Source organism: Struthio camelus, chromosome 5, assembly GCF_040807025.1.
Source record: "Struthio camelus isolate bStrCam1 chromosome 5, bStrCam1.hap1, whole genome shotgun sequence".
NCBI lineage: Eukaryota > Metazoa > Chordata > Aves > Struthioniformes > Struthionidae > Struthio > Struthio camelus.
Genome location: NC_090946.1, coordinates 29726411 through 30014768, shown reverse-complemented (window position 1 = coordinate 30014768; position 288358 = coordinate 29726411). Strand labels below are relative to the sequence as shown.

Below are 288358 nucleotides of genomic sequence, written 5' to 3'. Positions count from 1 at the left end.
GTAGGATTCTCACTTGCCTGAGTTCAGCAGGAACTTCAGGAGAATTTGGATAATGTTCTTAATTCACTGACAAGGTTTGCCTTTGTGAAACAGGTATTTTCAGTCCTGGAAAGATGAGTCTATTAATATTACTATACAAAAAGCCACCTCATATAATTGGAGATGGGTGAAAATATGGATGGGGAGGGGGATATAGCTTATAAATCTAAGATTAATGTGATGTCTATTAAACTTGTAGGTATCGCTGGCTGAGATGCAGCATCTCCATAGTGACAGTCTCCTTCTGACAAGTGTCCTTCTCCTCTAACAAGGTCTGTAAATCTTAAGGTATCTTCCCAGTAATATATGTCAAATATAAGAGTATATTTTAAAGAGATATTTAGCTTTTTCAACTGCCCTTGTTATTTTGTATTTTCATAAGGTCCAGGCTGATCACATAATCCATTTTTCAAAAAAGTTATAAACTGACAGTTGTCATGCTGTCGTTGATAGAAACAGAAGTTTTGTTCTTACCTGAAATATGTTATGAGGCTGCCTTAAGGCACCCTTTCCCCTCTCCTGGGGAGGACTTCTCGAGGACAGCAGACTCACTGCAGTTTAAAGACAGGGAAGAAGGAATTCCAGAACTGACATTTTTTTCCAGCTACTTTTTGTAGCCGCTAATCAGCCACTTGTCAGGAGCAATGTGGGTAAGGGAACTGAACCAAAATCTTAAATTATATTCTTGCTTCAGAGAGGAGCCCTCAAGAAAGCTGTCACTTTTCAAAAGCCTTTATAACTACGGAATGGAAATTCCTCTACTTCATATATTTACTGCATATATTTACTGCATTTCAGAAGGAAGTATTGTCTCAAAAACCCTGTGTTGCCCTGCACAAATCTGCTAGGTTTACTCCAACTTTACATGTGAGCAAAAGTAAGCAAAACTGAAGCATACAAATGTAGCTTCAAACTATATCAAAGGTCATTTTTTGTGGGTCGTTGATGACTAAGAGCTCAAATTCCTGCGTGGGTATTTTACTATGTCTTACTAATCTTTCCATCAGAACATAAAAGCTGAACATCAGCTAACACACAAGCCTGATGTGAATTTGGCAGGCGGAATTCACCTCGGGTTAGCAGGTCACTAGCATATATCTGAATATTAGCAGAGCGATTAACAGGAAAGCAATTTGTCATACGCAGTAAACTCTGCTTTCAGCCATCACTGTATGAGGCCAGTGCTGAGCACGCTGCTGTCCTCAGCGAGGGGTTTTCTTACAGCCAGGTGCCTTTAGAAGCTGTGTTTGAGCATGTGAAAGGATATAGCCCACTTTGCTCTGCCTCATTTATACCACAATAGAGCTGCGGGGTTTTCACCCTCTCTGGAAATTAGCCAGTTTCTAATTTACCTTCCTAAATTTGAAACCACACAGATACCAGGTTCCCACTTTGCCTTTAATTCTCTGTTATCTTAATTATCATTTTCAAAAAGAATTTGTTAGGTAATGTTATTTCATAGAGTTAATTAATCTTCAGAATATAATGCCCATTCTGGCCCCTTTTTATCTTAATTCCATTATACCATTAATGGAGGAAGCCAGAATTTTTACAGTTAAAAGTGCTTCTAGATTAATAAACAGTGCTAAGCTAACTAGTGGCTTTACAGCTATGATAACGTTTGTGATTGCTAATAAAAAAACATCTACGAAGTTAATGCACTCACATGTGTTTAGCTGCTGATGGCTTTAGCTGCTGATAAAAAGGCATTTCTTAGGTTATTCACATGCAGGGTACAGCCACTGTATTTCTTTAATTTGAACAAAATCTAACGCTTAAAAAAAATATTCTTGTGGTGTCATTGCTCCACAGATGTGACAGGCAAAAGCTCACTGGAAGTAATGAAATTATATTGCCTTTACTTTTTCCAGTGCAGATGAGATGACTGTCATCTGCAAGAAATTCCCACCAGTCCTAATGTTCGGCTAAATTTAGTGGTGCCAGCTGGATCTTGTTCTCAGGGTATAATAACTTTAATATCATGTGCTGTCTTTGATGGGGCAAATGGTATTGCATCAAAAATGAACCTTTCACTGCTAGCCCATGGCACCTAAGACAATTTTATCTTATAAAGTCTACTGAAATAAACCTGATTTTTTTCTTTGTGTGTTGCTCTGCATTAGCATCCTGCAGTACCTTGGTTGTGCTTTCTTAGGCCTTTCTGCTCTTCTCCCCTTTTGCTGAACTTAAAATAGCAGAAAGGAGGATGAGGCTGGTGTTTTTCTAAAGATTTATTTCATACATAATATGTGAGATCTAATTTCTTATTAGTTGTGAATCAGGACATAGCGTATTTGTTGGAAATAGTGCAGTCAGTGCTCTTTAAAATTATTTGGTGATTGATACATCTGCCTTCCATTTCCTTATTTCCTGTTCCCTCTTTCAGATATCCCCTTAACCAGAAGAAAAAAAAAAGGGCTTAAAAAAGAAATAAGCATCCTTGGGGAAAAATACTGTTTTGAATTATTATATGGAGAAAAATTATTCATTAACTCAGAGAAACATGTGAAAGCAAAATCAAAAAAGTGATTGAGAAAATCTTTTATTTACCTGGGATTGCAAAACTTTCATAGATCCAAATTTTAATTGCTGAATGAAACGCAGTAAAGGAGAGAAGTTTTTTTTTTTTTTTAACAACCGAAATGCAATGTTACCTTAAAGTAACAGGTTTAGATTCATTTTATGGAATTTTTTTACCTTTTATTTTCACATCTGGAAGCAAAGAAAATAATTCAGACAGTGACTTTGGGGAAGAAGTATTTTGTTTTGCCAGTCGATGTAGATCTAGTCATTCTACTGTGCTGCCAGGTAAGGAAATAGCTATGTCATGGAAATGAGGAAAAAAAAGGTGCATTGCCAATCTCATTGCAGTTAGTAAAAGTGTCTTTGGCAGTTCAACACCTTTTCAAAATATACAATTTTTAACGTAAAAAGAGCGTTTTATTTTAAGTTTATAGAGCAGTTTATTCATATTTGGGTCAAATAGAATATAATTTTTGTAGCAAGCACAAAAGCATGAAAGATTCAACTGGTCCTATAATTATATGCCTGTAGGGCAGATTAGTTTATGGTGCCAAACAGAGAATCTTGGTACAGTAAATTTTTCAGTGCTAATCTATTCACCATATTCCATGTATTTGGAAGGAATAAAGAAAAGCATTTTCAAACATGAGTGTAAACATGTACAAATAGATGGATTAAAAAAAATTCTTTTCTACCCTGCAGTCTGTTTTTCATTCATTAACACATTGTCAGAAGTCACAGGCACACACACATGCACAAGTCCTTCCACACAATGCAGTGGAGAGAATGTAAGTACTGTAATAACGTAGACATGGAGAGGCAATCACAGGCATCATAGATGCCTTAGCTATTCTGTTCTGACTCTTAGCTCAAAGAAAATAGTGATCTACACATACCTTCGAGGTCTGAGAATAGATTGCATTATTAGTTATTGGAGGTAAAAGGTAGGGTGCACTTTTTTTAGAACCCTTTATCAGGGAATTACAAAGCACTGATTACCTTAAGCTTCCTGAATATAACTTCAAATAATAATTACAAACCCACTCTTGTGATTAAATCCATGTGTTCTACTTTTATTAAATTGTCCTGTGCTTGCATTATAATTAGAAAGGAAATCGAAATCGTGATGTAATGAGTCGGAAGTCTATTCAAGGCCAATGGATAAGGCCTCTCAGAAAACAGCCTTTAAATTCCGGTTGGCCATATTTTATATGATGAATTATCCTAGTGCTCTGAGAGGAAAGCAACCAACCAAACAGACCCTAGAGTAGAAGGTGGTCTTGCTAGGCTGCAAATACAGTCAACAGCTTTACAGAGCACTTGAAGGTTTTTCTCTGGCCTGTCATTGTACCTTTGTTACTGGTACTATTATGCCCCTTCTCAGGTTCTTCTCCTGTAAAATATTTGTACCCATCCTTCAATCTGGGAAAATATGTCTGAGCTTTAATAATCATCAGAATTATTCTGGCCTCCCTGTGTTGCAGGCTGACACCTATTCTGTTGGTTGCACCCCCATCAGCAAGGGTCTTGGATCCACTTAAAATATTTTCTCCTTTCAGAAGGTAAAGCTCAAGTGCAGCAAAGCTTCCAGTCTACAATGTGTGCACATGTGCACTCAAGTTCTGCCCTTTCTTTCTGAGAGCTTAGCCTGAAATCAAGAAAACAAAGCTTGAAAACCCTTAAGATGCTATTCACCCCAGGGAGGAGCATGTTTCTAGCAAGGCTATAAATGTATATACAGTGATATACTTAGGGTCACACAATCCACTACCGTGGTCAATGTTTCTTATTTCCAGCTGTAAGATGCAGGAGCCTTAATTGCATACTGGAGATTTATTTTTCCGGATGCAGTACCAAAGCAAAATACAAAAGAGCAGGCCCCAACACAAACTATGAGTTATCTTTCGTAAAATGACATTTGCTGTATGTGCCACTAAGAATGTCTACAAGCAGAATTAGATCTCTCAGAGGTCTAGTGAAGGTCAGAATAGAAGGAAAAGGGAGAAAACATTGTTTTCTGATTCTTTTTTCATCAGCTAGGTATTTAGAGAAGGGGAGGAGGGGGAAAAAAAAGGGAACAGGCTTGTGTGTTTTGTTCCAGTGAATTTTGCTCTCTGTAGTCAGGAGAGTTAGAAGCATTAGGAAATGCCTTGACCAGGTTACACTTGGGAAACGTTAGTCTGGACCTACTTTAGTAATAGGCTTGTTGCTAGTTGCACAGGAAGAAGGTAAGTCTCAGGGAGCATAGTTCAGAAGGGAAGAATATAAAGAAGACAAGAAAAAAATCAAAAAAAATCTAACTCTGTGTGGAAAAAAGAAGGTGCTGTTTTCCCAGTCTGATACTTATTGTTCAGCGTTTAAAACTAGGTATCAAAGTATGGGCAATGTCTGTTTTCATATTCATTCTACATGTTTGAAGAAGCAGTTTTACTCTTTTTTTCACCTCTTTCTGACTCCACCAAAGAACTCTAAGGTGAGTTACACTGTCATTTTCATTTCACAGTACGCAGGTGCATACGAAGCGGCTCTGGTGGCGTTTTTCAAGGTGGTTTCAGGCACACCCTACTTCTCTCTTTATCTTTCATCATATGTTATAGTCAGGAAGAGCTGTTTTAAATTGCTTGCTGTCCTCGCATGTCTCTTTCCAAATTAAATCATGGCTCAGCCGGCAGGATGCTGCCATCGGGCGCTCTCAGAGCGCTTGTTCTGGGCTCTCGCTTTCCGCCAGCTCCGTGTGCACCGGTGCAGCGAGCCATACGTCTGGGGGCTGGAGACAGTGGTGTGGAAGGATGCTTGGGACTGATGTTACAATGAAAGGTATTAAAAAGTCAATGCCGGTAATGCTGAGTGCTGGCTTCCTCCTGTCACCTCCAATTGTATAGCGAGGCAAACACTCCTAATGTCGTGTTGAGCTGAAAAGGGAAAAAAAACTGAAAGCACAGGTAAAGGGAGAGGGAATATATAAGAAAAACCTGCCTCTCAGCTCAATCTTTTTCTTTTAATTAAAAATGTTTTTAATTTTAGCAGAAGCAAGCAGAAATTGTCTCACTGCCATTTTTCCAGTAGGCACGGTTGAACAGCTCTAATCCATAATATCTGTAATACAACATTAATTTAAGAATCATATTTTGTGTTTCTCTTCTTACTTACAGACTAGTTAATTACAGTCTCATTTATAGAAACAAAGAATATTCTCAAATAACAAAAAGAAACACCTTTTTCATGTTAATTAGGCAAAGGAGTAGGGAAAGGCTGGAAAATTACCGTGAATTGCATGTATTAGCAAGGAGGAAAACACACTGTTAAAGAGTATAGAGAGTGGTAATTTATGCCATCTTTCTGATATAACAACTTTTATGTTTTGTGGCAGCTAAAGGACCTGGGACTTGTTATTTCTACTTGTCAGAATGTCATTTTAGGAGAACAGAACTTGTCTTGGTTTATGTGGGATTTATGCAACATTAATAGGGAATTTTTAACATATTAGCACTTCCCAGAGTCTGTAGTGGTTGAGATTAAGCATGGAATGTTTTTAAAGAGAATCTGTGACAATTATAATAACAGCCTATCTTGATTATATAGTGGGAAATGACCATTACAACTGTTATATTTATCGCTCTCTTCCTCTGAGATCTATATATAAAAATAGCTGTATTTCTGTAGTACAATTGTTAACAAAAGGGCTACAACACGTTATCAGAGAGAATGCGCACAGCTGTGTAGATTTTCTGTACAATTTCCAAATGCGTATATCAGATATTTTGCAACAATTAGTTTCTATTCAAGACTAGCCGGGCCAGCAGCACTGTGAAGGCAAGGAGCTCTATAAATACAGCTTTGAATTTTTCAAGGTTATATTTATTGGAGCAACTGCAGGGGAGAAAATGAAATTTGAAGGAACAGAAAGCTGCTATGGATTATCTTTCCAGCATTTCTTATTATCACAAATTACTGTTGCTGACAGAAGATCATAATCAGATGCTTCAAAGCAACAGATTTTTAGATAGTATTTCTCTTTTGAAATTTTTATACAAGCCCATTGTCAAAAATTTGCTTGAACTTTGAAATATAAGAGTTTTTATCCCTTCCAAAACTCTTGTTTCCTTAGTATCAATAGAAATTTTAATTTGAACTATATCAAGTTTTCATCTTTGAGATTCTGGGCAGAAAGAGAATTTCTATTATGAGTATTGTAATTATATTTAAGCGTTCAATGGAATCCGAAAGAAGACTAGTTTGTAAATACAAGAAATCTTCTTTCAATTTTATTAAACTTTTTACCTCACAGATGGTCTACAAACTTTTAAATATTTTTTATTTCTTTATTTTAATTTTGAAATTGTCTACATTTCCTTTCCATTAAACATTTGTGCCCCTGCTTTATGGGCTAGGTAGTGCAAAGCTGTTTTCTTTGAGCTATTTTTGTTATTTAGTAATTTCTTAAGCTAAAAAGAGTGAAGAAATTAAAGTAGCATTTTTTCAACAGTCTCAGTTTTCAGATAAAGCATTTGATGAAAGTTTGAGACAGTTTCTTTCTCTTACCTTTTAAAAAAGGTTTCGTAGGTCAGATAAGCAAGAAGTCTTCAGCTGCCAGCTGTTTAGCTGGTTCTCAAGACTTATACTTGTTTGTCTCTGTATATCCTCTTAAGAAATGTTTGGTGTTGTTGGTCTTCATAACCTAGGCAGAATCTTGTCAGATCGAGGAAGAGGTTAAATTTGCGTTTGCACCTTCATATACGCAAAGGTCAAACAGCTTTCAGAAGCAGACCCCAAGGCAACCAGGCTTTCTTCATTCTAATGCTATAATGAATAATTTGTCTGTTCTTTTGAGCTGGAAAGGGAAAGGAACTAACAAAAAAGAGCAGAAGGAATGTGAAAGTCTAACATATAAGCATAAGAAGTAGAAATGTTTCAATTTTGATAACCCAAAACCAAATAGCCAATGTTGAAAGCTTCCTGTAGAATGTGATTTCTTACTTCAGGAAAAAAAAAAGTGTTTGTTCATTATTTCTAAACTACATCTGTTATTCTGATGCGCTCACTTGGGTTAAAACCCTTTGAATATTCTGATGACATCGACATAACTTGTTTGAATAATTGTGTATTTCAGTTTGACTTTGACCTGAAATAATTTTTTTTCTTTTTTCTGATTTCCCTTGCCAAGATGAAATTAATTTAGAAACAATATTTTGTTTCTATTTGACATTTCTGGTGAGAGCAAAGAAAGTGAGAAAAGGGAATCACTTGCATCATGTATTCTTTTTACTTCAGTAGCGAGGAAAGTCAGAGGTTTTAGTTCAAATCCCTCATCTTTCACACTGCAGCCCTTACCATCTTGAGCCTAATCATTCTGTTGCCTTTTACAGAGTCTTTTCTTTGGTAACGTAGACAGAGCTGTCAAGCAGTTTGCTAGAGAACGGTCTGCAATTGGAAATTCATAACAACTGGGAAGTTCTAAGAAGAGGACTTGAGAGAATGGCTCATCACTGTACTGTCAAATCAATTGCATGTTAAATGTTAATAGTGTACTTCAAATGACAATTAAGTACCTTGAAGCAATTGAAATATTTTCTTTTTATGAAATTGCCTTTTAAAACCATAGGATGTACTTTTACTTGTCAGTTACCATGTTATTACAGGGTTTTATTCAAGTTTTAACTTTTTTCGTCTGAGCAAGTTCATATTGTCATTAATGAGGAAAGCAACCAGATGAAATTCTTTTCTCCTACATTTCACTGGCTTATCATCAAATTGTTTTAGTTTGTTAACAAACCAGCACTAGTGGAAAAAACACCATATTTTTCATATTTATGCAGACACCTTGGTAGTCATAGTCAGCTCTGCAAAAAGTTAATCGTCAAAGGAAAATAATGAATGTTTACATTACCTAGTGAGTTCTTCCTGCTTTCCAAGCTCTGCTATATTTTCTGATCACCTTGTTCTAAATTATAAATCTACATGTTTTGCTTCAAACTTGTCTAAATATACCTTCCACAAGCAACTCTAGTATAACAAATAGCATGTAGGGGATTCCAGTCAATTCAGCTAAGAAACAAAAATTCAACCATTGCTTATTTTCCATAACCATGAATTATTCTGGGCACTTTTCTTGAATTAGAGTGTTGGTAAAACTTGAGACAAATTTTCTTCCTCCGTTTTCTAAGGAGCATGGCTGAAGTGCACCCTCTGCACGTTTCAGGGACGGTATTTTGGACTTCCTTTAGTCTGGTCCTACAGAGTGTGTCCCCAGTAGCAATTGTGAGCATTAGTTACTCCTTTGGAGTAACTTTGTGATTTAGTTTCATCCAAAATGAATCCAGCTGGTGTGTTCAGAGAGCACTCTGTGATGCAAACCAAGCAGCCTGAAGGAAGATTATTCAGAGATTCACTTGAAAAACATGTTCCTGAACTGAAATGCTAATGTACATGTACCTAATGAGACACATCATTTGGCTCATACAGCAGGAATTTTACTGGGTTTTTCATAAAGTGGTAGAAGAAGAAAGAATATATGGTGAAAGTTAAATTAGACTTTTGAAAATTGTCTGAGAGTTTGCAGTCCGAGGATCTTTCCTCCATCCAGCAAAATAAATCCTTTACTTTAATGAGAAAATTAAGCTGACAATATTCTGTCAGCTGGATGTAGGTTATGTTTATAAGATTTGCATCTACAATTAAGCAATGTTTGTGGTGATTAAAAAGAAGCATATTTATGACTTTCACTCATCTTTGCCAACCAATAAGATTAGTTTATGAGTAGGTTCAATCCTATCAAGTTTGGCATGTCATCAGCATTATAATAGCCTGTTTCAGAGCTTTAAAGAGATTTGATATAACATTGCTTTACATTGAAATGAATGAACTGATGTTGAACAAGAAGTACCTTTGGTTCAAATGCTGTGCCTAGGAATAGTGTGAACAGGGAGTTTGAATTGTATGAAAAAAATCATTGCGCAAAATTAAATGTTGTAGGCATAACTAGTGTCCATATGTCTTAGCTGCTTTCTTTTTTAATAGTCTGTACATTTTTATATTCTGTAAATTCCTCAGCCAGTTACATGAAGATTTATGCTGTATTAAAATTGTTAGTAGAGCTCTGCCCCCCACTACCTCCTGGAAGAACCCTAATTTGCTGGATGTGCTTAGTGACGAGGATTTTGCCACCTAACAGAAGGGAAAGGATGCAGACAGTTAGCATTAGGTCGTTTTGGTTGAACTCTTATTTTAAGATATCTAAACTACTTCCATTTTCATGTTATTATGAAGGCTTTGTTACAGAATTTCAAAAAATTCTTTATTATGGAACTGTTTCCTTTTGAACTTGTACTTTTTAAAAAGTAACACACAGCTTGACTGTAAAATTTGGTATGGATCAATCTCTGCCTTCAAAACTGAACTGGTCTTTTGATCTAACGAACAGTGGTGCAGAACGAGTAGTCTAACCTGAGTAATAAAGAAATGATCCAGCTTCAAGTCTTATTCAATAGAGATTTCCACTGAAACAGCTCCAGCTGTTTCCATGAGAATCTGAAATAAATAACTTACCTTCTGTTGCTGCTGAGTAGCATACAAAGTATTCAGGTAAGTCATGACTGGTATTTAAACTTAAGACTCACATAGCTAAACTAATGGATAATTTCCTTTGTGCATCAGCTGTACCCCCATGAGTGAAATAGGGTGAGAACTGAACAACCAAGAACGATTTGGAGAGGTAGACAAGAAAAACTGACCAAAACCACAGTGGACCAACTTGGATATGATTTATCATGATACAAGTAACTTTATGAAATTAAATTATTCCTCAGAGCATGTAAGTATACTCTGTATGTTTTCACAGACATCTGAGGAAAGCCTGCGTCCAACCTTTTTACAGGCTTCGGAAAACGTATATGTTTTGGTTCTTAACCTGGGTCATCCTAGGAGCCCCTCATACAACAAAGCTGTGAGAGGAAGGAGAGAGGTGGAATGAAGAAAGGACTCCAGTATGATGATATGTGCTGGTACTATGGCTGTGCAAAGCCAAGAAGGGCACCTGCAACTGCAGGCTTGTCAAGCTGTATGTGTCTTTATGTGACGTGCAAAGCACTGTAACAGACTTGAAAATGTTGTGAAAGTTATGCCAAATGGAAGACAGCTACTAAGTAAAGAATAAAAGGAAAAAGGGAATTCAGAAAGGTTTCCTCCTCTTGGTGGTCCAAGGCAGTCCAGCATACATTATAGACTCCCCAAATCAGTAGTAAGAACAACCACATATAGAGTGATCTGCACGTAGCATAGGGCTCACTGTGGGGTAGTGATCAAAAGACAAACCATTGTGGTGGGAGTTGTTCCCTCTTTCTTAGCTGACACATATTCGCCACCCAAGGAAAATATAAAGAAGCTAGAAAGTGCCTTCAGATAAGGTGATGGAAGAGACTGCATGGAAGTAGGTGAGCAGTCCTGAAAACAGTTTCTTTCACAGGCAAAGATGAACAAGAGGCAAAGGGCAATGGGGACACTCCTGAAGCCTCACATGAAGCTCACTTTTTATAAAGGGAAATATAAAAGGAAATTCCCTTTTTATAAAGGGGCAAAGGGCAATGGGGACACTCCTGAAGCCTCACATGAAGCTCACTTTTTATAAAGGGAAATATAAAAGGAAATTCCCTTTTTATAAAGGGAAACCTCCACCTAGAAAATGGAAGTCTGGTTGGCGAGCTAGCCTTTTAGCAATGTTCAGACCAACATATATTTTCAAGTATGCAGGACAGCCTTTTTAAAATGAGACATTATGAGACGGCAACTGCATGCATTAGTCTAGTGTCTTTGGTTTCAATACAGGCAGGTTCTGGGCACATGGCCCCTCTTGTCCCAGCACGCCCAGATGCCACCTGCCTCTTTGCTGGGTGGCAGCTCTTCCACTGCAGGCACCTGCCTTTGCAGGATTCTATTTCAAACTTTTTTTATGCAAAATGAACTTAGACTGCAGTATGAACATGAAAAATGTGCTATGCTTCTTCAAACCAAGCTAAATAAGAATCAGCTTTTTAATGAACGCCTCATTACGAATTGTACCTCGCTGGGTGGAATTAAAAACAAATTGGAAAACACATTAAGTACTTTCAAAATGCCTGTATGTGGACAGTAAGGAGAGATCCAAAGATGTAATAATGGAAAAGTGTGTTGCTGTGACATGTGCAGCCGTGGAGCTTCTCTGAACTTAAGCTTGCATAGATACTGAACTCTATTTCTTTTCAGAGCAGTTACATATAGTTCAGCTTAAATTCCAGTGTCCACTTAAATATTGATCGATTTTTAGAAAATTAGATTTTATTTTTCTTGTTTTTTATAGACTATTAGCTCTATTTTTACTCACAATATGATCTGTAAGGAACATTCGACACATGGAATTACATCACTTCAACTGTAGTAAGAAATGAGCTTCTACAGAAAAACATTAAAAGTTTCTTGCTTGGAAATTTTTATGCATATACTTAGAGGAGAGGAAAGATTTATTTGTAGATGAAAATTTCCTTCAAAAATTATGTAGTACAGTTCTATTTTTATTTTGTTTTGTGCAAACAAATTATACCATACGAGGTATATTTTAAACATTGGTTTCCAACAACTGACACCGTTTGGGAAGTATTGGTTTACCATTTTGGTATTTTGAAGGCACTGATGTTTTCCGAGACAGCCAAGGTGACACTTGCAGATTCAAGGCCAAACCAGGCAGGGAGTAGGGCACTGCAGCCAGGCGCGCCTGCAGTCGCAGCAGAAATAACACCCTCCGCCTACCAAGCTCCAGCCGAATTTAAAAGGTAAGCATCACTAAAAAGGCATCTGCTTTTTTCCATGACATGGAAATGCATAACATCCATTTTTTCATTAACCACAATGCCACTAAAATTTTCACTGGAGGAACTGAACACCCTTAAATAACAATAACAGTCTAAACCTAACTCAATGTTTAAGAAGGATATGCCCAGTGTAGCATTTTCCCTGCAGAGATGGTAAGGTTATGTGAATGTTAGAGGATTTGCCGAAGATAAGGGTTCATGGCAGGTTTCCTAATTCTCTCTGTAAATGTTAACATCCTCCAGTACTTAATATTATAACATTCAGTGGTTTGTCTGAAGATTTCAGAGGAAAACCAACCATCTCACATCACTATGGATTCCAGGTAAAGGCTTCAGCACTGTTAAAGTCACGGGACAAATGCATTATTTTTCTTGATTTAGTGCACAGCTGAATACAGACTCACAGGATGGCTGAGGTTGGCAGGCATCTCTGGAGATCACCCAGGCCAACCCCAGCTCAAGCAGGGACAGCTGGACACGCATTGCTCAGGGCCATGCTCTTACCCCGTAGCGAGGGAACAAGAAAGTTCCATCTTGCAAAAGGCATTTGCGAGGCTGACGTCAAATTTAAGGGTGAAAGAAATTCCAGCTTTTGTCTCAGTGGAGAGAAGAAAAGAAACCGAACTCCTGTATGTGAACAGAGCTCATACTCTGCCACCGTAGTGCTCTTTGAGGGCCTTATAATTGACCCCACCCTTGTGGCTGGTAGGTGCGATCGAGCATCCCTTGGATGACAGCAGAGAGAGGAGAGGAGGAAGCAAGATTTTAAAGACCTAGAAGTAACCTTTTATTCACTATGTGTGCTCACTCTAGACAGGGAAGGGGTGAGATGAGTTATTTACAAGACTTCAAAGATGCCACATGTTACAAGAGCCAAGGAAAGACTGGAAAAGGGTCTCGCTTTGACCTCTTTTCAGTTCATAGAGTATTTTATTTCTGAGCATCTTTACAAAGTCAGTTAGGCTGAGCTAGTCTAAGGCACTGAGAGTTGTGAGCCAATGACTTCAAAGGGAGAATGACAGCGTGAGGCCAAAATTTTAGGCCAAGGAGGAGAGGGAACAGAAAAAGAGAAAGAAGTAGAAAGGAGCTTGAAAAGATACAGAAAATAAAAATGGAAGGCCGTAGGGAAAAACTGATGTATTTGGAAGAGCAGTAAAAGGGTAACTGAGGCAAAAGGATATGCAGAGTACATTTATGAAAAGCAATCTGAAAAGCTGTTTTTCCCTAGTAATTATATAATGGTTTTCACTCACTCGTGTACTTTAACCCCCAGCCCACACCATGCTCATGGAACGAAAACTTACATGTTAATTCAAAGGCACAGGGTAAACCTAACCTGTTTGTCATATGGACACCCCCTGGCTTTCCCCATGAATGCACAAAAAATAACATTTCATCTGTAGACCCTCAAACACTGCACATGAATTAATGACATAGCACCTTAAACAGTAATTCCACTTCCTTATTCTAAACTCAGTAAATATATTCAGGTAGAAAATTGGAAACAAAGGAAGGAGGAGGAAAGAGTTTCTCTGTTCTTCAAAGAAAATATCATGTGAATGGCCAAAATATCTGACTGTGTCCAGACAAAGGTAGGAAATGGCTGGAAAGCAGATTTATGCAGATCCTGATAGGCCCTTTCCTTGAAATATGAAGAAAGACAAGAAAACCCCCACTCCTATTTATTTTCATGCCTGATCCAGAGCATAGACTTATATCAGGTCTTAGTAGAGCAGAGTATATTTTAAAAAAAGGAAATATGCGCAGCTGTCCTTTGCGATAGATGGTTGGTGATAAATTGTCTTGCCACTAGTTGGAGGTTCTCTGGGCAAAATCATTCTGCGCAACACTCTGGCTGCAGAAAACGTGGCACTTGGTGTGTGTTTTACTGTGCTTCGCAGCACTGTCCAGTGTGTTTTGCTCATTCACTCTTCCTTTTGAGAACAGTTTGTGGAATTATTCATGAATCTGTTCCACTCAATAGATTCAGTCATCCCATATTAGAGTCTGGTCTAAAATCTTTACATAGCATTGCTAGAGAGCTGAATAATATTTTAATTCAAGGGTTCACTAAAGCAAGCTCTACACCGCAAACCTTTAAAGATTGCTTGTAAAACCAGCCCTATAAATCTCACAAGGCCCACCCTTGCCCTGCAACCACTACGAGAGGAACATGCATGTGAAGATCGTGCAAGCATGGGGCAGCCAAAGCTGTCTGGGACAGTGTTTGCCCAAAAGTCATCCTTTAAAAAAAGGAAGATGACTATCAGCCAGGTTAAATAGTCACGAGGAAGTTTCAAAGAGGCACTTGAAATGGAGGAGGGGTGCATGTGTGTGTGGGGCAGTGGTTTTGGGAGCACGCCCATTGCCAACACAAGAGGCGTAGATAGAGGATGATGGGGCTCCGGTAAGCCTCGGCCCACGGCAGGCAGCGAGTACATAACTGCGGGGCCACGTGCCTTCACAGCTCCACAGCTGTGTACTGAAGGCCTCTGGGGAACTTGCAGGTGCTTATTAATATTTTGTAAGAATCTAGCATTACAGCTTATCTGTTACATTGCTGATACTGATTGTAAATATTCAGTCACTGATTGGTGGTTAATTACGTGTTCATTAATCAATAAACTGCTTCTATCCTGATCTGGTTGAAACTACGTGAACTGATTGGTTTTTTCCTGTGGCATAAATCCACACATCAGTCTTTCACGTTTTACCTACAAGATATCACTTCACAGATTTTGGTTTACCTACCTGTGTAAGAGAAATTGTTCATAAGTACCACCAAACATGTTGAGGTGGATAACAAGAACGTTTTTGAGTTAGTATTTATTTTTGAAGCTGATGGGAAACTAATTCAAAGCTTGGTGGAAGAACAAGCTGTTCAGCAGGGAAAAAATGCTCATCTCCCATCATGATTGCAGCACTGAACATCAGCCTGCCCCTTTGTGGAGAAAATAGAGGAAGTTTGTAACATACAAGTGCAGCAAAACACTGTGCAATTTTTTTTTAGTAGAAATTTTTTACCTTGGAATTGCTTTCACGTATATAATAGCACACTTCTCCAGTGAAGATGTGCTGGAGTATTGGAGGCAATGGACATTGCTGATTAACATGCATAAACAGGTAAATTGACTTATCTTCCCTCATAAACTGTTGGATGCTATATTCTATAGCATAAAATATTCTCAATTTATGAAGGAAGGACAACTGTTTTCTGAAATAGGTATGCAGAACCACAGTTCCACGGGAAATAAAATTTGCAAAGCAGAACATGGGATATTATTTTTAAGAAACCTTTAAATCAGATGTTTCAGATATTTACTCTGCTTTTGTAGAGAAGTACATTGGTTTTGTATGTTAACTAGGAAGCACAGAAGGAGAGGGTCACGAGGAAGCTTCGCCTTACAGAACAATAAGAGCTTGCTGCCCTTTTTCATGTTGAATCAACATGCCCAAGAGAAGGGAAGCAGTCAGCTCAGGGTCTGGCCTCTGTTTCAGAGTTAATGTAGGGACTCAACCAGTTTAAAAATACAGTGTAGAAGTGAGATTTAAATCAGGAAAAAAAAAAAAGGAAGGTCATTAGATCAGAAAAAACAAACTTGGAAATTTGATATACACTGCAGAACCTGCTAGAGAATCAGTTGCAAACTGCTTCAAATAAGGAACAAAATGTGAATTTCCTCATTTTAAAATTTTGTGTCTGTGCCGTATTGATTCTGTGGAGCCTGGGAATTCCTAGCTGCAAGGTAGTTTGCTGCTTGGAAATTGAAAGGAAAATTTTTCAACTGTCAGTGGGGAAAGTCCTTGACCAAATGAAACTTAAACAGTGACAGAGTTGATGAGAAAAAGATAATGCTATACCTTATGTTTGTTGTTTTTGACCATCTCCACAGTAGGAAAACGTCTGTTCATTTTAGTAAGTCTCCTCCTGAGTAACGAGCAGAAAAGCACTTTCATCATTGATCATGGCTGTTGTGCTTTTTTCCTGCAGCATGTCCCAACTTCAGTGAAATTACAGAAAATTCAGGCTGAAGTATATGCACTTGGCATATGCAGCTAGCAGTGTGTATTGTCACTGCTTTCAAGGACTACATGTCTAGTAAAATCTATGGTTTAGCTCTCCCTAGAAAACTGGAGCAACTGCTTGTTGTTACAGCCTAATCTCAGCATGTGGCGATTCAGCCATTAAGCTGCTATGAAGGTTAATTAAAGTTTTGAAGACCAAGGTTTGACATGCAGCTGTGCTAGAGAGGAACATACTTCCTCTATGGATTAAATATAAGTCAGTCACTGGAGCTCTTTTCAGTTTCCTCTTAATTCAAGCCTTGTCCACCTGATTTTTCCTTGTCAAAATTAAGACCTGAAGGGCTCAGGACACACAGGTGAGCTCCGACCTCAACTCTTAGGCTAAAGCACCACAAATTAACCAGGAGCTGTCAACTAACTGAACATGATCAAACAAAAATACAACGATAAACTGTTTAACAATTCTAAGATACACGCTGTGGGAAGAGAATTGAAACTGAGATAAAAAAGGTGCTATGATCTGAGAACATCTATGTAATCCTTTAAAAACAAACTAAAGGCTTTCCCTTACACTGTTACTTTTTTTATTTGTCCAAATAGAGCGGATATGTGTAAAAAAACATTTATAATAGATCTATTGTACCAGCTTGGTCTTTCTCCAGTGAAATATAAGATTCAGCATGTGAAATACTACCGAAGAAGGATAGTAGCTAATTGAACATTAACAATTTCATGCAGATGTCTGTTTATCATGCAAATAGTTTATTTGGATGGAAAAGCGCATTAGAAATCCACTGGCCAGAAAATGAAAAAATAGTAGTTGCTTCATGTTGTTTTGGTATATGTGATCAGAATTGCAGTGGGTTTTCTCTAATGCTTCAGACAGCAACAATGAAATAAGCAGCAAAACTGAGGGACACAAGCTGTATACACGAAGGAGGCCTGATTTCTAATAATCTGGGTATTAGTGGTAGATGATGGGCTGCAGAAGAACAGATGCCTTTAAATCAGCTGAGCATTATGTATAACAGCTGTTAAAAAGACAAGGCATCTAATTTTACCTTCTGTATTCTTAATTTTACTCCTACCATGCAGTTCAAATGCTGATTTCAATATAACATTTTATAGGGGGTGTCAGCTGGTTTATATAGTACTTTAGAAACCGTGATTTGCAAAAGGGTACCTGACTGATATTACTGTCAAGCTACAGAAAATAATACAGATTTTAGCTTTCTGTGGAACATGAGTGGATTTTTGTTAAAGCTGATACCTAACCTGCTCACTGACCTTTCCCCAGTATCACATCTATTATGTTTCTCTCTAAAAAAATCCCAAATGCTAAACCTTTGTATGTCACTTCTATCTATTAGTATTCCTGAAGACAACAAAATTGTCCTAAAATCTAGCGTGAACGTCTTGCTTTTGCACATGGCCGTTGACAGTGCACATAATGAAGGTCCTCCGTTTAAAGACAGATCAGTTAACGGTGTGTCTCATCAACGTGTAGCCCACAACACAGCACTGTTCTCTGTGTGCTAAATAGACCCACAAAATATTTCAGCACCTCTGCAGCACATCCTTCATTTTTATTAGAACAAGAGTTAATTCTGAAGACAACGGATAACAATGCTAAGTCTTTTGCTCGGCAAAGAAGGGCTTTTGACTGGTGCAAGCCTCTTTAGTCATGCTGCCTGGGTTTTAATCCCCCCACCCCACCCCACCGACACACACACACATTAGATGGCCAAAGCAGCCTGACTTGAATAAGAAATTTCCATGGAGCAGCTTTTCTGGACACAGTGTGAGATGTTCAGCAAGTGCTGTCCATGCAAATAGGGAAAAAACAACTTGGTTAAAAAAGTCTTTCTGACCTTTTTCAGTGATTTCTTACAGAATGGAACAACTTTACATATCAAACTAAAGTCTCCTATTCACTGTATGTTCATCCAAAGCATCCAGTCTTGTTTTCTCTGCCTCTTACAGTATCACTGATCAAAGCTTAGCTGATAAATCCGTAGCTGAGGCCGTGGATAGACATGCTGTCCCGCAGCCATGTGCGACAGCTGACGAGGTGACAGCTCTCAGCTGTGGGTCAGCAGCGATTACCATCGCCACCGCTCTGCTAGCAGAAAGGAGCACATACCCGCTGCCGGATACCTTGCAGGCAGCGTCCAAGAGATGAGCTCATCTGCTTTGCTCAGCCGCGGGAGCTGCTCCCCAGTCTTGTTCATCCTGTGTCCATGCGTATTGCTGTAACACTGAGAAAAGCATAAGGTAAACGTGTAATGCTAAGAAGAAGAAAACTTTGATTTCTCAGAGACTTCAGCAACCATAATTCCCACAGCGCTCTGGGTCTCAATATACGTAAGCTGTTTCTATGTCTCCCCAGATTTTTTTTGTCCACATATGCTTTTTGCACACTGTAGAGAATTAATCCAAACTACCACTGAAAGTCTGAATTTTTGATCTGATCTGTTTTGTGTTTTAATGATGTAAATGTATTTTTACAGACAAGGACAACAGATGGTAGCTCCTCCTCTGTGTAAATGGACAGTTGCAGGGTTGAACACAGAAAGATGCAACTGCTAAAAGATTTGTGAGATCAATGTTAATTTTTCCACTTCTCTTCAGAAGTGTTTTGCAGAGTCTCTTGGGCAGTTGTTCAGGCCTTAAGGTTTTTAGGTTTAAAGATCACTACTGTGATTTTTTTCCCCTTGAGAGTGAAAACTGCAGAACAGGCAACAGAAAAGAAGTTACACGATTGTGCTTGGTGGTCAGGTTACTTTTCATATGAGTCCCTGTTGTTTACTTTGCAGTGCACACCCGCTATCAATTACTTTAATCACAGTAGAGACTCTGAATCCATCAGAGAGAAAGTCTGTAAACATGATTAAGGAATGTCACATTGTCCTCACTATTGGTTAATGGGTTAATGCCCTCCCCCCCTCTTTTTTTTACTCTCTCATTGGTGACAGTGGTGATAAAAAATTGAGGCAATGTGATGTCCAAATACTAATTATTTTTACAGGATATTAATGTATTTAAGAAGACAATATTCTGGGATGATTGATTAAAAACAAGGCAATTCATTTGGATAGAATAGAAGGATGTACATTTTTACCTAACTTTTGTATTCCTACATCTAACTAATGATAAGAGAGCATTTCCCACTTTTAAAATAAGAGGATTACATTCATTCAAAGCGTTGATATGCATGTTGCTCTATATGTATTTCTATGCATGCTCTAACACATAAACCTGTCAGTGTAAGACAGTCTTGCATAGTGGTTTAAAAAAAACCTCTAAAATAACTATGAGACATATGTATATTCTCATCTTATTTTTCTTGATTTATGTCTGCTTAAATCCTCCTGTGTATTTTAGTGGACTTGGGATTAGATTTAGAAAGCAAAGCTACAACACCTGCTATTGAGAATCATGTGTGTCATGTTCCCAACCCAATGTCTCCGGCAGTAACAGCACTGACAAAAATGTTCTTCAATGAAAGCAGATACTCTTCTCTTGACACAGTCTCACCCTGCATATGAGTATGAATAATTTGTTGCATACTTTCACTGAGGAAGAGCTGTACCTGTGAAATGATGGAGTAGCTTTTGCCCTGGTGAGAACGCCTGCATGTAGGAGTGAAATAACAGCGGGAGAAGCTGGCTGCAGAGGCATGATTGTCTCAGAATCATCCCAAAATGTGAAAGTAGCTGTTTCTGTCTTTATTGTAGCATCAATGATGCTTTCTATTTCTATCTGGCTGTGCTTAGCCTGGCTCTGTGCACACTGTGACTGATACCCTCTCCCTTAAGTGCCAGATTTTGCTAGGCTGGGTTTGAAAATTGTGACCACAGGCTGCTAAGCTGATTTGAGCAAAATTGTCTGGGATGCCAGACGTGAGCCAGCATAAGACCTGGGAGAGACACTGTGTACGTGTCTGAGCCTTGCAGGTTCTACCCTGAAACCTAAGCAAAGAGTGAATACAAAAAAAAAAAAAAAAAAAAAGCATAGAAACCTCAGCCAGATTTTCAGTATGTGGTGTTAAATGCATAAAACAGCAGCAGCTGATGAGTGTTTAGGGACAGAGGATTGAAGAATACATAGCCCTGGAGAAGAAATGTTTCTGTCATTTCTTCTACTACTGTTGGTAGTTTTACTATTGCAATGCACCTGCTATTATCGTGGCATTTAGAAATTTGAGATCATGATCCCTATTCCTGATACAGAAAGCTTATGTTTTACAGAGATAATGCAAATAGTCAATAAGAGAAGGGCTAGAGACGGCTTTTTTTAATGCAGTAGTCAGACTTGTAGAGGGGTGCTGAAGCATGACCTCCTCCTGCAGTCAGCCCTGCTGTTCTTTGGGAAACGCTGTTCTGTAGCGGAGATTTCCTTTGTATTTTGAAATCATCACACAGACTAACATTTGGGTTCAGTGCATTTGAAGCCTGGATGTTCAATAGCTGTAAATCACTACAGTTTTAACTGGCCTTACAATTTGTATCAGATGTGTATTTACTCATTACCTGAGGCTCATGATCCGCTTGGCCCATGAAGAACTAAGTTTGTCCCAAATGACCTGATTAGGAGGAGGGAAAGTGTCAGTACAGACTAACGTATATCCTCAAGAAAGCTAATATTAGCAGCAAAGGATCCTCATCAGGGCTGATATGAATCAGAGGCAATTCACGAGAAGTTCTGCTATGAAGCAAAGCAAAAATGACTTGGGACTTCACTGAGGTGGCCGCTTGTGCCTGGAGAAAGTACATTAAAAAATGCATTAGCAGTATTTGTTTGATATTTAGCCAGAAAAACTAGAAAAGATTAGGCAGAAGAGCAGCAGAAGTGCTTGCTTAATGATTCCTCTTAAAGTAAAGGACTAAAGGGTAAAAAAGTCGACAGAAGAGAAACTCCCAAAAGGAGGATGTAGGCAGTTGCTGTACTCAAAGCAGGGGAAGGAGATGAATCTCGAATAAAGAGGCTGAAGAAGGGATGAGATGAATCTTGACTGAGGGTGACTGAGGCAGCTAATCTAGCTGCGAGAGCGTGGCTCCCGCAGGAATGCAATAGCTTTGTATGCCAAGCAGGCAGCTGCAGATCAGGAGGTCTGACAGACACTGTATTTTTAAGTTTCGAGGCTGTGCAATGCAAGTGATTTCCCTCCCAAACCCCCTTCCCTTTGCATGTAGCTAAAACTAATGTTTACAGTCGGGAGCAGCTCTTCAGTCACCTGAAGGAGCTAATCTTTGAGGAGCTGCTTTTGGTAAAAGCATGTGGTCACACGCTCCAAAGGAAGGGTGGGAGAGGAGAAGCAGGCTGCAGGGATCCTTTGCTCCACAACATCAGTTTAGACAGGATGAATTTGGTCTGTTCAAGGAGCAGTCTGGGCATTCAAGTAACAAACACAATGGATGGTAAATTCAGTAAGTACTAGGAGAATGTCATCAGTTCTGGAGGGTGAAACTGCTACTAACCTGGGGGAAAAGTCTGGACAGCAAGAGCGGGCGCTACAAGTGCATAGGCATACCAAAACTCCTTTCTAGGACCTTATACTCACATTTCAGGTTTTAATCCCCAAAATTGTATTAAGTCATACTACGTGAAAGTGCTGTGTGTCTCACTGGTGCTCTGGGTCTACATGTACTACGGGTCAAACTTCCCACAGGTTCATTTGCTGAAAAGAGTTTTTGCATTGTAATGTGGAGAATAAAAAGAAGTTTTCTTGCTCAGATAATATGCTCCTATTAATGAATCCCTTGATCCTTGAGGAATGTTGGAGGAAAATCCACTTAATAAATAGGGCTCCTGTTCTCACAACTCCGGTCCTGAGAAGACTTCATTTCTTCTGCTTTTCCTTAGGTTTTGTCACCAGCCACAGGGAGGCAGGGCATTTGGCCTGTGCTAGCTGGGCTTCATGTGCCATGAACATGTTCATGAGAACATACAGGCCAACTAGATCAACACCTCATCAGGAAAATCTCTGTCCCAAAAACTCCTGCTTTCCACAGAGGAGCAGCCTCAAGAGTTCAGGGTGACAAGAGTACGTGGATGTGCTAGGAAAAATACTGTACAGTTGCGTAGTCCTCTGATGTAGTGCCCTCCTGTGCCAAGCCGCGCTGGCAGCCTGGCGTGGAGAAATGGCTCCAGCTTCAGGTTGCTAAGTAATCCTTGAATAGAAATCTATCTAATTTCAGAAAACAGTCTGGAAGCAACCTCAAAAAAAAATATGTTTCAAAGCAGTACTAACTGTAATTCTAATTTCCAGAACATCCCACAGGAGAGAGTTTACATTAAGTATACAAAACAGGCAACAATTCATAGCAAAGTCACAACTTCCTGGCTTCTGTACAGTGCTTTCAAGCTGGCAAAGTAAATGCAAGTTAGGCAGAGAAGTAATTTGTCTTACTGATACTTACTTTATTTTACATGAAGTGAGGGAAATTCCCAATTCTGCGTAGCAGGATGACTCCCTCAAGAAATGCCAGCCCTCCCCTCTCATAGCGCTGGATGTTTGCAACTCCTCTGTTTCCTGAGCTTGCACAGAACAAAAACACTTATGGCATTTCCTCTCTTCCTCCCTCCCATGGCTTTCTACTTCTGCTGGACATAATATGAGTAAAGATATAAAGGAGATGGATTGTGTTCTACCTAATCTGTGTATAAACAGAAGATTTCTGTCTGCAGGGGTTTTTCTTTGGTATCCATCACACCAAGCACATAGTAAAGGGCAAAAATGCACAAAAAAGTAAATAGGTGAACGAGAAATGTAATGGTTTGTTTATTAAATTAAAAAATAAAAAAATTAAGATTTTTTTTTCCCTGAGAAGTCTGGAGTGGTGTTGGCTTCTAAAATTTGTTATTGTCACTGGCTCAGCAAGTGCCAACAAAATACATAAAAACAAGCTGAGAACAAAATGTTTACATCAGTGGTTTTTTAAATGAAGAAGTAATACCAGCTGCAGTCTTTGATGTTTTTATAATTCACTAGTTCTTAAACAAGAAACATCAAGGAATGCTTAACATATAAAATACAGTGTTAAACAGTTCTATATGATGCATTATTTAATAAAATATTTCTACTCCATCTCCAATCCCAGTTAGGGTTGCAGTCAGTAGGACATAGAAAGCAGTCTTGCTCCTGACATGCAAATAACTTTTAAAGTGACTTGATAGGCTGATTATGTTATTTGTAACAAAAGAAATGCGTATATTTAGGTCTCATTATTTTTACTTTGAAGCCCCAAAATACATCTACTTGAGAACATACAGTGTTTTGTTTTTATTTATTGATTTTGCAAGGCAGTGCTATGAATGCAACAGTGGTAGGAGCCATAAAACTCATCTGTAATAATCAAATTGCAAGCAGCTGTGGATGTCGCTTAAACTGAGAAATATACCTTTTAATTATCTATGTTATCCTCTTTGGCAATTCATGCTGGATATGTAGTTAATTATTCTGAGAATTCTAGGAACTGAGTGTGTATATATATATATATATTTATGTATATCAGTGATCTTAGTCTTGATTAAATATAAGTGACCAGTGGCATAGCTAATTATAAAGCTTATTTTCAAAGACTCTTGGAAAATTTAGGTTTGAAGGGCTCTTTGGAGGTCATCTGGTTCAGCCTCGTGTACAAATCTGGGCGACCTGCAAAGTTGTTCAGGTTGTTCAAGGCGTTGTCCAGTTAAATTTTGAACGTCTCGGCGTCTGAGGAATTCTTCTCATTCTTTAGAAGCTTATTCTCTTGTATCTTGTAGGAATTTGCCTTGCTGCAGCTTCTCAACATTGCTTCACATCATCTTTCCATACACTATCATAGATAGCACCTTGCAGTCTCACAGCATTAGCTCACTGTAAGAAAACTTCAGTTACCTAGGTCCCATTCTACAGATGACTGCAATTAACACTTATTTCAGATTCATTTCAATTCAGCACGGAAATCAGAACTATAGAGTTCTTGCATCTGTGTGTGTGGCATGACTGCAGCCACATGGTTTTTCATTCTTTACATACAGGCTTGACAATGCCAATGGCTGAATTAATTTTAATTCTCTCAGGGAAGGAATAATTTTTTTTGGTATGATGTGTACTGCAGTTTGCTTTCTACATCTTAACCTTCCTCAGATTCATGAATACTATTTGTTTACCTAATACATTTGTCTGGCTTCTGAAGGACTCTTTGCAGTGTATCCTCCACGTTAAATTCTGCTGTGCCCTGTACCCATAAATAAAATGAAAGCTCGTTTTAGTACAAAGGCTGGAACTTTATGGCTTTTGGCTGACAGTTCAAATTTGATGACAATAACATTCTGAATGCATTCACTGTATTCCCACCAACATTTTCACAAAATTATGCCCTGAATTTTTCATTCTGAATAGAATAATACTGTAAAGCAATTTATATCTTTATTTGCTAGACTTTTATTCTTTAATTGTAAATGCTACTTTGATAGTCCTTAGTGGAAGGCCTCATGAAGATTTATGTTTACAGAGATTGCAGGTCTGGTATTGAAAAAGCAAAATTAAAATGCTCAGAAATACAGATTTTGTAATAATTAAGAGGACTTTTTCTTTCTGAGTCGGTTTATAAAACAAAACCTTCTTTTGGAAAATAAATTTATTCCTAATTTTTTTTTTCCTGATAATTAATAGCTGAACAATCATTTTATTTTGGATCAAATATAAAACTTTTCTGGTTCTTTTTAGTACTTCCTGCAAAGGAAGAAATATTTTGTCCCTATCAGCTCTTCCAATACATCCGTCTGTGCAAGGAAATCTTATACCCCCAGTGACTGCAGGTCACTGCTTGTGACTCAGTTCAAGTGTTGCACATGCAGCTTTCCAAAGTCTGCACTTCAGTATCCATAATATGTTTATGACATGGCTCATCAATCTAAAGCTTTCACTGATATTTGGTGTCAGAGTCATCAGATCAGTATCAGCATTTAAAAAGACTTTATATTGCTGTGCATTTCTGGAGTCAGTTTCTAAGTGTGAAAGATGTGTAAAAAAGGGGAGATTCCTGTAAATTAACGGTATATGGAAAGGCTGAAGAAAACTTTGCATGTCATTCCTTGTAATGGCAACTGAAATTCAGATTTACCAAATCCTCTTCTCATGGTCAGTACCTTATTAGCTGTGAAAAACACATTACAAGTCACGGGCACCGACGGTAGGTCCTGTGCCTAAAATAAGTTTGATGATATTTAGTTCTCTTGAAAGTTCTTTTCACAGTTTATCACACACTGGAGAGAGAAGCTTTGTTCATGTAGACCAAAAGCATTACGATGGCTCAGAAAGCGCCATGGATGCTCTCAGGACAGATCTGGGCTCAGAGTGCAGCCAAGCCTGTTTGGTCAGTGACTCCTACCTAGCCTTCCTATGGGGAGCACATTTCTCATTGGCACGCTCACTTCTCAGGGCAATTTCTTGAAGTATTTCTAGCCTGCGCTCAGGGCAGTTGCTAAGGATGTAGAAGAGGGAGTGGATGCAGAAAAAAGAGCCTCCATTTTTATCGAAAGATGAAACTGTTCTGTGAGAAGGAACAGATGGCAGGAGATTATAGCCAACGGTAGGGTGCAGTTAGATTTACAGCTATGGCTATGTTTCAGATGTATCTCAATTTAGATTCTAAAAATGAGCTTCTCTTGCTCTAATAAGAATCCCTGTACCCTAGTATTGTACATTATCGTAATGCTATTTAATAAAAATTAAGTTGTAAGTTCTTTTTGTCTTGTGAGGTGACTCTAATATTTTTCTTTTCATTTAGCCATACAGTTTGTCACTAATGTTGATGTTATTTGTAGGCCTGTTGCTTTTCAGGGAAATAATTATTTCTGAAGAATAGAGCAGCTCATTATCCATGGAATATAGTAAGATGAAAATTATATTTTTGTCTTGAGACTTTTTGTATCTTAATTGTCCATAGAGCTTAGGTACTAGAGTTGTATAAAATAAATCGTGTTTGAGGTACCTACAAAAACAGTTGCAACTACTTCTTTTAAACTATTTACTTACATATGTCCCTTAGAAAAAGTGGAGGGCTATGCTTACTTTATATGAGCTCATTTTGTTTAAAGTATCACATGCATTCACAAAACCACTCTCATTTAATATGAAATATATAAAATGTGAAACAGAAAGAAGAGTAAATTAAAGTTTAAGAATCCGGTAAGAAAAGGAGTTAGAACAAACACATAATTTGACCGAAGCTAGAAAATATCCAAGATAACGAAAGATAGAAATCTATGAAAGTGAAAACCTGCAAATCCATCTGGTTATTTTAGTAACCTAGTAAAATTCAACACTTCTGTCTGAGGATTTATTATGATGTAATATACCTGCCTGAGTCTATTTATGGTCTAATTTAACAATGTAGCATCAATTTCTATGAAATATATGTGTTGTAAACTGAATAATTCAAGAACAGGAAAGTTTTAGGAATGCCTCATGGTTGTTGTTTTATTTTTCCTGAAATTGTGGATTTCAAAAGTATAAGAGAGCTTTACACATATATTTTCCACTTTCTGGTTAAAGATTCAAGATTGAGCTTTGACAAGCGATATCTCTTTCTGGATGAAGCACTACCCCATAATAATATTTCTCTTCCAAATTGTAGTTTTGACACATCCTAAGAACAGACCACAGGATAGAAGAGGATAATAAATCTCTGTGTATTTATGACAGTGTCCTTTCAGTGAGTGACATCTGAACCCAGAGGAAATTTATTTAAATTTCCTTCAGTGATGAATCAGGTAGCGCTGTCAAAACCCACTCACCTCTGACAAACACACATAGTGATGTTTTTAGAAGCAACTTCTTCTACAACCGTGCTAGCTTCCCTACTATTTTTTTCTTGGAAAGGATCTTGGAGAGGATATTTTGACAGAATCTGAATCACCAGTGATTAAAAAAAAGATGACTCCATGGAAAACTTAGTTATAGTAAAACTACAGGAATTAGTGTACATCCATCACATATGGAGGCATATTCTTTCAAGAACATTTTAGTCAATAAATTATATGTATATAAAACAATTAGAATAATAAATGCTTGTCTTACTGTAATGTGAGAACAGTGCGGACCAACTGAAAAAGTGTAATTACTTCCATTTTCTGAAGACAGTAATACAGCCCAGTGGATGTCAGACACTCCTTTCTCGATCTAGAGCAGAGCGCTGCTCTCATTCTTGTCCCTTGTGTCCAGCCCAGAAAGGACAAACGTGACTCCCAAACTGTTTCATAATGCGTCCACTTTTTACTTGCTACTTTTAAGGTGTCAAATTCTCTGTTACATATGGGCATTCCTGTGGCATAAAATCTTACCTAAAAGAGACTCCAAAAACAACATCCTAACAAAAGATTTATCAGATTGAGAAGCCAGCTGTCAGCCTGAAGAACAGGAGGTATATATTTTTTCCTCCTTTATTCTACAATGTTTGTCCAAAAAGACAGGCTGTTTTAGGATACTATTTTATATAATCTATCATTAAGCTTAATTGCAATTTCATTAGCCTTTGTAGTTTTGTTCAAAACCTGCCTCTTCAGGTCTTAGTGATGAATGATTCCAGCCTTTCATGCCTGATAATCACAGTGAAATGTTAATGAACAAAAGAAGCCAAACTTTTCTTTTCTATTTTTAATCCTAAGTAGCTCTGAAAAGGCATCGGGGCCCAGAGAAAGGTCTGTTATGAAGAATTCATCATGGTACCCCTCTCTAAAGCTTGCTTCCGGTGCAAGTAACATTTCAATCATCTTTACCACTTGGTGAATCAGAATAAACTCTTGAAAAGAGAGCAAAGGAATAAAACACAAGATAGCATAGCATTAGTCTGACCAAAAAATCACTGAAAAGTAACAAAATTCTTATCAGCATTGCAGATTAATGTTAAATTACTGAGTTATAACTGTTACTCAAAAGATTTTTAAAAACCCATATAGCTGGTTTATAAAAAGATTTTATCATAACTACAGGATGCAAAAATTATTTTTTAGAGTAGGAAGTTCAAAGGTATACCTAACATTAAGTGGCACAGTTTGTTTCAAAAAAAGCTGTTATGATGATATGAAGAATAAATCTTATTTGAGCTCTGGGAAAATCTGCAGAAGTCAAAGGATGACTTGGTGTTTAGACTGTAAGATTTTTAGGTCACAAAAAAAGCCAGGTAATATTAACCCTACTGCGTTCTTCTTAGTCTCAGTATGTTTAAAAGCAAGTGAATATACTGTATTGGGCTCAATACAGTCATACGAGAGCTAGCTGGACAGTTCATTCTTAGACATGACATTATCAATGTAATTAGTGTGCCATATGCGGCAATCTCTCGAAAAATGAGCTCAGGATAACTTTCTGATGTTTTTCCAGGTTCTAGATCTAAAGTCTTATTAAAAATTACTAGGCTTACTGAAAGGTAGAGAAAAAAACTGAAAACTAAAGATATGAATCCAAGCCAAAGGTCTTACCAGGACACCCCTCCCCTGCCCCATAACACAGACGTCCTGTTTATTGTTAGTTGGTTAATTGCGCTGTGTTACGGTCTTACATGAAAGGTGAGGAAGAGCAGACTTTCTGGATCTATATCGAATGAATTAATACACAATGGAAATGCATCACAAAACACACATCACAGTGTGGGGCTGGATTTTTGGTTTTGTGTTTGTTTGTGATCACAACTAAAGAAAATTTCTATGTTGCTTGTGTGTTCTCTGGCATACAGCCTGGAAGAAGGCACCCTGTGGGAGCCTCCTCCTGTCGATCCCTCGGGAATTTAAATCAGCATGTTTGTATTCATTGCTCTTCAGGTCAGGATTAGGGCTGTGGGGCAGGCTGCTCACCCCAGGCAGAGCAGCCACCACCCCACAGCCTGGCCCCGGGGCGCTTCTGTCTTATCCTATTCCTATAGCTTCATCTTTTTTTAACCCATGCAAAGGCAGGGTGAGCAAGCCCTGGCCGTCGCCTGGTTCTGGGCTTTCCCAGCCGTCGTCCCCTCAGTGGATGCAGCTGTGCCCCTCATGAAGGGAAGTGCCACCACCTGTGCTGGCTGGAGGTGGAGGTGGAGCAGGAGGTCTCTATGCCCACGTGGGGGCTGCATGTGTGTCTCTGCTTTTAGGGGCTGCCTTTCTTAACTCTGTGTGTCCAGGCTTTTCTTGTCCCAGGCTGTTGAGGAGCGTGGTGCAGTGGAGGCTGGTTTTGGGCACTCCTCTGAGCAGGTAGGGCAGGCCCAGCCTGGTGACCACTGTGGAGCTGTTTGTACTGCTGTAAAGCCATGTTATGTTGCTTTCAACTCAGGGAGGCATCGGTTTCCCCTTCCCTGGGGTCTTGGCTGCTTTCTATGACTTCAGCTGTAGTAAAGTCCTTTTTGTGTGGTGCTGGGCCTGTTCCTGGCAGCATCCTGAGCCCCTGGTTGTGCGTGTCCTCTTGGCTGCTGTCCTCTCCTTCTGGGTTGCCTTGCCCGTGATACCATCGCTGCCCTTGTCTGAGGAAAACCTGGTAGCGAGTTAAGTTGTTTTCTTGTAGGTGGACAGAGGGGAAGGAAAATAGATGTATGTGTATTTTTTTTTCTGTGTCTTGGTTTAAAAACAATAGCAAAAAATACCGAACCAGAAAACCAACTAAATGGGGGAAAAAAAAAAAAAAAGAGTTGGTAGGTAGGTCTGGAGAGATGCAGCTTCTGCTGTGGAGGCTGGGAAATGAAGGTGTTTTGCATCCAATTGACTTGGAGCTTGTTCTCACAAGCAGTCAAAACGCAGAGGTGGAAAAAGGAGGTAGACCCACCGCAGGCTGTCCCCGGGGAGCGGGTGGTTACTGCTGCGCCTTCTGTCCCCAGCAGATTTTTAACCTTTTTTTTTTTTTTTTTTTTTTTAACTAACTGATCCAATAGTAATAATAGTGTTATTAAAGCTTAATGTGAAAAGTAAACTTTACCTGAACATTGTGGATGTGTAAATTTGTGCAGCGACAGTATGCTTTGAAGCAATTTGCAACATAACTTTCTGCAAGACGTCTACAAAATATAGTTATCCTTCAACATTTTGTATAGATGGCCTGTTGCATTCATTATATTTCAAAAATACAAAGCTGTGATACTTCACTTGCACTTATTGAAGGGATGTGCCTTGTTTGATTTCCTCCTGTTGAAATCATTTTGTTTCATTCTACTTTGTCTTTAAAATTACACGTGTAGATTTCTAGTCATGGCTGTGGTATAAATCTAGCTGTGCTTCTCAGCTCCTGCCTGCCAATCAAGATTTTACATTTAAAAAAGGCCTCAGCTGCTGTCTTAGGGGCAGCAGCTTTTTTGTGTACGTCAACAGAATCCGGAGGAGTGCTTTTCACACTTGTTAACTGGAGCAATTAAATTTGTATTTCAAAGGAATAGCATGAAATGCTTTAGGAATATGAAATGCTGTATGTATCAAATCAGAACTGAGTATCCTCCCAGGCAGGTGGCCTGGGGTACTCTATCGCAGGACTGGACAGGTGACTGTCGGGCTGTATCAAAATGGCAGGTGGAAAAAGGATGTTCATCTAAACAAATACGTGTCTTCAGGCTACAAGTATACTCTGCAAGAGCAGAGCCAATTCCTAGCAGCTATGAGTTAGCAAATATGAGAATAACTCCTTTCTTTATTCAAAAGGCATCTAGATTGGGTCCAATTCTGCTTTTACTCTAGGGGAGTATTTGCCTTCGCTGGCAAATGCAAGCCTTTCTTGCAATTTCTGATATTTATAGCCTCAACACTTTTGTATGCCAAGTCTTTGTCCTTATAGTACCCAGAAGCTTTAAGCACACCTATTGACTAATTTTGATGCAGCTCTTGTGCTATTGTTTTTTTTCTTAATTAGTGCAAATTCACTGAAATCACCAAACAAACAATATTGTCTTTTTTTTTTAATGTTTGGGGGAAGGGGAAAAAAGGGAATTCTCAATATAGGTTTTAAATATTACTTACACTTCTCCATACTTGCTCTATCCCTGTTTTATTTTTTTTTTAAATAATCACTCAAGCATACATACGTACAAATTTTTATCATCAAATTAATAGTGTTGATGAAAATTTCATTTTGATTAAATGATAAGATATTTATGCTTGGGTCTAATGTATATTGTCCTTGAATTATTTCAAAAAATAAAAACTTTGTTTAAATTAATGATCTTACCTTCCAGAGTGATAAATCATGTGGGTTTTTTGGTGGTTGGTGTTTTGTTTTGTTTTTTTTTTTTTTGTGCTGAGCATTCAACCTTCTTAAAATCAAGGGCTATGTAAACTATAAAGTCAGGCAGCCAAAACCAGGAGGGATATTTAACGCTCTGGCAAATCCTTACAGCCATCTGTGTTGTTTCTTCTTTCAGTGTTCAGTTGCAGCCAGGACAATAGTGTCTGATTAGATGATAATTGCGAAAGACATTTTCTTCTACTGAAGAAAACTTGGCAGTGAAATAAGTAGAGTTTTTTGAATACAGTTATGAAGAGTTTGAAGTCTCCAGTACTGTGAAACACAACTGAAAAAATGCACTGTCTCCCAACAAGGCAGAGGAATGAGAATTGTTCAGGTCATGCTCTGTAAGAGCGGCAAACAGGACTTATCTGATGGCTTTGCCTTACCTTGTCCTGAGGACAGACAAAGTTGAAGACTGGATTTGTAGCCTGTATATGTTGCACCATCTGTGAATCTGATCCTATTTGGTATATAATTGCTATTTTTAAGAAATTTAAAGTTTTTTTTTTAATTGAATGGATTATTCTAAAAGACTGAGACTACTCCTATAAACAGTATTTCAGTGAAACTCAGTTCCATAATAGAATATTTAATCTGTTTTGTCCATCTCCATGCTGAAAAAATGAAGATATAGGTGTTAGAATTATATTGTATTCCCCAGGTCTTCTACATTAATATCTTAGTTAAAAGCAGAGGTTTGCTTTTGAAATGGGTCTTCCACTCATCTTACTCTGGATGGTATTGCAGAGTTGTTTCAAGAACAGGAATTTGAAAGAAACAGAATTGCAGAGTTCTTTACAGAATACAAATTAAACAGAATTATTAACTATAACTGTGTACACATTCAGTGAATGCATTCAGTCATTTTACATTGGTGACCCTGCTATATAGTAATCGGAATACTTATTTTCTGCCACCATGTACTTTCTTGCAGATTACCTTTCTTATTGTGCACTTTTAACTGTAAAATAGCACAATCTGTTGCAGATGTAGATGGTGTCAGAGTTTAGCTTAGGTGGAAAAGGAAAGAGTAAAACTGATTCAGAAAATTCCGGATGTCAGTTTTAACCTTGATGTAGCCCAGGCCTGCCAAGTCTTATAATTGCGCAGGTTCTCTGGGATGGGGATGGAGCAAACAGGCTGTGAGAACCAGCTTTATGCCCGGGTGCTGCTAGTGCTACTGTCGGGTTCTCACTCCTGCACCTCACACTTACCTGTTGCTATCGTGTCTGTCTGTCAGATATGCCTCAGCACTTTCTAGAGCATTGTAATCCTTTGTCCTTCCCTCCAGAATAGTTGTAAATCACAGTACGAGGAAAAACTTATTTAGAAAATGGAGACTTTGGCCCATCTGTTCCCAGGGAAAAACACTAGAAAAACATGGCAAAAATACAAATTCCTGGTTTATGTAATTCAAGAAAGAAAAATAGTCCAAAGTGAGGTATAGATATTGCACGTATGTAGATGTATACATATGTAGAGATGTACATATGCCATAGATTATGTAAACTAAAGATCATTTTTCAAAGTTTCAACTCTGTCCGTTATCCCTTTTTAAAAAAAAAAAAAAAAAAAAAGCTAGGGGCTTAATTTTTTTATTTGGCTTTATTGTTCACTGTGTTTTCATTTTTTTAGAGATTCAAAAACTGTGGTAACTCAATATCTCCTCGTTTCTTTTGTGAATATTTTTAACAGCATGGGTCCCAGACCTGTGAAACTCTCTTGGTGACCTTCCTCCGCAGGGAAAAGTAACTGATTTTTATCATCTTTATCTTTACTTCCATCTTCATGGTTTTTAATCTGTGCAAGGATCTGCCCTTTTGTCTTATGGTGGCTTTGTCTCCATATGAGCACTTGGTGGGAGACCTTGTTAAAAGCCTTTTGGAAATGCTGTATAAGCACTGTATAAATTCTATCTCATTTACAGAATGAAGGTGGAAAACATAGAGGGAAAGGTGACAGGATACGTGAAGAAAAGAGGGGACACAATCACACTTGCTTCCATGGGATCTCGTCAACTGAGTGAGTGCATTTCCTATTTACAGTAGAGGTTAAAGCTGCTAATCCTGCAGAGCGATTTAGGAAATCATGGCCCGTTTTGTTCCTTAATTTCTTATACATTTACTTCTTCCGAAGCACTGTCTTAAGGTGTTGGGAAATGTCTGGTGAAATCACAAGTCTCTCTTTGTGTGCCATAAAGCAATAGTTTCTAACTATTCTAACTGTGTGGAAAAGGACTTGGGGTCGTGGTGAACAGCAGGCTGAACGCGAGTCAACAGTGTGCAGTGAGGAAGACTGACTGCATGCTGTGCTGTATTAGCAAAAGTAGCCAGCAGGACAAGGGCAGCGACTGCTCCCCTCTGTTCAGCACTTTAAAACTGGGCAGAGGACTCCAGATGCCATATGTTTTGCCAGTACAAGACACTGACATATGTGGAGTGCTACCTCGATGGACTGGAGTAAATGATGAACAAGGAGAGGCTCAGAGTGCAAGACTGCTTCAGACTGAAGAAGATAAGTTTAAGGGGTGACCTTAGAGTTGTCTACAACTATCTAATAGCTTTGCCAGACTGCTTTTGGAGTTGCACAGTGATGGGATGAGGGACAGTGGGCATAAATGGGAAGATGGAGAATTCTTATTAAATATAAGGTTAATTTTTTTCACCATGAGGGTGGTCAGACATTGAAACAACTTGCTTATAGGCTGTGGAGCATGCATCCTTAGAGCTGTTTAGAACTTGGCCAGACAAGTGCTTGACTCATCCACTGGAGGTCAGACCAGATATGACCTCTGGGGTCCTTCTGATCTAAGTTATCCTGTGATGTACAATAAGTGCAAATAGGACTCATCTCAGACACTTATACTGATGTTATATCATAAGTGATACACCTTCCACCCCACCCAGCTTTTCTTTTTTTTTTTTTTTTTAAGAGGGCCTAATGGGAAACTTCTTTTTGCTTGCAGAGAAATGTGAGCATTAATAACCACACTACCCATGCTGTTTTTTTCCTATGACAAATTTTAAAATTTGAATGGTAGGTTTAGGGGGGTGGGAATGTTACTGTTTAACTGCTTTTCTTTCTCAATATTCTGCAATTGAGGACAAAAAATCTCTATGGTAGTTTGGATTTTGTTTCAACCTTCGGATTCTGCTTTGTGGTGAGATCCCTGTAGTAGAACAAGTAGCCTCGAATTGTGAAAGGGCTCTGGGATAGCTTAATTTTTTGCCTCTGCAAAATTTGAACCAACCCTGAAGAGGGGAAAGCTGTTTATATTCCTCTATGTTTTTGTTGATGTGGCGCTGAGATGTAAAACATATCCTACCTTTCTTGTCAAATGAGTTGATGAAATGCTTGATTACATACTAATTATAGTATAAAGAAGTATGTATGTTCTAGTGTCTCCTGGGGAAAGCCTGTTTGTATTTGTCAAAATGAATTTCAAAGAGTTTTAACTGGCATCTACCAGCTAATGAGTTGTTCTGGTTGTTGCTAGGAATTGGATTTTGGGGCTGTGGAAAATTACAATGTTGCCACTAAGTGCAGTGCTTTGAAGCACAGAATTAGCATTTCCTGTAACAAGGATATTCTCAGAATTCTGAAACTTTTCTGGAATTATTTCATGACTCTCTAAATGTTTTTAATGTTTAAAATGTCTTTGGAATTCATCTTTTTGGCTAGCCTCAATTTTTTTTTTTTTTTGTGGATGAAACTATGGGTTAACTTTTTGTAAATCAAATGAAGCTGCTATTTCTAATTTAAGGAGTTTTAGACTTCCTAGTTTGGCAAGGTGCAAAGATTGTTACTGGAAGTACCAGCTTTGAACAGAAGAGTTGTTATTTAAGTGTCTCTTTATGCCTCAACTTACCTAATCTGCGTATTTATAGTCTTAAAACTTCATATAGAAAGTTTACAGGGTACAAAAACTGGTTCTCCTGATTATCCCTATTGACTAAATGTTTGACAGCTTAATGTTAGCAGGTTACTATAGTCGTGCTATTATTACAGTTTAATCATACAGATGGCATAACAAAATATCCAGTTCAAAATTAATCCTGAAAGCCAACTCATGCATTTCACCAGTTTACCATCCTCTAGTCCCCAGTATAATACCATGCAACTACTGAATATTTTATGCATATCTCTCTATAGATCGTTTGCCCGCTTATTCCAAATAGCAAAGCTTCTGAATATATAGACCCCCACACCTGTTCAATTTTTTTTTCATGTTTCCTGTTCTGCCTTACAGGACTGAAGAAGTTAAATTAGCCAACTCAATAGATGTAATATTTTCCTTCTAAACCTGCTTTCTTTTTCCCCATGGAAAATGAAAGGTCCATTTTCTGTTGGGAAATAGTTTCAAGAGATCTATTTCTATCCATAATAGATTCCTTGAGATGAGCGCTTCAGAAGAGACCGCTTTTAAGCACATACATCTTCATCTATTCTACTTCTTGCCCTTATCTTCACCCATAGCATAAAGTACTCCTAAACATCTGAAAAGCGAGTTTAAAATTGCCTCACTTAATTTGTAATTCATGATTGTTTTAGTATATGAATCCATGTGGTTCAAAGAAAATCCCTGGGACAGTATTTGGTAGTGAGTTCATTATGTTTTGTGTCACTTAAAAACAAAAACAAATTTACTCTTTAAAAACCTACTTTTGCAAGATACAACTATCTTGGTATCTGGCCCGCTCCCTTCTCTTTTCAACGTGGCTTTGTAACTGGACAGTAACTGAGAAGCTTGTTAGTATTGCCTGAAAGCATACAGGATGTTGGTGTTTTGAAAGGTCTTTAAACAGCAGTACAGATGTTACAAATATTTGAAGTGAATCATCAGTGTGAGAGGAAAATCTTTTCTGAAACTCTATTTTTTTTTCAATAAAAGGTCATTGAAAAAATAGTATATACAAAGCACTATTTTCTTTCTAAATATGTTTAGGATATTAAACTGTTAAATTTACTATCTCTTCCACAAGAAATATTCAAATTCAATTTCAAATATTTACCTGAATACTCTTGTAGTACTGTTATACAATACAGATGGGGAGGAAAGTTGGTCTTCACATTCAGCTCATAAATATTCTGGAATGATTTCTGAGGTACATGGGAGAAATGGATGTTGATTGACCCAGCTTTATGAAATCTATTTAAAATTATTAATTCTGTAGTGTTATTCTGAATATTCTTGAAAAAAGTCCATATTAAAGCAGTATTTTACTTGAGTTGCCACTGAGATGTAGAGGACAAGACAGAAGTATGTAAGAGTGTAGAAGTTTCTTGGAGGGGAAGGTGGGAAATTTGCTGTTCCATCCCAGGGGGAAAAAACCATACTATATCACTTTCTTATTTCTGTATTTATTCTGAAAAGGGAGAACCACGCTATTGATATTCTGGTGACCAAGATGATGTATGAAAACTTTTGCCTGCCTCAACACAGACCTTATTTTACATATGCACTCATAAAGTCAATCAAATCCATTTCATTATCCTAAGCGCATCATAAATATTGAATGCTCTGGACTTGGGATGTAGGAGGCTTTTACTCTAATTTCATAAAATATTTGAGAGAAGCCAGGGCTGAGAATATTCCATCTAAGTAATCTGCCCAAAGTATACCTGCCTGTCAGAGTCCTATACCCCATGATATAGTTTATTTGGATACAAAAAGCAGATTGTTATGGAATTTTGCGTTTTGAATTATTTTACTTCTCCCTGACTATCATTTTAATAATATTAATTACAAACAACTTAGGCTCAAGCAGATGTGAATTCAGAGCAACACAAGAGCTGAGTCTAAGTGACTTGGACTCTTGATTTAGCTCACTTCTTTTTTCTTTTGTAGAAGAATATAGATGAAAATCATTTCTTGCTGTTTCTCAATGGGTGACTAAGAGTTCCAGTAATCAATTAGATTTATACTGCAGTTTGTTTTTTTCTAAAACTGGAAAATTTTTAAAAAGATGTATGATGAAATATTTTTGTAAGGCAGCAGTTTCAGCTAAACACAAGCTTTCCTTTATTTAACATTGGTTTTGATAAATTAGATGTGATTGTTCATTTTCCTGAAAATGATTTGTAGAATGTTTAGTTGGTTGTGATGTTATCCTACAGAAGAAAACACTTTAATGACATTACTGTATCTCAACCAGTACAAGAGGGATATCAAATTGGTCACGTGTAAAAAGTAAAGTATGCAAGCTCTGACTACCTTGAAAGAAAAAAAAAAAAAAACTTTCTCAGTTCATTAAGGGACTGTTATATGGAATTGCTTGCAAAAGCAAGAATACGGTCTGGTTGTGTGCGGGGGACCTCTTCTGTGCAGAGGGTTTTTTGGCTGATTTGCTCTTTAAAGTTCTGCCCCTTGCACTAGCCTTTGCTACAAATATTTGTGCATGCATATCTTCACAAGAGTGAGGCCTAACTTTACAGAATTGTATTAACTTTTTTCTGAGTGAATCCCAGTTTTTCCCTTTGGAGAAACTTCTTTCCTTCTGTGATGATCAATCACCAATCTCATCAATGTGAGAGGGACACGTGGCTTAAATGAAACTATTATAGCATGGCTGGGAAAACTGATTGGTTTTGTAATGTGCAGAGTATTTATGAAGTTGGTCACCTTTAGGGAAGAATGATGTTCTGTGGTGTTCAGGGGGGTGTCCTAGAGCTGGTCTTGCTAAATGTTGTTCATGAATGAAATGGGTGAAGGACCAAAAATCTGCCTGCTAAGTTTACAGACTTAATACAAAGACTTAAGATTAAAAAATGGGAAGGCTTAAAATAAGAATATGTGCACACAATCCAAAAGCATCTTAATAATGGTGGAAATGGCCTAACGTATGTGTAAGACTATTTAAAAGGGAGAACTGCAAGATACTATTCATCTTCATGCTGTGGGCAGGTTCAGATGGTAACTGCAAAGCAATCTAAAAGCAATTACAGATTGAAGGCAGTGAATAGGTGCTTTATGGTTTCAGCAAAGCAAGAAAAGAAAATTGTAATGACAGAACTGAAAAAAGTCCCCTTTTTCTTAATTACTACAGCATCAGCACTGCACCAATATATTTCCTCAGACTGAAGTCTTGCAGAAAAACACTGTACAAATGCATTTCATAAAAAATTCATAATAAATACAGAAGAGCGATTCTGTTTATTGGGATGAAAACAAAAGAAATGAGATTAAATCATTAGCAGGTACTCTAAGACCTTAGTTCTTCATAGTAGTGCCTTTGGGTTGAATGGGCAGAAAATAGCTATCACATTAAATTGTATTGTAAGTTGCATTGTAAACTGCTTTTACGTCAGAATAAGGTTAGAGTCTTCAGAGGAGTAGCACTGGAGGCAAGTAACAGTACTATCCAAATACCATTCTTTGGACAGAATATAGCTGGCTAGTCTTGAAACTGCATTCAAAGAATTAATTTGCAATTAATGTGAATGGAATTTTGTGCTTCGTTGATATTTTTGAGAAAATAAATTGGAGTATGACAAACTGTCTAATAAACATGAATATAATGAGTTCTGGGTTTAGATGCTAGACTAATGAGAAATGCAAGAGGGGAGACTGGGTTGTTATTGAAGTCTTAGCCCATTTATGTGAACTTACTTTCAAGCAAGATAATGGCTCAGAAGATGATAAAGTGTTCCTCCTATTGAATTGTTTTCCAGTTGTACAGTCTAGTGTGCTAATGAACTCCATTATTGCTGTAAATATCTTAGGTATACAAATCTATGGATTTGTTCTTTTCTTATATTAGAACCTTAATAGTATTGAAGAATCGCACAGGTTATAGTATTAGAAAATATTTTTCATTTTCTATTAGTGCTATAAAACATCTGCTAAAACAAAGCAATTGCTATTTTTGTCAAAATGCACTAGGACAAAGCACAAAACAAAGGGAGGTCAGAATCCAATTCCCTGTGAGGAAACAGTATTGGGTTGGTATTCATGACATGGATTAAAATAATTTAGAAAGCAGGAGAGGACAGAAAAAACAAACACAAAACCCAACCTAACACTGAATAATGACTATAAAGTTTATTTGGAGGGTCTCCAGACTTCTATGATTACACAGCTTCTTATTTTTTGCTTCTTATAATGCTTAACATTTCTTCAGGTCACAGGTAAGTTATTGATGTTTACTTCAGCAATAGAATTACCATAATTATCTTGATGTTACTTAATGTTGGTTTATGGTATCAGTATTTATATGTTAAATTAGTTTGTCTTTGAGGTATGTTCTTCCCCTACACAAAATGCAAAACAATCAATTAGGTTTTCTTCATCCAGCAGTAAAAATTGGATACGGTTGATCAAAGTATAGGCTGAACTGGTTTTGGTCACTTCCTGTTTACACGTGTGTTAAGATAAAATAAATCTGTGCATTGCCTAAGCCTTCCACACGTATGATTCCAAACAGATAATTGTTTGATGGATTAATTAAAAATCTGAATGGTGTATAATGTAACCGCTAAAGTAAGCGACAGTCTGGTGTCAGATCTGGGAGAAAGCAATGGAGTACAATAAACTCAATTTTGCCCTTAACTTCTTAATTGTGGATAACTTCATGTTTTGAATTTTTCACCTTTTCCTGTTTGTGCTTATATCAGAGCAAAGCCATTTTTGTATAAAGATTTTGGAAGGACTCCATCTCAGTGATGCGTTTTATACAACTTTTTGCCAATTCCTAGGAGCTAACATAAGATTCATCAAAGCTATTAAGATCTTTGGAAAATAAATAGGAAAGATTTCAAAAATAATACTGCATTTCCATGAAACATTGTAATTCCAGCTATAAAGACCTAGCACTTTTCATCTTCTTTCCTTCTTACCATCCATCTTCTGAGAAAGCTGATGTGTCACAATAATTATCCATCAATAGACTCCTGTGCCGTTTCTCTAATTGGTATAGTTTTCAGAGATAGAAAAGTTTTATGATTGAAACTTAACTCATTTCAGTTAAGAATATTTTATTTATCTTTAGCTTCCCTATGAGCAGCTCCAGTAATGAAACACATATCTTGGCTTAGTAGAATTTATGCTGCTTAGGAAATAATTAAACTGCATATTTTTATTTCTGCACATAACTAAGACTTTTTCAAAAAAGTTGGACAGAAGTCAAATGATCTGATCTTAACGACTGAAAGGAAAGCTTTGAAATGAGAGAACTTTTAAACATCTCATTTTTCTGACACCAAGTGACTGATCCTAGCAGGCTTAAGGAACATGACAAAAAATTCTATGTATGAAGCACTAGAAAAATAAGGAGCAATAGAAGCATGTATTTTGGTATTGTTGCTTGGATTGTTTGGATTGTTTATGAATTTGTAGGTAAATTCACCTACAAACGTGCACAAAGCTGAGAACGCATCAGGTCGTTTAGACTTATTGTCCATGTGTTGTGCTTGGTAGGACCGTCTCTGCAAGAGCTGATGAGAAAAAAGAACTATTTATATTGCCTTTAGTACATACTGATTGTTTTTCATTCTATCAGCTGTAAACTTGTTGCAATTAAAGAATCACTTTTTCAGTTTGTAAGTACAACTGACAAGGTGGCAATTCAAAAATTGCATTTAAACAAAATGTTTAGTTTTGGTACATTTGCTAGGGGAATGGTTTAAGCCTCTTCATCTCAAAAACAAATTTCCACTTATTGTGCAGGGGTTCAAATCAATATGCCTATTTCTGGTTCTTCAAAAGTTTTTTTTTTTTTTTTTCTTTTTAAGCTTGCATGAGGTTTCTTGCTACTCCTGAACTTCTGGGATATGATTAAAAATGGCTAAATCTGCTGCAGAGAAGATCAATGAATCATATGAAGTTCTGTAAGAATTATAGGATTCTGTAAGAATCTATAGAAGCAAAAATACATCTCTCATACTTTCTCATGGGTACAGCTGAAATTCTTCAAGACAATAGTTTTTATAACTTGGTAATATTATGTTGCCATGACTAGACAGGATTTGCCTTGCCTGTATCTATGAATGCACATGCACTTTAAGGTTATTTAGTGAACACTAGGCTCTCAACAGATTAAGAGGATTAATAGCATCTTTCTACTGTAGCGTAAAACTGAATGGACTGCACAAACACTTGAAAATTTCTTACTTGTTTTTAGCTGATTCTTGGAGTTTGCACATACTAAGTCAGTAGATTCTGCTCTGAACAAACCCTACGAGCTGAGTTTCAAAAAAAAAAAAAGGAAAAAAACAAGTATGGGTGTGTATAGGATAAAATAGGAAGAAAACAGATTTCACAACCCCTAACTTCCAACTAAGGAAACGTGAACGCTTATGAAAGATTCTTTCTTTTTAATATCACTAAAATCCTTATAATTTAAATGGACACATGACCTGTCAAAAAATAAACTGATTCAATAGGTTTTTGTTATATTTAATTTACAAAGATAAAGCAAAATGGAACCTCTTCTGGAACAATCAAAAGTTATTAGCTAGGAATTTTTTCTTGGAGCAAAAAGATGAGTGATTTGGTTTTGCAATTACACCAATCATCATCCAAATACTTTAAGCCAAAGCCTTCCTTTAGAAGGGCTTCAGAAATCTTGAACCACAGTAAAACAGCATCCTAGAACAATTGCTGAACGGTTAACAACTTTACTTTCAGTTACACAGGCCTATGTCTCTTCCCTCTTGATTTATACTTGGTAATATGGTAAAACTATGTAAAAAATACGTTTTTAAAAATGAAGGAAGACAGATTGTAGAGACCTGTTGCTTTTTGTTCCTTCAGTAAGGCTGTTGTGGCTTGAACTTCCCCTGCTATCATCTTTTGATGGCAAGCAGTCTACCAATGTATGCTTACTTCTCTATTAAAAGTCACATAATTCTGGGGTTATTTCCTTTAGCGCATCTAGGGATGAAGTTGCCAAGCAGTACATATCTAATGATAGACTCCCTATTCATCATGAAAAAGCAAAATAAAAAAACTTTCTAAATAGGTATAATGATGTTATTACACATATGCATCTACAAGCTTTGTCAAGATGCCTTTTGATTAGATAAAAGTGCAGCTAGGATAAAATGATTTCATTTAATGAACTCCATTTTAATCCCTTTCTTTAAGAGGGATTTCTAAATGCTAAGCTTGAAATGTATAGTTTCACTCTGAACAAAGGGTTAGATTTTCATATGTCTGTCCTTTATCAGCATCCTCTCCTCTAACACCTAGGAGTCATATGGACCTTTATGAGATAGTAATACTCTTTTATGGCCTCCTGGGATTCTTCTGCAGAAGCATTGTTCTGGAAGCATTATTCACTGTGTTAATTTTGATGCAGCAGTATGGAAGATGGTTTATTGAGTAACAGAAAGGAGACTGGTCTACTTGGTGAATTAGAACTACAGAGACCATTGGCATAAACAAGAATTGTTTTCATTCTTTTCTGCAATGCATGTTTTCTACTTTTCTAGTTTGTAGAAAATGTAGTATGTGTATTGAGATGGCATTCTGTTTGTTCTCAGCTTTTTATTTTGAGAGGTCATAATTCTATCTAAGTCTTCAGCTGTAATTTCAAGCTGGGAAATCTGCACTAGTTCACTTGGGAATTTTGTTTAACACAGTTGTCTTATTTTGGAATTCTTTCTTTTCTGTTTTCATCTTTAAAAGTGAAATTGGTCTGTTTGTCTTAGATTTTTCTGATAAATGGGACTCTTCAGAGTTCTGTCCATCAATGGCAATGATGAACAATCACCAGTGGAATGGGTCAGAAAAATCTTTTCTGTAAAATTACTTCAGATGACCACTTGGTCTTCAGTAGGTAAAGCACAATGAAACCTATCAATCTAACTTATGTTAAGTCTTGTGGAATCAGTGTTCATTCTAGTAATCCTTTTAGTATTTTATGAAGATTTATTGGGCTTTCCCTATGGATTGCCCTGGAAACTGAACCCTCCATGGCATGAATTCCTGTCTGTCACTTTGTCTTATACTGGTTATGTTTATTATTATATACAGAACATCATGTCCTGTGGTTCTGTCTAGTGGGGTACTCTCTTATATGTCATATTGCGCTAGCACTTGGATATTTTAAAGTTAAATATTATATATGCGCTGCATTCATTTTCTGTGGTTTGTGCAGTAAGCTTTATATGCCTGTGATATGCAGTAGCCATTAACAGAACAGTCCCTGTTTTAAATCCATGTTAGTGCAGCATGAATTATGTATTCATAATTAAATCAACATAAAATTAAACTAAAACTCCATTGGTGAAAACTTCAAAAGTGTTTAAGTGATTGAGCTCTTTATTCCACTGGAAATCTTGAGCTTTCATTGCTTCTAAATCATTTTCCCAGTAAAAACTTTGTAGTTGGACACGTTTTATATTTGCAAATCATCCCTTAGGCTCCAAAGAAGAACAACAAAATATATTTGCTCTTGCTCAAAAAACACAAACTGTGCAGAGATCACCTCTGCCTTCAGCAGGCTATTTAATTGCTTTGTGTGGTTCAAATCTGTCTCCAGGTGCTACCATGTCATCTACTTGTTACTGAAGGATGGTTATCCATCTATTCTATGTATTATTGCTGTACTGGTCGATGGGACTTAGAAAAGGCAGAAACCACAGTTTGTGCGACTTAGTTTAGCCTCAGATTGTGAAGAACCTTTCTCTGCACTTGCCCTGTCCTTAACCCTCTATAAGTCCTCAGAGTCAAAGGCTTAAGGATTTCAGGAGTATTTGCGCTTTTTACTGAGTTTGTAAGTGGGATCTAGGCCTCGCTCCACCCTAAAAGAGTTCTTTGGTATGATGCCTACAGTCATTCTCTTAACTCAGAGCAGCTTGATTTTTATAGTTTGTTTGTTTTGTGCCAGCTGTGATGAAAAGAGTGGAAATTCTCATTTACCTTTAGTCTGGGTAGTTTTGTCTTTCAGGTTGAATACACATAAATCCTAACTCAGCTCCTGTCTTGACAGGACTTTTAACTACTGAACTAGTATATAGTAGGCAACATAACCACCCTTGCATCCTCTAACCACATCTGAAAAGAAATTCAGTACCTTTCCTATTAGCTGACACACCCTACCATGGGTTTGAGGCTGTGAATATTAGGCTGAACAGTCAGTTTGTAGTGAAGCATCTGTCCCACACACTTAAAATATTTCCTTCTCCAAGAGTTTCTGCTGCTTTCCCATAATGTCTATTGAGCTAACGGTAACTCACCTCTGAGTTTACTGACTACTGTAGATACCTTTCCAAGGGTTTGACTCTCGCCGTGGATTATATTAGAGGCATGAAATGTCCACGTACCCTTCCGGTAGGCATTAGAAGTAGGTTTTAGGTATTGCAGTGGTAAGTACCCCAGATTTCCAAGTTGCTCTGGAGTACTGCTTTCATTTTTGTTTGGAATATGTGTGTCAAGCACTGAAAATAACAACATTGTAAACAATTTTTAAAAAATCTAGCTTAGGTTTGAAGTTAGATGAAACAACTGAGATATATTGAACTTCTAGCAAACAACACATTTGCCTACACCCTTCCAAAAGGAACAGAGTATGGTGATATTATCTGACACTGGAAACTGGATTTCAGTGTAGTTTCGCTCTGAACAAAGGGTTAGATTTTCATATCTCTATCTCTTTTTCTTTTTTAACACCCTTTAGCATCTAGGAGTAATATGGACTTTATGAGATAGTGAAACTCTTCATGGAAGCTCACTTATGCTGGAAAGGAAGATCATTCCCTCTTTGTTTTTTAGAGACCTTTCTTTGCCCTGGGTGATAATTTATTAGAACTTTTGAAGTCTGCTACTTGCCCGGAGTCTGTCAATATTTCTTTTCTGTACTGGTACGCAACCTTCTCATGGTTATTATTCAGAAGTGGGTGTTTTAGCATGTGTTACACTTTGTTTTGGTCATGAATGATGGAATGGTGGAGAAAAGACAGAAACTTGGCCTGTGAGAACAGCTGAGCTTGATGTTTTTAAACACAATCATTGTACATATAGCTACTTCTACCTGTGGGGAAAACAATGCTGCAGTGCTTTTAAGCTTGATTGCATCAACCTATCTGCTATATCTTTAAAGGGTTAGAATAATTAGCACAACATTTGCCAGTCTCTCTTTGTAGAATGAATTTATATCTAATTGAATGTGTGATGCTTAGATTCGAATTTGAAGACTTTATCAACACATTGGGCAAGCTGTATTTTCATATGCTGTTTATATTGCAGCTGACACAGATAAGAATGCTAGATGGAGCCTGGAGAAATATTTCCGATTAATGAAAAATATATGAACTTTTCCATAAAGTACTGATGCTATGCTGAAGGAGATAAACTATCAAATGGGTTGTAGAAAACTAAATACAACTGAAATTTAAAACTCATCTCCCCTTTCTGCTACAAGGGAAGGAGAATTTTTGTTATTTTTGTTAATACTGATTCTGTGCATTCTACACAGATCTATTATTATTAGGATAAAAAACTAATCAATAACTTTTTGCTGTGTCCTATTTATTGGCCAATGACTACTTTTTTTGTCAGTTAATAGTGTCAAGAAAAGTCTTGATAAATATACACTTAAAAAGATTTAGCCATGTTCCAATGATAAGCCTTTGTAATGTGTGGGTAATGAAGATGTGTACGCTGACATGACAGTTGCAGTAATGACTGCATGTTTCATGTTAGAAAGTTATTTTTTTTACCATGTTTGCAATCATTATTCTCCCAGTCAACACCATATAGATAAAATTACTGACTTCAGCTTTGGAGCCTAGGCTAAATTTATGTTATGCTTTGAGGATTACACGTCTCTAGCAGTAGTGGTGAAAGATCTGCTCAAATCTCCCTCGAAGGTCACTTTGTTCATCTTCTGCTATAGGTATGGACCTCCCTTCTCAGGTTTCTTAAATTGTCATTTTGTCCTCTATTGGCTTCTCTGAATCTTACATATAGGACATAATAACATCCTGTATTTAGCAGCTGTTCTCTTAATCAATTAGGCATTTGCTTGAATACGTGAACTCATATAAAAGTCTATCAACAGACAACAGTATTGATACAACTCTTTAGAAATAATTCTGTCATAACTGCACCAAATAGGAAGAAAACAAGTTTTTAAACACCAATGTATTCAATGCCCTTAGTATATTTGAGACTTCTAGTTCATTTCTTTTTTACGAAGATTTCAAAAATATTGTAGTGCTTAGAACAATTTATATTTTTGACAAAAGAGGTAAAACAGTTGTTTTTGTGTGTAGTGATGTAGTTCACCAGCAAACTAATTTTTGAAGTTAGTTGAAGTTTTTAATAAGGGAGGACTTTAAGATTTTTCTTTTAAGGATAACTTGTAATAATATTGTCTGTATATAGCAGTATGTCCAGACAGATATGTGAGATCAAGTGCCATTCAGACAGCTATTTAAAATTTAACAGGTGTTCAGAAATATTCTGATCTATACTTTTTCTCCCTGTGGGTTCTTTGTTCCAGTTCCTCCTCATGCAAGGCAAAGCCAGGAGAAAATACAGCTAGAGGCACACTGATACTTTGATAAGCCTTCTAAAATAAACTCTCATTCCTAGAAGTTACCTGCTTGAGATCTATGTCACCTATTAATAATGCGCTAATCCTTGGGAATACACTATGTGAACTTCTAAACTGATTGGGTGTACTCCCTTGACCTGTTCTGTAAGATCTTGGGCTACTTTTTGTGAAAAATATGAATCTCAATTTCATCTATTTCTACCTTGATGCAGTAAAGAGTGAAGCTACTCGTTTGTGAACTTGAACAAAACTAAAACATTTGTTCATACCATAATTACTTGCATTAAGCATGATTTTACATACTCTAGGAGTTGAACTCTTTTGATGAAGCTGAATATTTTATATCACTAGGCACCTTGAACTTTCAAAATGGGTAGCTATAGAATAAATTCAATGAAGATACAGTATCAGTATTAGCTGTGGTAAATGGACTTTACCTTGTCAAACATATTGAAGTGACTTAGCATCAAATTCAGTATAAACTTTCACAAAACCAAATACTTCTCTAGACTTCTAGGATTTTGCACCAGTTTGCTTCCTACAGCTTTTTAAACAACCTTCCCATATACATATGTGCATGAACACTTCATATGCAAATGACCTACAAGTAATGATGGAAGATGAACACTTTTTTTTTTTTTTCAGAACTAGAGAAACTATTTTGCTGTCTTGAACCTCTGTTTTCCAATGCTGCTGTTTACTTACTGTCATCCCCTAAGGTGATAGGTTACATCAGTAGCAAGCATCTATCTCCTGTCGTTAGATTATTCCCATTTGGAAATACGTATTAAGTTGCTTGGTGCCATGGGTGAGTTGTCTCTATTTTTTTCCTGACTTATTCCTGTTACTTGTTAGAGTTTTGCTAGATTCTTAAACTTAAGCTTCTAAAATGGGGAAATTTTACTGAAATCAATACAGTAAAGAGCTTCATGTCAAGCAGGTACAGAGGCGTGCTCTCCTGGAGCTGCAGGGTTAGAGGTGGGACGTAGCCACACAGCTCCCTAAAGCAGAGAGGGCCAGCACCCTAAAAGGGCTGTGCTTGCACCTGGACTTGGTTCCACGAACTGAGCGCCATTAGGTTTACATTACTGTATTGTCGCTGTATTTTCTGGAAGACAACCATCTGTTCTGTCCAAGCCCCTCGCAAGCATAGGCACACAACCTTCATTTGAGACAGAAGGGCTATGCAAATATTGAACACTAATTAGCAAAATAATATTCTGTATTTATTCCTCTATTGACTCCTGAAAGTTGTCTAATAGGAGGCTTGACTTTTTGTTCTTAAAACAAACTTGCCATACCAATGAAATGCACAAAAAGACTTGGTGTGTTTGCCTTTTCTGTGTGTCTCAACGGTCTTACCTCAGAATACCCAGCTGTTCCTGGGAGATGGAGCCTGCACATTCAAATGCTCAGAAAGTATCCAGACAGAAAAGAATCTCTTAAATTTTACAAAATAATAAAATATTCCCTCCTTTCCATCTCCGTCCCCGTCCAAGGAAATGTAGCTTAGATGTATGCTGATTTTAAAAAGGCACCCTTTGAAACACAGGTCACATCATTTCAAATCACCATAGGCAAAGGAAGGACCAAGTTTCCCGCATGGATATGGGTAGAATAATATAGTGGAACACAAATGAAATGGTACCGTTTTGATGACTTTCTTTTTTAATCTACTTATGTGGTTGGCATTTATTACAATTATCACAGATAACATATCTGAAGATCCTGGTACAAGCTGGAACTGAGCAGTGGAATCTGCCTTATTCCAAGATGTGTTTAAGAGATGCCAAGGGTGTCTTAGTGCTGCCTTCCCAATCCTGCAGGGGTCCCAGTGGGTCATAAGGTATTCATACAAATCAAACTAGAAATTAAACAGCAAGAGCATTGCATCCGGGACTGACCATCCTCTTTCTCAAATATGAGTGAGCTGGCTTGCTTTCCCTTCTGCATGGGTCTGAAGCTCTAAAACATCCCAGCTGTGATAATGAGGGAAATCAGATTCCATCTCTTTGGACAGACTGCCGCATATGCTGTCTGACTTTCTTTTTGTCTTTGTTTTTTCTCTGGCTGTGGATGTGAGTTTTAGCTTCCTTCTAAGAATGCCTGGAGGAGAGGATTTCTCGTTCTCTCTCTCTTTTTTTTTTTTTTTTTTTTAAAGCTGAACAACTTTAAAATGTTTTCGTCATTTTCTATAGGGTAAAACTGTTTGGCAAATGCACCATGAATCCACTAAAGCTTTGGCAGTTTTAAAAATGTCTTTTTACCTCCAATGAATAAATGGTTTGCCAAACGTTTATCCCAGCTGTGCTTCAGATGTAATTATTAATTTTAAGGATATTCATACTGTATTACAGCAAAAATAGAGTAGGCACAGTCTGCAGTTTTCAGTATTAACAAAACATGCAGGAAAAAACAGCTTGCAGGAAACTGTTTCAGGTAAGTGAAAATGACCTGATGCGAATAACAAATATGATACATAGTTCACATGTGTGAATTGATATTAAAGATACTTTTCTGGCTTTTTTATTATGAAATGTATACCAAAAGAAGCTCATCTGTTGAGAGTACTAGTGTTTGAATTTTGGCCTGAATACCTACTGGGTCAGACAGGGCAAGGCATTCTCAGCGTTGTTCATCTAAAAGCTTTCAGGCGATTTCATGAGAGCGAGCGCTGATCAAGCATGCGGTGCTGTTCGGAAGTAGAGGGGGAAAAAATCTGACAACAATTATGTTTTGCATCTGTGTAGCCTTGTAGGAAACTGGTGAAATGGGCAAAATGAGTAGAGCCTTTTTAAGTACAGGTCTACGCGAGTTTGAAAAAATAGCATTCAGGCTGTGCAACATCTTTTTCTGTAGTTTCATCTCTACTTTGATAATAATGTATGGGGAGGGGAGTAAATAGCACAAGTTTTGTTCAGAGTTCCTCCAGAAAGCACAAGATTAAGATTCAGTGAATGAATAGCTCCCTGTTTTTTTTAATAATTTACTACAGCATGTTAAATATGCTAAAAGTCATAACAAAAAAGCTGTCACAGGATTTCTGGATGCTTCTGCTGCTACTGAAGGAAGCCATGGAAATCTGACTGTAATTCCAATTTGTTGTTAGAATTCACGTCTAAAGCTTCTTGACTCAAATTAAAATTTCATCCCCCTGTATGTAAAAGGGATGTACAGGACAATTGGCCATACTTTCAGAAAGAAAGTAGTTACAGGTTAAGGAATAACCTGAAATAGAAAGTATCTGTGTTCTTTTCTTCTGTTCTTACACAAAGTGGGTGCTGACATCCAGTCAGTTGGTGGAAAATGTGCTCTATGAAGAGCTGCAGCTTTGAATGAAGTGTCTGATCCAGAAGTCTGCACAGCTTCTGCCTGACTATGTTAGGCATAGTTTAAAGGCCTGTAAGAAAGCTGTTAAGAAACTCCAAGCATAGACTAGCTACAGATCAGTGGGATGGCAGCTTGCAAGGAGAGAAAAGAAAATCATTCCAAAAAATGCTGGCAGAAGTGTGCAATCACTGTGAGCTAATGCTGAACTCATCTCACTTGGTGAGAGCTGTATGGTAACTTTTTTTTAACTAGAAACAATACTAGGTCTTAAACATTTTCCCTACGAAAAGATTATAAGCATTATGCTATACAAGGTTATTGTGAAACCTGTGTTCTGATCTCTGAGAAAATAATTTCATACTTTGTATTTTGGGCTTAGGAAGATGTTGCTCCTAATTATCTTCCCAGTCCTTACTCGAGGATAATTATTATTCTCTGTGAGTTTGCTACAGTAATTGAGGTTAAAAGAAAGATTTTTCACTGGCTTCTGAGAACACTGGATAAGCCTTTAAATAGCAGAAGTGATTTAAGAGTTGGCTGACGGATTGTAGTAGCATCTCCTAGTTTCTTTAGTGCTTGAAGCCAAGGCACAAATGAAGTGTTGATTGTTGAATGTCGCGCTAAGTATACAAGCTAAGCGATACACAATGCTTGTCTACAAAGGTTGTACTAATAAACTGTCTGTAAAAACATTTTCAATGTTTGTGATTTATGTAAGGTTACTTTTAGGCCCTTGGTAGGCTGTAATATAAGAATCTTATGAAATTTTGGAGAGGTTATTTGACAAATCTTATCAAAGTTCCAAAAGTTACTTATCAGAAAGTATCAAATGTTACTTTATTTTCCTTGTTGACAAAGGAGGGGGAAAAAAGGAAGGATTTTTTAACTTCTAATGCTGGTATAGCTAAGTACTAGACCTTAGAGGAAAAACTTAAAGTTCAGACAGTGAAACGATGGCTGTAAAACTAACCTGGTTTATGAAAGCAGAAGGGGTTTTTCTTCTTTCTCAGTGTCTATATAGTGGCTGAAAACAAGAAACTGACCCTAAGCAAGGTACTAAAAAATAAAACATTGCTGCGTTCTTCTCTGGCCACCACTACCATTGCTAACAGTTGGCTTTTTCTCATTTCCTTATGCTTTTAAGGAGGATCAATTGGACAGATACTATGCTAAGTAATGAGATAATACCTTAAACGGGTTGTAAATGGGTGTCTGCACTGAAAGCACATAATAAAATGAGTTTTTACTGCTGCTACCATTGTTGATTTTACCCCTGACATATTCATTCACACTAACACGATTCATGTTGCCTGCTGGAGTACTCCTACTCTCCCCCCCACCAACTCTTCCAAGCCTTTTTTCCCCTTTTTCTTGCCTCTCTGAATACTTTTTCATGTTTGTCTTGTCAGTTGCAAGCTTCACTCTTCTCTTCTCCTACAATTACTAGCAAAATAACTGGATTGAACTGAAATCCATATACCTTCATTTGGAGCTTCCTTTGCTGTCCAGATGTTCTGTAGGATTCAGCATCCAGTGTTTGGACCAGATTTTCAGAAATGTTCCTGCTCCTGACTGGGCACCTAAATGAAGAGGTCAGACTTCCTTCTGGCAATCATGCTTGACTGATTGCTGCTGGGCATTCAAGAGCAAATTTTCAAAAGTGCTAAATATATTTTAAGTTAGAAAAAAGAAGAAAATCTTCACAATTTACATGTTACTTGTACATAGTTTTTAATTCCCTCTGAAGTTCCAAAGAGAAATTGTACTTCAGTTGCTGCAATTCTCTTGAGTTTTTTCTGCTCATCTGTTACATACTATAAATGGAAAAGCAGCTAAATCTTACTATTATATAACCAGTTTCTTCTATCCTGGTGACTTGATTTTTTTTTTTTTTTTTTTTTGCGGACTTGGTGTTAATTCCCTTGTTTTATGGGATTTTTTTCTGTCTAAATACATTCTCAATTATAATATCTGGTGAATCGGTATGCAAATACATCAAGAATCTGACATCTGAAAGTGCTTGTATGAAATCAACACTGATTAGGAACAGAGAGCAACAAGATAAGTTTGCAGTATGACCATTCATAAATTTGCATGTTTTGCTCTGGAGATGCACAGCTTAGGGCGGATTAAAAGAATTTATTGCTAATGCAAAGCTGAATTTTATATCTGTTTGGTAGTTTACTGCTTCTTGGCTATTATGAGGAAGAAATTAAACCTACATGTCAAAAAATCTTTTTTTCTGTGAAGAAACTGACAAGTAGAAGTTTTGTCTTATGAGGAGTTACAAGCGCCGTAGTAAATATACGCACGCTCATGAGCGTTATCCTGTCTCATGTTAAACATAATAAAGCTAATAAAGCATAAATGAGCAGTTCTAAAACAAACCTGAAAATTAAGCATTTCCATAGGCCAGAAGTCTTCTGTGGCTACCACATAATTCCTTTTAAAAAGGCGAGTCAATGCGGACACAATGTTCGTGGTAATTCATGTGAAATGCCACCAAGATGAACTTATGTGCCAGAAAAGCAACTTTGTTCAAGTTTTGTTTTCTATGCTGACATATCTAACAAAATAAATTTTGCTCTCAGGCCTGTCCCTGCTGGTTGGTTCATTTTAGTTATTTATGAGATAATTATATTCGGCTTTGAGTATGTAAAGCAACAAATTACTCCCACAGCAAAAATAACTTCTTTTCTGCTGCAGTTTAACAGTCCCAAGCAAGGGGTTCTCGCTAAGGTATTATGTTTGTTTATATCAAGTACTTTTATGAACATGCCATGAAGACATTATACAATTACTCACCAATCCCTAACTTATTTGTTCAATTCATTAGTAGCTGTATTGTTTTTTCATGTAGAGGCTGGTAAAGCAAACTGTCCCTAAGTGACAGTGGAGCCTAGTGCTGTAAGGACAGCAAAGAGATTTCAGAGCAGTTTTTTTTTTTTTTTTTTTTTTGGTGAATTCAAAACGAGAGGAAGGGTGCAAGGGAACGCCTGTGCTGGAGCTGCGCCCATGCACTGGAAAGGATGCGACAGGAGTGGGATGTGGCGGGAGAAGGCTGCAGACTCTGTCCTGGCTGATTGATGGGAGGAGGAGAAGGAGCAGAGCTGGTGGCTTGGGCACTCAGCAGGCTCAGGGAGCCCTGTGCCTGCCCCCCAGGCTAGACCCACTCATATGCCCCCTAGAAACCCTCATAACACAAAAGGTGTAGCTGCCTCATTGTGTCAGATTGCTCGGTTGTGTGCGTTCCCCCTTCGTGCTTGCTAGTGCTGGGAGTCTGAAATGCCCCTCTGCCTGGGGGCAGAGGCCCTGGGAAGGGGCGGATTCATTCCCCTCAGAGGGGACCTTTGTGCAACTGCAGTCTAGAAAGCGTTTGTAGCAACGTGAGCTGTGGACTTGTGAGAGCAGATGCTTGAACTTGTTTTACCTTATTCCTGAATGAGTGCTTCAGCCATGAGGCAAGGGTATAAAAAGGATAGAAATGGTGGTGCAACCTGTATCAGGTCTATTCTTAGCTTTACTGGGGAGAAGAAAAAGAAGTTAAAGACGACAGGGGAAAAAAACCTTCAGATGGGGAATATTCATTTCTAGGCCATTGAATTTGAACTAGAGTACTGAATCTCCAAGTGACTCTAATTGTTTTTGTGTTTTGGATATAGAGTAAGAGATATAATTCAGGATTCCTGAGAGTATTTGAATGTCTTTGCTTTTTAAAGTATTCAGAGAAATAGGAGAAACTCCATAGGCTGAGAGGGAACAGAGAGGGTAAAGGCACCTGAAAGTTAGGGAATTCAGTTCTTGGATTTTAAGGATCTGTGTTTTCTGTTGGATCTAGTCTAATATTATTTTGTAGGATTTAGTGCTTAAAAGCTAAGAGTTTTTTAAAACTTCCTCTGACCATCATAGCAGAGACTTTGCGGGCAGAAGTGCTGTAGTGAACTAGTAAATACTTATAGGTGGGGAAGAAAAGAGACCATGCAGAGTGTTGAGATGGAACGCTTCCCACAGCTGAAGCTTCCTCCTCCTCCTCCTCCTCCCCTTCTTGTCTTCCCTTGGCCCCCCGGCAAGACTGATGACTACTGTATGTAAGGGCACTGAGTACAGAAGTTTGAATGGGTGCATGTAGACATGTGACAGTACTGATGGCTAGCATAAGTATTGCTGTTTTTCTAGAGACCTCCTTTTGACTCGCACCTAGTCTTCAAGAACTCAGAAGTTTCCTCTCTGTCAACTATGTGACTGTCTTGGGAGGGAAAAGCACTCTACCAGGTGATGAAAATCATGGTGACTTCTTGATGAATTTTCTTCATAATTTGCAAAGTCTACAATATAAGCTAATAGTATGTAGCATAATGCATCTACCAAAGCTTATGAAATAGTTTTTCCTTGCCTGGCTCAGCTTACAAAGAATTACACCCCAGATTCTTCAAATGAATCTGTTGTCAAATCTGTCAAGGGGGCCTATTAGGGCAACTCACTTTGAGTATAATTAAGAGCTATCCTTTTGCTGACTGCTCTCTGTAAAGTGCTTGAGTATCAATATTCTCACTGAAACTAATATTTTTGTTTATTTTGGCATGGAACAACTGTTGAGTTTGCCTCAGAATGTGTCAGTATTATCTTTGCATTGGACTCCCTTACCCCACTATATCAAAGTATGTATTTTGAATGGGGGATCTGCCCTTAAGAGGATGATAAGGACATGAATACCTTGAACTAAAACTGATGGATAATTCTGCCTGCCAAAATATTTCCATTTTCAGAAAGTGTTTTAAGCAGAAATCTTTTTCCACAAAGCAAACAGTCTTTGTGGTGGAAAAAAGTTACATGTCAGTATTCATTTTTTTGTCAGAATAGTATCAGTGATACCTCTTTGTCTCTTGGTACAGCTGTGATGTCTATACTTAGTGGGTAAAATAAAATCTTTAGATGCAACGACAATGAGTGTAACTCAAAAGAATTTACGAAAGAAAAGGAGGAAGAGAAAATGACTGACAAGCTCTTTAAAGCAGGGGTTGTCTCGTGCATTGTTATTTGAGCTATCAGAAGGTAGGAAATACTTGTAAACGTATTGGATTTACTTTCACTGAATATCTAACAAGCAAAAATTGCATTTCAGAGTAAAACTGGCTGCTAATAAAAGAACCGTGGATGAGATTTTTATGACAAGAGGGGATAATGATAATGACAAGAGGATAATAAGAAAAGGGCTATGAAAAGGTAAAGTCAGTGAACAAGAGCAGTGGAGAGGAGAACCTCGTTAAGCCTAAGTCTTTACTAAATACTTGTGACAGCAGTGAAGATGAGAGAGAACCAGAGTAGATCAGTGACAGCGGAGACCAAAGTAGCAGCAAGTTAATTCAAATGAAGATAAAATCATGCTAGGTTGTTGAATGCTACCCTGGGAGGTGCTGTGAGAAAATAGGTTCTTTGAGTATCACTAAAGAAAAAAGTCAGACCCTTTTATTGGAGGGGCTGCACTGCATAAGAAGGAAACCTGCACTCTGTGAGGTAATTGTGCTGGGATGGATACTGCTGAGAAAATAGAATATGCTAAATTTTGTAAATGAGTAGTTGGCATGAGTGAGGCATGAAATCTATGCACACCACTATGCTAAATATACCATTTTGGTGAACTTAGAACAAGTACAAATTAAAACTGTATAATGTAGATTAGAAGTCTTTTTTCCTCTGCAGCGCTCTGTGCTTGTACTGTGCTGGGAAATGATATTGGCAACTGACACACTTTTCACTTTTCTACAGATGGGATGATTTTCCATGTAAACTAAGTTAATACACGAAATAGTTTCAGAACTATGTTTTATTTCTAAGCAAGAGAGTGTCTTCATTGAAGTAAACATTGGGTATAGCATCAAAGTGCAGTTATGCAACATGAGACGCTTGCACCTATTTACTTACTGTTTTATCTCTCTAAAATTGGAACCAATGACGTTTTCAGCTTCCCCAACAAAACATGGCAAAGTGTTTAAATGAGTGGCCAGTGTGGACTGATGATGCAGCCATTATGGGCAGTTGGAAAATAGGCATTCCTCAGTCTTTGATCCTTTTCCTTAAGATCTTTTTTGGTATTATATAGTCAAGTATCTCAAATTAAATGACTGTTCAAGAAATTCCTGAAGAAATTTCAAATGTATCTATGATCAAACTTCTGGAATATCAAAAACTCCCTAAAAATTAAAAGGATCTTTTGCAAAACGAAAGGTCTAAGTTCTAAAATAAAAACAGCAGGCTGAGGAATATAAACCACACACAAAGGAACAACAGTGCTTTGTTTTACAGCAGCGTAAATGCAGATTTACACCATGACCAACAACTACAGAGGAGGTTTGCAGAATCTACTGATCCTTTAATATATAACACATACTGGAAGCAATGGATTGACTGTCAAGCTTTGGAAAAATCAAAAGATTCAGTATAGAGGGGAACAGAAAGTAATCGTACTCTTAAGTACTTTACTGCAATTGATATTGCTCATAAGCAAAAAATAAATAAAACGGATTTTCTACTCTTTTTTTACTAGCTTGCACTATGTACAAATAGTTCTGATTTTAAAAAAAAAAAGGCATATCTCAGTGCTCAGCGATTCTTACTCTTGAATTTTAAAACAGTCATAAAATTGATATATTCAGTTGTGACTGGAATTCAGTGGAAATTAAGCAACTAAAGCAACCTAAGGGTTTTTTTAAATCTTTAACATTTTTTTTCTATGGTTCTTGTAGGAAGAGTGTAATATGTGTTTGTATGCAATCATTTTGTCTCTTGGTAGAGTGTACAGTTTTTCAGGGTAAAAATTTAAAGCTTCAGAAAAATCTTATCCTTAAGGAGATTTTCAGGAAGTAAAAGTAAGGATTTTTTTTTATGCTATGAACTCTGTTAGTAATGTGACAGTTTTCTAAAACTGTACTTCTCTAGCACTAAAGGCAAACTTAGACGCCTGTAATAGATGTTAATAACAATGATTTGGAGTATTAAAAGTTAATGCAGCATAACCAGTAACTCCTCCCATTATTTAATCCAAAAGATCATTTTCCATTAAGATGAGTTTTTAAATGGATCAGGATGATTTTTTTTTTCCTGCATTAGCATTAGAAACACCACACTTACAGTATTAGCATAAAGTCATGAGAGGAGTCATAAGTGACATAAGCTATTCAATGTTTTTGAAGTATTACGTATTTTTATGTTCAGATGACCTATGTTTCTGATAGTATGTTTTATGTCTGTATGAAACATCTCAGAATATTACTAAAAATGTCAAACAATTTGGAATGGCTTATGATAGATAGCCAAAGATATTTTTAAACCAAATGACTGAATATGAACAATTTAAGCTTTAAACGGAGGAGATAAAACAGTAAAGACAAAATAAAAATCCCTGCAAACTGGGAAATAATAAAAACCAAAATGGTGTAAGCAGCACCATGATAACCTGCACCTCAGTTTTGATTGCTTAGATATCTAGATGAAATAACCAAGCAAACCTTGGATTAAAACCTAATTTACTAACTTTCCGTATGACTTGTGTATCCCAAGTGATGAAGATCCTTCTTGATTCTAGGGAAAAAAATTGCAGACTGGCCTCATCCTTCACAGCTTTAGAGACTAAACAGTAGGAAATTCTCAAGGAATTCTTAAAGATCTTTGCAGTGGCTTCCCTACATTTCTTTGTACTGCAAGCTGATAATATCTTAGCCAATGCACTCACTAATGCACTCCAAAACCACCTCAAGCAAGAATGTAGCATTTTCTAGAGCACAGAATAGAAAAAAGAAAACGATATATTTTTCCAGTTGAAATTTTCAGAGAAATATGGTAAAAACTAAGTAATAATATGAAAACATGTTAATGAAGTTGTTCTTTTTTCTTAATATCTTCAAAACTACAGATGCTGTTGAATTTTTACTCTCCGCTAAAAAGAAGCCAGAAAAGTGCTTAAGCATATCTATAATGTTTAAAGGTAAATTCATATTCAAATATATATTAAAAGATTTTACAGATCAGGAATAATTTGTGCTGAAATTCTTTAGTATTAGTAGTTTTTCCTTTTTGAGGGAAATCGTGCTCTTCATCTTTCAGAATATGTTAAAATTTATGAAGCCCTCAAAATTGTGCCAAGATTCAATGCATCAACATGGATAAGACTAAAGTCTGAAAAACGCAGATCAGATATTTTATGAATGATGATGGCTTAGACTTCTTCCACTGAATGCCAGACTTCTTATGCCGTTGGAGGGCAGGCTGAATTGTTTGCATTAATTTCCTTGGGTGGAGGTAGGGGGCAAGACAGCAGTAGCAGATTCCCTCCCATGAGAGTACTTTTTATTTATTGTTTATTAAGGAGGAGGAAATAGATTTGAATATTAACTCTTGCACTGTGTAACCAAATTGTTCAGTGGATTTAACAGCCGGGACTTTGCTAACTTGATACTAGTAAAAGGTCTGGCAAATCTTTCATTATGTAGTCCTGGTAGACTTGTCCATGTAACTGCTTTTGCTCTCAAATTTTTATCTTGCATTTTTTTCCTTTTTGATCCGACATCGTTATTCTCCTCATATTAAACCCAGCTCTGGAAAGGCTGATTAAATTCTGTCACTTTTCAATAGATTCTCAGAAAAAGTCTTCTATCACTGAATAAACCGTTTTACTGCGTCCCAACGGTAGCTCTTACTGTTTATGTAAGTTACAGTATTCGTTTCCAGTTTTCTTAGGACGCGTCCCTAGTCCTTCGCTGTCCCTTTCTGTCTTGGAGGAAAGCACTCTTCCTACAGACATGAGAAGCACACAGTGCTCAGCAGCATGTGTTTTCTCTGCCGTGCTGTCCGCCCAAAACTGTACTTGTATCTTCTGCATTAAGCTTATGCAAATCCATAGTTAGCTTCAGACTGGAGGATATGGTGACTGAGCAGAGGTATGTATCATTCCAGCTCAATGCAAATCTGTTATTTCCTAGGACTGCTTGTGCTGCTGGTCCTTCAGCTCCCATCCCGCGGGAGGACACTCAGCCAGCTCGGCCTGGAGCGGGGAGGCAGTGACGGCTAAACGCAGGGGTGAGCAGCAGCCCTGCCTCGTCGGGCAATGGGATGCGAGTGCCTGAATCACACCAACCTAACTGGCTGAGCAGCTGCAGGTAGGTGCCTTTTGCAGCGCAACTGCATTGTAGTCCTACAGTTACAATGTGGACGGTATAGGACATAGTGCAGCGACCAGTGGGAGATCTTATTCTGTAAGCTCAAAAGTTCAGTGTGTCACAAATCTGAAAGAAAGTTTCCAACTGTAAAATTGGACATAGCACTCTAACTAGATAATATGTAACCTTCTATCTACATTCAGAAAATGGAAAGAGAAGGGAGAGGTGATCCACTTCAATACTGTCCAAAATATTAGGAAGTGTTTAAAGCAAAGAATTGTTATGTACATGGAAAGGAATAGAAACTGGGATTAACCTACAGCCCAGTTTTATGGAAAGGGAAGTAGTGACTACCTTATCTTCTTTTATAAAAACAGCTGTGTTCTTAGACAGGAGAAATGCCATCCTTCCCTATAGGAAATTATTACTTGGAGTGCAGGTAATGGGGATTAATATAAAACAAATAAAGATACAGTTGAATAGGAAAATACAATAGGTTACATTAAAAACTTGAGAGAAAACACCCATGATAATCTTCACTCTTTAAAGTTGGGACTTGGGGTATTTATTAGTGACCTGAGAGTAAGAAATGGGTACCTGCTCATGAAACCTGTGCACAAAACAGATGTAAATGTTTGCAGTGGTGAGGAGGAAGAAATCATCTTACATTGCATGACTTTGTCAACAGGCTAATTGAACTGGAATAAAGCTAATCAGGATAACTTTCAGCTGCTAATGTGATGGAGCTATGAAAAAACACTAATGTGATTTCTGTTGGAGCAGGCAAAATGTTAGTTCTGTTGTTTGAAACTAAGCAGGATCTGATCAGAAATACTGTGCACAGCCTGGTTAGAATTTTTCAAGATAAATGAATTCAAACTGAAACTACTGGTGTAAGGGGATGGAACAAAAATAAAATCAAGCGATGTAGAGAAAGAGCTTGGCGAGTTTGAGAAGGACAGAACTGATGAATTTCTGGTCAATTTCTAGAGAAAATGATTCCCCTGTATCTTCAAAGGAATATGAAAGGATCACATAGTGCTGGCTTGCACCATGTAGTTCTATGATTATCTCTTGCATTGTAGGAGTCGAGAAGGGCTTCTTTGTCTTTTGATACATGATGACAATACATGGCTCCTGAATTATTATTTCATGCTGTCTTCCTCTGAAAACTGGAAAATTGAATGTCTGCCTATAACCCAAGGGGACTGGACCTCATGACTTGGCTGGTTCCTACCATCCATGTTTGTTAACGTTAACCTGTCAAACTGCAGTTTCCATTCTTCTGGCTGTACAGCTAATGTAGCTCTGAATGAAAGTTTTGAACAATAAAAATTATTCTCTTGGGAGACAACTCAGGTGTTAAGTATCCAAGTCATTTTTGAAACTGCAGCTTAAGGTTCTTGGACATCAGATAGGATTTTGAAGCCTTTTTGTTTCAAGTGTGTGACTGCCTTGAAGGCTGTTATCCCTAAAGAGGAGTCAGCTAGTTCAGCTAAGTATATACAAAATGCCTCAATAAACGTTAGAAGATTCACAGCGGTTAGGTCTGTATGATTCTTTCTCTCCCAAGCTATTCAGCTTTGTATTCCTGAAAGCTTTTTCCTTTCTCATGCAAATGAGAACCTTAACTTTGGCACATATTACCTTTTTATTGCTTTATAAACTTCCTTCCTCAATAGTTCTTTGTCTCAGTCACGAAAAATATTCAGAACCTTTCACTAACAATGATAATGAGGGCTCACGCTATCTATTTGTAGGTGTCTCTGCTTTCTGAGATACACTTACCTTTTTTCCCTCATTTTCTGAAGACTTGTATGTTTTTAGAATTTATCTTCTTTTTTTTTTTTATCAAACAAAGATCTCAGGATCATGGAGGTTCTAAATCTCTGTCTTATTGTTTAATTTTGTTTGTATCCTAGGCTTCTGTTTTCTTATTAGATGAGATCACTTAACTCCATTATGAGAGCAAGAACATTATGTAATAAAAGCAATCAAGATGGTGATTTGTTGATAAGAACACAGCCTCAATTGTTGGCTCAATTTTCTTTTGTAATTCCTCTTTAGTATCTATTTGTACAGAATCTCTTGTAAACTAATATTATATTGAATTATGAGTATGGGTGGAGGTATCTGGGTTGATGCTTTTGCAGCAGGGGGTCCATACCACGTTCATATTCATCAGAACCCCAGAGACTACAATATAAGCTCAAAGTAAAGGGGGTTTGGCCAGACTTCAGAAAATCAGTACTAAGTACTATAGGGTAGTGTTGAAAATGCATTACCTTCATCACTTTCACTTTTTCACATCAAAAGAATTTTATTATTATTGTGATTCTTAAAGATAACATTAAAAAAGGGGACGGGGAGTAAAGGTGATTAATTCTGACAGTTGTTCTGGGCCTTTTGATATCTTTCCCTCACAGAAATACCTTTATCTGAAATTATCAAGTTCTAGCCGCCCGTCCAATGTGCCTGCTACGCTATCGTTTCACAATGAAAGAGGGTGAGCAGCACCAGGCCTATAGAAACCCAGGGAGACGCAGGTTCCTAGGTCTCTCTTTGAAGGTGAAACTTCGAAGTGCTAAAGCTATACCTGTATAGTGGGTTCTGGAGGGGCTTTCCAGGCCTGCTTTTTTTTGTGTGTCCATACATGCTCTGCTGATGTTCCCCAGCCCTTGCCTATGCTTGGTTTTATGAGAAATAAAAGTAAAAGGGAGCTGTAGATGCACAACAAATGTGGAATCACATTTGTATAATGATTACAAAAGAGAGAATATTGAAAATAAGTTTGTACCGGTAAACTTGTTCACTGTGAATTCTTCAAGCAGTTCTGAAAAGCAGATCTGACCTTAGGTTTCACCTTACTGGTGATCTAGGACGTGTTTAATTCAGAAATAGTTTTAGTCCTACAATGATTTTTGAAAGCTGAAATTTATGTAATATTGGAAAAAATGACATTCTTAGACCAAACTGAAAAACATCAGGGTGAAGACTGACCGTATTCCTTAAGCAATCTGTTTATGTGCCTTGCTGTTATGGTGCAACGATGCATGAGTTGCCTTTTCTCTAAGAAAACCTCAGTAAGATTTAAGTCACCCATAAAGTTTAAGTCACTACTTAAACTTTACCTCAGAAAGAATAATTACATTGTTATGATACCACAGATTAACGCTTTATCAGTCATGTGGGGAAAAAACTGGATGTATACAGTAATATTTGTCAGGACTTAAACTCCACAAAAGGAAGGACACTTAAGATTATAGTGTCTGTGTAATTTTTCCTTTAATGTCTAACTTAATCACAGTGGGTGATTACAGAACTCTGGCCAAAAGGTATTTATTAGAATCAAAGAGCTCATTTTGTGTAGACACAAAAGTGACTGTTTGCCCTTTTCTTTAAACAAGGCATGGCATGGGGTGGTTTTGTTGTTTGGTTTTTTGTTTCTTTTTTGTTTTTTTTTTTTTTTTTGGAATTACAGAATAACACCACATTCAGTTAAATAACCAGTCATTCATTCTCTCTCTAGAGCAGAACCTGTTATTGGCAGAATTGCTCCATCCTTTTTTGTATGTAGTCATTTATACAAATGGATTCCAAAAGCGCAGGCAGCTAGGATAATGAGGAGTGAGAGAAAGGGGCAAAATAAACACTAAGGAAACTGCTGGAACTGTAATAGAGCTTTTCAATGCAAGGGAAAACAAAAAAAAAGAAATATATGGAAAAAATCTTGTCCTACACTTAGGGACTTGTGAGAACACCACTGAAATACCAGGCCTGCCTCTGACATTTACTTTTGGCTAGCACTGGTGTTCTCTGTAGCAGTGGAACTATGACCTGTGATATAAAGAGCTGAACTGCAAAATTGCATGCTTCCTTTCCCTCTCTTTCGTGTTGCCTGGAATGATTTAGATGCACATTCTCTAGGCCTTGCTGTTACTAAGAGATAAAGCCACATGGCATATGCTTGGGTGTATGAAAAAGAGCTGTTCCCTTTCAGGGTGAGCTGCGCTCTCATAATTCTAGCTTCCTTTCTATTTAGCACAAGCATGTCCTCTCATGAAGCGAGTCAGACACCTAGCGTCTAGTTTAAATTAATTCATTGAGTAGGTATATAGCTCATACACAGAGCGTAAGCTCTAAGCTGCTGCTCTGCACTGATGACATAGCATGCATCCTGGGAGATTTTGCATCTGAATTTTTAAGGAATTAAGGGTAAATTCTGGTAATCTGATAGTAAATTCAAATCTGAACCTTATGAGAATATGCTGATTTACAGTAACTTTGCACAACTATTAGCGTTTTGAGTAATATTTATTATTATCATCCGGAAGGAAAAAGCATTGCATCTTCCCAAGTGTGGCATCTTGTAAGCATAAGTAACCAAAAAGGACAGACTTGGGGATTGCATTTTGCTTAATTTCCTGTTGCTTAGGAAACATTTAATATCTTATGTTTTTACATATCATAAATTCCTCAGCAGCCTGGCTTTTTAAAATTTTTAAATAAATCTAGACAATTGTATATATTATGTCTCATACAAATTCAGTATTTTGTGTAAAATTTAATGTTCCTGCAACTCTGCAGCCAATGCAATATGTGTTTGTCTGTATGGATCTCCAGAAAAAACAAGGAATATCAGAATGTGAACATGAATGAGGAAATACCATTCTATTATACATGGGACTGTGGAAACAGCAGCATTATTCCCTAAAGCAGATCTGCGCCGGTGAGGGCAAAGGGGAAGGTCGTTAAGAACTTAGCATGTCAGCATTGTAGAGGAAATTTGAGAGAAACAATCGTCTTTTACGCTTTAGTCTTGGGCTTTGTCATGGGTTTCCTCAGGGTTAATCTTTCTCAGTCTAATTTGCTCATCTCTAAGTAAGGGTGATTACTTTACGGCACTTTACAGAAATACCCCATGGAGACAGCTGTAGTAAAGGGACGTAAGGTTCTAAGACCATCTTGGTAGAGGGTTAGGAAATGGTTGGAAGGGGCACTTAACTGAGCACGACCACCTGCCCTTACCATTGGCCTTCCAGTCTTTACTTTCGGCTAGAATCAGCATTTCATGGGAGGAAACTGCCCATAGCTTTAGCCACATCAAGGTTTAGCTGTATGTTAGCAACTATAAAAGAACTGAAGGCCTAAAGCAGACAAAGCAACAGCCTTCTAATGCATGGCTGAAACGGTCAATCGCTGTAAATATGATACCACTGTAAGCTCATCTGTATACAGGGGAGATTGATTATCCCCTTCCTGTGTTCCCTTTGTTTGAAATTTTTGTTACATCGCTCTGAAAAATAATTATTAAACAAGTATCACTTTTCTGATAACAGACTGTCTTGTGCATGCATTTAGCTTTCCAATGTTAGCAGGTCTTTAACGGTCTTGCCCTTCGGAAAAAAGAATTTATGCAACCACTCTATTTTTTCTGAATAAAATAATATGAAACTGTTACTTCTCATTGGTAATACTTTAATGTCAAGTACTTGATGTTAAATCTCATTATTATTAACAAACAAATAATCCTTTTTATGTTGGAAGGATTCAGCGCATGGGGGGGGGGAAAAAAAAAGCTTGAGAAGTATAAATGGTACTTGGGGACAAAATGAATCTCAGCAGTAGAATCTTAAGCCAAAATAGCTATTTTAAAGACTCTTTTAAGGAAACAAGTTATGTTTCTTTGCACTGTAATGACAGAGCACATTCTGAATGCATTTTATTTATTTATGTGGCAGTAATATATCAATATTTTAAAAAGTTAGATTGCCCTAAATTATTTTTTCACATAATGTATTCACACAATTAGGAATTGTAAAAATTAAACAGCCCTGAGATTTTTGGACTGTGGTTCATTAAGTCTGCAGGCTATTAATGAAATTTCCCAACTTTTAACAAGTGAAACAGGAAAATAAGTTAAGTGGTGACAGTGTGTGTTGTCTGGTTATCTAATTGCTGTTTATTTCCTCAGAGAGAGTGGTTGTCACTGATTTTTATTTTAGGATAGGATTTTATTGTATCCTGCCAGTATTTAAAAAAAAAAAAAACAGTAAATTCTTACTTCTTATTGGATAGCTAATTCAAAATTAAAAATTGTTATTTCCTCTGAACAGCAGTAAATAAGAAAAGGAAAGGTATAAAAATATGCTTTTAAGATTGATTATTCAATATTACTGGGAAAACTATTTGCAAAACATATTCAAATGTGTTCATTCCTCAGCAGAATGTTGCCAGAATTGCCTCACTTTTCTACCAGCTCAAGAATGATAGAGATTATGTAGTAAAATAATCAAATTACAGTTTGTGCCTACAGTGTTGTACCAGTCTGTGGTGTTCTGCGGTTGCTTACAGAGGATAATTCACATTTTCTTCCCTACCTCTTAGTATAATGAGAATAACCACGTTTGCGGAAATGTAAACCGATAACTTTTCAATTAAAATAGAAGACCTTTTCAATTAAAATAAAAGATACCACCAAAAAGTATGCTAAAGAAGGATAAACATTTCTACTACTTAGGAAAAACATTGATTCCTTACAGCAAAATATCTTTATGGTCTCTCTTTTTCTATTAGGTAAAACTGAATTAGACATTTCTTGTTTTAAATCAAATTCCTGTTGTCTCTGTTAAAGCTGTGTACAGTACTGTTTTTTTAACTCTGTTCTGCTTATTTGCAGAACACCACCAATATTTTTGAAGTCAGAGATTTTTCAGATGCAGCGTAGGATTTGTTCAAGAGATCCCCCTGTTTTGCTGGGCAGCAAGGAAATCCCACATTTCCATGTGATGGCCATGCTATTTAGATGGTTTGTCTCAAATGAAATATGCCAGTTAGACTCTGAGAATAAAGTAAACTGATGTGATGGATAATTTTCTCTGTATGAATGAAAGAAGTTCAGTTTGACCTGTTTTTTCTGGAACTGTCACTCCTTTACTCAGTGAAACAGGATAAACGCCCTAATTACTATTAGGGCCCTACTGGGTAGGTTGGGTTTTCAGGAAACTCCTGTTTTAGATAAGCAGTAATAGCTGTCTTTGTGTTACTTGCTATGGGGAAGAAAGGGTGAGGGGAGGAACTTGCATATGTTTTCCTATGGGTGAATTCTTGTCTGTTTTATTGTGCGGAGGAACCTATAGTTCCTCCTAAGCTAAGAGATTTCATGATATCTGATTAGGTTCACACTGAACTACAAAGTTTCTTCAGTAAGTAAGCATGTAGGCCAACTATTTCTATGTTTCCCTTACCTATTTTCATTCAGCTCTCTGCTTGTCTTGTGGCTGTTAGCGAGAGCTTCAGAAAGGAGACTGCTTAGTCAAAGACATTTTGGGGTCAGCTGATTTTTCTCCTGTGTACTGAGTGAAAGATCCAGAAATTCAATCTGGCCCTTGATGTAGTGGGTCATTAGGGTCTGTGTGACTGAGACTGTTGATGAGGATGATAGATGTCTAAAATAGAAACAAGGTTTTGACCTGTTTTATACTTCACTTTTTTTTTTTTTTTTTGAAATTCAGAAGTTTTTATTTTTCCTCTGCTTTTCACAGTTCCAGGTTGTGTCTACAACGGATCTAGGAATAGTGTGGTGGCCAGTCATTGAATTTATTAATACTTATCTTAACAGAAAATGTATTAAGGCTTAGTTTCTTCCTTCTGGGAAATATTCAGCCAGATCCCATTCTTACCTTGGAGTGCAGTAGGGTCTCTTCTGTTCTTTTGTCTGACCTCAGCCAAGTTTGTGCTCTCACTGCTAAGCCCTTGCAAATTGCTGCTCTAGTAGAGTTGATGTGCTGAAAAAAGTCGTGTCAGTTAAGCTGAAAAAAATTATAAAAGAGGTGAGAGACCCAAAATATGTATTTACTTCCAGCCTGGCTGTGCTGACTATGTATTTGAATGAAGATACGGCATCTCTGAGCAGATGCTCCACACAAAATCTGTAGGCTGCTCCTCACACACTTAACTGCTGGAGGAATTCCATCTTATAGTACATGCGAATGTCAGTTGAATTACAGAAGAAGAGAATAAATTTAATTGTGGCACTTTCAGCACTGTTTGAGGAAGGTACTATCTCTTGTTCCTCTGATTTTGAACACTTGCTTATTTATCTTTAGTTCAAATGAGTATGACAAGAGAGGTTAAGATTACCAAATTCTTTCCCCAAATACATGGTAATATCATAGGGCAATCTTTTGGGAATGGGCACAAGTGGTCCAAGCAGTCACAGCAATTAAACTTGGGTCTTCCATTATGTGAATATCTAAACACTGAGCTGTTAGATGAAGGGGAAACAATACCACCACTTCTTACTCTCAGTGTAACCTTTCATTTTGTTAGTATATGAAATATCTGGAAATGAAGGAATCTATTTTTTCCTGTCTTCAGATCAATCAAAAATTCAGTTTGCCATGAAACATCTATTTTTTTTTGTTAGTCTTGTCTTATGAGGAAAAATATTTGTAATATAGCTTTGTATGAATTAAATTTACTTTAATTTGCTTTAATAGCAGCTCAGCAGTGTATGATCTTGAACTTTATAATATATCTGAAATATTACCGATGATGTCCATGCTACTTTCAGGTACAGTGCATAACATGACACTTTGAGGACATAGTGTAATTGTCTTAATTTCAAATGTGGTAGATTTTTAGAAGCCTGAGACTACTGAAAATCATTTAAAAACTACATCCTTAAATGTGTAATGACCAGATTTATAAAAATAATTAGTAATGCCTACAGAGATGCTTTATGATAGTAGTCAAATTGTTTAGATAGAATTTAGAGGAATAATGTATTCTGGTGCTTTTAATGGCTCAGGTGCCCATATGTGTTTTAGGCACTTTGTAGGTATCATATGAGCACAAGTCATTTTCATAACAAAGATTTTGTTCTAATATCTTGCCAAGTGACAGTTTGATAGGTCAGGGAGGAAGAAATAGAAAAACTCAAAATCGTTTGAGAAAGAAATGGTGTTAAAACAACAAAATAGCTCTGGCTCCTATTCTTGACATATGCTATTGATGATGCTGAGAGGAATAAAAAGGTTGAGAAAGAAAAGGAAGAGCTGCCAGATGAAGCAGGGCCTCGGCTGTTCTCTAGTAGGTTTAGCTCTGCATGGTCAAAGGAGGTGCAATACTAAACACTGCACCGCTGTGTACTTCGGGGAACAGCTGGGTGAACCCTGTAGGAGTTTGTTACTTTTCTGATCTTCCACTGACCACTAACAAAAATATGGATTATCACATCTCATCGCTAGGAAATTACTTTTCAGACTTGGAAATTTAAAATAGCTTTTCACAGTAGGTTGTTCTATTTCCCACTTTAAAGGTTGTTCTGTATACTTCAGCAGAATTAACTGATATTTCGGGATTTTAACGGAAACTCTATAATGTATAGAGAGAATAGAGCAATTTAGGGATTCTCTACTTAGCAAAAGAACAGTAACCTACTTTTTTAACCTATACCTAAATGCATAAAAGTGGGAAGGGGAGGGAAAAATGAACAAACAAACAAAAAAACCTTGTACAAATTAGTCTGCATATTCAGTGTTACATGGTAGTTTTGTGGAAAACTTAACAGCACCAATAGTAATATGATTTTCTTTTTAAAATTATATCTCACTGAGATTAATGTCTTTGGAAAAACCTAAAGCCTTCAGATAAGGATTTGTATAGGAGGTGAAACTGCTCAGATATCCAAGAAAATTTCTAAGTACCTGACTTAGACATAGTATAAGGCTTTGAGGACATGGAACGCTGGAAAAGTAGTTCTCCCTCTGTGCATTCATGATGCGCTGTCACTAGAGGATTAGGCTTTGGCTTTCTTTAGAAGTGTTGATATATTGGGCAACAACTCCGTATAAAATATGATCTCTTGTTTATTTATGAATAGGAAAGGGCAATCTAAGTTACGGATTTTGTATGCAGTATACTAATAGGACTGTTACCTCCTGTAAAATTTCAGACAAATTTAGCAGCCAGAATTTTCATTTAGGGGAAGCTTCTTTTAAAAGAAAAAAACACATATTTAGCCAACAGTAATGGCATAACTAGATTTTACATATTTAAGACAGGAATTGAAAGAGTGTTTTATTAAAAGAGGATATAATGCAAGTCTGGATTTGGCTAACTCTTTTCCTTTGCCTTTCTTGGCGTGAGTCTTGCTGAATTTTCCTTCCAAACTGTCTAACATTTGCTTTCTTGTTTGTTTCCCCCCAGTTATATAACCTTTTTCTACAGTTTTGGTGTGTGTTGTGACTCTTTTATCAAGCTGTCTCTCTTTCCTACCCCTGGAGCGCATTAACTGAAGTGAAATGAAACGGAGACAACTGCCTCAAATGATTTCTGGCCTCCTTGGAAGCTTCCCCTTTGATTTTCTGCAACAGTTCCATGTAAGACTATTCATTAGTATTAGCCTCATTACTGCATTTAGGTTCCTTACTTTGATTGTAACTCACCTGGAAATCACCTCTTGCAAGGTCCCTTGACATAGGGAAATGTCCCAGCAGTACATTTATTTTACAGCTGGCTCCTGGTTAGCCATAAGTTCCCTATGCAGGCATATTGGAGCACTCTACCTGCTGCCTGCTTGCGTAGAGATTACAGAGGATAGCATCAGGGCTCAGTTTAAAACTGACTTACGTTAGCGTGGGTGGCCCTGACAATTGCCACCTCTGTTCACCTCTATCAAGCTGAGTTTAGAGAAAACGTATCCTAGGATTTGTAATGGCTGTATGTCTCTTGTTGTAGTGCAAGGGACTGTTTATTAAAAGCTGCTGTATAGCTGCATAGATTTTTCTACAGTAGTTACTTCTCTCTCACGCTGAGCAAATAGATGCAAGTAAGAAAGCGATAGGCAGTTAATAGTTGGCAAATCATTGCATCCCCTTTCCCATGTCGTAGACTCTGGTATAATGCATTTTCGTAAACGAAAGTTCATGCTTTATCAGTTCTGCTATTCTACAGGGAAATTAAAGATTTGCTTTCTACTAATAAGCCTATCCATCTGTGGTGCGTAGGCTTCTGATGTTGCAGTAGTCATGTAGTTTCCTACCACCACCAGTGGGTGCCTCTGTTGACACTCTTTATTGTAGACTCTAGCCGGTGGGACAGAAGCTGAGTAAAGAAGGGAGAGGAGCAAAATAGATCATTTTAGCGTCCTGAATTCTGTAGAGGTTTACTTGCATGTAAGAAAAAAAAATTACAAAAATTATTTACCTTAAAGGATCAAAACTGTTAGTATGACTGGTTTTCCCTAGGAAAAAAGTTTAGAATCAAGGCTCTGAAAAAAGAAACGGAGGAACCCGGAACGGTTTCTTTTGTGTTTTCAAGGAATAATCTAGCCAGTGGGCATTTCTTTTGTCACATGCATTCCAGAGAAAGTGCTGAATGTTCACGGAGGAAGCAGGAGTGTGCCATGAGCAACTTCCCCTTTGCAGCTGCCAGACCCTTGCTGATGGGCTGGCGTGTGGGATGCACTTGTTTTCATTGGTATTGCCTAGCCCCTCCCAGCTGGACCAGTGGTAACTAAATGTGAATTAGACTCTTAAAACAAAGTTATTAAGTCCAGAACTGAGCAGACAGACAGATGTCTCCACTTATCCTTTCTATTTTTGTAGCAGCTACACAGAAATGCCATAATATTGCTGTCATTACAAGAACAGAAGAACTTCTTAAAGAAAGAGCTCTCTTCTAAGGTGGAGAACTATAATACTTATCAAATGCTTCAGAGCTGGAAGAACAGCTGTCTGGAAATACTGTTTCTCAGTCATTAAAGTCAATATTTTGCACTGTTATAGTTTAGGGAAATATTTTTTATTAAAGGAAGTTATTTTTTCCCCAGACTGTAAGTTTGTGAAAGCTGGACTTAAGGTGGTTTCTCCTTTTGTTTAGCTTTGTTTCCTTTCAGGCCAGGATAATTATTTTGAGAGTTAAACTGAGACTGTCTTGCAATGTCAGCTGTGATAATTGAACTGGATAAACTGTCTTCAGACGAGATTGAGAGCAAAAAGGATTCCAAGTCAGATTTTAAGGAAGGCAAATTCAGTGAACTATATGCCGATTCTCACAGTTTTCAACTTCACTGCTCACATTCTGCACCAGCTGGTAAGCCTGCGTTTATATGAACTATTTCCTCAAAGTTGTGTTTATTTTCTCATGTAACATCTTGTGAGTAAACTGTAAGACCTGATAAGACGAAACATAGAATGCTTTGTTATCACATGTATGCAATACATAAGGTCATTTTTACTTCAGGTAAAGGGTAGAACACATAATGATTTTTTTTCTTTTAAAGGCAAAATAAAGCCTATATTCTTTTCAGTGTCTTTTGAGAATGGCAGCATATAGAGTGCTGTTGAAAGAAGAGGTTGAGAGATTGCTACCTTTGCATTACCTGGAAAGTGAGCTTTCTCTAGGAGATGAAACAGCTCTTGTGTAAGTTAGAGCAGCCCCAGCAGCTGCTCTGAATTTAGACTTTCTAAGGTGAGCGTATAGGCTTTGCTCCCTAGTGCTTAGCACTATGCTTCCTCTTCTGCCCTCCTCTGATCTTTTTTTAATCATATTAGGCCTTGTAAAGGAGGAGCTGCATATGTTGTAAGATTTTTTTTTCATGACTTGTTGGGTCATTCAGAGTTTCTGTTTGGTGCCAGGTGGTACATATAGCTAGAATAGGCCCCAGGAAATGTCAGCTAAATAAGCATCATGAAATTTTAATTTCTCTGGCGATTCACATGGTCTCGATGAAATTTGGAATGTAGTTGTCTTGGATTCTCTAATGTGATCAAGAACATGCATGCAGTTAATCTATGCAATCTTTCTTATACCCTTTAAAGCTTTTGAAGTTATTGGATGGTCATTAATTTAGGAAATAAGTTTTAAAAATGCTTATTTTGACTTTTCGTTGGCTGCATTATGTATGACTTGCACAACTTGCAGAGGTTAACTTGATTTTGACCATGTTGGCACCTACTTATCGTCACCAGAGCCAAGTACAAACAAGAAATAGGTAGTATCTGAATGTGAATGGTGTTTTATCCTGTGGAAGGACAACCTACAGTGGAAAACTGCAGCCTTCGGTTGGCAAAAGCTGATGAATATGTAAACAAAACTTTGATAATTTTAATTCAGTAACAAACTTCTGGGATTGAGTGCTGCTTTAGTGTTTAAATTATTTCTTTCAAAAAGAGTAAACGCTTGGGATGCCATGCTATCTATTCTTTTGCAAGAAAAATAGGTATGCTGTATTTTCTCTAACAGAAACTTTCTGATTTTACTTCTTGTAAAGCATACTCTTAAATTTGTAGAGCAGGATGACTCCAGTAAGTATACTTTTAAATTTACCTTTTATGTTAGCAGGTCTCTGCAAGATCAGCAGTCAGGTGTCTGCTCCCCTGAACTCCCATAACATAACCTTAAAATTACTTCTCATGTCCCAAAGAAGTGCCATTAAAGAACCTATGCATATGCTAGGTGACATACTTTGACATTTCCCTAAATGCCAAAGCAGTATACTCTAGCCTATCAAACTGATTAAGAGTAAAGCAAACTTTCGGCATGAGCTGCGTACTGTTTGTGGAATCATGGCATAGAGTTCTGCAGGAAAGAGTGAGGGGAAAAAAAAATCAAATCTCCTTGAGATCCAGCTCTTAGAAAATAACTTCTTCTCTCTTCAGTGGAATTATTACCTGCAACTATTTGTTTCAAACTCTGTTGTTCCCATTTCCTAAAGCAGGAATAGTACTAGCAAGTGTCTTTGACAGACGTTGCTTTCTCAAGGGACCTGGGGTTTTTTGTTTTATTTAAGGGATTTGTTTGTGTTTTTTTCTTGTATCATGGGAAGATTCAGATTAATGATTTTGATGAATGATGACTTTAAGCAAGTGAAATCTCACCTTTTGCCTTCTAAAACTGCCTTAGATGTATTTGTTTTACCTATTCTTAGAGTGAGTAAGCCTTTTGTAGTTTCCAGTGCTGCTTTGGGCTGGCAGAGGCCTGAATGAAACACTGTAAACAAATTCTGTTTGGTTTCCACATATCATTTCCTAAAAGGAAATTCAACTTGCTCAGCCATAGCCATTGATAAAAATAAATAGCTTTCAGTTATACTGAGAAGATGGACCCTGTTTCTTAATGTGCAGAGTATTTCCAGTTTCAAAGGCAAAATGAAAAGTCTCTGAGCCATGGGAAATATCAAAAGCCTAAGAGTAAAATTTCGGTTTTCTCACATAGTGACAGCAGTATGAAAATCTTCATAGCTGAAAAAATCAAAAAGAAGCCAACACCCTGCCTGAAGGTGCTGCACCAGGTTCCTTAGTGGTGGCTCTGCAACTCCATAGGGTTCCAGCAGGATGCCACAGGGAATGGGGGGATCATGGCCCCTCCGGGGGAAAGTTACAGCCTTGGCAACCTTACGTTTAGCCTCAATACTTTTTTCCAATTTTCAAGGTTTCTCAAAGAGGATTTTTAAAACTGCTCTAAAATAATTCAAAACATCAGCAAGCAATGGTATAAGGTACATAAGCTATGAAAACGTTAGTAAGAACTTGATGTGAACTTAGAAAAGGCACCAAAAGAGTATAAGAAGTCCTTTTTCTTCTGTTCAATCTGCTGCCCATATAGTCAGTTGTGTTGAAAGATTTGTTGTTTAAAATTTATTTTGCTGTGTTTGTGCTATGAATTTTTATTTATGAATTACAGAATTCAATATATACAGACCATCAGTTCAGAAAGAAAAACTTTTCTTCTTGTAGTACTAATGATTTAATTGCAATCAAACACCTAACAGTGCAAATACTGAAGAGTGAATACTCTGACAAAGTTAAGTTATATCCTGAAATATAGTCCTTTTTTGCTGTTGTGTGTAAATAAAAATGCCTTTAAAATGGAAGCATCATTAAGAGATCTGATGTCTATGAAGCGTTCTTGGGATAGGGAAATATTAACCACATTTTTCATTTTGTTCCTGCTTTAACCTAAAATTTATCCAATTACAATGGGATATAAATATATTTAAGCACTTTCCTAATCTCTCTTCTTAAGCGGGAAAGAATAAAGTTATAAATTTAACTTTCTGTATTTCACTCCATCTTTGATACCAATGCGAGTACCAATCCTGAAACAAATTTATTTGGGATCTGCGTATATACCAGAACATACTATAGAAAGTAATACACTAGAACAAGAACAAGAGTATTGTTTCATTAACATTGAGTGTAGTTACTGTCAGGCACTCTCTCAAATAATAGAAACTATGGTTAGCTCTATGAATAATCATAACTATTCACTTTTTGCAAGTTAAACTTTAATAGAAGGTTACCAAAGATGGATAAAAAATGCAAGCCCAGCCTACTTCATTCTCTTTGAGTTTCCACAGAGGGAAACAGCTCCTTCCAAGTGTAACCCTGCATATTATCAGTAGATAATGCTTCTCGAAGGCATTCTCATTCTCTGTGTAATGTAATAGACACTAATTCTATCCTAGAAGCTACACGCAGAGCTTAATTGAAACCTTGCAGTGTAATACTGAGGCACTGTTTCAAAAGATGAAATCCTGAAATGAGACCAAGCTTGGCTTAGAAAACGCTTCATGACTAGACCAATGACAGATCTTGGTTTCCGTGGCACTCCGTTCCCTTGGCGCTCAGGTCAGCTGAACTCTAAACAAAAGTATGAATGGAATAGGCATGCTTGTAGGTGTGGAGGATAAGGTGAGGTTGATGATTTTAGAGAGGTCAAGTGATCTTTAAGGAAATAAAGGTTATCTTGACTTACATACTATTATCTGGCAAAGAAGAATTTTAGTTTTAATATATTATGATAATATGAATGTGGAGCGTTGCAGCTACAGCGATTCATCTTCACAAACGGGCAGTGGAAGGTCATTTAAGATCTAGAAATACAGGAAGTGATCCCTGTTGTATTTGGCAGGGCACAATATAGTCTTGGGCCTGGTGAATTTGCAGTTCAGACTTCTCCCAGGGAGCAAAGCTAATCTGAATAGTCTAGCTGTAAATATTTGTGCAAATTTAAATCTTATCTCTGATAGATGCCATTCTTTGTTTCTCATTAGCTTGGAAATAACTAAAGCATCCAACATAGAATAATGGCCGTTATCTTCCTATCTTTTTTTATGATTGTAAGATAAATACTCAGAAGCGTTTCTCTATTGAAATTCTGTAATATGCTCCTCAAGGTGGCTTTGTCTGAGTAACTCTTAACTATGAATGAAGAAACCTCCCAAAAATGTGTGAGTATGAGTGAGATCTTAGTAATGTGACTGCTATCATGGGGTCAGAGTACAGCACTCTCCTTAAATGAGACATATACTAAATCAAATAGATTTGGCTATGTGACTTTCAGTAGAACTGCATAGGTAAGAAATCATTGAGTGTCCAGGCTTGATAAAGCAAAATTTTACTGTCTGTCTTGTAAACCTTGCGCAGATGAGTTATTTGGGGAAGGGATGTGGAAGTTATTTTCCAGAGACAAGTTCGTATTTAACAGAATATATTTTTACTGCAGATCTGCCTACATATTAGAAAAACCTCCTGATGCTGTATGCGTGCAGTTATAAAAGGATCAAAATGAAATATAAAATAAAGTGGTAGTGACTGAAAGGGGTTATTCTCTCAAAAAAAGAAGAAGAAAGGAAGAGAAAAGAGGAAAAAAAACCAGGTCACATTCCTGAAAAACACTTTGAATGATCAATGTGGCACAACAGCATAGCTAGACTAACAGGGTACTCGGGGAAAAGAAAATGGGTGATGTTAGGTAAAGAGAATATAACTGAGTAAACACTTCCAAATGCTTAGTTTCTACTTTGCGTTCAAAACCATCCATGTAGTAGGTGTGTAGAGAGAGGTAACAACTGAATTTTTCCATTTTAGCAAAACCTGAGCAGCAGAATAGCCTTTGGGGGTTAGAAAAGCATTGAGGATGACCAGTTTCACTAGACTATACAACGAAGTCCCTTGCTAGCCATCAGAACATGTGAGTTTATAAGGAAAGGATGAACAAAGCTTGTCTTCAGGTACCACCAGAACGTAATGAAAAGATGCTATGTACAGGAAATAATTTTCATTGGTTAAAACACAATTGAAGTCCTTATCTTGAAGTGAGCTCTGTATAAAGCTGTAGTGCAATGCAGAATCTGAAGCTGAAACATCCACACTAGCCTAATTTTTCAAAATGTGTAAATTTTTACTTGAAGTGGATTATATTTTGCACAAAGATTAGGAACTACATTTCTGCTTTTTTCCTCCCTCTTCATTTCCTCTCATTATGCAAAAAAGGTCAAGGAATGCATCTTTCCCTCCTTTTATGAAGCAGCAGGCACACTCCTGCCAGGAAGAAAAATATTCAGAAATAATCCTTCTATATGCTATGCCAGGTAAAGCCAATGCTTATTTGGAAGCCACCAAGCAAAAAAGTTTATTAAGCAGTAGAACAGAAAGATAATAAATTATTAGCAGCCTCCTAACCTCCACACTGTGGAATGTAGTTCCTTATTTCTGATGGATAACAGAATAGTTATACATCTTTCTGAGCTGTTATCTTTAATTTTGATTTTACCTTGGAGGCTAAATGGAACTGTTCTCTACAATTTGTGTCAAATTCTGGTAAATAAGGCCTTTAAGTTTATGACGTAAAACAGAGGTAGACTTTATTATGTCCAAATTACCATAATTAACATACTGCTACTTTTAAAATGAAATGGACATCCTGTATAGTGACTGGAGGGAAAGGGAAAAAAGCATGTTTGCTCATGTATGTGCAGAGATCAGGATTCAAGTTATGTAGCATGTGCTCAGTAGAGCTGAGACTTTAATACCGATATGAGTTTGTATTTTTGCTTTTCAGCCTAAAGAAGTACTATGTGCTATTACTGGGAGATCTTTCTCTCTTTGGTACTGCCCTCTGTACCAGAAGTTCATTAATAATATACAAAGTAAGCCTGTAGCTAATGAATAATTCAGAGATCACATAGAGGCCTAATGTACTAAGGCATTCACCTCTGCTCCCTGGGATCGTGACTTCTATCCTGATATGGCTACAATAAATGGAAACTGAGCTGGATATAGAAATTTAATTTTTCCCACAGGCATCATTTCTCTTCTGTGCTTTCCTTTCTCTAATGAGCTATTTATTTTGAATTCAGGGTGGGGTGGGTCAGCTAATTCTGAGTAAAGATAATTTAATGATTTATAATTAGACAATAGATATATGCATTTTATTTCCCAGATTCCTTCAGCAGCAGTAGAGGAAGCATGTCTAAGTAAAGAATATGCCACCATTACAGACATTACTAAAATTTTACCTGATTTGAAAGGTAAAGTCAATACTTAGAACTGTGTTTCATTGTTGTGTTCAAGCTGTATAGGTGTAAGCTGCAACATGTTAGGGGTAGGTTGTTCAGACCTGGCTCTTGCTCTCATTTTTTGACCTTTGTTACTGAGTCTGGACTGATGCGTTTTGTCTTAGTTGTTAGCAGAAGTGAGTCTGTATGCCCAAGTCTTTTCTCCTTTAATGAGCGTAAATTGACAAGCAAGTCTCCAGAATGCTACAGGATGCGAGATGCCTCAGTGCGCCTACATGAGATCACTGAGGCGTTTTTAAGGTTTCTTAACAATTTTAATTGTAAGGATATGTCTTTGTATGCTATTGTAACAACAGAATATCCTGTTGAGGCACTAACTTTAAGAACAAGTCTGAAGATCATTAGTGTGGCATGTGGAGTGGACTGGTGGTCGTGTATAGGTGAGGCACCTCACTGATGGTGAGGCTGGTAAAGGGTGCTCCTCTAGCACTGCAGAACACATTTGAATTTCACATTTGAACGTAGAATTTATTGTAATATCTTATAGTGCTGTCTAGCAGTATGTGATGAGAAAATAGTGATATCATTTAGTACCTGGTCTATAAGGTATTGCTAAAATTAGTTTCTCTTTTGTATCAACAAATCAACCCGCACTTAGATTTCTGTTACGCCGTCATAAATGTAGACAAACTCTACCAGTTTTGCTTAGACCTTCACAGTATTTACATCAATATTATAATCTGGCTCCAGTTAGGCTGATTTAAGAGGGGGAAAAAAAAAAGGGGGGGGGGGGGAAGGGACGGGAAGAACCTTCCTGAAAACACATGTTTTGTAATATTTAAAAAAGGATATCATGGGAGACAGGGAATTATGCGCAGTGTTATCTGTGTGGGCAGCTGAATGTTATAAATAGAAAGAGTTCTGAGTGGTGCTGGAAGAGGCAAGCGTGTTTTTCCAAGAGCACATGGTGAGAAAGAATTTGGCTGCCTGTTAGTCTCAATCTTGAAGTGTTTTACTGGTAAAATAACAGAATGGAGAAGCTATCCTTAGGAATTAAGTATTATATATGCAAATATATTAATAACTTAGATCTTTATTTATCATACTTATGCTTCCGCTTCAAAAAAAAATCACTCGAACACATGAATTTCTTGAACCCGTGTAATTATGCTAAACTTCTCTATCCCTGTATGTTTTGAAAAGAGAACTGGTGTCAGGTTTCTGTTTTAATGCTTTGATTGAAGATTTAAAGTTACTATTTGTAAAAACACAGATATTCTTTCTTGTATCAAAAGAGAAATCAGCAGCACTTTATTGCTTACTTCAGTACTGTTTTAACCTCCTTGATTTCTCTGCTGCACTTTTATTTTGCTCTGTAATGCAGTGTGCTCTACAAAAGCTCTCATTGTAGTGTGCAACAATATTTACTGTTACAGAATGTTAACTAACCAAGAGGGCAGTAAAATAGTTCTTAGAAAATTTGGATCTAAGGAATGGAATTATGCATATTAAAGATAAACTTGAACAGTCTCATTTGCATCCCTAAAGTGCAAGATAATTCCTATAGTATCTTTTTCTTGTGTAATTTCAAAGAATTTTCCAGTGCTTTACATCAGAGCTTATGAAAGTGTCTCTTGCTTACTTTTACTGGCAGCATTTTTTCTAATTGTTGCTTTAAATTTTTTTTTCCTTGATTTCTTTACTTTCTTGCGTCCTTTTCCTTCTAGAACAAGGGGTAACAAGTCAGTTCACTCTCAGTCATTATGGATACAAAGAATTCTGGCAGTTACCATATTGTGCGTGGCACCAAGTCTCTGAATAAGAGGTAAAAATTGATGACTTCTCTCACTAAACATAGAGAAAGTACTAAATATCAGAATTCCCCGAAGTTATTTTAATAACTTGGAGTCCATACTGCAAGCTTCTTAATATTGCCTTGGCCTATGTCATCAGATGGCCTATGTCAAAGCTAAAAATTTTGATTGGTACCTGCTTCCAGCTCTCTTTCTACTCAAAAGTTTTCAATTCTGCAATAAAAGATTATAAAATATTCAAGGGAAACACCCTTGTATTCATTTAATCAGTCTCATCTGCCTAGATACATTCTGCTGAACTCTGATAAATTATTTAAATGAACCACAGTCAAAATGTTGTGTTGCTATGTCATAGGTTTATGCTCAAGACTCCTGCTCTCTCGTTCTATATTGCTAAAGGATGAGATGTAAAAGGTCTGTAATGATTCTATTCCAGGATCCTTGCTAAGGCAAGGTCTGTTAGCGTAGCTTTTCAGAGACGAAAAGTAATGAATAGGGGATCTTGGCCTGTAGGTGTTGCCAAGCCAAAATGGCATTTTTTTTGCAATGGCATTCTGACAGACTAAAGACTGGATTGTGCGCAGTTCTTTGGAAAGGCAATTTCTAATGTGCATCTATCAAAAAAATTATATTCATCTATGTTTTAAATGATTGTCTGGAAAAATGCTTGGATTTTGGAAGCCATCTCTGAGAAAACAAAGAACTATTGAAAGAGATCCCTAGTTTTGCTATAATATTTATGTCGGCCTTTTAATGTGGCTGTGTGGAATGCCTGGTATGAGGTCTGCTCATGCATATTGACTAAGCTTAATGTTAGTTTAGAAGTAACACAGCAGTAAAAATAGCAAGTATATTTTGGATAGCGCTGATAAATTAGCTTTCTGTCAAAAAAGACAAAAGGTTGAGTCATTCAGGATTTAAGAACTCTGTGTGTGCACGTGTGCGTATGCGTATATATTTATGTGCCTTTTTATTTTTGTATATAAAAACCCAAGGAGAACATAAATCTAATCCTCAGGATTCAAGGATCATTGAAACTAAGTTGAATGGACTTGACTATTTACTCAAGAAGTTGGCATCTCATACTTCTTGGGAGTGACTTGTCCTTGTTCTCTGACTAATGTAACTAAATGATGTAACAAATGTTTTTGGATAGATCCTTTTCCTTCGTTTCTGGAAGAACACAGTTTCAGTCATCAGTACACATTTTTCACACAGGATGTGCTACTGGCCTGTTCGTTTACCTCAGGAAGGAAATAGTGAGGGACATTCACAGGTGTATAAATAGGTGTCCTGTTTATAGATGTATTGCCAGCCTTAAAGTTCAGGTCATCGTTATCTAACACGATGCAAACACTTTTTCCATGTTTCATTACTTTGTAGCCTTAGTTACAGAGGGCCTCAACTTGATAACTATCGGATCTGTTTTTAGGAAACCATGTTCCCTAATGATATAACCTTGATCTCTAGTTGTCCGCCTCCTGATTTTCTCTACTTTGCTGTCCCATCACTCCTTTTGGCAAACTGCTGTGCTTTGCTGTCCTTCACAGGACTTGCAGAAATTCCCCTTCTGAGTCAGGTCAAAAGTCCACCTAGTCTGGTATCCTTCTTCTAATAGTGATCAGTATCTGCTAGTTCTGAGGAAAGGAAAACAGGAAAGTCTCCTGTTGGCCATGTTTTCAGTAACTCCTCAAGGATATCCTACCCATTTCTCAGAACAGTCAGCGCCGATGTCCTACAGGAGGTAAGGCACTCTGCTTGAGTAGATCAATCCTCAGTTTCACAAGAATGAAGGTTATTCACTTGAGACAGAAGTTCCTAAACCACTGCTTTTAACTATTTCGCAACTGGCGTAGAGCTGACATTAATCTCTCCATTTCTTATGTGCTTTCCTCTTCTTAATATTCTATTTCAAAAACATTAAAGGAAGACACTGTTAGTTTCTCCTTTAAAAAAGGAAAAAAGCTTGTGAAGTTTTTTTCATATATACTTTCTGCAAAGAAGAGAGAAATCAAGGAGTTCAAAGGGGGTTTTTCTAGGCTTTTTTAATGTACACAGGTGACAAAGCTATACAGCGACATGATGTATGCCATGCTAAGCTTTGAATGTCCTCAGTAATAATGAATTTTCTATTATTTATGCATTTTTTTCTCCACTTATCAAAAATGGAAGTGTGAAGAGATTAAGGAGCCTCAGTTAAAAACAATCAAGCATTCAGGCTCCTTCTGAATGCATAAAAATGGGATCACTCAGCATTTGTGAAAAATAGGTCCTGACTAATTTGCCCAAGACCATTAAGTAAGCCATAAATTTCATACGGCTGCTTCTGGTTCTTAATAATAATAAATTGTGAATCTGTTCATCACCTTTTGCCCAATTATACTATTAAACTGGTATGTTTTATAAAGCCTGCTGGATGTGCTTCAGCAAGAATAAAATCTGTCTTACATAAAACTGTCCACTTCTAGACAGCAAAGATTTTTAAAGTATACATAATTCCTTTTCTTAAATGGCAAAAATATACATGAAATCAGGTTATGCTCTAATAAGTCCAAAGGGGGAAGCCAGTATTTTATTAGAGTTTAAATGCCGTTTTGATTTCCAAGGGCGCAGAACTTCATAAGCATGTTATTCCTTATTCTTCCAGTCAAAAAGTAGGCACATTTAAAGGCAAGGTTTTCTGCTGGTTTAAAGTATGGCCAGTAGTTCACAGAACCGCCTGCTGCATGTTTGCATCAGCTGAGGGATCCAGGTCAAAATTATAATGCAAACAACTTGTAATTCTGTAGGATGCCACCACAGCAAAGCTGGACTGTGAATCTGATTTGTAAAATGAAAACTCTCATCAAAAGTAATTTGAAGGAAATGAGGAAGCATACAAAGAAAATTCCCTTGTTTGTCTTTCATCAAGGAGAACTTTTGATGTGAAAAGGTCATTTACTGATGACCTTTCTAAACACTATTCCTTCTTTTAAAACACTTCATAAACCAACTTCAGCTGATTTAAGAAAAGAGTTAAAGTGAATTTCAAACCAAGATTTTTTTTTTTTTAGTTTATGGGTTTGTTTTTGTTTTCTCCTAGAAATGTTAGTTCATTTATTTAGAGTAATGCCTGCAGATAGCTTAACAGAAATGAATTTGAAACGAACTGCTTAGGAGTGTTAGGATGAAAAAGGGGTAGGGGAGGGAGAAAGCTCGGGGGTGGTAACAGCTTCTCTTGAAAAGCCGAGGGAAAGAATCAAGCAATCTCTAGAATGTGCCACGTTTGTGGCAATGAGTTTTAGAGCATTTTATGTGGTGATTTGAGATCTCATTTAAGATCTGGAACAACTGACAGTGCATGTATACATATGTTACCTTCATCAAGAACAGATAGGAAAATCCACCCCTTGGCACTGGCAGTGCTCCTTTTTTTTCTGTTCAGTGCATGCAATGGGATAATGAAACAAAGCTGTGTGTATGGGCAAGGCTTTAGATTTGTAATGTCAAATAATAGAGTAATATGGATGAATGTGCCCTCCTGCCTTTTGAGAAAGTATTTAAAAATAAGGCATATATTAAAAAAATTAAAAACAAAACAAATGAATGTTACTAATATGAAGCTACCACAAATTCCAAACTAGTTTATTAGTTTTATTGAAATTGTCCCCCCAAAATAGTTCTGCTAATAATGCTATGAGTTTAATAGCAGCCTGGGACTATTGCTTTCTGCAGCTGCATAAGGCAGCAGGGCAGTAGTTTTCTCTTATTCATCCAGAAGAGCTATTCCCTAAGGTAAGAGGAAAACCCCCTAACCATCTTGTTTGAACACATGAGAGAACAGTCCATCTTGTTAGATTCGCTTCACAAAGGTTCTGCAGGCTTGGTTTGCAATGTCGGCTTCCATTATTAAACCATTAAGACTTATTATAAAAACTTAGAGCAGCTATTTGCTGTCGGACTACCTGACTAGAACCCTGACTAGAAAAGTTTCTCGTCATTACAGATGCAATTAATAAAAAGAAAATAGATAGGAAAAAGAAAACACAACCTTGATAAAAACTTGAAATAATTGTCTTAAACTTGACAGTTTATTTATTAGACTTGAAAATTTTGAAGGACTTTCCAATATTGCATTTTTCTTACAGAGCAACTACAGACTAGCTAACTCCTTTCCTGTGTTCTCTGACAAAGATCCCAGTGTCCAAGTCAACTCCAAGTGTGCCCACCTTAACTTATTCTAGGAGGCTTCTCACTGAAATATTGATTTTGGAGAAGACTTTGGAGAACTGTTGCTTTTAGCTTCTCACACTGTAGATCATAATCAGATATAAACAAAAGCAACTATACGGACTTTTCTTAAGAAATCCAGATGGATTTTGGAATAATTTTTTCTCTCAAATCAAGCGTGAGAGTTTTCTTCCTAAAGTAGAATTGTACTATTGTCTCATATTTTTGTCACTCCACTATACTGCGGTTTATATTTTGACATGTTTTATAACCTTACAAAAAACCTCCAAAGGCCCAAGACTCCAAGCAGAAGTATAAATAACTTAATGACATCAGTAACAGCCTATTTGCTGTTCTTGGGAGAAGACTCAGCTCCTGAAGCTGCTGCTGAGTAGTTGCGTTCCGTATTGCACCGCCAACATCACTCCAGCATAGTCTGCTGTGCTGTCGAAAGCTATTACGTTTCTCTTTTGCCCTGTGCTGTGTATCTAAATTTCCCTGTAAAAAGGATACTGACTTGGCTGCACAGAGTTCTTTGTTCCCCGCTCCGCGCTGGCACGCACCAGCACGGGCAGACAGGCTCTGAGGCTGCTTGTTTAAGAAATCCTGGGTGTCAGTCAGTGCTCTTCATTGCCAGTCTGGGATGATATTGGAGTGTATATAAGTGTATAATGCAAATTAAAATTGCAGTCATATTGAATTGAATGTCAGTTACTGCTTAAAAGAGTCTTTAGTAGATAGTGTCTGTAGCTATGCAACATCAATTATTTTTCTTAAGTTTAGTAAATGCTACTAATGATAACCTGAAAGCCAAATATGTTACATCTTGAAATTAAAGTTCCTTTGTTGCTTCTTCCTTCCTGAAACTTTAATTCCAACAAAAAATGACAATCAGATCTTATTTGGAGTTACAAAAATAGGGGTTATCAAAACTCTCAGTCTCTAAATGGAGCACTTGCACGAGATGTCAAAAAGATTAAAGTAGCAAGAAATTCTGATTATGAATTTTAACTTGGACCTGTTCTTCCAGTGTTCACTTAGGCCAAAGTCAGATATCAGCATTTCAATGTGTGTAGCTAAAATCAAAGACCACAAGGCATAGCTGAAAGAATTGTATACTTAGTCATCTCAAGAAGTTAGACTACCTTTTTCTGGAAGCTTTTGTTATATTGAAAAAAATAGTGGAAATTCAATGACAGAATATGTACATGTCTTGATTAAAGTATTATTAATATAAATTTTACTTTAAACTTCTGTTTAAAAAAAAAAAGTAGTAGTTAGTGAATAGGTTTTCAGGTAAGAGAACTGGTTAACCATTACCACTAGTAAGCGCTTTCACTAACAGAAAGAGCACTGCATATGAAAAAAGTACTCACTAAGATGTGAAGACATATTTCTTCATCTTTATTGTTTGTGGACTGTTTTCATATATTTATTTAGTTTGTTTGCAAGTTACTGTTAGTAGGGAAAATCATCAGACTCAACTGGTGATACCGGAGTATCAACAAATGAAGCGCTATCAAACAGTACTCTTTTCATCGTATTCGTTTGTGAAAGCTGTTTTTCATGGTCTCTGGTTTAATATGTAGTGTGATTATTTGCGTGATATATATGTTAAAAACTACTCAAGTAGAAAGTTATACCCTTCTGTAACTAACTTTGTAGTTGAAAAACACTGGAGAATCACCTGTACTATGTAAAAGCTGATAACTTGGTCAGGCATTTGCTTAGTTGAAAAGTACTTGAAATCTGGATGACTTAGTACTTCTGCATCTGTATACTGAAATGACTTGGGCTCCGTGTAAGCACAGCATTCCTTTTACACACATCACGGAATCCAACCCACTGTGATAGTATTGTTATTCCTCTGTTCTCATACTACTAATAAAACATTAATAGGTGTGACCCTCTATGCAAGCGGTAATTTTGCAAACTATCCTATGGGTCTTTTGTAAGAGCTCATGAAACAGGAACTGCCAATGTAATTACCAAGGTCCAATTTAAACTTTTTCTCTTCCTTTACTATTATGGTACCTATTCTTATTATAAACTTGTCTTTAAAAATCTGTATAAATACTTCTTCTGCCAAAAGAATGGTTATCGCAAATTTTTTTTTGAACAAATTTGACACAGCATTCAAATAGGAAAGTTTCCACAGAAACTGGGAGGTATTGTATCCACTTATACCAGGAAACAACTGGACCCTAAGTTTTGACTTCCTTGTTTATTCTTTAATCTGTTCCATTTGGTGTCTTGCATGCTTTTTCTGGCCACTAATGAGCTCTGTATTTCTGTTACTGTATTCACATGTGGAACAGAAGAACATGACTGTGAAGGCATTGCATTCATTGAGCAATCCTGAGTTGCCAGACCAACATCTGCAATGCTGAAATTCCTTTTATTTTGACACCTTCACAGTTTGCTTACTGTATATAAGAGCTGCTGTATCGCAAGTTGGTTTCTCTCTGCATGTCCTTTGGTGTGATTTTCCTTCCTGAAGTCAAAAATGCGGAGTGATTGGTAGTGTTTGGGATGGAGTGCAAAAGCAGTATTTGTTGTATTAGCTAAAAGAGAACTAGAGAACCATGTTTTTAAAATGACTGAAAGGTAGCATAATTCTTATTAATCACATTATCAGAAGTGACTAATATTGGTAGTATAGGGTTTCTAGTACTTTCTTAACTTAGAAACACCGTTCTCAACTTTGCAGTATAGATGAAAGTTATGGAGGTTGTCTCTATATTTATAATAATAATATTTGGGCCAAAAGCTGAGTCCTATATCAAAAACCTTTCTGACCCCCTTTCTACTTAATTATTATGATGGAATATTTGTACCTTCAAGTATGACAATACAGATCAATAAGCACTCTGTAAAAAGTGCTTTGCCTGTTTTTTTTTTTGTTTGTTTGCACTATCACTGATTTTTTTTTTTATTTGGAGAGTGTTATTACAAGAAACAAAAGCTCCGCTCAGCTTCCCTGAAATCTTGGAACAGTGAGTTTCATACTCAGCTTATCTGTAGTACAAACATGGCATTTTTCAGCAGGCCATGTTTGAATTCGCTGTCTGCAAGATGTTCAAGCCTAACAGGGTCTCGCAGGGAGGAATGAAACTGGTATCCTCTCAGGAGAGAGACTCTAGATTTTTGTAGTAGGTGGCATTAGTGGCCCCTGCTGTTTAGGGGCTTCTTTGGGGGGAAAGGGTTGTTTGATTTCCTTAGATATGTTAGAGGATAAAGGGCTGCTTCTGTGTGACAAATCAGTTGTGGTCTGTGTCCAAACTGATCAAAAGACTTGTTTCGGATGGTATTGTGGGAAAATGACATATGAAGAAAGATTTGGGGAAGGAATTATAAGAAAAAAACATTGGTTTTACTTTATTTAAAGCAAGATTTAAACCTCTGAGTGTGAACTGATTTATTTAATCTCTGGACTTCCTTTTTGGCACGCTTTCTCATTTCAAAGTGCTGCTTTTTTTGTTTGTTTCATGGGAGTAGAGAGAGAAGAAAGAGGGGGCTCAAAAGCTGGAACTCCTAAGGCGTAAATGTCTCTGTCAATAATTATATTTTCAGAGAAAATATCTAATACTTGTTTGTCATCGAAGAGAAATTGAACTTGTTCTTAATTCACCTTTAAGGTCTCTTCCCCCTCCCCCTTTTTTTTAATGCCTTAAACTTAGCCTGAAGAAAAACTGAAGGAATCTACCTCCATTGGGCAGAGGTAGAGACTTAAAGCATTATCTGTTATTTTTTCCTAATGTTCTTGTCCTTGCAATTTATATTTCAGTTCTTGTGTTGCAGTTCTTGCTCTCTCTAGAAAGAATTTGAAGCAGAGTACTGATGCAATTGTCTGATAGTTCAATGTACCCTCTTTAATATGAAAAATGAAAAGAAACCCTCATCCTTGCAAGGGTACAATTATATTCTGACAAAAAATCTTTTAGGATCACTTCTAAATCTCTGCTGAAGTTGCATATCGTCTTTGTCTCATGTTGTCAGTAAGACGGACAAGCCCTCCCTTCTAAATCTAATCAAATTTAGTTTATCTACTGCTTTGTTCTGAAGTTATTTAATCTACATGGCTTGAAACATAACCACTAGCCTGATTTTAATTTTCAGCTTAAGTTATAAGTGCCTGAAAAGTGCAGCTGATACATTTGGAGTCATTTTGTATTATAACTGACCTGCTGTTTTGGGAGGTAAGGCGAACACTCATCAAGCTTCTGGTACAAGCTGCTACTCTTCTCTGTCTTATTCTCTGAAGGAAAATAAAGCCACAACCTTTTTTAATTTTTTGTTTGTTTGAGCTTGCATGATTTGGGTATATGGCTTTCTGAGAAATATGTACTAACCAAATATTTGCAGCTTTAGGATTTCTAAATAAACAAGCAAGCGAGGGATATATGATAGAGAACAAGCGTATTATATGAAAAGGAACAATATATTTATAACTTCCGGGGGATCAAGTAGATTTAAAACAAACAAACAAACAAAAAAACCACACTCATCATAAACTGTTCAGAACGAGGGAGGTCTCAGCTTCCTCCCTTGACTTGGACCTTAAGTATCTCAAGTACTTTCTGTATGGGATTCTGGGAGATTTGGTTTCTGCGTTCCCCAACTCTACTTCTATAAATTGGAATAAGATACTCTATTGCTGAACTGAGAATGCAGAAGGATCAAAAACAATACATTTTTGGGATCATGGATAATAGGACTGTGAAATAGCCCAGTAGAACTTTTAATTCCTTGTAACTTCAGACTCACGGTCTTTTTAGATTTTATTTTTCTTGTTGTTTTTGTCCTAATGTTGCCTGTCCTACTCAAGGAGTGGATAGAGGTGAGGATGAAAAAGATATATAGATTTGCCTTGCAGAAGCTAAACAGAAGCCGGTGACGATCATTCCATCTATTATGTTAAAATTATTTTCCATTAGAATTATGATTAAGATGTTTACTCTTTATCCCTTGCTATCAATTATCAAATAGTATCATTTGAAGATTTAAAAAAAAAAAAGCCTAAGTATAGTACTAACATGGTCTGATGGTTAATTCAAGTGATGCTCTGTAGAGAAAGTATTATCTCTATTTGTGGGTTAATCATGACTTTCAGGAAATTCTTAATATTTTTGTGAGATAACCTGCAAAATTCTCAAAAGAGAGGGCAATGCTGCAGTTTCTTTTAAATGTGTGAAATATTTGGTTACCGTTTTATTTTGTTCTGAGGGAGGATATTTAGGGAGGACTAGTGGTTCTCAGTGCATAATAACCACAAATGCTTGACTGTGCGAAGGGGGAAAAAAAAAGACAGACAGACAAAGCTAGTTTATGAGTAAAATGAACCTAAAGAAAACTTAATGTTAAATTACTGTTTGTCAAGAACCTCAGACTATTCAGTCCTGCAAACGTGATATCTACTTTTGCTGGACCATTTCATGATCCTTGGGGTCCCTGAAGGCCATCCTGTTCCAGCTACTATGGATTGTGTTCATGTCAGGTGAACTTTGCCTTTTCCAGATGGAGGAAGGGTCACAGTTTTCCTTTGGGTTTGCAGAGGAGCCTTGCAGGCTTGGCATGGCAACAGGTTCCTAGTCTTAGCCATGGGAAAGAGTAGGAGAGAAGCATGTCCAGGCCTACCAATTCAAAAAATAATGCCATGTGCAGGGCAGAGGCATCAGCCCTTGGCCCTCACTTGCCCTTGATAGAAAGGAGGTTTGGTGCGTGGGAAGTCAGTACCTAACGATGGGATCACACAGTGCTGCATGTGTGATATGTGCAAGCATGGGAGCAGGACATGTAGGTAGGGTGGCACACGGTAGAGATGGTGCTAGCACTGGGCGCCAGAGCGCCACCTGCAGCGAGCCCATCCCCACGGGCACGTGTGTGGCCACTGCTCCCTGCATCTTGGTTGTCCCTCCTTAAGGTCGGTGGAGCTGCAGCCGGCAGGAAAGGTTGGAGGTTTCTAAACATTAGCTGTCTCTGAGTGGTCTGTATGAGTGATAGTGGTAAGGGCACACAGTCCTTTGGCTGGTGCAGTCTCTGTAAGTGCATGGTAGAAGGAGAACCTCCCCTCAGTGAGATTTGTGTCCCTTTTGTGGGTCCTCTTTTGCGCTTCTGCAAGCACATCACTTACAAGAGCTACTGTCCCCTCAGTCTGCAGTGCCCTTACAGATCACCATGAAAAACCTGATTACATTTGGCTATAAAGGGTGAAATCCTGGTATGGTGGGATTGAATCTGGATATCCACAGCAGTGCCAGAGGAGCATTTGCTTCCTTAACAAGTTGCACCAGGTCAGGAGTCTGGGTGGGTTCATTTCACAGGTTTTGTGAGGTAAGCTTTTCTGTTTTTAAGCCTCATAAATTTGTCTCAGCACTGAGTAGACATATTTATGCTGTCAAGCAACAGGCCTCCTTGGTCATAAGTGACAAGGTAGATGTTACTTGTCTCTGTCCTATGTTGCTATTCTCTGCTCTTCCTCTACAATCAGTGAGGCCACCCTGAGGCCAGAAGAAAGTAATGAAAAGACTCTTACCAGCCTTCAGGAGTTTTTAATAGGATGATGCAAAGAGTGTGTTTGGTCATGACATGAGGGAGTGAAGGAGGCTGTGGTGGTAAGGAGTCCACTGGAGGAGTGCTCCAGGAGGAGGCCGGAGGGAGTATGCCAGTGGCACAGTCCCATCAGTGTTAATAATTAGGGGCCCTTGACCCATGTCAACTTCTGCATCGTGCAAGGAAATTGCTTGGGAGTGCTGCGCTGGCCATCTAGCATGCCAGAGACTGTTCGATAACTTACAGTACTCTACATTAACAATGTAATAGCATAGATCGTCACATGCTTGTGCCCAGAGCTGTTTGATTTGCTAGCAGAGGCATAGCCTCAGAACTTAAGCATGTGGAAGCTACACAGAACATATGCTTATTTAACCAAAATATCATTGTTAAGTATTATTTTTTTTCTTGTTGCATTCGTAGTCTATGGGATAGAGAAGGCAATTATAACAACTGGGTTTTGCACTATAAAAAGCTGCAAATGGGACTTTGTATGTTTATCTTGTGCACTAAACAGCCATTTTATACCACCTAATAGTTTAGGGGGATTAGTTTTTACAGTCACAGCTACTTTTCATAAGATACACCTACTTACTGTTCATCTAGAGTATTTATGACCAAAAAAAAAAAAACTAGACCACAAAGAAATAGATCTTGAAACTAATTCTCCTAGAAAATGCCATAGGGCATTTCTTCTTGTGGGATTAACTGTTTCCTCCTTGTCTCCATCATCTTCGTTTAAGTCAAGTGCTTCTTAAACAGTCTGGGAAGTTTGACTGCTAAGCCTCATTTCTTATTCACTAATATTCTATTTGTCTAAAATCATGCTTATGGATAGTTCTGTAGCATCTGGGTAAGATTAGCCTTTTCATTTCCAGAATTTGAAATCTAATGTTTGTGTTACTACATTCCTGCTTAACAATGGTTTGGATACCAGAGGGATTTAACTAAAACTTTTCTTTGTATCATCTTTTTCAGATTAAAATGGATTTGCCTGTTTTTTCACTACTATCCCAGTATTTGTTTACAATGATTATACAGTACTTCACTCCATAAGCAGAAAGACTTGCTTGTTTAACCTGAAAGTAAGATCTGTGAAAGGATAAAAATTTAAGTGCACTATTTTAATGTGAATTGAATATTTAGTATGTCATTTGTGTTCATCTTTAGGCACCTAAATAACTTGAGTTAATGCTACCTCATGGTTAAATATATAGCTGTACTATTAAGTGTTTCAGGAAAAAACACAGGGACAGATTCCTACTGTATTACCTTCTGTGGTAGCTGCTTATCTGCGTGCTCTTACTGTGCACAATCCACAACAGCATAGCTGAAAATCAATCATCTTGCATGTAATTTGTATGTGTAAATGAGCAGTAACTCTGCATTGCATTGTTTTCTTGAGGTTTCTCATGTTTTTTCTCAACGTCAAAAAGTTTCAAAAAAAAAAAAAAACCCTTGCTTTCTTTGTCTCTAGTTTTTGATTTGAATAGTAAGTTTGAATAATTTTGTTTCCATAACTTTGAAGGTTAATCTTTTAGATAAATTAAAATTTTTTTACAATTTAAATGCTCTGCATAAGGATTTGTCTCGTTTCTGTTGTTTTTTGGAAAATCTGAGGTAATTATTTGATAGTATAAATGTTAGCCAAAGAAGTTTCTGTTATCTGCTAGATAGAAACTGCTGCTTACATTTCTATAGCTGCCTTAAACTTGGCTTATTCTCTTCTTAGGCTCCTGTGAGTGAGTGTTCCTTTTGGCTTGATTTGCAATGATTATGCACTACTTTCATGCAAGTGTGAGTCTTTTGGTAAAATTATTTTATCAAGATGAAGGTACAGAACTTGCATATCCACTTGAAGTGGGTCCACACTTGGGAAATCCCCTCCCCCCTGGAAAATTATCTAAATAGATTTCATGAGACTTGATATTTTTCAAATCGTTCCTTGCCAAAGATATTTATACATCTCAGTAGCCATAATTTATCTATAAATGGACATGGCTTAATGTTATACTGTGGACCTTTTTTTTTGTTTTGTATTAGTGCTCCTATCGTCAGCCATCTTCTTTTGTGCTGGTCTGTTTTGGTGTATTTTAATCACATATGTTAAGGAAGCTTGGATTAAATTTATAATTAACTTTATCAAACATATTAGATATATAAACTAAGGAACTTTTTTCACAGTTTCATAGAAGTATTCAGTTTTTGTTGGATATAGTTAATATATAAAAATTCATCCTAATGGAAAAGTAAGTTGTAGTATGCTATGGTATTGCAAAATAAATCAGATGAGTAAATTCTATTAAGAAAACTCTTTTAGCATTTGGATATAGGAAGCAAGCTCGGAAGTCCTCTCAAAGCTGAGAAATTTAACTGCCTGGATATGGAACAGGGAATAAATGCTGTTAATTATGTGAGGACTGATTAATAGTATATGTTTCATTGAATAATGTTTTTTCCACCACTTGCTGAAACAATAGAGTAAATACTAGGGTAAGTAAAAAGCAAATATGATCTAGAAGAATAGGTGATGAAAAAGTAATCTGTGGAGGAACTGGATTGCTTCTGTCTCAATATTCTGAAACAGATATGTGATGTAGAAGGTATAGAAATAAGAATTTTTCACTAATCACTTGGAGAATAGATAGCAATAGGTGTACACATCTCAGGAAAACTTCAGAGTACAAGCAAATTCCAAATACTGCCAAATGCAAGCAAATTACCTAATATAACCGTTAGGCAAAACTTTGGAATAAGTATTGATAGAAAGAAAACCGAAGCCTTAAACATAAATGAAGAATTAAAATAGCATGGTATAGTTTAATAAGGGCAGATCATATCAGGCTGTTAGCTTTTACAATTTAAAACAGAGTTCCTGGACTTAAGTAAAATATTTAATGTGATCCGACCTGGGAAGTAGGTACTTTAATGAGATAGGTGAACCCCCCTATAGTAAAAAGACTTCCAAATGCTAAGAAGTGGCTAGAAGGAACAAATGTTGCCAAAATGGCAACTGTTGCAGGTATATACTATGGCATACTTTTTGTTGAAAGTAGGCAACATGTGGGGAGGTAATGGAGAAGCCTCACATTTTGAATAGTCAATGTTTGGAAAGCAAGAAAAGGGATAGTGAATCTACAATTTCTTTATTTTTTTAAAAGTGCTCCTAAAAATCCCAACTATTTTTAATGGGAATTTTTAAAGACTCTTTTTTAAAAGAGATTTCCAAGCAAAATTACGAATTTTCTGTACACTTCTAAATAATGGGAGGTGGGAAACCTGTTAAAGAACCAAAAGGCTTTTACTAAATCCATGTAGTATGACTATTTCCTGTAGCAAGAACTAAATTCTTCTCTCTGTTACATGCTTGTATTCCCAGCTGAAACGAATGAGTCTAAACAAATACAACCATGACAGCACTCTATTTTGTTATTTTTGTCATGCATTAGGCCTTCTGTTCCCAGGCTAACATGTTTATCTGGAGCATGCATGTTTGTTCTTGACCATGCCATTGCCTTCAAATGCACAGAAGACTATAGGCAGTGAGTGTCTCGTGATGGTTCCCCTGCTAAGAAAAGTCCATTTTATGATGTGTTTTGTCTAGCTCAGTTTCAGTCAACCTCAATCATTGGTCCCTGGAGTCACTTATGGTGGCCCATAAAAATATTATTGTCAAACATCAGCTAAATTGGAGCCAAGAATTAAGTTGCTTGAGGGACACTGGTCCAAGAAGTGTAAGTTCACATTTGAGTATATCTGATCATACCTTTAAGTTAATGTAAAATTTTCACTGGTTTTGGTTTGGCTTGCATATCTGTAAGCCAGCTGTTTTTACCACAGTGAATTTTCTTTGGCTCACTACTGAAATCAGAGGGGAATACTTAGCAATGCGGGACCTGTATCAGGTTTGACTATGTTGTATTAATTTAATTTGTACTATGAGATATTAGGTATTGATTAAAGTTTTGCTTTAGCCAAGTTTTTATTTGTTTGATTGTTTTTGTTGCAGCAACCTCCCTGGACAAAAGGGATTTCCAGACTATAATTTTATGAACCTCTTTGAAAATAAGTTATATTTGATATAACTTGTTTTTGTGAAGTAATACAAAGCATTTTTTTCAAAAATCAAAAAGATATTTGAAACCTGAAAACTTTTTTATGCAGCCTAGGTGAGATTTTGTTGATTAAAAACTACCTTTTTTTCTTGGAAATACCGTTTCATTTATCAAAGCAAAATTTTTCAGTATTTTCAATACTGTAAATTTCAGTTAGTTTTATTGCAATGAAACACAAGTCAGTTAAGGAGTAGTCTTTTGAGCCTATGCCTTTAAATTCTGTATTACAGTGATTAATCTACCCTAGTTCTTTCATGATTATATTCTCTTTCTGAAAGAGAAGCTCAAGACTAAGGAGCTTAAGGTTGAAGACCATTATGAAGACCATTATGTTTGAATGCATTGAGGCTGTTCATGAGGTTTTCCCTTTTATGTCACTTTGGAAGCATGAAGGCTTCAAAAAGGGTGGAAAGAGTTCACAAGGCCTCCTGGATATTGCCTCAGCTGCTGCAAAATTGACCTAAAGTTTCTGTATTAGCCCTGCTCTCGGTCCTTACCTTAGGAGGCTGGGAGATGCCTTGACCAGAGATCACTGGCCTTGGGCTATTTCCAGAGTCCTGGAGGAAATGCAAGAGCAACCCAAAAAAACCAAACAGTAGAATTCAATTTAAAGAAAAAAAAAAAGGTGGAGGGGAAGGAAAAAGTCCTTCTCAATTTCTTCCTGACCTAGATGCCAGGATGAAATAACTAAGAATTTCTTGCTAGGGTATAACTGAACTTGCCTTGAGAGATGTTGTATTTCAAAAGCCAAGTGTGTCAACCGTTGATAAAATGCTGTCTCTGCCTTTAAAATAAACAGAAAGTCTTCTGTGTTTATTTCCTGAAGGGAAGAATTGAATACAATTAACAGTTTATGCATTATGTAAACTACGAGTTAACCTTTTAAACTTAAAGTTTGTAGATTTTAAACAATTTAGATCATTTCTCAGTAAAATTATCTGCTTTCTTTCACAGCACGTAGAATGCAGAGATACGGTTTTCTGAAGGGAGTTGTTCTTCTTTTCTTGCATGCTTGAAGCCTGAGCTCAGGGAGCTGAGGTCTGCTGTGGCTGCAGACATACAGGCTCTTGGGCTGCTTGTTACAGCCCCTCTGCCAGGATCCTCCGCTCTGTCCTCCCCAAGTGCCGTGCCCCAGTAACGGGGTTTGCTGTTGCGTGGGCAGCTCCCTCATGGGCTTTTTTGGTGGTATTAGAATATTTGGGGTAAAAGCATGGTCTGCTACAAACACTGCTTAAGTGAATTCATATCCTTCAGTGAATTTTGAATCAGGCTCAACATCCACATATACCAGAAACGGTGGGTAATGGGATGGAAAGCGTTAGAGATCCCCTTCTGTCCCCTGAGAATTGCTTTTGTTGATAGGGTTTGCTGGCATCAGATCTTGCCGAGTCCTGTACTGCTGTGCCTGCTGCCTGCGGTAACAGGTGTAAACACTGGTCTGTGCCACTACCATTGGAAGACGTAAATACGTTTGGGAAGCAGGATGTAAAAATGGTCTAACCGAGATCGGTTACGTTCTCTCTTTCGCATATAATTTCTATGACATCTGTCTTCATCCTCTACTGGGAGGAAAATATTTATTGTCACTGAAATACTGGCGGTTAGGGGTAACTGAGTTATACAAATTGTAAGTTCATTTTTTGAGATGAAAGCATCTCATTTCAAAAAGCTGTTGATGTAGTTTTCAGTTCTTTTTTTTTCCTCTTCAAAAATGAAATATTTCATGGAAATCAGTACACAGATGTATCCTTGAGTTCAAAACAGATTATGTGCAAAGAGAAAGAAAAAAAGGCCTATTTCAAAGTAGCCTATAGCTATTATGTATTAACAATAACGATAGATAACTTAAGAAATACTTGATATGTAGTAGTTATCGCTGTTTTCAAAATAAGAGCATATGAACTTTAATTTCTATTTCCTGTATCTCCAACAAATGTCACTGAGATTAAAAACAAGCAAACAAACACACACTGTAGTCTCTCTCTGGCTGCTCCAAGCATAACTGTTTATACAGAGCTGAGGAACTCAAGAATGGCAGATTGAGTTTTGTGGACCAGTGTGCAGGTCTTCTATTTGTTGGGGCTAGCTTTTATTGTGATTCTTCTAATTAATCCAAATATTAAAAAACAAAAACAGAACAGTTTCTTTGTATCAGATTGAAAACGTTTCAAAACTATGATTTTACAAGGGTAGTTGCTGCTTTATGGCTAGCCTTTTGTCTCAGTGTTTACAGGCAAGAGACTCATGCATACAGAGGAATTTCAGATAAGGAGTAACATGGTGACAGTTTCTAAAATCAAAATTACTTCATAACAATAGTTTCATTACCACTCACAGCAGCATTAAAATGCTCATTATTGTAGTACAGATGTATGGCATGACACAGTTAAAGTGATCGATATGATAAACATTAAAAGCCCTCACAAATAACGAGTGCCAAGTTCAGCTGCAAACAGCTTTAATCATTTCACCACACTACATGCTTCAAAAATACGTATAATTTATGTCGCAGATGAATTTTTCTCAATGAAGTGGTTTTTCAGGAGAGTTTAAATGTGTTTTACAGATATGCCAGCGTGGAACATAAACTCTTCTATACGTCTACCTTTTTTATATTTGAATTTTACCTTTTTTGTTATCTTACACTTTCAGGTTTTTTCACACTTTTAGCAAAAACACCTTGAGAGTGTTGTTTCTGTTATTCATGAACAAACTTGTTGAATTTAATTACTCTGTCAGTGAAATACTTTTGTTAAAAACACTAGTTATTTCCTTTTATATACCCTAACTTTTGTGAAAACAGATCTATCCAATGTACCAAAACAGACAGAACATGCTGTCTAGTCTCTCAAGTTCATGACAGCAAGTTTTCTCAGTAAAACGTTCTATATACAAAATGAAATGGTTACAGCCAAATAGGCAAGAAAATGTTTGAATCTGTTTATTTTGCCTTTTTTTCAAACTTTAGATGTTTCATTATTCAATAGGAATGTAATTCTGCATAGGTGTGCGTACGTGTGTGTTCAGGTATGCATGCGTATGCATCTGCTCATATTGTCTGGTTATGAATAGGGGGGACATAGCTTAGTCCCCACATAGCTCATTCCACAGCTGTAATTTTAACATAGTCTAAGCTGGGAAGAAATTAGTTTTCCCATTCTGAAAAAACTCAAAGCAGGTCAAAAACGCTGCTCTTTTTGAAAGCTATTAATAAAAAAGCAAGACAGAAAAAAAGGAACTCAACCCATAATAGCATCTAGATGTTATAGCGCTCACCTTGAACCTGGAAGAACAAAGTTCATGTTCTCTCTCTGCTCTATTGAATAATTTCCTGTGGATCCTCATGGCAACCTGCATATCTTCTGATGTGAGGTGAGCACTTTTCTGCCTTTCTCAACAAAAATTTTATCTTGACCTTGAGAACATCATACAGCAAACTTTTATCAAAACTGGTACATTCTGTAAAATGTTTAAGTTTGGGCAAATAAACACTTTCTGCTCATTAATAGTTCTATTAGAAAATTCCCCAACAGTTCCACAGCCTGGTAGCATTGGTGTTTACAGATAGATATGTTTATTTCTGAATCATTGTAAGTTCAGCAAAACTTGACAAAGGTTTTTCATCTACTGTCACAGGCGTTACAGTAGCGTATTTTGCTCGAATATTACTTAGTTTGAAAGACACAGGGTTTTCTTGTCATTTTCATGTCTTTTTCACTTTTTGAAATAGTTGTGCACAATTTTTGGAGTGGACTTTTGGTCATATGTTCTATATGGTATTACTTTTACTAACTAATGAACTATATAGCATGCTATAAATATCGTCTGTGTGCTTGAATTGTATGTGGAGTAGTACTACTGGTGATTTGTGCCATTTGAAATATTTCATGAAACCTTTGGGTTAATATGTGTTGAATTATGTCTGTCACCAACTGTATTACGTAAGATCAATGAAATGTGACTGTACTGGAATATTTGCTCTGATTTTTAGAGTTTGTGCAGTCAAAACTGCTGTTCACTTCCTCTAAATGGACTTTATAGAACAGAGATAAAAGTTAATTTAAAAAAAAAAAAAAAAGTTTCCTGAATGCCAAACTGCTGGTTCAACTCTTGTATGACCACTGTGCTTGCACAGCTGTGCTATCTCCTTATTAGTATTTTTAGGTGAACTCTTGTAGTCTTGGATAGAATGTCAAGTGCCTGAAACATCAACTCAGATTATCCAGAGATATGTAGAGAAAACGGTACAATTTGTCCTCCCATAATAATTTGCTGCTATTTGTGATTGAACAGATTTATTGAAAATTAAATAAACTTTATGGGGCTCTTAAAGACTGCTGTTGTAAATAGCACTGTAAGAAATCTTCAGTGATTTTAATTGTTCTTGGAAGCCATGAAGTCTCTAAACTTGGTATTTCCTCTAAGAATACTATGACCTCAGGATAGTGCTGCTAGAGCTGTTCACATTTCTCTTCAATCCCGTATAAGGGAAACAAAGGAAAACTAAGACCAGTAGTATTATGTAAGATATGCAGACTAAAATCCATTCCAAATGCATTTCAATACAGCAAAGCATTCCTTTCATCTGCTCAGTGACAAATGGAAGTGAAAGTTGCATAGTTTATTTCAGAACTATCTAAGCAATGTCTAGAAATTTTATAAGCAATGATAGAAATGAGATTTTTTTCTGTTAGCAACTTTCCCTAGTGTTCTGCCTACTTTATGGTATTGTATAATTTAGCAACTCAGATATTTCAGATACATTTACAATGAATAGAAGTAGAAGTAACACTGTAAAAATCTCCATGGCAGGATTTACTTTATTTTATTATTAAATTATTAGGTGGATGCTTCAATGTATGAAAGTGTGATACTTTAAGAAATTACTTTCAAATTAAGGCACTGATAAAACAGCAAAAAGATTTTCTCAGGAAGCAAGTAATAAGTCTGCATCCTTCATTCAAGCATAAAGTGCTTGAAGCATCCCAAAGGATGTTAGAAATTAGTCAAATTGAGCCTTGCGGTGTGCCTGGATAATACTGGTTAACTACACTATACAGAGCCTAGGATTTTGTATAAAATCACAGAATAAGATGAGGATAATAAGGAGAACTCTACTCTTTTGATTAATTCATTCAAGTTTAATAGTAGCAATATTAACAAAAATGTAGAATTAATGAAAGCTCACTGTTCTTTCATCTGGCATGTCACCAATACTTTTATATAATAGGGCAATTGTACTGTATCTTGTTAAACATTCTGGGCCTGATTTTGTAGCATGAAGGATTTTGATTTATATCATTTTAAAACAGCATCACTAGACTAATCCATATATCTCAATTATATTCTCCTCTCTTATAACCTCATTTAATACTTTGCAGGGTCCTGTCCATGGGGACTATTTAGACTGCTGAGTTAAACTGCAACACTGTTATATTCCAGATGCTACATGAAGACATTGATAAAAGCATGAAGTTTGTTTCAAAGAAAGAATATCATCAAAAACGTTGGAAACATTTAACAGACACAAAAATATTGTAGAAAGTATTTGGAATACTTCTAAATCTTTGCAAAGTACTAAATAATAAAATTATTAGACCAGGGAATTAGGGTTTCTAGATTCTGTTTCCAGCTATGCTACAGACTTGCTTGGTGACCTTGTGCAAGTCAGCTGAGCTCTTTGAAGCTTAGTTTACTCATTCATATAACTGCTTTTATACGCGTTATTCAAGACTGCTATGTGACTCCTTCTGTTAAAGTGTTAAAAATGCACTAGAAAGAATTTGATTACTGTATAGTTATTACTGTTAGTGTTATCAACGTGTTCATACAAATGGGATAGGGAATCAAATTATAAAAGCAGACAATCAGTATCAAAAAATAAAACAAACTGTATTTGCAATTAAAGATATTCACGTAAAGAATGAAGTATGTACTAAGTTAGTGCCAGTGGTGCACAGCGGAAGGTCCAAATCAACAGAAAATATTGGGCTATCTAGAAGAAATAGTTAATATCTCTTTATTATATTTATATTTTCTTTAATTAAACCAGTAAAACCAGTGTTGACCTTGTAATTTTTGAAAGTATATTATCAGTCCATATGCATATATGTTAGTTGAGGTCAAAGGGCATGACAATTTCCTCTGTTGAAATATGTTTAATTTTTAGTATAGAACAGCCCATACAAAAGAAAAGCTATTGACATTACTTGGAGCAAGTCAGCAGAAGCTGAACCACGTCTGAAAAGCTTAGCAAGCCATTTCTATTTAAATACAAAATAATTTTTTGTGATGCTACTGATGTACTTTATTTCAATATTTTTCTGCTATTTCATGGTGCATTTGTGTTTTCTGATTAAGTACATCAGGAACGGGGATCTTACAGTGACGACAGTGTCATAAGATGGCAGGGCAGGTCTATAGGAATTTCCATAGGACTTGTGATTTCGTGATTCTGGCGGCTATGCATTTAGCAGTAGCTCTATGCTAGCAGAAGTGGTGCGTGTTGGCACACTCTCGCTTGCTCACTCGCTCCCTCCCTCCTGTTGGTTTTGCTTGCTGTCACCCGCAGCGCATGCGGTGCTCCAGTTCTTACATGCACTGAGCCTTTCGGTCAGCTGATTGAGCTCGCTAACACTGCAGACAACTATTTCCTTTTTATTGATTTAATTTGCTGTTAAATTAGCTAAGTGAAGCAGCCCAATGAAGGATCTGAGGAATGCAAAAGCAAGGGAAAAGATGGGGGAGGAAATGTGGTGAGGTGCAAAATTAAAATGCTTTTGTGACCACCTCAATTACTTATTGCTGCTGGAAGCGTATATAGCTTGTCCTCTCTGAATCACCGATTTCTGATCTTGGTCAGATGTCAGTGTTGATAGACTTTTGAAGTCTATCGTCTTGAATTCACAACAAATGTTTTTCTTTCTTTCTTTCTTTCTTTCAATGTGTCTTCCTTATTTATTTAGATTTTTATTGAACTGAAAAGTCTCTCTACAGTGATCACTGAATAAAATCATGGTGCAGGTAACAGCTTATTTAATAGTCACTAGGGACTCTTCCTCCCACTTTCTTCATACCATCCATAGTCTCTGGTGGGAATACTGTGGTACATCATTTCAAGTGGGTGTTCAGCCTAAACATACTTGAGAGCTTCCAGATTGGCCTTTGGAAGTTAGAGTATGTGCAGGATAGGCTTGATTGTTCTCTCTACTTTTTGGATACTTCTGGACAATCTCATTAAACTATATTGAAAATATTACTGATCATTATACACTTCTTGTCTTCATTGTACTGTATCTTCATTTCTTAAGAATTTTCTAGGTAAATATTAGGCTAGATAAACACTTGAAAACTGGGCTATACTTGGTTCCTTTCATTGTCTCCTTCCATAAACATGACATAATTAGATGTGACTCATAAGGAACTGCTGAATCTGAAAGATAAAGCAACAAGGATGGAAGTTTTCTCATAGAAATGTATAAGTTCACATGACAAAGTAATTGTTTTTCTTAGAACTGCACTGTTTCAGTGAAAGAATTAGGACAATGCACTGATTTATCGGGCAAATTGTAAAGGAGCAGTTAGTCCCACTGTCACCTTCATCTCTTTTAGACTTCAGTGACACTTGAAAACATGTTTTCTTGTTACCCTTGTATAAATCTAGGGTCAATCTAGTATCATGTAACTCCAGTTTGCTGTCATCTGAATCCTCTGTAGAAGTTTCTTAATCAGTGTTTCTTCATATTTCAGGTCATATTGAAGTATTTTCTCCCCGATAACCTGAGAGAAGCAGACTGGACCATTACTCTCATATGATTTGAGCATTAACAAAATGCTCACCATCACTGACTTTTATTTTCAATATGATTTGAGCATTAACAAAATGCTCACCATCACTGACTTTTATTTTCAATATAGCCAGTCACAAAAAAACAAGAATTTCATTAATTTATTCTGGACTGTTGACTTTGTGCTGTTTGTGGCTCAATCCAGTAAGTAGAAAAAGTTCTGCTGACATCTATTTACTCTGTGCCTCTCTCTTCCTTATATATCACCATGCTTGCTCAATATGAATGGGAAATCTGAGATTTTATTCTATTTCTACTAAATTGGGAAACTTTGAAGAATTTTATCTAGGGGGACTTCCACAGTCCTGTTGAATTTGAGATCAGGCAATAAAGCTACTCATGCCTTTATGCTTTAGGTTTTCAAAACTTCTCAAATCTTTCATAGTGCAACAAACAATAAAACTGCAGGCTTGGTCACCACTGAAAGAAGATATTATACTCGCAGCTTGCAGTTTTTAAATCTGTAAGAATTAAATATGTGCCTCTTTATAAAAAGGTACCTCTTATTTTTTTATCTTCTGTTCTACAACAGATATGTGCTTCTTTGTATGAATAAGTTATCAAATGTTACAGACTTTTAAAGGCCATTAAGGTTTTCCTTCAGCCTCGAGATTTATTAGCTCACAACTGATTTATTGTAAAGAATAAGACTCTAAGAAGTCGTGCGACAATGTAATATCTATAGATATTAAGTTTAGAGAAAGTTCTCCTAACAAAGTGGCAGTAACACCAGTAACATCTCTCGAGCGCTTAGTCCAATTTCCCCTTGCAGCCTCAGTGTTCTTTATCTGCTCCCTGAGTACCAATGGTGCCTATGATGATCTTCTAAAGGTGTGCTTAAACAAATCTTTGCATTTAAGTTGTCTTCACTTAGTCAAATTTAATTATCATCCATCAATTTTGACCATATTAACTAAGGACACTGTAACTCAGATTTAGAATCACAGAATAATCCAGGTTGGAAGGGTGCTCAGGGGGTCTCTAGTCTAAACTCTTCCTCACAGAGGGGCCAGCTGTGAGATCAGACTAGGTTGCTCAGGGCTTGACCCAGCTGGATCCTGAAAACCTCCAAGGATGGAGACTGCACAACCCTCTCTGGGCAGCCTGCCACTGTTTTTTCCCCATGGTGAAAAGGTTCTGCTTATACTCAGTTTGAACCTCTCTTTATTGAAATTCACGTCCATTGTCCCTTGTCCTCCCTCCATGCATGACTGTAAAAAGCCTGGCTCTGTCTTTAACTTACTCATTGGTACTGAGGCGCTGCTGTCAGGTGCCCCCGAGGCCATCACTTCTCCAGGCTGAACAAGCCCAGCTCCACCCCAGGCACGTGCTCCAGGCATTGAACACGTTGGTCCAATAGAACTGCTGCAATCAGTGTCTCTTCTTAGCAGGAGTATCCTGATTTTGTTCTGGACTCGTCATGAACCTACTTTGTAGTTATTGGTTTTTTAGTAGTCTTTATAAAAAGTTGTTATTGCTCAACATAACTTACTCATATTGTGCTGCTCCTGTGGAAAAATTATATTCTGTATGCTGCTATATTCTTCGTGTTGTTTCACAACACTTTCTTGGCTACATACTGAAAATTTAGAAAGTTCTGACTGGTTTAGAAGTTTGAAGTGACTTGAGACTTTATTGTACATATCTAAATACCTTAAAAGAGTTAATTTGTATGCTTTATGTGCTGAGATCATTCCACAGCTAGAATACACTTCTGGTGGAAGGAAAAGACATAAGATTTGTAGGTGCTGACATATACCTTTTTTTCTTTAAATCATATAGCTTACAAGAGCTTTTATGTCCTTTTAAAGCCAGTGAATCTTCTGTGGGGTAATACTTCTTTCTTTGAACTGTCCAAATGAAATATAAGACTTTAGATAAAATAATAAAGTCTACCAGAAAAAAAATCAATAGAATACTGCAGCTTATAGTGCAGTGCATACATGGGTGAAGGTGAGTTGGAAATAAAGGGACATGAGGGCTTAAATATCTCTAGAAATATCACACCGTTGATGGCATCAAGCAGCAGTTGCAAGCTTTACTGGTTTTAAATAGCACAGGTTAACTTACCAATATATAGAGCAAACAGGATTTCCTCTCCTCACAGTGTTCAGTGTAAGATGAATTTGGTTGCGCTTTCTGAAGTGACCAATTTACTTGGTGAATTAAGTGTTTCCTGTCTTAAATATTTTTCTATACAGAAATCCTTTCATTTATGAGCATGACTTAGTAGTCATGGGACTATGACATTGTCCGCTAAAATATGTAGCATGTTCTCGAGTAGAATACTTCGTTGTAAATGCATTTTGTTATTGCTTTGTAGCAATAATGAGTACTCTAAGATTTTAGTTGACTAATTATTTGTTTTCTACTTCAACTGTAATGAGAAGCATAACCACTGAGATAAAGAAAAGCTAAGTTGCTCATGATAATGCTGAATTGCTAATCTTACATGGTGAACGTTTTAAAAACAAGCATTCAGTAATCTAATAATTAAGCATGGTTGATTTAGCATTACTTTGGATAACTTCGGCTATCACTGTTTTGTGTCACATCATATTTTTCATTTCATTTTCTTATGAAAAGAGGAATCCTCACTTGTCTGCCAACTAAATTTAATTAATTTTTCATTCTCCCCTATCTTTATCTTCTACCCTCCAAAAATTATTTTGGTAAATTCTTTCTGGTAATCTAGATCCTGTCAGGAGCATAACGTGTGCCTCACATCATTAGTCTCTAGGCTTTAATCTACGCATGAGGTGGATCCGAAGAACAGTAACTATCCATTTTATATATAACTCCTTCCTAAAAAACTTCAAACTTCACTTCATACAGAAAATTCCTCATATATGTTGCTGATGATACCAAAGTTGTGGCAATCAGCTTCAGTTTAATTAGACTTTGTATGGAAACCTGTTTTTTAGAACTTGATCCGATGCTCCCTATCTTTTTTACTATGAGAAATAATGAATAATATATTAACCTTCATGTTTTCCATACCACTCCTGAGGTCTGATAGACATGTATAGCATGGTTTTCTCCTCTTTTGTCTTTTGCATGCTAAAGAATCCTTGTCAGTTAAACCTCTGCTTGCCTGGAATCTGTTCCATGATTTTGATGATCCTTGTTGTCCTTTCCTTTTGATCACCTTTTCTTCTGCTGCTTAATCTTTTTTGAGATGAGGAGACTAGAAACACATCATACTAGTATTCAGAAATTAAGTTAATCAAAACACAGAAAATGTATAGAGCATCATGGTTATCATCAGGTTTCAAAGGGTAATATTATGTTTCATTTTCTCTATTCCTTTTCAGAACTTCTAACCTTTTGTTCGCTGAAGTTAACAGAGAACTATCCACATTATCTCCAAGATCTCTTTCTTCAGTGAAAATAACTATAAAATGCTATACTATAATTTGGAGCGTGGGAGGAAATGTGCTTCATGTGATAATGCTTTGCTCTTCTTAAAGTTGAAATTTAACATTAAATTTCATTTTGCATTTTTAGTACTCAGTGACTCAGTATCATGAGCTCATTCTGCAGTTCTTTCTTTGAGCTTAAATTCCATGAATAATTTATTATCAGCAATAAACATTGTAACTTCACTGTTCATTCTTTTTTCCGATCATGTACAAATATCTTAAACGCTTAGGTCCTAGTACAGTATCCACAGATAATTTCCTCCCACTACGAAAACTTTCCTTCTCTTGTCATCTTTTCTTCCCACCCTTTAAAAGGGCATTAACCTCTTTAAAAAACCAGCATTGCTGTATCTTAGGAAATCTTAGTTGTTTGTGGGGGAGCTAAGAGCCTTTGGCAAGGGAAATTGTTGAAAAGTTTTTGGAAACAGAAGTGCGCTATAGTAATTGCATCATTCTTGGCTATATGCTTGTCTGCTTCTTCTGATAGTTCTATGAGACATGATTTCTATGTACAAAAGCCATGTTCATTTTTCCTATTATAATTATCTGTGTATCTACTAAGTCTAGGTTTAGTATCCTAATAGGTAAAGTAACTAGCTAGGAAGTCAGAGTTATTGCTCTGTTTGCAGAGCTCATCAGCTAGATCTGTTTAAATACTGGAGTCACCTTTTGTCTCTTCAATGTAGTGTACAGGGGTCATTTCAAGTGATATGATGTACACTACTGCAGTTAATCCTGCAATTTCCTATTTAACTTTCTATAGAACTAAACTCAAAGGATATGCAATAGTATTAGTGATTTGTTAAAAAACAAACTTTTACCATCAAAACATATGCTTAGGTTTTGTTTTGTTTTTAGCTTCTAGTTGTTTTGGTATTTCAACAGCTCCATTCCTGAATACTAATGTTAGCTCTATTTCATTTAATATGCCAAAAGCTTATAAATATCGGCTTACTTTTTACTCTTAATTTTTCTAATTCATATTTTATCTTATTAGACTGTAAGCCACTACCTCATATAAAGCATGTGAATATTTTAACTGAGTTCAGTGGAATAATGAAGTGCTTCTACAGATATACACGTTTGTGCTTTGTGAGGTTGTGTGTTTTTGCCTGTGGTTTTTGATAGATAAGACTGGTACTTTTTCACCCTTGCCGTTATTTATGGCGTAAACCATGCATGCTAAATCTATTTAGCGTTCTATCATAGATGGGGACTCCAGTTCAGTATTTTCCTAAAGGCAACATCAAATAAGTTGCATAGAAAGTTTTTCTGTGTAGACTCCAGCTACTGAATGGAAACATATTCAAGTAAATGAACATTGTTTCAAAAATCAGGAAACTTTCAGAGAATCAATTTTCAAAATAATTCTAGAATACAGGGGATAGTTCTAATTTTTAACCCAACTGTCTTGAATGCTTCCATACCCCCCAAAAGAAGAGAGTTGCTTTTTTTTTTTTCTTTAGGAGAAAGTGATTCCTCCCTTTTATTATCTGTAAATCTCTGAATCTTCCCAATTCCGTAAAGAAAACCCTGCATATCACAGTTCAATTACAGCAGTAGGAGAGTTAATTCTATATATGACTAAGTATCAGGCAGACATTGCTGCCGCATTGCTGGGTACTTTGTATTCTGTTGTAGTGGCACAATGTTCCTTACAAAGCACAGATCAAATGTCACTTCTGTTCAGAGTACAGTAAAAGATAGTGTTAAAATAGGATCCATCTTAGCTAACCTGATGTTTTAGTTGTGAGTCAAAAAATGTCCATTCAGGTTTGAATCACTATAGTCCTAAAAATAGTATTACATTTTTTAAAAAACTTACTTGCTCTGGAGGATTAAAGAGTGAGGAAGTTTTATGTGGAAGTAAAGATATAGTGATATGATACTGTAGTCACATGTATCTGTTTTGTCTGTTTATGAGTTCATACTAAGTTAATAGTAATTTATTTTTTATCTCTCTGAGTTGTCAGCTTACGTGAAATGAATGACAAGTGTGCTCAAATAAACCAAAAATAAAACCTCAAAACCCATAGCCAAATATAATTAGCAACAAATTCACAGAAGCAGAAGAGAATATGACTTCATTATTGTATACTATTTTGGGATTTTGTGACATACTTTCCTTACTGTGAAATGTATGTACAGCTTTACGAAAATAATCTAAGTGTGAAATGTGAGTGAACAATGTATGGGAGCAGGACTTTAGCTTTTGGTCACTGATTATCTCAAATCTTGGAAACGTACAAGCTGCTCAGAACATATATGTAGTACATACAGGCATTCAGTCACCTCGTACCAAGATGTAAAAAATACTCTCCTCTGCCCAATAACATTTTAAATTAAAGACTGAATTTTTGGTAGGGCAACTAAAACTCTTATTGCAAGGCTTCAAAGATGGGGAAATGTTGAAAAATCCCCATAAAACCCCCAAATATTTTGCCAATACATAAACATAGGCACATTTGTATATATATATGTGTGTGTGTAAACACCTCTGATAGATCTGGTGGGTTGTATTTACGCGTGGGAACACCTACAGAGTTATTTATTAGGAGCTAGATGGCAGAATCTTGTTCTTCATAATAGATGTATTTGTGAAATACAAATACATGAAAAATGATGGGACAAATCTTTTGCTATTGCTATTCTTAATGTTCATGTAGAACTATGCCAATTTGAAAATCAGCTGAGGGTTATCCTAGTTGTTTTCTGTTGTCCAATATTTGTGATATGGTTTAGAGTTCATAGACTTTGAGGAGCAGAAAAATAAACTTTTAGATACATGATTCAACAGGAGAAAAAGGATCTGTCGTAGCCTTGAGATTAGTCAGATAAATCACTGAAGTTGTAACTTTGGTTCCATATCCTAAAATGTCATTATTAAATCTTTTTCCGTACATATCAAGTGCAGTGAAATCTGGAGCACTGTGTAAGGTTTGGGACATCTCTTAGCAGAAAACAAATGAACTGCTAGAAAGGGTAATCAAAGATATGAGGGGACTGAAATGAAAACAGATTTTTAAGGATTAAATACGAGACGTTATATTTGGTGGTATGTGAAACTTTACGGAAGCTGAAAACAGCTAGAATGGCTACACTTATTTAGGATATAGAAAAGGAATATCCAAGACTAAAACAGGTATTCTGCTTTAGGTATTTTCTTCTGATGGTAATCTTGTCAGTAAGACAAGACTGTAAATATTAATTGAGCTGACAAATATAAACATTTTAAAAATTGTTTGTTAAGCGCTGCATATCTGTTACTGTATGTATTTGTTTCTAGCTATTAATTTCATTGGTATTATAGTTTGAAATGTATCTTAAACTAAGAACTTTATTTTTTAAAAATGTTGATGAATAGTGTGGGACAAAAGTAATAAGGAATCTTCCTGGAGCAACACGTAGATTAGTTTTCTCAGTATGGTGCTAGCAATCTCACTACTTAACATTTGCCTGTGAATTCCTCACTTGATAAAAACAAAGCAATGACAGCAGGGGAAAAATAACCCTAAGTACAGTGAGGAGCTCTATTTTTTCTGTTATCACCAAAAACCTTGTTTTCTCAAGCCAACATCATGCCCAGAAAATATAATGAGAATTATTAAGAAAAAGATTGAGAACAAATTAGCATAATTACACCGCAACATGAAGTATAGTGCACTAACAACTTGAGTAGGCTATATGGTCTCAGATATTTCATATAAAATACAACATAGCAGAACTAGAAATACACAGAAAAGTGGCAGAATCAGAGAACAGCCTCTCTCTTAGGGAGAAAGTAAACAGCTAAGAGTGGTCATACTGGGAAAGGATGTATAAAACTAAGACTAGACTGAAGATGATGAGCAGGGATCCATTATTTATGGTTTTTCATAGCCCAAGCACTGGAAGGTACTCTATGACAGGATCTGATGAGCAGAAATAAGGCAAAACAAAGCAGCAAAGGATGTACTTTGCCTTGCTACAATGTATTGTAGAATTCAAGAGATTTGAAAGGGGATCAGATAAATGTATAGAGGATATATCAGAGGAAAATGCCTGGACCTGATATTACAGCTCACCAAGCTTCACAACTGGAAAAGCTGGCAAGCCAGACCAGGAAAACAATTACTGTCTATCTAACCTTTCTCCTTGTATCCTTTTTCTAATAATTTCTCTACTAACATCCAATGGAAATCTGATACTGGGGTAGACGGGCGTTTTTCTGAGCCAGTATGCCCTGGCTAACCAGGTGAGAACTTACGTTATGTTAGGTCAGTCTGGCAGTGCCTATTTCTTTAACTCTCATGTTCCCCTGTATCTGCCTGTCTGCCCAAAAGTCTTCTGTGTCCCCAGCTGTTAGTGGAAGACATTTCAGTATTCCATTGCTTCTGGGGGACCAATTCTCCACACGTTGATGGAGATGAAATGCATCTCCTACGCACAATGTAGGATGGTTGATGAGAGCATTTATTAAGGAACCCTAGGTGCTCAGTTTTGAGATATACCATGCTTAAGTTAGGAATACCTTGATGTTACCTAATGATCATAAATTGTTCTTTACCCAAGGCAGGTTAAGGTACAGGTTAGCATGAGCATTCATTCACAATAAGCTCTGCCACATTGACGGAGTTTGTTGTTCAACTGCAACATAGTCAGAACGCCACAATGCTCTGCTGCAGAGGACAGGCGAGATCAACCAGCTGCTCCTCAGTATGGGATATTTGTGAGAAAAATGGTGTAATGGAGCTCTACTGCACCTCAGTGAATTCAAAGTAAGAGAGGAAACATGCCTGAAAAGAGGAGTAGCTTGTGCATTTTAAGTTGCATCCTCTTCTCTAAGGCATCATTACTCAGTGTGTGCATCATTACTGCATTCTGCAGGGCTGATCCTGAGCAGTTCTCCCAATGGTTTCTGCACTTTCGTCACACTAGCAGGGCAAAGGCAGGCATAGATTCAGTATAACAGAAAATATTTTTTTTTGCTTACAAGTATGAGAGACGACAGGACTTAAAGGTCTTGTCCAATGCTTTGTTGAAATCAATGCAAAAAATGACATGAATTTAAATGAGCTTTAGCTGAAATCAGCACCTCTGTCTCTTAAATCTGAGTGTGATATGAGACAGACCCCAGCAACTGGTAGCCAAAACAATTCCCCAGACTTCTTATAAAAAGGATATATAAAAGAAGGATTCTTTATCAAAGGCATATTAGTATAATTGACACTACATATAAATATTAATCAGTCTTGTTTCAGAGTTTCTTTGTGTAGTTCTTTACAATTTTAATTGCTATTACTATTTCCAAAACAAATAAGCTTATATAATGTCACTTAAAATTATCTGAGATTATAACTTTAATAAATCACTCCTTTATGTGTCTAACTTTGTAAAAGTGAGACTGAGACATCTCTGGAGCTGTAAGTTAATTTGAATTGACATTACTGACATTTGCAATTTGAAAGACTGAGAATCTGCATTTCCCATGGGAAATATTTGCTTTGGAAAAGCAAAGTGGGCTTGGCCCAAGTGAGACTTTCTGACTTAAATTGTTGCTTATCCAATCTTCTGATGTTTATACTTAGAGAACCGCAGAAAGTCCTCCTCCACCATTTCTCTTTGTTTTCTGTCTTTAAACATGATAAGAAGTAAAAACAGAACACTAACCATTTAAGTAGTAACAGACAGTTTTTATGGTATGTGTTCACATTAAAATAATGTAAATACTTACCACAGACCTTTAACCAGATACAGCAAATCTTTGTTGATATTTAATTTGGCTATGGCAATACTCCAGACACCTTGCATGAAGACTTGCCCTATGTGCCTGTTTCCTTTCTTATGAGAAAAGTAATAATTCTTATTCACAAGCATGAAAGATGAGACTGGAAGAGGTCAAATAACTTGCTTTATTGTGCAGCACGTTCACTGCAGAACCAAGTAAAGAACCCAGACCTCCCATCTTGCAGAGTCACTACAGGACTAGTCTCTGACTTATAATTCAAATAAACATTATAAAAAAGTCTTCATGAGAAAATAAAATGTAATGTCAAGTACATCTATCAATTTAATCTTCTACTGCGTAAGTTTTCATTGTTAGAACAAAGCAATTTCTCTATGTTTACTGTAGATTATATTTACGCATTCCTTTCTAGCCCCACGGATGCCATAATTGACCTTTAGAGGAACTGAAAGGCTCCGTATTTGTTAAAGCACAAGCTTGCACATCTGTTTTTGCTGTGTCAGCTGACAGCAGCTGTAACATTAAATATGTTCACAGACCTTCGTTTTTTGCATTGGTGATGCTATTGAAGATATCAGTACCACATTAAGCTTTGCTTTGTGTTTGCTGGATAAATGAAGGATGAACAGCTCTTTTTAAATTAACTAAATTTTACTCTGATAGTGCATTCATTTTATTAATTACCTGGGAATTTTAAAAGTTAGTATCACTACGGTTCATTGTAATAGGACAAATTTTCAGTCTTTCATACAAACTGAATAAATATTACGACTGACCTATAACTTAATATTAAAAAAAATTAGAGATCATCAGAGACTTATCAATAATGAAGACAACTGCTACAACTATTTCATATTTTTTCATTGTTTGATAAGGAAAACAAAAGGAAGATTCCATAGTATAGTTTCTTCATTCAGAAGAAAGTCAACATATTACTAAAAATACGATTTCAGATTTACAAAGTGGGTTTTAAAATGTTCTTCCTCGGGTACTCACAGGCAGACATTACTTTTCATACTGAAGAATCTGAATTTATCTAGATTCTCTGTCATTCTAATAAATCCTCTAGTTTTGTGGTACTTGGTCATTTCTAGGTATAATATATGTCTACCTAGTCTGTATTTGGGTTGATTATTAATATAATCATTCTTCGTGGCAGCAATAAAACTATCTTCATAATAACAGTTAGCGTCATGCTGAGCTTCTATTAAAATCAGAATAATACCTATTAGGTATTATTCTTTTGTGACCGATACTATTATCTCTATGTCATCATGATAACAGCTTAATGCCAAAGCTACACAATAGAGATATAATATGGAAATAAAAACAATTTGATAGAAGTATTTTTTCCCGTATAATTAGAGATTTAGACATGCTAAATCTCATTGAAACAGATATCAGTATTAGAAAGACTAAATTTGATTACTTGTAACTCTCAAATCAATTTTTTTGTGATCCTTTCCTAGTAATTATTTATATTTTATTTCTTAGCAGGATAAAATATTTATTTTGAAGACTGACTTAGACTTTGTATTATAATTTGTTGAGGAAGCATGTATATGTCTCATTTACCCTGAATGTTCAGGTCTGTAGTGAAGACAAACTGTTAGTTTCAATGGAGAGTGTTTTAGCTGTGAAACAAACGGCTACAGCACTGTGATTACCAAGGCAGAAAGTCGATATGTGCCCACATGATAGAATTAAAAAATCATTTCTAAAAAGTTATGCAAGATTCTTTTAACATAATTAAAATGCCCAGAAGTTAAGAAATTCTGCTCTAAAAGCATTGAAGATAAATTTTTCTCACTGTGATATAACTTTAATTGCCTATGGGGAAAAAAAGTATAAGCTATGCAAGTGAAGGCTGCATTGTAGCAGCGTGCGGAAGATGCTACTGAAGATTCTGCCGAGGAGCTTTAACGTTTCCATTCCCAGAAGTGTGTGTACTGGCTTTTGCAAGTACAATAAAGTCGTTCATGTTTTTTTTAATTGAAGATATGGAAACATATATTTGTCGAGTTTTGTAGCAATAGAAATTTTTATCAGCTGCCTGAAATACTGGGATCTCAGATATGCTGTGAGAAAAGTAGGCTGTATACGAGGGACATGCAACTGCACAAACACGCTATAAAAAATAATCAAAAAGACTAACAAAGATGTTTTCCTAGAATGTATCAAGACTTCAAAAGTGCAGCTGCTTTTTGTGATACTTCATTTGAACACCTTGATTCATTCATGGTGGGAAAATAATAACTGGCACAGTTTTGACTTTTTAATTTTAAACATGGTCAAGGGCCGCACCAGAGCGGAGAGTCTGTGTGGTTCCATTAAAAAAATAGGAAATCATTTTTCTTTATTTTTCATTTTGAGAAGTTCCTAGGACTCTAAGCATTTAGCACTATTGTGTTAAGATTCTCATTTTTTCACTCTCTCTTTCCTTCCCTCCTTTCATTTTGTAAGTTAATGTGATTAAATATAACGAGAACTGCTGGAGCTATGCAATGAAAAAGGATCATGCTGTCAGAGCCTAGTGCCAAGAAGCAGGAGGGGAGGAAATAATGAGAAAATGAGCTGTGGGGAAATTCAGTAGTATAGTTTTCTCTTTTTTCTCTTATATTTTTATCTCTAGAGTTCCAGAGGGCCATTGAGTTTCCTGTTGATTTGCTTCGCTTATATGTGGTCAAATGGTACTGTCACTAGAGGACATAAAAATAACTGTAGGTCTTACGAGCAGCAAAAACCTAGCAGAAGCATAGGTTGAAGCTCAATTTTTAGACTCAGCGGTCAGATTAATCTACATTACTTCTGGAATACAGAACTGAAAAATGAATGTTAGTAGAGCTCATGGCCAAAAAGGAAGAAATAAAAAGAACAAATGCATCTGGAGGTCATTTTGATGTTCTCTGATCCTTAGCTTACAAATGTGAAGGACTTAAAACCTTTCCACTACTACGGAATACAGTACTAAACACAGTGCAGGGCCACCAGCTCACTCCAGACATACTGTAGCTTGTGTGCTGCACACAACAAAATCAAGCAATGTTTGCAGTCAAACTGACAACCAGATAGCATTTTTTTTTAACTGGATTTTTTTTAACTGGACTTAGTTAAAGTTAGTCAATAGGAAAAACGGTTTTGTAAAATACACCCAAACAATATACCTGCTTTGAGATGTTAAAAACAGATTCTACGAGGCAACATGTTATTGTCTATGATGGAAATTAGTATGTAAGGTCAAAAGAAAAGTAATAACAACCTGATCTCAAAATCAATTTGATTTTTTTCCCTAAGTATTCCAGCATGCTGATTTGCATTACGGTCACAATGTTGTAGCTATTTATTTAGTAATACATGAGAGTAAGAAACTGAAATGCCTTTTACAGCTTGATTCGTTGACAGTTAAAATACTATATTTTTGAATCTTCAAAGGCTCATATTAAGATGATACCACTGTTTCCTGGGGAATAAGGGGGAAATTTTCCTGTTTAGCATGAATATTCTGTGAATGCTTTGTTTTCTGACATCAGTCCCTTTCACATATGTGTATCTTTTAAAAAGTAAAAATATTGAAGATATGAAAGCCATAATCATAAACTTCTATAGAGTCCATGCTTGTGCAGTTTCACCTCCAGAAAAGAACAGGTAAATTTCTCCTAAAGCGAAGTAAGTTGGACTAAGGCTTGTCTTTCAGAAAGGTGTCCAGTCTTGATTCAAATTAGTCTCTCCTAATACAAATCAAGGGCTGGAAGTTTTTACTAATTCAGTATTGTGTCAAACAAAGTTCACTGCGAGGATGGAGAGCATGTACTCTGATTAGATGGTCGGTGAAATGATCTTTGAATCTTCAATGGTTATTTGACCATACGATTATGTCTTTTGGGCTCTATTTCTCACAGGATACAGTGCAAAACTTGCTTTTCGTAAAAATGAGGATAAAGATTGATAGTCATGGGTAGTTTGCCTTTTTTATTTACTGTTGGACTGTTCTTCTATAGATGTGTATGTCCTCAATCCTTAACATAGCATTTTAAAGCCTCAACATTATACTTCATTCAGATGAATATAGTTTGTCAAAAATATGTAGCTCTCTGTAGTTAGAATTATAATAGTTCTTTATCTCTGAACCTTTCCACCCAGTCTCCTGTTTCACTGAAGTACCTGACAGGGTGATATATGAAGTGGCTTTTTTTTTTTTTTTAATCAGTGATATTTGGTCAAAGAAATTATAGTTTTTCTTTCCCAGTATGCTCTGCCAATGTTCTGCATGGTTTCTCTTCTCTTATTTTTCAGCAATTAAGTCTGCTTTGGAAATCAGAAAAATCTTGTAGTCTAATCTGAAGATGACAAAGCTCAGATTTTTTTTGTATTCTGGAATTTGTTTATTCTGTGCTCCCTTTGAGAACTGTGCCCTTATTGCTAAATGGTGCTGCAGAGAACCTCTGAGAGAAAATTGTCTCTAAAATAGTGTAATATGCTTAATACCTTAGTAGCGATGCTTCCTGTGCTACAGCAGAACCCGTTCTGCCAGCGTACGGCTTGGGATCTTGGCATTATATACAAGGATGGAGAGACAGGCCAGGCTAAAACAGCTTAGCCACAGAGCGCTGTAGGACTGACACAAGCGACTTTTTTTCCTATCCCTTTCCAAATAAGAGAAATATCAGTGACAGAAAGATGTCATCTTCAGAGGTAGAATGGGAGGAAGCAGCAGTGTTTGTGTTGCAAGAGGTTGTGCAAACCTCTTTTAGTTTAGGGAATTTTAATGGGGGGAGGGAGGGTTCGAACTCCCCAAGGAAGCCCTAGAGCTGTTCTGAACGGGTCGTGGATCAGCTTAAAGATACCTTTGTTCTCTCTTTTCCCCTAAATCATGCCTTCTGTAATACTTGTTACCCAAGATGTACCACAGAAGCAGGCTTTGTGCAGAAACCATGACAAGGATGTCAGTTTGGTAGAACTGGGGAAGCAGTACTGGTTTTATTCTTCTTCCTAACTATTGAGATCTGCAGATGATCTTCTCAGAACATCTGGGTAATTGTCAAAATCTAAATTTATTTTAATGCAGATTATTTGATTCTTTAGCCTTTTCTGAATATTTAAACTTAATAGGAGACACATAATACATTAAGTTTTCATGAGTCACTGAAATTTCTTTGACAAATCTGGAATGCACTCATACAGTAAAATTCTAAGTCATAGCTGCTCTAAAATGTCATATCACCTAGCTGTTGCAATGTGAAAATGAAATAAGGGATCCTTATTTTTGTATTATGGGGAAAAAAAGAATAAACATTCGGAGAAATAGCAAGACCCTTGTAATCTTTCACTGCGTCCTGTGAACAGTGGAGTGAATCTGGTTTCTATCTTTATTTTGTTTGCTCATTAAAGGAATTGGATATGGAGAAAAATACTCATTCAAGCTGTTAAAACTGTACCAAAACAAATAATGTGAGATCCCGTATGTGTTTGCCTTCTATTTATAAATAAACTCAGGGCTCCCTCTAGTGAGATTTCAAAATACAATTATATGGTTTTTTTTCACTGACCTAAATTCTAAAGCAAAATCAAAGATTTCAGTAGTTCCTCAAGCAAAAATAATTAGAAAGCAATATAGGTAATTACTTTTAAATCATTTCAGAGGTGCAAAAATGTAGGACTAGTACTTATTATTCAGTTTATGAAAATTTTAAAGATGAACTATGGTATATAAATATGCTGCCATTTGACTTTGTTCATGAAGTAAATTATTGCCTGAGACAGAAAATTTCTTCCTGCACATGGCTTACATAGTTATAGATATTTTAATTATGAGTTCTGTTTTCTGAACTGTCATTCTGAATAAACTCAAATAACATAATCTATTTAAGTATGAAGCAAATTGAGCTTCAGAGAATAGCCAAGAGAGGAATGTTGGAATAGGGATTATGGCTACCTTCTACAGTAATTTGTCATTTTGCTAAAATTTACATTTGCTAAGCAGAAACACTGATTTGACTTGTGCCAAAGAGCTATGCCAAAGGATTAGGCTTGGAAAGAAAAAAGTGGAGAAAAGAAGACTACAGTTGATAGAACTGGTTGAAGAACAGTAAGCAAAAGCCTAAATAAAAAGTTAAGTAAGTTGTGATTCATGTATCACTGGAGAGAAAAGGAACTCATTTAGGCATTTCTTGAATTGAAAGCTGGATAATACTAAAATAAATATGTTTTCAAAAAAATCTCACCTCACCTGGAGGTGCACTGGGTACAAATGCATTGGAACTGAGAGGGCCTTAGTAACTGACCTTCAATAACAATCAGCCAAGTCACAAGGAATGACCACTAAAAGTAATGGATGTCAAAATGGACCCTATCAGCAATTCCCCCGCTGCATGGGATCCTTTGGGAAGGTGTCCATCCACATGTCTGGGCCTGAGGACATGAGATTTGTTGCTGTGGTAGCATCCTCTCCTTTTAAAAAGCATTACCTCGAATTCGACAAGTTTGGCTATTATTCATTATGATACAGGAGTATAATTAGTGTTTGCTTTCCAACCGTAACTGTTGACACTTCGTATTTTTCTCACTGCCACTCTATCTTTTTCCCCCAAGGATTCTGCTAGTTTGATAGTCCTAGAGATAAGAATTTAAGTGTTCTCTACTGGCATATGAACACTATCTCGGAAAGGAGTAGAACACAAAAAAGATGATCATTTTCAAAATCCACTGCTTACTAAAATGTAGTTATAATTTACATTAACTAAAATATAGAGCTTGAATGTATAGTGGACCAGATTCAGTCTTGGTTAATGTCCATAAGTTATATTGCAGCAAGATGCAAGTGGGTACAGGAGTAACTGATGACATAAAAGCTTTCATATAATGTAATTTATTGTTTGTGGTGTTTAGACTTAAACATTTTCAGCATCCAGAGTGTATTTGCTCGATTTTTTTGTTTCAAGTCTTGTAAATCTCACCTCAGCAAGTCAATTACACAGGTAAATTTGCTGATGTCCTTTTTTCCTAATGTAAATCAAAGCGTCTTTCTCAGCCATCCAAGACTACTGAGGGGTTGCTTCATCTGGTTCTTTCATATTCTTTGGACAACCAACAGTTTAACCTTGCTGCTGTCCTCTGCAGTTTCCTGCTACTCATGCCTCGATATTTAGTTCGCGAGCTCTCTCCCTCCCTCTCTCTCTCTCTCTCTCTCTCTCTCTCTCTCTCTCTTTTCTCTTTGACTCCACAGGCTATTTTATAATCCAGGTTCAATTTAAGAATCATAAGAATTTTTTAATGCTTTTTTGAAGTATGGAAGCTCAATAATTTGAGCCTGTAACCTTGCCAGATCTGTTTTCCCATGAGTTTTCCATTCTTTCCTACTTCCTGTCATTAGCATGTGAAATGCCTTTCCTGTGATATTTTGGTGCTTCAAGGTCTGATTTTAGTAGGAATTTGAAGAAATGTTGATAATTGTGAATATGAAGAATGGTCAAGGAGTCCTTCAATGAGGCTAATTTGGGCTTTGTTTTGAGAAAAGGGACAGGCGCCTGGTGGAGAAGGCTCAGCTCTTCGGTTAATATAAACAAACTCTATTTTAGGCCAAAATCAATTCTGTTCCAAGTCACTTAGGGATGAGTAGTATCCGTTTTGCCTAGATCTAGTCATTTTTTTTCACTGTGTCAATGGCCAGAGAGCCTAAATAAAATCAGACACTTGCTATGGTAGGAAAGGTTCATACCTTTCGTATGAGAAATAGTTAGTACTCCAAATTGCTTACAAGCTAAATATAATGCAGATAAGACTTCGGGGAAAGGAGAGCGATGTTCCATTCCAGTGGTATTTCCATTTTATAGGAAGAAAACTGGTTATATTCCATAAAAGAACCACAGGTTTGTCCTCACAACTGGGCAGCAGTATATATGGGCTAGCTCTGCCTAGCCCTGAGCTTCTTTACTTGAAGTAACAAAACTTTACTGGAAGGGAAGAATATCTTCGTTTGGATACAATCCCATGTCAGTGTATGTTTAAAAAGTCTACTGGACCGCAGCAGGCTCATGTTTTGCAGCCTCAGAAACAGAAGAGTCCAGGTGCTTATTTACTGCTTCTGACTTGGATGCCTCTTTCTGCTAATAGATGTTCTCAAAACCACTTCAGTTCTTATGATGCCAACTGCCAGTTTGCAGCCCTAGCTTTAGGGCTGAATCCAGACAAGCTGTTTGGATTGAGTTATTTCTATTTTATTACTTCTAGCTGCCCTGATTGTAGGGTTTGATTATGTTGGTATTTTCTAAAGATGTTCCTCCTGCTCAAAAATCTCAGTTCAGATTTTGTTACAGGAGTTCAGAGCTTAATTACAGCCAGTAAATACCATTCATCACGAAAATTGCGTACAAAGCACCTCTGGAGTTCACCTATGAAATTAAGTATTGAAGAAGTTTGGATTGACTCAGTGCCTGTGTGAAATAACTGTTCAAGGGAGAGAGGAAGCATCAACAGGGTTTGGCTCCTTCTGTAAGGGTTTTTTTTTTTTTTTCTCCTCCGTAATAAAAATGATGTGTTAGTTTCTCTTCTATTCTCTCTTAGGTTAACCTCTTCTAGCTGGCTTCAAGAAACTAGTCTGTGTTGACTGTGTTGTAACAACTCTTTGAAAGCATCAGTTTATAAGCTGAACTGATTTCTCTGCTTCCCTAATAGTATCAGCCATCTGCAGGATCAGCAGAGCAGCGTAGCTCGGTCACGGTGCTCTTTGACCCCAGTGCATCTTTATGTCAAGGCAATGGAAATAATGATTTGCCCAGTAGCAATTTCTGCTAGATCTTGTGCAGTACCAGATTCTGCCTTTTAGGGAGTTATCGTTTGATTGTATGCAGCAAGACTTGGGCCCTCCTTTGTTCCCTGTGTGGTCTAGAGATGTACGTTTGAATCAACATTACTCAGGCTTCAGCATGTGGTGCCATATAGACGCCATGATTTTTTCTTACTCCGAGTACATTCTTGGAAGGATATGCGCGAACTTCATGGCCTTATGATATGCTTTACTTAGGAAACAGATGGCACTCAGAAAGAAACTTGCCCTTTGGCCTACTTTCTTTGTCTTAAGTTCATTTTTGAGGTAGTTTTTTGCAAGAGAGTTTGATATAAGATTTCTTTTAGTGGACGTTTCCTGAATGCTCTTAGTAAAGAACTCTATGAAGAACTGATGCAGACTGTGGAAAGCAACAATTGTACAAGGAATATTGGTCAGGACTTTACAGATTTTTTTCCAAAGGTCCTATGAGGACCTTCACATTTAAATGTTCATATTTCTGACTGCTGTTTGGGTGTTGTATCCAAAGAACCTGTAGGAGCTGTGCTGCTGCGAGCTCTTTCTTTAATTTATTCAATAAAGAATAGAGACGTCTCTATTGTTTAAACAGAAAAGTTTAGAAGAATTTTGGTAAGATGATTCTTAGTTGTTTTCTTTCATGCTGTAATGCTACCTGTTGGAAAATGGAACAACAGTATGTTTCTTAGGGATGTAGAAATCTGAAAGAACAATTTGTTTAGGTTTTTGCAAGCTATTTTAACACACTTAAAACAATAAAACATCTTTCAAGAGATGTCTGCACAAAAACAACTCTATGTCAAGATATTCGAGAAAGGGCCCTTTGGAATGTTTTAGATGAAATGTTACGTAGTGTTGAAACACTAGATGCTTACTTAGTGTTGAACTGAGAATTAGAAAATACACAAAGGTGATGTTACATTACTGTTGTTTACATCTGGAATAATACCTTTCTATATTTTATGATGACTGAGATAATCATTTGGCTACTGAGCATCCAAATAAATACAGAAGGATGAAATTAAGTTATTTTCCTATTCTTTCTACATATAGTACCATGAGCAAAAATATTCTTTTAACTGAGCCAAATATCCTGCTAACCAGAGGTAGCAATTTTACCCGTGGAAACACAAAAACACAGAGGATCTGGTTCTTCCCATTAGCATCAGAGATGGTATAAACATTAATTTCATTTAGTATTTTGATCTGCTGCCATCAATTTAATGACAGAGAAGTACTCTAAAACTTTCCTTGTATGTTTACTAGTTAAATAAAGCAAGGTGCAAGTGGAATTCTGATCAGATAACCATGCCATCAGCATTGTCTTGTCTTTCTTTCTTCAGAGGGAAAGTTTCAAATCATAGAATTTGTCTCCCTCCAAAATTTAAAATTCTTTCAGGAGCAGTATGTTTTTCTTTAATTTTTTAAACAAATTTTGAAGTGGTTTTGTGAAGTTGACACTGAATTCTGAGTTATAGAAACTGAACTATTGAAATGTCAACCTATAGATTATGGACCCTTTTCAATCTATTGTGGTGAGGATAGAGATGATGGAAAATTTTGGCTGCAGTGGCTGAAATAGTCAAAAAGTAATGACCCAGGACCCTGAATTCTGTAATCCTGCAGTCCTATTTTCAATAGGAAATAGATTAAAGGTGCACTTTAGTTCCGTTCTACCTTTGCTAGAGGTTCCCAGAATCACTAGCCAGCTTACCTTTGAACTTCCGATACACTTCTTCCTCATGCTGAGTCTAATCAATTTGGCTGGATTTATTCAGAGTATTTGGTACAGAAATGTTTTTAAAACAGTGGAATGCTCTTAGAGGAAAGCTTCCCTTCCACGTGAGTCTTTAGATGGTATTTCTCTGAAAAGTGTATTTTAAAAAAAGGAAAGAAAAAAAAAAGCTATTGTTTACATTTTGTCACTATGTAGAAAGTTTGTTTGTGTGCTGTTTAAAAAACCATCACCAGAAGTGCAAAAAATGACACTGCAATGTGTCAGGACTAATCCTGTGTAAGCTGACCTCTCAGTCCTGCACACTGCTTATCAGATTTATTGTGCATTGTTTCCCTCCATAATCTCTCTCTGAAATTACTACTTTTCAAAGAAATATTTGTTATTTCTGGATGAGGAAAGCCTGAGTACAGGAAAACTGAAATATCTGAAAATATTTATGCTCAAATAAAAATGAAATAAATAATTTTGGAAATTGGAAAATAGAGCTTATGTTACATTTAGGAACTGCACAGAAGGTCAACTTAAATGACTGACTTAGCATCACAAATGGATTGTAAGGCACAAGAAGAGATGTTATCCAATGCTGTAGATATTTGACTGCCTTCTTCATCACACTGGGTAAGACAGTTTAGACACTATTTAGACAGTTGTTTACTGTTTATTTAGACAGTTGTAAACCGTGTAAATTATTGAGACAATTAATGTCCCACAATTAGTATTTAAACACCTAATATCCTTTTTCTTTCTCCCGCTCTGTCCTGTATTTACTATTCATCAGTTTCTGCAATAAAATAAAGCAAAGACAAATCTGTGTTACTATACCATTCTAATTTATCCCTAGAGCAGATCAGGCCTAAGAATTTCATGAGTCCGGTTCTGTGCTACCAGTAATTTTTGCTACCAGTAATTTTTGTTACCCAAATTCTGTATGATCCTTTCTTAGCTTAGCTCTGACAAAAAATTTGTTACTTAGACACTGGGTATACCAGGTGCTCAAGTAATCGCATATAACTTTAGTGTAAGCATTTGCCTTGACTCCAACTTTTCCTTATTGTCCTCTTTGTAAGTTAAGTCTATGAAAGCTCATTTTATGAAAAATTGTTTGTCCTTTTTTTACTGTTCTAATCTTTCTGAAAGGTTTAACCTTAATGCTGTCTTCACAAAGGAAGAAGCTCCTGGCCAATGGCTTTGTTTCCAGAGCTGGATTACACCGTGTTTTTCAAATATTCAGAGTATTCAGAAATTTATGTTCAAGGCAATAAAGTCTATAAGAAAATCTTACCTATCTTCTGTTTCCATATAAAATTTTGTTTTCATGTCTGTTTTCCTAAGTATTTAGTTTCTTCTTTATACTTTCTGATATTTAATTTCATATAGTTTCCACATCCTATTTTTGTTTCATCTTTCATCTTTGTAGATTACAATCTGTGTATATTTGGAATACTCCTCTGTTCCTTAAAGGATCATAAGGAGTTTGCGTGTGTTTGCATGTCTGTATGTGTTTAATCAATTTAGCTAGTAATTACAAATGCCATTCAGGTAGTTTGCATTTATTTCCCTCTCCAAATATGGCCTTCTCTTGGTAGATGCTTACTGGAAAGATGTCATTTGAGAGATCCAAGAGAGATTTTTGCAAAGATATTCTACAAATCATTCAGAACTAGATCGAAAAGGGAACTTAACCTCCTTTTAGACTTTGCTGGCCCTCTTAAAGCCATGTATGGCCTGTATCCACCTAAGTTTCTGCCCTAGTTTACATTTCTGTAAGTAGATATACTCTGATCAGCCTGGGCCCTGGAGGTAGGCAACCTCCTGCCTGTTTCACTGTTGGAGCCTGGTGCTGACAGAGTATTTACACAAAACTCTGCTGAATGTAACTCATACAGAGTACAGCTCCTCGGGAAACTTTTTAATGCTTTTAGCTTGTATGCAACAGCATACCAGCATTCCCACTTCAGCAGAGCAGCTGGGTGAGTCACTGCCTGTGAAAAGCAAAATGTAGAAGTTGTCATAGTTGTCTACGATAGCAGGGGGACAACACTGTAATCTTAAGAGATTCATTGAGTGCTATGTTTCAGAGCATGTAGCTGAGCGCAAACCTCCCAAATTCCAGGTGTCTCCTATCTGCCAGATGTTTCCTTTTCTCTTGCTGGAGCTATTTTAAGAGGTACTGCTTGTATAAATTATTAAGTATTTATTATAGCAGCAATTTTCACTCAGCTGAAATCACAGGCCATCAAATATTTTATCCTTTGGTCACATAAATATTTAATTGGTGTGAAATGGAATCAGGGAGAGCAGAGATTTGAATTATTTCTTATGCTTTCTAGGAGAACATTAATCATGAGATTTGTGGCATTTCAGTGCTGGTAGATGGAGTGCCATTAATAACTAATGAGAAGGACAGGAAAAGCTAGAACTAAATGCCAGCTGTGGGATAGAGCCCAGACAGAGGGATCCAAGGCAAGGAAGGCATAGGAAGGGAACACCTGAGCTGCTTTGAAAATTTGGCCCTTAATATCTTTCTTTCCCTCAATCTACTGCTTGTTAAAATAGGCATCACACTTAGCATTGCTGATCCCCAGAGGACAAAACTCTTGGATCATGACTGGTTATACATTTTTTAAGTTAGTGTTCTTTATAATTGCTTATATTTGGATTCTTTTCATCAGTCTTGATTGTGATTTCAGGTTTCAACAGCTTCTGCTTTAAAAGGAAATAAAAGCTGTGATTTTTGCCTAGCAGTATCTCTTTCAAAATGTGAAGTTGTAGATGAAACACAAAAATTAGCATTAATGAATGGTTCCATTTTTTTTTTGAATGAGGCCAGATAAGGATACAGAAGCAGGGTGTTTTGTGAGGGTGGCATAGTTCCCGTCATCTCCTTCCTTTTATGAGCAACAGTCTACTTCCAGCTCACCTGAGAATAGGAAATTTGGTAGATGTTATTGTTATGTATATTGTTTATACGTCATAGGCTCCTGCAAGATCCATCTCTTACCTATTTTTGAGATTAAAAAAAATACCTCAATGTCTCTGTGTGTAAAATGCTTAGACACTAGATTGATAAAGTTGTACAAGCATTCAGACAACTTGTGCTAATCCCTGCAAAGAAGGAAGAGCAGTCAGCCCTTCTCTGAGCAGGCCTTTGGTTTTGTTGTTTTTTGGGTTTTTTACCACTCAAGTCTGTTTATACTGAAAGAGGACTCCCTGGCACAAACCTACATAAATGAACAGCTGAACTGTCTAAAATAAATCCAAGGCACTCTAGGAAATTGCAGCAAATTTACTCTTCCTGATGCCTCTTCTGAAATCTGCATCTCAGACCAAAGCAGTGGCGTAAAAATGTGAAGTGCCTCGTATTCAGACAGCTTGTTGCAGCTAGATGTCGAAAGAGCATTTTCCTCCCACCATACTTTATCATTGCTTTGCACATTTTGTTTCTCCAGTAATGACAGAAGAATAAAAATAAATGTCAGAATAAAGCTCAACTGTCCTAGCCTACATTCCTCACTTCCCTCCCATTCTCATCTGCTGATCTTTTCTGCGAACAGAGATCCCTTTCGCAGTGTAAACAGTTTCTCCGTTGTGACTCCTTTCCTATAGAATGATCTGTCAACACCAAGATTAACTGATTTGTGTTATTACTACTCTCCTTGGCTTTTCCTGCCCCACCTTATGTCACCAAGGTGGTCCTCACATTTAAGTACAGGGAAGCAATCCAGATACTGAATGTTTGTAGCAATAGGGATTGTCTTTATTTGTCTACATTCCTAACGGGATAGACAGTTTACAGAAAGTACACTCTGATTTATCTTTTGGGGAGGGGTAGGGGGAAGCAGACACCAGAGCACCAATTTTTATAGGAACAGTGAAGAATTGTTAACTCCTTTTACCTATTTTTGACAACGTTAACTACAAAGTTACATTAATTCTTCTAGGTTTATTCTGTTTTTGTAATATTTTGTTCAGAATATGAGAAGATGTAAAGATTGTTTTTATGCACAAATGTTTTATTTCCTTTTCCATTTAATTCTTTCATGAACCGTCAACAAACTGGAAATTCTTTCTTTTTTCCAAGTTTTATTTTCACCTCATTTCCCATACAATTGACTTTCTGGGAGGGAAGTAAATATCCTGCAGACTACCAAGTTTAAAGTGTCAGCAGATTTTTAACAGGGTGGATTTTTTCTGCTCCTCACTCTGTCTACTGCAGATACATTACATGTTCTTGGTACTGTTTATCATGCTACTGTTATTGTATTGTTATGATAATATCTTTATATCTTGTATAAATTTGCCCCAGTGAAAAAGAAATTTCAGTTTTGAAATATCCAGAATTGAGCACAATTCTAAAATGACAAGAAATTCTACAATATTATTTTCTTGAAGAATGAATGGCTGAGAGGCAAATGTCTTCAGGATAAACAAACATCTGCTTATCAATACCATTTCTTTATTATGGTTCTTTCTGATTACATGAGGTATAAGCCCTATTTCAGGGCTATGCTTGATTTTATTTTTTAACCTTACCTCAGGAGGATCAGCTTTAGTGTAAAATGTGTGGTACTGTGGTATCATAATTACCGAAATACTTCACATTTCACTGGAAAATGAACAGTCAGATTTATGATCTTAGTTCTCAATAAATCCATTTAGGTATTTAACGTCACTATCAGTTTAATAGCAAAGTCCTCTTCAGGTGGAAAATAACCTGGTGCTATCTAAACTGGCCGGTGGATGTCACTGTTACAATATAAATATGACTAAAGATGGACCTAGATCACTTTGAGTAGAGCTATCAAGGAATCAAAAAATAAGGCTCATGTTACTCAGTAAGCTGTCATAGCTGTGAATAAAGTTGAGGATGAGAAAAAAATATGTATAATTAATCTATTCCAGTAATTGTCTATTATAGGATCACTTATTATGTCTGGTGCGATGATCTTTGGTGCACAGCACTCAGTCACCCACACCCTGCTGCCCTGGGCCCTTTCGACACAAGCTGGAAGCTGGCTATGGCTGAAGGAGCAGGTCTGGCAGCCTCCTCCTTAAAGCTCCAACATTGTCGTGCAACTAGAAGCATTTTTGTTGTAGGCCTCCAGTCATACGATAGGAACCATTTTTCATTCTGAAGCAAAATTCACATTTGAAAACAATGTCATCAGATACTCTTATGAACTATATTCTAGAAATACTGGGTAAGAGATTTGTGTTTGTCTATTAGGATATAGTGGACTAAAAAGTAGAATCAACGTGGGGTACCAGGTTAGGATAGTTTCTTGACGCCTTTTTTTGCTGCCTTTTGTCAATCAACTACTAATTGCAAAATTCATGGTTTTCATTGCTGCTACAATGCCAGTTAGTATAAACAGAATGATTGCTTAGAATAGTGCCAAATATCTCATATATATAATATATAATATCATATATTTTTTCCCATATCCCATTGCATAACTCAAAGAATGTTATATTTAGAGACTGAGAGCTGGCAAAGAGTGATAAGAAAAAATGTAATGATTTGCAGGTGGCTCTGAAGATTGCTCACCCTCTGTCTCCTTTCCCCACCTCCAACTGCCTTTCTCAGAAGAACCTTAAATCCCTATGCAATCCCCTACTGTACTCTGTAGTTCAGTATTTTAAAGCTTTCTGTGTTGGTGTAAAAGTTTTCTGGCAAAACTAGTGAGGAATAGTTAACGTATGTGTGTGTTTGTATGCATAAACATGCACGTAAACAGACGCACAAGTCTTGACTTCGTGACCGTTCTCAGATGTAGCCTGAACGACCCGATTCGTATCCGGCTGGTGGTTTTCAGAACCGTGTGGATCCCTCAAGGCTGCTCTTCAGTGTCCAGCATTTATTGACTATGGGTTTTACAGCCAGAAAGTTTCCCAGGTAAAATTCGTAGCTGATGTTTGAACTAAGCTGTGTTTGACATGTAAAACTATTAACAGCAGAGACATGGGAACACGTGGCACTTTTCATTTAGGATATTTGTTTAAAGCTAAAACTATGCTAAGGATGTGAACCACCTCTCAGAAAATGTTCATTCTGAGTATTCTTTTAGCGCTCACGGTACCTCACCATTTTTTCTTCTTAGGTTCCAGCATGTCTTGCTTCAGTCACATCAGTTTATACGTCTTAACTGATCTAGAAAATTAGGTTTGCCAGTGATTTTCCTTAAAAAGTTAAAAATACGATGCTCCTTTTTGAAACCTAAAATAGATGGTAGAATGTCTGAATCTTTTCTGATCTGCTGGCTTTTCTGAAGTATTTAGGGGGCTAGGGGGAAGAAATATCAGATTATTCTCCTTTTCTTTGCACACATACTGTATTGGGCTTTCTGCCTAGAGTATTTTGAGGAACCGAAGGGTGAAGGATCTGGTTCAAGTGTCACAATGAATGCTTCTAACTGAGCTAATGTCGTTTCATTGGAATACGATTTCTTTACACTTCTAAAAGTGTAAAGGAGAAAATACTTCAATATCCATTTTAAATAACAAATAAGATGCTACTGTTCTTAAAGCTCTCAATGCATGTCACAAAACCATCAAGCACTTCTGCAACTGCCAATATGTGCTTTTGAGGTAAATAGTGAAACAAGAAGTGTGTGGCAGAAATACTTGAGGTGAATTGGCAGTTTCATGTTGAGAAGCTGCACCACTTGGATTTGAGCAGTGACAAACTATAAAAGTACCTTAAATCTCTTGTTTTCAATTTGTAGAGCGAAATTATATCTATTGATTTCAAGTTCAAAACTTTTGGGTAGATTTCAAAAGAAAGCAGTTAAAACGAGTGTGTCAAAATAACTTGCAAACTTTGCCTTGGGTTTGTTGAGTCTCTCACAAATATTTTTATGACCCTGGGAGTTCATCTGTTCTGTACAGTTCTTTATAATGCTGAAATGAGATACAATACTGTTGATCAGCTCACGTCACTTCTGCAGCAGTGTTTTGGAGCAGTTATACTCAGGAATGAAGCTTGTTTATAAGGACCACTACCAACTGTTGAACTCAAATGAACAAGGTATTGAGAGACAGCATTTTAAAGCCTGTGAAATCAAACTGCTACATATGAGCAAGAAGTAGGTACATACTGATTTTTTCTTCTTTTTGTGATGACCATGAAAATAGAACTGAATACTCGTGCCTCTTCATACGCTACCAAAGATGTTTCTTAAGAAACAACATGCATGAAAATAATTTGAAATATCAAAATTGCTACTTTCTTACACATTTCAAAAGAGTTTTTAATTTACATGAATACATTTTCAGAATAGGTGTCATGAATAATCTACTAAAAACAATGAAGCACTGTATGATTAATCAGTGTAATTTAATACTAATACAATAATCACGAACACTTGCCTTACAAAAACACTGGTATGTCTAAAGATTTTTAATGGCTAAAATCTAACCTAATACAAAAGGAGAAAGTAGACTCAGGAAGTTGCATCTGTCCACACACAATAATTTGCTTGATTTAAGACCATTTTAAGAAGAACAATAAATGCAATTTCAGTGTGCAATTTCACTTTTAAAATAATCAGCCTATTTCAGATTGTTAAAAATCAGGTATTGAATAGCTGTTAAAAGGCTGTCACGTGAAATAAATTTTAAAAAGGTATTCTGGGGAAAAAAAATAGGCCTAGTAATCCAGACTGTACAAGTAGGTTTGGGAAGACGCAACCATTATCCCTATTGCGTTGCTGAAGTCACATAGAAGGCAGAAGTTGCTCCTCACCAGGGTGGGCCCTGGCAGTGAGCTGGTCACCTTACCCACCCCACAGGGGTCTGGGTGAACTCCTTTCCTACTGTCGGGTACTACCTATAGGTATTCCTTCATCTTCTCATCCCACACTGAAATGATATGAAGGTATGTCATGTTTCTTGCACAGATGTCTCATAAGGAAAAAGCAAGAAGAAGGGAGGTGTAATAAATTCTTCGCTTACAATTTGCTTTGCCTAAATAAATAAAAAATATTAAAGCTGCTCTATGTCCATCTATCCATTAAGAGCAAAAAGAAAAATGCCATTTTTCTCTAAAAAAAAAAAAAAAACTATGTCATCCCTTACATTGATATTTGCACATTTTCACAAGTTCTCCACTTACCATTTAAAATAAAATGAAAAAAGAGAAAGTTGACTTAGCGATGCCCTCTTCAGAGAAGAACACCTTTATTCCACTGCAATAGCTTAGAAAATTATACTTAAAGGTGTATGAAGCTGTCCGAATTTTTGTATTATGTTTCTGCAGCTACATACAACTCATTTTTTTCAGTGTATGACATATCTTAAGTATAAAAGATTCAAAAGATTACTGAAGAAATATAATATTTCCTGACATTGAAAGGAAGAATTTAAATTGCAGCGGGGGGGGGGGGGGGGGCAAAGACTTACTGAAGGTTAGTCATGTTTTTACAGATTTTAATAAACTACCTATGTACACACAGGAACAAAGTATAATCTAAATATCTATGAAAATACAGCCTTGGAAGCATTCACAGCTTATTTGACTCAAGTCTTTTTAGCTAACATGTAGCCTAGGACAGCGCCATTAAATTAGTGTGGGGTTTGTAGATTAGAAAAGTAATCCTCTCCTATCACCCTCTTGCTGATATCTAATTTGTCTTCAGGTGTGATGCACTAATTATTCTTTTGGCTGTTTAGGTTGCAAATTCATTAGGACAGTATTTAAATTCTGAAAACATTTTTCCTTTCATGACTCCTAAAACTGAAATACATAAACTTTTTTCTAATTTGAAATTTTCAGCCAAGTAACAAATCACGACAAATTAAAGGAATCTGTGATCATAACTATATTAAATATATTATGTTTGAAAAATCATACCCAACATTTCTGTCAGTCTAAGGTTTTGTGAATAGAGTACTCAATTGTGGAACAAAGCACTGAAATGGCTCTGTAATAAAAACAGCCGATATTTAAAAAAAGAAAAAAGCCCACGTTATTGCACCTGGATTGGATGCTAGATTTCATAGATTTAAGGACACCAAAAGATATCAGCAGTATAAAAAACATCTGCAATACAGCTTATCTTCTTGTTACGTAACAGTGTAGGTCTTTCCCAGGTCAGAATATAGGCTCTCTAGATCAGATAGCACCATACTACTTTCTATATAAAACATTGCTTAGAGCATTAATACTAGGAGGCAGGAGTCTTGTGGGACAGACAAGCCAGGCAAGTTCTGTAGTGGTGGAATCCAGAAGCCTGTAGGATGGATAACCCACCCCAGTATGTTTCTTTCAAAATGATGGAGAGGTGATTGATGCAATGTAAATATGTGTGTGGGCTTGCAGCTCACACGTTGGGCTTGGATGCACTCTCAGATGCTTTCAGAGAAAGTACAGATACATACTTTAGTTCTAGGAGCAAAGCTGGAATTAGGACATAGCACCTATCTTAGGATTATGCAACTAGGAAAGAGTCTATTCATGTAGTAGAAAATAAGGTCACTAGCTGCATGTGGGTATGATAATGAAGAAACAAATTTCTGCGAAGATGCTAATTGAAACATCCTGTTATGATTTTGCTGAAGATGTGGCAAAGAAAAAATAGCATCTTTGAAGAAATACTCAGTAGTTTCTTTTGCTTTGGAAGATGGCAGGTTGGCTGACAAGGAATGCAGGCATGCTGTGAGATAAATTTAAAAGTAAAATTACCATATCTGAACCCTAGTCTGATCAAATCAGTGTTTTATACAAGTTGGAAAGGAAAAGCCTGCCACTGCTATGCAGTGATATGGCATTACTGTGCTAGCCGCTGCCCAGAGCTGATGTTCTGGCTGAAATATTTTATCTGTATTACTGTAATGCCTGAGACTTTTAGTTATAGCCTTGGACTTTGCTGCCTTGAGTTGCAAAGAAACACATAGCAGGAAAGACTGTCTGTCATGAATGAACTGTATCCCACATGTGCACTGTTCTCCCACATGTGCAAGGTACCATGTCAAACTCATATACTGTTGCTGTACTATTTCTGTCGTGATGTGCATGGAAACAGCCAAATGACACTCAAGCAGAGGCTTTACATATTTAAAAAGTAGCTGGTTCTGCTTATAGAATGTGTTCATTCCTCCTACTTTTTTCCTGCTCTTCCTGATCCTTTTAATAGCTTATAAAGTGCCTTGCCTTGACTAATTTGTAGGAGTAAGCAGGTAAAAAATTGGAGTTGGAAAGAAGAGCAGGTATATGGCCAAAAAAAGCACAACCAATGAGAAATAAGAAGTACTAAAAAGAACTAGCTTGATGCTTGTTGAAAGATTTGGCTGTGAGAAATGCACTAATCAGCCGTAGAGGGCTGACCTCTAAGTTAAAGGAGCTCATTAGCCAAAAAACAGTAGTAAATATAGGAACAAATGCCTAAATAATAAGTCTTTTTCTTGCTGTGAATTTAGATTTATCACCTAAGGACTATGTCAATATCTTGTTTCTAAAAATTTTGGTTTCTGCTACTGTCGCTCTTAAGACTCCTAGCCTGAGTATGGTATTAATGAAAAGACTCATAGATTTTCAAAATAGATCTCAACGGTGGAAATATAAATTAAACAGTAGATGAAGTTTATTGTTGATGCTGTTAGTGATGGTTTTAGTTTCTTTATTTCTTTTTTCTTTTCTTCACTTGACTAATTTTTTCAAAAATAGAATTACATTGCAGTAGTTTCGTAGCTGGTGCTGCTGAGTTAGATGACAATGATCTTTCTTACTGTTTGATTCAGATAAAATGTGCAATAAAAAAACTGATGTAGTATAATAGAACAGAAAAATATGACTATGCAGAAGTTGCCTGCGTGGGAAATGCGGATAGGCTCGTATGTTGTATGCTGCTACTACCATTCTGCTTTTCCCTCTTCCCCTGTTTCTTGACATTAGTGCTTTCTTTATAACTTGTTTGTATTGTTATGGAATAATTTTTTTGAAACCTACATCTCATCATCTCTTCACTTCTGCAAAGGCCTGTTCCAGGTGTTCCAGCGTATTCCAACCATGTTCAAGAATGCTGAACTCCTTAGAATTACATTTTGGCATTTTGACCCAAATATTTTAGAACAAACTCAAGCCTAAATTGTGCTAGACATATTAACTGTAAATTTCTTCCCATTTCTCATTTTAGCTAAATAATATGGCCAGAATTGGAAACATAACTCTATTCAGGGATATGCTTAGTATGTAATCATGACTCTGTAGAGCACAAGCCTAAAAATAAGCATGCAATTAGAATGAACTCCAGAATCGAGGCCCAAACCCTTTACATCAGACAGAAAATACAGATAGGCTTTGTGGGTATAAGAGAGTTTTATCTAGCCAGATAGAAGAGGTCTCTTAAAATACTGTAGACATGAAATATGTATGTATGTAATTCAGTGAGATTTTAAGGGTTAGTGTCTTAGCAACACAAAGTAAAATCTTTATAGAAATACTCTACTTTTTAGTTCATCTACTAAACACTTTAGCTTGCTCCATAATCTGGTTTCTGAATCTTCTCCACAGTGACTGATAGCTTTGCCAGAGCTAATGAAGGACATCCTCATCAGGTTAGTTTCTATGGCAAAATTCCTATTGTTTTCAGTAAGATCAGAAATGTGCAAATAACATTAGCTTTATGCTAAAGAAAATTGGCAAATATTGACCAGGATGAATTTTGCAATGCTAAGCTTTAAAAAAAGTATAGAACTACTACAGAGCAACTCTCCTTAAAAGAGAAAATCGTCTTCCTATTTTAAGGTTAATAACTGACAAGCTGCATAAGCATGCATGAAAGTCTTTCATTGCAGAAATGATAACAAAAAGTATTACACAATTTGGTGGTTTGTTTTGACAATAATTCAAAATTGTGCATCTTTCTTCTGATTTGAATTATTCTGGTTTCAACTCCCATGGATTTTTTTTTTAATTATTACCTTTTATTTTAACATTTGGAGGTCATCTAATCATAGCTTGACATACTTTGGTCAAGCCAAATACTGAGAACTTTCAAGTATAGGTATTTCATACATCTGGGGGTAATCTGTTCTGATGATGCGTTATTGACGCCATAAAAATTTTGGTTTAATGTCCAATCTGAACATCACACACCACAGTGTGTGGTTGATGCCATTAATCATGTCGTCTAGCACTAAAAGGAGTTTGGTACTGTCATCTTTGTAACTGATTTTCAAGTAGTTGTAGGCTGCTAGAGCTCTTTGGCTTATTTTTCTGATTAAATAAGCCCAGTTCCTTCAACTTTTTGGGTATTGTAGGTCGCTGACCATCTTGGTAGCCCATTTCTGGACCTTCCCCAGTTTTTTAACACTCTTCTTGGATTGAGGGGGTACGGGAGCAAAGCCAGACACAGTATTGCAGGTGCAGCCACAGTAGTGCCAAGTAGAGGGGGGCAATTACACTTTTATCTGCTGGCTACATTTCTTCTAAGGTTTGCTTTATTTCTGATGAGAGCGTACAGTTGGCTGGTATTCAAGGCGGTGTTTACCATAACCTTCAGGTCTTTCTCAGCAGGCCTGCTGCTCAGCCTGGATTGATGTATGGAGTTATTCCCAATAAAGAATTTTGCACTTATTGAATTTCATGAGGTTCTGTTGGAGTAAGGTTGGTTTACGTTCTGGACAATAGTTAACAGCTGGCTCTAATTAATTTTTTAGATGGCTATAATTCTTAGGAAATTCTTAGGAAATAAATGGTATATGTCAGTTATCACAGGGTAATTGAGAGTTTTAATTTCAGGCAACTTCATGAAAAGCATTAGGGAAGTACAAAGTTTAATTTAAAACATCTCTCTCTCCCAGCCTGTTTTCCCAGCTAAATAACATCCTGATCATTAGAAAGTAAATGTGGGGACTCAGTCCTGCTGTTCTTTTCAGGTAAAATTTCTAAGAACCCAGGAAACACAGATATGCCTAGAACTAAACATATTATGATCAAGTGAGACCATAGAAGCAACTCTTATTTTCTAACCTGCCCTGACAAAGACTCTGCTGCGTGAAAAAAACGTGTCTTGAATCTGCAAATCTGTCTGTTTAACACAGTTAATCTTAATGTGAAAACTGAATAATTCAAACATATGGGAAAATTCAGGACGATGTGTGATACTTTAGCCTTGAGGTTTTGAGTCATGATTTTGGTTCCAGTGGTTTATAAAGATACAAGGTTTAAGTGCAATTCTGTTTGATGCTGATCTGTCTGCTAAGTCCAGAGTTTTGATCTGTTTTAGAAATGGTTTATAAAATGCTACACTGAGGGATAATGTGTGACTTAGGTCGCTATAACTGCAGCATTCATTAGATACTGAGCATGAGGGTAGGTTTTTATTTAAATTTATTACAAGCTTAAGAGCTAACTTAGCTTAGGTATGTTAAATGTAAGAATGTATCCAATTCCTATATTCCTTAGCTACCACTTCGTAGTTGTTCTCTGTTTTCTGCACACTAAAAATACAATAAAATCAGATGGATCTCTCTTTACCAAGGATTTACTGTCCCAGTTTCTCATATTATCATATTTAGACATTATCAAGCTTATTCAGTTCATAGTGTCAAGGACTTAATTTAAACCATCTTTGTAGAGATTTTCTTCTCGTTGCAGACCTTACCTGCAGCTGTCATATTTGCAGTCTCAGGCATGTGTGCTAAAACAGAGCTTATTATTAAGAAACAAATAGAAAATAACTCTTTCCTGTCCTGAGGTTTAATTCTTCTGCAGGGTTGCTGAGCACTACCTTAGCCTGACTTTCTCTCTCCATTGTTCTGTGTAGGAATGGGGTCAGATAAATCTGTTTGAGCTCAGGAGTTCCATAACTCCCCATATGGGAATGTGGAGCAAAAATCAGATAGATGGCCCTCGGAGTACCGGGCAGCTGACAGCCTCTCTCCTGAGGGTGCCTGAGACAGCCTCTATTAGGCTGTAATTTTACTTATCTGCACCACTTTTCCTCATCCTTGTGCATATGTGAGCAGGTAACTGTCCTCTTCTTGTCACCCTCTGGTAAGGCAGGGAGCAGAACATATGGTGCTCCTCTGGGGTCTGACCTTGCTCCCTTGCCTGCAAATCAGACATTTCAGCCAAGGTGTCTTGGAGAAATAGGACTGGGTGTTCGGCAGGGCTTAGAACCTTACAAAGGGGCACAGCAGTTCAATGAAGAACTATATTTGCTGTTTGCAGACTACATATAATTATCATCTACTAAATTCATACTATTATACTGCATTTTATACTTGTGTTCTTTTCCTTAGAGACTCTTAGTTGGATATAGATTTCAGTTTTAATCCCTACTTACCCATTCTAAAGTCTTCATTAAAGCTTGAAAGCAAAGACTCTTAATTAACAAGAAGGATTTGATTCTCCCTCCCTCTTCCTTTGGCCTGTTCAACGACAGCCAGCCTGACTGGTCTCCACTTGCTTTATTCTGCTGTGCAACAACAGATACAGGGCTGTCTCTTAGCAGGAAAGAGCTGTTCCCAGCAGCTCTGGAGGCAGTTTGCCTGAGATTGCAGGAGTGCAGAGGAATGCCTCATCTGTTATGTTCAGTATGCAGAAAGCCACCAGAGACTGACAAATGAGTAGGATAATGTCTTCACAGCACCATAGCTTCTGCACCTTTTCTAAAATTAACTGACAACAAACCTTTTGCAAATGTTCCAAACAGAAACAAAATTTGGTCAGCTATCCTGAGGAGGTAAGAAAGATTTTTTTTTTCTTGAATTATGTTAACAGTTGGATCTGTCAGCTGCGTGTTATATAACAGTAATGTCTGGTATACTCTAGGAAGAAGTGTTGGAGAATAGCTCCCTGGTAAGAATGCAATTTTTATTTTATCTTTTTACCTTTAAGAGCCCTAGTGTGGATGTATTGCTTTATATATAGGTTTTTAGTACATTCTCATAGTGGGAAAACATCCTTATACTAAAAAAGTATGTGCATCCATCATGATAGTTTAACTGAACTGATATAGACAACGTAATACAACTTTATAGTAGACCAAAGTCATATAACTTTATAGTACAGACCAGTTTGCAGTAAGGGGTAGCAATCATGTAGTTGGTGTACTGCAAACTCCAGTCAACTATGGCAAAGTTTAAGATTTGCTTTAGTATCAGAAGAGGAAATTTCTGTTACATCTTCTAACACACAGCCAGAGCCATGAACTTTGGAGGAATGAAACAAATTTGCCATTAACTGTGTAGATTACAATAGGTGGGTTAATTAACTTCATTTTAGTAAATAATTTGTGTATCCCTAAACGGAGAAGAGATTTGCTAGAAACTGCTAGATACAGGGTGGAATATTTGACTGAGCATCGGATTGACTGTGATCTTGGGAGGATGAGAAAACAGGTTACTGTGGCAGAAAAATTAAAAACAAAACATTCAACACAAGTTGAATGCGAGTATATTGAATTTCACTCACCATGGCAGAATCCAGAGAGAATAACAGGAGTGGAGGAAGACAGGGGAGGAAATTAAAGTGTATAGTTTTAAATATTTTATTGCCTTGAATGCCTCTTGGTGTGCACTGTGGAGAAAAGTCAAATTAGAACATAAAGAAAATAAAATGGGCCATTCAGGTCTTGAATGTGCCCTTTAGTGTCTTTTTTGTATAAACTACCAGTAAGATTAAAACTATCAGTCTTTACTCATATATGAAAACAATACCAGTGACACAAACAAGTTTATAGTGGGAAGAGGAGGAAAAGGTGGCTGAAGTACAAGCTTAACTCACAATGTACACATGTAAACGCACGGTATTAATTTGTAAAGGAGGTGCAATTTGTACTTATCGTTCCTTAAACCCACCATTACAACCCAATTTCTTTAAAAGAGAAAAGGTTTACAGAAAAATAATAGCCAGAGGGGGCAGCCGGCTTGCTCCCGGTTTCGGGGGGACTGAGGAGGCTGCGCCTGTGGAAGGCGTTTCCGTCCACACAGCTCCGGGCTTCCTAAACTTGCCGACCGGTTTGCGCTCTGAGAAAGTGACCGAGTTTGTCTCCATCCGGGAAAAAAAAAAAGAATTAAAAATAAAAAAAAAAATCCAAAATAAAAAAACCCACGTTTTGGGAGGGGTAGGGAGGAGGCGAAGCCTCTCTGCCCCGGCCGGCTGCTCCGGCGGGCCGGGCCAGGCCGCTGCCGGCGGTTGCCGGGGCAACGGCGAGGGCGGGCGGCGCGGCCGGGCGGGGCCGGTGGGGCGGGGCCTGTCGGCGCCGCTCGGCTCCCGCCCCCCGCCGCCGCCGCCGCCGCCGGTGCAGCCGCCGGTGCCGGCGGGTGGGAGGTGGCGGGCTGCGGCGCGGCACGGCACCATGGTTCACCACTCGGGCTCCATCCAGTCCTTCCGGCAGCAGAAAGGTCAGTGCGGGCCGCCGGCTGTCCCCGGAGCCGTGCGGGCTGCGGGGCGGCGGCGGGAAGCGCTGCGGCGGTGTGGGCGCTCGCGCGTTTCACGGTGCGCCGAAATGGGGATTGTATTGCGGAGGGATTCGGGTCCTTTAAGATGTGGGACTGCTTTTTTGTTTCATTTTTTTCTTAGTGGTTGCACTGGTTGTGGGCCGCTGCCCCTCAGCGCGTCCGTTCAGGGCAGGGCTGCGGGCGGGCGCCGGCGGCGGCGGTTTGAAAGCGTGACCGTTAGCGGGTGTCGCGGAGGTGCTGCGCGGCAGCCGGGCGCTCGCAGCCCCGCGCTGGAGCTGACCAGCGCGTTTCCGCAGACCGGCCTCTCCGCTGGGGAGAAAGTTTCTCTCCAAGGGAAACGATGTTTCCCCATTTCTGGGGTGGGGTTGGGGGGGGGGGGAGGTTGTCGTGCGGGTTACTTGTCTGACTGCCGTATGCGTGAGGTCGACAGGTGTTTTAACTCTCTGGAGTTTGCTTCTGCCATTTTTTGGTTTCGGCTTGTTCTGATAGTCTCCGCAGTATGCTGTTACCTGAATCTACATCTTGGAGGGAAAAGAATAGCCGTGTTTATTTGAGGGCTCTAGTGTTAAAAGTGAAAATATTTCTTTCGGTAGCAGTAGGTAGTGTTCCTTTGGCAAATAAGGAAACAGGAGCTTTGTTGGCCAACAAATACGAAAGTAAATTTTCAGCTGTGGTTATAATCACTGTAAAATCTTTACTGTGTTTGCGATGGGGAAAAAAACCCATAATTTTCTCAAGACACTTTGATTTTTTTTTCTGATCATGAAATTTTTTTTGTTTGTTTAATTCTACCTTAACAGATAAGATGAAATCCTGTTTTCTTTTGTTACCGTTATCCTTTTGCACAGTTTCCTTTAATAGTTAACTTTTTTTTTCCTTAGAATTCAGTATGTCATGAATTATGATTTAATATGGTGTGCTTCATGCATAAATTATGGATTCACTTATTCGATTTTACTTCATTCAGGTTCTGCTGTTTGAATGGTTAGTGAAAACTAAATAATTCAAAGCACTTACTCCATTCTGGTAATTCCACAATGGGTTTAATTCCTTGCTGTGGAGATATTGAATTTGATGGCTATCTTACGTGCAGTAATGGTGGTGGTACAAATTGTAAAATGTCTAGTTTAGTCATGTTCAAAGTTAATGAAATAGTACAATAACTTTTTTTTTCTTCAAATGTAAGAAATGTGTTTATAAAAGCATCAAGTGACCTGGAGTCACAGTGTATATATCCTTTGTTTTTCATAAGAAAACTTTTTTTTTTTTAAACCTTAACAACGATTAGCTAGCCCTAGAGTCCCTTGTAAGGCCCTCCAGGACGTATTCTGTAATAATCTTTTTTTCTTTTTGCCCATAACTATATTTTTAAGTTCGGGGATGACATTTAATTGCTTGAAACCAAGCTGCACTGTGTGATTTAAAAAATTATATATGTTTGTAACACTACTAGAACTTCATAATATCCTAGATCCATGAGTGTTTTTAATCAGTTACATACTGAGAAGCTGGTTCTCAATCCTTCTTCCTTATACTTGAAGAAGTCCTGATGAAGGTGCTTTGGCAATCATAAAGCTTTGAAAGAGAGAAAATGCTCTCATGTACAGCTGTAATGCTGTACAGAGCATGTACAGCATTAACTAATATGTGTATCACTTCCCCAAAAATTTCACAGTATATGCTAAATCTTCCTGAATGAGTTTGGTCAGAGTTTTTTGCAACCTATTGCTTTTAGGGCTGGGGGAGGACCGCATGAAGTCTTGAGCTAAAGGTCATACTATCATTTCTAACTTACTATTGTTGATTTTTTTGAGTAAACGTACTGTTTATGTTTTCTAGCTGCTTACAGAACAGTGCCCTAAATTCCTTTTTTTACAGAATCAGTGGTAATCCTCGTGAAATGGCCAACTGCCCATCACAGCTGTGCCTTCTATGCTTCACTTGCGTTGATTGAGCTTCATTTCTTTGGAGGGATTTAAAGGACGCTCTTCTTATGTGTGTTCTCAGTCATAGAGGAAAACAGTAAATCAACGCAAATAATATTTCATGACAATAAATAGAAATTAGTTTTAACCTTTTGAAAAACTGAGCCTGTGTACCTACTGCCAGGCGATGTCATATTCAAACTAACTTGCTAAGGAGAGGTAACTGTTAAAGATTCGAGATAGAATGGGTTAAAGAGCATTTTTTTTCCTTACCTACTCTCAGCATAAGTAGTGATTTCTGTACCAAAGCTGCCTTGAAAGAATAAGACTAAGTTCTCTGCTGTCTAGGATATCTAGGATTTTTCAACAGGGATTAAAAAAGAGAAAAAAGTATTTATATCCTGAGGGTTTGGTTCTGGTTAGAGATTGGTTCGTTCTTTCTTTCTTTCTTTTTTGCTTCTTGACAGTGAGGAGGTGTTCACAGTAGGAGGCTGATATTATAATGTGCCACCGTGGTTTTGTCTTGCTCTTTGTTCCGATTACATACGCAGAATGAAACCTTCAGTTTTCGAAAGCTGCATTATAACAGCATAGTGTTACGAGACACTAAGAGGTTTGGAAAAGAATCTTTCTTCTTCATCCTCTATGCTTCTTGTTGTACTTCATGTATCTGAAGGTATCTCTATCAAAAAGAACAATGTCTGTCTTAAAGGTGGACTAATGTCCATGTGCGTGTCTGTGCACAGTAGTGCATTAGATCTGTTGAGCCATCTGTATAGTTCTTTTGTTACTATTTTTAACCTGTGTTGTGGCAGAAACTGTGAAAGCTTTTTCTGAAATTACTTTCCTCGGTAGTGTTCTCAAAGACATGCATTTTACTATTTCCTATACTGTGTTATACCGTTATACTTTTTACTTCTGTAAGAGTAACAGAGGTGACTCAGCCTATGACCTTCTAGGAATTATGTCACAAGAAAAAAGAAGAAATCTTTCTTATTTTCTAGCTTTTTTCCAAACATCTTCTAGAAGAAGAAAATCTCTGCCCTCGGACACTAATAAGGTCTGCCTAAAACTGCTAGGTACTAAATGAATAGTTATTCAGGAAGGATGAATAAGACCGAGATAACACTGATGAAGGCAAAGATTTTCTCTATAGACTACTTGGAGTTTAGTAATTCCAGGGAAAGACAGCTCATTAGGGTTTGATGTTTCATGTCAATCGCAACTGAATGCTATCCATTTAAATGCAGGACATAAAAGTATGTAATGACCTTACAGTAGACTTCCTGTTTTCTGGAACAAGTCTGGGACTGGTGCAAAGTAATTGCTTGGTTTATTAGGAAGCTCTGTTAAAAAAGATATACTTCAAAAGGAAAGATAACGTAAGGTTGGGAAGAGGCTCCTCTTTATCAGCTACTTGATAACCATTCACTGTGAGTGATTTTTTTGAATGTTTCTAGTCTGACTGAAGGAAAACCCTACGTTTTTGGGTACAGGTCAAGCAATAACAATCTTTAAAATTTTAAGTATCTATAACTTTAATCCTGATATATACAGACTACAGTTTCCTGCATACTCTGCTGGCTCATTTTATTGACTCTCATTGCTCTTTTTAATATCTCTATCAAATCTTTTTAAGGAAAGAGCTCAAGGCTGGTGTATGGAGGAAGAAAACTGAGTTGCCTTAGCATAGTGCATGAGTTTTAGGAACTTGAACTGCAGATTAAAATCCAGTGCCTAATTCAGGCTATGTTTCACTCTTCCTGTTGAAGTTGTGGAACTGCACAGAAGGAACTTGGTAGCAGAGAGAGCCTGGGATTGAGAAGGAAGTGCATGTGAGGCAGTAATCGGACTCCTGGGTTTCAATCACTGCTTTCAACAGCTATTTCCGTGTCTTAAATAACGACTGTTTAATGCAGGGATGGAAGCGCAGTCCCCTACTTATTGCTCTCTGTCTTTGGACCCATTAATTCTGAATTCTTTTCTGAACAGTAAATTACCTGAATGCGTAGAACATTTGTAGGCACCCTGTGGAGCTGAGTACCGAGCCCCCGACTTGTGTTACTGTTATCACCATTGGCTATTGGACAGAAATAAGCTAGGGCTGTTGTTAGGTCATCCTAACTTTTCAAAAGAAGCAGTGGTTGTTGCTGTTAGGATCTTCTTTAATACGTGTTGTGCCCTTTCTGAGAGTGCTGATTTAGCTCCTCAAGGGATTTACATTGAGTTTGCCTGACTTCTGAGCGAGTCAGATGCCTCCATAAAAGATGTAATCCTAGATCTGAACTTCTGGTCACTGCCAAATATTTTGTTTAATTTATTATATTAGCCATCTGAAGTTGTAGTTTGGTTTAGGTGGATTAAGGGTTGGGTTGAGAATCTCTGGAAAAGATATAGTCATCCTCCCTACATGGGAGCACTTGTTACTTCATTAACTGATCTTTGTAAACTCCTTTCAGCTGCTTAGAGGAAAATCACCATTACAGAGTTCTGTTGTCTTTTTTTTTTAATTGTAATTATGAGATCTTAGTGACCTATTTTCTTTATAAAATAACTTGTGAATTTGTGTTTTAGTTGTGAATTTAAATGAGAGTTTATAAAGATCACATTTTGTTTTTATATTGCTCCAGAGTTAGCAGTGTTCAGAAACTTGGAGCTCTAATTAAGCCTTTTAGATTTTTTTCACAGAGAAATCTCTAAGGCTGTTTGATACTTCAGTGGCATCAGTGGACCAAATAAGCTTAGGTGAAAGAGAGAGTGGCTGAAAGGAGACTGCTGAAATTCCTGGAATCCACAGTTCCATCATATACAAATTTATGAGAAATTGTGAATTTTACTCATTTTCCTCAAGAGCAGAAAGAACAAACTTTCATTTCAGGATGAGTAAAAGAATTTCAGTGGTTTAGTTCTTTCATTTGCATTCCAAGGAGCAAACTAACATTTACAGAAAATCTCAAAGCTATCCTTCACTTGACTCTGAAAGCTGAGGGTAACATAGTTATTCATATACACCCTTAAAATATCATATTCAAACAGTGCCATTTATAATGCTCTTTTAGTGTATTGAAAAGCAAGGCCCAAGTTTTTACGCTTGAGTATATTTGCTCCTATTTTTGTTGCTTGGTACTGCTACACAGCTTAAGATGCCCTCTATCATATTCAGTCTGACGTCTTGGAACAACCCATAATTTGTCTTTTTATTCCAGATTGTACTGGTGTAGGTTGTAACTTCAATGAAATATGTGTAATACTTAATTGAAAATAATCATTAAATAATTATGAATGGATCTATTTAACCACCTTACATATGCACGTTTGTGAGTGTTGTAGTATGTAAGTTAAATATTGTGTTTGTGTTTTTCTTCAGTGACCAAATATTTAAAATTAGAAACCTAAAAAATTTTGAAATTTCCAGTTTGTCACACAACTCTGCTATCTGGCTGCAGACAGCGATGTGCTGATAAGATAACTGGGCATTAGCGTGCTACGTTTCAATTTTAGGAATAGCTTGAGATAACTGTTAGAATGTGCCTTTTCTCTCCCTCCAAACACTAATTTTCTTCAGAACTCTCATTTTACCATCAGGTTTATATTTCATTCAGTACCACCATAAAACTATAAGTTCCAGTTCTGCCTTCATATTTTGATTGGTTTATTCTGTGGTTTTTTTTGTCATTTCTGAAATTATTAAATGTGGAAGATAAATGAAAGAATCTGACAGTGTAAGCTCTGTTAAATATTTGTCACAGTTTCAGAAGGCCTGGTTTGATACAAATTTTTGCAACAAAATTAGCAGCAGCCAGTATATTTTATGGTTAAGTGTATTTTACAACTTCAACAATCAAGAGAAGTTAAAAAGTCCTCTTAAATAACAGTACCAAGACCCTGCCTTCCAAGCAATGCAGCCAGCTGGGCAACAACTGAAAAAGTAATGTTCTTTCACTGAAAAGTGGAAAAAAAAATAGCCACTTGTATATCAAAGATACTATGATAGTAGAAGCTAAGTATGTTAAATCCTTATGTTTACTGAGCAACATGAAGAGCTCTGCTTTTCTACTTGGTCCCATCTAAGCTGATGAGGCTGTCTGTGTTGTCTTGAGTGGACACTGGATGAAGCTTTCAGAAAGCATGATAAATGCTTTTTTATCATTTTTATCCTGATAAAAATGTGAAATTCCCTTTATCAAACTTGTTTTAGAATTAGTTCAGTTTTATGTGTTCTGAAAGATATGTTATGGAGATTACTTATTTAAGATGGATTTAACTTGAAACGAAGCTAAAGCATATAGCAACGTGTCTTAACATCTCGGAGTCTCTGAATGCCAATCGTCACAGTTTTCTCTCAATGTCTTCCTCAGTTTGGGTTATCAGCAGGCTTACAAAGGCTTGAAGCTAGTGTGAAGCCATTCCTCACCTAGGTGAGGAATCGTTCGTTTGTCTAACAGATGAGGTCACAGTTTAATTTGCAACTTCTTTAACTGTTTTAAATGTGATTTCAAAGCAGCTGACCTCTTAGCTGTCCTTTTGGGTCATCTTCAGTATATAAGCATCAGGAAAATAGTAACAATTATTATACAGCTATTGGACCTACTTAAAGGTAGGAACTATTGGGAAAAAAAATCATGAAAACATTCTGAATTAGACTCAATCTGTGCAGTCCAGGAAAGGGTGAATAGTTTGAAGAACATCTGCAGAAATTACTTTTGAATAACAGAATGCTGCTGTTTGCGGGGGGGAGTTATTTATCTCTTTAATAACAATGTGGAACGATAAGGCACATAGGTTTTCTTGCTTGGCTGTAATTCTTGCTGCATTTCTGGATAGCACCAGTAGCTCAAGAATATTCGTATATTCTTGAGAAACCACAGATCTCTCAAATCTGCGTTTAAAATTTCCTAAGTACATCACAGTTACTGAAGAGCTGTAACTAGTCACATATGCTCCAGATAGCGGCTGTAATGGTGCAAGCTTTCTGAGTTAGAAAACGTTTGAAATGTCTTATTCTTGTCATGATATTGCAGAATTACTCTTGATCTCTTTACTCTCTCTTTACTCCTTATCGTTTGTTTGTTTAGTAACTTCCTCAATAGTGTCTCTTGCTAAGTGAGAAGTGTCTCTTGCTGATGTATAGAATATTTGTATGGTGTTTTCCTTTCAATTCATTAAATAAGGAACTTCAGTATTTCTAATGAAGTAAATTTCCCAAACTCTTAATCAAATTTTTAGAAAAAAAGTAAGTCCTGTTACTTTTGTATCTTCAGGCTATTGTGAGGCAGTCCATTAGCTTCCTTTTCTTTATGATTGTTCTAAAAGTAATGTAATAGTATCAGAAGATAGCAAAAAAAAAAAAAAAAGGCAAAGGGAATTAAAGAGGGAGAATGCTAGGAGATCCTAAGAATTTCTGAAATTTATGAATGCGTTGAAAGATTATATGGAGAGTTTTTAAAGCACAAAATAGTTAATTAAAAACTAATATAGATAGGTGAGTAAGAGATGCAGAAAAGACAGACAGATAAAACAATGCCAGGTAATGAAAGTAGACCAAGCATATTGAAAAGTCTGTGTAAGCAGTACTATTTAATGTATATATTTAAGTAGGACTGTACACCAGGGGATTTGCAAATATCTCGGCACAACCCTCTTCACATAAAGCCATGTCAGCAATAGCAGCTTCAGCAGTGAGTACTGATTTCAGAAAAGTCAGTTTCTAAAACAAAAGGGACAGGTAACTGTTTTCAGATCTCTAAAAAGCTGATACAGAGAGTATGTGAAAAATAGTGAATATGAATGTACCTAGAGCCAACCAGTTTGAGAGATAAACAGGTACTACCTGAATGCAAATTGTATATGTCTGAATATGTTGCACGGGGTATAGAACTGGATCTTTCAGCTGAAAGAAAAAGACAAGACTTATGTACTACTGTTTAATATCACATAAAACGTGGGTGTTTTGTTAGCACTGTCTTTAAAATTGAAGTGTGTGGTAAAATGTATTGCTGGAGTCTAAATAGTGTAAGTGGAGAGGCTTGAGGGCCTAAATTTTTGTCTTCTGCAGAAACCCTCCATTTTGCTGATGTATTTAAAGACAGATATGAGATCTATCTATCTACTGAATATTTAATATAAATTAAAAGTCAATTATATATATTATATATATAAATCTATAGACATTTGTGCATCTCTGAAGGCTGATCAAAAGCACGCAGAGAACCTGCAGAAAAACAGCCCTCTTCCTGCAGAGAAACTGCAGAAAACTGTTCTTTCTGTCCGTCGTTTCAAAGCTATTTAGGTGAAATTCAATTGAATGTTGTAACACCTAAAGGGTTTTGGGTCATTCAGATTCAGATTTTTTAAGGTTTTTCCAAAGATGCAGACAAGCATTCCATCACAGCTTATAAAACTACTTGGCTGCCTAACCCACACTAATCTTGAGGCATTATATACCTAGTGGTGTTTACAGGGTACTGGAATCAAATGAACTCCAGTGCTTAGATCTTTTAAAAACTGACTCTAAATATCTAAGAAAAAATTTTAAACGAAGAGTTTGTCTTTACCAAGGAAGTCATTTTTTTCTGAAACTCTTTAAACCTACCTGAATAGATGTTCCTGATTAACTCTTGTATAAATTCATTCATTATAGTATAGGTATATCTACCCCTAGAGTTAACCTGGAATTCTCACTTAGAGCTCCAAATTTCATTGCAAGTTAACTGTATTGCTTGTAAATAGCATGTATATATCACTGAAGTAACTGCAAACCAAAAAAGATAAAAAGCTGGCATGACCTAGTAGAATAACCTTTATTAGTTATCTTGTGCTAAGCTCTGTAACAGTATGCTTACAATACCAGAAACGTTAGGTAGCCTAAAGCTCTTGTCTGCATGAGCGTGCTGGCCAAAGGTTGAAGTTGAGTGGAAGGACACACGTTTTTGTTAGGTTATGTGACCGAAAAGCTCATCCGCACACGCACAAAGATGGAGGGGAAGAGCGTATCGGGATTGCACAAGACTCACTATAGGATGTTTACAGGAGGAACCAGATGCAAGGAAAGGGAGGGGTCACGGTGCCTCCAAAGGGAAAAAGTGGAAAAGTAGAGGGATAAGGGAATAAAAAGGGCCCGTCACGTGCAAACAGGGCTGGTCTGGCTATGCCGTGCACCTAATCAGCACAGTCTGCCTCCCTCCTTATTAAATTTCATTTATACCTATTTTTTTTGGGTGAGGGGCTCTCTTTTCTGTATGTATGCATATGTACAGGGATCTGAACATTGGCAACTGGAGTGGGACCACTGATCATAGGGCCCACGTGTCTGTGGTGCCAGCCACTGGAGTGAGTGAGGTTATGCATGTCAGTGTGTGATTGCTAGTGAATATCTGGACTAGCCAGCGCATAGGTTAAGTGGCTCTAATGGGCTACCAGATTTGTCAACCCCTAACATCTTTCCCTGTGACTAACTGGAAAAATATACTAAATTTCCCCTAATAAGTGGAAAAAATACTAAAATAAAAATATAATGTTATTTTACTGTATTAGTAACTATAATAGTTTAAAAGCTTTTTTTAATGTGCAAAAACAAGGAATTTTTAGTTAAAATGCTTTGCTTCGCAGTGTGCTTTTATTACGGTATTATAAATGGGTACTGTTGTCTATCTAGCAATGCCTAATGCACTGATCTGGGTATTGTGAGGTACATCGCAATAAAAGATTCAGTATAAAAGGAGGAGGAGGATTTTCAGTACCACAGGAAATAATGAATAATGCACAGGAGCTTAACCATGTTGCTATTAATAATTTACAGTTTTCAGAAATGCACTACTTCGGAGTGGCTGTTTTAGAAATTTATTGTCTAAATAAAATGGAGAAACTGACTGAAAAAATGGCTATCATAAGAAAATGCTTCTAATTACTGTTATCCTTGTTGCAGCTTACTTGGACTTGAAGGTATTTCACGATGATTAAGTCGGTAACTATCTTTGAACATACATAAAAATCTTATGCATATAGCCTGCACAGAAGCCCAACATACTTGCTTTGATAACAGTGATATTTCAATAGGTAAACCTGAGAATTTGGTTAGGTTTGCTTATGAGGTTTAAATATAAATAAGGAATACTGTATCCTGTAACCCATTATCAAATTTCAATAATAGATAAAGAGAATTTGAACATATTAATGGACTATTAAAACAATAAAAATAAGAACAGGTTAAAGAAATAAGAATGACACTTCAAATTTTCACCTCATGTAAAAGAGATGTTCCCTGGTCTTCGTCTCCTGGAACATAGGAGCTTTCTCCATGGCCAGTGCTTACAGGAACTACGATTTAGGATATCACTCCAAAATAAATGTAATATGCTGTTAGGGACCAATCCTAACTTTTTAGTATTTTGTACTACAGGAATGGAACTTCTTCAACTTTTTCTTATTTTATATTGTAGGAATGCTAGAAATAAAGACGAGATTGACTTGTATTCAGTAACACTTTGCAGCAGGTAATGATACTGTCCAGTGATTAGTCAATCAACGTAGGGAGCAGCACATTGATATGTTTGTGTCTGGGAGACCTTCACAGAGCTCTTGTGTTATTTCCAGTTATCGGAGAGGAATTCAAGAAGTGTAATGTCGGATTATGATGGAAGCTCACAAATGGGAATTAAGCTAGAAAATAAATTTTAATATTTTATATAAATATATAAATTTTCAGCAAAATGTTACTGATGTCTTATAACCATCAGCTAATTTTTAACCTGAGAATTCATGAATATTTTAGTTATTCATAAATATTTTTAGATTAATGTTTCCTTTTTAAAATGCCTGGGTTATAACAGTTATCCTAAATTAGTTGGGGATTTTTATTCATTAATATAGCTTTTACATTGGTCTACTTTTCATTATCAGCATATACTACTTTTATGAATAATTTTTATACTAAAAACGTAAAATGTAATATGCTAATATAATTAAATAGTCCTTCAAAAATAAGTAAAACTTTTAGGTCCTATTCAGATTCTATAGTTTTCCATCGTTTGTAAAAATGAATTTTTAAATTAATCAGTACTTAGGGGAAAAATATCTCAAGTTTTGGAGAGGGGAGGGAGCAGAGTTTTTGAGATACTCCACTGAGGTGGACAGAGGGCTTTCGTTTCTGAACCAGCTCAAATATCAGCTGTGGTTTTTAAATATTTATGGGTATCATTACATGCCAAAATACACGATGAATTCAGAAATGCTGGTTACTACGGTAGCTCATTGTTATCAGCAAGTTGCCATTAGTGAATGTTATGCTCCTGTTTACTGAAGTTTGTGTTAAAGAGTTTTATTCATCTGTTTTGTAACACTGGAATTAACTGTTTGGTTCTCTTAATCTCAGTGCAAAAGAGTCAGCTTTCTGTCAAGCTGAAATGTACTGGTAATTGCTTTGTTTTCAAAAGCAAAAATGTGATTTATTTGAAAATAATTGTACTGCTTCTCTTTACTATTATCTGAGCACTTTTCACAAGAAATCAATAGCACTGTCCCTTTCAGTCTTGTGATACCTTACTGATTTTATGTATGGTATCCTAAGTATTCATACGGATTGTTTTTTGGGCTAAAGAGCAGGAGTCTGGGGAATACACAGCGTTTTGAAATTGAGGTCCATAAGAACCTGTATGTTGATGGAAAGATTTTCTTCAGAAGAAAACAATGCTATGTGTCCTGATGACTAGAGTTTGGATCTACCTGTTTTTTGACAGCTTGTTTCACACCTTGGTCGCAGCTTGTAACTTTGTGTTCAGTTCGAAGCTGCTTTGTTCTGGAGTGAGTAAAGGGATAGGCTGCACATTTGGTTTCTGAGGTATTTGGGAATTGGTTGCCCTGAAATTATGTCTAGTGTCTAGCATCCAACACTCATAATACTGTAGTAGTTATGATTATCTAGGGATATATGTATGGCAAGATTTTAGGGAGATACACCATCTTTTATTGTTTACATTTCATTAGACTTAATGATCCCATCTGGGAAGATTTGGAAACAAAAGCTTTTCTTCAGATCACATGGGACTTTCCTAAAGCTATCTCATTCCATTATGTTTCTCACATATATATTAGTTGCTTGAGTAAATATCCTCCATCCTGTCCTCCTCCAAGTCTTGCATCACTTCTCTATTAGTAAGAGCAAACTGCTAGCTCACCTAAAAGCACAGAAGGCAGGAGCTGTACTTGTTAATCACCTAGTTAAAAATAATTAATTTGAATGATCTAGTGGCCATTCATAGGTATTTGCTATCAGACAGATAGGCAGAAGGAACCCAAATTTCTTAACAACTGGAATCGAAAAAAGGCACTTTAAGGAATTGATCAAACTTATTTTTCGATTTAAAAAGGGGGAAAAAAAAAAAAAAAAGACAAAAGCTCCCCCAAAGAAATCTTCCGTTAACTTAGAACAGCATTTTTACCAGTACTATGTTCTCTCTGAGGGTAACAATCACCACTCCAATCCAGTATTTGTTTTAAATACTTTGACTTCCAGAATTGACTTGGGTTGCTCTGAAAATCTGCTAGTAAAAGGAAAAAGAACAAACGTCTTTGGTATGGCTGCCTAATGATAAGTATAATCAGTAAGAGTATTAGGGACGTGACTTGTCGACAAAATGCCATATAAAATTCCAGGGAAAAGAGAGAGCAACCTCTGGAAACTGGATATTTTTAAGATGAATATTGAAACCAATTTATGCTGTCTGCTTACCAGATTTTGTATTGCAAATATGAGTGTGTCTGATTAAAATGGACAATCTTTATAATACGTTGAGCAGTCTAAAGGACATATCTTTAAAACAAGGAATTTTTTTATGTGGCCATTCTTTTTTTGATCAGCTCTTTTATTATCTTCTAGGCAGGCATACTCTATATGCCACACAACTTCTCAAAATTCACCCATACAAGAAGAGCTCTTAAGATATACTTAAGGCACATCAGAGTCTTTTAGCTTATAGAACTTCAGCTCAAGAATATGAACATTATTAGGTAAAAAAGATAATAGGAGAAATAGCACTGTGATGCTTGTCCACAAATTAATTAAGGGAAAAAAAGGTTTCACAGTTTGGAATACTTCAGTGGGAACAAAAATAAAAACTCTGAAGCAATGGGTTCTTTTTTAAATCCACCATAGAAAAAATTTATGTAAGAAGAAATAAGACTCTTCTTAGTTACAAACTTCTCACTGTGAACACTTTTCCTGTTCACGCTGAGGCTACCAGAAGAAATGAATTTTAAAAAAATTAGCTCAGAATCATAGGCAGAGGTGGAATAATTAGGATACCATGATTTTAATTTTCTTTCTGGTTGTGGTAATCATTCACTAGTTTCTACTGCTAGTCACATTCTTTTCACTAGAGCTTTTTTACAGGCTTTTTTGAAAGCTGTGTTAGTGAGACTGGTTGGAAGAGTTGATCAAATTTCAATAAAGTTCTGATCCCATCAAAATTTGGACTTGTGGAATCACAGTTCTCAGCATTTCTGACTGGTTCCATTGGTCAGTTCATGATTAGGTATCTGAAAAGAATGAATAATTACAGACGTAATTTCAAAGATACCACACTCGGCCTCTGGTCAACTGGGAAATGGTGTGAAGAGAGTATCTTAAAAATTTAAATAATGTACATATGGCTGTCAACCAAATTGTTAAGTCACTAACTGTAACTTTTTGACTATGATCTTTGTGAAAGGAGAAGTAATTAAACTAAGGCTGCTAATAGTGAGTAAATTATTTAGAATAAATAGTGTCAGGGCATATAGAATTTAAAATATTTTACAGCACCATAATATGTAGCAATGCAAAATGAATTCATATTCCCTTTGCAAAGAGATTAAGTTTTTTGTTTTTACAGTTATGTTTGTCTGTTTTTATTTTAGAATCAGTGGGATATATACTTTCAGGATTTATACCACAGATTGGGGGGGAAAAAAAATCTTCTTTTGCTTTCTGACTGCTCGGATAATCTAAATTTATAATCTTGGTGGTGTTGAGGGAAATATTACATATCACCAAATATAATAAAATCACTAATTTTCTCTTGGATCTTCCCTATATGTGGTCCTGCCTGTTGATGCCTGAAATGCTGGAAGTGATGGGGTACTCTACCACTCTTAGAAAACAGTCCATGCGCTAGAAGGTTGTATTCATAAGTTTCCCTACTGTACAAATTCTTGCATTTTTTATCTTTCCTAATTCTGTCGTTCCTTATGCCCAAAGCATTTATATAATCTATTCTTTTGTAAGAGATCAAGCTAGACCGTTCCTCCCTTTCCATCCTAGCTTTCAGGTAGTAGAGGACAAAAGGTTTTCCAGGTTCCCCTTCAATTTTTCAATACTGTATGCAGAAGACTACACTATTAGAAGACTGTGTGAGAGGAAAGCTTTACTTTTTGCTCCTCAGACTTTTTCGTGACTTTTACAGAGACAGGCAGGGAATAAACAGCTGGAAACGAGAAAGGGTCTTCGGTTGCAGTCTCTTGCTGTTGAGTATAGGAAGCTGTTTCCCCCTCTGTACTCACCTGGGGTTGTTCTGGAGTGACACTGGGGATTGAAGCAAACCATTTCTACATGGTAAAGAGATTTTATTTCATTTGCAGCACGCTTGTTAAGCTGCCAAATGTACATTTAGATTTTATATGTCCCATGCATATCTGTATCTCAGAGAGAGGAAGTAGTTATCTGCTAAAAGATGCAGACTTTTTAAACCACTTCACTCTTAACGTTAATTGTGAGCCTTAATATGCCATGAGGAAGCAAATTGTGACAGATGAATTCAAACCAGCAGCAGTAGCAGCTTTGTCCAGAACATTATACTAGAAACATTTCATAGAATTCATCCAGAATATCTACCAAAATGTATACTTTTAGGAAAATTACCCTTTTAATTTACTTTAGCCTTTTTTAACTTCGTTAGTTTTAGCTTCATTTTTTTCCTCATTTCATTTGAAATCTACTTTTTTTCAGGGAATGAGGGTGGAGGACTAGAAGGGAGGGGAACTATGTTTATTTGACACGTTTTGTTGCGTGTACATCTCTTGTTCAGTTTTACTCCTTTTGGGTTTTAGATAATAGTGTCATACTATTGTTCCTTTTTATCAGAAAGCAAATATTGCTGTGGTTTTGGATATGTGATTTCTCTCCCATGGTATTTCTCCTTTCTTTTCATGGGTTTATGTTTCTTTGTAATGATCTATCTTTTGTAAACATATAGTATTTATTACTGGTTCTGTTCAAATTTCTTTTTATGCGTGCTAAATATTTGAAGCTTGAAGTCATCTTTTAAAAAAAAAAAAATTTCTAGCCTGGCAATTTATATAACTATTGGCTGAAGATATTTTATGCTACGCAATATTTCTTAAGTTAGTAACTTTGTATTTTTTTTTAATGCTTATTAAAACTATACAAAAAGCAGATGCAAATCTTCATTACTATTGCAAGCTTTCTCATAAATGATATTGAACGTTGCTGGGCAAGTGAACTTCTAGATGTAAGTAGAGAGTTCATTACATCTTGCTAATAAGACTTCACTTTTTGTTTTTCCCCCGAAAGACTGGCACCACAGATGCTAATAAGGTCATAACTGTTTATGAGGTTCTAGTACGCAAAGAAGTGAACCAAAGTAGTTCGTCTAATGTGAACTGCTTTGACGTCTATCAACAGCACAGAATAGCTCTAGGGTACTGGTGGTGAATTGTCTATTCTTTGTCCAAGTTTTACAGTGTCATAGCGCTGATAGTGCAGCTCTTATCAAATTGGTATAATACACAAAACTACTGAACCTAGCAACGTTAAGCAATCTTGGAGTCAGTTATCTCTGGATTTCCATAAGGTTTCGATGAATAGGGATAGTTTTAGTCTTGTTGCCTTTATGTTTTATTGTAATATCTTAATCTACTGCATTTCTGGAGTAGGAGGGAAACACTTCAGAAAAATTCGAGAACAAAGAGGACATTATTATTATTTTTTTCTTAGTAAAGCATCCTTTTATTTTTTCACAAGAAAACATAGATAAGGAAGGGCCTAATCACAAATTAAAAATAATTCATTGATATCGATCAAAAAAACCTAAAGATACTGATTTTTTTTTTTTAAACTAATCCATTAATGTGGGCATCTCCAAGAGGTAAATATTTTATCACATCATATTATGGAAACAGAGACAAATATTGTTAGTTTCTATCCAAGAACCTGTACTTGGAGAAAGAGAAAAGAACACTGGTAGTCATACCTCCAGAAATCACTTTTCCCAGTGCAGGAAAAGCCATTATTTGCCAGAGTGGGAAAATAACATTTTTAATAAAATGCCAAAACTGATTAGAAGTTATTCTAATCAAGAAATTATTGATCCATGACCTTCTCTCTCCTGGTTTTTCTGCCTTGAACATGTCTGTCTAATACACATCTGCTTTGGAAATCTTTGATGAAATAATACTGGGGACAAGGTTCTATATGAGTTTCAATTTATGAAAAAGGATGGTCTTGAGAACTATACCAGGAAATCTGTGACAGCTTCATATAGAACAGAGCTGTTTTACATTCTCATAGTTGTATGTGCTGAATGAACATATGCTGTGAACTGAACAGTCCACAAATAGTATTTGTAATATCTGTAATAGTGGGAAGCCAACAGTTTGAAGTGCAGCATAGTCTGTCTTCCTCAGTAAGCAAGCAAATTTGAAGTTCTGCAGGTGGGTTTTTGCACAGGGTTGGTGGCTTGCTCTATTTGAGTTTTCATTGAGAATACTTGCATCTGGAATATCCCTGCTCCTGTAGCTACAGAGTTTGGGCAACTTCATCTATGGCCAAATTCTCCAAAATGGACATCCATATATTTAATTAAAAAGTACAGGAAAAATTCCTTCAATAGATCACTTAGATCTTGAGATTGGAGTGAAAGGACTGAAGATTTCCATTTATTCAGGTCTACAAAGCCTTTAAGTTTTGGAGGGTACTTTGACGTAAAAAAACTATCCCTGAACTATCACCTGGGAAAAATTAAATACTTATGTTTAAAATAAATGTACATAAATACCTACAAAACTCTACACTGAGATACTTGAATAACAAAATCTAGCAAACCTTGTGAAGTTAAAAAGAGGAGATGTAGCTCAGTGGGATCACCTCAGTATTGACCTTACAGAAGATAAAGCTTTAATATAGGTGTGACTTTCAGTAAGAACCACCTTGAATTCACTGGGGGTTTGACTAGAGAAGGTAAGTTCCTTTCAGGAAATTCTTTACAAGTAGGTGTACTCATGTCAAAAGACACCTGTACTCCTTTGCCTCTTTTAATTTGCATGTTTTTTCCTTTCTCTATTAGTCTGCAAAAATCAGATTTTTCTTGATCCAAATCTTTTGACTTCCCCTTCCCCCTTATGTTACCATATTTTGCACCTTCATCAGTTCCACCATAAATAAGAAGTCTCTTGTATTTGCTCTGCTGCAGTTGCTCTGTTTAACTCTTTGTGCAGGCTTCCCTCCCCTTTCCCCGCTCCCCTGAGGAAAAGCTTTTGGAGTCATAGAAAAAATCAGGTCAGAAGGTACCTCTGGAGGCATCTAGTCTAAAGCTCCAAGCAGGCCCAACTTCAAGGCTAGGTTAGGTTGCTCAGGGCTTTAGTCAGGTTTTGAAAATCTCCAATTCCAGAGCCCTTTCTGTTCCAGTGCTTTGCCACACTCACTGTGAGGAATTGATTCCTTAAGTCCAATTGAAATTTTCCCTGTTGCATCTATGACTATTGCCTGTTACCCTTTTGCTGGGCACCTCTGGGCTCTCTACAGCTCCCCATTAGGTAGCAGAGCTGCCTGCAAGTAGAGGAGTGAACCTGCAGTTAGGTCCTCCCTTAGACTTCTCTTTGCAATGCTAAATACTGTTTTCCCACCCTCTCCTTATGCTTCATAGGCTTCTTAACCATCTTAGCAGCCCTCTACCGGACTCTTGCCAGTGAGTTGAGCGCTCTCGTAAGGGAAGGCCCAGAAGCTGGGCGCACGATTCCAGGTGCAGCTGCAGCAGTGTCAGCTAGAGGGGAATAATCGCTTCTTGTGGCCTGGCTTTTCACACATCCCATAGCCTGCTCATCTAGTCCATGTCCTCTCAATTTATCTGCAGTGTAACTGTGGGGAACTGTGTTGAAAGTCTTGCTAAAGTCAAGATAAACGTCATCCATTCTTTTTCCTCGTTCAGAGAGCCAGATGCCCTTTGATAAAACTCTGCTGGTTGTTCCCAGTCACCTTGTCCTTCATGTGCCTGGAAATTGGTTTTGTGCCCCTTAATTTTCCCAGTTTCTTCCATTCACTAACTACAGAAGCTTCAGATTTAAAGAAAGCTATCAAAATTGCCTTATGACACAAATGTTGAAGAAGCAGCGCCGCTATGGCTGTAACAGTTGATCTAATTTCTTCATAGTGCAGTGATTGTCAGACTGGAAGTGGTCCTTTACTAGAAAGCAGTTTCCTTATTACTGAAAGATGCATCCCAAAAAGTTTTATAAACCAGAGATCTCAGCTTTCCTGCTAGGAAGCCAGGTTCTACAAAAATATCAAAACAAGCACCCAGAAATCCTTCAAGCTCTTACTTGATTGTTATTCTCTTCATAAGGCCCCACTTCGGGAGCTTCTGAATTTACCTTCTTCTAAGACACATCTCCTCTCCAAAAGGCCAACTAATATATATTAATTTCCGTGAGAACCATTCGGATCAGGAGATACAATATTTTTTGGAACAAGGTTATAGTAAATTAGTCATAGACATTGAGCGGGTTTGGAAGGAGGGATCAAAAAGCCAGCAAAAACTTGTTAAATCAGCAGAATGGCACTGCACATTTGGGTTCTCTAATCATGCCATTTACATATGCTGATAAGAATTCCCAAAGCACACAGACTTGCTGTATGAGCCATCTTAAAAACAAATGAGATGAAATGATTTGTATGCAACATTTTGACAGGTCTGCTGAAAAGAGTTGTAGCCAATAGCCATCACCAGTATTAAGGTTTTCATCAATAGCAAGAGCAGAAGAATGGAACTATTCAAAAGAAATATGTATAGCTGTATCATTTGACATGAATGATTTGGCCACTGGACTGGCTAACATTTATCTTGAGAAGTGGAAGCTTGTAAGGTATTTGAAAAAGATCGTATAGAAGATTTTGATTTCCAGGCTCCAAATACTGAATGCCATCTAATTTGAAGTTTCTATCTGTAGTCAGGAGTCCTCAGAGACATTGATGATCCATGGAAGGGTGGGTCACCAACTATAAATGAGCTCTGTTATTTATTTTTAACCCCTTATACTGAACTGAAAGGGCTTCAAAAGTTGGCATTAAAAAAAAAAAGCTATAGTCAATTCATGTATCCCAGCACTAAAAAAGCAAAAACAACAAAAAACTCTCTCTCCCCTCCAGACTCCAAACCACCCCTTCAGTTTTGGTCACATGGAGGGAGGAGGAAAAAAAAGGCAGACATTAATCGGAGACTTCCCATCAGTTTGGCTCTAACAACTTGCCAATCAAAAATAAGACTCTTATCATAATTTGAGTGCTTAAGAAAAATAAGTCCTTAGGGAAGGTGGTCCCTCCTCCTACACTGAGATATGAAAGTACCCAGAGTTTACAGGTAGAGCTTTGTGAGTTGTTGAAGGCAACTGAGTGCACTGAAGAGGAGTCGTCATCTCTTCTAATGAAAGCAGCTGCTGAATCTCAAGAGGCATCAAATATGTATCTATGACCTTTGCTGCTTAACATTGGTGAGCAAACCAGGAGGCTATAGATGTCTAAGCTGCAAAGAAGTTTAAACTTTAGAGTAGCAGAGATATAGTATAGAATTTCCTTTGAGTGGGCAGTCAGGTAGAAATGAAAATTCCGTTCTTATTCCTTGATTTTATTGATGTAATTCTTTTTTTTGTTGTAATATTTGATAGTATCTAATTTGAAAGACCTTAAAAATGTGAGGCTCTGAATTCAGCTTAAAAATACTTAATGTAAAAATGGCTGCAGATATTTTGATTTGTCTAGTTATTTTGCTGCATAAAATATTCAGGTTTTCTTTTTGAAATAAGTATTATGCTGACCTAAATTGACTATTTTTCCTGGACTGTACCAAGTTCCACAACTCCCACTGGCTTTTTTTGTTTTGCAGTATTTCCTTCTATAATAATATATACTCTTTCTGTATTCCTTTTAATGAGATTTTTTTCTGAAGCTTTCAGTTTAAAACTTCTTTTTCTCTAAATTTAAAAATCCAAACAAAGATTTTTTCAGTTGAAATAAAATATTTCAATTTCAGGCAAAAATTAGTTTTCATTTTTCAGGTTTGTCAGAAAAAGTAAACTTTAAGTCAGTTGCAACAATTATGTATTTATTTTTTTTTAATGTGTTATTTAGTTTTCCAGGGTAGCTGTTTTTCAGGGTAGCTATTTGTATAGCTCATATGTAATGTGTCTCTGTACCATTATGCAGGAACTAGTTCTATATGACATCGTTGGAGGTAAGGACAGACAAAGCAGTTCTTTTGCATCTACTTCACTAGAATTTTGTAGGAATCTACAAAGTGTGAAAGTATGGTGGTTTCAATTTTTTTAACAAGATGCTCCTTTTTTGTTTTGAGGGTAAAGTAAATACTTTTCTATTTCTATTGCCATCAATATTTATTTGTGCTTTGGTAACTAGTCCAGCAAGAATGTAATCAAAATGAACAGCTGTACTGAGAAAGTGTTTCTAATGATAATATGCAAAGGTTTTCCATCAGCAGAATGCAGTTCCTGTGGTCTGTGGGAACAGCATTTGGAATATCAAAGACTTTAAGATTGTGGAGACAGACAGCTGGAATCGCTGCAGCAGAAAATGTCTGTCTTTTGTCTTCCCTCAAAATACCGAGTAAGATTATTTTTGGTATTTATCTAAAATCAAATCTAAACAGTGGATTAGATACAGTATTATCATTTTAATTCACTAGCGGGACTGAAAATCCATTTGGTGAAGCTGGTGTGTTTGGGAAGCTTTGGATTTCTTTTTATGATAGAAGTGGAAATGTAGTTCTCATTAGAAGTCATTTTGACTATCATAAGCGCTGGTCAAATTTCATATAATAAGGCAAAAAATTGCTCTTGCATGTGTTCACTGAAGGGAAAAAATGAGAGAAAGAATAGCATTGAGATTTCACATTCTGATCTATCATGTATTCTTTTTTTCTTTTCCTGTTTTACTTGAAAGAATATAAAAGCAGAAAAGTGAGTGCAGCTGCAGAACTTTGAGTTACAGTAGCGAAGAGCACAAGTTTTGCAGAAGGCTTACTGTATCCCAGGAATGTTTCTACTGAACGATTCACAACCACTTTTTTTTAAGTAGTAGATTTTACTCTGGTTTATAGCATTTGACATCTAAAACACATTTTAAAACAATGAATACATAGAATTTATTTTTTTTCCTTTCATGTAATAGAATTTTTTTCCTTTTATCTTTCCTTATTGTCTGGTAGGTAAAGAAAACTCACCTAAATGTGTTAGGCATAAAACATAATCATTCCTTAAAACTGATTACCGACCAACTTTCAATTGCTTGCCATATAATTTTAACTTTTTAGTAAATATCTCCCCTCATCTTTTATGATAAGGATTTCCTTTGCATTCTATTATTCAAGCAGTGTAAATTAATTGAAACTATTTCTCCTTTACAATTCAAACCGTCAAAACATTATTATGTATTTGACACTTTCCCTTCATCGTTCTGAAGTAGAGTCAAATCTTTGTTCCAAGAAATTATATTCCAAGATTTTCTTTCTAGTAATGTATTGTACTTTTTTATTGGAGTACGTAAATCCAAAAAATGGATTGTTGTCTCAAATTTCCTCACACTCTTGGCAAATTTTATGGATATAATTCAAAATAGTAGTTCTGGCAATATGTGTCAAAATGAAAGAAAACTTTAATTAGATAAGACTTTTTTTTGTTTATAAGAAGGTTTTCTTGCTTGAATGACATTTTCAGTGATCAGAAACGCTATGGAATCTTCAGAAAAGATTCCTAAATTTGAGGTCACTTTTCTGTAGAGAAATCCTCTTTACATGTTATTTTTAGAATATAAAACTCCCTATTCCTCACCCAAGGGGTTCCCTTTCTATGCTGCTGCATAGCAAAGGAAAAAGCATACCTTAGCTTAACTTAATATCCTGCCTACCCTGTCCCCATACTTACATTTTTACTTTCACATTAACTTGTTTGTATTGCAGTAGTACAAAGAGGCCTCAAATAGAGACAGGGGTTTACTTTTTTTAAGGGTGGACCTGTGCCTTGCTCCAGTATCAAAATCTAAACCACACTAGATAACATGATAGTAATTGAATGTACAGTATGTGTACTGTGGACTGCTCTATAGCTTCCTCTCAGAAAGCTTCTTTTTTAAGAGTAATATGGAAAATTATTAGAGATTATAAAATTGTATAAGTTTAATGTTAAACTTAAAAGTTTCATTTGATACCTTAAGTAGTGACACCATTAAGGGCTTCCATCTCAGAATTTTGAGGGCAAAACAGGAAGATGACAAACTTCTCTTCTACTGGTGAGACCAGGAAACTCTTGCTTACCTGTTTCTGTTTTGCAGTGGCAATTTTCTAGGTGTTGAAGGTTATCTTATGAACCAAGAAGTTTTATTCTATGTCGTAGTACTCAAACCACTTCCCTGTCTCCTCAGAGAAAAGCAGTTTGTGTAAAATAGCTGTCGTCATCTAACTGCTCTTACATCACGGGAGTCCTAGGCAGCCCCAGGGTTGGAAATTCCTGCACGATAAATTAACAGGCTTTGGGAACACATTTACTCTTGCAGCCCACCTCTGCAGCCTTCTTACTTTAGTCTCCCTTCTGCCGCCTTCTTCCTGAAAAATGCCTCTTTCTCACTATCCCCTGTGAAGGGCCTTGGAAGGATACAGGATACAGTTCAGTGTCTTCTACAATGACTTGAGTGGGACAATCTCTCACTAGTCAGAATGGGACTTTCAAGGATGTTAAAAGGTAGTCTGCTGCTTCTGTGGGATGACAGGAAAAAGAGACTGGTCCACAGCTATGTTCTTGGCAGTCTAGCCAAGGCTGCAACATTACAAATAAAAAGCTTCCTGTTATGAAAAAAGTGTTCAGATAATTGTGTTGTTTTATTTGGAAGGCTTTTATTTTACTGTATTTGATCTGTTCTGTGTGGTTCATGAAGTGGAAGATGACATCTCTGAATAATTGGAAAATCATTTTCAGGTTTTGCAAATCTCAGTTTGTCATTGCTTTATAGTCTGATGTTTGAAAATGATTGCCGGCTGAACTAATGTTTCTCTCATTTAGGATTAATGTATCATTAGGCTTTTTGTCAAAATGTACCTCAAAAGAACTTTTGTGCATTTTCAGTCTCTGTGTGTAGGAACATGTTTCTTTCAAATACATTATCAGGTTTGACAATTTATTTAGAAGTTCTATTCCTATCCTCTTATCTTCTTCTTTTTAAACTAGTGTTTTATTTGCAACTGGAAAGAAGATTGCTTAGGAAGAGGAGGCGTTAAGACATAGTTTTTCCACTTATACTAGTTTCGTATTAATTGTAGTTCTTTATGTATCTAACTATAAAAAATACTTTATGAATTGTCCAGGAAAATGAGGTGATTTTTTAAGTGAACCTTACTTTAAGTGAATTTTATTCTATCTGTTACTTGCAATTCTAAATCTACAGTTGATTATATATCTTTGGCCAGGGGGATTAATTTAATATTTTCCATAAGGTTTTGTTAAAGTATTTCTGACAAAGGACTAACCTTAGAGATGTTTAGTTTCAACAAGCTCCATTATCTTCATTCAAGGTAACTAATTTTTTATGGTATCAGTGAGCGCTATCAGTATTTAGCCCAGCAGGGGACCTAAACAGTGTAAATACAGTGCACCAAACAAATTTCTGGATGCATTTTTGTTGTCTGAGCAAGTTGTCACTGAAAGGAAGATTTTGGCAGTCCATGCAATTTGTTGTAGTGTAGTACAGTGCCTTTATATTCCTCCTGGGTCACCTGTCCCTTCTTCCCCTTTTTATGTTTGAGTTTTGTCAGGAGGTTCTTGTTCATCCATGCAGCCCTCCTGCCACTCCTGCTTAACTTCCTGCTCCTTGGGATGGACCGTTCTTGAGCTTGAAGGAGGTGATCCTTGAAAATCAACCAGCTCTCCTGGACCCCTCTCTTCTCTGCAGGATGGTCTCCCATTGGAGTCTTTCAAGCAGATCCCTGAACAGGCCAAAGTCTGTTCTCATGCAGTCCAGGGTTGTGATTCTGCTATTAGCTTTTTTCCCTCTTCTCAGGGTCCTCAGCCCCGCCATCTCATGGTCACTGCAGCCAAGGCTGCCCCCATCTGTCACATCCCCAGCCAGCTCTCCCTTCTTTGTAAGCGTAAGGTTCAGCAGAGTGTATCCCCTCTTCAGCTCCTTGATCACCTGTGTCGGGAAGTTGTCAGCAATGCGCTTCAGAAACCTCCTAGATTGCTTGCACTCTGCTGTGTTGACATTCTAGCAGGTAGCAGGTGGTTAAAGTCTCTCATAGGGAGTAGGGCGTGTGATGTGAGGCTTCTTCCCATTGTCCAAAGAAGGCCTCGTCTACTACTTCTTACTCAAGCAGCCTATAGCAAACACTTACCACAACATTGCTTATGTTGGTCTGTCCTCTAATCCTAACGTGTAAGCTCTCAACTGCCTTACCCTCTGTCCGTAGGTATATTTGAAAAAGAAAAGAAAAAAAAAATCTGAGTATTTCTTTCTTAAGTGAGTGTGGTAGCGTTATACTCCATTGGTAATATTTAGCACATTTTATCAAGCTCAAAGATGTTACGTATAGCAGATGTCACAGTCTCCATCTCTCAAAAAGCATACTAGAGCTAATCGAGACAGTTGTGATAAAAGTACTTAAAAAATCTCAACAGTAATAGGGAAAAATTCATGAGATTTTCATGAGACACTGCGTCCTCAGTTTTTTCTTTATTTTTTACAGTCAGAATTTGATGATAAAAGAAAAAATTGATTTTTCTTATCTTGAATTGATATATGTTGAGGAAAAGCAGGCTGTCACCAAGTTGAAAGAAATAATAAATTATTTTTTGCAGAAAGGTTAAAAAATACCAAATTTTGAAAAAATTCTGAGATAAATTATGAACGCTCTCCCAGTCTCTAGTTGCTATATGATTCTGTATTAAAGAGATGTTAAACAGAACCTCTGATCATGACTCTTGTGGGATCCTGCAATCTACTTAAATACATCAGTGATTAACTTTATGGTATTTTTATCTACAAATTAAAAAAAAGATAAGTTCTCCATGTATCTTAAGTTAGATCGTCAGATGATTCCTTATTTAAACACTATGTTTGATAAGAGAAATTGTACCCTAATTTTAAATGTACACATTTCAGTGGCCACGATTTTATTTTCTATAATGCAAAGTCCATGAAGTACATCCTCTTTAGCCTACATGTAGCCTACGTTTTCCCCTTATCAGGGAAAATATCATTGATTAGTAAACTTGCAGTGAGTTAATTCACCTCTCTCTCATTCTAGGCACACTATTCTCCCAAGTGATAGCATCAGTGAATACACTTGGAAGCATCTTTAAAGGAAAAATGATGTCACAACAACAGCATTATGAATGACACCTGAATGACTAAACAGCTTTTGCACAACAGAATATCACTTTTTCAAGTGTTATTAAAATGACTTCCTTTCTTGAAGCTGTTAAACAGCAGGATGTGTGTGGGGAGGAAAGGGAGAATTAACTGGGTAAAAGGTCATGAGCTGTATCAAGCCGGAGGTCAGACTATAGGCTCATTTTGGCCTTTTCTGAGGAAAAAAACCTGAAAATCTATGCATTACTCTTCAAACATAGAGAAATATGTGTGGTAGGTTCAGCAGGATGCTTTGTTTGTGATTACAATGTACTACTGTAAATAATGTATGGATATGGACAAACTAATTAATCCAGAGGATTATCTGAAACATGCTTTGTAGGACATATGTCAGCAAAATACAGAACCCTTTGCATGCATTAATTTTGTATTGTTTGGCAACTATTTCTGTTATCAGCTCAATATACAAAAAATCTTAGGAATCAGCTGGGAGTTCAGACTTTCAGGTTTCCAACAGAGCTGTGGTACTGATGTCTCCCTGAGACCTTAGGAATGTAGATTCCCCTGACCCCTTAAATAATTGATTTGTATATGAGGTGAGAGGATCCACCTATCAAGGCTGGTTTTATCCTTGTACCATGTGTATATATGTGTGTAACGGAAGGGCATTTTCAGGAAAGACCTTTTGTTTCTAGAACTAATGTCTCTTTTTATCTGCTAAGACGTGTATGCTCTGCAGCCTCTCTTGAACCTGTTGCAAATTGCTTTTTTCTGCCGCAGACACTGAGGGAATAACACTGGTTGGAAAGATGTTCCAGCCTTCAATGAAAAGAGGTACAGTGGGTAATTATGAGAAGAGTGACAAAAAGTGTGTAGCATGTGTATACGTTTGGGTTTGATATTGAGAAATAAAAATTATGTTCTGGATGGGCAATTCTGTCATTTCATAAAGTTAAACATTAATAAAAGACATTATTCTTGATTTTTTATAAGACATTATTCATGAAAGAAAAAAAATCTTTCCACAATAATATTGAAATCTAAATCAGTTGCAAAGATGAATATGGAAGACTCTTGCATAGTTCTGTACTGTTTGCTTAATTATGTTTGCTGAAAGGATATCATTTTCTCTTTAAATCACAGGTTTTGAAAGAGCAATGGAATTTTTTTCAGGTAGTTAACCTTTAGAGTTTTTAAGTGCTTTAGTAATGATCTCAACTTTTTCCCCTGTAATTTAGGAAAATTATAAAATTATAGATTTTTAAAATAGCTCTGTACACCTCCACAGCATGTCTCAAGACACACTGAGCTGTCTACGTGGGCCTAATGTTCAAGCAGGTGACTTGAGATTGTTACAAAGGTTGCTAAAGGAGACTGAAGAAAGCCATCTAATTAGCAGTGTGTGACAAAGGCTTCTTAGAGCAAGATACAATGAAAAGCCTGCATCTCATCAGTCACTGCAAGTTAGCAGGGAGCTACATGGCAGTTGGTAGAAGAAAAATCGCTCAGTTCTGCAGCATCACCTAGACCTGCAGGCCTAATTCTCAGGCACAGACTTATTGCAGTGCAATTAAATCTATATTCAGTGTGTGTTGGTCATTATGGCCTCGAAGCAACAATATTGCATCTCAGTTTTAATATGTGCAAACAAATATGTGTGAACAAAAACTGAATTCCACTTTAAGAGGGAAAAAATGGCACCTGGGATTAAGGGCAATTTCCTATTCCTCAAAATGTTACAAATCATTGATTCTTCAGTCTCCTGTCAGCTTCTACTGTGTGCTCTTGGTCAGTCTTTGTGTGTTTGGCTATCTATAAGCTCAGACATGAAGTCAGCAGGCTTTAAAATCCACTTCTGTATGTTATCCTCAAGCCTTTAGGAGCTTTGAGACGTAGCCATCGTGCTAAATACTGCTACGTAAGACTTGGATTTTAGTGGCTTTATCACCAACGTTCCCTCTATGCAGCAAATACGTCAATTTTAAAGTTTGCATTTTAATAAGTCCTGGTGTTATACTAGATTTTCACATTGAAAAATAGGCCTATTTAATAAGTAAATTTAAAAATGGTGGCCCTAGAAATACTGAGCTTGCTTCATTATGTACCAGTAAGAGTCGTCACAGAATAGTAGTCTCCCCATTCCTGAGTAAGTGCATGGAGAATAGTATCATGGTCTGGCTCCAAGTAATCTAAATCTTTATCTTGGTCTTGATGGAGCTACAGTCTGTCTAATGGAACATGGCTGTAGTGTGATTAGCAGGACTTGGGAATTCGTGTTCCTTGATAATTTTTTGTTGTTGTTTTTTAAAGCAAGGATAGCATTACCATGACTGAATGGAGGATACAGATATCTTCGCTTTAGCAAGACAGAAATCTTACCTGACCGAGGGTCTTTAGGAGAACATTTCTGCACAGTAGCCATTTCTAATGTTCTTTGTGTGTGCCATTACTTTCTGTAATAAGACTGCGAAAAAGCTGTCTTTTTAATTACAGACAGTATTTAATTAGGTGAAATAAGTGTTGTTTTCATGAGGCAGTTAATTGGTTTAGCCATTAATAATGCTGGGTTTCCCTTAGGTTTTCAGATCCTTAATGTTAGCCTTGCAGGCTGCCTTTTTAAAGGAAAAGTGAAGTACATGTATTTTTTCCACAAAAACTTCTTAGTATTAAAAAATGCAACAGGACCATTTCAGATGTCCATGTGAAAGACAAAATGAGAAAATATCACTGTGGTAGCCAAGAAGCTAGCAGTATATAGAGTCTTTGGGGGAGTGGAGCTGGGGGAGACTTGTTGGATTGAATTCCCTCAAGACTGAGCTGGGCCATTGCTCTGCAGTGTAGGTACTACCTTCTAATGCATATACTCTTTCTAGGGAACACATACAGTAAATAGGCGTATGATGAGGTTTCCACAATTCAGTCAGTTTGGTAGGGTTTTTTTTTCTTTTGAATCAGAAAAACTGGATACTAAAAGAAACATGCATCATGTTACTGAAGAAAAATATCTTAATTTAACTGTAAAATGGTTGAATAGTATCTTTGTCATATGCACTCAAGAGATACATGATTCAGAAGTAGAAGTTATTAAATGTTCAGAAATTAAATTTCTAAATACTTAAACTGAAGTTGCTGGGTCACTGATGAGTGATATGGTACAGGTCAAGAAATCAGACATTTTTGCTTTTATCTTACCTGAGAGATGCAGGGAGGAAATACTATAAAAATTACTCCCTATAGAAAGAAAAATGTTATAATCAACTAGAATACATTGAATTTGCCAGTCATTTCCTGGTCATATCCTATAGTAGAAACAAGACCTCCTGGAAGCGTCTGAAAAGAATTTTTATTTCTTAAGTGGTCATAGTTTAAAATATAGCTTTAGACCTCCTCTTGAAGCTAAAAAAAAACATCCATAAGATTAACATTCAGCTAGGTGCTGAAGATAATGATTTTGTGCAAACAGAAAATAGCAACAACAAACATTTGATTTGGAAAATTAACCACGTAAAGCTTGAAGTATCTGCTCTCTTAATCAACTAAGAACATGAAAATTATAGTGGGAAGTGTTAATGAAGAGTGGAATTATTGGAGGACATTCTCCTAGTGGTGCAAAATTGCAATTCCAGGAATGCAAAGCAAATTACTGTGGGCAAAACTCCATGACAGCAAAAAGAGAACTGTGAAAGGAGCAATAAAACATCCAGAGACCACGTTGCAAGGGGAAGAGAATGGCAATGAAGAGAAGTTACCCCTGTAAAATGCAAGTATCTAGTAGGACAGCTAATGCAATACCGATGGTCAACAGGGCTTAAAGGCAGCAAGGCAGCATTTTTAAAAAAAGCTATTACAAATGAAGGAAAGTGATCAAGATGGTACTGTAAGGAACAGAGCCTCTATTTGTCACAGATGGATCATGAAGGGCAATACAACAAAAGGCAAAATATTCAGTAAATGTGTCTGTATTTGGAAAACATATATCCAGAAAAAATATATCCGTTTACCTGATGCCGTGCAAGGAGTAAAAAGTGTAACATTTGTTTCAAAGGATGGTGTTCTAAAGCTGTTAAAATACTTTTAAATCGGCCAGCTTGGATAATTTGGGTTGAAGACTCTTGCCATGTGTCTAGGCAGGGGGAGTGGTGCTGCACATTTGCTTTACCTGTGGCCCAAACCAGTGGGATGCAAGCCAGCTACTGTCAGAAGTCCAGGCAGATGCGTTACGGGTGTGGTGATGCTGTGCCCTGCCTTTCAGCAATCCTTACTATTTTGGGATGTCCATTACGCTACCAAAAGGAGGTGTTAACTTTTGCAGTAGAGGTCACCTGTCTGCATCTGATGGTGTATAGTAGCCCTGATCTGCCCTGCCAAGAGCTAGAGCAACCTAGACTGCTGCCTGTACCTAAGAGAGCATGTTTTGATGTAGAGTACATTGCAAGCTGCAGTGTGGTCATACATGCCATCTTGGGTAACGCTGGAGAGGGACCTAGTGAAAATAACTGTCTCACTTGACATCAGTGTTCAGCAGTGAAGAAAATACACTAGCATGAGCAATGATGTATGTGAAGACAAAATCAAAAAATATTATTTTTGCCTCTGTACTGACTAGTTGTAGATATGCATTTGGCATTAGGTGCCAGTGTAGCTGATGCTTAGTTGCCTCAATTGAAAATAAGGTCACATTTAATCTTACGTTTTCATACTATTCTTTAAAATTATTCTGTGCTATGGAAGACTGATTTTCTGACTGGATATTTTGGAAACACCTTACTTAATGAAGCACTTGTTGTGGGTACCACAGTGACTTGTAAGAACTTCATCTGTTTTGAGTTGATGGTGCATATATTCAGTCTTCTGAGAACTGGCATCTTTTGGTTATACCATACCTCAGGGCTTAACATCACCTAACAGAGTGAAATTCAGGAATCTGCATGATAAAGGGGCTTAGGCTATGTGATTTAAATCTTTTGAAATTGTAGCTTCGTAGTGGCAGGCATATAAATTGCCAGCCTGCCTAATAGCTTTTCTGGATTGGTCTCTACACTGAGACACTACAGTCTGTGAATGTTCCCAGTGGTGTTAGCTTTCTCAGCACACTCTGGATGCACCTCCTGGGCATTCTGCCTTTTAGGGTAACTTCTCCTTTCTGCTGTAGCATTACAGAATAGAAGATGAATATTTTAAACACACAAACAGCTATTTTTATGTATTGTTTAATGATGTACAGCTATCAGTATCTTTCTACCTGCTTGGCATAATTTAAATATGCATAGCTAATGTTTACCATTGCACTGTACTGCATTGCACCACTTTGCAACATACTTAGCCTTAACAAAGAATTCTCCGGCTAGAATTTCTTAATTTAATCTTTGCTCTGCCCTGATTCAGTGGATAACTATCTGAACAGCAAAGCATGTTTTCAAAAGCCTGGTGATACTTGAAGAGCTCTGGCAATATTGTGTTATGCATACTGCGTAGCTAATCCAGGAAAGCAGTATTAAAAACGAACAGCAGCCTTTATTTTTTTCACCATTATTTTCTAATTTTCATTGAAATATTTTTCCAAACATGTAACTGACATTAGCAAAGAGATAATAATAGAATGCATGTAATCTCTTCCACTGTTGAAATCTTAAGTAAAGTCACTGACAACTGATTTGTGAACATATACCTAGAATTCAGAAGAAATTATTTTTATCTTTCTAACTGCAGAAAACAAGAAGGGTATTGCACTTAAGACATGGCAGTTGGAGTCAGAAAATCAGTTCTCTTCCTGAAATGCCAAAGAATATAACTTTTTCCAGAATTTGTAAAATAATTATTTCGAGAGTCCATTTTGGAATGCTTGTGCTGCCTAAATTATCAGCAGTCTGGTGTCCAAACATTCTTTTAAAAATAAAATAAAATGTAGTCCTGCATCATTCTGTTTTAAATGCCTGCAAAACAGAACAATAGGATAGGATTGCTCCTGTCGTACAGAAGAGTTCTTCTGTGTTGTGAGTTTTAGCCACTAGGTCAGGCAAGGGTTCTGTATAGTGCTTTGTTTGTTTCTTGTTTTCTATCCTCTTGATAGTATGGATGATTGTCACAGCTCTCTGAATGCAGACAATGAAGTTTAAAGTGAGAGATGCAGTCTTTCTATGATGATACTGCTTAGGGGATCATGGCTATTTTCTGTAAAAATTATGCTGGAGAGCATGGCTCTTTCCTACAAACACATGAGAAATCTTCCACACTTTTCCACTGGCTCAAACTATTATGAAGTCACTGCTGTAGTTTTGCAGCTTTTCCTTCCTTCTCTATGTGGATGAGAGAGAGGCTGTAGAATTGAAAACTGTGAGCAAAAGTGCTAAATTCTTGGTTAAAGTTGGCTTCTTGTAAATGTTGAGAGCTTGTCAAAAATTCTAAGCTGTTAGCCCGTTTATATTGCTCACAACATGCACAACAAACGTGTAGCAACACCTGATTCACAGCTCAGGAGTTCCTGACTGGTGCTCTGGTCTCATGACATTTTTGGTAGAAATAAAGGTTATGTTGTCGAGTCAATGTCGTAAATTACAGAGATAATGTCAATAGTTCTTTTCGTTGATTTTTCAGTATAATACAAGGGGTTTTCTGATTAATTTAATAGTTCCTAATAAAAAGTTTGAAAGATGGCTGAGGCTTCTCCAAGATTCAAAACTCTTGGGGAGTAATGTATATGTACTGTATAAGGTACCAGAAAAAAATAGCAGTACCAAATGCATGTTGCAGTCATGCAAATATATATATATTTTAATTCTCATTCAAATATATAGGACGTTTAATGAAATACTGAAGAAGTACTGTATCCGCTACCCAGATAATAGTAATAATTTTTAATACCTCCTTGTACCTTTATCATACATGACATATTTCATCCAATTTCTTGCAAAAACAAGCAAAGTGAGAATTGCCAGTCTGAGTATTGTCTAATACCATCTCTGAAAAGCAGATATATCTTTACTCAAAAATGTGCTTAGCGTACAAAGTATTCTTTCCCAGACATCAAGCAGCAGTCTGTCACTGATTTAAATCTAAGCACATAAAAGAATTATATGGGAGGGCAAGTATAATCATTTGTACAGATACTGAGAAATCTGAACAGAAGTACTTTACTCAAAGTTATAGGAAAATGTAGAAGAATGAGTTACATAACAGCAACTGTAAGTCAAAGTAACGGGAAAGTCTCCTCGGGGATCATATTAACCTTTACAAAAGTAAGAACAGACTTTAAAGATATTCTGGCAGAGGGCCAAACAGCAGCTGCCATTCTCTCTCTCAAAAGCATGTGCCTACACAATTCCATGTACTGACCTGTCGTTCAGAACAAAAGAGCCTGAAAAATACATGCATATCTGATTTTAAAAGCCGTCCAGAATATATTTCCTTTCTATGTGGCAATGGCGGGGTCAGACAGTAAATGGGATGATCTGATTTATGCAACCTCTCAAATTTAACATAGGCATTTTTCCTTTCCTTCTACTCTTCGGAGAGTACTTTTTCACCGCCTATTACCTCACCAATAATACAAATAATAATGCCGGAGCTCACTGAACCTGATAATTCATAAATAATAAGAGATGACTGTTAGAACAGCTCTGTGTTGGTTTCTCTTGTGCTTGTGTTTTCTCCTGATGAGCACTCTATTAGGCTTCCCTACAGGCTTTACCATTTGTGGTAGTATCTGGAGAGAGCCGTATGCTGACAGTCCATCAGACTTTGAGTTCCTGTTTCAGACCTTTTCTGACTGCACACTAATGCACTGCTGCTTTCATGCCTTCAGCATGCAATTGGCTGGGCAGAGAGTGCTACTGCTGCACTGCAAATATAACCAGTGTCCAGCACTTCACTTCTATTTGCAGAAATTATCAGAAAATGAACCGGACTCAGTCTGTGAAAGCCCATCCCTTTCTGGAGCATGTAAAACACTCTTTTTTGAGCTTTTGAGGTTCAAATTAGGTTGAATCTGTCTTTATGATCCATAAAATATGTGGAGTAGTCCAGGTATTCTAGAAAATGGCAGCTGGTTTCAGATAAGAGATCTTATTTTTTTGTGTTTCTACGCAGATTTTGCCAAGAATAGCTCACCTCTGTGAGCATCCTTTTTTTTTTTTTTTTTTATGCTACACTATAACATCATCTTTAGTACTGTAAGCCTCAGCGGTCCTCTCCTTTCACCATGCTGAAAGCTCTAATACTGTAGAGGCCATGCTTCAATAGACACATTTTGCACACAGTTAAGTATTTTTCAGAAGAGATTTACTGTCTCAGACTGTGCCGTTACTTGACTCACAGTCAAAGGGAACAGAAATGTATCTCTGGGTGACAACTTTTGGAAACTCTTGCTTTGGGAGTGTAAAAATGACTACTGGTGTTTAACATCCCAGCAGTCAGAAATGGGAACATTCACTGCTCCAGCTCCTTCAATACAAAGTCAAGCAGCTTTACTGGTACAGGCGGTGAAGGAGGTCTAGACACCAGTCTTCAGGTTTTTTACTGAATTGCCCAAGTGCTGGCATACTTCAGTCTTTGCAGTGGGTAAGTAGCCTTCAGCAGAGGAGCTAAACAGATGGATGGGAATGGAGGCTTCTGAAAAAGATGCAGCTGGTTTCACTTCAGATCCAAAAGGCATACTTAAATATTTAACTATTTGATCTTCTCTGTGTAGGCTGAAATAAGCTTTACCTACACAAATAATCATCTATTCCTAAACTGCTGTTTTAACTTTTAAAGTTATTAAAAAGGACAATAAAACTGATAACAACTGTGGACAGATGAGTAGTGAATAAATCCAGCAGTTTTCTCCATTTCTTTTCAAATATTACCCTAGTTTCTCCATTTCTTTTCAAATATTACTGGGTAAAGCATACCCAGTGCATGCTTTAGTCATATTTAACAGATTTTACCTCTGAATGTTTCATGAAGGACATTGCAAATTACCTTTCTCCTGCACAGCACTTAGAGTCTGCATTACCTGATAAGTTGTTTATTGTATGGCACTTAGGTTCTAAATTCCTTTATGAAGTTTATTGTGTATTTAGGCTTGAAGATTTCTAATTCCAATCAGAACTTAATTCAAGTGTCTTCTGTTAGGATGACCTTAATCGTAGTTTCTGAAGGTAAAACTGACATCTTTAAATATATATGCCTTAAAAAATGACATAACATATGAATGTGGGAGTAGGATTGTTGTATTTTCCTAGTGCTATCTACTCTGGGATTCTGGTTGATTTTCAAGCAATGAGCTAAGCCCTACTATACACTGAGAATAAACGTGTATGATTAGTGGAAGTTTAATGCTGATTTCAGTAAACACACAACTGAATTCACGATAACATTTATTTTTCCCTAATAAATAGTTACCAATAGCTACAGACTCTGAATTGTTTCTTCATAGCAGAAGACTGTAGTATTTCTCTGTTTTCAGATAGGGAAGTGGGGGCATGGAGGGGTAATGTGATTAATCAGAGATCATCCATCAAGCCAGTGACAGACATGGCAAGAAATCTAGTTTTTCTGAGCCTGAATCCTATCTTCACCCATCTGCACGTCAATAACGGGTAATATAATTTCATTTTATATGTTCATTTAAAATATCATGAGTGATTTCAATATAATTCAGTGCTTTAGTTCTCCTTTAACAAATTTGGACCAATTTACTTTAATCGGGTTTGCCCTTCATACACTTGAGAAATTTTTCTTACACTGTCAAATAAATCATTGTGATTCTTCATCTCAGCTTTGTACATTTAATGTACTTTATTAAGTATGCATTATCATAAGAGCATTTAGAGACATTCTGAAATGCATATGACCATCTAAATACCTATTCAAAGTCTGTACAAAGAGCTTTGAAGCCATTAGTGCCACTTTTGGAGATAATTACTTAGGGATCCTTAAATCCAGGGATTATTTGACTGCTTCATGTGATGAGCCACTAAATCCTCATGTGAAACTTGGTAAGAAATTTTTAGTGATTATGGATTAGCTTATCTCAGAGTTTATTAGCAAACTCATTTGTCACCTCTGAGAGTAGACAAGAACTAGCAAGGGAATCTAACAGCAAGACTGGCTGATTCTCAGTTGTGAAAGCACACGAGGAAATGAAAAGCAAAGCAAAACCCTCCAGATATTTAGTATCTGTTTTGTCTTAAATTTCTTCTGAAAAGTTGGTTCACAATTTCCTTCTGAAAGAGTTAAAGCCTGTAGCTCAGTTTTGGTTGCTGAGATAAATTCTGTGATGCTCTGAATCCTAACGGAACTATTAAAGGAAACAGTCGTTCTGTAGGAATGACTTTACTTGTGTCAAACCCTTAAAAGCACCACGTGAACATATCAACAGAGATGGGTTCCTTCAGTTTCTCCAGTCTTTAGTATTTCTCTAAATCATATCACCTAATGACTTTATACCAGAGGCTAGAAAAGAACTTTTTTGTGCCATCTGGTGAAGGCATCATAAAAATAATACCATGATTCAAGCTTCAAATGTCAAGTAAAAGGAAACTAGAATAGGTGATCTCAGTGTTGAACTGACAGTAAGGAGTTCATGGCATTATTAAGTCAGATGCAGCTCTTAATATGTTATAAAGGTTGATAGGGAAATGCGTACCATTTATTATAAAAAACAAATTATATATAACTGATTTTTTCATACTATAATATAATACAATATTGTCTTAATTATTCAGTTATTATTGGAAATCCTTCCCTATGTCATTATTACTAATTTTCGTAGACTGTACAATCCTAATGAGTTAAGAAATGCCAGAACTTAAGTGGCTTCTGCAACCTGGATTGCAGGTAAGATACAACACATCATACTGTGTTTAATCAGCTCTCATGCAGCTGACTGGGAAGACAACCTTCAAGTTCTGTGGAGTGTGATCCAAACCCTCCTGAACGAGAAGCTGAAGTCTGAGCCACTACTAGTACCCGCAGTAGACAAACCCAAGGAGCTTCCCCTTGTGTTCAAGTTAATAAGGGACATATAAACACAACTTCAGCATTTCATGAACGTGACTGTCATAGCATTGAACTGAAAGGGTCCTCAAGAGATCACTAGGCAGTTTCTCATCCATGAGTTACAATTACTGTATTATTTCTGACAGAAATTTTTTCAACCTGCTCTCACCAAGGGGAGGAAAAAAAAAAAGAGGAGGGATATAAACATTATTAGACAGACTATTCCAGGGCTAAATCTCCTTATTTGTTAACAAAATTTTTCCTAGTATGTAATTTCGCTGATTTTGTTATAACTTAAGCTCATTATTATTTCTCCTAACCCCTCTGTACAGGGAGAAGATTGGTTGCTTCTCTTTGAAGTAATTCCTTATGTATTTGAAGACTGTTATCATGTTTTTTCTTTCTTTTTTTGAAACATCATTCTTCTCTTGACTATACAACCCCAGTTTGTTCAATGCTTCTTTGTTGGTCACATAGGCAAACTCTCTAATTCCATCCCTTAAGCTCCTTTGTAGACTAAGTCTTCCATTTTCCTTTCTGACATGAGATGCTAAATATTTCATTCCATTTATAGAATCTCACCTTTTTAATAAAACAAGGGTTGTTTTTATTTTTTATATTTAACCTTTGCTTAGAGTAGGGGCCGGCTGCTTGTCCAATCCAGCTTGTAAAAGTTTTGCATGGTCTCTGAAATCAGAATTCCATGTAAGGTAAAATCAAAAGCCATACTAAAATCAAGGTACAGGATATCCAATACGCTTCTCATCCCTCCACAACGCCTGTTATTCTGTTTTAGAAGGAAATTAGGGTACTATGATCTGATTTATCCCTGGGAAATGCATATTGGCATCTACTTGTCTTTTTGTGTTGCTTCTAGTCATTGATATACAATCTGTCGTCTACAGATTCCTAGCATCTGAGGAGGTCATGAAAAGTAATTAATGTAGGCAAACCTTCTCTCAGATAATTATATTCTCTCTGTGAATGGTGTTTGTATTCATGATACTCATGGTATTTCCAGAATGTTTTAACCAGGATTCCTTTTTCAGTCTGTTTCATTGCAGTCATATGTCTTCTCTTTCTATATTTTCCTGGGTGCCAGTAGAGTGCTTTAATTTTGGCATCACAGAGTTCCCCAACACATGTATCAATAAAGCTGAACAAAAAGATAAGCTTACTGCACGCCTGAATTGGCAGTGTGCAAGTTTAAAGGTGTGCGGTGCGGAATGGATGAAGTGCGTTCCTTTGGAACAGATTATTTAGTGAATACTAGAGATTTTTCAAGATTTTATACTTTGGCCAAATGTGGGTGTATTTTTTGCACATTTAAGAAGCAAGGCTCTTGCAAAATCATAAATCCAATTCTAAAGCATGTGGACAAGTTAGCTAAACAGTGAAAATATCGGAAGAATATTTGTTATATTAACATATATATCTATATGTTTCCTAACATTCTTGAAACACCTAAAGCACTTTTATTTTGTTGAAACCGGCCAAAAAAAGAAAAAATAGAGAGATAGCCTGTGGCAGATACCTGCTACGAAAATGGGTGCAGTTGGTCAAAATTTAATGAATCTGACAATTGGCTCTTAAAAATAGAAATTCTTGGATGTTGGTCTGTAGATGTTTTTAGGCATTGGTCTATTTGGTGTGCAGTTTTGTATTCACCTATGGTGTTGGAACATTTTGGAATAATGTGTATACAATTGCTGTTATTTACTGCCAGCTATCAAGAAACAACTGCATACCAATGATAGAAGGAAGAGAAGGTATACACTGGAAGGAACTTTCTCCCTCCTTCGGTCTTCGGCAGCACAACTCGCACCAGGAGTTGTCAGTGCTTTTCTGTAATACAGGGCAGAGATGCAAGTGGTGTGAAATGGTTTAGCACCATCTTTGGAAACATATTTCATGACGTTAAACTTCTGCTTGCTGTTATAGTAAAGCTTAGGTTTTTGGAGGGGTCTGCAGGGTCCTACTTAGCAAAGAACATCCATATAGCGTGTGGATATTCAGTATATGAATAATCCGTATAAAATCTAGTTGCATTTTGTTGCCTGGGGCTGATGATGGTGATGATGGTCCTTCAGGTTATGTAACTAGGTCCTGACCCTAAAGTTTTGACTCAGCACAGCACTTATACCATAACCACACATGTTGTGCAGTGAAGCATATAAGCTTATTTAATCCCTATGATTTCAAAATGCGTATAACTGAGTAGTGAAGTGCTTAAATTGAATCATGTGGCAGAGTTCTTCGCTGGGTCATGCTCTGGGAGTGGAGCTGTAGCCCTGGGAGCTAGGTGCCTGACCAGGTGAAGAGAGACGGACAAAGTACAGGGGCTAGTCTGATGCAACAAGTTGTCTGCTCAAGCCACTCTGCTGAAAGCACACGTACCTTTTCATGTGCATACACACTAAATGCCGTGTCTGTTTAAAGGTACTAGCGAAGTTCACGACTTTTTTCTTTATCAGACAGATGACAGGAAAAATACAGATTATGAAAAAACATGAGTTAGAATAATTACAGGGTAGTTAATATACAAGAGTGTTAAAGTGTGAACTCTGGGGTTTTTTTTGTGTAGCATTCAAATAACAGACTTTAGTGTAGAGTTCTTTAAAAATAGCATGCAAGTCCTTCCTTGTTCATGACTACTGGGTTAACCTTGTTCAAAAATACTTACATGTTTACTGCCTCTTAGATAAGTCTATTTATACCATGTGTTTATTTGGAACTTGACTTAATTTTAATTAGATTTAACAATATATTAGCAATTTTGTTGCTATAGTGTGACCAAAGTGATGGAATTAGAAGCAATAAATGTGGTGGTATTTTGTTTTTACTGACAGCAATAGATAGTTATTATACTACAAATATTTATACAGTTTTATTAATAGAGAGCCATAACTTGAAAATAAAGGGTGGGGGTTTCTGTCATTATCCCCTTTAAAATGAAACTTCCCTTGGTTCTTTCTTATTGTAAGAAATAATTCAGCCCTTGCCCTGTATTCTGAGAGAAGAAAATGAGCAGTGGAAAGAGAAGGAGAAGTTGCAATGGTATGTTAATAATTTATTTATAGTTTATAACTGAGGTAATGTTAGATAAAGGATAAGTTTAGAATTGAATCTTCCTGGAATTAGGAATAGAGAATGAAAACAAGAAATGAAGAAAGAAGTAAAAGGTTGAAACTTCAACGATTTGACAAGTAAAAGTGACTATAGTTATAAAATGTTACAGGTTCTGTCTTTCTCTTTCTTAAACCTGTGAACTTTGGAATTGATTATTTATATTCTCTTTTACTTTCTGTTTATACTCTTCTTTTTGCTCTTTCAATAAGACCTTACTATACTGGCTAAAATTTCTTCAGTCCCATATATTTGTTCACTTATTCTTTTATTGTTAGCCCTGACTTAATTTTGCGTCAGTGAGAGGAAGTTCCATTGTATCCTGGAAAGTTTATTTATTAGCTTGCCTTGAACTTGCATGAATGGCTCCCTTGGAGGCTGAAAGAGGGTAGATAGACCTCTCTAAACTATCTCCTCGGTACTGCTTGGCTTGCTGTCAATTCTTATTTCTTTAGGCTTTTCTCATAAGTGTTTGGTATAGAGACGGGAGTCTAGATTAGTCAGACAATCTCATCAGATCAGATAAACTAATAATGCATGCATTTTCTAGTTAAATTTTTTAAACCACCTCAATCTGAGCAGAATATTAATGCCATTAACATTTTCTTCTGAATTATATTATTTTGTTTACCTTGATACTGCTTTTTAGATTTTGTGTTTATTTTGAAACGTTGTGCTTCTTTAATGTAACACCTACATCCACAAAATTGAGAATGCTGTTTTCCCCATTTCTTTACAGCGTATTATTGTCTGTTCTTGCTTTTCTTCTTTTCCCTTTTTCTTATTTAAGGATAGTGCTATCCTGCACCAAATTTCATCTTATTTTCTCCAGTAAGTGTTTATATGTAATATATTTAGTATTTACAGCCATTGAGGTTGCATTTACACTTGCATTTAAAAATAGATAGCTTATTTCACAGTGCACTGCTTTATCCTTTCTTGTGTATTCTGTAAGCTGCCTAGCCGTAAGATACACTACCCTCCTCAGCTTTTAAAGTGCCTACTCCACTTTCTCCAAAAGGACCGTCTGTTCTCATGCACAAAAGCCTGTCTTTAGCAATGTGCTGTGCTTTTAACTTCTGCTATATTGTTCATCCATGCAGAATTGTCAATTACTGTCTACTTTGCTCTCTTTTATCTGACTGTTACTGAAAAAATTGAAAATATGCACAGAAAGAGAACTGTTTTTTAGTTGCCACAAAAGAATGTTAAACTTGATGTTTTTTAATCATTAGTCTTTAAATTTTGTAATATTTATATTTCTCCACCATCTCTTTGCTTTCCTCTATGTACCAGTGCACCTGCCAAACGTGTACTTCTCAAATTTGGGTTTTTCCCCAGAATGGAGAATACTAGTTTCATGGTTCCTTTCCCATGTTTACTCAAGTATAATCAATAACAGAATAGTCTCGCAAAAGAAATCTCTTCTCTCCACTGACACAAAGTCAGGTTTTCAGTCTGTTTCATTGCACCAGTTTCCAATGGAAATACTGTAACCCACAGTCAAGTCCTCTTTCTGAGCACCTTCTGGCTAACTGGAACTCTTATCTGAAATTTTGTAGGCATCAGTTTTTTTGAAGGAATGGAAATCACCCTACTTGCAGGATCCCTTTGACTTGAAAGTGTAGCACTGAGAGCTTAATGTTTATTTTAAATTGCAGCTAGTCTTTCCTTGTAAATAAAATCTGAAAAAGTTTTTTTTCCTAGATCTGACTGAAATTATATAGAGCAATATTGCTTATCACTGAAAAGATGATGAGCAAAAGTATGCTTCCCTCCCCCCGCCCCCATTTTTTTAAATGCCTGTATACTGTTCAGAGCAAGACTCGAAGTAGCACTGTGTGCCTGATATATGTGTAGTTAAACAACCTTTCCTGCTTTGGGATCCGTTTCTGGAATTGAAATGCAAATCCAGGCAATCTACAAGATGAATTTTTGTTGTCCACCTCTCTTAATGAGCTAAAATCCAGGGGGATTTTCATAAAAATCTATAGAATACTGGGCTATTAATATTGTACCCAACAAGCAGCTCTTTTTAACACTGATTGCTTCTGCAAATCATGTTGTCCTTTTAATTAAGGCAGATTTCATACAGATTTACATCTTATTCTGCAATGAAATATGCAGAAAGCTAAGCAAAACCAAGACTTTTAGAATCAAATTACCACTGCTGTTTTTGTTGGTGAACAAAATTAACAAGATTAGTTTGTAATTAACTATGTAAAATAACATGGCTTGATAATACACTGTGCCCTCTGTCTTGTCTCAACACGTTCGTTGCTGCATCGTTAAGAATCTGAGTTAGGCAATAAGACCTTGATTCTAATTTGTTAACTTCTAATGTGACAAACTGACAGAACACAGAGAGAATAAAGATATTTCATGATTTATATTGCTTATGAAAGCACTGGTTGCTATCCGTCAGACCTTTCATAAGCAAAGGTGAAAAAGAAGTGGAGCCACTGGCGTACGCATGTGAGAACAGGCACCAACATCCCGAGTTTTATTCCTTTTTAGGCTGCTCAGTCAAGTTACTCGTTCTCCTCTGTTTTGGCTAGCAAATAAATATTATAATCTAGCGCAAAACCTTTGATGCCTCTTAATTTTATGCTTGGTGCGTTTAAGCACCATCTTACTCTATTAAAAGGCATAGTGCAATTTCTTCCTTTTCCATAACCTCCTTATGTTGTTGCTAAATCAGCTCAGTTGTACGTTTCAGGTCTCTTGAGATTGTTCTGAGAAAGTATTTTCAGAAGAATTTTAAGAATGGGGTCCGTGGAAGAGCCTGCTTTGGGAAAATACAGCCTTCAGGAGACTTATTATGTTATTGATTTTTCAGAGAAAAGCTAATATTTTGTTGGATTTCTAATGTTTTTTGGCCGATATGTTTATTACAGCTTTGGAGATCTTCCAGACTAGTCGGCTGCCTTCTGAAGCCTTTTAATTCCCATGTTCAATTAAGCACAAAAATATTTTGCTTTATTTTCATTATAAGTATTACTTGTTAGGCACCAATTTCACTCTGTTAAAATTAAAGTTTAAGTAATGTAAGACCAAATATTCATGGAGATAAACTTATAAAAGGTATTGCATAAAACTTTAGACTGGACTTATTATTTAAAGCTTTTGTCAGCTGTGTTTTTGATGGCAAGTGGTCCCCTTTGACAAGAAAATACACTCAGCTTGTCTGAACTGCCTCTTACCTTAAAACTTTATTTCTCCTCAGCTTTGTCAGAAAAGGTCAAATATATCTGTTATCTGCCAATCAGACACTTAAAATGCCTAAAGTACATCTTAGGAATGCCGGCTGTGTCAGGGAAGAGAATAATCTTGTTTACAATAGCAATCGTAAGACAGTCTGAGTTTTGTACCAAGAAAGTAGTACTCTGCAATGTGTTCACTTTGGCATAAGTCCTGTCTCACTGGTGAGGCTTCAAAAAAAAATGTTTAACTTGAATAAAATTTTTGTGTACAAAGAATCCTTTTTTTCCTTGCGTTTTGGCTTGAATTTTGGCTCTTATTCAAAATCCATAAACTGAAGTCTTTCTCGAAAAAAAGTAATTTCCCTGTGAAAAGAGGAGAAAGTGAGTCTAAAGCAGTTCTCAATTACATATACAGAAAGCACAGATTTGGAGCCTGTTGCATAATCAAGAAAATGATGTGAAGAACTGATCTGGATTTATATTGATTCCAAAGGAGGTAACGTAGTTGTCCTTAGATGGGAATACTGCCAGGTTTTTGTATATATGGCAATCCATACCGTATATAGGCCTAAAAGACTTCAAATAAGAGCTTTAGGGCCTACACATGGTTATAGTCTGTAAGAGAATGCTTCAGTTTTTCCTAAATCTGTGAGCGTAAGGTGTAACAGAACTGCTTACGTCTTTTATGAGATGAACATCTCTATTTGCGTTAAGAAACAGATTTCTAATCACGTTTCAATACACTGGCTCTTAAAAATTGGCGTTTTATTGCAGTTCTTCTGTAGTTCTTGTAGTTTGGGACAGCTTTTCTACATTTTCTACATACCTATTTGCAAATCACAAATGAAAACATGTTTATACTTCCTATTTTTTTGTCTCATCCTGTGAGTTAATTATAAAATTTTTATCAAGGTCAAGCTGTTTAAAGTAATAGATCTCATTTTAATTTTACAGTTGATCGTTACAGGGATTATCCTGATAGACACCATTTGGGAGTAAGGTAAAACCTCTGCTAAATTTAGAAGAGATTTGTTAAAGTTGTAAGCAATTCTTTAATTCTAGCACTTGAATTTCCTGCTGCTTTCACGAGGAAATAGTTCTCCGCTTTCCTTGTGCGAGATGTGTGATGGAAGAAGTGTTATTTCTCATTCTCTCTATGAGAGCGTCATAGGTGGAGGGTTTTGTTTGCTTATTTGAAGTATTTATGTGGTAATTGGCATAGTAAGGACAAAAATAAGGCAGTGACTATTTGAAGAGAGTTTGCAATCAGATTTACAGAAAAAGAGATCTAGTTTGCAGAAATAACTTAAAAGGGAGGAATGTCTTAGACAGTCTTTAATTCTTTTAGTATATTGCATTAGTGGCTTACTCCTATTGGTATCACAAGCATAAAATGTCTGTGTGAAGATGATGTCATCAGGGACTAAAAAGAATTCCGCATTAATAGGAATATAAATAAAAATCAAACATGAATATAAAACTTAAAAATAATAAAACAGTTATTCACCATCTTTCTTCCTCAGTGGAGTTTTCTAGGTATCATTTTTTAACCCAAGTTGGTATTTGTAGTAATGACCTGGAAGAGTACGTAAAAGCATTATTGCACTAGCATGCAGAAGTTGTGAGGCCTGAATCACTTACTAAACTGAGTGCAGGCTGACAGTGAGCATTTCGGTACAGATTTTGGAATCTTTTCCAGGGAAACAGTGTCTCGTAATGGGATTTTTGCAAGGGGAAGCTATTTATAAAAGATAATTACTGTCCATGAAAGAATTATAGCCAAAAGGGCTAATGTGACTTTCAAGCCCTTGTGCTGCTGCTGTTACAGTGTTGTTGGAAAGCTGTGTGCAGATCTATTGTCCATTCAAGGAAAAAAAAAAAAAAAAGGAAATATATTTGATACTATTTCATTAAGCATTCCTTACAGTGGAATTCTGAAATAGTTCTTTCTAAATAGCTCATCAGAGGAGGAAAAAAAATGTGGTGTCAAAATCAATGGCTACCTAAAGAAGCAGAGTAAGTTATAGCTTTCTGTATCTTAAGCTAATAGATAAAGCAGTATGAAACAGGCACAAACTGAAACAAAGGAAATTTCACTTGATCATAAGAAAACACTTCTTTGCTATGAAGGTGGTTGAACACTGAAACAGGTTGCACAGAGAGGTGGTTGGAGGAGTCTCCATCCTTGGAGATATTCCAAACCTGACTGGACACGACCCTGGGCAACGTGCTCTAGATGACCCTGCTTGAGCAGGGACTAGATGACCCCGGAGGCCCCTTCCAACACCAGCTATTCTGTGATTCTGTGAAAATCAAAGATTAGAAACTGAAGCTTGACAAAACATTGAAACAATTTACAAGAGCTCCTGAAATGAACCACCACTGGAAACTCGCATCAGGATTCAATGTTATTTGAATATTCACTGTCTGATCTGCATCATATTTTTTAAGTCCTGTGGTGTGTGTTTTGTTGGAGAACGTATTTAGATAACACTACCAATTCTTTTTCATTTCATCGTCTACACTTCAAAATTGAGAGTTGATTCTCACACGTCTAACTTTGGAGAAAAAAACTAGCACAAGTGCAGCATTTACAGCTGACTTCATTGTTTATGTGCCTCTATTCATGCTACTTGCAAGTGCAAAAAAATGTAAGTAAATTTATGGTATTAAATGGAAACAGTTTTCTAAAGAATGACTCATTACCTCATTAAACATCATATTATGTCATAAACCCTTTCATAAATGAGTTTTACTTGTGGTGTGCAATGAAAATGAAAAATACCAGCACAGAGACTTAACGAGTGTTCAGTATGTGTGTTTATTGGCTAGCCTAGGAGCAACTCACCCAGTGGTTACCTTTGAAACTTTTAATAGGAATAACATTGATCTGTTCATTTCACACTGGAAAAGGCAGTTAAAGGTGATCTAAAAAAATACCTTTAGAAAAATGGTGATTATATTCTTTCATGATATACTGATAGTGATGAAGAGAAATGGGTTTTATTTTTGAAGGCTTTCTCCCATTGTTAGCGTATGTCTTGTTTCTGTTTTCTTCACAAATAGATCTGTAGGGATTTTTTAATTTTCTCCAGCTTTGTTGAGGCTTTTGTACTGTATTTGTTAATATATTGAGATACTTGGTGCTGGGTTTTTTTTTTTCCTGTAAAAATATAAAACAAAGTCATAGCTTACCCAATTCAGTTCTACATTTTGAATAAGAAGGAAAGTACAGGTGTGTTCCCAACTTACTCAAATACAGGTCTAATATGAGAAATGGAATAACCTTTTTGTTGGTTGAGATAATAAAACAGAAAACTAATTCCTGCTGTTCCTGAAATAATTTGTTGTTTCTTTATTGTTGACTGTCTTTTGGAATTTAATTTATGATAAATACTCTATTAAGTTTCTTTTTGGAGACTGCAATATCCAGGCAGAGTAAGGTGGTTATTCAGCAGTAAGATTGTATTACAGGCACTGATTTTTGAAAAAAACTACATTCTCTAGCTCTATTCAAAATCTAGCTGTTTTATACTTAGCACTGTAGAAATATGTTTTCAAATTGAACTCAAACGTCGTGACAGCTATTACAAGATTTTCTTTGCAGTTCATTTGACTGAAGATTCTAATTATGATGATCCCAGTGACAAAAACATTTGAAATTTATCAGTTTCTCGGTCTGTTTAATGTGTACTTCATGAATAACATTTGCTGTTGATTTTAATTAGAGTTGTGTGATACGTGAAGCCTGTTGCTCTACAGAAATTTTTTGCCATTAAGAAGTTATCTTTATCGAACAAATTTATCATGGTGTCAGTCATTGATAAGACCTATATGCTGAGGCTATTGATTTTGGACATTATTATGTAGTATATCTCTATAAAGTTAACGCTATTGATTTGACTTTTAAAATAATTACTCCTATTGTATGCGAAGTCTTATACTGAATTAAATGGCCAATAGTTACTGGGTTATCCTTTCTGAAATTAGCGCTCATCTAGTCTTACTAAATGTGCAAACAAACTTGCATTGTGTAAAACTAGGAACAAGTGAAATGCAATTTTTTCCCCATTAATAATAACAGAAAGATCAGCTGTATTTCACAGAATGAGGCATGGGAAATTTTGTCCTTTTTTTTTTTTTTTCTTCCTTCCTAACAGCCAAAACCTGGAATCACATGTGAGCTGGCTTTATTTAGAGTCTAGCTGGGATTGGCATAACGTTGAGCATGCATTAAATTGGGCATTCTGATTGAACAATCAGAAAAGCTCGTCATCCTCCAGCACCATCCTTCCTGCCTGCTCTGCCAGGAGGAGGCTAGGAGAAAATGCTGTACAGATGGCTACCCTGGCTTTGAGCCATGTAGGGATTTGCCTACATAACAGGAATCCCCAGCTTCCCCTTGGAAAATATACTTCCCAAGGCAAAAGTCACAAAATAAAAGGCAGGGTCTGATTAAACCATAGACTATAAGCACCTTTTTCTCTGAGGAGAATCTCATTTCTGTACTCATGTTAAGTGCTGGCGCAGGGTTTGGTGGGGCAAGACCCAATGAATGCAGTTAGAATAGGAAAAGAAGTGTTGTGCTTCTCAGGTCATGGGCTTGCATGCCTGAAAACTCTCCTATTTTTGTGTTTTGACCTTTTGGCTACAACACTAATGCTTCTTTAATATGAATGACTGCCATGTTCAGCACATTCAAATACTTTTGCTTAGATGATTAACAAGAGTTAAGGGAAATGGGGGATTTCAAATAAGTAAATTTGAAAAATGCTGACGTATCTTTCATTACAATTCCAAACATCCGTGACCAAGCAAGGTCTCTGTGATAAAGCTGTAATTGAAAGATACAGATTCTAGAAACAACGTCTACACAGAAGAGAGGAAGGAATAGAAATAATGTCAGTAATTTAATTTAGCGACTCAGTTGATCATTCCAGCCACAAGCTGCTTGGATGCCAGAGCTGAATAAGCATTGGCATACAATGACAAATGCCACCAAAGCAGTATATCACAGAACTGGACTCTGAGACGCTACTAGAAACTGAATTAACTTGTTAGGTTTAAGTCATCAAAGCAGATCAGACATCCAGAGCAACAGAAAACGTAGTTGGAGTTCATTTTGCTGTGACTCACTGTCTCCAAGCAGAAGCAATATTGAATTAAGATATCTGTCTGAAGTAACATAGAGGGGGATATACAGGAAGAGAGAGCAAAAGGGAGTAATTTTCATTAAAACTAAAGCAATGCCTCAGAAAATAATTATACTTCTTATGTAGAATGTAAATTGTTGTTGAAACTGAATGACAGTGTTACTTAAGTTTCTTTGGTAATGAAGTGATCCATCTTGCTATGCACAGTGGTGCGAATAAGGGTGCAAGAGACATTGTCTTTGCAAACAGCAATGTTTGTGCACTATGATCCACTGTAGATGCTGGTCTGATGAACACGTCCAGTTACAAAGAGCTACGGAGAATCCTTCCAGGAAAACTTAAAAGTAGCTGAGTGGGCATATAATGTGATGATATCATCAGTGCTTCAGCCTGGGACCACAGCATGCTGTGTTGGCCCACACTGTGTGTTTCAGAAGCATTAAGAAGCTGAGTCCTTTCCGCTCGTAGCTATTTAAAGACCTGTGGTGCCTTCTGAGATAACAGAAGCCTGCCTCCGTTCTCCTTAACCTCATATGAAATTAATAATTAATTCTTCTGACTGAGAACAGTTGCACTGCGTTGCAGGTGTAGAAGAACTGTCCTCCATGGACTAATGATATTCTGCACTTCTTGACAGAGCAACATTTTCGCTGAGGCAAAGCATATTCTTGTAAGCTCAGGAAGTTTTAACATGAAAGACACCTTTAAGTCTTAGCTGTTACAGTTAAATATGAGGGGTTATCCTACTAATCAAAGGACCCTCATTGTGATCTCCTGTGTTGAGATTTAGATTTGAGAGAGACCTGCTGAACGTGGCATCGTTCTTCAAGTGACACAGATTTTATTATGGATAATACGTCACATGTTGGTGGCACTCTAGGCAGCAGAAGCATTTAGATTACCTATTTCTTTCCAGTACAGATGGGGAGAGGTAATAATACAGCACGAAGAGACCAAGATTTATAAGAACATCCTGCAGAGTTAGCTGTGTTGTCAAGCAGAAAAATAGTGTAGTTAAACAGACCTCCATATTAATCTCCTAAGGATCTTTGACACTGTGTACAGCAATCACAGAAGACCTGCTGATCCTGTACAAACAGAAGGTACTGGCACTCTTCACAGCAAAAATCATATATTTAATTTTGCTTGGCTTGGAAAACACGGATACTTTGAATCTCTTTTCCTCTGCTGCGTGTTTTTGGTAGAGGTATATTTGTAATCTTTGGTTATCTCAATATCCTTGTCCGCAAAGATTTCCCGGATACTCTGAGGACTAGATTTTATTTCTGTGGTGTGCTTGCGTGTGGTTCATTTTGACAGGAAAGGCAGCAGTCCCTCAGAAGTCACACTGCTTTGTTCTTGCTGGAACAACTTGAAGCATTTAACTAAGAGACTAGCAAACGTTTCTGGTATTAAGTTCTGAACATACAATCCATTTATGATTGAAGATGCATTGTGAATTTTGACATGAAAATGAAAGAATGAATCATATGCTTAGTTACTGAATTAATGAGGACAGTGTGAGAATTAGGCAAATATTTACAAATATATTTGCATTTTTTTTAGTTGCAGTGATCATCACTTGCCCAATAGCAAAAAAAAAAAAAGGGGGGGGAGGGCAGTGAGGGGGACGCAACCCTTAGAGCTGCATCAAGTCCTTTGGAAGTTCCTTCTGCTGTATTGCTGCCTGGCTGCCTGCTTTTTCCTTAGAGGGGCTGCAGGTTGGCTCAGAGATGTGGTGCCTCTCTTGCTCCCCAGCTAAGCCTGGTCCCGTGGAGCAGGGTCTGCGGTTGCCCAGGCTGGCGGGATGCCTCCGGGCACCAGCGCACCCTACCTGACCCCTCAGCTCCCAGGATTTAACAAGAACTGTAAGCACAAGCACGAGAAACAAATCCTATCGGTTGCGGAGCTGAATATCACGTTCAGCTCTCTGATGGACTTGAACTTTGTCCAATATTGAATTATTCTATTTTTACAAGGATGGTGTGCATCAAGGACCTATATTGAGTCTGAAGGTGTCTAATAATGAGTTTCTCTTCTGTGTAATGTTAGGAAAGCTACTTCATTTCTTGGAATCATCTGTAGGAGGGTTCTTTTCCTCCCCCAAATCATTGTCTCATCTGTTTTTTTTAATGTCTTTTGAATGTGGTTTGTCTCCAACCATGTGCTTCTACAATGCTTTTTTGCGAAGGATACCCGATAGGTAGAACTAATATAAGAGCAATAATGTAATTCCATAATGGCAAAGGGGAAGGTGTTTTTGTAACTTTGAAAGGAAGGCGTAAATATTTCATGGTATGGAATGCTCTCAGCATCTGTATTTCAGCTCCATTATTTTTTTATTAAATTTATACCTTACTGTGTATAAAAGCCTTTGGGCAATTATTTTAAGTGTTTATGGTGCTTATAAGCCATTGTTTGAGCTAAATGCCAGAGTGGCCTAGCATATTATGCGTTTTCCCGAATAGAGTTGTAGCGTGCAACAAAAATTCAACATCTTGTAGCAGTTGTCTGTTTTAAGTACAAAACTAGATGTACTTATCAGAGAGTCACGATCATAAATTCATATTGTTACTCAGTAATGGTTATTGAATACATCATTATTTAATATGTTAAATATTCTAAATATACATTTAGAAATATATATAATTGTAATCTCTGAAGTGGAATGAGGAATACATTTGTGGATAATGATAGGTGTTTAGTGACAGCTGTGTATTGTCCCATTTTTGCAGGTATTAAGACAGGTTGAAATTTACTATGCCTGAGAAACTCCTGAGATTTTTAGGGAAAGAAATCTAAAATGGGAGTGAAATGGGTTGAACAGTGGTAAAATTATCATCGGAAAGGATAGTTGCATGTCTGTTTTGAGAAGACAGTGATAATTATTTCCATTCAAAAGATAAACAGTCATGCTGGCAAAATGTGCAGGGATGGTACATATTGCACATATTGTTTTGAAAAGTGAATTATTGCTAACCAGGGTAGTGTTAAATCAGCTGATTTAGATGTTTAGAATCTCATAGTGCATTTTAGCAAAAAACAGATTCATAAAACAGATTCAGTATTATCACTACTAAGCAATTTTTCACGGTTACAGGTTCTCATTTCAATGAAGAAAAATTTCAGATAGGAAATCTTAGAAGAATGAGATCAGATCACTAGCAAAGACAATTTTCTTTCAATATTTTCCAAAGCTGATTTAAAGTTTACTCGTTAACTGTGACAGCAATTTGGTGCACCTGCCTTGTTCTCCTATTGTCCACATATGCTTTATCTTTGTAAGAAAACTGTTCTATTATAAAAGATAACATCAAAGTTATCATAATGTATATCAGGATGAATGTCAGTGAAATGTGTAGTAGAAAAGCATTTTACAGGCTTCAGCTTCTGGAGAAAAGGAAAACAGAAATCCACATAGAGGTAAATTATACATTTTAAACAAGAACCTGAGAAAATGCTTGACTTTTGTCATGTCTTCTCAAATGACATTTTTTGAGAATGCTGAGCAACTATTTCATATTAAATAAGGATGAAAACAAGAATGCTGAATAAAACAGTGCATTAGTTTTCGTCTATTGGAACATTTTTGAGAGGACCTACTCACTTGCTCAACATGTGTGACTTGTGACATTCATCTTAAGATTTATAGCCACTGAGAAACATAAAAGGAAAGAAATGTATCTCGCCAAGAAATGGCGGTATATTGTTTTTCCTTTTTATCCTTTTTTCTGATTTCTTTTTGTTCGATTTATTGTCTTTAGCAGTTATTATGTTAAGCATAGATTTATATTTCTGCTTGTTTCTTTGACACAAATTAATTTGCCTTTAATACAAGAAAAATCAGTCCTGAGTTTTCATTCAGACTTTCTCTCCTAGGGAGTAGGTGTCTAAGAAGTGCAATTCTCAGAGAAGCTTTTCTCTTGTAGCTGGCAGTTACTTTCCAGTGCTTCAAAAAGACAAATAAAATAGTAAATTTTAGTGTGTACTTGTCGCAAAAAGCACAAGAAAGATAATGCAGTTAATAAAGCAGATTATTTTAGTTTCAAACTTCCTGTACTTTTAAACTGGTGGATATCTGTCAATTCCTTTTCCATACATTAGGACAATATGTCTTAGTGTTGTAATAAGAAATAGATAACAAAGCCTGAAGGTCAGCAATAGCGTAGAAAGTAGAATAAAAACATTTTTTCTTCTTGAAAATTCCCAATTTTGATATAATTTTGATATTAATTATAATCTTCTGTCATGAAAATATAAAGTTAATTATGGCCTGAAGTTACATACCTTCATTGTTAATTAGAAGTGGGGACTGAAGACTTGTACAGCTGATGACCTTGTTATGTTTCTTGCATTAGAAGTCCTGTGTAAGCACAGTGGGAATACTTGGAGTACTTGAAATATTTGTTTCGCACTATGTGAGCACAGTGGGAATACTGAAAATATTTGCATGAGGAGAAGTAATAGGTAACTTTCTAATTATCAGAAAATATGTGAGATACATTTTGGAAACATAGACTTGCAATGTTAGGATGGGACAAATTGAGAACAGGGAATTTTTTAAATGATGTAAAAGATTGTAATCCCCCATTACATTTTTTCATTTAACTAACAATCTGATTTTTAAAACACTCTCACTAGTGTCATTCAGTTCACCAGTGCATATGTCTATATATAGGCACATGAACCTAAAAGTTAAGCAATGCGTGTGAAAACCCAACTGCATGTGTGTCCCCGAAATAGAACTAGAAATAGCTTATAGCTTCACTGTAAGTCACAAACATTTAAGCTGTATTTCAAAGGAGAAGGTGTTCATGAATCCTTCAGGAAGTTTTGAACAAATTTTGCTTGTATTTGAATTTTTTTCTTTGAGTGCAGATTCTCATTCATTTCTACCCCTGAACTGAAGTTTTGTTTGGCAAATTATGGTAATATGGATAATGTTAGAAACTATCATGTAGTTTCTAATGGCTGTATGACATATGTACAAAAGAATCATAAGCTTTAGAACATTGTGAATTCAAATTGTCCAGTATTGATGGAAGGGTCGATAGAGAGTTCCTGGATTCTGTTCCCAACTCTGCATCCCTCAGCAAGTTTAAAATTAACTTCTCCAAGAGATTCACCTGTGTAGATTTACATCTCCAGATTCATTTCTCTCTTCAGTTAGATGCATAGGGGAAGCAAGAACCTAACCTTCCAACCTACATTTCAACTACAGGAACCAAAATTCTTCCAATGAATGGGAAGTGTCTGTGCTGAAGTACTCTCCCCATAAATATAAAAATACTAAGCTTCCTTACAGCACCATTATGCAACTTAATTAGCTTTTAATTTTGAATACTTTAAGCGCTTTTTTCAGTTGGAGAGTTACTTATTAAGTGGATAGAACACCTTCTATTTTCATAACTAGCAATATGACTTCATTACTTTCTAATACTGCAGTGCTTCATGTTCTTTTTCTTTTGGGTTTTTCAGGCATGAATACAAGCAAGAGTGAGACAGTGAAAGAGCATCCATTAAAACCTTCTAGAAGATCTATGCCATGCTTAGCCCAGAGCCAAACACATCCTCAGAGTCTGACCAAACATTCGTCATTTCTACAGCCAAACCGGGTGCAGCCACAGCCTCGGCCTCAGCCTCTGAGTGCGGGGACATCTACAGCTACAGTGGGTGTAGTATCAGAGCGAGGTAGGAGGCTGTTCTCTTTCAGGGGCTTGTTCCAGCACTGGGGCTGGAAGGGGTCTCTGGGAACATTATTTGCAGTCCTGTGGTATCTTAGATATACTTTTATAGCATCTTCTATTAAAGATCTTTTATTATAGGGGCATCTGATAAGCTTTCACTTGTTTAGACATCTACAGCTCTTTGAAGAGATAATTACAGAATTGCACACAACAGCTAGAAGAGCCATGGTACTGAGTTCTTCACTGCAGTTTCTGTGATGTTTGAAGTGAGGCTTAAGCGACTTTCTTTTTGTCTTTTGCTGAATTACAAGCTTATTTCTTTCTTACTGAAAACAAACCAAGAAAGTGCTCACATATGCTAGAGAATAGTGTGAAGTTTTCTGTAGTCAGTCCTAGAGCAGAGAGAAAAAATAAACATTGAGATTTCTGCAATATATGACTTTAAGTTGAAATGGAGGAGCAGGCTGGTTCATGCATGAGTGCCAGAAATAGGGAAGAGCGGTGTGGGGAGAATGAGAGAAAATATTTGTGAATTTTAGCTCATATTGGGCAAAGGAACTACTTCTGTTTTTAGGATTTATATTTTTAGCAGCAGAATCATGCATTAACACAGAGCCTGGTCTAGTTGGAGATCCCAGTCATTGTATGTGTCCCCTATTTCCAGCTATTGTCACACACTGTTGTTGACTCTGTGTGAACATTTCTAAGCTATATTAAATTGACTGGCTTGTGCTACTAAATTTTGAGAAGTCTTACTTTGTTTTTATTACTGTTGTAAGTTATTTCACTGAGTTGAGCTTCTCTCAGGAGAGTCACAGTCTTTGCTGATGTGATCATGCTCTTCTTTCCACCAACAGAAATACTCTTCAGGACCTCAGCCTAAAGTTTTTGTTTTGAGTCACTGACAGCTATAAAAAGTGTATCTTTTATTTACAAAATACATCTGTATGCTAATAGGAATATTGTGTTTATTTCAGCTAAAGCGATGGAGACTTTGGAAAACAACTTGCTCAAACTGTCTGATACAGAATACAGTAATCCATTTTTAGGTAAGTTTGTACCTAAACTGAAACAGTAATAAGCCAGTGATACTTCAATTACACTTACAGTGTTTAACAACGGAAGGTCTATGCTTATCCTAAACTTCTTAGTTTTTTGGAAGATGAGAATTTGACTAGGGAAATAGATGCTCTCATGCATATTTTAAAGGAGAAACTTCATAAAGTTTTGTAATACCTTCTCACCTTTTAGACTTACAGTGAGTAGAGACAATGTAGAGAAGCAGCATCTATTTTTCTTTTGACAATTTTCCAAATTTTTCAAGTTTAAATTTCCGAGGAGTTTTTAAGAGAGGAAGCATTAGTCTCTAAAATCTGACATATAGATATCTCATTTGTTTTTTCTGTAGTCCTTTCAAGTCCATCTAAATATTGTGATATTTTTCATGCATTCAATATAACTTTTTTTCCATGGCTGCCCTTCATAATACTATCACTCAGAAGTGTATATTTCAAATTTGTTTGCAAATTTTTTTTCCCTCTATATTCATGTAGTTCAAGAGTATCTTGTCTGCAGTTGTTGTTGTTATTATGGACAAAAGCAGTGTTGCTTTTACTTTGGATATTCACATATGAAAGCTGTTCTATTCTGGAAGAAAATAAAAAAAGAGAGAGAAAAAATAGCTGTTATTGGAGCATATTTGTCCATGTGTCCATGCCATTCTGACACTTACGTTAGGCTCAAAGAAAGTAGGAAAGAAGTTATTCCTAGAATAGTACTGTTGTTGCAACTGCAAAATGAGTCCGCGTGTACACATGAGAGTAGCAGTTTGTAGGTTGCAAAATGAATTTCAGAATTCCCTCTACATGTATTACTAGTCTGAAGCACATGCAGGTTTTGGTGTACCTTGCACAGCTACCATGGAAACTTCTTTTGCTCACAGTCAACATACCATCAAACTAAATGTGGCATCTTCATGCTGAAGGAAAAAATCTGCTTTGAGAAAGCTATTTCTGCTGTCCTCTCAAAAGTTTTAGCACTGATTTTTCTTACTGCCTAACATTAATGAAAGAAAGGGGGGTTTAAGGGTCACCTGAAGAAGTGGCTACTGGACATGTAAGTAAAAACGATCCTTTCCTCCAGAACAAAACCAAAATGTTCCAAAATCATGACTCCGACCAAAAATTTGGCATAAGAAAATCAAATTTCTAAATAAGGTGCACTACAGTCCTTTAATGTAATTTTGTTTTGTTGGATATGTAAGAATGGGTACTAGAAGATTTCGCTGTTACATTTTGTTTCAAAATGTCTTTTTTATCTAATTGCTCACATAGTCACATGATGATGTTATTGTTTTATTTATATATGGCAACAGTAATTCCAGTAAGTCTTTTACTTGTTTATTCATGCACCGCTTTTTATTCATGTAACTTAGTTTTCACCTGGAAGGAAACATGGAGGGCTCAGAGACTGAGGGAAAAGTAGGTTTGGTCTTTCTCAAAATTTTATTGTGCTTTGCGGTGGATATTTTTCTCTTTGAGTACAGCTCTGCTCTCTGAAGAGACAAAAAAAAATATTAAGTGGTAGTCCTTTGCTAACTTGACTTATTGAGATTGCAAAAGGTTGAGGAGTGAACACAAATAGCCTAATCAGCCGGGCTGAGGGAGCAATAAAGTGCGAGAAGTAGTGGTCCTGAGCAAGGGGACAGGTTGACCAACCCAGACCAGCCTGGAAAAGACTTTTATTACATCTTGATTATTATGTGTATGTACATAATATATGATGTGACAAGGGCAAATATCAGGCAAAAGATCATCTTTTCAACATACTGAGTTAGTAAAGTTTCCCAAGAGTTTTAGACTTACAGCTGCCTGTGTTAATGAGAAAATTCAGCATTGATTTGCCTGTGTTGATTGAGTAGATCCTAAATTAGATCAGTGAAATGAGTGGAGTTGTTTTGTATTTACTGAAGCGTGATTGTTTTAGGATGTTCAACTAAAAGCAAGAAAGAAAATAGTATTTATAAATAAATCCCAGAAATCAATAGTAATAATTACTTTAGGTAAAAATGAGCATTATCAGTTAAGTTCACCAAGAGAAAATCAGAGAAATGTTAAGTGAATTAAAAAGAGATCACCTTTCTGTAAATCTTCAAAATACAGTTTGTTTACATTTGAGGATCCTGTCTATCCAGGTAAGACTTTATCTACAAGATTAAAGGTTTCATTTTTCTCCTCAGCCTGAAAAAGCAGAAGGTAATATTACTGCTTAAACTTTGCTCACCAAACAAGTGAGAATGATGCAGCATTACTACATGCTTTAGTCAGTACTCTGGCACTTTGATGGAGTTTGCAAAATAGACTGATTAATGGGTATCATCTTCTTAGTGAACTGCTTCAAACTGCTCTCTGGAGAACGTTAAAGAATGCTGAATTAAGCAAATGTGGTAAATTTTTAATTAGACAGTATCATAGAAAGATACATAAAATAGGCCAAATGGCTTTCTCCTCTTTCAGAATTGTAGGTGTCCATGGACAGACCTATCTTCTTGTGAGAAGGGGATTAATAGGCATGAGATAAAAGATTTGATTTCAGAGAGAAAGTTCTCTTTTCAGTTGACTGTAGATGAGGCCATAAATGTATTGGACTTATTTAATCAGTAGTGTCAATGCATTTAAAAGGATAAGCAGATTGTGTATTATATCTTTGTTACTGCTAACACAGACAAACGGAATCAAGAATATTATGGATATATTTTATTTTTCCTCTTTCAGTTTTATGTGGCAAGTGATGTTTTCAGTTTTAGGCCAAGTAATAGCCAATGACCTTCCACAATGTATAAGTTATCTATAGGATTTAAAACCCCTAGAATGCTTAGTGCTTAGGCAAAGCTTAATGGAAATTCTAATCCAGTGAAAGCTATGATCAGAGCTTTCAGTTCTTACACAGGTGGAAAGCACCCCCTGTTTAAATGCTTAGATCTGGACAATAGATACAATGTTACTCATTGCATTTCTCAAGCAGTGGTTGTAGAATTTACTATTTTGGCCGGAGCAAAATCATACTATTACTTCTTGTTCATTGGATACATGTTTTTTTCTCCCTATATCTTTGCCTTGTACAAGACTATAAAGTTCGTTTTGTTAGCTTATTTGAAACATCAACCTTGGTCAACTATTGCGACTTGAGTTCACAGAAGGCAGAACTAAGATCTAAGTTCCCTATCCATCAAAAAATGTTAATCTCTCAAACTCCAGTGGTGCTTCTCTTAAGACTTTTGACTTTTTGACTTTTATTTGTCAAACGAGTGAAAGATTCCTGCTTTTTGACTTTTCAGAAAATGTCTCTTTACCTAAAAACTTTGCCAAGGGACTAATATGCCTGCTAACCACTATAATGTAGTTACCAGTTGTGGCCATGTATATAGAAAACTAATTGTAGTAATTTTTTCTCAAGAGCAGGGCACATTCCTTTTTATCAACTCAGCTGTAAGTAGCTAGTCAATTTGTATAACCACAGTTCTGGGGGAATTTTCTGAATATATTTTTTTTGATGAGAAAATTCCAATTTGTCAAGACTTCTGCAGAAATATTTATGTAAGGTTAGAAAAGTTAGGATTTTTGGCCTTGGGAGAAGAGACCATTGCAGAGTAACTAGTAACCTGGTATTCAAACTATGCACCTGGAGAGTGGAAGAAGATTGAAGCTGAAGTTACTGGATGTCTACAGGAGAGAACAACAGTATAGTGGACAATGCTTTTCCATTAGGTTTCACACTATCTTGAGGGTAATAGTTCTTGAAGTTTTTCATAAGATGCCTGAAGTGTTTGTTCTAACATCAAATGGGAAAACTTTGGAAAGACTTTTGGAGAGACAGTAGAAGTATTTCCTGACTAGCTCTAGTCTCTGATACCAAACGCAAGGGAGATGCTTATATGAGGTGACGTGCTCAGGTGGAGTATGTGGGTGCTGCAGAAGAAACATGGACATTTAAGTGGCTGAACTCATTATCATATAACAAGATATGTACTATCCATTCTCTAATAGATTTGAAAGTCACCCCAGTGAAGCTCAGGCCTATGACATTCATCCTCTCAGAAGGAATTGGATATTATACTTTCTTTCAAAATCTTCAGTCTGTGGATATTTCTTTGAGAAAAGTAGTTTATATTTTATATTTCATTATATTTTTACTCTCTACTTTGTTTTTCTTCTGAAATACGTGCTCAGTAATAACTTTGATTGTGCCAGTTGGATTTAATTGACATAGCTTTGCCTTCAATTAGTGACTTTCCGTTCAATGTGATACTAGAGCTACCACTACTTTTCTCCGGCTATGGACATGGTTCATTGTCTTGGATCACAAAGCACTATGCACAATATGCAAACTTTACTTTAATAAAAAAAAAAAAAAAAGCCAAAAACAAAAAGCAGGGGGAATAGTGAGTTGGAGCAACTACATGTAGAAGGTCACATTCCTGTAGAACTGTTGTTTGGGTTTTTTCTTTAGTTTTGGAAACATAATGAAATTGCATTCATGCTAAGGTTAACTAATGAGTTAATCTAGGAGCTGCTTTGTTGGTGCAGGGGCATTGTGCATGTCTAAAGAAATAACTACTGGCAAGGTTTAAAGGTGACATTTCTTTTTCTCCACAGGCAATTGTACAGATAAAGGGAATGAACCTTCACTTTCAGTGTTTGCAAATGTGGCTGACGTTCTTTCCTAAAAGGAATGCAAATGAAAACAATTTTGATGAATATGCAAAGGTGTTGCTGTTTGTATTAGAAGTGTATTTCCGTGAGCAGTTACAAAAGTACCCTCTTCAGTAACCTCTGTAAAAAATTGTAAGAGGTGGTTATTAAATAACTTCTTAGAATTTTGAGGGTACTTTATAAATCAGTTAACCGAGTTTAAGAAAAGTTAGCAATTCTTTATTATTCTTTCTTGTTGAATTGAAAACTAAGTACTCTTAGATTGAAGTCAATTTATGTGATTTGCAGGAGAATTTGTTTACTTCAGTAATAACCCCTTTTTCTAGCAAGAAGCACTTGTTTCTTGTTGTAACTAAGATCAGCAGTCTCCTGTAATGCCTGGTACAGGTAAAAGAGAACTATGTGAGGTATAAAGGCTTCTACACCCCACAAAAACAGGAAACGCTATTTTACGGAATAGTCTGATCTTTTCTCACATCATCCCTTGGGTTTAGGAGTAGGAATAGGACAGCAGCAGTATTTGGACTGATATGTGACATGTTTTTCCACCTGCTAGGTCACTTTCTGTTGTTTAAATTACTATCATTAGTGTTACCATGTTGGATTTTCTCCTTTTATGTTCACTTTCAAAGACTATGAGACAGATTTACAAAGAGATTTCTTATTAAGATATAGATTAATGCCTTTAAAAATCCAGTTTATCACATACCTGGCTAGGGCATCAAGCTTTTTAGAAGATAGGCCATCTTGGAAATCCAGGTAGACTAGGAGAAAGAATGAATGCTCAGTCTGCTTGTTAACCTAAAAGTCCAATTTATTTACTTTAACAAAAAAAATACACCTGGTAGCATTCAGCATGATGTGAGAAATTATGGCAGACTCTGTCTCTCCACTGTATCAAAATACACTAAATTATAACAGGCTGAAATGTTTCACTTCAAATAAGATGCCAAAAATAAATAATGGATAGTATAAACAATATAAGTTAACATTCAGGATTTAGATGTAAGGAATATCAATTTTAAATTATTGGCAGTTTTTTGTCAGCTGCCTCATTAGCAAATAAGACGATGCTAATTCATGTATTCATTTTTCAACCCTAGCTTTTCTGAATTAGGTCAATCATGAGGGTTTTATATGTAGTAATTGGCATTTTCCTTGGCATACTACTAGATCCTTGCTTGATAATGAATTATTCAGTACCTAATTTTACCATAATAGTGACCTCTTATTATGAATGCATTCTGTATCCAAGTGTTACAAAGTTTGCATATTACAGAGTCCCTTTTTTATGTGCTGTGCTACAATGTAGTGAACTGAGAAGTGAAAAACTGAGTCAAAAACAACAGTGAAACAAAATATCATAATAACTGCATGCTAAATTATTTGTTAGTGCTTGAATACAGAGGTTCTTTTAACCGAGTTTTGATTTAAGGATGTTGGTATGATAAACTGGTAAGGTGGATGAAATAACAACAGTTTTAAAATGAATGGAGAGACTGAAGGATCATGGAGTTGTATGATTTCTGCTCCAGCTGAAATATAGCATTGTGTTGTGAGATGGCTGAAAAGTCACATTAGGACAGTTTATACTATACCCGGCTTCTGACAGAGCTCCCGTCCTAGAGCTGGGTCATGCCTGGAGAGCTGGCCGCATGGATGAAGAGGCAATGTGATCTATTAGGAACAGAGCGCTCTTCTTCTGAAAGCTTAATATTGAGATTCGTAATGGCTAACTACTTTAGGCACATCTGCCTGTATGCGTTCTGTAGACCATCTTAACTCTTCCAGACTGCAATAACTCCTGCCTGACTCCTTTTTTAAAATTGAAGAATATTCACAAACCATTCTCTGTAATGGCTACCACTTTGCAAAAGCCCATGAGAAATTGTACGCTAAGAAAAGATAGCCCGAACATACTAATTACAGAAGTGTTTAACATGTAAGTATGTGTATTGTACAGGCAGCTGAAAAACTTAGGCTTGAGACCTTCTGTGTCGCGTATGCAATATAATAGCCCAGTGGCATGGCAGAATAAAGTAAGATCAGTGATAATGTAACTTCTCTAGGTGTCTATTAATACCCTTCAGGTTATCTGCCATTTCTAGGACTAAAATTAGGGCAAAAAGGGATTAATCTCTTGACCTGTAATCTCATTCTGACTAAAGCTTACCAGATCTGGCCCTAATTGTTTAAACCAGAGTAAAAGGATTGAGCCAAGAATCATGCTACCTAAGTCTGTGAAACAAAAATTATTTAGGAGCAATTTTTGTATTAATTTTCCATATCTATGGCATCGTTAAAATGAAAACCATTTACGCCCCTACATTACAGGTATCTAAAATATAATATTACATTCTGTGTTATGGAGAAACTGGGGCAAGTGCTTTTTTCATGTTGTGATAGCCATAAAATTAAAATGCACTCTTGGTCCTTCAGAAAAGTATGGTAGAAAGAAAGATCAGTTAAGCCAATCAGTTAAGAAGGCACAGAGATGAAGAGGCAAAGCGTGGAGCTAGAATTGAGTTCTAAAATAACTACTTCTTCGTTCTTAGCTAAAAGATTCCCAGAAATGAAAGTCTCTTCAACGCTTTATCCTGTAAGTGTCCTCAGGGCAAATTTTACTCTGGCACGCTGAGAATAATGAAACTATATGTCAGAAAGGGTAGGTACCTTTTGTGATGTGTAAAGACGGAGGTTACTTTTCATGCTTCTCTGTTACAGGGTAGTAAAACAAAGCAACAACTCTGGTGGAGAATAGATCTGTTATCCTCTTGATTAATGCTTGAATGTTTTTATAATCGCTTCTTGAGTGTGGATCCATGTTACCAGTATACATTACCTTATTTAGATGTGTGTTCAGAAATGCTAACAATTATATGGGTACATCTGCTATAAATATGTACCTAATTAAAGAGAAATTCTCGACTTACTGAACTGAATAGCAGAATTCCCATTGGCTTCAGTGAAATGCGATTTGGTGTCAGCATCTAGAATTGGAAAAGCTCACCTTTTCCTCTGAAGTAATAGCTAACCTTTATTTAAAATTTGGCTTTTTTCCCCCTGTCTTGTTTTTGTGTTAGAGAAAGTTAAACAGTTTAATACAGGAAACTTTCCTTTTGTTAATGGAGAATTAAGAATACTTGAAGTCTTAATAACTTACTGATTTTCCTTTCTGTCGTAGGCCACTTGGGGCTTACAAATTGTATATTCAACTTTAATGATTTTTTGAATCAAGCTTATTATGTAACAACGTCCAAAGAGCTTTTTACTACCAAATGAGTCTTAATACAGTTAAATGGTACAGTTAAATTCATCAGCAAAATATTTGTACAGTATATGCTACCTGTTGAAAAATTCATTATAGTTGCTTTGTACGTTGTTTATTTTCTTACTTATATTCAGTTCTACAAATATATATTCTTTCAAAATAAGGTTTTTAGGATCGATGTTTAAACCCTTCTCTTTTTAGTGTGTACTATGAAAACTCACATAATGGGCTCGTATAAAGGGTCATGCACATCCTGTTTACTATAGCAGTAACATTTTACCTGAATAGTCTTGAAGAAAAGTGTATTCCCTCCAGGAAAGCAAAAACAAAGAAGAGAAGGGTTACGGAAGGAGACAGATGTCCTTGGCATCACTCTGAGGACATGGACATGAGCATACGCTATCCTCCCTATCCTCCCATTTGCAATCTGAAAATGTTATTGACTTCAGAGACATTTTTTCTTCTTTACCTAATAATGCCAATTTTCTTATTTACACTTTTTTTTAAATACCTTTTTAGGCTTTGCTGAGAGTTCACAAGTTTCTCAGGTACCTCTAGGTTTGTCATAGATTTGTCATTCCCTGGAACATTATTATAGGAGAGCTGATTTTTAGCCAGAAATCTTCCCACCAGAGCTGAATTGTTTTGCAATTTTTTGTTTGACTCCATGGAAAGAGAGAAACAGAAAAATATTTGCATGAACAAGAATTAAAGACTTTGCCAACTCTACCAGATTTTACACTGAGTAAAGATTTTCTGTACATTAGTTGCCATAGGCCAGGGAAGGCATGATGGGAAATAAAAAGTGAAGTCAATAGCAACTTTCTCACACCGTAGAGGGAAAGGGCTTGAAAGAGCAAAGCTTTTCTCATCGCGTTTTGTGGAAGCTGCAGCCAAATAAAGGCTCTGTGTGTGAGTTTAAAGATGGATACTTAAAATGTGAATCAAATAGACTGCTAATCCATTTTGGTACGGAGTAGGGTAGGTTAAATTGAAAACATCCTTGGGCTGTACAACTTCTGCGGCAACATTGAGTGATGCTATCTTGATTTGATTTGTGGTAGTCCTAATTGACAGTTAAAATACAAAACCAATTAATAGAGATTGTGGGGAAAGGATGGCAGTTTGTCTTTAAGGGAATGTCATTTTGGCTTGGTGCATAGGAAAATTACAAAACAGATAGTTTCTCTTTTAATAAAAATGATGAATACTTGATTACAGGAAAAGCCATTGTAAAATACCATTAACTATGTTTTTGTTAAAAGTTTCACTTCTGTTATCTTCCTTTGAGATCTTTGTCTAAACCAAAATATTTCATTTTTTATTCTTTGACATTTTTGAACCTAATAAAAAGAAATTTACAAAAAAAAATCAGCATAAGGAAGAAAATAAGCCTCCTAATACCACATGTATTCACAATTATTCTTTCTCTTTTTCTGGTACATAAATGTGACGCGATCCATTGAACTTTTTCTTTAATTAATTATACTTAAATTTTCATCATGGTAGATGATGCAAAAGACATGAATGGGACAGGTATTCGGTTCAAAGCATTTACATAAGTATATTTTAGGTGTTTTGTGACAGTAATATCTGTAACTAAGTAAATGTTAAGAAGAAAATACACGTGCATACTTTTAAAATATGCATGGGACACTATGGCTTTCGCTCTAACATACTTTCTCAGACACCTGTAAAATAAACAGTTATCCAAATGATTAAGTGCTATGTTTTGATCTTCTCCGTTTTGCTCTATTGTTGATGTTACCTTATAAGACACTTCTTTAGGTGCATAAAATAAATCATCAACTATTAAAAGATGCAATAGCAATTATTTTTAAATTTTAAGAAGCCTACCTTTTTAATTTTAAATTTTATTATATTTTTATGATTATTGTGTTCACATTTTAGACAAGATAGCAGATATCTAAAAGGAAGGTAATTTTTTCACAGAAAATACCTGCTGCAATTTAAAGGCTGTGTCCTTGAAAATGCAAAAATGTTTAATAATTAGAAGAAAAAATTAGAAGTGTAAAATTGAAACTCATTTCATAACTGTAAATTATTTAAATTAAACCTTATGTATTTTTGCAGATTTTTTCTTAGAGTGTTAGATGTACTCATCATGTCCAATTCTGTAAAACTTCCCTCATAAAAGCAGGCTTAGACTTATATAAGTCTTCCTTTGAACTCAGATAGCCTATCTAGATGCAAGAGCCGAGGTTTCATATGCCTTTCTCTTCTTTTCATTTTACTGGCTTCTATTCCAAGGTCCTGATCTTTAGTAAAAGCTAACAGCTCATCATATCTGGGAGTGAGTCAAATCTGCACAGTGGCTTAAGTATCCTGTTTCCTACCTTGTATACCTACTATCTGAAACCTTCTTCACAGTCTTTTTACTGCATTCATTTTTACTGACCATATATTAGATTGAAACCCATATATTAGGTTGAAACATTGTTTAAAATAAAGAAAATCCCTGAGGTAGAATCTCTGCCAATCAAAATGGGTTATTTCATACGTTAAGAAATCCCTTCACGGATTTACTGATGTTTATATCAACAGCAACATTTACTGAGGGCTCATTTTTACAATATAGAATTCAGCTGAACAACTTAATGAAAAATACTGTGTTATTTCATACGAGCTTTTAGGAATTTAAATTCAGGAGATACAAGATCGTAGTCCCCACAGCAACCATGACTTGTTTCTTGGCTTCTGTTTAGGATTTAGAATTATTGGGCTGAACGCTGTTCCCAGATACTCTGATTTTCCTCATGTTCGTGTGAAAGCTGAGATGAGAACTTGGCTCAGGATTTGTGGGGAACCTTTATGAATACGTTTGTATTTGCAGTTTGCCCAAGATATATTTGTTGTGGGAATAATCATTCCATTTTTTCATCTTTAAAATGTTTTTTTCAAAACTAACTGCTTTCCAACATGCACTTAAAAATTGCACATAATAATGGTCTGATTTGCTCTAAGTTTTGTATATTTTTAAATGTTCCAATGTTGTACAGCCATTACCCCTCACTTTATCCCTGTTGGGCATATATGGCAAGTATTGTAATGATTTTTTAGATGGAGAATGTGCACGGAAATTAACCATCTAAAAGAAAATTTCCCTCCTGAGAGAGGACATAAAGTGACTCAGACTTACTCTAGTCCTTCTAACTTGTCTGCAGTGATAATGCAGAAGGAAACGTGACTGAGAGTGAATCTTGGCGAGCCTTGAGGAAGGTCTTTCGTCACCTGCAGCTGTCTTAGGAAGTACAAATATTTTATAAACACTTTGGCTGAGTAATTAAGAATAAATCCAGTGAAGATTAAAGCACTTGCTTCACAGTGTAAGCTATTTTCTACCACCATCAGATACGCATATTAAAATGAGTCCTCTGAAGTGGTCAGTGCAATACCTTATTAGGCTAGTTTTCAAACATTATGTCTAATGATGAGCAGCAGGTGCTCAGGGGAATCAGGCATTTACATTGGTTATTTAAGTTTAGAACATGAGACCTTATTCTGTCTCCAGGATGTAGCTGTCTGTCTGATAAAGTGTCTCAACAATTGTGAGTCAAGTACAAAAGCATCTGAATGTTTGCTTTGTATCACTTTGTGTTTGCTTGTTTGTTTTTAACTGCTATGAAGAACGTTGTGGGCTTTTTTTGCTTGGATGGTAATAGAAAAAAGTTTCTGTAGGCTTTGTACCAAAAAAGTCGCTTCTAGTTTGAGACGAGCATGATAATTCAAGTAAGAAGCTTTTGTAGGAAAAGATAAAATATAGGTCACTGAAAAGTGGATACTTAAAAGGAATATTCAAGATCAACTGTAGCTGTAACGTTACTATTAGTTTCTCTCCGTGATAACCTAAAATGAGCCCACTGTTCTGTTCTGTTTTTCCTTCAGACATAGGAAAGGACAAAGACACATACACAGATGATTCAGAACATGGGAATTACGATACTCGTACAGATCAGTCATTGCTTATTCAAAGCAAGCTTACCAGACAGAAAACAGAACCTCGGACTAAATCATCTGTAAAGGTAATGGATGCAGAACTTTATTAAATTGTATAAATTGTCACAATATGTGTAAAGAATTTTAAAACAGAGTTTTTTTAAAAGGGTTTAATTAGGTTACAGCTTAAATAAATAGGCATCTCATGAAAAGAATTTTAGGAGGCTCCCATATTATTAATCTGACTGATAGAAGCGGTGAATGGAATTCTCTGTAGCAAAAGGGACCAAAAATTGTATAGAATGAAGGACTGAAATGATTCGTACCGACTCCTCTAAGAGGCAGTAGCCCTCTTAGAAAACATTTATACTGCATAGAATTTAGGGCGTGGGATGCCCAGCATGGAATGAAGAGACACAGTCAGGTGGGAGGCTTCAGGAATTTAGGAAAATTTAGAAGAACTGATTTCGTGTAGCAAATGATCAGTAAAGAGTGATATACAGGGTAGGATTCTCCTTCTAAGGAAGTTACAGATGGTATATAGACACATTCAATGGAAGATAAAAATCGTCTAAGTATAGGAGAGTGTAGGAATATTTTCAGGAACCTCAACTAAAGCACCAGAAAAGCCGCCTAGCCATATAAAACCAACATGCCCTCTTGCTTAGTAATCCACTGAACACAGTATTCATCGTGATGCATTTTCTGCAACAGTTCATCCACTGTTATGTCAAAGAATTATGACTGATTTTTAAATCAAAACATGCTTTTTTGTTGTTGTTCCCACTCTGGACTGGGAGATACTTAATTCTCCTTTCTGTTAAATGTAATTGTTTGTAAATGTACAACTTATGGCTTAACCTCAAGAGGTTCTCCATTCTTTTCTTTTTCAAGCGCTAGAAGTAATGTACTCTGCAGAAGTAATGTACTCTGCAGAACAGTTTTTACTGGTGTTTTCGTGATAATTTTTATCTAAAAGCATGCATAATACTGTGCTACAAATCTAGAATTGCCTAGATTACTTTAAGGTTCTGTATTCTACATACAGGTACTCTGCAATAGGCTGTTACAGAGTTCTAACATCCATTATGCTTTTGGTACTTTGTGTTTTTAGCATTAAATGCATGTTTCATAAGAATCTTTAATTATTGTAAAGCTTGTTTTCTCAGTCACACTATATTATCATTTCCACAGGATTCTGAAACACAGATAGCAGGCTGGTGTGATCTATGAGACAACTACATTTCAGGGGATACTTTTAGAAAAAAACTTTTATAGTAATAGCTGTCTAATAGCTTTTAGATAGTTTTATAAAGAATGATATTTAAAGATTGGTAATTCCTTAAGCGTTTTTGGCCTGAAAATAAAATTTCTTTAATTGTAAAACGGGATTATTTTTTAATCTAAACTGCTGCAACCAGAACTTCCTGTATTAGCAGAGGTTTGTTTTGTCTGTTTCTGCGAGGCTAGCCGAATTAAGAGAGAAATATTAATGGATATTCATGTTTGATTTTGTTTATTACTTAGACAAATACTTTTATGCTAAATGTGATCTAAAAGAAAAAATAACGCAGAATCTGGAGGATTTAAGTTCTATTATAGAGAACTAAATATTTTTGGTAACAGCACGCAGGGCAGCTACAGAAGAGACAAATGAAATGTCTTATTTATCTGTCATTACGCTAAAGCACAGTAATTTTAATAGTTGTGTATAAAATATAAAATGACCGCTAATTGTGTTTCCCACAGCCCTACTTTATTTCAAAGCTTAAAGGGAGCCTTATATTCCTATTAATTTTAAACAAAAATACACTTTTTATGTTTCAGTCTTTGTATGGCCTGATCTACTGAACAAAGTATTTCAGAATTTAAAAACAGTCTTTGGAAGCAGCATCTGGCATTCAGCCTTGAAAACTCCTTTTATCACAGCAACTACTTTGGACACTTCCTTCTGCTTAGAGGCCCTTTTTATACCGTTTTTGTAAACGAGGCAACCAAGCAGGTTTATCCTTGGGTTTACTGGTTACCTTGCCTCCACAGGAAAAGGCCAGAGGGAATTTAAATCAGTTCTAAATTAGAAAAGAAGGGGTACTACTCTGCCTTCAGATTATTATGTAAGTCTTTCTGACAATATCTTTCTGAAACTTTTGCCCTAAACTGGTATAAAACTAGCAAAAGGAGACTTCAGATTCTTTGAGATTGTCGAAACTTACAATGGAAAGTAGAGAAAACAGCTCTACAGCTTTTCAACCGGTAAGTACACTCATATATTTGTGGAATTAACTGATCTGGCTTTACAAGGTCTCCTTAGTCTGACCAGAGAGTGAAAATAAGAAACAATACTTTGACAAACTGTACAAGGACAAAAGTTGCATTCTTCTTCTCTGCTTATTAACAATTTTAGTTTAGGCTTGTTTTCAAAGGCTTGTTTTATAGCTGAGATTCCTAGGAACAAATTACTAAAACAGGCATTTGCAATTAATGATTTTGTGATATTATCGTCCGTCTCAGTGATGAGCTGCCTGAATAATTCAGCAACAAAGAACTTGTCTTGCTGACGTGATGAAAGCTGATATGCATTTTTTTCACAAATTATCTAGTATTTCAGGTCACGTACTTGAAGTGTCACTTTCCACAGCGTTGATGTGCATTGCTGCAAATGTTTTAGAAACGTCAGATTATATTGGTATATCATCTGGATGCCAATATTCATGTTGGTACTCACTTTTTTTTTTTTTTTTAAGTAGTTTTCCTTGTTTATAGGGTATAGCTCATATTCCACTTTAGGCTGATGTTATTTCAGTAGCCACAAATTTTATATTGACAAATTATGAGTTGCTCAGATGCTTTAAGATGCAATCTTCATTATCTGTCTCTTCTGTCTTTTCCTCATCAATTGATACTGAGATTGTGCAGAAGGTGTCTTCTCGCATCGTATGACTGTCTGTGATTGTGCCAAGGGATCTCATGCAAGGAACCGTATTGACAAGTGGCTGCTGAGCAAAATTTTATGTAAACATATCTAATATTGAAAGTGGAATGTAGAAAATGAAAGGTCCCTGAATGGAAGCCTGATATTTGGAATGCTCTGATTTCACCAAGAAAGGAAAGCAGACTAAATAGACTTTATCACTTGAATGGGAAGCAATGTATGTTCAGAGAAATAGTGAAGTCAATAGCAGTGAATTCTCTTCTCTGTACCAATTATTTTCACATGCATAATGGCAAGATAGGAATATGTGAGAAATACCACTTCCATTTACTCTGTATGTGTTACTCTCTTCAGTCAGGTGACATTTTTATATAGGTAATCTATTGTGTTATCTGGCAAGGCAAAGGAAGGATTTCTAGGAAAAATTTCACACATTCTCACTGTGGTTGCAGGCACTAAAATGAAATGCTACATATGTAAAAGCTGAGTTTGTCTTTTATGATATCCACTGATAACGATTATAATACTGCATGTCAGAACCAGCTGTGTGTTGAACAGGAGCTGACACAAATTCTCTTCGAGTCTCTGGAATTTAATATAACTTCTAAGGAATTTTAAGTAAGTCCTCAAATAAGCAATTACGCAAAACATACTGAGAATTCTTTCTAATCAAGTGGAAATATTGGTGAAAACTTAATCTAGATTGAGGAAAACGCACTACTTTCAGCATAGATTGGTACAGTGGTTATTGAAAAATAAATTTACCACTGAAAATCTGGAATATATTGTTTAGGGTTTGTGTTGGATTATTTGTGACTTTGAACATATCTATTCCTCTCTCTCCTGCAAAACAGATATTCTGCTTACAAAATTCCATGTAGGTAGTTTTGAAAAATGGAATACCTTAAACATAATAGCTGCAGAATGAAAATGTTCCTCACTCTTAACCTTTTATTTTCCATTTTTTTGCAGAAGTTATTTTTTTCTTTTTTTTTCCTGTTTAAGTCCATACCATTCTAAGTTGCACCACTCTGTGGCTGACTTTCTTAAATTTGGTTTGTGCTGTACTATCTAATGCTGTGAACTGGTTGTTAATAGTATGTGCGTTATTTCACTCATAATCCTGCTCCTATGTTCAGTGAAAGCTAGGGGTGCATACTGAAAGAGAAGATCTAGCTATAAAAACGTTTTAATGTATAGATAAGCACAAAATGGTATCAGGTGACAGCAGGGTAGGATAAAAAAAAAAAAAGGAGAATAGCAAAGGAAGTCTGACAGATGAGCAGTAGTCAGCTAATGCAATCAAATAACACACAAGTAGATAATGTAGGCTGATGGTTTAAAATGAATGATAATAGATAAGATCATTACCCCAAAACAGAATGGTCGATGAAATGGCGCAATGGAAGTTACTTTCATAATTATGCTTCTTGTACATGGTTCCATTACTTGTTTCCACCCACAGTAACATTATATGTGAACAGACTAACTTTCAAAATTTTGCATAATATCCCCTAAGCCTGTTCCTTTCCTGAAGGAAATATATTTGTCATTTGTGCAGCTTTTCTGTAATGGCTACACTGTGAATCTGAGTAGAAGGAGGATGGAAAAAAATTGATCTTTGTGAAGAAGCTAAATTAATGACTAATTCTTTATTTCACTCCTAAAAAGTTAAGCTACAAATCTATTAGGAGGGTGAGATCTTTCTGGAATCTTCCCCTCTGTTCGGGGAACAGCAGAAATGCTACATAGTACAATATGTATACCAAAATACGGTAGCATGGCTACTTATGGCAGCCTGTCATATTAACCAGGCTGTTACTTCTGATGCCTGAGATAGTGTGTATATATATGTTTGCATATGCAAATTTGTCCCTAGTTTTCTCTCCTAGATTATTATCTCATGGTTATTCACAAATGGAAAAAAGCAAAAAACACTTAAAATCAATCAAAATATATTTTTGCAATTAAGTAATTGAAAGAAAGACTATAATAGATCTATTTCTGGCTTATCTAGTTGAAAACTCTCTTCAAACACAAAAAGGTGACTACTAACTTAGTAATGTGCTTAGAAAATTTTTCAGAAAGCATGTGTTGGAAAACCGGTAAGCAGAGGATGATTTTAAAAATGTTAAAAATGAGTCTAGTGCTACTTTAATTAAACACATTGCTGTAGCCTAAAATCTTTAAAAGTTTCATTATAGCTAATTCCATGTAACTTAAGAAGCATGTATCCTCATGGGGTCCTGGGTTTGATTAAAACATCCTGAAACAAAGCAAACATTAATTAGGACTCTCACTTTTGTTCCTGGAAATAAGGCTGTTGCAATTAACATCAAAAACATACTTGTTTCCAGAAAATACTTAAAGCTAAAAGTTGAGTCATAAGCTCTTAATGTAGATGATAATCACTGAAATGGTGGCATTCTTCAAGTTGAATATTACTGAAGCCGTTAATGCAAAATTCATACTATAAGGGTATCAGGGAAAATTAGTAATCAAAGTAAATCACATGGTTTTCATCAATCAGCCAGCAGTCAGTATCATTTTTAATGCTATCTTGTGAATTTCTAAGAACAATAGTAAATCGTATTGGTAGAAAATTTTATTGTATGAGAAATAAGTATTTTACCTACAGTTAGAACTGGAAAGCTATTCATTTAGATTTTGTGATTTTGTTTTCGGACATTACCATTCCAAGCCAAATTTTCCGTGGAAGCATACAAAATGATTTTGTTTATTGTAGGGACTTCCATACAGTCCTATCCATTTGGGCTGTAATACTCCATGCCAGAAAATATTATGGCGGTGCTTACAAAAAGAATGTCGTGTGTCAGCAGTAGGTCAGGGAACACACATGTGTCTTTTCCCTGAGAAAGCAAATAGATTTCAAAGTCCATCTTACTTGCCTTTCATTCTTCAAATGTTTTCTGATTCTACAACTTTTCCCTGCATCCTTGTCGCTGAAAAAAAAAAAAAGGCTACTGGCAAGGCGATGCTGTTAGGGAATGGTGGTGCTGGGATTGCTGGGATAGAATACTGATGTTTGTGTGTGTTGGAGACATTGAAATAGTACTCATAAAATCTTGAAATGGATTACTCTCAGCCAGATTTCTACAGGGATATCACTACTTAAAAGATAAATTTGAAAGGCAATGAGAATAATAACAACAGGAACAATGAGAATAACTGCTCACTTGTAAGTTAATTAATCTAATTAATATTGATTGATGTACTTATATATCCTACAGGCTCCTGATTTGTACTCAAAAAGTCACTCTGTTACCATTTTGGCTAGTACAAAATACCTTATGAATGTTTTAGAAATAGTTTAGATTTTCTTATGATACCAAAATAGGATGGTAGGTGGCCAAACTGTATTTCTAGTAAACTTAAACTTTGACATTTGAAGTCTAACCTTAAACTTAGCATAGAATATAGACAAGATATAATTATAACGCTACAGAATTAAAGGGAAGAATGTCTTCCACCTATATGACTAAGGCAAGAAAATCAGTTAGCCTGAGTTGTATTACATTCCTAATGTGTAATCCACACGTTATCTGTGCATAATACTAGACAAATTAAGTGTTCTTTTACCACATTGACTCCAGTGGGAATGTTGTCAGTTGCTTTCCGTGCCCTCTTTTATGTGAAAGTTATGTTTTTGATCCATCGACTGTTATAATGTGTTATCTGGAGATGCTTTAAGTGAGTTTGACAGTGGACAAACTACCAGCAGTTAAGTGTCAATATTAATCTCAAAGAAGGTTGAGTCATGAACTCAGGAGCAGAACTATGTAAGTGGTCCCTATGCAGACATGCCCTGCCCAGCCCCAGAGTAATAGGAACTGCCCTAGCAAGAGACCCTTCCCCCAAAACTCAAGACATTTGAATACTTTTTTTTTTAATATATTGCTTCATTAATGGTAACAGTCCATCAAAATGATTTTTTTAACACATTTAGCTGTCATAGAGTTCACAAGCTATCATTTTCAGAGTGTCTTTCTAAGGGAGGAAATAGATTTTCTTCTAAACATGATTGCTTTGAAATTAAAGAATTAAGATGAGAGAAAATTTTAGGTACAAACTGTAACAAAGATTTTAAGCCCCAACTATGAGCATCCATCTACCTTTTTGATAACAGATACTAGTCTGTTGGTATGTGTACATTCCTTTTTATAATTATACAGATCTAAATCCAAATTACACCACCTACATGACAGAAAGTTGAACTTCATCCTGTATACTGTAGAAGGAAAATAAACATATCATTCTGTGGGGGCTTAATGCTTGAGCACTGTATCGTTCAGCACTTATGTAAGTGAAAGTTTCCATTCCAGGTTATTGCTGAGGATACTGATATTCTTATATATAGTAACTTCCTTCCTCATATTCTTTATAAGAAGTAAGCTATAATCTTTAAAGTCAGAAATTCAAACACAGATGGTTCCCTCCCTGAGCTGCACTCCAGTGGAAATGTTGCGTCTCCCCATACGAGTACCTTTGGGTCAGAATAGCCTGCTCCAGGCTGAGCTTAAGGAGAAGTCCAGTATGGTTTGTGTATGCTGCCAGTCTTACACTCTAATTGTGCTTTTATTCACATGTCATTTGTAACTATTGATTGGGATGCAAGTAGAGGAAACTATGTTTTAGATATGTTCCAGAGCAACTTACAAAGTGCATCAGCAGGAAACTAGCAACAGGTAATGTTATAATAACTACTAACAGATGATGTTATCAGCCTCTGTGTATGTGTGTACATATGTATAAAATATGCAGAAATCATACTCATTTTCATTGTTGTCAAATTTCAGGATACTATGAAGCAAATCATAAAATATAATTACTAAAGGTCTTACTTCCTGCTTTTTATTTAGCATTTATGTATTAGAAAATACTAGTAAAATTCTTATATATAAAACAAGTTAGACAATTTTTTCATGACAGACTTGACAGCTCCACAATGTTTGTGGAGCTACTTAGAGAAATACAGTAGTTATACATACTAGGTACAGCTGCAATCTGGAGTAGATGCTTGGGAAGAGGATGAAGAGGAAGAATTTTAGACCTTACCACAGCATCCCCCTATGAGCCGGAAGACTAGGAATTATAGGACAAAAAGAGGGAGAATATGTGAAGTGCTCTGTCTACATTTAGATACCTCATGGTTTTACAAAAATTTGAGAATATTGTAATATATAAATGCCCCATCCATAAATGAATAAATAAGCATTTGATTTTAAAATAAATAAATAAGTATATAGAGACTTTATCAGCCTTTAAGCATTTGCTGGTATGTTAGCCTTGTTGAGGCTTGTTGAAATTGAGATCAGACTTCTAAATGGGGTTTTGGTTGAATTAACCTCTGAATTAACCTAGTTTGTACCTATTACTCATTAAGGGATTGATATATAATATACACCTAGGCACTGATATTAGGAAATAACCTAGAGATGATGCAGTCTTCTCAAATCTTGATTTTTTTTTTTAATTGAATCTTTGGACTTTTTTTTTCCTCCCTACAGAACTGTCACTTCTAGAAACATGTTATAGTATGAGGATAGACATTCTTCACCTCTCGTCCTTCCCAAAGTAAAAAAAAAAAAAAAAAAAAAAATTCTTTCTGAGGGATCAGAAATGAGATTACAGTTAAATTATGAATGTACATTGTTTTATTTATGTACATTTTAAGGCACGCTTTAATTTAATGTTCTCAGCATTTGACTTCTAAATGATTAGACCTGGCAGTATTACTTTGCTGAAACTGAGGTATATTGGCAGTCACCTCAGGTAACCTAAGTAACTGTCAAAGTTTCAAATGTTACTATTCTTTTTGCATAGATTGATTATGCATGCAGTCAGGGGCTTAATTAAGTTTTCAGCTTACTTATTTATTTATTACCTAACTTTAAAGAGGGAACTCAGCAACAAAGATTTTAATTAACGTTAAAACTGGTCTGTGAATTATGTAATTATAAAGTTAAATTATAAAACATTTTTAATTGAAGCTTTTCTTTGATATACAGTGTCTGGCAAAAAAAGAAAGTATAACATGATGTACTTGTCATTAATTTTTCAGTCACTTCCCAGATTTGCTAGTGGTTGTGCTATTAATGAGATGCACCAATCTTTAGGCCTACCTTACCAAGTCATTTGCTCTTACCCACTTCTAAAAGCTGCATGATATTTCAGGAAGCATTCCAGTTCACTGTTCTGGAATACTTTTTGCTATATATGGGTTGAAAAATTGGCATAAGTTTCATCTACTGGGCAGAACAGTAGACTGAAATCTGTGAAGTTAAAATATTTATAATTTCTGTGAATTGTGCTATTTAAATTAATTGGAGAGAGAAAGAGAGCCTGTAAAACAGCTGTTCCCACTTTGTAAAGAGGGCATTGCTTATTAATTAGAATCTGAAAAATAGTTTCTTGAAACATCCCTCTGTGTTGGCTAAATCAAAGGAAATTCTACTTGTTCCAGATTTGAATAGAAATATTCAGTCTATTTTTTTTTTATTTTATAACACTGCCAATATTTTGTTTAACTTTTTTGCTTGAGCAAAAGCTTCTTTTTCTAGGTTAAACTGATCAACGGGGCTTTTGTCTTGCGTAAACTGTTAACCTTAGTTGAATGGTAATATCAGCATTTTGAATTTCACAGTTTCATACTGCAGATCAGTGTCTCACATTGTTATTTGTTATAAAAATTGCAAGTTATGAAGCAATCAAAAAATGAAGGTGAATAGTGAAGAAATTCAAAGAATTACAATAGATCTGAATGGGAAAAGCCTCAGGTAATATTTTACTCTGAAGCAAGCCAATGTATTGTGATTCTGCATTGCATAACATGCTCTGAATGAGGGAGATGTCTCTCAGCTTCAGTACACAAATAGATACAATTTTGAGTTCTTGTGTTTAAAGACTTGAGAAGACAAAGATGAATTTAAAGCATTGATTTTGAAAGCTGAATTGCACAGCAATATTCCAAAAGGAATTTTCCAACCAAAATGTAAATATGTTTTCATGTGTCTTTCTGAGCGTGGGAAAGATTATCAGGTCGATTTCAGAAAATCTGAATAAGAGGGTGGGGAAGATGAAGAGGATTAGAGAAATGTGAATATTGGTCAGTACTTTTAATACACGTTTACTAGATGAAGTAGGAGATCTGGAAAAGATGAGAGTAAGGTTTTCACCAAAAAAAATTCCTTCTGATGTTTTTCTTCTCCACTCTATTGAGAAAAAGGTGAAAGAATGAATCAGAGACTGTTACTAGCCCGAAACAGGAGATAAATAATAAATACGCTTTTGGATAAATAACTAAAAGCTTGATTCAGTGTGTATTTATCTCTGTTTATGATAACTTACCTCCACTGTAGAAGGGCCAGCTGTGCAAGGTCCCGTTAGCGCCCAATATGCTTTGACTCATACATGTAGTTGAAAGTGCTGCTCCCTGTTTTGCTATACATGTTGCTTTTTTTTGGTTGATTATGGAGCTTCTTCAGATCAACCAAAAAACAGCTCAACCACTAGATAAATAATTTTACTGGCAGAGATATTCCTGCTAATATATGGGAACAGCATGGCTACAGAATTACACCAAGGTGAAATTATAGTAGCATGAAAGTGAATCAGGCCTAAAATCGATAAAGTGTTGTTCCGGGTCACTGCATGACTGCGGTAAGTAGCTTCAGTACTGCACATATCAATCTGTGTAGCTGTAACAATAAGGAAATAATTATCTGAAAGTAGTCTGAGATGTACAGATGGAAAACCTCTCTCTACTGACAGTACAGGTCATTAATATTTGTTGAACCCTAAACCCAAAGAATTCTGTTAAGTGTATATGAAATGAAGGGCCTATTTGCATATGATTGCTAGTCTGAGAAAGAGAACAATCATTCTTAATTCGCTCTGCTATTGCAGTAAAACCTCTTTCTAAGACAGATGAGGAGCAGATATTTCAGAACTGAGGGGGGGAAAAAGCTAGAAATTATAATCCAAAAGAAAGGTAGCAATGTGTTGCAAAAAGATAGATTTAATCTGCAGAAGGTCTATACAGGCCAAGGCTTTCTGCATGAGCAGGAAGTGTATGATAGATGTTCCATATCTCCCCTTCAGGGGAATTTTGGCCAGACTTTTCATAGGTGATGTTGCCTGCTTCATGGATGACTAAAGCCAGCTCTAGTCAGCTTTTGTGAAACGCTTATGATGGAGTATTTTATTGTTGAAAAGCAGTTTCAGCCCTCAAAGTATATTTTACAAAGCAATCAAGTCATTATGGGACTAAGTAAAAATGAAGTGGTTTTTGCCACAGGAGAGAGATAGGAGGGAAGAGGAAATAATTTTCCAGCAGCAAGGAAAACATGTAAACAGCACTTTTGGGAATAGTGTTGATGCTCCTTGAAGAATGTAGGAGCGATTCAAACAGATGACAGAACAAGACTACCTTGTCAGTCTCAGTGATTAAAATGTAGGGTGTCCGTAAGGCGGTGTGTACTTAAGTTACCTTCAGTTATGCCAGTAAGAAGCATACCACAAAGTGAGCCAAATCCGAAATGTAAAAGCACAGAAGACTTACAGTTGTTAAAACGTTTTCTCCAGGAAGACCCATAAACCCTGGTCTTACTGTTGTACTTAGCCTTTCTTAAAAGATAGGGTGGTATAGAAACAGGATTTCTGCCTCTTAGATGATGTCATCTCATTCTTTGAAATTTCTTTCTTCATACAGTTAGTAAGGGATGAGAATGAGTGGGTCTTCAGGTAAAGATCCAACTATTTTAGTGCATTATTTCAGTCTTAATTAATTGGATTTCTAGCATAAATTAGAAATACTCCTTTCACTTCACTGAACATACAGCAGTTTTCACTGTTAAAAGGTGTGAGACACAGTATTATATTTTGGTCAGAAATCTGTGGAAATAAAAAGAAAGAATAAAGCCTTTTTCTTTTTCTCAGTAGCTTACTGATACCATGTAGACATGGTGAGACAGAGATTTCCCCAAACAATTTTTTCCTTTATTGGCTAACTTAGTTTACCCAAAATTAGGAAAAATAGATTTTCCAATATAAAGCACCAACTCTTCGTTTATTAAATAAAACTGTGCATCTGATAAAGATGTACAGTAAGGAAATTTAGTAGGGTGTAAGAAAATAGAGTATGTTTTAGACTTCAGCTGTGACTGTATGCTGCTACTTTGGGATTTAACATGGCTGCAAATTAAAAAAAAAAAAAAAAACTAAAGGCTTCATACCTTTTTTGGCAGGAAAGAGGGCAGCTGCTGTGGTCTGAGACTTCTGTTTTATTACTTTACACATCTTCCTGAAACTCAAAATAATGCTATGCTGGTTAGTAGGTGTTTAAAAGAACATCATGCTGCAGAAATTTGACCCCTAATTTGAGCTACACAATAATTCTGTTCGGGAGTAGGGAGAGAATCTTGGTGTTTTTTTGTATTTCATGTGTGTCACTGAAAATGTGCCATAGTAAATAAAAGCTCTTTTTAAAATGTGATAAGTTCTGTGTTCTGTTGGCTTTTGTTTGTTTTGCAATTAACAATATCGAAGTGTTATTCATATAGATTTCAGTTATGTAGTCCATCTTTTCTTGCTTGGTTTTTTCTCTTTTCTCTGTAGATTTGGGGGGAGGGGGGTTAGTTTAGGTTTTTTCAATCACTCTGTATAATTGACTCTAGATAGATTCTTAAATTTAGGTTAATTACATTATATACATATTACTTACATTAGTTCATGTTACATTTGTCCTCTTCACCCATCTTAAGATAGCTTCCTCTCAGTTCAGCTACATTGTCCATTTTATTGTGTGACTGAGAAAAGAGCCAAGGTCCTGAAAATACAGGAGGTGGTGGTGATCCAGCACCTGAATACAGCATAGTGGTGATCCATCAGCACTTGTACACCAAATATTGTGATATGTGATCTTTGGATTATGCCCCATAGCCATCAGGTATACATCTCAAAGTAAGTTTCATGTTAGTAAGTTTCATACAGAAAATTCTGAAAAGAAGAAATGCTAGTTGAAGGAGGGAAAGGAGACCACCTAGGAGCTTAGAAATAAAGAGCTTTACCCAGGAAGTAGAAGATTCAGGCTAGTTTCTTCTTAGCCTTGAGGGAGTTGAATTCACATCTATTTTCCAAAGACTGAAATTGCTTCCAAATCTGCTTGATTGTATCTGAAGCACAGCATGAAAGAGATACCATAACTCTAGCAAAGTGGGAAAAGCCTAGGTTTCTAACACCCATTTTGTATTTACAGAATCTTTAAGTAAACTACATAGGCAGGTATGTGCCTTGGAGCAGGTAACAGAATGCTTCTATGGTTGATTTAGAAAAATGTAAACTGCAAAAGAACAGCAAACAATACCATCACCCACTGGATGGGGGGGGGGGGGAGCTTAATTCTACTTAAATTATAGCTTCATATACTCAAATAATGTTCCAGAGTTGCGATGATACACGTTTTTGTAACAAGCGATGGTTTGAGAAAGACAATTCTTTGGTTTTTGCTTGCAGAGAAAGAGGAAGACTCATGTTAGAAAACTTCAGTTTTTGCAAACTAAGAGGTTCTTAGGAACACTAAATATGTAGAAAGCTGGCAGTGAGGTATGTGGGGATGAGAAAAATCTTTCATTTAGAGATAAGTGAACTGATATCCAGTATTTATATTGATGATATGACATACTAACACATGCTTCTGTTTATCAGAAGAAAGTGTACTATTGGCTATATCTCCAAATATTAAATATTTTGTATACCTAGTCCAAATAGCATGCTAGTTTTAGAAATCTATCTTAAATAGTAGTGCATGATAAAGCATGAATGGACGTTTAGTCACGTATATATCTTGCTTAGAACTATTGCACTTGTTCTGGGCAGTTTGAGTTAAAAATCAGCGCCACATTCTCCAGAAGAAGTGTGTTTCACACCTTTTGAGATTTCAAAATCTTCGTAGTCTGACATTAGTTGATATAGTCACCGTTTTTTCTGAATCATGCAAAACACAATGCAAAAATAGCTTTCAGTAGCAGCATGTAAAGTGGGCTTTCCCATATCAAGGACAGAGAATCCCTTGTGTTTACAAGCATGGTGGGAAGGAACTAGACAAGAATTAAATATTGCAAGCATAGCTTTGAAAGCCGTTGAACCTCAGCATCCAGGAAAACATTCAAATCAAAAGTGTGTGATTTTTTTTTTTAATTATTTCTCTCTTTTGCAGAATATTTAAGTATGACTGTTCTAAAAAAATTGTCTAGGTACAAAGCTGGGAAACTTGGTTTAATTTACTTGCCTTTAGATTTTACAACATCCTACTGGAAAGTAAAGATTAATTTCTTTTAAGTAAACTGTAATATTGATTTTAATTTCTCAGAAATCTTCCTCCCTCCCCTTTTAACCATCCGTTCTTCCGTAAGGACAGTTACAGAGTTGTTATTTCCTAATCATGTCAGGCTCATTCCTAAAAACAGTTAGGCAAGTCATCCTACTCGTAGGAAAAAATCCCCATGACGTTCCTGCCATGCATGTTTTCACTGCTGAGGTCTAACATTGCGTTTTGTGTAATTATATCATTCTTGTGGTATGTTTTTTATCATATAACTCTACAAGAGTAAATATCAGTGGGAAAAGGGTGAATAATACCCTGCCATTGTGTATGGCTTTAGACAAAGTCAGAAAAGTTTATTACCTGTAATAGGTTCCAAAGTTAACTATTGGCTTATACCAAACACTTTTTGCTTTGTGGCTGGTGAAAACTGTCTTCCAATCTCTGATTTACATTCCCTTTGCAAAATTCTAGCCAAAATGTTCATAGCACATTCTTCCTCACCCAGTAAAACAGTAAATATTGATTTCAGAGTATCCTTACTGCACTCCTGCTACAGCCTATGCAATAAAGTTAGGAGTTCATGTCTGTATATACCATTCCCTAATTTTTCATGGCTGAAAATAATAGCTGGAATATGGTTGTTGTGGACTCATTTTATTTTATTTTAATTATTTTTAAACCTTGAGCAGCTGACACATAAGAGACTGCATATTCTTATGGCTCGTTCTTTATATGCTTATCCTGTAGAGATGTGGATATTTTCATGCTTTAGGAAATGCTTCGTTATATGGAATTCATGATGGGGCTGTTTGTTTTTGTGAATGCCATATTAAGCGTATATTTATTTTATCATCTCCAGACCGAAATGAATGCCATGGCATCATCAGGGCTCTTCTTCAAAGATGGCAAAAAACGCATTGATTACATCTTGGTCTACAAAAAGTCAAGTCCACAGGTAGAAAAAAGAAGCACATTTGAGAAGAATTTGAGAGCAGAAGGCTTGATGTTAGAACGAGAGGTGAGTCTTGTAGTTTGTGGTATAAAACAATCTTTGTAATCCTGTCATACTCTGAAATTTTAAAAGATTTCCGATGTCTTACAAGCCTTTCTGGTCAGGCTATTTCTTCCTTTATGGTATGTTTTCCATCCAAGGCAGGTTGGGCTGATCTGTCAAAATTTTTCATATTTTTTCATTTGATGTTTATAGAAGTAAACTGACATAAAGCCAGAGTAATTTAATGATAAATTGGCTCGTCCCTCCTCAGAACTGATATAACTCCTCCACATGGCACTCATGAGTCTTCTGAAATCACGGCTGAGATGACCTTGCCCATTATAATGTTGCAGTCTCAGAAAGTGTTCTTTTGTCAACATACTTTCCTGAAGGAATTTCTCTGTTGTTTGGCTAAAGGGGAGTTTGAAGTGATTCACTGCAGAGTTAACTGTTTTAATAGTATTTGTTTAATGCTATTAAATAAACAATAATAATTGTTTAATAGTACCTGTTTAAAATGCTGTGCAGGCACACGCAAGCACACACAGCTAATGGAAAAACCTTTCTATTACTTTAAAATTGTAAAAAAGCAAAATTAAATTTTATGCTTAGTGCAAACTTTCACTGTTAAATCCTTTTTTTTTAATAGATACTAAAAACTTTTCATATTAAGAGGAATTTTAATACTTTCTTAAAATTTGTAAGGGGATAATTTTGCCTGCTTATCTCTGACCTGATACAGTCTGCTTTCCTAAAATTCCGCATTAATATCTTTTCAAGGCTTCTAATATGGTTGCTTATACTAAAGAGATGAATTAATGTTTATATCTGGGTGCTTTGAAATAAATATTAAAATATAATTATATATAATATATATGTATGATTATATATAATTAATTATAATCTTTCAAATGAATATTAAAAAGAGGGTGCTATTTGCATTGACATAAAACAAAATATAGAGAATTATGTCTTAGGTTGCGTTTTCTTTTCCATGCTCCTGATGTGCAGTCGTTTGTATGTTGGTCTGTACTGCAGTGTGGTGGATTTTCAGGAATTTTCAGCTGCCTTCTCTGAAATGATGGACAAATACCTTATTTGTTCTTCTAGAACCATTTCAGAAAAAAATATTAAATTGCTGTTCTTGTGATTGGGCTATTGGTATTGACAGTATTAGTATAAATAAATCAGAGAAAAGAGCCGTGAATTTTTGTTGTTTCATGAATTATTTACGAAACAGACTTAAGTTTAGTCCATTCTGAAGCAAGTTCCTATACATCATGTGTCTTTCATCCTGATTTATATTCTTTGACTCAGCAGAATTAGCTTCTGTGTTCAGTGTTAATGCAATCGGGTTTTAACTGTTTTAAAGTCATTCTGGCAAGTATTAGTTGACAATATAGCATGTTGAGTATTCATAAATAATTGACAGTGTTTTCAAATTTGAACTTAAGGTTTTTAAAAATTGTTTGAAGCCTAAGGGGAAAAAAAAAAAGATTTCAGGGCGTTTATTGAAATCAGAACCCTTTCAACTGGACTAATTCATAACTGCTGACATTTTAGAAAAAAAATTTTTTATAAGTTCAGAATTCCAGTTATAGTTCAGAGAATTATCCTAGGTATGAAGAGTTTTAAATCTGGCATATCTTGATGCACCATTGTCTTCCAGTAGCATTTTGTTCCCCACATCTTTTGAGAAAAAGAAAATATTAGAAGCAGTATTATAAAAGTATGAAATGACTTAATGAAGTTGTTAGATGGTGGATATTTTAAATGCCATTAACTCTTTCAGTAAAGCTTTTTTTATCTTTTGTTACCAAACCTTGCATTACTCCAGTGTTTTGGGAGGCTTTAATCAGATTCAACTCATCCAAAATTTTTACTTATAAAACCCAAGCAAATACATCTGGGAAAATAATTTGAGGTTGAAGTAGAAACGATAATTATAGGAACCTGTAATGCTTAAAGTCTTGAGTTTTATGTGCAAATCAATACATGATAGAGAACACTTGGGGCAAGAAATATCTAAATTCATAGAGATCACATTTGTAAATTTATACCAGATATCACAATTGCTTAACCATTCTATAAATGTACTACTCTGGCAAAGTGGGACCTACAGCCTTCTTTTAGCTGTTCCTATATCTCCAGCACCTGAGCGCCATTCTCCTTAAGTAGGAGTCACATGGAATGATCTGGAAACTGCGGTGATTTTGAGGGATTGTAGAATGAACTCATTTAATCCATGGCAAAAAGTACTGCATAGGGCCTTTTGTCCTTCTGCTGCAGTCATAAGCAAAGATCTGTCCTACAAAATACCTTTTGACAGTTGCTAGTATCTCAGGGTTTGAGGGGAAAAGAGTTATTAATTTTGGCTTAGCGCACTTAGTGTTTTCAGACCTGCATGGGCACTTTGGGCCTAAAAGCAGAACTTAGAACTTGACACTTTTAGAAACCTGAAGGCCACAGGGAACTGATTTATTAATATATATTTATTTGTTACTACTTATTGCAGCCAGCTGTTACAAGCAGCGATATCATGTTTGTTAAAATTCACTGTCCATGGGAGACGTTGTGCAAATATGCAGAAAGAATGAACATCAGGATGCCTTTCAGGTATTGTGGAAACTATTTTAAGAAACTTATAATTCAATGCTTGATATTAAACATATATTACTTACCTTAAGGCTAAAATGCAGTCCTCTTATTGTATTGTGCCAGTCACGTTGTATAGTTAATTTAAGAAGATGATAAGGAGAGAGGAGAGGAGAAACAAAAAATACTGATCTTTTCACATTTACCTGTAGTATTTTGTTTTCAAACTTAATTCCAAGTTAAATCAAGTATATACCTGTGGAACCTGCTGTTAGTAGTTCACGTGCCATTTTGGATCTCTGTGACAGTGTTTCTGATATTAGGCTTCTGAGGTGAAGTGTTCTCCATCGTAACAGGGTGGTATTTCTGAAGTCTTATCCAAAGGCCAGTGAAATGACAGAAATATCTGATATCTTATGTGTCTCCCATATAACACATAGTGGCATACTTTGGAGAAAATGAGATTTCTTCAGTTCTTGGTCCTTCGCTTTCCTTTTGTAGTTAATGAACTCCTGAACTGAGTTATTTGTGTACTAAACACCCATTATTTACAAACCATATCATATCTCTTTTTGCAGTAGACAAATTGTAGACAATTTATTATCTCCTGTAATATTGCGTTTTTTTTCATGATATGAAAAAATCAGGAGATAACCTCCCTTTTCCACTCCAACAATTTTATTTTTGCAGGGGAAGAAGAGCTTTTTTGTTCACTTTCAACCTCATCAGGAGTTCAACCAGGAATCAGATGCCAAAGCTGTGTGTGACTTGTGGAGAGTACCCTTACAGCACTCCTTACTCACTTAAATTGTCAAGAGCTCTCTTTCACGTCCCTGCTGATTTCAGCTATAACAGTGCAGCTCTTTCACTGGTCCTAAGCCAGAAGCTTAGTCATTCAGAAGCATCCGTAGCTCAAAATCAGTTTTAAATACTCACTTCTATCCTGAGTTTCCATGTCATCCCATTAAACCTTCAAATTCCTTTCCATAAAAAGTATTTTCTGTAACAGTCGTATCCTGTATGTTCAAGACTATAATTTTACTTACTGTATGCTTACTATAGTGCCATTTGAGCTTTTCTGGTTTGAACAATTCATTGTCCACATTTTAAATATAGAAGAGTTTGTGTACATGTTTATACACATATGCATAAGCATTCTAAATTCCAATTCCAAAAATAATTCTGTGCTACTTTGATGCTTGAAGTCACAACATTAAGTTAGGTTTTAGCAGTGGTTTGAATTCTTCATCATTTTAGTAACTTCACAGATCAATAATTCGTTTCAGGTAAAACTGGCCAACATTTGCAACTTTTGCAGAAGAAATGACAACTTTTCATTTTAAGTAGGTTCCCCCTTATGATAAGAACTGATGATAATGTGACACTAACTTCCAAGACTCGGTTTTAAAGTGCGTATTTATGGAGTGACTGATTCACACAAAAGATAATGTACACTAAAGTACTACAGGATTCTGCCTGTATTCTACATGAGAAGAGCAAGCTCTTAATAACTTTCCTATGAATACAAAAGTTCCTTTTTGGAGAGTATTGAACTTTTTAGATTCCACTATAAAACTTGTAAAATGTGGAGAAAAAAAAATATTTTTTTCATGTGACTATTGCAAAGATTTAGGTCCTGTTATAAGTGTTTGTTTTGTGAAAGGGTTTGCCTCATTAGCAGAATCATTCATATCATAATTTACGTTTATAGAAAAGCCTATATACCTATCAATATCAATGTCTGTTGAAAAGCATTGATATTGATGGGTATCAAGGTCTTTTGATAGCAGTAGGAATTGATATCAATAGGCATTGATACTGATAGGTATCTGTGCCTATCTGTGGCCTACCAATATCAATAGGTATTGAGAAAGTAATAACATCTTCTGAAGTCTTCTCTGATAAGCTAGAGTAAGAAACATAGAGCAATATAACAGTAAACATTTTTGGGAATAATCGCCTGTCTGTTCACTGACTAAGCTCATGCTCATTTTATGAGACAACGTTTTAGGATGTATGTTAAGGTGGATCTTTTAGAATCAAGCAGTCTATACCTGATAATCAATTCAAGCGCAAAGTATTCATTAACTTGTCTTGAAGTTTGACTCATAAATATTTGCCATAAGTGTAAATATCTGAGCCCATCTTATACTATCTCAATGTAACATTTTTTTTCTAATCTTTAATATTCTCTTGTCTAACAGCTAATAAGCTTTTGGCTGTTTTTGCTGTCTTGCTTAAATCTTTCTTAATCAAAAGCAAATGATAAAAGATGTTTGCTTGCAAATGCAAGCTGGTATATTGATACCTTTATTTAAGCCTAATTATGTGATTAGTTATTTTGTTTGGAAACCATTCAAAATCATTAACATTTGTTATATTATTAAGTGACATGTAAAGATTTCTCTCTTTTACCAATGTATTTGATCCATGTTTCTTTGTTTCTGGGCTACCTCTTCAGCTGGCTTTTACCCCACCCATTTCAGATACACAACAAGTAGATAAAAATGCTAAATTGTACTGCTCCATTCATTTGGGAGCTTTACTGTAGAATGAAAAACGTTGTCTTGGCAGGAAAAGAGTTCAGCCCAGCTCTACCTCCCTAATAGGACTGTGAGAAATATAAAATCTCTGGCGACTTCTTTTTCTCTTTAAAAAGAGATTTTAATAGGAATGAAAATATAATTGCAAATTAAGACTGAATGTTTCAAATAGGCTATTTCTTTTATTTCTATACTACTTTTAAATAAAAGTAAACACAATAGTTTTATTTTGAGCATGGAGTGGACACACCAGATGAGAACAAAAGTCCATCTTGCTCAGAATCCTGTCTTTGTCTGCAGCCATTCTGAAAAAGTTCAGTACAGAAGCGGAGCACATTTAGAGCACTGCTTCACGATGCCTTCTCTGTTGCCTGAGGTCTTTGGTTTCTAGGATTCCTGAGACAGAAGTCTTATCTTCATCTTTGTTTTAATTAGCCCCTGATGAACTTCACATGGATGGAAAAACAGCCCTGTACAGTTTTGTCATGACATTCTGTAATAACACATTTTATAAGTTAATTTTATGCTCTGTAGAAAGCACCGCTTTTTGTTTGCTTTAAATCTTGAACATTCTTGTTTAAATCATACTTTTCTAAACTACATGACATATATTATTTTCCTGAGATAACTACATTTTTCATTTAGTGGAGAGATGATGCTCAAATCATGCAATTATCTCATAATACAATGATCTAGCGTTGTTACTTCCCAGGAATAGATTATTTCTTCTGGTCCTTATCTGATTTATCAGTGGCTTTTAACTGTCCATTTTTAATGTGTAACTGAGGAAGAGAGATTTAACTTTCCCTGCAGTGCTTTAATTGCGGAGCGTAAGAGTTTGCTCTTATTCTCTTGCCCACTGCTGCAAACTTTCAGCTATGATCATTGAAATACCAAATGCCGACATCATGTATGAATAACACATAGGGAATAAGTATCCTGAATTAAAATCTTACTTTTTAGGTTCCTTTTACTCAGTCCAGGAATCTAAACAAACTCAATATTATTATTACACAGATTCAGAAAAATTTTTCTGTTACTGAAAAGGAACTTTTTTCCTTCTTGCCCAAGGGACTATCCAGCATCTCAGAACTCGGTTTTAGTGTGGCATCATACCTAAACATATTGCCAGATATATAATATGCATTATTTATGTAATATAATATGGAATCTTAGTATTAAAAGTAAAAAGGGTTTTTTTATTGTGTTTAAAAAGATTTTTTGTGGTAATCACTGTTATCTTCTGGATGCTTTCAGCTATGATTTCTTATTTTAGCACCAACCTGGGTGGTGGCTTATTTACCCTTTTTTAATGATCTGTAGAGTTTTTTATTAAAAATAAATATGTATTCTATCAGTTAAAGTGAAGCTTTATGATTTATTTCTGAAAGTCAGACAAAAGGTTCATTTTATCTGTGTCTACAAGTATCCCTTGTGAAACATAAATTATCACTGTGTGCAATGAATTAATTAGGTGTATCTGTAGCTTAGCTGGACTCCATGTGTGCAAAACAGCTAAGGATAGTTAAGGTAATGAAGGAAGCTTTTTTTTTTTTTTTTTTTTTTCAAAACTAATGTCTCAAAATCCTTTAATAATTCTTCATTGCTTTCTTTGCAATTCTGCCTAGTACTATCAAGTCTCAGGCTGCCAGCAAGCTACTGATTAGTAGATACAGAGTTTTTCCTGTGGTCATGTATTTTCTAGGCTATATTTCCTTCCCATTCTTTTTAAGGTACTCATTACATTATTACTTTAATGTACCTTAATGAATCTTGAATACTGTCCAGATAGTTAACAAGATCCACAACTGCCTATATATGCGTTCTTCTTTCCATGATTCTACGTAAAGAAGTTGCCACCTGAGGGAGACTTCATTTACTTAGGATCCAGGGTTGAAGTACTATTTTGGGTGTTAGAATGAAGAGGACAAAAATTAAACATTGACTGAAAAACAATGTTAATTCTTTATATTGAAATATCTAAATAAGCTTGTTTTAATTTCTCATAAAAAATTAACCATGCAGAAGTAGAAAGGATTTAGGCAAATTTAAGTACAAGATGAGCTAAGTGAGGAACAAAGCCCCTGGTGCTGTGGCCACCACTAACTCCAGATGAGTGCCACGATAAAGATACAGATATCCTGAGGAATGTGAGGGATCTAGGCCTCCAAAATTTGTATAGCTAAAATGCAATGTGAAATGATAGAGGGAGGCAAGACTGAAACAAGACATGCAGAAACTGAATTGTAACAAATATGCTTCTATGGCTTTGAAAGTAACTGTTCTCTGGAATAGTTCACTGGACTTCACTGAAAATTTCTGCTCTTGTTTCTTTGAAGTTACTCTGACCAGTGAAGAGTAGAGAGAAAAGAACTATAATATAGAAGTGATTTGTTTCAGGTAATGCTCTTGGATTTTTAGGGCCATGTAATGCTCTTCAGCTGCATGCAAAACGTCAAGGGAAATTGATGAGATACTACAGAGGATGATGATAGTGCATACAGTATCTAATAGCATTAAGTATTCACAGTATTTAATACGTAGAGTACACATGGTATTTAGTAGCATGGAAGCCTCTAGTAATTCTTCTAATATGAGTTTATGGAATAAAAAATGCTAAGACAGATCACATGACATGAGTTCAAATGCTGCCACATTAGTATTCTATCTAATGGGTTTCTTGTGAATGAAGTAGTGATTGGGTAGGTATAAATTCAATCAAAAATTAAAATTCCAGTCAGGAACAATTTTCAAACTTGAAAATATGTGAAATCATAGCATTTTAATGACTTACTGTATTTCAATTGCCTTTTTAAAATGTTTTTTTAACCTTTCTGCCTATGAAAATACGTGTTATAAAATGTCCAGTGTTCTTTTATAATGCATGTATGCTTTTCAACTGTCTCTTACTTGATTATTCTCAGCTGGTTTTTGCTATTCTTTCAGGAAAAAATGTTATTACACTGACTGGAGGAGCAAAACCATGGGCAGGTTGGTGGGTGATGTGCAGCTTCTAATTTTGTCAAATAGTCACCCTGCTAAAGAAAATCCATTTTTGCAGTTGTAAATTTATCCAAGAAACTTGGAAATTAGCTTTTTTCCCTGAAAACCCAAAATACATTAATTCAAAGTGCTAAAATATTCAGCTGTAATAAGATGCAGCTTTGCCAGTTCTTATTTTAGAAATGCAAAAATTTTCATGCCAGGAAACAAAAATGGCCTTGTCCTGGCAGCAGATTTAAGAGTGGAGCCATCTCTATAGTTACATCTGCTGTTACTAAGACATATATCTTTAGTGTGCAAGATACTGTTGAGTACGTCATGTTTTATAGTCTAAACTCTGGTAATCAGCTATTTGCTTACAAATACAAAATGTAACTTCTCTCATGTGTGTCCTGTTGATCAGGACTAAACCAATGACCCATGTTGAAGTCTATTTTGAATTTTTATTTGATAACTGATGGAATAACTTGTATATTGCAGTGAAACATCTTTAACTCTCTAGGATTTAATGATATTGCATATCTAATAGATTCTTCAGTCTGCCATTAATATGAATATTTGAAAAGCATTCAGTTATTGCATAAGTGCCCAAAGAGCTGGGAATCTCCAGGATTTTATCCAGGATGGCATGAGAGGGCAAATAGAGGCAAACATATGCAAACCTCACCTCTGGCTGCTGCCCTTATTACTGCTTTTGTCAGCCAGGAGAAGTGGTAGATGAGGCCAGAGGCAACAGCAGCAGGCAAAAGAAGCAGAGGAATAAGGGAGCTAGAAAGCAGGGGGAACTGTGAGCTGTGATTGCTCCCTGTTGCTGTGGTAAAACATAATGATGTTGTGTAAATCCTAATTACCTGTGGAAGAGATATGAAAATTTCTACATGAGGGAAATCTTCTGGAACAGTTTTCTATTGCAGGTTTTCTTGAGATGAATCTTGAGATGAGATTACATTTGACTTAAATTCTCCTGTTACTACTTTAGATGATCAAGAGCTCTCATCATTTCTCGGGAACAATTTATATAGTCTCATGATACCAGTTTGCAAGATTAGTGCAAGTAGACCAAAAACTGCTGAGCAGTAAAGTGAGAAAACTTTGTGTACATACACTAACAAAATATATTAAAGTAAAATAACCTATAGCATAAATTTACAACTGCATTTTCCCCCTTCCCAGTCATTCACTTGCTCCATTTTCATGTGTGTTATGAAAGATGTAAGTGGTGGGCATTGTAATGCAAAGGCAAAATAACAGAGCTTTACTGCAAAATGGTCTTATTTTATCTGCAGTCCATCTGCTGAGTCCTTGATATTAAATGCATTTATTTTCCTTATTTAGAAGCACAGGTGTCTGAAATATGCAAATGAAATCACACAATACCTGTGAAAGAAGTAAAAAAATACTTTTAGTGCCAGATTAATAGTTTTTGCATTTGCAACAAATGCTGTTACCTGTAATTTACTTTGCGAGACTTTGAAGATCATTATTTTTCTGAATGTTTTGTCTAGTACTTTAGAGTCCAGTGCACTAAGTAATAGGGTGGAAAAGAAGCTATATCTAAATATGCAAGCTTAACTCCAAAATTGCTAACATACACATCTCATCATTCCAGCTTGTACTATTGTCTTTGTTTCTTTGGGTTTTTTAATAACTTCTCATACTTCTTTGTAATTTAGCAAATATTTCATTAATAATTCTAAATTAGTAAGTGGAGTATATAAGAAGTAGGATAAAGTATATAAGTTAGAATAAAAAACTATATTAAAAACATTGTATATCAAAGGTAACATTTTTAATGAATTTCTATAATTTAAGAATATGTGGTAACATTAGTATATTAGACCCCGTTGTGACATGTACGCTTCTTTGAATTTATTGACATGTTTATGTGGTAGAAGTATATAGCCACAGATGTCCTTAAATAAGCCTGCAAAGGACTATTAGGAATATGAAAAACAGCTTGAAGGTAAATGCAATGCTTATGGTTTTCATATAATGTGTCATTCACATGAGGTATCTGCGTGGTAACTCTCTGCCTATTTATTTATTTATTTACATATCTTAAAAAAAAAACCTTAAAAATTGTGCCCAATACTGTGAAACTTGAATTCCATTCATATGGCCACACTGCAGAAATAATTGTGTTGCCCTCCTTAAAGAGCAATATTTGAAAAGCCTTCAACAAATCTGTTCAAAGGCAAGGAGATATCTGAAAGTGGGACATACAAGTAAGTAAGGTATGTATCAAAAATTGTCTCAACTCTTTCAGATTTAAGGATGAATAATCTAATGATTCAATCTTGTGTCTGCTTTATCAGACACGCTGATTTCATTTTTCTTTAAGAATGACATTGAGGAAAACAAAATTAAAAATTAGCTGTTTCAGTATGCAGCTTTCATGTGCCCACTGAGATGTTGAAATAAATTTATGATTATAAGGACAAAAAAGAGTTTGTTGAGTAACTCAACTGCAATAACTTCCTTTGCAAAAAAAAACTTTTAAAACATTTTAGATTTCAATCTGCACACTGAAATCAAATTATTAATGTCCTTCTATTGAATGAACATAGTAGCATTTTTGTATATTTGGTTACCCAGAAGTTGTAACGTTTGTCCATTTATTAAATCTGTCAACCCATAAGTGCATTTCTAACTGCAAAGCATAGTTCGGGGCCCATGACATATGTTTGACAGTTCTGGCCAGTCTTGTGTATCTTTGTCAGTGTATGAGAAGCAAACACACAGCAAACTAATGGCTGGTGATTGCTGTCAAAAATATCTAATATGACCTGTGGCTATTGTCTAGCATCTCATTCCGTGATAACTATGGAGTCTGATCAAATAATTTCAATAGCTGTTTTACAAGGGGAAATTAATTGATCATTTAGGTCAATGTCGTTAAAGAATGAAAGGCTGTGAGGAAGAGCTAGGGTGACTGAAGATGCACCAATTCTGCATATTACAATTAGCATTGTAATATGTAATATCAAGCTGCCTTGGCTACTGGAAACTAATGGCACAGAGCACAGAGTTACCCTATAACAAGTTATGGTAATTCTCGGTGCACCCCATTCACCTGTATTTGCATATGACTGTAGTCTGCTTAGTAAACATAACCCACAAGGATTTTTGGACTGACAGGTCTGTCACAAAGACCAAGCAAACAAACGCAACTTAATAGTACAGTTAACCTTGCAAGTGCAATTAAATTGGAGATTTTGGAGAACTTTATTAACTTAGACAAGCATCAAGAGTTGGGCAAAGCTGAAATTGGAGGCATCTTCATAAAATATTAACTTTTATGTCTAGGAATAAAATGTATATGCATTAAAAAGTAACATCTCATTGTCCAAGGTGCTTAAAGTTACAACAGTGCCAGCGGGAGTGACTTCAGTAAGAGCTTAGCTAAAGGAGCAACCAAAGTCTTTCAGCACTGTTCCACTGGGACTTTTCAATCACGTTGCATGAACTCCTGATTTCATGAGGGATTTCATGAGACCAAATCCTTTTGTTTTTAGTCTTATTGAATAGACTAAGCTGAGTAGATCGAGTCAGGAATCCTTATGACCTGTAAAAAAAAAAAAAAAAAAAAAAAAAAAAAAGTATTTGACCTAGAAAGCCACTCTAATTGAATAAGCATGCTAATATGTTGTCCTGTGGTTTAGTCATAGATTGTATGGAATTTATTATCCCTTAGAACGAAAGCTCCAGAAGTTTCTTTTCTAACTGTAAAACATGAGCCAAGAAAAGAGGTTTATTTTGCTGGGTTATTTTTGTGCAAGGAGAGATGTACTTTTCAGCTGAAATATTCTGTGCCATCTGAAGATACTAAGCTTTGGAGTGCTCAAGTGATGTAGTGAAAAAGCAATCACATCTTAAATAAAAAGCCTTTTTACTTCAGAAGAAAAATCACAAATGTAATATGGCTGTTATTTTTAATTTATTCCAATGTTCTTCATTACTTTGCATGTTAAAAAGAGCAGATATGAATATTTTTAAAAGGGATAATTTCTTTAAGTAAGAATCATCTACTAGTTTTTTAGATTTTTGGAGGGAAAATATAATTAAGGCTTTTTATATAACCAACTCTAAAAGAATATCTTCTAAAAAAATCAGATGCATTGTTTTTCTTTTTCTTACATGTCTGTTTTCTTTATAAAAGAAAAGCCTGCTTTGTACCTTTTAAAGAAATGAGCATCTGAACAGAGAAAAATGAAGAGAATAAAATGAAAACTTTATACTTATACACACTGTGTAAAACTTGGTTCTGTGAGAGCTTCCTCTGGAACCAATAAGATAACCAACTCACAGGATAAAATATTATTTGAACAAAGGAGTCACTTAAAGGATGCAGTTTTCTCCGCTTCAACTTTCTGAACAAAGTTATATTCTTTGGCTCATAAAGCTTAGTATCAAAGAGTTGTGTCCCTTAGGTGCAGTACCAGTTAAATACAGATTGTGTACCAACACCTTGCTAACACTCAGTAAAAAGAAAATCTTGATAATTTTGTATTGCGTGCTACCCTCAGTTGCTGTAGGAACCGAGCGTAACTCATACAGTCAGCCTTTCCGTTTTGCTTCCTGTTTAGATATGTCTGTGCTTAGTTCCGTGTTACCAAAGAGTACGCTTGCAAGATTTATCAGTACTATTTCATAGAAGACTTTTTTTCTTTGCTGATTTGTAGCTTAAAAAAAGACAATGCAATTGAACTAAAATTTTCATTATTCTAAGTTTTATCCTGGATCATCCTTTAACACTAAAAAATGCTGAAAATAAGATCTTATAGCGCAGAAAACTTAATACCATGTTGCTCATATTGTGTCAGCTGAAATAATCTCAGAGATCATGGTGATTCTACTTTTTCTATTTCATTTCAGGATTACTTATAAATGCAAAGGAAATGTAAAATTCTGATCCCACATTTGGCTTAGATTTCTTTCTGATACGATGCTAAATAGAGGTAGAATTTTATTGGGGTGGTGGTGGTGGTGGTGTTAATATTGAGAGGTATGTTTTCACAGAAGTGGCTTTCTTGTCCGGGTGCTACTTACTGTGTTATCCCTTATTCCTCTTAATTATGAAGTGCATATCTGGGCTTCTGCTTAACATCGACAAGTATTCACTTCAGATAAAAATCTCATACTTGGGTGTTAGGCATTTTGCAGAGATAAGATATGTATATTTATATATCTTGCATACACATTCAGAAAGGCCTAATCACACTAAAAATATTCTATAGGGAATGGTTTTCTAAAATCTAGGGTTTTTTTCTGAGTCTCTGACATGCTTCCGATGTCATAATATAGCGTTCTTTTAATATGAGGCTTAGTCCATAAATATCCACCTTTCATTGCAGTTCAATACGAGAAAAATATAGGTCTTCGAGGGGTGCCAAACTGAAGTAATAGGAAGGTAAATTCTAGCATTCCCTGTAAAGTTAACTACACTACACTAGATTTTTCCCTCTATAAAACCTGTCCTGAGATAGTATTTAGGCATATTGGCAGTGGAAGAAAGCTCTGAATGTTAATATATAATATATAGATGGATAAAGATACAAAAATTATGTTCTTGTGCATTATAGTATTAATTTTTAGTAAACTGCAGAAAACTTCATCTAGTTTTTGTCTAAAACTGTATGACAGTTTGTGTATAAAGCATCCTTTATTATATATATGGGTAGACTTGTTTTCCAAGGTAATATCAGCCCATGGATTTTGATGAAAATTTTGCAGGGGAAGATTTTGTTGAAGCTGATAGTAATTTGGTTCAGAAAATTTGGCTCTGAGTAGTCTTTTATTTACTAAAAAAAATAAAATAAAGACTTTAGTGTCCAAGTTGCCAGGGAAGGGAGGAGGAGTTGCACTTACACTGTCCTGTGGAGCTAGAGTAATTAGATTCATTCTTGAGTAAGGCCTAAGTGTTCACAGTTCTGCCAAATGAGCTGCCTTGGAAAATGATTTTGTGACTTAATTAAAAAAAAAATCATTAACAGTGTATTTCTATTGTCTCCATATTTTTTTTCCTGGACTCAATACTGCAATACCATCTGAAACCATAATCTCACTAACTACCGGTTAAGTTGTGCTTGAGTAAAGTATACAAGATCAGATCATGAATCATCACCCTTAATTTTACTTTTTAACTCCTTATTTTCTATTGGTTACTTAATGAGGAAAATTCCTGCTTTCATTTCATTTATAGTGCAATGTTACTAAGTGTGCACTGATGGAAGTAGAAACAACAATGCAGGTGAGAGCATGTAAATATAATTTCTCTTTGTCTCAGTTTGCAGAGGAATATGAGAGAGCTGAAAAGTTGGTTGCCCAGAAATCCAATGAAGCTTGATAAGGAGGCCCTACCTGATCTCGAGGAAACAGATTGCTACACAGCACCCTTTAGCCGTGCACGCATACACCAGTAAGTGTTGGAACATGAAATGCAGCACCAGAGCCCACAAGGATTTTTCATTCTCTTGCTTCTCAGCCATACAAGCCACTATTAACAGATGGTCACTGGCAAATACCCAGTGTCATATTTTGTATTTTCTATTGGTTTTCTTTTAAAGAACAAAATCTGCTCTCTGTTACTCAGTAGTTGACAGTCTCTCAGTAGGATAGTCAAACATTTCATTGAAAAAAGAACACAGCCTTTTTGGTTAAGAAGTTTTTCTTTCTATTACATTACAAAATGCAAATAGTTACTCGAGTTTGCTTTGCTTAATTACAGATTTTACTTAGACAAAACCTGAGACATCTGCTGAAGTTGGGAAAACCTAGAAGCAAGCTAAAAACAGTGACACTGGCTTTTTAACAAATGCACATTTTTAAAACACTTCTTTTTTGCTCTGAAAGTATAAATATATACATTGAAGAACAGCTTTATGATATGTATGTGTTCAGATCAGCATGTTGATGATGATGTAGTTGAACCGTGATGTAATTTTCTTTAAGGACCAAAACAGTAAAAGACTTGAAAATGTTAATGACCTGACTAGCTTGGAAATATGGAGTAATTGCATTATAATCTCAATTTTGTCGGTATTTAACTATACTGCATTTGGTCAGTCATTTGTTTTTGGTGTTACGTCTCAACCAGCTCAGCTGAAATTATGAACTGTAGTAGTGTTTCCTTTGACACAAATGAGTCGGCAAAAGCTCCTACATGTCAGATTTTTGGCTTCTAGAATCTGGAGCCATCTGTGAAAGGATGCTTTATTTGGCTCCATCCGGAGATTCTCTAAGGAAGGGGGTTGTGAAGCTGCTACTCAAGTGTCTGGTGCATGGAGATTTTTTTTTTCCTTGCTATATAGCAGTCCTAATAATTCTTTGACATAGACATATGCTGAATTCATCAGTAACATGAGTTTGAGGATGGTCACTGCTTCTGAAGTAGTCTGATTTGTATTTTAGATTTATATCCAAAACAGAAATGGTCTAGATGTTGGAAAAAATTTAGTTTTAGTTGCTTTATTTTCCTCACAATAAATATTTATCCTGGCACCTGAGATAGGATGTAAGATCTCACATCTTATATCTCCAGGGAAGTAAGATCTTACGTCTTGTGCACTGACCCGTAAGTGTAAAGATACAGTAAATCACTCTAAGAAGAAAGTAAAGAAAGTACTGAGCAGTTTTGTTTCAACATCTGTGCATTGTTTTGCATATTAAAAGACATTAATTTTTTTAATAGTTTTACAATAAACAATAAAGACAGCTTCTTCAGCAACTCCACAAGAAGTAGAATAGTGCATCATATGCTACAGAGAACAAAGTATGAAGATGGAAAATCCAAAATGGGTGAGAATACTGTATTTTTTTCTAAACTTGAAGCTATAAACATTTTTTTAGCTTTACTTGCCCGAAAAGCTATCGAGTAAACGAAATAAATATTGCCATCCCCTTGAAATCATTTTATCCAGTTAATAGTAGAGTTGACTGAACATGGCAACCAATTGTTATAAATTCAGTGAAAGACTGACAACGTTTTTCACCTAATATAATATTTTTTAAAATAAATTAGATGGTGATAACTTTGTGTGATAGAGAGCCATAATGAAGGTAACATATACCTCAGCTGAGGAGAGGTTTCTAGGAGTGGCCCTGGAAGTTCTGCTAGTTCACAGACGTTCCAGTCCAATAGAATCAGTCTGAGCTATACTTAGTTTATTTAAGGTCTCCATGCGGCTCAAGAACAGTTGACCTAAAGACAAATTCAGTCTATATTGGAACTCCTATTACAGTACTATTTTTCAGAAGCTCTAATTATTCATATATATTATTCATATATAAGAATTTTTTATATATATATATACATACACACACATACACATTTAAAGCCTTATATTTCTGATGATGGTAGAAATTACAGAAAGTGTTTTGGAGAGAAAAGAAGTAGTAAGAAAAACACGGGAAACAAGGGCTCAAATCCAATCACATTGAAACTGAGAGCAGATTTCATTTTGAGATTAGTTTAGTATAACTTGTATTTTTAGAATATTTAGAATATTTGAATAAACACATCTGAAATCTTTCATGAGAATTTATTTCTTGGGGAAGCTATTGTCTATAGGTATCCTTTCAAAGCCTACTGCATCTTTTTTATTAATGATTATTTATTACTTATTTATTAGGCTGTGGTTTGATCATATAACAGATTTGGCTTTAGGAGTCCTAGGAGCTGAATCAAAATGCTCAAGCCAGTATGGTGTAGAGCAATGATCTTATATGAACTCCTTCAGCTGTGTTATATTAAAAAATAACAACAGGTTAGGTTTAACCCTGCAGGGGTTTTGATGCCTCAAGGTTTGTCTGCCCATACCCCTCTCTCTCCATATGCCAGATCATCTGGTCAGACATAAAATCTGTATCATATACTCTGATTAATGCAACGCAAATGTAACTATGTTCTCACACTTGGTCTGGCATGAGCATCCAGCCTTGAGAGAAAAGTTGCAGACGCTACCTCTGAGGAAGTCCCTCTAATTTGACAGAGCCAGAAACCTGGAGGGATCAGTGAGACCATTGTGAACAGTTGGCTTTCCTTAGAGCTGATTACTGTTGTGTTTAACAGCATCCTGAGCAAGTAATACTAAGTGATATCTCAATGCATAACTTGAAAATTAGCACTGCTTGAAATCAACATATAAAAAATTGATATGGGAGCTAATACGTTTTTTTCTTCTTAGGTATTAATAGATTACTAAATAATGGAACATATGAAGCAGCATTTCCACCACATGAGGTAACCTGTTTATATTTCATATTTAATTTTAAATTTTATTTTATTTTTTATATTAATTTTATATTTTTCTTTGTGTTTAAATTAAAGCTTATGTTAGCATTTTGAGATCCCACTTTCTTTTTAATTTTGTCTTGCAACCTATTTTACTCTGTGATCTGTTCAATCTTTTTTATTTATGGTCTTAATTTAATATTGACTTTTTGACTTTTTCTTATCTAAGACATTGTAATAATATCCTGGAGCAGTTTCATACTGACCTAGAATAATAACATTAATTTTTTTATTAAATGGACATTGCCTGTGGAGTTTTTAAAGAGAACATCAATTGTTCCAATGAGTTGCTTTAAATTATTTCTCCGTGCCATGTACAAAATGTTCTGTTTTTCTAATAGGCTGTGCGGTGGATCAAAGTTGGGGAAACTAGTTAATTATTTCCTGTTTGAGTGCTTTCTATGTAGTTGTGGATAACTTTTACTTGAAAATATCTTCTTCAGTAAATTAAAGGCTACTGAAGAGTGATAACCACTGAAGTAAATGAAAAACTTGTCTTTGACTTCAGGGCTTTTCAGCCAGACCTTGTGTACTGAAAAGACAGGAGCAAGACACGCATCTTCTGTCATCTTACTTAAATGCCTTCGTGCTGTGATCACACAATCAGTAGCTTTGTAATTGCAACTGTGAACTTTGTGGTTGCTTTGGCTGAATATTGTGACTTGATCTTGGCTTTCAGAGACTGGCCTGTGCTTTCCAAATTACTGAGTACGTTTTTATGTGGTATTCATAATTGAATGCAAGGGTATATAGAGAAGGAATGTTTTAGATGAATAATTGAATATCATTGTTAACGCTTCAGTTAGGCATTATTATAGGCATTATAGAGAAAAGTTAGCCATACTACCTGAAAAACCTGTGAAGCTTTCTCTAACTTCAAAACCATGCTCTCATATCCATTTTCATGTATATGTTCCTTTGTTATGTCATAAACTACTGTTTCTAAGTATCAATGTAAGCTTAATGAAATCGTATTATTGAAATATGATTAATTGCTGTTGGACTGGTGCTAAAGGCTTGTGGTTAAACACTCTCAATTTTTTTTAAACAAATAAGCAAACAGGAGTGAAAATTCAGTCCTCGCGGGAACCCTATTAGACTTAAACTCTGTAATGCAAAAAAAGTAGAGAAAGAAGCAGAAGAAAGCAGAAAAGAAAAAAGATTTTAAAAATGAAAACCAGACTAATGCTGTATGCATTGCACTTTATCATTCCGGGGAATGTGAGAATAAGGTGTTGTTCCTTGCCCAGATTTTGCAATTGTATTTATGATTCTTTACTGACATTAGTAGAGTATATTGATGGGAAGTAAATAGAATTGGACCACTCTGCTGGTTTTGCTTTGTTTTGGACTCATTCTTAAGCCAATGGGTAAGCAGATTGTGACAAGTAAACTTTGTTCTTACAATTGCAGGAGATGCTCAAGATTTCAAATAAATGTTTAAAATCTGAATGGATAAACTACTTGAATCTACTAGAGTTAAAAATCTATCAGACTGCTAACTTTGAAGTAATTCTCAGGGGAACTCCGGGCTCTTCTCAAGCCCTGATGTGGCTCACTTGGGATTATTTGGTGAAAGATACTCTTTAGCATAACTAAATAACATAATAAAGTATTATCTAGAGAAATGTGAAGTTTTTTTTGGAAAATGTTGGAATAAAGGAGATGTCGTGCCTCAGATTTGGAATTAGGAATACAAGAAATTCTGCTTAGGATGGGTCTAGTGAATCTGTGTGTTACCTTTCTACTGCAGAGCCTAAGGCTGTTCTTTGAGGCTGTCAGGCAGCCTGGGGAATATCAGGCAAAGGCTGGAAGGGGGCTTCTTGGGTCAGATGCTTTTAGCACCTCAGACTCCTGTGTAAACTTCAAAATAATGCCAACTCTGTTGTTTCTATCATCTGAGGAAAAAAAAATACTATAAAAAGACCAGAAACACTGTGGGTTTTTATACTTTTAATCAGGGAGTAAATGAAGTACTAGAAAATGTATAGGAGAAGAAAATCAAGCTGACATTCTAGAAATTTTTGAAATTTTATAGGAGAAAAATAGATACCTCATATACATCTCATGAAAAAAATTGAAAAAATGCAATAGGTTAAAGCATACAAATAAGCATGTATTAGTGAAATACAAATACTGTACCTAAGCCATATAAGGAGTTGAGTTGTTCTTTGTAGTCTAGTCCTGTTATTTTGTCATTAGTTCTTAGAGAAATTGGCCATTTCATACCATATCTCTTGTATCAGAGTTATGTGTAATAAATTAAACTTACTTATTAAAAATAGTGAAGTTACAGTCATTGTATTCCAATATCTAATAAATGTATGTCTTTTCCATAGTGGCTAGTAATGTATTTTTATTTCTTCATGTTTTCCAGGGAAGCCACAAAAGCAGGCATCCCATCAAAACACACGGAGCTCAGAATCACAGACACCTATTATATGAGCGTTGGGCACGGTGGGGAATGTGGTACAAATACCAACCTCTGGATTTAATCAGGTATAAATACTTTGAAGCTTGTTTCTGTGATATGAACAGCATGATAGCAGTGTATTAAAACCATACTGTTGAAATCCTTGTCCTTGTGCTTTACTGTGAAATTTTGCTATTCAGTATTATAAGTTAAGACTCAAATTCTGTGAACTGCTTCTTTTGGCTTGTCTTTTGTGCAGGCCTGTTACTTTCAAATGAGGCTGCATAAAGGTACATAAATCCACTTGCATGACAGCTTGAGGAATGAAACCTAAAGTACAAACCCTTGAAGTGGTCTGCTGATCAGCTACTTGCCCCTCAAGTGAGCACCTTTGAAATCAGTACGACTGTGAATAACTCTTACCTACATGGATAGTCAGGGTTACCAGATTCAGAGGAGGGGAAATGCAGCCTCCTATTGATACAGCTAACTCCTAACAAGACTTTATGTGGATTGAAATAAAATTCTGTTTCATAATTAATTTCATGGATTACCACCTCTAAAATGGAGAAATATGTATGATGGAAGCAACTGTGATGTATTTTCATATTTTCCTGATCTTGGACATGGAATACCAATATTTCATTTTCCCTGCTGTTGGGTTTTACACCTGATCTGACAGTTGTAACCAGTCATTATTCCCAAATAATATTCCACTAAAGGCTGTGTAGCTAAGAATGCGTGCTGGGATTCTGCTGATCAAATAGTAGCACCCATGACTTTCAATCACTGCCACTTCTTCTCTTCTGGCAAGTGATGTCCAAGTTATGAAGCATTAAGGCTGAATCTTCAACTTGTTTGTTTGATCTATTATTTTCTCTCATAATAGTTTGAAATATGTCATAATATATGATTATCCATCATAAATTATTTTTCATATGGAATATTTAGGTCATGTCAAATTATATCCCTTTCCAGAATTTTTTTGTTATATGTGTATGTATGTGTGTATTGGAATACAATTTCCTGCAGTTGAAAATTTCCTATGGTTGAAATCAGTGCATCTACTTGGTCATTGAAAGGGCATGAAAATTGCAGACCACTTCAGTTATATCTTTTCAGAATACCTGTTTTAGAGAGAGTGCGATTAGTATCACTAGAATATTATGTCAGCCTGAATTAAAACATATTGATGCAGGGCTGCTATCCAGACAATAATTTTAACATAAGCTTGTAGTCGTGGCTCACTTTTAGAATTATTCTACTACTATGAGGATAGATAGGGTCACTATAATTTTTACATTTAAACAATATATGTATTTTTGTTCCTCATGTAGGCGATATTTTGGTGAAAAAATTGGACTATATTTTGCCTGGTTGGGATGGTATACTGGAATGCTTATTCCTGCTGCCCTTGTTGGGCTCTTTGTTTTCCTTTATGGATTGTTTACGATGGATTCCAGCCAAGTAAGGTAAAATCCCATTTTAAAACATACAAAATCCTATTGAAAATTAAAAACACACTGGCACTACTTATGTAATTATACCTTTATATGCTTTCCAGATTTGATGATCATGTAATAATAACCATATGGAATACTCAGTTCTTCATTCAAGTGTATCCATTTTATGTATCTGCTTTGCGTCAAGCTAGATGCTTACCATTTACATCAAGCGCTCTTAACCACTGCGTCGGCAGTGATTGCCGTCCTGTCTATAAGGAAAACCAGCAGATACTAATTCAAATGTCGTATATGCTGCAATGGTTTTCATTCCAGTGAAGACTAATGGGTGAAGAAGTCAGACATTCTCCCTCTTTACACCCACCCTGCCTATAACTTTCAGAGTGTAGTACAGTTGCAGAACTTCTCATTTATGCAGTTTTACTTTGTTTGTGCTTTTTTGTATATGCAGTTTTTTCCTCCAAATGTTATGTTAATATCATCAAACTTAGAATCTGATAAAATTCTTCAATATGTTGATGTAAACTGCAACAAGGAGACATGAATTAAGGGAGATTATAACCGAGTGAAATGAACGTCATTTTCAAGTTTCCCACTGTTATGGTTTTGCTCTGAGAGGGGATTATGTCAATTTAGAAACAGTGGTGGTAATGGCGAATGTGGTAGAGTAAGGGCTGACTGTATTTTTAAGAACTATTTCAGAGAAAACACCTTTATTACAAAGTTTTGAGTTAGGTATCATCAGACCGAATAGTAACAGTGGTCTTAAAATTGCAACCTTGTTCAAAGTAGTTTGGATGCTTAGGCTGTTAGCATAATGAAGTTAGATTTCATCAGAAATGTTATTTTTTAGCCTTTGAGCAGGAATATTTTATCTTTGTTTATAGAATTGTCTTTATCTTGCATTTCACAGTAAGCTATTGTATTGTCATTTCTGTATTGCTGTAATTAAGGCTAGGCTTTTTTAGGCTTTCGATTATTCACCAAATTCTTGAGTGACTTTACAACTTCAAATTGTATTAAATGCACTAAAATATGATAGAAATATCAGCGAAGAAACTAGGCTACATTTATATTATTCTCTGTATTAGTATTGTTTTACAATATTAAGCAATAATATTCATTGTTTTACAATAAACGTATGCAATATACAATGGATGCAGATGTAAAGTACAGGATCAGCCTGTCCTCAGAGCAGTTATTAGCACCATTGAACAGGGAATCTTGTATTCTGCAGCTATACTATGGCACAGCTTCAACAACAGGGGAACAAAGGGCCGTAATCTACAATTATCAGGGTGCAGCTTAATATTTTAGACGTTCCTTGTGGAAGAAAAACAAGTGATATTGACACTCCCCTGCTCCCCAAGAGAAAGAACAGAATTTCTCAGAATTTAGATTTTTCAAAATTTGAGCTATTATATGTTTGCATGTGTGTCATGCTCCTCCCTTGAAGGAGAATATGACCCTTGCTTAGCTCTTTTAAAAGAGAGATGCAGTTATCTGCTTTCAGGAGAAAGTTTCAAGTGTAATTCTCAGGAGAGCAGAGGTAGGCTAGCTTTACATTTTCCTGTCTTCTGTTTTTCCTTTTGGCTGCTGTTGAGAGGCTGCACACAGAACATGCAAATTTTAGTTAGTTCTTTACGCAGGTGGGTTGTTTTGGGTCCCTTTCTGGGGCATCTCAGTGTCATGCTGTGTTATGCAGAGAGCTGGGGTGCCTACTGGGGACTCTGAAATCTGCTCCAGACCCCAGAGCATAAAAGTTAGGTGAGCCATTGTGTAATCTTTAGATACCTAATGGGAATGGGTGGAGAGTTATGTATCTGTTTATTGTAGCTAACGTTGACTAGTGTTAATTTTAACATATTTACAGAGGACCACTAGACTTGCACTAGACCATGTAGAAGGTCTACCCTGGCTGTGTACTTTATGAAGGTCGAAGGAAATCTGTAATTTGGATGTGATAATTTGGGGCAGAAGATCATCTCTGCCACTGAGGGTGTAAATCTATGGTTAGCCATGAGTTAACACAATACTGTCCTATTGGTGAATTGCTATGACCAAATAAATAAGACCCCCTGCTAAACATGGATTCAAGAACAGGATTTACCTAAACCAAGTTGATTGTGACTGGCTGGATAAAATGTATGCAAATCTTGCCTGTATTACCTTGTATACTTAACTAATTATAATGGATAGTGGTAAAAGATATAAAATATGCTTGCTTCATTGCCTTTCAGTTAAAGGAAACAGCTACATAAACATTAATAATAGTATTAAAATATATTATTTTTTGAGCGCTACAGCTGCCACAGTAGGCAAATGCATGTTCATCAGCAATCAGCAAGAAACTGAGCGAGGTATTTTATTCTGACCAAATCTAGACCCAGGAAAGCCAGTGGCAGTTAGGACTTTAGGATTAGTGTCCAGGCATCATGTCAATATCATAACTGTAATATTGCTCCAAATCCCTATTCAGTGTTACTCAGCACAATACTATTTCATGTGAAACTGAGGTTTTGTCCTATTAATGTCTGTTACTAGGGACCAGTGGATGGTAGGAAGTGTTGATCTGTAGTATGATAATAAATTCTGTGACGAAACCTGTTTTTCATCTGCCCTGTGTACCACAAATTTTGAACCTTACCAATTGATAAAATCCTTTTTACAGAAGTGTGCTTTTCTTGGTAATATCTGTTCACCTTTTAGCATTATGTAGCTGGATTTGGGCTAGCTAACATGAAGCCTACCTCTAGAGGCTGGAGAGAGAAAAATGACGATTTTATTCTTTTTTCACCAAGGTCCAGTGCACTTTCAGCACAGAACAAATAAGCAAATGCACAGCATATGTTGCCATAAAATATTAATTAAATGTTGATTATCAAACCAGCCATAGATTTTGTGAAGCAGTAATTATAGAGGGTTATGAAGAATGATGTTGCATTCAAGACTAGGTTGTCTTGTTTAAAAAGTTATATGATGCTCACCTCTGCTCCCAAGTCAGGGGCTGTTCTGCTACGCAGCGGCTCCATGAGAGCTCCCACTCCTGCACTCTGATTTCCTTGGGGTGGTGCCGCATGGTTCATTGCAGCTGCTGAGTCAAACTTCTGCTGCGCCCAGCTCACTGGTGACGTCTCACTGTGCGTTGATCCTCCAGTGCAGTTTTTCCTCACTCAGTGTGGAGTGAGGAAAAGCAGATCCGCAGTGATGAGTGAGGAGAGATTGCTCCTGTGGTGCAATTTATGTACTTCTCCTCTGTCTTCTGAGTGCTAGGGTTTTGGTGGTGATAGCAGCAGCTCAAAGTAGTCAGGCTGAGTGCTGGTGTCCAGCCCTGCGGGCACTGCCAGGCCATGTTGTCCCTGCTACTCTCTGGCCTCCCCACCCTGCCCAGGCCCCCATGCCAGCCTGGCCACAGGCCCCACCAATCCCAACCACAGACCAACTGCCAAGCCTGGCCCCATCATCTCAGTGCTGCCTAGCCATCCATGGGGCTGTGTCTGACCCGGTTACCCTCCCCAGGGCTGATCCCAACCCTGACCTGCAGGCTGACTTCCCAGCTTGATCTCAGACCTGCCTCATGACCATGAACTTGCCTGGTGATCTTGACTCTTGGTAGAACCTGGCCATGATCTCTGGGCCTGCCCTGCACCGTCACAGGAAGGTGGGACAGGCCCCAGCTCCAGGGAGCCACACAGCACCCTGGTGGATAGCTGCAAGGCTGTATAACAGAAGGGTCGGGTCATCTCTATAGTTCCTCCCTGGCTGGCAGCCCGTGAGCTGAAAATTGAACGTATGTGTTCCCTTTTGGTGCTACCCTTCCTTATTATCCAGAGCAAGTGCCTTCTCTTACACTGTATTTTGCCTCTTTTTCTCTCCCTTGCTTGGTTAAAGTTTTAGGAAAATAATGAACTTTCAAATCGGGTAGAATCACTTGATTCAAATTTATTATGCAGGAAGAAGGTGGTGTAATAAGACAGGCAGATAAAACCCTTCAAGCACGTTGTGCTATCAAGGAATATATACTATTCTAAGCAAACATGCATGTGTGTCCATATTTAGAAACAGAAGTTTCTCCATTCTGCATAGTTTGGGAGCAAAGCACTTTTCTGTCACAATGCAGATGCATAAGGCAGGCATGTTTTTTTGGAAACAGATTGGAATTGAGGATGTCCTTTTTCTTACATGAGCAATGGAGTTTGGAATAAAACTTTGTAGTACTGTGGTTGCCAGGATTCAGCACTGAGATCCCTGAGAGTTCTGTGATTATAGTGGTGGCAGCCGTTTTGAAGGTTCAGTTGTGAAATGAAGGTAATCAAACAAAAAATTTGAAGAATCTCTATTGAAGTTCATAGTAGCTTCCAGAATATTTAGATTGCGTTCTTAGGGCTCAGACATGCAGAAACAAAAACACAGATCATGCACCTGTTTCAAACGCTTCTAAATATATTTCTTGTTTCAAACGCTTCTAAATATATTTCTTGTTTCAAACGCTTCTAAATATATTTTGATCTATTTGCCCTTCCATAGCTAAACTGGGAAAAATGTAAAGTATTAGTCAAATGGAAAGGCTTTCAACAGTTCTCCAGAGTGCTTTTTGTTTGGGCTCTTTTATTTCAATGGTTTATGTGCCATATCTATTGTGTATCATTATACTGTCGAACTATTATATGTGGGATAGTCTATACAAAAATAACTCTGATGGTTCTAAAGAAGGTTGGTTTTGGTGGGTTTAATGGGTTTATACATATCACTAATTAACACTATTGTAATTTGTCCCTTTGTTGTCTGTGCTCCAGTGCCCAAAGATTTAAGGTTACTAACTTAATAGACTTGGGATTGGCCTTTTCATTCCAAACGCTCACTTTTAATTTATTTTGTTGAGTCTGTTTTGCGGTGTAGGCATAATGTTAACGAAGGCAGACCACAAAGAGCGCAGCCTGAGAAAATGTTAAGAATGCTAAAAGCCTTTTTATAACCTTTATTTTCCTGTCTTACTGCTAAAGCAAAGAGATCTGCGAGGCAAATGAAACCATCATGTGCCCTATGTGTGAGCGCAATTGCACGCTACAGAAACTCAATGAAAGCTGCATATATGCCAAGGTAATTATTAGCTTATTACTGTCAAGATACTTTCTATCTAAAAGTCCACTTTCATTGTATAATGGCTGCCCTTCTTTCAGCAAAGTTTGCTACATGTTTCTTTACAAAGTTTTCAGCCTTTGAAATTCGTACTACTAACAAGTATGACATCTCTGAAATGTTCAGAGATGGTTCTAAAGTTTACTTTAATATCTGTGAGTGTTTTCTTCCTAAATCCCTATTCTTTTTATCAATTTATAAAGTCCCCTGAGCGACGAAACTTTTCTTGGAAGTTATTTTCTACTTTCCCCTGTAATTGACTTCTTATTCCGTTTCGCTTGCATATTTGCAGATTGAATTTCTGCTCTTAAAGGAATTCTCTTGCATTACACAGGGTTATAATGTGCCTGTGATGTGCTTTGCTCTGTCAAGCTAATGCAAAGCTTTTACACAAATATTTTGCTACAGGAGGCTATCCTTCAAATATGAGTAAACATAAGTACTTCTGTATACATGTGGTGTTTTCAAGTCAGCACATTTATCAATATGTTTTGATGCATGTTATGTTCACAATGCTGGAAAACAATCTTGGCATTTTTCTTGGAATTCTTTAGCTCAGAAGATAAATGCAAACTTCTGAGCAAGATCTGTAGAACGTTAATTGTCTCTGGGTCAAAGAGAGAAAATATATTAGATTTTGAAATTTGGCATAAAAAGGACTTTGAGTACAACTTGATATTTCTAAACTCTGAAGGAAAATTCAAAAAAATTACATTTGAGATTGATAAAAATGATTTGTGTTTTAACTTAACAAATTTAACTTTTTATTTTATTTTATAATGCCAAATGAAAAAGTTATTTTGAAACAACTACAAATTGTCTGTTGAAACTGTTATTTTTAAGCAAAGCCCAGTTACTTATTTTCAAATATGGATATAACTTAATAGCAGAAAATTGCTCCGTGCATTCTTTTCATAATTTTTTTTAATGAATTTTGTAAGTTTTTACGATGTCTACTGAATCCCTTTCTTCATGGGAATAGTATTATGGAAGTGATACAGCCCATGCCAGAATCCTCTCTCTTTAGAGGCTGGCCAGTACCTCTTTAGCAGTCCACTGCAATCTGACAGGAAGTTAAAGGCATGCTACAGTCCCAAATGTATTAATTTTAGGTCCTGTTATTTTAACAGCTGCATTTGATAAGCAGCATTTATTTCTCACATTTACATTTGCACTGAGATCTTGTGGTTAAATCATGCAAACATCATTTTTTAATGTCATATTGTAAATAACAAATTGTAGCAGAAAAGGTGATGTTCCATCCAGCACGCATGCCACAGATTTTCAAACCAATCTCCTTGAATCAAAATCAGATGACAGCTAGGGAAGACAAGAAGTAATCACTCATCTTCCATCTTCACAAGTGTCATTTTCTGATGTCTGCAAAACCTGTGAACATTAATACAGGATCCCAGCTTTTCTACCAATGCTTTTGCTCTGAAAAACTGGTCAACCTCAGACTGGAACAGAGAAGACAAAAAATACTGGAACAGAGAAGACAAAAAATAGTTGTTCTCTTTTAGGATTTATCTGTTCTGGATCTCTACCAGTGGGTCTGTGTTCTGCATGCATGGGTAACGTGTGCTGCATGGATAAGAGCTGGTCTTGGAGGAGGAGAGAGAAACTCAGTCTTTGGGAAGGAGTATGATTGCCATCTGGCCGCTTGGATGGCAAAAAGCTGAATGGGGCTTTTTATAACTCTGAAGGGTATAACTGCAAAGTTGCCTGGTATTTGCCTGGTTGTCTCTGAAGAAAAGTTCACTGAGGTTTCACTCCTTATCCTTTTGCTAGGAAATGGCTGCTTTCCAGAAGGGGCTGTGATCCTGCTTGCTGGTGCTGCCGTGCTCCAAGAGTTGAGCAGCAAATATCCAATCATGAGTCAACAGCTCCACTTTGTCTGCACAGAAATTAGTGAATGAAAACAATCTGTTATGTTAGCAAACTGCCATCTGATTTCAAATCAAATATTCCTTTGTTCTTCTTGAAGCAGTGTTAATAACACAACTAAGTAGAAATAAAGTATTTGAAAGTAAGGCATCAAATCTGCTTTCCAGGAAAGGAAAATGGCATTTCCTGCTTGCTTTCTTGTTCCTCAGATGAAGCTTGTCAGAGTCCTCCTCAGGTTTTGTTGTTATTTCTCTGTCTTTCTCGTGCACAGCCAAAGAGCTGAAATGTAAGGGAAGCTATTCCTGATTCATTCCAGGCAGACACTCTTATTCTGGAATCAGTATTTTAATCTTTATTCATTACTTTGAAATAACTTACAGTATACAAGTCCACAAGCATTGAATTAATTAGGAAAAATAAGTTAGTAAGTTACTTTTAAGTGAAATTTCCCTCACTGGGCTTGCTTGTCATGGGACCTGCCTCATCTATATAGGGCCTCATGCTCATATTTTACTCTGTTAAAACTCTTGTCAAGGTTTTCCTGCATTTAATATCTGCCAGTTTTTCCTGTTTAAGAGCAGTTTGCATAGAAGAAGTAATAAAAAAAAAATAGTTCAAATATTTTTTCTGCCAAGTTTTTTGTAAAGCTGGAGGCAAAATATAGAGATGCCTTTTTCCTTTTTGTTACTGACCATTTCTTTCATCCCCTCCCTCCTTTTTTCATCTCCATTTAAAATACCACACTGAAGTGAAGTTTATAATTTAAGGGAAAGGAATGTAATATCTGAATTGTAATCTGAATAACAGAATACCCAACTCATCATTCTTGTCCACATGAAGTGAACTCTTTAATCGGTATAAGTGATCAGCATGGGGCATTATGTCTCATTCAGTTAGTTCCACTCCCATCACACCTTGCCCTCGGGCAGAATGGGTAGAGCATTGTTTCAGAGTGGATTCAAAGTGCAGGATATCACGTATGATGGTAATACCAATCAGGTATGCTGACTGACTAGAACTGATTCTTAGAGTATTCTGCTACTACTTTGAGGCCTCTGGTCAATATTGGGTCTCAGTCTATTCAGTTAGCCTTTAAGCCATTCAGTTCATTCTTCTGAGTGTGATACTGAATAATAGGAGCCCAAACTCTGTATCTACAGATACAGTGCTAGATCTGGAGCAAGATACATATTTTGTACTTTTAGCAGCACTAAATCTGCTGGGTTGGATTTGTTCATTTGTTTTGGTTTGTTTTGTATTTCCTTGGAAAGATACACTCTTTACTGAGCAGATTATCCAAAATCACTTTTTCATACATACATACATTCAAAACTGAAATATTTATCAGGTTTATTCTGCTACTTTTGTTCACCAGTCACATTTTCAGTGAGATCATTAATAGGTCTCATATCTATTATGTTTGTGAGTTTTGTGCTTTATGAGAGCAATAGAAAAACAAAGGAAAGGACATATTTGTACATACGATTGATCCCATTATGTGATTTATATAGAGAGCACACTGGATTTGTCGATACCAAATATCAATTAGTAAATTCCCATTTTTTTCCAGTACCGTAAAGAATAAACCCAGACTTGCATGCAGATAAAAGGTACGGGTTGTTAGTATATTCTCTCAATATTAGAATTATTTAGCTTGAGAAGGAATGGAATTCTGAGGCAAGCAACAGTGTTTCTATTAACTTTTTCAAGAGTTAGTTCTCTTACCAAATACCCTTGGCTGCCTATTAATTTACTAGGCAGAAGCAATAATGACAGCTTTATCTAAAAGAATGAAAATCTCTCAGCAGGACTGGCTTTTGCTACAGAGGTCAGCCCCACTGACAAAGCACAGGGAAGCTATTATGCATTGTACTCTTGCTTGAGTGGGTTCAGTAATCTGCCTGAAGCAAGCTGTCATCCAGCTTGCCAACATCCTGTATCCGTTGAGAGACACCTTGCATAAAGAGCACTCCTGATGGCCAGAACACATTCGTGTATAAAGGAAGGTCACAATGCTACAAAACTTAATCTGATTACCTACTAAGCAAATTTTTTTCAAGTATATGACATACTATTCTTAGAAAATCACCATAAATTGTTTGGATAGGTTAGGATGATACATATCAAAAACATTTGTGTCACTTTCCCTTTTCTTTTTCTTGTGTCTTCAGATCCCCTTTTTAATATGTGCCCCTCGATAAGTTTTTCTGTTGGTTTGGTCTATTATCTCATAATGATTTATGCTTTTTTTCAGATGGGAATTTAAAGCCAGTGTTCTGCTAACTAATGCTCAGCAACATCTTAAACCACTTTTCATTCAAAGAAATTTAGACTCGTTATCCCTGGATAAATTACATCACTGTCAATTGCCAACCTTCAATCTATTGAAACTACATTGGTCTTAATTTCAGCTTCCTAAATACTCTTTCATATTATGACTTGCAAATAATAATTTCCAAATTTTTGTAATATAAATTGCAATGTTTTCTTAAAAGGTTGGACATCACATGGCCTACTCAGATGCTTAAAGCGATCCATAGGCATGTGAAAATTACTTATTACTTATTTTCTATTGGTAAGCCCTGGATTTTTCAGTAAGATATAGATTCTTCTCCCAAAAGGTCATAATGAAGAGTAAGAAAATGGATAAATCCAGCAAACAAGCTGGAGAGCATTCATGAGGTGAAATTAAGTGCACAATGTAGAATTACGCTTTGTTGGGGTTTATTTAAAATTTATATACCATTTGTGGGAGTTATAGGGCACTAGCCTTTTAAGAAGGAGAATATATCATTAGGAACAATTTAGAGGCTGAGATGGCTGGATAAAAAGGAATACATGCTATTCTTAGAGGCAGAGGAATTGCAGGATGGCTTGGGAAAAGAATAAAATGGCATGGAAAGAGATATTAATTATGCACAAAGGAACAGAAGTGAAAAGGCAGAAGAGATTTAATATTCTGAAAACCTTAAAATAGAAAGTATTGAGCTTAAATTTGAAATGGAATATGAGTGGGACTCTGGAGGAGTTTCTAAACTCTCTGAACATGGCCAGAGCAGTTCTGAGTATTTGTGAAGCAAATAGACAGAGATTTGTGAACTGACAGTCTTGAAAACCATAGCTGAAAATATAGTGACTGGAGAAACTGGAGAAATATTTTGGTAGAATAAACATGAGAGTAGGACTTCTTATTAGGATGCTTATCTTTTAATTTCTGCTACCTGTTACGTACTCTGGGATTCTGTGGAGCAAGGTGGCAGTATTATTTGTTCATGATGTATTTATTTTCTATTCAGGTTACACATTTGTTTGATAATGGAGGGACTGTCTTCTTTGCTATTTTCATGGCAATTTGGGGTAAGTCAATTTTTCTTCTGTGATTTTTTTTTTTTTTTTTAGTTCGTCTGTCCCTTCTATATGATTACTAAGGTTAGGGAGATTATATTTTTTAATAAAATTTAAAGAAAGATTATGATTTCATCACACATGCACTTTCTAGTTTTCATCAGCTTTAATTTCTATACTAGTAGTAGATTAAAAGCATATTTTTTATTCTTAATGCAATGACTTTAATGTCTTTAAGCCTGAGTTGTATATCATGCAGGCAGAAGTCTTTTTAGAGGCAAACACGTGGGATAGTGTACTGGTCTGGAGACAATATAGAAATCAGAGTGTAGAGAGTTGTAATAGAATAAATGAGAATACTTTCATGGAAGCTAATTAGAGGGAAATAAATGAATGATTTGATGTTAAATTTAACCAATTTAACCAATTTAACTATTTATATTCAAGGTCTTTAGTCTGCGTATCTCATTATGTTCTCTCTGACATCACTCACATCATGCCATGGGGCACCAAGCGAACCAAGGTGCTATACGCAGAGGCCACTGTTGAACAGGAGTTACCAATAACAGTCTTTCCTTTCCAAGAAGGTCAAAGTAATAGTGCCACAGAAGACAGATGTAATGGTTTCAGCATGAAGTACCTGCTAGAATGAGCTTTCACTGAAGTTAATAATATTTTGCTACTAGAAAAAAGGGAAACTGATATTAAAAGAACAAGAAATAATTAATTTTGCTCATGTACACTTTTGCCTGTTTAAACCCTGAGAAAATAACACCATTTTCCATCCATAAAACTTTCAGTCTTTTCAAGCTAGGAATTTGCTTGAAATTCTATTTGTAAATAGAATTGAATGGTGCATAACAGCTTTATTTATATAACATGTATGAATAAACATTAATGATTTTAGCAGAAAGGAAAGTAAGAGGTGAACTAATGTCAAAAATTTTAGAGCCTGTCCTGGTAAAACAAGAAAGAAGAAATATACTTAAAGCACTAAAGCACCAAACACATAAACGACATACACGCACGTGCACATATACCAAATGCACAATTAAACCATTAAAAGTTAAGACAATATAAACATAGCTGCAAGTCACACTTCAGTTACTTGCCTAAGTGCTATTTCTTCATTGGCTCCCGATCTTGCTGTTCTAGCCTTGCAATTACTATTAATTAGTCTCATAAAGTCCTAAAATACATTTCACTATTAGTTAAATGCTAACTGATGTAAACAATACTGCTAGCTTCTTAATATCCCATCATCTCTATCTGCAAGTTCTTCTTAGAGAGAACTCTTTATATTCTGAGCTAAGTCAAGGTACAAGTGTGAAGAAGAATTTTGCTTGTGTGATAGTGCCAATATTGTTATCAGGAAAGATAGCATAATACATGCTAAGGAAGCTGAAAGCTGAGCACTAAATTTTTCTCAATTTCAAGCAGCAGAGTGGTACTCTGTTGCCTAATACAGATGAATATGTCTCACATTTTCAGTCTGCTGTCCAATATGCTGAAAACTGTTAGAAATCAGGTTCTGCGTTTGGTTGGAAATCTGCTGATTTTATGGTAGACTCAACATAGGAATGCTAACAATACCCTTATGCACTCAATTCTGTATTCATTTAAATATTTTAAAATAAATATTCATTTTACTCATCTGCAGCATGATAAATGGCTGTCATTTTTTTCTCTCTCTGGTGTGTGTGCTTATGTATGCAATTTGATCATAAGGCTAATGAACCCTTATTGCAACATTCTCAGCCACTTATGGGTATAACTTCATCAACTTGATCCACACTAAGTGGAGACCCACACTTAAGTAAGGCATTTTAAGAGTAACAGTAACAAGCATGTATTCCATGTGAACAGCAATTTTCTCAGCACTTCGTTTTGTTTATTTGTGCCTTTACTGCTTTGCCTTTCTCATATTCTTTCTTTATATTTAGACATTTGTGGTAATTGCAAGCAGATGAACTGTACTATTATTTGCATTATATCATCATAACATTTACTTTTTAGCTGGATAAAACCAAAGCATGCTTTTTAGGATATTTATGTACATGGCAGAGATAATTCCCTTCCTTCCTTGCAGAGGTAAGTATTTCTTCTGTCTAACCTCTGCCAAAATCACTTGCATCGTTTCTACAAATCCAGGCTGCAACGCAGACAGCAGATCAGTTTGACAGAGAAATAAAAGCTTCAGCCTTCTATTTTCTCCTTCAGTAGTGATTCTAACCCTGTCATCATAGTCAAAGAGTCGCAGTTCATGTTACTCAGTAGTTTCATTTTCCCCAGCAAACTTAAACCTGTGAATAATTCTGTACATCTTGTTCTCTCAAAAGGTAAAAATGTGGGGAGAGTAGTGCCCTCAGTCATTAATCAGATAGAAACGATATTTGAACAGAATAGTTTCTCATCAACGAAGTTAAGTTGGGGAAGGGGGGGGGTTGTCTTGGTGCTAAACTATTATCGCAATCCTAATCCAATTTTGGTTTGTTACAATGTCTATATTCTTGACCATTATCAAATGAAGTTACACAAGGGAGAATTTTACCTGTGTGCTGTTTGCCAGTACTGTTATTATTAAAGCAGGTTTAGTATCCTCCTAGGAAAACTGTAGGTTGAGTGTTTCATCACAAAGCAGAAGAGTGATGCGCTGCTACTGGGCACTGCCTATTACATATCAATGTATCTTGTGATTTTTTTGCTTGATGTCCAAAACCTCATTTCCGTAGTAATGGCTGTAAGGTAGCAGCTGTAAGATCATTTTGGAAAAATAAGAGCATATAGATAAGGAGTGAGTGTGTAACCTGAAGTACATATCATTCTGAGGGGTGGGGTGGTGTTATGTCATCCATTGCAATGCCTTCACTCAGGCATCCAGCATTGTCTTTCTCTGCCTTGTCTGCCGCACTGGTTTTGTCATAACACATGGCTCCAATGCTCACATCGTATGGTCCAAGTGAGTTGTCTAACTGGAGAGCTGAAAAGAATAATTTAATTATTGTCAATATATTGTGTGAATGATGCTTATCCCCATACTTTGGGTACCTCACAGTTTAGCAGACCCTTGCAACTAAACCCCATTATCCTCTTTCTCACATATGGAGGCCTGGGGTAGGAACAGATGAAGACCGTGATTCAGAATCTAATGATAGGTAACAAGTGCCTTCCCAATAACTCGCAAACAGTCCTTATTAGAGAGGTGTTTATAGCAGAATGGTGCTAGGCTAATGCTTTACCCACAGGAGAATTTCTTCTGTTTTCAGGTAGGAGAGAGTAACTTTCTTGAGCTAAAAGCTTTGTTGCTCACATGGATTTCAAGGAAAAATGCAACTACAGGCTAAGACTGAAATGAATCTCTCCTAGATAATAAGTAACTTGTGCAAAACATTAAAGCGCTTATGATTTTCCTTATAGGCAGGTTTTATATGATTATATCCAGAACTACAAAAGAAAAAAATTCTGTAGATGAGCTGATCTTGTACAAGATTATTGTTCCCTATGCATTAATTTGCAAAATATCTGGATCCAAAATGTTCAGCTTCTCAGTTCTGCAAAAACTGGTCAGTCTTTTATCTCTGTAATGTGATAGATGACTATGGCACTTTAATACTTAATTTTTGTATATATTTTAGCATATCATGTTGGCTGCAAAAAAGTGACAGTCTTTTATAGTAAGTAACTGTTTTTGCTGTAGATGATATTCTAAAGTAGTTTCATTAATAGTTAGGATACTAATTAAGAACTGTGCGTGAACCATTTCTATTAAACTGGCAACATTTCTAAAAGAACAGATACAAAAACAGAAATTTAACTTGGTTATACTGTATATAAATAATCCATATCTGAAGTGTTTTATTATAATAGCTATGTTTGATGCAATAATTAATATAATTAATTATATTAATAATTAATACGATAATTAATATAATCTTAATCTTATTAAGATTAAGATTTAAAGATTAAAAAGCTTCTTAATTTAGAGAGTAAAAAAGGAAGGTTGTTTGAAAGAAGAATTCAATGGAACTGAAGTGAGAAACACATTTAGTTAGTGATGTTTCTATTCAGACCCACAGCATTTTTTTTTTCTTAAGTTATGGCAAAGAGAATTTGTGCTAGCTAGCTCCCATTTTATAATCCTGAGATAATATGGATACACAAGCACTTCTTGCCTATAAATCCTATAAAAATAGGATTTTATCCTATATTTTTAAGAGACTGACAAATCTTTAGATAGTGAAAGAGTTTTTAATTGCATACAAATTTCAGAGGGAAAGACAGGGGTTAGAGGTATGTTCTACTATCTGAAAGTAGGATTTATCTCTATGTATATATGACAAATGAAGGATTCTCTTTCTTTTTTCATGAGCCTGCCTGAACTGTAGGCATGAACTGAAAATTATTGTATGTATAATATTCCATAAAGAAACGACCAGGAGACTTACGACTCCCTATCTGCCTCCTTTCAGAAGATGACTTACTTTTCACAATGTGAACTTTGTGTTCAGGGATCTTGCAATGCAGAGATGCAGAAAAAGGAGCAGTAAGTTGATTGGCTAAAGATGGCTATAAAGTTGGCATAGTAAAAAATGCCAAAACTATTTATGTACATGGGGACCTATGACAGCAGAAGAGACTGTCCATGCCAAGGCTGAAGATCTTTGATCTGCAGCGATGACATGCTGTTTTAATTTTTCTTTCCCATGTTTGTAAGTTATGGCAATGAATGTATTTTTTTTAAACCATTTTTGTCTCTGTTCCATGTACGTTTGTTGTTTTTCTTGCCCTGGAATCTAAGCTACTTCACGCCCCTCCAAATAATTTATTGCTACCATTGTGATTAATTTGTGTCCTTAATGATACTTTTGAGAGCTGCATCCCAACAGAGCAGGCTGAGTGGCTCCTCTGAAAGTGAGGGGCAGAAAAGCACTCCTCATGCCAAAGCAGAACAAACGAGGGGACTAAAGGGGTTAAGAGCACATGTGACACCATCAACATGATAGCTTATGAATCACAGTGTTTCAAGAGAAACTGAAAATACTTATGTCAGAGCAGAACTAGGTACGCAGAATTAGCTGTTTAATATTAAATGACTGCCGGTACCTCAGATTTCCCAGTGTAAAATCCCAGTGTAAATTTGTCAATAGAACAGTTGCGTGTAATTGAAGAACAACCACAGCTGTATGCCTGGATGATTATTAGGCATATAACTGTATGGCTACCACATGATGGCATGTAACAGAGGCACACGTCTACCATTTTGTTTCTGAAAACATCTTACAGCGTACTTATTGAGTATCTTTATCTTTGGCCATTTGCAGCCACAACCTTCAGTTACCATTTGTTTTATCATTCTTTTAGCCTTACATCTGTTTTACCAAATCAGGACATGTATAAATGAGCATCTATCAACAGTGCATTGTAGTTAATGGCAGATAGTCTATACCAGAGGCTAAGTCCAAGTGAGTCTAGATAATGGAGTTTATATCTTTAGTACAGTGGTATTGCAGAACTTCTACATTGCTGGTTAGCATGTTGGCTGTCATTCTGTTGAAAATAAATACTTGCTTTTCGGTATTAAGATTTATGCTGTTCAATATAAATTTAATTTAATTTATAAATTTAATTTAGATTCAGTCTTTTCTAGATACTCATTTTTCAGCCTCTTCACAGAGGCAGATCACGGTTCCCCTGCTTGGGATTGTTATGAGTACTGCATGGGCAGTTGACTTTTAAAGCTGGTACCTAATCTGACTTCCTGGCAGCTTTCTGCTGTTGCATCTAAAGTTTCATAAAGGACATATTGCTTGAGTTTTATTTGGATTTAATTTTATATAACAAAAAAAGATTGATTAGCTTCTAATTGTTTAAACATTTTAGAAAAAATCCAGGAACACACTATGAGTGGATAAAACTATGTGATTGCACTTTAATATAATCTTATACATATTCATGGAGAGGACAAAGAGATCTTTTTAAACTTCTTAGAAATACATTTACTCCTGAAAACAGATATAGTTTCATTCCTCATCCTGTAATTGAAGTTCAATGAGTAAAGAGTTTGGCGCTTTCAGTCAGTCAAAATTTGGGAGAGCTTTTGATCTAGAGTTTTGAATACTCAAGTAATTTTTTAGCAGGTTCAGTGATACTAGATATGTTTTTTCCTGATATTTCTGAGGTTAAAAAATATATAATTTGTAAGGGGTGATGGGGAAGGAGAAGGAGTAGGGTAGAGTTGGTTATGTTAAAATTTAAAAATAATAAAAGGCTATCAGTAAAAAAGGTAGTTCTGATGAAGTTGACGGTATGCCTCCTAATAACTCAGTAAGACCAAACTACTCACAGCTCTACAGAAATAAAAAACAGTCTTATGCAAAACACTTTTGCTATTCCTTACCTGGTTCACTTCTTGTATCATCATAAAGTCGTCTGTGGGAAAATGGTTCAGAACTTTTCTTCCCACATATAAAATATCCCATCAGACCAAATAATACAAATCCCAAAATGGCTCCTAAAATGACACCAAATATTACTCCTCCTTTCATGGTTTTCTCTAGGAGAGAAAGAAAAAAAAAAAAGACAATTGAATCAGAACAGTAAATCTGTAAGATCAGATATTTCACTCTCACTTCATACCAACTGAGGATTTTGTGGATTGAGAATTTCACTAAGGTTCTGAAACACTTTGCAAACTGTGACTAAATCAGACTCTGTGCAGAAATTATGTGCCTTTATAGAAGAAAATAGAAATTTCCCTGATTTCAAGGCAATAACTATAATGAAAAAGAAAAAAAGCTAAGTAGTTTTCAGTCAAAAAGAGCTTCCTGGTTTAATGTTTCAAGCACTATCGTGTAATTAAAAAAAAAAAAAGCAACAATCACTGTTTAAATGTAATTATTTCTATTTAAGCCAGCAGTTAAAACTGCAGTCTCTGAATTGCAAGTGATTACATTTTATAAAGAGTACCAATTTTTGAGTATCCATGGTCAGAAGCCTAGAAAAGCTTTCTGCGCTTGTTCAGTTAGCAAAATAACTACAATCCTCCAAGATTTCTATCAGATTCCTTAGGGTATTCTCCTTTTCTTGGAAGTGAACTTGCTTCCCCACACACAAACTTCCTTTTCAGTCACGTTGTCTGAAAATCGTGTACGTTGTAATTCTTAGAACTATGATGGGAAACATGAAAGCCTGGTGATCCTTCAGTTCTTGATACAAATTGTACTGTACTGGATATAATGGATAAGCTTTTCAGTCCTATTTAAAAGCTCTAAAGCTAATCAATGGCAAAAACTTACTGTCTTCTAATCTTCCTTCTCTTTTCCTGAAGTCATAATTCAGAACAGCAGTATAGAAAACTGCCATGACAATTTTATACTCCATTGTTTTCCCACACATAATCAACTTGATAATAACTAAATGCAAAATGAGCAACGCCTTTGGAAGTGTTTATAAGAAGTCATCTTTTTTTCACAAAGTTTCTGAGCTTAAGTTGATGCATTGTGCATTTTTAATTTTATTTCTACACATCTGCTTTACAGGTCCAGTGTGAATGAACCATAAGTTTCCCTAGGTCTTGAAAATGTAAAAAAAAACAAACAACAGATAATTTTAAAAATCATTTTATTGAATGCTGCACTCCCATCAGTCGTCCACACTGATGAACACGAGAGATGGAAATTCGGTGTTGTAGGACTGTGTGAGACTGTGTTTTTATGCTGCCACAATAAAAGTGTAAAAAAAAAAAAAAAAAAAAAAGTCAGCTGACTTATAGCTAAAGTGTGAGAGCACTCTTAAAAGGTACCTGTGCATTTTATTTTTGATTTCAGGCAAATTTTAGTTTTAGTCTGTACTAGATCATGAATTAATTCACACATCTTGTGGAGCTTCCTGTTCATTGAAAAAAAGGTTTGCTTTCAGCATTATAACTTTATTAAACCTATTGGACCTTTAGTTAGATGCTTACCTGCATTGGTATCTTTTGGATTAGATGATGTATTAGAAGTGTTGGTAAAATGGTGGTTCATCTCTGCTGTCTGTTGAATTGGATTGAAGTCTGTTGCAGGACTGTCATGCTTTGTAGAGAACGATGTTTGTGGGCTGCCAGCAGGCGATGCTGCAGGGTTTGTGGAAGAGCTGTCCCTGGAGAGTGTTGCAGCAGAATGAGTGCTGTGGGAGATGTTGCTGGGTATCGTTGTGGAGGGCATATATGTAGGAATAGCTGCAGCACTTCTCAGCCCTGTGGAAAAGTCACTATTTGTTGCAGATGTTGCTGAAGTCGTTGGGATTCTGTTGTTATTTGTTCCATCTTTTGATATCATAGTGACATTTGACATTAAGGCGGTGCCGTCAGTGGATCTCAGAGGTGTACTCTTTGTTTGACTGTTTATGTCCGCTCTTTTCATTACACTTTCGTTGGCAGTTGTTGGTGCGGCATGCCTTACAGCAGAAAGATTTATGGCTGTTGTCATAGGCGGAGCAGAGCTACGTGAAGTCACTTGGACAATAGACTGATTGTTACCTGTAACTGAGCTATTTTCGTTTTTTATTTCATTTACTCTTGTGCCCTCAATATTGTTTGTGGTCCACTGCAGCCTTGCTAGAAGAAAGAATAAAACCATTCCACAGGAGCGTTCCATGTTATTGACTTCAAAGTTTGTTTTGTTATGTAGAAAACCTGCGAGAAATTCACTTGTGTGTATTATTTCATTTTGCAAAACAAAGCAGTTAAGACCCAAATAAGCTGGTAAAAACTTAGAGTGATGTTACTCTATTGAAGTCACAGTACTTACCACGTGTTGATGTTGAAAACCTTACTGAGTGTTAATAATGACCTAAAACAATACTGATGATCAACAAAACCTCTTTGCTCAAGAAAATTCCATACTTGGAGGGGAATAATCCAAAACAGCTTTGCTGTAGAATGACATAATGATACATACTTGAATAGCATGCTCTAGGCAGTGTTTTCTGGTCAGGTGGCATTGCTAAGAGAATGCTAAGGAAATTTTTGTGCATGGTCGTGGTCAAGAAATATCATTGTTACATTTAGTGCTGAAATACGATGGACAGTGTTTTGTGACCCTGAGCAATGAGTGTCATATGAATGCTGCCAGGAACAAACTGAGAGCTAAATTTGCCCAGGGACTATAGCTGATACTGCATTTGTGATATGGAAGCTTCTTTTCCTATAGAAAACTGGATGCTTCATATTATGTACTAATTTGTCAGATGTTACATGGAAAAAATATGAGGAAACCTCATCTCAAAGCCCGTTGACTATAGCAGGTAGGCTGTTCAGTGTATCTCTGTGGGGGTTTTGTTTTTAGTTTTTTTGAGTGGGAAAAACGAGTTGAGATCGTGCTGTTTTTAACTCTCAGATATAACTGCCCATGTGGCAAAACAAAAAAAGTACAGGTAAATTATATCTTCAGCATCATACCTGGAAGAAGTAACTATGTTTTTTTTTAATATTCTGCTTCCCATCCGGTTTTGTGGTTTTTTTCCTATCATTTTAATTAAAGGTGGATTTTTTCTAACTTAGCTTCATTCTATATGACACAGGAGCAATGGAAAGTACAAGTACAGTACGAGTAGCTAGCACCCAGCTATGGGTAATGTTTTTTCAAGGGACAGATGAAAATTAATCTTGGCAATGTATGTCATTTTGTATGTATCTTATTCCTTTTGTACTCTATTCTTACCTGCCTTCTGAGTTAGTGGTTACAAGGTGGGACCATGATTGGAAATGTATGTGTATTTATAAAATGCCATTTAATCTGCTTGTTAATATGTTTGCTACTTCTACAGACTGCTTATTTCCTAAGAAGAGGTCAGTTGTATGGCAGGAAGGATTTGTGCTTGGAAAATATTTGTAACTTATTTAGCAAAAACTAAAAGAGAAAGCTTCTCTTTTATTATCCATCAAACTCAGGATAAAAAAAACAAAAAACCAAAAACTTGATTTTCAGTTATCAGCTTCAGTTCCATTTGTAATTTGAGTGATGCACCTTCATGTGACTATGAAATGCTGTGCCATCTGAGTATTGGACTTTGTTTTGTCAGTATTAAAAACAAGTACAAAGCAGTGAAGGAAGAGAGCTAATATATTTTACAAGATTTTCAAACAGGTGCTTTCATCTTAACAATACTGTTGTTTTTATTCAGTGGCATGGTCTTGTCTGCCTTGTGTCAGCAGTCATGTTAGTGAACAAAGTGCGTTTTCTCGTATTTTTTGTTTTCCCTTGGCTGTAACTTAAATCTATATAAGGAAGTTACTCTCAGTTTACTTTAACTGCATTAGCCACTTCTAGTGCAGTGTACGAAGGAGTCAGCATCCCTGCTAAGCAAATTCTTCGTAGTTTTTTGTGTGTGATTTGCTAATTTTTGTAATTTCCTTCTTGGGGAAAAGGAGGAGAAACTCCCTTTTGCTATGAAGATTGTATGCTGTAGTTCTGAGGCTATGAAGAACTATGCTTCCTGGAAACCCTTTTGCGTATAATAATTAACTGTTCTTTTTTTAGTGCAACATTCATACAGTTCATACAGTTTAGAAAAACATTGAAGTTCCTCAAAGACACACATTGCCCTTAGAGCTTAATGTGCAAATAGTGCTATTCCAGGAAAACAGCAATGTTGTAGATCAGCTGAAACATGAAGAACAGAAGAACCCAAACCTTGAGTTAGCTACATTTACTTATAGTTGAATATGTATTTCAGGAAGCTATGAACAGACTACTAGCAAAAAATTATTCTCTCCTTTTGATTCGTTGGTGTTGACATTAATCAGTACTAGCTCAATGGAAGCTGGTAAAGCAGATGTAGCCTGAAGTTGGTGGAAATGACGTGTATGGGATTTGGCTGCAGTTTAATATAGGGATTCCTAAACTAGCTTTAATTTTTTTTTTTTAGTGTGAAAAATAAGGTTTTGCATAGGATGGTCACCACCAGAATCTTCAGTGGATTTTGCACTCTGGGTTCTGCGCTGCTGAAGCAGGATTTCATCTGAGACCTAAGACAGCTGGGTAAAAAATACAAGCCAACTCCAAAGAAAGGAAGGCTCGAATTTCTTATTCAGTGTGGCCCTATAAGGAGTCATAGAGGCCCCTATTTGAAGTCAGCAGAAATTCACCACAGTATGGATACAGTTTCCTTTAAAAGTGACTCTGCTGTGTGAACCTCGGTATATGCTGTGTCTATACTAGAAAAACTGCAGCTGTGAAAGATGTGTAGAGGTGCTGAGGACTTGATATGCACGCTTTACACATTTCCAGAGAGGGTTAGTTTTTCCTGGCCCTTGTCTCTTTCCATGGACTGAACAGCCATTAGCGGCTGGCAAACATTAGGTCACTCATGGAGCACATCGCTTAGTTTACTAACAGGAGTCTAATCTGTGCACTTTGAGACTGCAGTGGTGTCTGCCAAAGGGCAATAGGTGCAAATAGATTATCAGGAGATTTGCTTTAAAGGCACGCTCCTGGTGTAGATTAAAATTGTATTGTAAGCCCAGCTGTTTTGAGCAACATGTGGGTCTATGTCTTACAGAGTTTGTGTACTTTAATTGAAGTAAATTTGGAAAATGGCTACCGATATAGTGGTCATTCTGTTGTTAATAAAAAATAAGGTTGCTTTAGAGCAAAATATATTCAATGTGAAGCTACTAGTGTACATATATGTACATCTACACCCCTAGACTCTGGGTAAAGTCCTGGGCCCAATCAAGTCAAGTCTCCTTGGGGCTCAAGTTAATTCCCTTGAGACTACAGACTTCATGATGAGAGTTGCATCGATATTATGTCTGGCTTTCTGTTTTCCTTAAATTGGTCAGATTTAGCCTCAATATTTCTTCAATTTCTGAAAAGAATGGCCAAATTAATTCTTACAAGATGATTTTCATATAGACGTATATTTGGATGTATAAAAAAACAAGAGGTTTTTGGCATGAAGAATAGAACAATTCCAATATATGTTTCATGAACATAACCCCCTACCTGCCAGTAACAGGTGTAATGTCTGCAAACCTTCTGCAGATGTCAAGAAAATAATCATTTAACCACCTTTTCATGGATAGATAATATCTTCAGAACTAAACATTCAAAGAATTTTCTTTCACATCTTGCTTGCACTATTTTCCTTCATCACAATTGTGATTAGAATGTATTTTAATTTATGTAGTAAACAGTGACAATGAGCAACAATATTAATGGCACTTCTTTGTTTCTTCTGGTCTGGAATAACCTGTTCATGTTTGCAGTACTTTCAGTGAATTCTTTACCATATTTACTGATTTTTTTTAAGCTTCATAAAGCAGATTGTTTTTACCTTTATATCAGTGCTCTAAAAACAGAAGGAACAAATATAAAGCAAAATGTAGAGAGGTTTTCTTCAAAAAGTCAAAAGAAATAATAGCAAATGGTGGTCCCAGAAGTCTATTGGATGGTTATTCCTATGACTCTTCGCTCTAAAATACAGATTGCTTTCCAAGGATTAGATATTTTTAAATCTAGTGAGCAAGGTATGAAATTATGAAGCTTAAATTTATTTATTTGTTGTACTGAGAAGATAACGTATGTATATTTTTAGAAATATTATAAAAAGGAATTAAATCTTAACTATTTTATAATTCTATTAATTTTTCCACTATATTGGTAGCCAGCAGCCTGACAAGTACGTATTTACTAGCCAAACTTTTGAGCCATGTATTTCCTGTTCATTTTCAGTATAACTAAACTCTGTGGTAGCAGTAACAATGTAGCAGTATCTTTTCTTACAGGAATTTGTTATAGGTTGACATGCACAGAATACTCCCGCCCCAACCCTGTAGCTTTTCAAGTGGACTCTGGATCGGCTCTAAGAGAAATTCTATACTTCCTTGATAAGGAGCATTAATATCAACTAAAGAAAAATATGAATTTGAGTGAATTATTGTCATTGTTTATGGCCATTAGTTCTCTTCTTCAACTTTTGAATCACAGAACAGTTTTTAATTTGCTTAATCAGTTTTTAGTTTACTTTAGGCTTAGTTTAGTTTTATTTTAGTTAGTTGTTGGTTTCTCAGAAATATACTCTAAGTAAATTTGGCTACAAAAGTACCGATCATTTTCCCATCTACTACATAAAAAGAGCACTATGGTCGTTAATCAGATGCACTAGTAAGCATATGAAAAGCCTCAGACTTACCTTTGAGCTCAACCAAATATGCAAGTACCTGTTGAAATACTGCTGTGGCACAGAGTGCAATTAGTCTGGTGGGATCACTCGAATGCAGGTACTCTAAACGTGACAGTGTCACACTTGTCAGGAATGCACAGTACGGGAGAGGTGAGGTGGGGCAGCACTTGACTCAACACGGTAGAGCACCTAGGAGCCAGGCTGACCGGCTTCTCCATTGTCATGCTTGAGCTCTATCGTTATAGGGTTCACAGAAATTGCAGTATTTGTGGTAAAGTGGATAGGTAAAACTTATTGCTTAATCCTTTCAAAAATCTTTGAACTGATATTTCAAAAGGAGAACTGTTTTCTGAAAACTATAGAAACTACTGTTCTATGTACTAGACAGGTATTATTTTAGCAATAGCTTTTTATTATAATAGCTACCTCCTGTACAGTTTTTTGAGATAAAAGTAGGAAAAGGTGCATCCTTTATAGAATCAGGCATTAAAAAATGAGTTATGTTAAGAAAAATGCGCTGTGTGAAATGGGTGTGATTCTATCGCCCAGTATGTTCAGAGTTACAATAACTTAAGGTAACAATCTAGATCCAAATTTTCTAAATTTATCCAGAAATACAAATGTCAGTAATTTTTGCTTTGAAATGCTGAAAATGAGATACAGCTTTGAAAGTTACAACTCACATTCCTGAAGGTTTTGTATATATAGTACTAAATTAAGTTAAAAATAAGAAAAGCCAAGCATATCACATATAACTTTTTATATGCTGATCTGTTCAACTTGGGGGGGGAGGGTTTGTCCTTTAATTCTTTGTGTATATTTATTCTAGACTGGCATGCAGCGAAGAGAGGCTTAGAAGTGCTTCAGTGTTGCCTGATTGTTTGAATGGAATGCGTTTATCTGTTTCCACTTTAAATTTTTTGCAAGATCAAATGCAAATACTGTTTCATAACTTCGTCTAAGTGTCTGCAGTGTTATTCAATTAGTAGCAATAATCTTTATCTGCTGTTTGTTCAAACCAAGTATTGATAGTCTTGCACGTAATATCCTCATATGAAAAAAAAAAAAGTGTTCCCCCTTGAGGGTGTAATGTTTGCTAATCAAAAATTTATCATAAAATTGGGAGTTTTCTATAAAGACAAATTATCTAGAAAAAATAATTTCTACCTAGAGAGCCTTACCTCTTTCAGCTGGAGTGGAAGCTGTCAAGCAGACAGTATTATATCACTGATTTTGACCTCTATGTTAACTCCAGCTCCTGGAAAAACAGATTTCATTGCCTGAAATTTTGGGGAAGTTTCCTCTGGAAAGGAATTCTTTTGTATAAGGGCTCTGCTGCCTAGAAACGCTCTTGGAGCATTTGGAAGAAAAAAAGGATGCAAACTCCCATTTATAAGTCTTTATTGTCTTGATGCATCCTTCATGTTTGATTGCATGATGTCTATGTAATAATTCCTGACTTCTTTTCGGTCTTACTGCAAGTTAATGCAGCAATTTAGAGTAAGAACTGCATTGTACAGTACATCCTCCTGGAATGAGCTATCTCAATATCTGTTTCTCCTTTCATCCCTGTCGTGTGGAAAATGGGAGGAAATAATCTCACAGAAATGGGAGTGAAGCTCTGACAGGGAAAGAAAGGGTGGCACAAAAGCGACTAGTAGCAATGTGCATCCAATGCAGATACAAAATGGGAGATATGGCCTGGTGTGTGTGTGTGTGTGTGTGTATGTGTGTTTTGATACCAGTTGAAGGGGAGGAGAGATAGAAGTCATAGCAGACCTAATAGTTGCTGATTTAGTTCAATGACTTTGAAAGCGTATTACCAGTGATAAAGTTAATTTCATGAACGGATTTACTGATGTTGATAATCAGGAGCTAAGTTAGCCAGCCAAGTATTACCTGTCATTCTGATCAATATGAGAAACCAAATCTATTGGGAGGATGTTTATTTCATATTGGACAGCGTAGAACTGTCTGGTTCACGATTCACCAAGATAAGGATTGAAAATATGACATACAGAGGTGGTGTTTGTATGGGTGTTTATTATACGGGAGCAGCTAGTGCTATTTTCATGAAATACTGCAGTGGACAAGTGGAAGGATTTCTATTACCCCTTTTGCAAAAGTAAGTTATTTTTGTGGCATCAGGTGGTGTTCTGCGAGAGGGAAGAGGACAGAGTTCAACCCTGTGGGTTGGCATTCTTTGGAATCCAGTGTTCTCATTAAGGAAATCATCAGCAGTGTGTACTAACACCCTCATCTTTGTTGCTGTGTCTGGATGGACTTGCTTCTAACAGAATGACCGTGAGATCTGAAAACAAACACCACAAATTTTGAGTCCAAATTTGGATCTTGTGCCGCATTAACCAAAAGACAAGGGATATACTGGGATCGACAGTATGCTTCATGCCACCACACACACATTATGGTGCTGAGAAGTCTTTCTGATAGTAAAAACCCTTCATCCAAAGAAAAACAACAAAGTGTATTTGAATAAGTACAAAATATTTTAACATAGCAAGACCATTCATATATTCTTACCACTCTAGCGATAGGAGGCCCTCAGCCTCTGCAGTGGGGTTGGTAAGGTGCTCTCTTTCTCTCCGGAGAGAGCATTATTTATGAGCAGTTTAATTTACTTGTTATGAAAGGTAAAAAGCTGTTTGCCCGAATGACTCAAAGCACTGTTGAGAGATACTCTACTTGTGACTCCGCCCTTGGCTGTGTTTCATACCCGTACAGTGTGGAGTGCCAGGATGCTGGCGCTGAGTGCTGGCCATGTATTCCTGGAAGGCAACATCTCCAGCAGTGAGCTCAAGTGCTAACAAATTGAACTGTGGCCATGTGGAGGCAAGGTGCTTCAGAGTACTCCAGGAGTGGGAGATGAGACTAAAGGGTCAGTCAGCTACCACTGGATTTATTATCCACCAGAGTCTTCAGTAGAATTCTAGCATTTATATTAATTCTGAAGAGTGTGTTTTAGTAGTAAGTGTGATAACAAATGTGTAGGACTGCTTTTATTGCTTAACTTTGCTGTAAAGGAGTCCTACTGAATAAAGCTGAAGAAATAATTGAGCAGAATTTTCGGAAGGGACCTGCCTGGCATGTCCAAAGTCTGTGGAAAGGCAGCAGAGACAGTCCCCTAACTCTTTACTGAAATCTTCTTTATAATAACTTTTTAGGGAAATAAACACAGCATTCATTTGGACACAGTGACTCTTACAAAATATTCAGAAGAGATGTGCTGACATGGTAGTCTTAGGTTCTGTGGGTTTTTTTTTGTTCTTTCTCTACAGGCTCATTTCCATTCATAGCATTTAACGGTAGTCGTTCGTCATTTTTTTCCCTTGGCAGTGTCAAACTTTTGTTATATTTAAGATCACGTCAAAACACAACCTATCTTTCCTATCTTTTTTAGCCACCAGTCATCAACCTATTTGTCTTCTGAAAGATTAAGAACTGTGTAAAGCACATACCTGAAGGTTTTGGTTCCTCTCATCAGTAAGGCAGTCTAAGGGCAATAAACATAAAGTAACTTAAATAAGAATGGAGATAAACTTTTAAAAACTGCAACTCCATTGCAAAGCACTGAATGATGTATCCCTGAGTGGGCCTCTACCAGACTGCTGTACAAAAAGAAAGGGAAATTTTAAGTTCAAAACTACAGTGGGGCCTGTAAAATGGAAGCAATGTGTGCTTTGAAAAGCAGGAGAGGCACCAGAGAATGTCTTACTTAGAAAACTAGAGGCTTATGTGTGGCACTAAGTTATCCAAAACTCGTGAGCAACAGAATTAGGCACGAAGATGCTCTCCCATGTCAGAGAAGTGTTTGAACGTGAATGCTGTTGCCTTGCAGTTCAAATCATTAGATTATTCATCCTTTGTATATCTTGTTTTCATGCAGAGGTCATTGATAAAAGTCAAGGTTTTGCATTTTCAGAGTTGAGAGTTCTGGATAAGAGATGAGTCAGTAAGAAACACCTAGCAACTGTGATTGGAGGCACTTGATTGCAAGGAAAACTGGCTGGTGGGATTAGAGTAATGGAGCAAAATGAAGGCAGGCTGGGAAAGATCCAGACCTTTCTGTATAACTGGCCGGATATTTGAATTTCAAAATTCTGATGACTTTTCAGTGACATTTTACCTGGAAACTGGCACAAGAGAAGTTCTTTGTAATTTTTTTTCTCAGGGTTCTTTTTTTTTTTTTTTTTTTTTTACTTTTAGCTTTTGACTCTACTTTCTCAATAGTTCTTTACCACAGCAAAATTACCATGAATTCTGTGATTACCGTGATTACTGTATGAGAGTATTGCAGCATTTATTGAGGAGATCAGATGAGCCTTCATTTTTTACAGGCACGTTAGTTGGCAGGTATATTTAGCTATTTAGACCTGAGCTGGTTAGTCTAGATGGATGATTTGTTTTATCATTGCAGCAGAAAGTGCTCCATGGGCATAAGCATCATAGAAGACATTATGTTTATTAGTTATTCATGTTATACCAGAGCATAAAAACAATAGCTTACAGACAAATAAGTAAGCAACCTATTCTGAAGCTAAGGATAAGGACAGAATGAAATGAACAGCATTCTAAGATTAGTGCATATTTGACATATTCGACTGAGGATATGTCATTAGTCCCTTAAGTCACAGTCTAGCATTCCTGTGAGACCACAACTTGTCTCTTTATTACTCAGATTTCAAACAATATTTACAGAAGCTAAAACACTTCCCAATCCAGAAGTGTGCTTCAGTAGTTCATCCTTCCTCATCTTTTTTTCAGGTTTGATTCATGTGTCTAGTAATGGTACTGGGGAAAAAATGCCACCGATTCAGTTTCTTGGTTTGTTTCTCTGACTCAGGTATTGTAAGTCAGTGGGATTTAAAGTTCATTGTTTGATTTCTAATAACTAGGCGGCTTCCTTGGTTTCCATTGCCTTTCATACAGCCATCCATCACTTATAAGTAGCTGTAGCATGAACTTCTGGCAGTTGCGCTTAAATATAGCATACAGATATACATATAGCATAATAATGATAGCTATATATAATATATTACATTATATATAAATATTAAAATAATATATACTGTACATAATATAGCAAAAGGTAGGAAGGTTAGACCTTCCTATTCAGTTTGAGTTAGAAATCAGCCTTCTGAGCAGCTGGCCTGCCAGAACCAAGCAAATTTTCTCAGCCCCTGTTTGAAATTAGTGTTTTTGTTTTCCAGGGAAAAGAAACTTGCAATTCTGGGGAAATGGAACTTGCAGTAACTTACCATTGCTTATTTATTGTAATTATTTTTATAGGACCTACCAAAGACACCAAGTACACAAAGGATCTGATTATGGTCTCACACACAGATCAGAAATAATTGTTTAAATATGTATTTTGGTAGCTAAGCTACACCAGTATAAAGCTGGTTTAGCGGGGAAAAAAGTAAGGTTGTCCTGATTCGAACTGGTTTAAATGAGGCTAAAATCTAGTTCTTCATTAATAATTGTCATTGTATGCATATTCTTGTTTCTCCAAAGAAAGATTTTAAACCATAATTATACAGACTGAATAAAATCAAAAGCAAAATAATGATCCAGAAGGGATGACAATGCCTCATATGGACAGGTACCTATTTCTGTACAGATATAGCAGATAACAGGAAAAATGGTTCTTACATAAATATTGTGAAATAGTGTTCCAGTTTTAACAGTGGTTATCCTGGAGTTAGTTACAGTTTTCAGATCAGATTCTGTGGGAAAACAGCTGGAAAATGGCTAAGGATGATTATCAATTTACATGTCATTGATATTTTGAAATCTGCAGGGCCTTTCTTTCTTTCTTTTCCGTAACTAAAATGTAGTTTGTGATTTCCACAGCTACGGTCTTCCTAGAGTTTTGGAAAAGGCGGAGAGCTGTATTAACCTATGACTGGGACCTCATAGACTGGGAAGATGAAGAGGTAAGACAAAACAGAAGTAAATTTGTAAATCTTGCAGTCAGCATGATTTAAGTGTAAATACTGATACATATTGTATGCTGGTAATCTGAATTTGCTATTCAGATTATATGTGCTACAGATTATAACTGTAGTTGCAGAATGCAGAATGGAGAAACTAGTTTTTAAATCAGCATTATGACCAGTTATCTTTTTAATACCCTCACATAATGCGGAAAGCTTCTACTGCACTGCCTTATGCTGTTTCTGCTCGTTGCAGTGCTCTGGAGCTATTTCCAAGGATTTTCACAAGAGCAAGTTGTTTGAATAGTTGAGCTGGAGGATTTTTAGAAAGAATTTTTATCCATATAAATTTATTAGCATTATATCACATGTATTTCTGATTGTTTGATACTTCAGTGAAATAATTGCAACATAAATGGAATCTTCCATGTCATTCCAGGAAGAACTGCGCCCTCAGTTTGAAGCTAAATATTCCCAAGTGGAAAGAGTAAATCCGATCACAGGAAAACCTGAACCTTTTCAGCCTTTCCCTGATAAGCTCAGTCGACTGATGGTGTCTGTCTCAGGAATATTCTTCATGGTATTGTTTAATAATATTGGAATTATTCAGGCTTTTAATGTTATTCTGATGTAAATACTAGTGTAAATCATGAGTGCATTCTTTAAGTTTAATGGAATTATATAACAACATAGGCAGAAATGATCAGGTCAAGTTTACTGCTTGTTTATGGAGTTTTTTCTTTCAAAAAGCGTAGTGTAGTTGTACTGTAAAAGTACAGTAAAGAAACATTTTAATTCTGCACTCTAGTGTTTTACTCCTCTGAAAGAGTCTGCTCACTAAAGTGAATAGGAATCTATAAAATACTTGTTAATCTATTGCTTTAGTGGAAAATATTTCAGATATTGTTTACTTTGTTCTAATTTCTCTACTCAAACATTTATCTCCAGATTTCACTGGTACTCACTGCAGTATTTGCAGTTGTGGTGTATCGTCTGGTAGCTATGGAACAATTTGCGTCTTTCAAGTGGTATTTCATCAAAAAGTATTGGCAGTTTGCAACATCTGGCACTGGAGTCTGTATCAATTTTATGATCATCATGTCACTCAATGTGGTAAGTTTTTAATTTTTTTAAAATGAGAGATTAATTCAAAAGAATTATTGTTACAAGCTTGCTGAGTTTACTGTGTATCTGAAATATACATGTTCTTGCTTATTCATATAGCTGTGCCCAGCCCTTCTGTCCTGATCAGGGGTTTTTCCTCTTGATATTATGTTTGTCAAAATTTTTTTCCAACTGCCTGCCTAATTTGTTGCTACACGTCTTTGACTATGTCAAGTCACAGTAGTACAGAATACTGCTTTCTACACTTGCATTTTTGTTTTTTTACATTACCTGTTACAGTAAGTCTCTTCTCGAAATGGAAGTAAATTATTTTCTTCCTGGCTGAGAATTTAGTCCTTTTTTCTTTTTAACTGACGACTTCTGAATTCTCCCCTTTCTTATTTATGATGCAGCTGTGGTGTCAGTGTTACACAGTCCTAGAGGCACTGTGATATATGATTTCAGTTTAAGATTTTCTCTCAGGTAATAAAATGGGTTTAAACATCTGCTATGATTGCACAATGTGCATTGGTATAAATTCTGCAGTAGAATTTATCGTTTTTCTGCTACAATACAGGCATGAATAGGTAAAAAGGAATAATAGTACAGCAAAGCATTAGTTGTTATTTCTGTTAAGGAGATTGTACACATGTTGCAATAAGAAAACATTCTTTAAAACACACTGTCATATATTTATTACTGTTATTACATGACAATTCTAAGTCGTAAAAAGTACTTTCAAGAAAACAAGCACATGAAAGCTATTGAAAGTAACTTACTATTAATAGTAAATAATCAAGAAAATATTTATGTTTTCAGAATTGGTAATTAGCTTGGGCTAAACTGTCATTTAAAAGACTGGGGATAATTAATAAATAAACAAGCAAACAAATTTTCAGTAGAATACTGATACCCTCTTCGGTATGCACATTTATGCAAAGGAAAGATTTATTGTAAAGGATTTCCCCTACTTTAAGATCACATAGATTCATTCCTAATGGTAGAGAATAAGCATCTAAGGGCTCATTAAGTTAAATGTTGATGTTTGAGCACTTCTCTTGATTTATTGACTCTTGATTTATGTTTATATATATACACATACATAAACGGGTGTATGTGTATACATGCATATATACATACATTTTTATGGATAAAGACAAAGGACGCAAAGGTAGTTCAGTGAAATTTTCATTGGAAAATATATATATCCAAAGTTAAGACGTTGCCTTCCCTTCTCTGTCCAGTTAACTTGATGCTGTAGGACAACAGAATACTTATGCTTTTGATCCTAGTTCCCATTCTGTGTTTGATATCACAGCAGACAATATTTGCTATACTTATGTCATCTCTTATTTCTCTTTTAGGTATATGAAAAGGTTGCCTATCTGCTGACAGATTTAGGTATGTAGGTCTTGACTACTGGCATATAACCTCATTTGTTGTGACATATACCTTCATATTTCCATACAATAGAATTTTGAAAGCTTCAGATATGTATAATAAGATGCTGAAATTTCCCTAATTAAGTGAGAAGTATCAGAAGAAAAAATGTTATGATGATTGCACTGAAGAAATAATGCAAAAGAAAGGAATTCATTATAATACTTCTACACCATTTTACGTTTTTAATAGTGTTAATTGAAAAAAGTGACAGGTTATAACAGAAAAAAATCAAAGCATATTCTTCTTAAAATACTAATACAGAAATTTCTGATTCTTCCCAAATGCTTTGTTAATTTTTATTTTTTTTAATTAGCACTTTCTCTTGGAAAAATTGTGTTAAGGTAAAATTATATCTTCAAAGATAAAAATAGTGAGTCATAAATTTTAAAGTATCTCTAAATCTGCCACATTTAAAAATTTATTATAAAGCTTCTAGTTGTGATCGAGTCATAGAGGTATAGCTTTCTAAATTATATAAATAAAACAAGAAAGTATAAACAGCATTTAAGATCTCCTTCTATGTGAATATGTTATCTTTCAGCATGTCTTCTTACATGTTCCCTTGTAGCCCAAGTCAAAATGCAGTTGATTTGGTCAATTTAAAAGCAAACTCACTTTTTAAATTTAATAGCTCCCTCTTCTGGTTAAAGGATTGATGAGCATACATTAAATAACGTTCCAAACTTTATAGAGGTATTTCAGATAACAGGCAATTGAACAGGTTAGAAAGATCCAGAATATATAGTCAACTTATTTAAACTATTAAAATATTGTAACATAATTTTTGACAGATCACACTGCTGTTTATTCCTACTTAACTAAACCTTTTTAATATTATATTGTCTCAGACCAGGGAATGGGGAAAAAATAATGATTTCATTTACCTATACGAGCTGATTTTTCCAACAGTACATAAAAAAAAAAAAAAAAAGCCTCTTAAGCATAATGGAACATCAGTTTTGTATGAGCTATGTAGTTCACTCTGCTTCCTAACATACTGGTCTTCAAGGAGAAGGACATCATCTTAATTTCTGAGGAATAACAGTGTCCACACAGAGAGCTCATATACTATAAATTCGTATCCTATTTTATTTCAAAGCAGACTTTACCTTTGTAGCAAAGCAATAAATAGCATAAATTTTATTTGAAAAATTAAGACTGTATAGACCTCTGAGTCATACATGTGCTTTGAAACTTTTATCAGTGTACTATATTCCAAATTTGATTCATCAACCAAAGCAATTTGAAATTTTTGCCCAAAAACGTTAACTTTAACAATTTTCTCCCATTTCTAAATAAGACAAATCATGTCCTAAAAGCTATAAGGATGTGAAGACTGACATGGAATACTTGTAGTGCTAATGTGCATTTCTACATTTCCATATGAAATAAAAGAAGAAAGATCTCCATCCTTTCTGTATTTCATAACAAATTGTTAGACATTTCATAGGCTTGATGACAGAGGAGGTCTCATGGAAATGTTTAGGAGGTGAGCTGTTTGGGTGAGAAACCAACTGACTACTGTCTGTTCTTCTTTCCCTCTACTTTCCTGTTCTGCCCCTGCCCATTGCTCTGCTGATGCCAAGTGCTTTTATGTGACTGTGGGGAAAAAAAAATCAAGATGTCTCTACACTTAAAATTAAAGATTCACACTGAATTTGAATTTTCCAAAATGAAAACAATAATTTCCCTCAAAGTTCTGGAGTATTCTGTAACTCAGGGCTTGTAACTTTCGTTTTCACGTAGAACCAAGCTAGCCGGAGCTGGGCAGGAGTTTTGCGGCCTGCAGACTGAGTACTTTGAGAAAAAAACTAATTGCAACCTGATGGGCTATCATGACTTCAACCCATCACTTGTTTCGTTAGTGCTGATTGATCTGTGAGCAGAGTAACTTGATTTCATTTTTGTGTATGTAATACATACTGTGTCATTCCACAGAGCACCCTCGAACAGAATCAGAGTGGGAAAACAGCTTTGCTTTGAAAATGTTCCTCTTCCAGTTTGTCAACTTGAACAGCTCTATCTTTTATATTGCTTTTTTCCTTGGCAGGTAAGTTATTATTTGGTAACTGCTGTTAAAGAAAACTTACACAGGACCCATAATTTTATAGATTTGAAGAAAATATGCTGAAGTTTTTAAATGTAAGATATACATGTGACACTGTCTGGAGATGGTTAGCAATGCAAAATTCACCTCTGTGTGAAGGTAGAATTCTTTAAATCTTTATTTAGGAAACTAGACAGTAAAAGGTCTACTTTTTATGAGCTGACTTTCATACTAAAACAAAAAGCGTTTATGAGAATTCAGAACCTTTGAAATTTAAAGCCACTTCCTAATACTGATCTGTATTTAACCTTGGAGTCATAAGTTTTATTCATTTTTCACAGTTAATCCTATCTGGTAAGATTTCCTAGGACCCGTTTCTATAAATAATAACTATTGTCTGGCAGGTTTTATACAAAAGTAGGAGGCAGGAATTCTGGGTCTCATTTTTGTATGTATCCTTAGCTCAGAGTATGAGATATCAAACAGGTCTAACCTTGCTTCACTTCAGCTTCTTTATGATCAGACTGATCATTTCTCCAGAATGTATACTGTATTTCAGAGTAGCACCTGTAAAGCTTTATAATTTAATTTTCGTTCCAGATCTTTTAAAGAAGAAAATATCTAGTACAGACTGTTGGTAATATCTGCTTGTTATATCCAGCAATGTATTTGCCATAGAGTTTTTAAACTTCTTTGTATCTTGCTAATCCTGTGTCTGGCAGGACCAGTCTTGGGTTTTTTTTTTTTTTCCTTTCTCATGTATAATTTTCCCTGAGATCATTAAGAATTCTGATTCAGTTCATTTCACAGACTCATTTCACAAGAGTCTGGTCCATAGGAAGGGTTTATTTATGAGTTTGGAACTGATTTATGCTTTTACATCACAGTGCAATCCAATACAAATTTCACTTGTGTGAGCTATCTCTGTGCTGCAGTAGATTCCTACCAGTCACAATAGTTTGACTTCTTGAATGCAGATTAGAGAACTCGGGTATCTAATATTTGAAATTCCTGAAGCTAGGATTTCGGTTCTGAACATAAAAGCTCAGGATCACTTGCAGAATGATGGTCTCTTTCCTGGTTTGCATTCTGAAACTACTGTATCCTAAAGATATAAGATTTAAACCCATGGGATTTAATCTATTTGTACTTCACGAGTTTGCTCAGTGGATGTGGTAAAATAGCTTCTCTGATACATGGTGTTCTTGGAATGTCCATTGAGAAACAGAAATCTTTTTTTTCAGATTTGCAGGCCGCCCCGGAAAGTACAACAAGCTTTTTAACAGATGGAGACTGGAAGAGGTAAACAATCCCATTTTTGCGTTCCTGTGAAATTTCCATGAGTATAAAGGAAACTATGAAATGGCTGAAAGACATGAGTTACGTCCATTTTGAAAGATTTATTATTCCATCTAAGTGTAGTGAAGAATAAGCTTTTATTTATAGCAGGAGATAGGAAACTGGAGATGTGTTTTTCCTCTGTGTTCTCAGCTGTGCTGAGTGACTCTGAATGAGGCCCTTGATTCTTTCTGCCTCTCTCTTTGTGAAAAGCAAAATGTGATACTCCCTTACCTCACTGGCAGTATTTGAGTCCTAAATTGTTGGTATCTCCAGGGTATGTGGAACTTTTGGATGGAAGACATGTTTAGTGCCATTAGTTCTCCTTGCCAGCTTCTTAAGTTTATGCCAGTGTGAAAAGACTGATTTAAAAGAAAAAAAAAAGTCAAATTTCAGCTTGTAAATGTGTTTAAGACCTGCACTTCTCTTAGTGTCAGTAGCATGCTGTCATTATCTGTGATCTCAGTAGAGCCTTGGTAACCACAGAGTAAAATACCACAACTTTGTGGTCTCTTAGTCTATAAAAGTTTCTGTAATTACTAAACATGGTAATATATATTACTTACTTTAACATATATTGTTTTGGCAATTTTTATGGTTAGGATACTGGTAGCAGAGATTCCACTACTAAGTCTCTGTTTGGACTTAGGGTATTACAAATAAAATATTACCCCAGTCTTTTGAAATGAATGCATATCCATTAGCCTAAGTGAAACAGACTTTATCGTTTATCATATGTCTATCATATATGTCTATTCTTAGCCTGGATAACACCATCCAGTTCTCCAAGAGATGAAAGTTGAGTGTTCCATTAAAGTCTATGTTAACATTTCTGTTGTTAATTTTCTCTTAGTATTCTTGTAGCTGGAGGATAGTGTTTTTTAATCGTCCATAGTTGAGTATTCTCCATTCACCCTGTGAACAGATAAAAATTAAAGAAATTCTATGATTTTAGCAATCAATCTTTTTCCCTTTGTTTCAGTGTCATCCTAGTGGCTGCTTGATAGATCTGTGTTTGCAAATGGGAGTTATAATGGTTTTAAAACAAATGTGGAACAACTTCATGGAACTAGGCTATCCGTAAGTTCAGTTGTTAATGTTTGTTTTACAAACAGTGATCACATGTCAGTGTGATTCAGTGAAAAGGAAAAATATATTTTTGTTTAAGTGGAAGGTAGAATATGGCCTTTAATTGAAATTCATTATCTAAACTGATGACGACTGTCTGCAGCTGCAATATCCACGTGAGGAAATAAATGTTTGTAAGCACTTAAAATGGGACTCTCTTGCAGGTTCATGTTTACATGGCTTGTGTTACCACTCAAAACTTAATCATCAAAATGTATTTGTAACCTCCAGTAAGCAGGTGAGGGGGAGACTTGTTACTAGTGTTTACACAAGTTCAGTATGTGTTCAGTACTTGCTCTGAGGCCTAAAAATGTGGTTGTGAAATACATAACTGGGTCTACACTCTTCCCTTGCATTCTGTAAGAAAAATAAAGAGAGTATAAAGAGTCTGCTCTTACCAAAATTACTATTTCAAAAGCAACACATTTGGAGAATGTTTTCTCTTTTTGCATCTCACCTTCACATACTGTGATACTGTGAATTTATTCCTGAGGGAAGCATGAGCTTCTGCTCTGAAATAAAGCTTCTCAAGGTATGTTAACTATTTAAATTGTTTATTGTGATTTAACTTTCCATAATATGAACAGAGCTGTTTTGCACTGAAGAGAGCAATAGGGCTAAGAGTCTTACAGTTTTTTAGAAACTAGAAGAATATCTTTTCAATAAAAGCAAAAGGTTGCTCATCAAATTTTAATTTAATCAAAGTCTCAGCCTTGAAAATACGTCTGAAAAAATTATGTTCACAATGTGCAGTCGTCCTGCAGATGATGGGCACTGCGCTGCACTGCTGAGAGATGTGAAGTTCTGAAAAGAAAAAAGCTACCTGAAGTATCAGGCTTCCTTGTCTTCTGAGCCCAGCAGCACCTTAACTCAAGAATTTATTTTAGAACATCCTTTGTCAGTCAATTATGTTCCTTTACAAAAAACAGTGTTTTATTTTGACAAAACTATTGCTTGCAACTTACCTTTCAGTAACAAGACAGATGAAAAGCTAAACACTAAACTAGTTTGAGGAGAAATAGCAGTCTGTTAATAAAAATAGTAATAAAAAATATTTCCCATCATCCGTCCTTTTTTAGTAATGTCTAAAAATCAAATGATTTGATTTGAAACTTGAACTTCCTCCTGTACCAATACTGGATAATATTTTTCATTTGTATGACACTTGTCTGTACAATTATACTTTTAATATTTATAACTGCTGTGTGAAAGGGTCTCTGCACAGCTTCATAGTAAATATTCTTAAATATTTGCAGCTTCAGCAACACCTTGTTAGACACAGTGTCCTGTTTCAGGAGGAAAATATTTTGTAGAGCATCTTTATGTTCATTCAAAGAAAATAGATTAATATATTCTAGTATCTGAGAGTCCTTAGAGAGCTCCATTTCTTTGGTTTCTCTTTTGTAGGATTATGCTCACTAAAAATAAGGCATAATTATTATTTTTAATGCACTCAGGATGCATGATTTTTTGCCTTTTTTTTTATTTAGGCACGCAAATCCTACCAAAGAAATCTGTGAGAGCAAATTCCATATTCTGAAAAGCTCACTGGTACAATATCTAGCATGCTGCATTAAATACACAATTTAAAAAGTAATGCAAAAAACAGAACTTCTGGAACCACTTCATAAAATTTTGTTTTATGCTATATTTGCTAGTACTGTTGTATATAATATTTACAATATTTTAAATGACCGAGCAAGTACAGTCAATAGTGCTGTGTTTATCTAATACAGATTACTACAGAATTGGTGGTCACGACGCAAAATGAAGAGAGGAGGGCAATTAATGGAACATAAAATTTCTCTGCCTCAGTGGGAAAAAGATTGGAATCTGCAGCCTATGAATCTCCATGGCTTAATGGATGAATACTTAGAGATGGGTGAGCAAAGTTAGAGAGAGATCAGTTTTCAAAAAAAAAAAAAAAAAAATTGGAAGAATGTTTTACTTAAAAAAAAAAAAAAAAAATTTACGTTTCGAACTTCTAACCATAGAATTTTTTTTCTAGTTTTACAGTTTGGCTTTACCACCATCTTTGTTGCTGCTTTCCCACTGGCACCTCTCCTGGCGTTGCTTAACAATATCATAGAAATAAGGTTAGACGCATACAAATTTGTCACTCAGTGGCGGAGACCTATGCCTGCAAGAGCAACAGATATAGGTGAGAGAACCTAATGACTATCACAGTCAAATACCATCTCTTTGTGTTCTCTTCTTTGACGTAGCTTAACTCTTGAAATATTTCATCTTTCAAGAATGCAATTGATATGTAAGCTACAGATATCAATAACAACTGTCTTAGTAAGCAGCAAAAGCACACTCCATTGCTTATCTAAGAGGACTTCTTCTCAAAATTCCTTTCCATTTCCGGTAAGGCAACATAATAGTTAGAATTTTGAAAACAGGCCATTCTTTCAGATGCGTAGGTGTTATTTTTAGGCTCTTCTTTTAGGTTTCTAATTTGCTGAACTCAAGACCTAAGTTGCTATCCACAATCAATAGAATTTCAAAACTGAGATTCCATGAAATGTGAGGACTGAATTCCCTTTTGGTTTTAAATTGAATTAAATTGAATGAAAATAAATCTTATTCCAAAAGTTTACTTTTGGCCTTTATAACCAAAGATTTTGGTTATACTTTTATTATACTTTTATTACTTAGCTATTTCTTCTTAAGAATGTGTACCTTACTATAAGACTTCCATTCAGGTGGAGTTTATGGTGGCAGGAATGTTGAAACAGCTTAATCTTGATCTGGCTTTTTTAACTCGATAATTCTTTCTCAGTAAGAAAGGAAGGCTATAAAGAGAATAATCTTATGGACTTTTTTGTCATTTCTTTTGTTCCTAGGTATCTGGTATGGCATTCTGGAAGGAATTGGAGTTCTAGCTGTCATCACCAATGCCTTTGTTATTGCTATTACTTCGGATTACATTCCACGTTTTGTCTATGCATACAAATATGGCCCCTGCACAGATCAAGGATACAGACAAGAAAAGTAATGAAGAAATTTTTTATATATACATTTATATTTCAGTGGAAGTGTGCTTTTGCTACTGTCCTTCTGTGTTAGTATACTTCATTGGCAATATTTTGCCTTTTTCATCTATACAAAACTTCACAGATGTTAAGTGCAAGTAACTCAGCCATTCAGGAGAGTTTCCTGGTTAGCTCCACATTACATCAGTGGAAAATCATGACTCCCCTTCTAAATGCATACATAAAAGTACGATATGAATCATAGCAGTTTTCAGGCTTTTCCAAGACGAGCTTTCCTTCTTTTCTGCAAAAGTTTTGGCGTTTCTTCTTGCCATACGCTCCCACACGCATACATATGCTCCCAGACCCTCTTGTAGCCTAAACCTGATTCATCCTCAACCTGCTCCATCTGTTTCTCTTCAGAAATGCTTGTACCAAAGCTCCAGCAAGATTGGCCTTGACTCTACTTAGTCTAGTTTCTTATATAGTGCATCTGAGCTTCTATCAAGGTATCTTGCCAATCTTCACACCACTGGGCCAGTGGTGTGCGCTGCTCCACTATGCTCTGACTTCATTTTTCCACTGCCTTTGGGACCTTTTAGATCTCAAAAGATGTTTGTATCTGCAAAATTCATAGGCATCTTCTCTTTCATTCAGAGCCCAGTGCCTCATTTGCAGGGGAGGGGAAAGTGTTTTGTTTTGTTTTTGATTTTGGAATCAAGGTTCTCTTGAGAAAAGGAAGCATCGTTTTGCTAATGCAGCACCTACTGTGGCATGTCTCACAAACACAACTCATCTTTATTCCACAGGAGGAAGGATAAGAGTGAAGGCAAAGCATCAAGGCTTGTCCAGCAAGCCAGTAGTACCATTGCATTGACAGTGTGTGCCTCAGCCAAAACTGTAGGGGTCTGTCCTTCCTTCCCTCTTTCCTCCATTAGTGATTCAAAATAGCGATTTACTCTTCTTGTGATGGTGCAGGAAGAGAAAATTTAAGGGAGAGAAGAATGATGAAAAGGGAGAATACTGGTAAGATTTTAGTGCTTCAGGTCCCTTGTAATAGAGAGCTATATAATTCTCTTCTCACTTTCTCCAGTAGTGATTTGAGATACCACAGCAAACCTGAAGGTTCAGGAGGTGTAGTAGAGTTCCTGATACACCTCTTTTTGAATGTTCTTTGCCTTTCTGGAGGCATTTAGTTAAATTATGGGACAGATTTTTAGGAGGACAGGATGGCTTTGTGTCTGATGATTTCCAGAGATAGATAAAAATTTCACTTCTACAGTCATACATAATTCAATGCATTTATGTGATTCCTTTCATTAATATCAATAAATTGTTGCCTTTAAGACAGCTTTTTAGTATATATTGACTGTTCATTTTAGTGTTGGTGAAAATTTTCCTTTCATTCAGCTCATAAAACCTGTCATTTTTTTGTATTTGCTGCCTGATTGGTGGTTGGTTCTTCAAGGATGAAGAATTATTCTCTCTGTGTTGTGCATCTCTAGCCATCTTTCTAGATTCAGTAGTTTTAGAAGGTGCCAATGAAGAACTTTGCTTTTAGCAACAAAGTTTGTTTTATAGCTGCTGGTAGATAAGCAAAAGATGAAAAGTGCTCAAAATAAAATAGTGTGTATCCTTAAAACAGATTTTATTTGATTCCTTCAAATAAAACTTTGCTTCTCTGCTTAAAATTTTAGAAATGCTTTTGCCCTGATAAGTACATTAAAAAGTAATGCTCATAATATGTGATAGCAGAATATGTTTGCATATAGGATCTATGTTATGTGATCACTTTATGGAGAAAATCTTGATCCTATATCTTTTTTCTTCAGATGCTTGAAAGGATATGTCAACAGCAGTTTATCGGTATTTGATCTGAGTGAGCTTGGGATGGGGTACTCAGGATATTGCCGGTATGTTTAGATGCTCGCATTTCTGAAATAGATATTAAATTGAAAGTCTCAGTGCCAAAATTACTCCCAGAGTAGTTTTATTTCTTCCTGTAAAAGCATTGTGGTATGAGTTTGTTCAAAATGGAAGTTGCAGGTGGGAAGGTTATGTGGAAGGATGCAATACTAAAACATTTGAAATCTGTATTCTATTCTTAGTTTTTTATTGGCCTCTCATAAGCCTTATATTTCAGGCCTGTATCAATTATTCTGTTTGAAAGTTTCCCTAGCTGTAAAATGAGGGTAAAATGAGTCTCTCATTTAAATTAAATAATTTTTTGTTAAGCATTCTGAGAACAATTAATTCAATAATGTATATTAACATTTTGTTCTGGGTCTATGCCAGCCCACGATCCCAGGCAGTTATGCAAGGTGAATACAAAAATTCAGCATAAAAATTAAGTATGGATTTACCTCTGTATAGCGTTTGCGATAAAGATGACGCAAGTGCACTTCTAGTTTCAGATTTAATTCCGTATTGAGACTTAGCTTGGACTGGCTGAGAAGTTCTACAGTTGCATCACGTTTAGGCAAACGTCTGGAAAATCTCAACTGCTTATAGTTAAAGAAGAGGATCAATTTGGAGTCAACACACTTGAACTTAACGCTTCAAGGTGTCACCTGTGGAACAGCAAAAGCTCTGGCTTTTTGGAAGCCCTATTTAATATGTGAATTGTTTTTCTTCTTTTCTATTTAATTCCTCTTGAAGTATGCTTTCTTTTCATTTTCTCTTCTTTTAGACAGCTCTGGGATAGGCTAGAGAATTCTTTACGATGTTCAGGATTTTGAACACAGGCTAACTTACTGGGATTTTTTCTTTGTTTTACAGGTATAGAGATTATAGAGCCCCACCATGGAGTTCGACTCCATATGAATTCACTTTGCAGTTCTGGCATGTCCTGGCAGCACGGCTGGCTTTCATTATAGTATTCGAGGTCAGTCATGGAAAGGAAAAATTGTTTTCTGCCTATTTAAAATTGAAGTGGATTTTTTTTTGCAATAGGCCCATAAATGAAGAAGTTTCAGTATCACCAGGTGCTTGTTCATTACACTTGAGAGAGAAAATAAAATATTGAACACCTCCTCCTCCCCACAAAACCTTTGTCACTCAGTTGCTTCAAAATGCATTGCGAGAGTATGCAAAGATTTTAGAATCCCTCCAAAGTCTTTTTTTCTCTACTTCTAATACATCAGGTCGATTCCTAACCAAATCTTTCACATTTTATTGAAAAAGAAAAAATAAGATTTATGTGTACGTTAAGCATAGCTATAACAACTTAGAATGTGTGTGCCAGCAAAATGATACGTGATTGTAGCCTAGTATAAAAGTAAAACTGTAAGTATTAACACATTTGAAGTGGACTACATACTCACCAGGGCATCTGGTTACATGTTTTGATTACAAGCTCTTAGTAAAGACTGCTTCTACATAATGTTTGCTATTGTTATTGAAACTAGCATATCCTGCAGTCACATCTTAATTTAGGTCACTAGATATACCCTTAGTTTTACTTTTTAGAAGACTTCAGCATTTTCCCCTTTCTGATACTGTGGTAAACTGCTCATTTATGTGTGTATGTGTATATATATACACTTATGTGTATGTATATTTGTGTATACTTACACAAATACACAGATCACTTTTCAGTCCTAAATCAAATCTCAGTTCCAGTTTTGCCACTGACTTTTAGGCCCTAAAATCTGGTCCTAGAAATGAATGCTTAAGCATCTTTGAAGTAATTATTTTTGTTCTTCTTTTCAGCATCTTGTTTTTGGAATAAAGTCTTTCATTGCCTACCTGATTCCAGACATGCCCAAAGACTTGTGTGACAGAATGAGGAGAGAGAAGTACTTAGTCCAGGAAATGATGTATGAAGCTGAACTGGAGCATTTGCAGAGAGAGCGGAAGAAGAATGGGAAACAGTATCACCATGAATGGCCTTAGTTGATACTGTGCTGCAACAAAAACACTGGAATTGAAGAGTGCAGTTACAAAACAAGGTCAGCATCTGGCACGAGTGTATGAGATTCACAGTGTATATATGTTCTTGATGGGCAGTACCGCTGCAAGCTTTGGTTGGGAACTGGAAAATAGATGCTTCCAATGAATAGCCTTATCTGTCACTGGCTGGTGGTGAGCACCAAGGACAAGATCGGCACTGAAGACTGTGGAGACAGATCCAAAATTTGAACGCTGATTTAGAAAAGGCAATGAATGTTCATGCTATTCATGAAGATACTAACAGCTTAATGAAAATAAAATATTACCTGTAAGCTTATACAGTAAGGGCATGACTAAAAACAACTCATGTGATATCCACTATTTCTACAGCTTCTAATTGCTCAGCTGCATCTGTAATGCCTCTGAAGAAAAGAGCAATTGTTGCCTTTGTGGCCATAACTTGATATAAATGATCTTTCAGGCTTACTGTTTTGTCAGGTTTGTCCTAGTCTCATGTTGAGATTGTGGATGTGGTCCTACCCTAACAAGGGGGTATAAGGCTGCTTAATATATACTATGCAGTTTAAGATTTGCACACCAATTTCATTAATTTACCTTTCTAGTTGAAAACCAAAAATTCTAAATTCAAAGAGAAAAGAGCAGCACCAAGAGCACGTTGCATTGCCCACTTGCAGCTATATTTGAAAATGACATGGCTATTGAATTGTCTTTTCAGTTTTATATGCAGAAAGGCCACCTCCACACACCTCCAGAATGAAACAGTCATTTTCATGCTCTGATGCAGCATGCCAATGTCTAACTGTGTTACTGTTCTCTCTGGTCTCTCTGGGCAATGATTCTATGACTTCACAGAGTGTAACCTTGAAATATTCTAATACACAGCAAATGACTTCATTCTGAATACACAAATAACTATTTATATTATGCGAGCTTATGCGGATATGTATCAGACATACACTATCACATTGTGACCTGCTTGTTCAGGGAAGGAAAAGTAGAGCACTTTATAACAATGCTCTTCTTATTGTAATAGTAAATGTTCCAGTAATGTGCACTTCTGTTATTGGGGTAAACAAGTCAAAGCATGGGAATTAGATACATGCAGCTGTGTATACAGATTGTATGTAAATGCATACACAGGCAGTGGATACTTTTAGGTTTTTTTTTATTATTATTTTTGTGCCTTCTTACAATTTTGGGGGGCTTTTTGGATAAAATCACTAAAAGTAGAAGTTCACGTAAATAATCGAATTTCAGTTTTTATGTGCATACAGCCTAAGGCAGCGTTGCTTATGGTAATAGTCACATTTTGGTGATTAAATTGTCTATTAATAATGTTTCATAATGTGGGAAAAGAAGCACTTAATTTAAACAATTTAAACAAGTGAGCAGGATTCACTTGCAGAGAAGAGGGTGTGAGGACAAAGTTACAATCATTCTGTTTCTCTTGTACAGTTGATTTTTTTTTTATTTATATTAGATGAGAAAAATTTTAAAAACAAAGATGCAACAAAGCACAATAACTGTAATAAATGCAAATGTTAGCATCAGTTTTAGTGATAAAGCTGCAGGGAAACCACTGATGACAGATAAGAAAAGACCTGAAGTTTTATTTCTTAAGATACCCTATTTAGCCAAAAAGTGTGATTGCAGTATTCACTTCCATATATTTGAAAAATTAATTTATTTTATTATCTCATATAAAATTAATTTTAAGAGTCAAGAGCCCATTAAATTGGATGAACGAGATCTATCGTGTCTGGGGGAGGCCTAGCATCAGACCTGAAGTTCTTTAGTGAGTTTACCATATTCATGAGATTTCTTGGTTAATTCCAGTTCTTTGTGACCAAGCAAGGTAACTGTAGGAGTATCTATAGTATTGCACAAAGGAGGAAAGAAGCTGGAAGCTATGGTCTAATCAGCTGTATTGGCCATTAGCTCTATGACAAGGGGCTGGTGGAATTCAGCTTTCTGTATTTTGGAAAGGCTGTTTTTTCCTTTCAGTTATGTTTGCATTTTCAGTTCCTTGGGATTCCTTTTCAGAAATAATTAAATCATTCTATCCAGTGCTTATATAATCACATTATTTGATTTAATTTATTCCTTCACTGTTTATGCTGTAGAATATCAAGCTCCATTTGACAGCATTAACTATGTGTCACAGGTTCCATTTCCGTGCCGAATAATAATAGTACTTCAGTTTTTCATAAAGTCACAGATGAGCTGTCTTTTTAATGTTTTCTTTAAAAAAAAAAAAATGCCTTGGCTGGCCCAAGGTATAAAGATTTAGCATAAAATTAGGCAAAAATAGGAAATGCTGATTAATTGTTTTGTATTTTCTTCTTTCTGCTGTGGGTATTGGCACATGTCAATATAAAGTTAGCAAAATCCCAGATGGACTTTAACAATGCATATGGAAGAAAACCTTTTTGTATTTGAGTATGGTTTGGGATTTAAATATTTATATTCTTAATGATTTTCAGCATATAAAAGTATATTAAAGGCAGGTATGTAGATCTGACATTGTTCAGTTTATGCACTGGGAAAGCACAAGAAGTTTTGGAGAATACCTGTGCGTGTTCTTTTGTTTCTGGAGGATGTCAGCATTGTCTAAAGTTTTGCCACTAGCCGTTTGCTTAAGCTGAGAAAACTTTTTGCTAGACTTCATTTTGCGTGGTGTTTGCATTGACTGCACGTTATTTTACTAAAGTATAAGGTACACACTGTCCTCAGGAATAACGTAATTTATGAATGGTGAATGATCTTTTCATATTCTAAGTATTGTCTTTCCAAAAAAATGACCAGTATGAATAGATTGTGCATGCAAGCTGCATTTGTGAAAACTGACAAAGCTACATAACATAGAGTTTGTGCAAAATTGCTTTAGATCATTGCTGATCTAATCTGTGACAACTTTGCTCTATGCATGCGCCCTTAGAGAGACTGCATGAGCAAGTACATATTTTTAAATACAGAAGATTAATCCAAAATGTCTTAATTATTCCTAACCAAATTCAATGGCTTGATTCAGTCAAAAAAACCTGTATTTCAAAAATAGTGGAAAATCCACATACGTTATACACATCTCATTTTCAATTACTTTTCATCTAAATTT

The 288358-nt window shown here is 36.2% G+C and overlaps 2 protein-coding genes across 14 annotated transcripts; one reads left to right on the top strand and one right to left on the bottom strand.

Moving 5' to 3' along the window:
- The first annotated feature begins 59553 nt into the window (after positions 1-59553).
- Positions 59554-286528, top strand: ANO3 (anoctamin 3). 13 transcript variants are annotated; one of them, XM_068945321.1, is made up of 28 exons: positions 59554-59638; positions 192075-192287; positions 193261-193332; positions 205172-205308; positions 207395-207475; positions 220358-220516; positions 223008-223108; positions 228577-228621; positions 234920-235051; positions 236324-236430; positions 237819-237874; positions 240303-240424; positions 241676-241810; positions 246805-246901; positions 252124-252184; positions 271211-271293; positions 271733-271873; positions 272242-272406; positions 273762-273798; positions 275779-275890; positions 277132-277189; positions 278208-278305; positions 280090-280235; positions 280362-280514; positions 281203-281350; positions 283164-283244; positions 284110-284215; positions 285043-285848. In XM_068945321.1, the coding sequence occupies exons 2-28, from the start codon at positions 192077-192079 to the stop codon at positions 285223-285225; spliced, it is 3027 nt and encodes a 1008-aa protein (XP_068801422.1). In that variant the 5' UTR covers positions 59554-59638; positions 192075-192076; the 3' UTR covers positions 285226-285848. The 13 variants fall into 13 exon arrangements, with proteins under 13 accessions (XP_068801422.1, XP_068801415.1, XP_009686667.2 ...); XM_068945314.1 differs by lacking the exon at positions 59554-59638 and adding an exon at positions 71188-71737; XM_068945316.1 differs by lacking the exon at positions 59554-59638 and adding an exon at positions 75194-75276.
- MUC15 (mucin 15, cell surface associated) lies at positions 253009-265388 on the bottom strand. Its single transcript, XM_068945326.1, has 4 exons — positions 265349-265388; positions 260136-260846; positions 258570-258725; positions 253009-255152 (listed from the first exon to the last, which is right to left on the bottom strand). The coding sequence occupies exons 2-4, from the start codon at positions 260806-260808 to the stop codon at positions 254992-254994; spliced, it is 990 nt and encodes a 329-aa protein (XP_068801427.1). The 5' UTR covers positions 260809-260846; positions 265349-265388; the 3' UTR covers positions 253009-254991.
- Positions 286529-288358: the final 1830 nt, after the last annotated feature.

Bases quoted from the DNA above. Each gene is read 5' to 3' on its own strand.
- MUC15 (XM_068945326.1), bottom strand. From the start codon at position 260,808: ATGGAACGCTCCTGTGGAATGGTTTTATTCTTTCTTCTAGCAAGGCTG. The intron at 258,726-260,135 runs GTAAGCATCTAA...TTTCTCTCCTAG, and splicing joins TCCAAAAGATACCAATGCAG to AGAAAACCATGAAAGGAGGA. The intron at 255,153-258,569 runs GTAAGGAATAGC...TATTCTTTTCAG, and splicing joins TGATACAAGAAGTGAACCAG to CTCTCCAGTTAGACAACTCA.
- ANO3 (XM_068945314.1), top strand. From the start codon at position 71,584: ATGTCAGCTGTGATAATTGAACTGGATAAACTGTCTTCAGACGAGATT. The intron at 280,236-280,361 runs GTGAGCAAAGTT...TTTTTTTTCTAG, and splicing joins GGATGAATACTTAGAGATGG to TTTTACAGTTTGGCTTTACC. The intron at 280,515-281,202 runs GTGAGAGAACCT...TTTTGTTCCTAG, and splicing joins TGCAAGAGCAACAGATATAG to GTATCTGGTATGGCATTCTG.